The following is a 288,358-nucleotide window of genomic DNA, read 5'->3' on the forward strand; positions in this document are numbered from 1 at the left end:
AAGGGAAAAACTGTCCCAGACTCGAAGAAACCTGGGATTCCAAAAAGCAAAGATTTAGTTTTTAAATGCTTTATAGAAATATGTTTCATGAAAAAGTTGCAACAAATTTTAAAAAGCTTGAAAAATCTGAAAAAAAACTATGAATCTTTTTAAAAATAATTAGATAACAATATTTTCTCTTTTAAGAATGTACTGTTAACAATTCTCATTGCTGTTTTTCACATTACCAGAAAAATTTTGGTTCAACATTCCATGAGTTTATCTTTCACGATTTTGTGCTGTTTTATCAATTTTTTAAACTTGCATATTTTTTTAACGTCAGGCTCTTCTCTCGTCACACTCTAAATTCTTTCTTTTGCCATATTTCTTTCTACCACTGCATTGAACTAAGCTTGTATTTGAGATGGCAGCATCTTAATCCTGCCATTTTACACATGAAGGAATAATATTCAGTGGTCTCTTTTGTGTTGGTTTATAGTGTTTTCAAGGTGAATTCCAAATATTATTGCTTATATTCTGCCAAATCCCATTTAAAATCACTAAGCTATTCTTTGATCATTAATTACTTCTCCATTCTATATAAGTAGTTTTATGTTCACACATGCCTCATTTGTTTTTAGATTTGACGGTATTTCTGGTGCGTTCCTTTTAAAATTCTAACTTCACTACTGCCTTGAAATGGTGGTTAAATTTTGTACTATTGTCCTTTTCAAATATCCAGAGAGTCTGAAAAGCTTTAAAAAGTCTTAAACTTTAAAAATTCAAACTATCCCTACCTCCACCATGTTTATTTCATGAATCAGTATGCTGTGTTGCCAAATCTCCATTGTCTTCAATCACTTTATTGTCCCTAATTATTTTCCTTCTTTCTATCCCTATTCCCCTGTTTTAATGCTTCCTCTACTTCTTCATTTCCATACTTCCTTTCATTTCCCTCATTCTCAGTCTCTCAATTGCATTTCCTCTTTCTTGTCTCTCTTTTACCTTCATCATCACTGATTTATCCTCATCCCATTTGGATATTTCTTTGAGAACTTATTAAGGATCTCTTGGACAGTTTTTCCAGACAGATTTGTGAAAGTCCGTGATTTTGTGCAACACTGGTCCCAAAAAAATAAGTAAAATGAGAATGAAATTATTTATAACAACTGTTTAACTCGGTTAACTAATAAATTTCATTTGCAAATGACAAGTTGGGTATTATCAAGGCAAGTACTCAGAACCACCTCATTACCTTGAAAACCCATATTAGTTGCTAAGATAGGCCCCCGCGCTTAAAACTATGGTAACATAGTGTTAACCATCCCTATAGTTTCACAAACTGAACATTGATCTGGAAACTGCAGGAAACTTATCCATTTGAGCCTTTGTGTTATTCTTATGTGAGATTCCATAGAAATATTACACTGAAAACAGTTCAGTGGTAGTCTCTCCATTCAAAATAGAGCACACACAGCAATTATGAGTTCGATTTGTTACTATTGAAGGCACATCAACACCTCCTAGCATGTCATATACAAGCTCGTATGTCTAAGCATCCACTAAGGGCCTATCTCAAAGATAATTTAAAATGATAACATATATTTATATCAAATGCTTAGTATATTAGGAAGTCCCCCTTAGTGTCATATTCCATGTTTCTTAAGCAATAAGCATTCAAATAAATGAAGGCTGATTAATGTGATCTGAGACATTACTTATGATGTGATTATGTCTCAACCTGTGTTGTAATTTGGATGTTTAGAGCATCGTATTATTATGATTGATTAGTCTACCATTTAAGGTAGGCTTCGGACAATGATATATTGCTTTGTCTCCCCCAGCAAAACACAACTTGACACTTGACAATACACTAGACCCTTCATTCTATATACTTTCTTCCTTCTGTCATTTGATCCAACATACAAATGCTTATTCACTCATTTAACCAACTTTCTCTTCTCTATCACAGTCTCCAACATCCCATCACTAATCAAAATGCTCTTATGCTCATCTTTTCTGCCTCCTTTGGATAACTACCAACAATCCTCTCTCCTCCCTGCTTAGTAATTGCCCCCTTGTTTTCCTTTCTCTACATTTCACCTTTTCCACCCTCAACCAAACAAACAGACAACCTCCAGGTATATCTAAGTACCACAATCAATAAGTTTCCTCTCGCTATGCGAAAAATTAATGCTGACCTTAATAACATAACAAGATAGATCATGCAAAACTTGGTTAGCCTTAATTCACACAAAATGCATCCTAAACTGCTAAAATCTATTGTAATATTTCAACCATTCAACTTGTATCTTCAAGGCACACTCATTCCATTTAGGAATGTTGCTACAAATCTAGGCCTCCTTATAGATAAAATTTCTCATGGTCTCCACAAGTGTTTAAAACTTGCAGAACTATCAATCAGTCCCTCCACTCCCTTAGGAAATATCACTATATTATGCCCATCACATTAAAAAAGCAGATGGTTTCTTCTCTCATCATTCCTCACACGGTGACATAGTACTTCAAGACATTTCAAATAAGCTGTCGGTAAAACTACAAAGGGCATTTAACTCATGCGTACGCTTCATTTACAATTTGAAAATTGCAGATCACCTCACAGAATATTTTAACAAACTAAACTGGCTATTTCTAGAATCTCGCAGGATACCCCATATGTTGCCCTCACTCTATCAAATACTAAATTAAATTTAACTAACTAAATTAAACCCTTTATGATGAAAGAAGACACTGCTTTTCCACATAGACTTTTTTTATTACGAACTAGGTTTTGTTACAGCATAACATCTTCAGGTCTGAAGATGGTGCGCTGTAACCAAACCTAGTTCGTAATAAAAAAATTCTATGTGGGAAAGCAAAGTGTCTTCTTTCATAATGAAGGATTTCCGCCATGTTATGCCTGAAACTGTGTCATTTATAAAACCCCTCAGTATCTTACCAATGACTTCAATAGCCTTGATAGAATCCATAAACTACATACCAGATATAATCATAAACTTGTTATCTCTCATCACAGAACAGCTACATAGGTTACCACCAGCCATTTGCAGTCACAGCATGTCATCATTAGAATGAGCTATCATCCATTATAACTGATGCACCATCTCTTCCATCATTCATGAGCGCACTTCATAAATCACTAATTTCCCAGCAAAGCAACCAGTGAAAATAGAGCTGAAAACAGACTACGAGATCCTTCCTTTTTCTTTCACAGTAGCATCATACTTTGCATTGGCATTTTCAATAATAACCAGGAATATTGTTTTACAAGTATTGCTTGCATGTATTGGAATGTGTATGTATAGCAATTGTATGAATCGTACGTGTGTATGTATAGCAATTGTATGAATCGTACGTGTGTATGTGGCACATATTGTGTTATAGTTCGTAATTGAACTAGGCAACTAATGTATGGTGTTGCTGTATGTTAGTCCTGAGATATTGTGCATATTAATTTTATTGCTATTTATGAATAATTTGTAAAAATTATCCGTAAGTTTAATATAGTAAATGTGTGATGAGGCATTAGGTGGTAGAAGAGACTACATAGTCTCAATCTCGCCCCAAAATAAAGACAAATATTTATCCACACCCACATTTCAAAAGCCTCCAATCTATGCCAGTCATCTTGTTTCAACTGTCATGTTTCCATGCCTAACAAAATAATGCTCCATTTCAGTTTTTGCCAATCTTTTCTAAAGAGCATATAGAACAGCATTTAGAGGACATTGATATTTTAGATAGAAGGTCTGCATGTACACTCTGGTATGGTTATAATTCTTGACATTATACCAGCTGTAAATTGTGCAGCCATAACATATTTGATGATGGCAACTGATCTGTCATTTGATTGCTCTTATTACTCCTCCATCAAATGAATTAGATGAATTCGAACTGTATATATTTTATAACATTTCTCAAAGACTTTATAGACTTCTATATTTTCAGTAAGCCAACCGTCCGAATTATGGCAATGTCTTCCTTTGCATGTGAACATTTGTTCTAAGTCTTTGTTTCAATCTCTTAGAGAATTTCAGATGACAATATTTGTTAAATCTAATGCTAATTATTTATGTTTAGCTGGTTGAGATTAAACTTAATACTGAGGTCAATGTTATCAAGTTAAAGAGTGGATTAATCTACTCCAACTGACAGTTATATATTTTGCTTTTATTTACTAATTTCAATCAAGGAGTGGGAAGTGTTGATTTCAATGAATGTCACCCGATTCATTCTAGGTATTCTACTTATTATAGGTTGGTTTTTCAACAGGTCCTTAAGAGTACTATCTTCAATGCATCACAAGAACGCCATCTTGCCTGCTCAAATGTTTTCTCCATTAGTTCTTCGTAACTTCTGCCTTCTCGCTGCCTAAAAGGGTTGTTCTCTCCCTCCATATACCCTGTTTACCTAACATTCTCTCCTCTCTCAAGGACTTTAACATGTCACAGCCTTTCAATAATTCCAACACCTACCTTGTCTGCCTTTTTTGGATGTACCCTAGCACATTCCTCTCTTCGCCCACCATGTTTAAAACTTCGTCATTTTTCTCCCTTTCTGCCCAAAACTTTTCTCCATTCTTCTCCAAGTCGATATTTGAAAAGCTTCCATTCTACACTTATCTTCTTGTCTCAAAGTTCAAATTTCTAATATATGCAGTGCTACACTACACTCACAGTTAATTCAAAAAACTTTTCTTCATATATTTATTTAGAGTACCTGTCATTAATTCTCTTCTTGCAAATGCTTATTTCACCTATGCTATTCTTCTCCTAGCAGTATACCCACTTACCTATAAAATAATCTCAAAGTATCTTAAGTTGCTCGGGTTAATTACCTCCTACTTTAATATTTAATTTAGCTTTCCTACTTCTCAAGAATGTTATTACTTTAATTTTCTTTCGGCTAAACTTCATCCCATATTTCTCACATTACTTCTATAAAGCACTCACACTAATAAAGCATGACAACAGCAATCCCTTGGCTCTCTAAATACCATATGATCACCTGCAAGCCTGACTTAATTACCTCACCTCCCATTTTTGTTCTCAGCTCACTCCCTTCCTGAGCTACCCTTAACATATTCTCAGCATTTATTTTAAAAAGTACTGATGATAATGGTCAACTTTCTCTTACTGTTTCGCTTATTGCTGCCCTTTCCAATTCCCCTCTGCTACCATTACTTGCACTCTCTTTATAACATTACAAACAGTAATCAACCCTAAGGCCAGTTTGGTAGGTGATGGTAGAGTTCAGCCAGTATTAAGCCAGATGGGATGTCAAATTCATACATCAGGGTAGTAGGGTTCCTTTCCCCGAGTCGGTTATGGTTTCCCAGGAAGATCTAATACCTGAAAAATCACACAGTTTGGATGGAGCAGAAGGTGGCCAGACAAGCTTGCCCAGGAATTGAACCCAGGCCCTCCAATCAGTGGCCCAATGCTCTCTGTTGTCCAATACATGGTCTACCATGATCTCCTGTTCTTTTCATATTTTCCCTGAATAATTCATTAATTCTGTATGGATATTATCCATGTGTACTGCATTATTCAACTTCTTTCCCCTTACTTGGCTTAATTCCTCATGTTTCACCTCATTCCCTTTTCTATTACACTATCTAGCAGTTAGAGAGATATATAATCATCTTTATTTTGGGGTAAGATTGAGACTATGGTCCGGGGGCTAATGTACAGGCTTCCCACTGAGAATGCCGATGCCAGGTTTCTATCCACCCTTCCATTCCCATCCATCCCTAATGGTGCAAATAATGTTTAGCTGTCACCTCCCATTAAAACTACTACTAAAGAAGGTAAAAATGAATTTGGATATCAATTAACTAACTATGTGCTATGACTGACTTTTATTTCATACCTGCACAAAATCTTTAATACTGAAAATCAACTGCCTCAGGAAGGAAGAAAGGAAATTACACTCTTTCACATTTCACTTCTCCTCATAAACATTGGGACGTGGCATATTTATGCATATACCATAAATTAACGTAATAATACTATTTGGAATTTTTTTAGTACCAAAATTAATACCTATTAATATTACATACATATTTATATAATCCCACTGCATATTTAAAAGTTTTCTAGGCAAAACCACACACACACAGGTTCCTGGTTGAGAGCAGACATATTTTCATATCAGATACATACGTAGTTCATGAAATAGCTCAAGAAGCTTTGCTCAAATTTAAAGGTTCATCAGACTTCTTTTTATGAATTAAGTATCTTGCAGTAGAATCTAGACTAAATTTTATTATGGTTTCGTGAGCTTGACTTGGTAATAATTTACAAAAAAAAAACAGAAAAAATTGCAAATTTTAACAGATAAAAGCAGAAATTAATCCTGAAATTTAATCGGAACAACTTTTGTGGCCACCTTCAATCAACCTGCACCACTTACAAAAAAACAGTCAAATATCTGGCATTCAAAGCTGTAATATACGAGGGTCATCCGGAAAGTAGTACCCGTTCGTGCCGCATGAAGTGCTGACGACGCGAGTAGCCGCTGGACGAGGTCAGATAGCTTCAGTGGCTTGTCTGCCTTCTCTGAGCCAAGTTGCGTGACGCTAGCATTGCCTGTGTTGTTTCTGTGATTGTTTACAATGTTTAAAAAAATTGAGAACGCCGCCAGTTGTGAAGTGAGGGCAGTGATTAAATTCCTCAATGCAAGAAACGTTCGCCCATGTGATATTCATCGCCAATTAAAGGAGGTGTATGGAGACAATGTAATGGACGAGTCGTCTGTTCGGCGGTGGTGTCGCAACTTCAACATGGGGAGGGGGAACACACACGACGATGAGCGTTCGGGGAGACCGTCTGTCATTACAGACCAACTGGTGAGCTCAGTTGACGAATTCGTGAGGAACGATTGGCGCGTCACAATTGATGACATCTGTGAGCATTTTCCCAATGTTTCTCGAACAATTGTTCATGAAATTGTTAAACACCATCTGCATTATGCAAAAATTTGTGCAAGATGGGTCCCTCGCGTATCTCAATGAGCTGGCGGCGAAGGACTATGCAGCAGGAATACAGAAACTTGTCACACGTTATGACAAATGCCTTAATTTGCTTGGAGATTATGTTGAGAAGTAGTTTAAAGTATCCTCTTTCAAATAAAATTTTTTATGTTTGTTAATATTTACTTTTGTGTCTTTATTTCACGAACGGGTACTACTTTCCGGATGACCCTCGTATCTTCCAAGAACTATATTTTCTTTACAATTGCAACCATGTTTTTGGGACTCCATTGCTATGTTTTCTTTATATGATTTAAAATTTAAATAAGGTATCATATACTTTCAAATAGGCAGGAAAAGTGGGCCAATTGGATGTGGCATTGAAGAGTGAATGAAGATACAGGTAGGCAATAAGATGCTGATGACTTTGATAGAGGGGGAGAATATTGGATAATTGAAGTAGAAGCGGAGAAAAGAAGAGGACTTTTGGATGGAATGGAAGGACATAGCAAACGCATGGAGCTGAAGAATGATGCACGTATTTTTACATGAGGGATTAAGGAGATTTGGTGTCATGTTTGACTGAGTTTAGATTTGCAGCAGTACACAGTGGCTAGGTTCATCACAAACCAACCCTAAATGATACTCTACTAATATAATAATTTGATATCTCTATAAAGAGCCAAAGATATCAACAAGTATAATATAATAATACATTTGGTGTTGATAATTTTATTAATAAGGAAATAGCAGTACAGCACTTGTATTAGATTATCTTATATTGTTGCAGTTGTGTTAGTACAATTCTCCCAGGGTATATCCCTTGACATAGTGGAAGACCTTGCATGTACCACTGATCCTTAGAACTGTACTGGGAGGGGCATCTGACTGACTGCTCCTGATGGGGTCAATCTTGCCAGATGTCTCTTCCTTTGGGGATGGTGGCTGACAGGGCACATAACCCTGGTGAGATGGCCATTTAAGTGATGGTGTCACATTAAAAACACTATCATGGAAGGCATTGTAAGCAAAGGCAAAAGCCCCCTCAATTATTTTTCCCATGGTGATACGCACAGTAACAAACAGATTAGGAATCATGACAGATATGCTGCAGAGGGTTGGCTATTGTATCTAGCAGAGGGAGGGACAAGACTTGGTTGTCACCACTCAAAAACCTTGCAGAAGTAAACTGAAAGCAATCAAAAAGGTAACTTAGAAGAGGACTGAAATGGGATAAATATATGGGATATTAGGATGAATTTAAGGACACAGAGGCTAGAAAAAATTAAGTGAGAAGTGGAGAAAGAAAGCCTGTTAGGTTTGTGAGAGTTGAGATGAAGAGACAATAGTAATAGCTGCAGAGTAATTTACAGTTTGGGAGGGGGGGGGAAGAAGTTTGGGAGGGGGGGGGAAGAGAGTTCACATGTAGTGCCTGTAGAATATGCAGTGGTCTTGGATATGATACTTGGGAAGGAAATGAACGCAAAGAAGGTGAATAATAAAATTTTATGGATTGAGATGAAAGCAGACCCAACAAATTCCAGCGGTAATTCAGCCGATTACAACTAAAGTAAGTCACCAAGATGAATTAAATGGACAGTTTGTATGACCAATGATAAGAAATAATTAGGAAAGTGACAAGAAGAAAACACCTAATAGTGATAGGGGATTGGAACACAGTGATGGGTGATGAGGGGGAATTGAGAGATTAATTTATTACAAATTGGGTACAGGTATGCATAATGGTCAGGTCAAACTTTGGTAAAATGTAGTATGAGATCTGAATTAACATAAAAAGATAATGATATTAATAATAAGATGAAATTGAAAGCAGTAGAAGAGACATTATCAATCCACATCAAAATTGAGAAGGTATATTAGAGATAGAATATGTAATAATAACAGCGAGTAAGTATAGCCACATCCTATTCTTAAAAACATTTTAACTTGATGGAAAAGGCAAAAATAGTTCTCCGAGTAACTTGTTCCATTCCATAAAGAATCTGTAGGTAAATAAGAACTTTTTATAATGTTTTATTTGTTTTGGCAATTTTATTTTTAAGGCTTGATCATTCTTTCCTTTGAATGTGGATTTTTCAACTCCCTGGTAAAACTCACTCAAAACCTTTTTATTCTGTATTTTTCCATGCATCCCACATGTCCTACTTCTTTTCCTCCTACTTCGCAAGCTCTCCCAATCAATGATCTCAGCAACTGTGTCACACTACCAGTCCTCTTATGCCTACTTATAACATATTTCATTGACTTTGCACTATTTTCTATCCTTGATGTCACCTTCCTCATGTGGGTCTCACTCTTTTCTGCATGTTCAAGTACTGGACATATTAGTGTCTTTTAAACTTTCTCCTTACTGGCTATTCTGTTTATTTTCAAGTTCTTGATCACCCAGTGCCACAATTTAAAAGTCTTTCTGGTCACATCTTCTACCTGAGGTCCTTGTTCAAGTATGTGCCTAGATATTTCCACGTATTTCTACTTGGCATTACAGAAGGGTTTGCGGCAAGATTGAAAAAACACCTGGAAGGTCTACATGGTAAGGTTATTTGGGCAGAAGGTTTAGGCAAAGAAAGAGAATACGGTATTCATGAAAATGGCTTGGAAAATGGGTGGCATATTAACTGCCAGATATAAAATATATTAAAGGAAATTAAAATGAATAACAACGTGGAGAGAGCGAGCACCAACCCTGGAGAACTCTTAAAAGGTTTGTGGCAGTGACGGAGGAAGAGTTTTTATGGGCTTATTCACAGAATTTAAAAGAAAAATTTCGCCAACAACCTAATTTAATCAGAATTACTTCCAACCTAGAAGGATGTTGCACTACGGGACCATTAGGTTGATTTTGCATACAGTAAAGGTATAAGGTATTACCAAAGGTACAGGGATATAGGCAATCGATGATTAGGTGAGATCAGTTTGTTTCATGAAGGGTAGATGTAAGTGCAATGATAGAAAGGAATATAGAAAATAACCTGGACATTTGAGGCTGCTTTGTAGATTTCGGCAGAGTAATTAAGGCACATATAATGAGTTAATTACAAAAGATAGTAGGTTAGAGGGATGGGCAACTCATTTGAAACCTGACAAGACTCAGACTGCATAAGTGTAGCTATCTAATGAGCAGTCGTGAGTACAAGGATTAGGAGTTGTCCAGTTTTATGAGCAGGAAATGTTAACATAGTCATGGACCAGGAAAATCTGTAAAACCAGTAAAATCTGCAGGAAGAAGAGTGGGCGAGGATGGTTCAAGTCAATTAGATTTGTAGATTATCAGGTATTAGGAAGCCAGTCAGCAAAGGGTATGATCATTGCTGAGAGCATTATACGTACAATCAGTGAGATAGTTTGGCATGATGACCAATCCTTTGTAAAAGAAGATAATGTGGTTCTCAAGAAATAGGAATGCTAAGTTAAATATTAAAGTAGAAGAAAAAAACCTACAGCACATAGAATCCTACCCTAATTGAAGAATAAATTCAAATGGATCAGGTACTAAGGTCATTAAAAGGAATATTGTTTAGAAAGGAAGATTTAAAAAAGAGGTAATAAGAATCTTATGTAAAGAAATAAGTACAGAAAAAATTAGTGAACCCTTAATATCAAGTGTGTTGAAGAAGGAACAAATGAACAGTATGGGTGGAAAGTGAACGGAAAATAGCTATCTATGCATGGTGGAGGAAGGGATAAGGTCATTCAAAGGTACCTCAAAGAAGTCAGAAAAAGTGAATGCAGGGATAATTGGGGGAGGGCATGGAATGTTGAAGACTATAATAGAGGAATGTTGAGCAAAAATAGTAGAAGAGGGAAAAGATTAAACATTTTGGATGAAATGAAGGAAAGTAAAGGGCATATGGAATTTAAAATTGATTTATTGTAAGGTAGAGTACTACAGCATTTAGAGCCATGTTAGCTGAGCTACAAAGTGAAGCAGTGTGTAGCCATTCAGCTTATCTCATTTTACCAGCCTCATAAATTAGGCTAATAATAGTAATAATATTAATTTAGAGAATAAAAAAGGCCCAAATTAGTATACAGCTACCTTTTTGAAGAGAGAGATTCTGACATTACAATGGCAATAACAGTAAAGATATGCATATCTAATGCTTCACGTCTAACTAAAACTTAATATCCAACCTATGAGAGTACTGAACTGAACAAAAAGTCTTACTGGTAACGTAGCATGAATTTGGAAAGGCAAAATAATAAGCATTAACAATCTAAATGTTACCAGCTGCAAAAAAACTGAATTGAAAAATATGCAGTGAGTGCTTGACCAAGCCTCCAAAAAATAAACACAACAAGCAATTGCATAACTTACCTCAGAAATTAACTTACCTTGAAAATTAGAGTAGAGTGTTAAAACAGGGTCAGGAGCAGCAGTAAAAATGCAAAGAGTTAAGCATCTTTCTTTTAACTATTAAATTGTTGGATAAATAATATGCAATTTGCTGTCTCAGGAATAACTTTATGGAAACCAAGCAACATATCGAAATGAAAGAAATAACTTTGTAACTCTACACCCTCTTTATTTAAAACATGACCTAGGTTACAATGCTCAAAAGGGTAAAAAAAGGCTAAAATGTTGGATGTAAATGGGAGGGAAATGAAAGAGAAGTACAGCCAGCAGTGTCAATCACTGGCTGTTAGCTGGGGTTTGTTTCGGATGGGGATACCCCCTGTGGGGAGCATGAAAGAGTGGCAGATCTAGGAGGGGGGAGTGGCAGGGATACAAAACTTTGTTAGCAAGTTCATCCTTGCAGTGAAGCACTTGTTAAAATTTCTAATTTTTCCATTGAACTAAGTCAGTGTCCTTTATTTCTGAAATGGAGAATCTCAGGCTCAAAGTCACTTTTGTGGTCACCTTCAATAATGTGCTGGCAAAGAGGGATGTAATGGTCCTCTTCTTCGCACATGTTTGTGCTCTTCTATTCTTCCTTTAAATTTTTGTCCTGTTTTCCAATTTATTAATAGGAACACTCTGAGCACTTTAATTAATACACTCTATTTCTCAACGTCTCAGGAAACTTTGTTAGCAAGTTCATCCTTGCAGTGAAGCACTTGTTAAAATTTCTAATTTTTCCATTGAACTAAGTCCGTGTCCTTTATTTCTGAAATGGAGAATCTCAGGCTCAAAGTCACTTTTGTGGTCACCTTCAATAATGTGCTGGCAAAGAGGGATGTAATGGTCCTCTTCTTCGCACATGTTTGTGCTCTTCTATTCTTCCTTTAAATTTTTGTCCTGTTTTCCAATTTATTAATAGGAACACTCTGAGCACTTTAATTAATACACTCTATTTCTCAACGTCTCAGGAAACTTTGTCTTTAGTGTGTGAGATGATGACATCCAACATCGAAACCTAGGTCATATTTTAAACAAAGTGTGTGTGGAATTACAAAGTTACTTCTTTCCTTTCAATAAGAATAGGCAAAATGAAATGGTACCGGACCTTTTTTTAAACCATGAATGCTACTTCAATCACTATTAATATGAGGCAACATCTCCTTTGATATTAAATCTTTGGATTATTTTGAATAAAACAACGCATATTTCTATTACGATTCTGACACAAAAAATCTATAAATGAATGATGATTTCAAAAACAATTTGTTGGACATGAGAAAAAAAAGAAACTTCAGTATTTATTTATTTATTGTGAAAACATTTGACAAAACAGAAAGCTCAAAATTCTTAGCACAAATACTTGATCATCAAATAAAATACACATATAAACAAGTATTAACAATCACAGATATAACTTTGAAGTACATCAAAAGATTACTATGGTCTTGGATTGTGAAAGCATCTTTAGCTGTGTACAAATTTATAGCCCAGAAACTGATAATTTGGCCGTATGCTGTATCTGCTTCAACATGGGGAATTCAGCTGTATCTTACAGATTAAGGATGATGAAGGACTATGAAAGTATATCACATACTCCACTTAAAAATTCACTCGCAATATGCCACCATTAACTTTTATGTCATAAACCAAATCCACAAATGGCTTTGTAACCTAAGATATCTATCATGAAAAAAACATTATATCAGGTCACTATCATTTAGGCCTATGGATGACAATTCAATCCATTAAATAGCTTAATATAGTAACTTTATGCAATCAAATTTTGCTCATCAACCAACTCAAAAGTCTTACAACAAGCATAACATTAAGCCACAAAGACGTCAGAAATTTATTTCATTATGCTCATGTAAAAATAATACTCTGTACTATGATATACATGTCAAAAAAACATCTGTCACAGAACCTCAGATATATTTAACACCAGGAATACAACTCACTACTTATGCACATCTCTGATAACAATAGGTTATACTTTTCCCATTTTTGTGATATTGCTAAGGTATAGGAAAAACCTAAGCTAAATAATACCCATAGAGCAGTTTTTTTATGAACAATATGTGCAGATTTAGTGAAAGAGCAACAGCTGTGTAATACACTTACTATCAACATAGTTAAATATGTATGTAGAAAAATACATGACCTAATCATAGCCATAAAATCAAATCATTTTGGTCATCAGGTCACAAATAACTTACAGAACTAAACCTGTTGATTTGGTGAATTACTACCCTCCAAAGCTTTCTTTTAGAGAAGAAACTAAAATTTAAGAGTTAAATGCCTTTACAATTGATGGGGGTTGATTGAAAAAGATAAGTACTGTCATGCATATATGGAATGGAGAATTAAAAATAAAAATTAATTAATTTAGTAGTTCTACTCTTCTATATTTTTGAAATATATATATGCATACGTACTGATTATGTTATACATAATAGTAAGTTTACAAGATACATCAGAGATTAGCTGGGGTTGTACGGAGTCCAGAGACATCTTCTCGAAGTGCCCTCTCAAGCCAGTCAGATTCTTCCTCCATCTCCACTTCAACTCCATCTTCTGCACCAGACACAGAACCCTTGGATCTACCTTTAAGCAACAATTCTCCATCCTCAGGAGGAAAGAGAAGGCGGCTGTACAAGCGCTTATGACGTCTCCTGCTTCTCAATCCCTTCTGACCAAGATGGACCCTCAAGAGTGATGCTGACATGGGCGGCAGGATTAGCCTTTAAATAAGATTTGATAATACAATATGCATTATAGTCATGAGAATGGATCATTCTCTTTACACTATTAGTTGGAAACAGTGTTCAAAAGAAATGCACCTCCAGGATTATTCTCTTAAATTCATAGAAAAATGATGATTAGAGGTTTTATTTACAACTCCTATCAACGATGCAGAAACCTAAAACTGGCTTGGTCAGGTAAAATGTATTAGCCGGTTCAATACTAGTGTTTTTAAAAGTCAACATTCACATCACACACATACATATTCACACAACGGAGCCTACACAAATCAGCAAGCAGAGTCACAGACATTCTTCAGGGTGAAATTGACCCTCATTCCAACTGTTAGGTATTTAACAAAGGTAAAAGGCTGTAATTGAGGTAATAATGACAGACAGAATTGTGGCACAACTCCTTGAGCTCTCAGATATTCCATTGATGGGACGGTAAGTGGAGCTATAATGTGGATTAGCTGTACTTGAGCCAAAATATGGCCTATTTCTGTCATCAGGATCATCACGTCCATTCCAAGTTCCTCTGGTGTCATCATTATCAGACCCACCCCACCTCCGGTCATCCCTACCACCTGGGGAATTATTCATCCCCCTTCCTAATCCTGAAGACCAGCGGGCATCAGAACCATCCCCATAAAGATATGACTTGGTGCCAGTAAATCCACGGATTACTCTGTAATTAGGTTCATCCAAATTAACACGGCCATTGAGGAAATTTTGCAACCTGTTTGATGTGAGCCATAAATTTCCCGTTGAATCAAATGCCAGGGTATCGGGCCATTGTAATAATTTATCATCAGCTGAAATTATCACTTGGGAGCCTTCTAATGAGCCACGCCTAAGGACCCCATCAAATGCTCCCCCCAAATTCCTTCCCCTGATACTTGGATCGTATGGCCTTCTAGGGTCTTCGGTACTATAGCCAGGTCCCCCAAAATTACCAAACCCTGCCCCAACACCATACTGATTGTAGCCACCAGGAGAAAAGTTGTTGGAGGTACTATTGGTACTGTTCCACCGAGCAATGGCATTTTGTGCTAGAAGACCAAAATAAAGGATACCCCTTTCATCCATTACCATGCCACGTCCTTGGGATCTCCTACGCCCTAAATCTATCACTGCACCCGAAACCCCTCTTGAATCGGAATTAGAATCGCGAAGCAAATCCGTGGGCAGAGCATAAACATGGTAACTAGCGAGAGGGCTGTAGTAAAGGTATCGGGAGCCATGTCTAACGGGCGCCAGGGCCAAACCATCTATTCCTCCCCCAGATGACCCATCCATGAGGTTAACTCTTTCTCCAGCAACGTATAAATCCCGAGCAGATGGATCTGCCCTCATGCTGCCGACGTCCTGTACCCTCCAGGAGCGGTCTTCCTTCATACTGTACACGATGATGGATGCATCTCCGGAATCGCTGATGTAAGCGTACCAATTGTCCGGCTGGGCTCCCCCACTGGCACTACCGTCCAGCACAATGTCCGAAAGGAAGCTACTCTCACTTGAGGCCACGTTCGGGGGGAAGATGTACTTGTGGATCATTTTGTACCCGGAAACAAGGTCGAATATCACCAGTTTAGGGGGACATCGATCGTCGGAGCGGAGAGAGGCGGTATTCACCCGTCCGGCGTCCAAGGCCCAAAGTCGACCCATGGTGTCCACCTCCATGCTTCGAATATTTTGAAGCGCAGAGCAATTGCCAACCCCCTGCATTTCCCACGACGGGAACGGGCGGAGTTTCGGAGAAGCGTAACCACCCTGTGGGAAAGCGGGAACGGTCGCGAGGGTCGCCGGTACGCCCTCTCTCCACCGCGGCACCGAAAGGAACACCCGCTCACCCCACACCTTGATCCCCGCGAGGGCGTTATTCTCCGGTATGAATTGTCCCATACTGAGAGCCCTCGCCTTGGTGGAATCGTCCGGCCACTCGTAGTCTAGCTTGGACCACTCGTACAACACCCTTAATTCCTCGAAATCCCCGCCATCGGCAGTAGCACCGAAGGCAGTGGCCGCAGAGTTGATGGCCAGCGCGAGTGCGATGATCGGCACCCACCGCAGCAAACTCTTAACCGCCTCACAAGTCATCCTCGCGGAGACTTCAACGCCGGCACGGTAAAGACACCCTTCCAACGGAGACTACCCGGCTACCTTTGCGCTTCCCTGATATTACCGGAAAGAAGACGATGTGATAGCCTCAGGGTATCGCCAGAGACTGACCACGCAAGGAACCTGTTCGTGACGGTCTCTCTCAATCTAAGAAAAAGGCCACACCTCGAACCGAGGGAAACCGAGAGCCGCCGAGCGCCAGCGGCTACCAGAAGGAGAAGGGGACTGCCGCCGCTTCCGCCCTTCTCCTCGGCACCCCTTCCACTTGCCCCTTTCCACGCCTTCATCCTCCTCCCCCTTCGCAACTTTTCTCCCTCTCCCCCACCCTCTCCCTCATCCGCTCCTTCCATGACGCGCCTGCTTCTTGGGGTTTTTTCTTGAAATTCAGTCGCCAGCGAAGGCAAGAACTCCCAAGCGTGGGTGTTGACTGCTAAGAACAATAGAGTGGCGGAAGGGCGCTAATAGCCCGTGGAAAGGAAGAGAGGGGGGGCGAGAGGGAAGGAAAAAAAGAGCGCCAGCTGATGAGCGATTTGAGTGAAGCCGCGGAGGAGGCGTGGACTACGCGAACGGGTGCGCGGAGGCGCAGGCAAAGACAGAGGGAGGGGTTTCTTAAAAGGTTGCCTGGCAATTGAAAACCAAATGACGGGAGACGAAAGGTCGATGTGTGAGCGGAGACACGTTGATGAGAGCGTGGGAGTGCACGCCTCAGATAATTGGAACGAAATAGTAGAGACGAGCGATTGAATTGGGCCGCCGGCTACTCTGGGAGTACACCCTGGCGAAAGGGAGGCGGTGATCACGCAGAACTATTTCAGCCGCGTGTCCGTCGAGTCTTACGCACGATGACGAACGCGTGATGTGAATTCCTTAACAGATTTTATACATCCTGAGACGGGCGAGTCTTGCGAATGCCAAGGAATGGGGAATCCCTCTCACCGATGCCATAGCGTACGAAATTGCCCCTCTTCATTCCTTCACGGATGCCTCTTACGCAAGCCATGCCCCTCCAAGCCAACGCCCATTAAATAAAAAATCTCGTCCAAACTCGAGCCAATGGATAGACGCGCGTGAATAGACGGGGTGTCACCCCGAGGATAATTTTGCGAACACTCGAGGTTTAGGGAAAGGCGATGAATTTGTAAGGACTGCGAGCGATGGGAAGTTGCTCACTCGCCAACTTATATCGGGAACGAATGGGACATGGAAGGTCAGGGTTTTTTTGGTATTCGCCTTCTAATGAACTCTTTTACAAACAAGAGCACCACCTCGCACCTGCTTGCTAGACTAGTTCGACTCCTTCGCACACCCCCGCAAGATGACTGCGGATGCAGGGACGGCAGTTAAAGGGCATGGGGAGCACTATGTTATGTGCCGTCACGCGGCATGACGAGCAAGTTCAGGTGGAATAATTGGGTGAGTGAGCGTACAACCGGTCCCGACCGGTGAGACATGTTTACTTTGGCGCGAATCCCTCTCTACCGGCCACGGAATATATTTTACGACTTCTGCTCTCGCTCACGGGATTTAAATGCAGGAACACTTCTCATCACATGCAATGAACATTGTCTATGAATGAATTTCCGCTTAAAAATCGTACGCAATTGAATTTATAAGTCACAGAGACATTGGTAGGCTCGTCGCCGCATTTTGGCTGACTTAAAATGCGGAGATGGTTTTCTGTGCTGGGTTCAGACGTCATAATGAGAATATTTATAATTTCGGATTTCAAGAAAATGCTCTCACGGAAGTTATAAGGGTGTATTCACTTCAGATATGGGAGACAAAAGGTGGTAAAACGGAAACGTTTGAGTAGATAGCCGGGAGAAAGTATAAAAGATTTCGACTTAAAAACGAATTACGACATAAAGTCAGTTTTTCATTTATTTTTCCAACAACGAGAGAACAGACTTCGCTGAATACTGATGACACAAAGTGTTTGATTACAACAACGCGTGATAAAAAAACAATGAATGGAAAGCAACTCGGGGGACGCACTTATTTAACGTGTGGGGAGAATAAACAGATGAAACAATGCCTTTCTTCGCGTGAAACGGGAAAACAATAAAAATAATCAGATAATTCTTATTTCCTAGTCACCAATAACCGTCAAATGCTAGCATCCACGCAATTGTGACTAAAAATAAACTATTAACTTGAACTAAATAGTATAAACCTCTACTCGGAAAATGTATCCCAGAAAACATAAAAGAAACAATTAAGCATGACTGCTTCTAAAATAATTATTGCTTCTTCAAAAATAATTATTGCTTCTTCTAAGAAGAAGCAATAATTATTTTTGAACGAGTACAAAGAATCAACCTGAATAACACAGAGGTCGCGCGTCACTAAAATCGTGATTATTTTACTCAATATTAAACTGACTTTAACATTATATAAATCCAACGAAAAGAGCAATATAATAACCTAAAGCAGTATAAATATATAAAGCATAATTAATGAGTTGCTTTTAACATGGGGACCAGTTACGGCTAAAAATATTACGACCTGTGCCATAAATTTATAAGAACATTTACAACAATTTAAAATTTTGTATTAAACTTGTTAAGAAAATAATTACCGAGAAAATTTTAATCTCCAAGAGAATAGCGAACTGCAAATGATAAAGAAGGCAAAACATTGCAGCATACTTGAAAAGCGACTCACATTATAACCAAGGAATGTCATAAAATAGCCAGATACTTTTAATATACGCCAAAAATTGTCACAAAATAATCACGAGTGAAAATGAATCGTTACACACTTTTCCAAACAGAAGTAGTAAAAACGTCCATTTCCCTGTGATAAAAATTAAAATTAAAAATTAATTTCATTCCAGAGATACAGCAAAAATATAAGCCATGAGAGACGACTCATCACTCCGTCAGTAATATATGGCAAGAGTCATTCTGTGAATAAAGATCGCGAAATCACAGCAAGAAAGCGAAATGCTCGAGGAGACTTCAATGCACGTCGCTCATGGTCCTTCGTCATTTAAAGCATAACGAAACCCATATTATACGTTGAAAGATGCCATGGGCGCACATTGAAACTGCCTGACCTATTTCAGCAGAGAATATTAATAAATGGAGAAGAGAAAAGCTCATCATGGAATACAAATGTCATCCTCTTAGAGATTTGCAAAAATAAATTAAGTAAAAATACCGCTGCTACTCGGCATTCTTGCACAAATTGAACGGTGTCATTTAAAGCATTACAATCTCCATAAACGAACAAAGCATAATTTACTCCACAAAGATATTAGCGTAAATGTAAGAAACATAAACACGTCTGGAGTCGATGAGCCTAATTTCAACTTCCCATGTCGATAAATGATGTATTATCAGTACGTACGCTGTCACGCTCCGCGTAGGAAAACCAGAAGAGTTTGCCCGACGAAAAAGCAGAGCAGAAGTACGCTCCATCTAAGGCCTGAGGTTTTGCTGGTGACACCCTACCCGTGACCACGCTAATATATTTGACCGTACTAACGCTCGATTTCGCTATTCCAGAGACCATTGGAAAAATAAATTAGACGAATTATAAATTCAATTTTTGATACGCTCTTCACAAAACGCCCTGCAATGTGGGAACTGCGAAAATTCTCAAATCCATAAAACCGCTGCTTTACACAAACTTGAAATTCGTTAAAGTTTAGCCGCATATGCTGCGGCATTTGATTAAGTATTCTCATAGTACAAAAGATTAAAATAGCCAAAATACAAAAACGAAAATAATGGCGACGCTTTAACATAGATTTTCTGTGCTATTGTCCATTAGTTGAAGAGTGCATTCAAAATTACTAACTGATCTGAATCACGCATGTCACATAGCATTTCGCTAGAAGGTTATGCCTCGTTGCAAATGTTTTAAGTCTGTTACCGACCAAAACTTACCTTTAGGGCAAATTGATAAAAATAATTATAATTAAAATAATATGAATCATCTACCGTCGCCATCAATTCCCCTTTTAGTTACCCCCATATTTTAATAGTGCCATCTTTTTTAAATTACAAAAATATGCGCACAATCTAATGAGACTGAAAACGAAAAATTAAATATCTCTATTCACATCAGATCATACACTTCAATATTTCTTGCATGCTCAAATATGAACCAATTCCTTCAAGCATCTCGAAGGTATAGGCCGTAAATAATGGAGTATGCATCTATCTCTCTTACGTTATTACACAATTTATAAGACTATATAGATTACGTAATTGAGGCAATGCGTATTACGTTCAGCAGATGCATTATCAGTTGCAGCATTTTGCCAAGAAGCAAAAAAAAGTTGACAGCAATAAGAGACATACAATCATACTTAAATTGCAAATAACCTTTGATTCACCCGATTAAGTCAACCTTAAAAGATTCATTGCGCTAAAACTCCTCAATTTTCAATAAAAAATAAATACTTTCTCCATGGAAACAAAAGCTAATCGTAAGCACTCAGCGAAAAGTGTGCAAAAACCTGTAACATATGTGAATTATTGAATATATATGTGAATATTCTATGAATTCTTCAAATATATGTGTATTCTTCTATAATACGAATATTATGGAAAAATAATTAGAAAAACCAATTCAAGGAGCCGTATGACGTAATTTTTGCATTGACTCGTAAAAAAATTTTAATTTAGTTTTTCCAAAGAAAAAAATTGTCATCTTTATCATCAGTAATTTACTTGCTTTCTGTTTAAATGTCGAAGGCATTTTTTTTCAACATCTAGCTGTCTTTTAAACGAATAGCACTGAAAAATCTAAGAAAATATTGAGACTCAAGAATGTATGAATAAATAAGACGTTAATTTTTTATTTTTCCCGGTTTTTTATCTTTCCGTGTATAGCGGAGTACTCGTTCACAGCAATTTAAGACAACCGCAGTTCCTTAAGGGGAACTCAGAAAAATAATGAATTCGAAGAGGCATAATGAAAATACGGTTCAGGTCCATCAGGAATCACCTTAGCCTATTTCATTCACTTTTTACACGATTTATGAGATGTCATACACAACAGCATACATTCCACGGTACGTAGATTTCAACATCGTTACGAAAACACCATCGGAATTTTTATAATACAGCATCCCGACGGAAAAATTGTCCCCGGCATGCCTCAATGCACACCTAAGGCAAGGTCTTCGATTTTATTTTACCCCGTACCACGCACAACAAGCGTAAAACGGTGAGCCCGCAGCCTTTTTGGGCAACACGGAGGACACGGGAGCAGAGGCTTTGCCTTCACGGGCGCCGACTAGGAGAGTGGGAAATGCTTTCCCACACCACCGCAAGGCCTTGGCACGGAAAGGGGATCACCGGGAGACCGTGTCGCTCGCATAAGACGTCACCCCCGCAAAGTGACTCTTTTGTCATCAATATGAATGATCCAATGTAAAACATCACCCACGTAAATAAGTACGTGCATTCTTTAGGAATGAGGAACATAAAAACACGGAAATTATAAGCGATTTCCCTCGCCGTTCTGGAGTCAACGGCGTGGGAACACGTCCAAGATCGTGATCTTAAAAGAGCGTCGCCGATGAGCGGAGCAATTAAATGACTGGTATCCAGTAATTGATGAAGGAAGAGATATGTGAAAAAGTAAGTACGTGGAGTTGAACTGGAAGAAGCAGAGGGAAACCCATATGATTGGAGGAGAAATGGGGAGAGAATAAGGTAAACAAAGGCACGCTTGGATCAACAAGTGAGAAGGACAATTTAACTGGGCATTGCAAATGATCCGTGAAAACAAATTACTTCGTAAGGAGTTTCTATTAACCCATACGTTCCCTTTCCGCGAAACAAAACTAAATTAATCATTTTCACTTTTATATACGTATCGTATATTGCAATACCGTGGAGATAAGATTACACTTTTTTTTCTGGACGGGAGTGGAAAAGACCATCAGAGCTTCAAAGAGAGAGAAGGAGAGATAATCTACCTTTTTACTAAAAAAGAAAATGCCATTTAATCAGTTAAAGAAAAATGTAAGATATGCATTTATGACAGGTGGGGAAGCACAACGAAATAAACGTCAGCAAGCCATGAATCCAATAATAATTCACGTTTTTTCACGATTTACCTCTTGCCAGGAGTTATCGCGGAAAAAAGCTCTCAATTTTCAATTGCTTACTGGTAAGCCTAATTTGCAAATATTTTTTAAATATCCAGCTAACTGATGACGCTTCGCAGCGTCTAAAACATGTCTCTATGCCAATGAATTAGTTTGTGGATTCGCAAAATATTTCGTGAAATTTTTACCCTCGCCTGATATTGAATTCCTTTCCTACCCAGTGGGGGGGGGGGATCCCCAATTTCGGGTCGCAAGCGAAGGACCGAATGAGGCACTCATCAACGAAAAGTTTAGCAAAGCTGACGACTCTTACTATATTTCATCCTTATTTAGAGCAAACTGGTATAGATTATTACTGACTAAATAGCTAGCAAACCCGAGAGAGCCAAAAAAAGCAAGACAACGACTGTGGCACGAGGGTTTCTGTGGAATGCATTTCACTTGAGAAACCTAACAATCAAAATGCGGAATTTCTCTAAGAAATTAGGTGCTTATAAACAAAATCATTTTAGCTGTTTAATATTTTCTCTGGTAAAAGGCCACCAGCAGTTTGTTGGCAGAAATTTCGCCGAATGCTTAAATTATTCAAATCCCGAGGGCTCTCGCAGTCCTGCGTCATCATTTCAAATGCCAAAGCGAGATGCAGAAGGGCGCACGTCCTCCCATGGTAACCATGCGAGGCATTGCGATGATGTGCAGACGCACACCGAGGGATCAGGGGAGATGGAAGCACCACATCTAAAGGATACGCCAATGCAATCAGCAACTAATATTTAATAATTATTATATTAACTAATATAAAATAATCAGCAGTGAATATTTTTCAAAAGAGTATACTTTCTTCATTTTCTATTTAAACAATCTTTCAATAAATAAAAATGCCTCTTTCAAATACGTGGAAATTCTACGGCAAAAAGTTCGCACACATGCATTCAATACCGTTAGGAGCGATTAATATACATATTCTAACATGAGGCCTTTAGAACAAGTGGTCGATAACCCGGTGGAGTGTGGTGCAAAATGAAAATGTCAAGACGCCCCAATAAATCCACTGTCACGCCCCGTTTAAAGCAATTTTGTGATGGCGATATTCGTTTTGAAGACCAATATTCGAAACTGACAGGTTTGGAAAAGGGAAGACGTTTTATGACTTATCCAGAAAACAATTTTGAAACTCATTAAACCACAAAGGCTGCTCCCTGAAGCACGCTTTAGACAAGTGCCTGAGGGGTTGACAGCAAAGGCAGCGGGCAAACGAGGGAGAGAAAAATTAGGAACTAGTGGTGAAATGAGGCGATACATCGTGGCGTTTGACGGCGTGCTCTTTGCTTTATAACTACCGATTTTTACCAATCGGCACTGAGAGTATAAAGCGGCCAATTTTCCCACCACTAGGTATAATATTTAAATATTTTAATTAATAGGAAGGCCTGTCAGTCTCATATCCGACATGGGCTTCCTGAGTGGGAAGTTTACGACAGGACTACGTAAGCAAAATCTTAATAAACTGAGCATCATAGAAAATATTATTCTTTGTCGCATTATTTCATTTGATATCTTAGAAAAGTAGCATTAAATAATTTCAAAAGATGTTTGAATATAAGATAAAGTACGTAAAATGTCAAGACGCCCCAATACATCTTATTCTGTTTCTCCCTCGCCCTGTCTCTCCCTCTCTTGCCCCAATAAATCTTAATAAATTTTATTCTTCGTAAAAAGAGCCGTTGGGCTCTTTTTACGAAGAATAAAAGACGTCTATATGAAAATACAACGTCGAACTCTTTAGGGCATAGAGAGAGTTAAGGGACTGAAAATTATTGCTAGTGGAAGCAAAGGCTTTTCATTTAAAGAATAAAACAACTACTTTTTTTTAATGTTTCGAATGTGATTATATTACAGGCATTATTAATAGTAGCTCTGTCGAAGAAATGGGGCTTCGTTCCAAATTCTGAAACAACTCTGTAGGCATGTAGTTCATGGTATTCTACCTACAGTGTTTACTTAATGGTACTTTGATTAGTTACGTAAACACCCATTGGAAACACATCCATGCGTTAACCGAGCCATAGCTGTCAAATTGCAATTACTGAAACATCGTCGTCAATTAGTAATGTGAAGAATAATTTCAAAGAAAGTATTTCCTTTCCCACCACTCGTGACCGTAAGCCGATTATTCCATTCGAAGAAAATGGAGCATATCATGCAGACTGAGTCTATCCTGAGAAATTTGAAAATTTCCTTCAGATCTCCATATCATGAGATTTAAATTAACACTTCGTCAGCCCACTCGAATCCATAGCCGTCCGTCAACAAATGTGAAGAATACTGAGACGCGAGAAGGGACTGCCCCGACGTGTCCCAAGTGGAAATGTGTGGATTCCATTGAGGCGATCGATGAGCCCCTTTGATCTCAGAGCACATCCGTTGTGATGTTCGCGGTTAACGAGCACGCCTGATGAAATCTGCAGCACCCCAATGACACCTTGACCAATTGGACGGAATATTAAACACCGCAGAGACAGCTATTTTTAAGATGAAAGAGGTAGGGCTTGTAAGTATACAAAAGGTGACGCCCGGAGCGTCGGAACGGGCACATTTTTTTAAAAAGTAAATTGAATAAATGGACGACAGTACCGTATACATACATATGTTCTCCGTCAATTTTAAGGGGCCACCCCACCACGGCCATCACGCTGGAATTAATGGCTTTCTTGAATCGGGGGATGACAGTGGTCGCGTCGCGGAGAGGGGGGAGGGACACAAGCGAAATACCCTGAGAACCCCCCCCCCAAAGCTATAAAAGGAAAGCACAAGAGGAAGTCCGGGAAGAGGTACGGGCGGAGGGGGGGTGTGCTTGTGTGTCTGGGGGCAGGGGTTCTCGCACTCTGGCACCCCCAATGTCCCTTAAGCTTCCTCCCCCTTCCCTCGCCTGACAGAGACACACGGAGGGGGAAGGGGTATCCGAGAGAACCGCGGGTCGCACACGCCGACACGCACGCACGAAGCCGCCCCACACCGCTCCCTCCCGCGCACACACGCACATTTTCTGCTACGGCTGCGGTGCTCCCGTTACACAACCTCCGGAATAAAGAGGGGGGCGAGAAAGAAGGGGGGGGGCGAGAAAGAAGGGGGGCGAGGAGGCGGAGCTGTGACCAGGGCGGCTGGTTCCCGAAAGTGTAGTGGGGCGGGAGGGGGCCGCGGGATGAGAGGAGCCACTAAACTTTCGGGGAGGGGCCGAAGGGAGTGGATTGGGGGGGGGAGGATCCGCCCCACGTCAGAAGGGACCGACTCACTCGCTCGCGTGGAAGGCGATGCAGGAGGAGAAGACAACCTGTTTCGGAAAAGATGAGCGCGCATCCAACTCTTTTCTCCCTCGACACTCTCGGTTTCTTTCACCTCAGGGTCACCCCCCCCCTCCCTCAATCCCCCCTCCCTCCCCCTCTCATCTTACAAGCAAACGCGTTCCTCTTGTTTCCCAAGAGACGAACACAACAGCGACTACCTTTCTCAACGCACGCACCCCCCCCCTCCACTCAGCCCTTTCACTCCCACCCCGTCCACCGCGCCCCCAGGCCATTGTTTCCTTCCCCGTTCCCTCCGCCGCCTCGGAACGAGAGTGTATACAGTCCCGAGAAACCACGTGAGGGTGTGACCGTGAAAAAGTTATGTGCTCGGGTTGCATTATCAGGACGAAGGATGGCCCCAAGCCAAGAAATGGCGAAGGGCCTCTCCGCTCCGGGGAGTGGGGGAGAGAGGGGAGGGGGGGTTCGTGCAGAGCATCTGAATAAAATCCCAGCGATGACGCGGATTCGCGGGGAGAATATCCGTGGTTAAAAGATTCGCGGTTCGGGGGGGAGTAGTCTTCCCTCACACTTGCTGGATAGCGGGCCCATACACACACACACACACACAGACATAGTCAAAAGGTGGGTGATGAGAGCAATAATTCACGTGGGAGTCCTCTAATTAGAACGTCCCCAGAATAACATTTACGGGTACTCCTCGCCGTTTTTAGTCCACCGCAGGGCAGGTAAAAATGGCTGCCTTCACTTTTTTCCCCCACCGGATTCTACAATTGGTTCGGCTAAATTGATTCCTCGGACGCGTTTTCGTTCGACGCGCCACACGCCTATCTAAGGTGCTCTCTCCGAGGAATGCGATCGGGGGGGTGGGCGGGGATTCATTAGGGGAGGAAGGGCGGAGGTTGGGGGGGAGTGGGACGGAGCCGAGTCCCCTGCTTCGCGCCAGGGCCATTAAAGCACATTAATCACCAGCTAATACACTCGGGAGTGAAATAATCAAAATGCAATTAAGACAAGCATGCGCCTGATTCAACAACTCTCCTAAATTCGATTTCAATTCAATACAATGCCATTTTAGCATTTCCAACTGTCACCAAGGCAACCCAACCTCAATCGAGAAAAAAATTCAAAGCATTTTCAGAACTGGCAATTCAGTTACTTCCAAGAGGTAACCTGCTTCCTCTACAGATGTTTCCATCTGAATAAATGGAAATGGAATCATGCTCACTACTGAAAGGTCTCGGCGTAGAGCGTTGGACTACTGTCCGGAGGGCCAGGGTACGATTCACGGGCAAGACACTCTGGGCACCTGCAGCTACACCCAAGCTTTGTGATTTTTCGGGTACCAGGTCTTCTTGGGAAATCAAAACCGGCACAGGGAACCCTAACCTGATGTGTGAATTTCACTCGCCGAATAGGGCTTATTACTGGGTGAACTTCAGATACCAAACCGACCTTCGGGTTGATTACTGTTTTTTTTATATATGTGTGTGTGTACACACTATATATATATATATATATATATATATATATATATATATATATATATATATATATATATATATATATATATATATATATATATAGGATTTGGACATAAATTACCCGTGAATTTTTTTACAGGTCCTTCAATGAATTGTATCGATACGCTAGACAAAAGAACTTTCTTAAGTTTTACATCACATAGAAACTCACCAAAACCACTGAATTTTTGCATACATAAAATGTGAAAAACGAAAAACACGCCTACTTTCACGAAAATCAGTTCTTATATCATGAAATCTCAACTGCGTATGAAATCCAAACCACACATGTATCTTCAAATCAAAAAACTAATCCGCCCACACCAGTTATTAAATCCATTTCTCTGTGCAATCAAGAGGTACGTACACTTGGTCGAACCAATCATAAGTGAAAACGGAGAATAATAATCCTTTAAGTCAGCTACTCCACCATTGCTATCAAATGAAAGCGCCAAAAGTAAAAACAGGAATATTTGTACATTTAAATTCAGTAGCAAGAAATATTCTCTTTGAATTTCACCAAGCGGTGGAATCAATGAAAATAAGATGTTAAGTGTAATTCACAGCAAGAAATTAAACTCACGTGAATATTCTTTCACTCTTATCGTGTACAGACATTAAGGTGTAGGTACGTCTTAATTTCTAAACAAGAAATATCGGCAGCAAAAATAAAGTGAGCTGCGCCTAGATAATTTTCATTTGAAGATTATTTCAACTACCGTAATGAGAATTGGGGTTCTTATAAATCTGAAAATGAAGATGGGATATAACGAGGCACAAATGGAACGGCAATTATTTTTTTTGCCATGAAAAGAAATGCAAAGAGTACATAGAAGGATTATACATCCAAAATAAATTATACTTCGTTGCTATATACGTAATTAATTGCATTAGCGTGTTTTAAACATAACTGTCTGAACACTAAAAAATAACGACTGAATGCAAGAATGACCGCGCGCTGGAATTCTAGATGATGAAGTTCATTTATCCCCTTGAGCAACAGGTTGCTGAGACATATAGTAAAGCAAAAAGGCATATTATGCACGTTAAAAATTTCGCCTTCGAAATCCAAGACTGCATCAAATTTCCCATTCACGAACGAAAGCACACATTTTGAAAAGAGTGCGCAATGATACACAATACAAATATGAAATAAAAAGTGAAGAGAAACCTTAAATTACATGAGAAGCGAAAAGAATTCCACAATGTTTCCCAGGAAAAATTTCCTTCGAGGGTTTTCTTCGGATATCTCAGCAATTATCATGACTGAACGACCTGCGAACCACAAACACAATAGTTTTTTTTTCTTTTTTTTAACGGTTCATTTGTTGACGTAGGGGAACTTAGTTCGTAAACGGTTAGGTTATCGAGGCGGAACAATGAAATCGAAATGACAGGAAACAAATAAAAATAGGTGACACAAAAAGGAAGACAACTAACAGTACCAGCTTACGAAGGCTAAAATAATTTACTACTCAGGCAAACACAGGCTTTTGTCACAACTTCCCACAGTAAATGGAGTTCAACAAGAAGCTCAGTGAAACTGATTCGTGTCGTCTCTGCAATGATTTCAGGAGCAATTTCAATAAACCACGCAGGGTTGCCATCATTCGCACGCGAGCAACGAGCAACCGCAACAGTTCATTAGGAGCAACATTGTAAAGTCCTCCGAGGAAAACTAGCGCGTAGGGCTTCTTCAAAAGACTTCGCGCCAGCGGAACGGTGCACGCTTCCCGCTCAGTTCGGGCCGGAGATTTTTTCCCTCGCGTGAAATTCCGAGAGAGGCATTGACTCGAGTTATTAGTGAACTCCTAATGGTTGTGTCAGAAAAAATTCCCACCCTTCGAAAATAGAGAGCGTTATTTTCGTCAAATGTAGGTATTATTTAATGCCACAAAGTCGAGAGAAAACCAATTCTTCTTTTTCGATCACGAAATCAAATTACTAAGCACTGATCTCAGGGAAACCTTCATTTGGAATAACACGACCTTTAATCACAGATGCTTTGTGTCTGATAACCGAGACCCAGGGGAATTTTCAATAAAATGTTCTATTATTGATATGCCCAAATACTTGCTTCTATCACACCTTACCTCAGACCAAAGGGATTAGTATTAATCAGAATAACAGAAACAACTAGACCAGCAATTATTGAATAGAAAAAATATTGAAAATAATGATAGTGAAAATAGTCACTCGATAAAAGATGAATTACATGGACCACACCTTTATTTTCGCTTTTCCACACAGATGTTTTATTGAAAGAATTTTATTTGACACTTATTTCATCTGAAGTGAAAATAATGTATACGATTTAGGAGAGGTATTAAAATATTCATTCAAATGTTTATTTAAGAAGCAGATGCGAAAATATGAAGTTAATGAATTAAATGCGCTCGTTAACTAAATCATGAGCCGTGGAGGACAACGTGTCACCAAAATTGTAGGATTTAAATTTGATGGTTCTTAGTTAATTAATGTCTCGTCGAAGCGCTTGATAGGGAGAACTTAAAACTCTAAATAACCAGATCCTCACTTAATCTGGATACTATTTTACCAACACAGTTCAAGTACTCCATTCAATTTCAAATTTAAACTCCATGTCCAAGCTGTGTTAACATTATTCGTTCGAAAAATTACCGGGATCAGCAGCACCACTTCCTTTTTAAGGACACCAAAATTCTCCGCTGGATGGAATACTTACGGTGATATTTCTTTTCATACACGACGGATTCTATTCACGAAAATGAGGAGGCAGGGCACGATTCGAACAAAAAGAAAGCATGGAACAGGCATTCTTTTCCGTCCTTTTTCATCGCGCGGACCAAAAATACTAGCACATGGAAACAGCTGTAACAGACCCAGAAGGTAGTTGCCACATGAAGAAAAACAACAGAGAGCCCATACATTCACAGTATTATGCCTATGATGAAGGCTAAGGGGATTGCGGGCAATTCATTTCCTGAGACTTTCATTCAGAGTGAGAAAGAAAAGTTGGCACCATACGTTGACCATGCCGCTAATCAGGCAGTTGGGTGGGTGGCAGTACTTGGTCGCATGTGAATGTGTGAATTGGAAGAATGCAGAGCAGGAAGTCGGCGGCGGGAAGGGCTCGCACCAGTCCCGGCAGCTGACTCAATCCATCCATCCGAAGAGCCCTCCTACTCCTCAGTAACTATTACGACCCCTCGAAAGATGCCTCTTCTCATAATGGAGGCCCTGCGACTCGAGTCCATCATCTCCTTGGGCCCCCGCCGTTAAAACCCACCTTCCTCTCGAAAAGAACTCTCCACCCCCTCCATCCCTAACCTCCCTCCCTCATCGCCCCGAGGGCGAAAATTCCTCGCTCCTTTAATAAGGGACCAAAGAGGGTTTTGGAATGGGAGGGGGGGAGGGGGAATGAAAAAGACTATCGAACTGGATTTAATGAGCGCCAGGCACGGGCACGTGATCTGGCACATCACGCACGCGGGAGAACTATTACATGGAACACTACGTGGAGGAAATAAAAAAATGGAGTACCAGTCCTGGACGGGCGATGATGATGACTTGCTCCAAGCCATGACGTCACAGAGGCAAAGAAAGGGGCTGGGGGAGGGCGGCGGGGGTGGGGAGGACCACGACGGAATGAAAAATGTGACCGGCGCCAAGTGAGATCGAAATTTCAATCGGACGGTCGAGAGAGCGTTCGCCATTAATAATTCCACACGCTCCAGCGGACGTCTTGGAGGCATTCTCGATTATCCGAGCTCCGAAATGACCCTCCAATCTCTCCCCCTCACGAGTTTGCATCCCGCCCGAGGCGACCCCTGGCACGGCGCCTAACACCCCCCCGAGCACGGCGCGGCATCCGCCGGTAAGGCGGACGCTTGTTGCCGGATGAATTTCGTAATCCATCGAGTGATGTGGGAGGCAGTAATGTACCGCGGCTGTCTGTCTCCCACAATTCAAGGCTGGAACGGATTACGTCAAACACGACGAAAGGCGCTGCCGAAGGTTTCAGGCGAAGATATTCGCTTAGCACTGATTGTCTTTCTTTTCGCGATGTTACGCCTTTAAGATCGACTCATTCAAACAAAATAAACAAAGGAGACCATTAATTAAGAGGGTACGAATGCGAATCTTAGCGTAAACTCTGGAACTACCTGAACGGATTTTGTCACGGCGCAACCCATGCCTTAATGGTGAGGGTGACTCATCCGGAATCATTTTATTGCGATTCGAAATGGTCTTAGACGCGGATGAACCTGAAAACTGTAAATAATTCTATTTATGTAAAAATATATTATTCGATGGGTAAGTCTTGGGACAAACCCCAGCGATCCCTCCTTCGCGATATTTCGATGTTCCTCTTCTAATTGACCATGAGTGAACTTCTAGGGGATTGGGATGGAGCGGAGGCTTAGGTGCTGGCTTCTCACTGAGAGGGTACGGATTCGAATCCTGGATACGGCAGATATTTTTCAGTGGTATCCCGATCCCCACTCGGGGTGCTTCGTGAAGAGCATTTTAAGTGAGTCCGTGAGTGGGGAGGACCCTCCAGCTGCCTGCATCGTTATGACACATTCCCTACCTCTATCCTTGAGAGCGGAGACCATTATAAGTTGCATGTCTATGAGGCAGTCAAAGTAGCTTCGTTTCCTTACTTTTCAAATTCCAATTTGAACGTTATTGGATACATTTTTACTACATTCTTAGGTGCATGTGTTTGTTAGTTGATAAAATATGTATTTTCTATGCGTGTAGGGTAAAAAGGTTTTTACATGAATGTATACGCAAATATGGGTGTAGGTTTGCATAAATGCGTTGATTTTGCAAGTGGTTTTGTTCTCTATTACGAGTGGTGACCTGGCACCCCACGCAACGCCCCCTTGCGGCGGTTCGCGGGGTATTATGTAGATATACGCAGTCCGTCGCATGGGAGGTTAAGCTGCGGACCCCTTGGCACCTTTCGTTAAGAGTAGGCTAATGCCGACGCCGGGATTCTCTCCACCCTTCATCCTTCCCCATCTATCCCTAATGGCGCAAATGACGGCCTCAGCTGTCGGTCGCCTCCCCTAAATACTACTACTGCGAACTTCCACCAATGGTTACTACGAGGGTAGGCTGAAAACTAATGCGCACATGCTTGTAGACCACAAACACAATGACCTAAAGAAGAACTTCTGGTGACATGTGGAAGTAACATTCCACCTCAACACGCATGCGTCGGTCGTTACATCCAGTGTATTTTGAGAAGCGGAAGTATGGAGACGTGTTCTAGCGCTATGTAAACGCGAGTTACACAGCGTGCTGTTATCGAATTTTTAACTACTGAGAAAGTGACTCTTCCTGAGATTCATCGTCATTTAAAGGCTGTGTATGCTGAGAATGCTGTTGATAGGTCTAATGTAAATCGATGGGTAGTAAAATTTCGTGGTTGCGAGCCTGGAGAAGCCATAATTGTTGATGAAACATATTCGCATATTCCCAACGACTAAAGATTTTTTGTCCGCGGTCATTCGGTGAAGCCACCCTCTTCTTCTTCATCTGATGTTGTATTTTCGAGAAAAATCCGAAAAAAATGAATACCCAGTGGATCCTAAACTATGCTTTTATAATTTTCTCATTTTTATTTTTAATTCTTAATGAGGCATTAAAAATGGTTTAAATCTCAACACTGTCTACGAGAGATAACCTAAGCGATGATAAGGGAGTATAGGGGAAGATATCCAATATTCGTCCGATTATCATATCTTTCTTCTATTAATCATTCCCACGTAGGTTTATAATTAGTTAAATTCAAGCATACTGAGTTCCATTAGCGATGAAATTGAAAAAAAAAAATTTTTTTTAAGGAAATATTTCCACATCATACCTTAAAAAATCAAAAATTCACAAATAAAAAAATAATATTTTAATTAATGATAGAATTAACTTCTAAAGAGGCTTTTAAAATGTTTTTTTTCAGTTTTTCCGACAGCTGTGGACATGTTGGACAGAGAGCGAGTGAGTAGATGGGGAAAGGTTAGGAAGGTGATAAAACCCGATGACGGAAACTAATTTGCTTGGCCGCGAAGGAAAGCGCCGAGGTTTGAATTGGCTTGCATTTATTGCGACGGACTCAAGACTCTTGCTCAAGACTCTTTCTGTTCACCTCAAAAGCTCAAGGAATGAGGCTAAAAAATCTGGAACCCAGTTCTCTCCTTATATTTTGATAAAGATATGTTTCCCTTCAATTCCAGTAGAAATGGAAACGAAGAAGTGATTATGATTTTACTTTCTGGGTCGAAAACGCCGCTTAACTCTTTTTCTGCCCAGTTATTCTCTCTCGGTGAATTTAAGTCGAAGCACGATGAAGTTTTTAAATTCTCATCTCAATATCTAATGGCGGGGAAAGGGAACGGCAATGAAAGTGAAACCTTCTGAGTGAAAACCTCTTATTTAAATATTAATAGAAATGTGACGCAAAGCAAAAGTTGCACGATCGAATATCTCCACAGATTTTTGCATCCAAATGTGACTAAACCATCGAGCACCTAGGTAATGCCTAACTGGTAAAAATAAAATTAAAAAGCTCATTTACTAGAGATGAACGCTGAGACTCTGGATATATTATCGTCGTCTTGATGCCTGAGACCATATCGCAACTTATTTTCGACTCTAAGAAAACTAAAGCAAAGCATATCATGTACTCGTAGCATTTGGGGGTTTATTCGTATTCCCCCGTGATAACGTCCATTCGTAATTATGTAGTCGGTTTGTAGCGATTCGAGGATTTGGCGAGTTTGAATAATTCAAATCGCGGACCTCTTTTCATGCCACCACGCGGCTCATAATTAAGTATATAAGATACCACCTGGAAGGACTCCCTTCCCTCGAAATCGTTGGGTGACACTCCCGCCGGCCGAGACGACGTCGCAGAATACAAGGGCGATTCGAAAAGTAAGGTCCCATATTTTTTTCCATGAAAAATCAAATTAATTCTCCACTTTTCTTACATCGTTGGAAAGGTTTTTAGCTATTTTCTACATAGTCGTCTTGACAATCCATCACGTTTTGCATTCTTGTAAGCAGCTTTTTAATACCAGGGTCTAACCTTTCTCCCGCCGCGTTGTGAAGCAAACTGACGACTACTTCTCCGATATAAATTCATCGCCATTTAGTGGAAGTGTACGGTGAGAAGTGTATGGACATAAAAAACGTGCGGAAGTGGTACAGGGAGTTTTTTCATGCCCGGGAAAACGTCCACGAAGAGCAGCGGTCGGGGCGGCCGAGTTCGCCGGAATCAACGGTTGCTCCAATTGACGAGATGATGCGCATACTACCTTGATCAAAAAGTTCCCGGAATAACCACCGTGTGGCGCTCCCATCGTTCCGATTTGAGTTCTGTTTTTTTTGTTAAATTGGTACATCTGTTGTTGATATTCCCTTTAAATCTTAGTGTCATAACTTGACATTTGCAAAAGTTACGTAGCCAAGAGTACATCTATCTCTGTGTGTGTTGGCGATTTTTTACAATTTCAGAAATGGATTTAAATTTGCAACAACGAACTTGTATTAAATTTTGCGTAAAAATCGGATTTAGTGGCGCACGGACGTTGGAAATGTTGGAAAAGTGTTTCGGCAACGATTCTCTAAAAAAAACGGTCGTTTACCAGTGGCACGAGCGGTTCAGAAGTGGTCGTGAGTCAATCGAAGATGATGAACGCAGTGGCAGACCATCGACATCGAAAGTCGGTGAAAAAATTGATAAAGTAAAAGAAATGTTGGTCAATAACCGCAAATTAACCATCAGAGAAATAGCGGAGGACTTGAACATTGCCTATGGATCCGCCCAAGACATTGTGGTTAATGATTTGGGTTTCCGTCGTGTAGCAGCAAAGTTAAAGTGCCAAAAGACCTCAATTTCATGCAAAAAAGAGACCGTGTTGACGTCGCAAAAGACATGATTTGCGAGGCTGAATCCGATCCCACATTCATCAAAAGGATCATTACTGGAGACGAGACGTGGGTTTATGAGTACGACACGCAATCCAGACATCAGGCAAGTGAATGGCGTTCACCAAATGAGCCGAGACCAAAAAAACCACGTCGTTTTCAGTCAAAAAAGAAGGCAATGCTGACGGTTTTCATGGATTACAACGGTGTAGTGCATCATGAATTTTTGCCAGAAGGCCAGACAGTAAACAAAGAGTATTATTTGGGCGTTATGAGACGTTTGCGTGAAGCAATTCGCCGAAAGAGACCAGAAATGTGGGCAGAAAACTCGTGGATTTTGCACCATGATAACGCACCGTCGCACAGTGCTATCATTATTCGTAATTTTTTGACGAAAAATGCAACAAATACCATCCAACAGCCACCGAATTCACCTGATTTGGCTCCCTGTGACTTCTATCTGTTCAATCGAGTTAAAAAACCATTACGGGGAACGCGTTTTAGCAGCCGAGAGGAAGTAATGGAAAAATCGCAGGAAGCACTGATGGACATACCGAAAACCGAATATAAAAAATGTTTCGAGGATTGGATCAAGCGCTGGCATAAGTGTGTTGCAGTCGATGGGGATTACTTTGAAGGGGACAATATAGATTTAGATGAATAAACTTGTATTTTTAATTTTCTGAATAAATTCCGGGAAATTTTTGATCAAGGTAGTATAACCGGAGAATTACCCTTCGTGAGACAAAGGAAGGTCTTAATGAAGAGAGTGGCTATTTCTCCGTACAGAATATTGTGTCGGAGGTCCTCGGATACAAATAGGTGTATCACCACAGGAGTGTGTTCGCATCATGACGATGCACGTCCACATGTGTCGCATCAAACGACCACCCTACTCAATGAATTCGGCTGGGATATTATCTACCACCCTCTTTACAACCCGGACGTCACCCCCAGCGACTACCACTTGTTTCCCGCTCTCAAAACACACCTTGGAGTACAGAAATTCAAGTCAGACGAGGAGGTGTAAGAAGCAGTCGTCAGTTGGCTTCGTGACGCGGCGGGAGAAAGGTATGACGCCGGTATTAAAAAGCTGGTTACAAGGATGCAAGAAGTAATTGATCGTCAAGGCAACTATGTAGAAAAATAGCTAAATGCTCAACCTTTCCAACGATGTACCCTAAGTTGAGAATAAATTTGATTTTTCATGAAAAAAAAAGGAGGCTTTACTTCTCGAATTGCCCTCGTACTATCGGCTCGGATGGATGCTGTTCTCGTTGAATCCGCAAGGCCTGCAGTTTGATTGCGAATGCGAAGTTAGTACCGCGTAAATATATTCAAACTTATCCAATTTGTAATAAAACATGCGCTTTATCTCGCATGTTTCCATATTTAATCAACAGAATAGCCGCAAGTCGTCGCAAGAGCCTACTGCAGGAAAGTTTGAAGTCTCCTACGTACAACCATTCATTTTTGCGCATGTATATTAGTGTGCGCGAGGTTGTTGCTATCTAGTAGATATAACCCTTCCTGTTTGACAGAGGGTCCCGGATTCGAATTCTGAGTTATACCTTTTATACTAAGTAATCCTATCTAAAAACCAAGCAGTGTAGTTGATTTTCTGGCTAGTAGAACCTAGTTAAAAATCGATCGGTCGCATAGGGAAAGGAACTGAGTTTTCACCCATGAATACGATATTTCACACGCCGACTTCGGAATGAGTTCCGGCCTTACCGTTTAAAAATGCCAACGAGAATGGGTGGATCTTAATGCGCACATATTCTGCAGAATGCGACACAAAATTATGGGGATACAATGGTACAGATCTAGTTCTGGGTTACCTACTGTGTCTATCATATTTGTGAAAGGCACGATTTTTTCACACTTTTACGGAATCAATTGAGTCCTCTTGAAAACCCTAAGAAAATGCAGAGAGATTAAGAGTGTTGAACAACATATACAAAGGTTGATTTTTGTGTCTCGTAAGTGCGGAGCAAAAATAATCAGTGATGAACTGGAAGCTTCCCATGCACGAAAGAAAACACTGAAACACGTGAGCTCATCACACATTACTCACCGATGTTGGCGGATTCCATTAGGGAGCCCCAAGGCGATCATTAACGGTGCGGTGAGAAACCAGTGTCAACCGACCAAGACTCATGGCGGGAATTCCAAGCGATGTCAAGGCTTTCGGGGGAGACAATTTCCGCTCCTTTCAATTTGAAATCCCACCCACCTAATCTAACCAAGACATGAGTTATTGTCCACCAAGAAGTAATATTTGAAATAAACCAAATCAATTAAGGTGTACATCACATTTAAAGGTACACTACTTTCGCGTGAAAAGAGTTTCCATTATTATTATGAGCAGTAGACTACCGTGTTAGGGTATATTTTTGACGGACCATGGCATTACACGCTACCATACTCGTAATGTGACTACTATGTAGATGTAGACTGGGAGCCACTTGAGATACGAAGAGAACAAGCGAGACTTAGACTTTTAGAAAGGTCCAGAACGAACGAGTTTAACGATGACACTAAAATAATTATAATGGCCCCACACTACTTCGGTAGATCAGACCACAAAGATAAAATAAGGGAGATACAGGTGTGACGATGGGTTAAATGGAAGAAGGGATTATTGGGCCTCAATTTTACCCTAATAAAGATCTCTATCTATCTATCAATCTTCAGTATCGCACTTCACTTCAAAATCTCCAGCATCCACTTGTACAATACTCTTCTTAGTATTTGCAAAATACCCTAACTCCATTTCATTGTACCATCGGTCTATGAAAAGGCATTGAGGAGGTCCATGGGGCGACTTACGAAAAGCCTGGACTTGTGTCTTGAGGTTATGATATTGAATGTACGCAAGCGAAATTATCCAATTAGAGGTAAGTGGAGGGTTAGATTAGGGATATTAGTAGTGACGCATGACATAGTATTTAAAATTTAGAAAACGATGACTCGTTCCCAAGGCTTCTGCCATGGTTAGAAATTTAGAAGATAAAATTCCTAAATGCGTCGAAACAAAACGCAGAGACAGCGTACGCGGCAATATCCCACAGAATGGCGGCATTTTTCACATTATTTAAACATATTTTTATACTTTCATTAACGAACTGTGAGAGTTCTATTTCCAGGATAAATATTATGCGAATGGAAAGTACGAATAACTGAACAAGACAATAAAGAAGGGGAAACAAGATTTAAGTGTGGATGCACTCCACTCACTATGTAAAATGTCTGAAAGGGACTGTTCAAAAACCTAAAAGTAACTGAACTACCAAATTAAAATTATAGTGTGTAGTAATATTGAACTAGCTCTATCATTCCCATCCAAGAGAGGTACACCGTGTACATGCGAGAGAGCTTAAGGGGATATGAACATCACCTCCTTACTTCACTTGTTTAAGTGCTGTAACCAACGTAGGAGCTAATTAATATAATATATTGATACATAATTGTCATATTGCCAATCAAAAGAGCGCAAAATGATATCGGGGATTCATTAATTAAAAATAGACACACCGAGTGGAAATTTGTACCAAAAAGCTTCCTTTATTAAAATAAATGGTAAGCAATAGATTTTCTATTGTAAAATAATTCAAGAGCTAGGAAAAAAATAAGAGTAAGACTACCATTTAAAAAAATAGCATCACACAAAAATATTACGTTTCATTTTTCACTGATTGAATAAAATGCATGGAAGAGTTCGTATGAAGACGAATGACTCTACCGCAGAGTCACGGTATATTCGCCGATTTATGGCCATGGAACCGTGGCGTGATTGAATAAATTGCCCGTTTAATTGCTGTGGAGGGCACAATTCTGAAACTGAGTTAATTCATGCTTGTCACAAGGTTTCCTCGAGCGACATCGGCGGAGTTAACAACCTAAGAGACGTGTCTCAATGACGGCACGTTACGCCTTAAGGAGCCTTCGAAGCGTGACGGGGGAGCCGAAAAATGAATACGGGGTCCTGCATAGCCTTGAAATGGGAGCGTCGGAGTAGGGGGAACACTTGGCACTGCACGGCGACCATCAACTTCTTTTCTGCTCAGTCGAACACCTACCAAGAGCCAATTAACTGGACGATTATCCGTCGGGTTTTCGTAAATTTGGCGTCACTCCATTGACTTTGATAAAGGTTATCTGGGATATTCGTTGGTCCATTTATGTGAAAAAAAATACAAAGAGGCGTAGTGTAGCTCTATTCGAGACAAGCTTTTGAATCAGTTGACCATGACATTCCCTTGAGCCACGTGAGTCAACCGAAGTTCGCTCTCCCAGCCTCGCCTGGTATATCTTTAAGATCGTCAGCAAGAATTAAAAGATGAACATGAATTACTCATGGGACTGTACTTGAATCACTACTCCTCAGTATCTTCATCAACGACAATTATTGATGATGCATAGAGATAAATCTTGAGTCCTATCCCTAGGAAACACTCTTTACGTCGATAAAAAATGATATCTCGGATAGTTCGTACGTCCGCCTATCCGGGAAAAAATAAGTCTCATAACTTTTGGGAGAGACCTTGTACGCTAATAATAATCGTATCGTTTCTCATTAAAGAGACACGTTAAGATATTCTACGCTCAGAATGTGTCTGTGATTCTTACTGGGTTTCAGTCCTCTCTGAGTTGTAGTTTCTTATTATCACATTTGAATGCACTCAATTCATGGTTCTACCGTTGATTAATATAAACGTTATTGACGCATTAGGGTTAGAGAAATATTCTTGAACAGTTATTTTCGAGATCCGGCAAATCCTGAAGTAATGATTTTGACTAGCACCAGATTTCCATTCCATTTTTTTGGTGACCCTAACACCCCCCGCCACACGCCCTCGCGGCGGCATTCAGGGTATTATGTAGATGTAGAAAGTTTTCCTAAATAAAGGCTCGCACCTAATCCCAGAAAGATAAATCTTACAAGACGAGTTCGCAATGATATTTGGGAGTTGTTACCACGTCCGTATACCCTTCTATCAGGTGATACCTCAAACACAAATTCTATCGAATCGACTAGGAGAACTAAGTGGAAGGCCGAGCTGTTTGTCAAACTAACAATTTAAAAGAGAGAAAATACAATCGCCATCTTAAATGACGATTAAAAAAACTCCGAACCTGATCAAGTGCTTCAGGCACCTTATTCAAATATAAGATACTATTCCAGCGTACTACTTGTCTTTAATATCTCATATAGCAAAACGAATGTCACTCCATTGTGCAAAAAATATTAGACAAAATCCCATCCGAATACAATGCCCCAAAACTTCATACTCATATAAAAATTTGACATGCAATGTTTAGTCGGCCAACTGCTCAACTAGCACAACCAACGTTGTACAATCCCAAATTGCAAGTACATTACAGTATGGATTATCGTACATATGAATAATCTGGGCGTAGATTATAGCATTTAATGTCTTGAATTATTATTGTTATTGGTATTCTACCGTTTACGTAAGATTGCGGATGGATACAGACTATACAATGGTACAACGAGACATTTCTTTGCCTCCCCTAACAAAACACAGCCTGACATTCCTCATACTATATAAGCCCCTCCGTATACTTCCCTCATATAAGCCCCTCCGTACACTTCATTCCTCCCTTTATTCCATCCAACATCCCTAACTTATTCCTGTAATTTCCTCGGTAGCCTAACGTTCTCCCCTCCATCAGTCTTCAACATCACACTGCCGATCAATATGATTTTCATCCATCTTTCCTGCCTCCTTATGATGTCTCCCAACAATTCCCTCTCCTCCCCCACCATGCCTAGATCCTCCTCATTTGTTTTCCTTTCTGTCCACTTCACCTTCTGCAAACCCACATTTTTAAAAGCCTCCAGCCTACGCCAGCCATCCTGTTTCAATGACCATATTTCCGCGCCGTACAAAACCACGCTCCGAATCAAAGTTTTAAAGAGCCTTTTACTATATTCTTTACTCAACGTCCCTGTCATCAATACCCTCTTCCTTGTGAAAGCCTCTTTGTCAAACGCCGCTCTTCACCTTACGTCATACTACTTTGTTCAAAACACATCCTAGATACATACTGTTTCACTTGCTCTATTTTATCATCTTACATGTGAAAACTTATAGTCGACTTATAACCACTTATAGTCAAAATATCTATTAATAACTGTACGAAACTCAATGAAGGAGTATGAATAACTATTGCTCCTGTAAGTCGTATTTTAAGTAAATCCTGCACTTTGTACGACACACCTAAACTGTATTTCGTTTTCTCTTCTTCGTATTTAATGACGAATAGACTTACAAAACATATGATGACTAATATGAATGAGCTCAAACAATAAGCTTATGCAATTCTTATTGTGATCAATGGCAGTCAGTCAAAGTTGCTTTGTACCTGATCATGTACGTCACAATGAGTTTTGTTCAAAAACCTGTTTTTAAGCTGTTAAATCCATTTATTCCTAAGTGGTACTGATTTAAATACTCATTTCTTTTAGTGTATAATTTGTACCTATTATCCTTACGCATTAAGCCGCGTATTTTTCCTGGATGCTTCAAGAGCACTTCCATGAAGATTAAATTTGTTTCTAATTATTTTATAAAGGCTCATGTTGGTCGCGTAATGCTGAGATAATCGGAACAATACGTTCGCTCAACCCTCCACGCAGAAGATAAAGTACTACCTTGATCAAAAATTTCCCGGAATTTATTCAGAAAATTAAAAATACAAGTTTATTCATCTAAATCTATATTGTCCCCTTCAAAGTAATCCCCATCGACTGCAACACACTTATGCCAGCGCTTGATCCAATCCTCGAAACATTTTTTATATTCGGTTTTCGGTATGTCCATCAGTGCTTCCTGCGATTTTTCCATTACTTCCTCTCGGCTGCTAAAACGCGTTCCCCGTAATGGTTTTTTAACTCGATTGAACAGAAAGAAGTCACAGGGAGCCAAATCAGGTGAATTCGGTGGCTGTTGGATGGTATTTGTTGCATTTTTCGTCAAAAAATTACGAATAATGATAGCACTGTGCGACGGTGCGTTATCATGGTGCAAAATCCACGAGTTTTCTGCCCACATTTCTGGTCTCTTTCGGCGAATTGCTTCACGCAAACGTCTCATAACGCCCAAATAATACTCTTTGTTTACTGTCTGGCCTTCTGGCAAAAATTCATGATGCACTACACCGTTGTAATCCATGAAAACCGTCAGCATTGCCTTCTTTTTTGACTGAAAACGACGTGGTTTTTTTGGTCTCGGCTCATTTGGTGAACGCCATTCACTTGCCTGATGTCTGGATTGCGTGTCGTACTCATAAACCCACGTCTCGTCTCCAGTAATGATCCTTTTGATGAATGTGGGATCGGATTCAGCCTCGCAAATCATGTCTTTTGCGACGTCAACACGGTCTCTTTTTTGCATGAAATTGAGGTCTTTTGGCACTTTAACTTTGCTGCTACACGACGGAAACCCAAATCATTAACCACAATGTCTTGGGCGGATCCATAGGCAATGTTCAAGTCCTCCGCTATTTCTCTGATGGTTAATTTGCGGTTATTGACCAACATTTCTTTTACTTTATCAATTTTTTCACCGACTTTCGATGTCGATGGTCTGCCACTGCGTTCATCATCTTCGATTGACTCACGACCACTTCTGAACCGCTCGTGCCACTGGTAAACGACCGTTTTTTTTAGAGAATCGTTGCCGAAACACTTTTCCAACATTTCCAACGTCCGTGCGCCACTAAATCCGATTTTTACGCAAAATTTAATACAAGTTCGTTGTTGCAAATTTAAATCCATTTCTGAAATTGTAAAAAATCGCCAACACACACAGAGATAGATGTACTCTTGGCTACGTAACTTTTGCAAATGTCAAGTTATGACACTAAGATTTAAAGGGAATATCAACAACAGATGTACCAATTTAACAAAAAAAACAGAACTCAAATCGGAACGATGGGAGCGCCACACGGTGGTTATTCCGGGAACTTTTTGATCAAGGTAGTATATTTGAATGGGTAAAAAACCTGTTAAACATGCAAATTTAGAACTAAAATCACTTAAGAGTTAATTAGACAGAGCAGGGCCCGCTCCATTCAGTCGATTACAAAATAATATATCGGCATTTTCATTTTTTATTAGAGTTCAGTGTTTTTCCCACGAAAAGATAATTTTAGAAGGAAGAGAAAAAGGGAATATATGTATATCCATATAAAACGCACATTAATCAAGGTGACTACCATGCGACGGCAGTGGAAATCGTAGCTTCATCTGCCGATACAATTTTTTTAATGGTTGAAACAGGTTTTTCTACTTTAAAAACGCCTTTGCTTACGATGCAACGTCATCTGTTGAGATCCCTACCCCAGCGTCTCCCTTTTCTGCAGTCTTTCCCGTACATTCAAGTGTTTTGTGAAACATCCTCAAGATTTAACCCAATTACAATATACGTTTGTTGTCTCAGGCGTAACTTTATGGAATTTGCATAACATATTGAAATGAAATGAAATAATTGACTTTGTAATTCCACACACTTTATTTTATCAAGACACGTTGAACGTCATCATCATCACTTGAAAGATAGGAAAAGCCGTTCCTGAAACACGCCATCTTGGATTTTCTGGAAGTCGGTTCCTAACCCGGGCGTGTACGTTTTCCTACGATTGGCCGGTTAATATTAGTTATAGTCGATCAACGGACACGTTGCAATGCAAACTCACGCGTCGACTCAAGCAGTTTCTAAGGTTCGCAAACTTCGATTGTTATTGGTTGCCCTCGTTTGATTCAAATTTGGTCGTAAATGACGTGGTTGGCGCTGGCTAGACATACGTCATCATGACGTCGAAACCTGGGTCGTGTTTTTTAAAATAAAGGGTGTGGAATTACAAAGTCAATTATTTCATTTCATTTCAATAGAATATACGTGTATTTAGTTACGTTGTCCCCAATACTTCAAAGAGATTAACACCATCGCAGATGGAAATACGACGGGCCTCATGGAATAAATCAAAACAGAAACGCCTGAAGCGAGGAAGCATTAAAAAAAAAAACACCATTTTTTTTACTCTCTTTGAGTAATTTCAGTTCGCTCCGACCAGACGTTATCCGCGGGAAAAATACACGTATCTCGATACCAGGTTTCCAATTGAAAGATTCATATTGCAGTTCATCATCTACAAACGTAAATATTTATTACCTTAACGACCACTTTTATTCCACACTCAACTTCTTACACGATACACTTTAATATTACATGATAATCACACGATAACGTTTCCTCAGTACATATGATAAAAAGTACAAGCGCTTATGGCTAACCCGGTCTCATTGAATTACCTAAAATTACGGCATTACCATATTATTCTTCCGCTACCCGAACTGGTTCTGTCTGGTTAATGTAAGATTATCAGCCGAAGTCTACTGGCTTAGGGTAGACTTAGGTTTTTGATGGACCCTGGCACTTCATACTACCATACTAGATAACAAAAGCGGGAAAGCTAAAAAAAAATTAGGATTTATTAGAAGAGTACTTGGTCAATATGATGAAAAGGTCAAAGAGAAATGTTATTTGTCGCTGCTTAGGCCTCATTTGGAATATACTGCAAGTATAATATGAGATCCTCACGAAGTTGGGTTGATGGCCGAATTGGATCGTGTGCAGTGTAGAGGATCCATATTTGCAACACGCTGTTATGATACACTTAGTAGCGTATCGAAAGCAGCATTAGAGCAGCTTGATTCAGGCGAGATGAAGTGGAAGTTCGTCATTATGAGAAAAACAAAATTTGCACTTTTCCACAGATTTATTTGTAACGTACAACGCGTTTCAGCTCATTTTCAGGTACAAGACAGAAGATGGTTCAATGAACTGAAACGCGTTGTACGTTACAAATAAATCTGTGGAAAAATGCAAATTTTGTTTTTCTCATAAACCTACAACTGCCTTAATTACACTCCCGCAATTGGATTTGCGGGATTGTAATTCAAATTGCAGTAAGATTTTGCATACCACAGAGCTGGTTACAGTACTCATTGGTACTTTTGTCTTCGATATCATTATACTAAGCGCAATTCCTGCAAAAAAATACGTCTCAATTGAAATATTTTATCAAGACAACGAAGTTATAAAGGGAAAGTACTGTGGCATTTCAAACTTTGCAGCTGAGTGATGAGTTTTGTTCTTTTAGGTCTATGTAAAATTTAAAAAAGCTGTATTCGAAACAAGTGCTTGGAAATGACTCATATAACAAAGTTGAGGAGCTAAGTTTCCCTCCACAGTTTCAACACAGAAAGTACATAAAAACTCACGTTTTTCATCTCATCGGAATAAACGATTTCTGAAAAGGTGAGGGGGCTCCGCAAAATAAATAAAAAACAGAATTAACAACCTAGTACATTGAGATGCTTCAATAGCATCAATTATAACTAATGCTGCATCATAAAGCCATAAATTTTTTCCTACTTCGGTGACTACAATTCCGAGACTGGATCGAGTCAGGTTAAACACAAAATGGTTCGGCGCTTATTACTCCAAAGATCGGGCACACGCAGAGCAAAATTTCCAATTACATCGAATACTTGAGTATACTGCGGGTAGAAATGATTTATGGAACACCTTAAGTATTAAATGCAAATTTGATTGCGCACACCTCGGGGTGAAAGATGCAATTATTGCATCGACCCAATAAGCAGCCTTGATTAAACTAGGATATTTATTAAGAAGGGTATACGTTGGGGTCACATTCCCTACCTGTGTCCTTGGGGAGGAGACCGTTGCATGTCCATGTAGCAGTGAATTCCTACTTTTCCTACTTTTCAAATTCTAGCTTGCACGTTATTGGATAAATTTCTTCCTGTATCCTAAGGGGCAATTATTTGTTAGATGATAGTGTATGTATTCGCATGCGAGTGGGTTGAAAGAATTTTTGCATGAATGCATACGCCACTGTGGGTATAGTTTTGCATGTGGTTTTGTTCCTTTTAAACAAGCGGTGACCTAACACCCCCCGCCACACGCCTTTGCGGCGGATTGCGGGGTATTATGTAGATGTACGTGTTTTACACGTATTTTATGTACCTTTCTACTCAACGGACAAACGAATATTCTCCACGCAGTTCGAAAATTGCAATCTCTGGTGGATAACGGTATTTATTTACTGTTCATTCTTTAAAAAATGAAAATGCCCCCATTACTCTTCTGATATCTTGGGCTTATATAACAAAAGGTAAATGGACCGCTGAACTGGTGGATAAGGTTCTAACGCACAGTTACTAGGCGCTGGATTACCCGAAAATTCTAGCCAATAGATGAAGTCGTCATTGGAGGGCCTGAGTGTGTGTATAGGTATATATGTTTCAAATAAGAGCAAAACCACCAAATCAATCACAGCATTCCAAGTATTAGAAGATAAATAATAACTAGAAGAAGCACCGAAGCCAGCCATTACTGCCTGGCCCTGTCGAATAAGAATTAATTTGGGAAACTTGAGCTCTACGGTCTCGTAAATGAACTAACTACAATGCAAACTCCTGTATACTATATGTAGCCGTAATAAGTTAGCATCACTCGCCCCGCAATGAAAACATAATCTGGTTGAGAGACTGTGGTTGGTCACTGTCGTGGAATTCCTTTTCCCACAAACCATCACCCAACCAAAATTTTGTTTTCATTGCGGGACGAGTGGTGGTGCTAACTATATTCACGGCTACATATAGGAGTTTTCATTTAATTTTCTTAAGAATTAATTTTTTAAGCAGGATGGTTAACTTTATGTTTTCGCAAATTTTGAATGTCACCGCAGCAAGAAAATGGCACACCGAAAAATCAGACTCTATTGTCGAGTAAAAAACTCCTCAAGTCTTCGGGAAGGGATTCGCGAAAAAAATGGGTAATTCGATTTTCTATTTTCGCGAAAGGGAAAAGCAAAAAGTCTTTGAGTGTTAAGCTGGGTAGGGAAGCGATTCGCATCATGCAAAAAAAACAAAGCCGCGGACCATGATCAATGAACCAAATCCTAACTGTCCAGCTAAAATAAAGCAATTGTTTATCGACCGACGATTGGAACGCATGCCTGGACTTTTTTCTTGATCCGACAAAAAGATTTTGCGGAAGTACTTCACTCACTTGCATCAATCCCTTGTTTCGCAAAGACTCCTCCCGAGTATAGGGTACCGACGCGGATTCTTGTGGTTTTGCATTAAACACTGGCACTGGGGAAAAGAACAAGGGAAGAGGAAAATGAGTGGGGGAACTATGAAAGAAGCGGAAGGAAACGGTCAACTATCGAAGAAAGCACCGTTCCACGTGTGGTGTTGGGAGGTGGACACAGCCCGAGATCGCCAAGGGTCAACGGCAGAAGGAGGGCCGGGGGCGTGAGGAGTGGGGGGTGGAGGGGAGCTCGCTGTTTCAAAACGGCTAATAAAACCCAAGAGTCTAGAGCTGTTACCTTAACAAGCCATTCATGGATCTACGGACAAATGAAAGACTATGGAAATCATTCATCTGCGCTCCCTCCCGATAGTTTCGGAAAACGTGTAATTTAAAATGGCCGGGAGAATGAAATTGCCTCGTGGAAATATGAAAGTAAAATGTCCACTGGAAAATGGAAGGGTCAAAGGATTTAAAGGATCAGACCGGAGGGATTTTTTTATGTCAAACATCGACTGCGTCATATAATGGGAAGCATGAGTTTTACCTTCAATGAGATTTAAAAAAATCCGAGTTAATCTTAGTGAAAAGTAGAAATTAGTTTCAAATCACTCTCAATAACTTTACGCGTGACTTCAAAGTCAGTCACGCTTAGCAATGAGAGATAATTCTCAGAAAAGATGAGAAAGAAAGAGAAAAAAACAATACCGGAGCTCCTTCTACGTGGCTACGTGAGTATTGAATATATTCATACACATACATACGTTCGCAGTCCATCCACTGAAACGTCCAAACAGAACACAAATCGAATTAAATTGCTCGTTCATGCCGTTCCGTATCGGAGCACGTTATCGAGAATAAGTTTCGGGAGCGTAATGCAGGCGGTGGTACCTTTCTCTGTTTCCCCTCGGAACATCCTGTTCGTATCTTCCTTGACGATCACAGCGCACCCTGAAAGATACAAGCTCGCCGGTGAACACTGGAAGAGTCGCGACAATTTGAGCACTGGCGCCGACGGCGGGGAGGGCAGCCCAAATCGACCTATTTACGTATCTCCCTAAAACACCCAAAGGGGCGTGCTTGTTTGCCCCATCACCGGCATCGGCACCAATGGCTTAAATAAACGAATAAAGCTGCATCTACGATCTACGGGCTAGTGATTCGTTTATACACGAATATTTGGCTCGGGATAACCGTGAAATAGATTCTCTTCAAAATTAATTGAATCTATTCCGGTAATGTGCAACACCATACATAGATTTTTCTCTTTTTTTAGTCTCGAGGGCTGCTTTCTGATGAAGCGTGGGTCGGTCTATTCGACTGTCGATCTAATTGAAAACCGAGAAGGAACATAATTATATTTATTCATTGATTTATTTTAGCAAACTGCAGGACGTCGGTAGGATGTGTGGCAGGAGGTGAACACACACCAGACTAATTTTGACCCGAATATGGCCCAACATCATTATTATTACACACTTAAGACCAAGAGACATGCAAATAGGACGAATTAAGAATGGCGTAAAACAGAGAGGGTATCGAGAATTGAGGGCATTGACATTAATTAGGGTAGAATGGTGCGCTGCAGTACACCAATTCTAGGATTGAAATACTTATAATAATAATGACTCTACATCGGTCCGACAATGTCATTCTGATCCCTTATAGTTCGTGGAAAATATGACATCTTAAATCTATCTGTGCTACATTTAATCTCTCTAATTTTATAGACATGATCTCTCCTACCTAAGTAACGAAAGATAGCATTTCTCTTTCACCTTTTCATCACATTTACACAGTACTCTTCCAATAAATCCTAATTTTTGTTTGTTAATAAAAATATACACATGGCAGCTCTAAATAACTAATATAACATAATCACGTGAGCTGACTCCTCTTTATGCTACATTCGCTGTCCAAGAACATGCACACATTGAGGACAAATACCAAAAAATAACTTCCCAGGATCATTAAGGCATAAGAAAGAGAACTGAAGCGTAAAACAACTCGAACGAGGACCGATGTATCTAATTCGTTGGCTGCCCTCTGTAGGAAGAACAAATTTATATTTGGCATGGCCTTGAACGCAGGATCGGTAACCGAGTTAACACGTGAGCTTCAGATTCCACGGCCGAACCATCCAATTCAGGATCAACTGCTCAAATTTCATTAAAAATTAATCACGCTCCCCCTCCGACGATGAAAATAAAAGGGATTAACGAATAGGGAGATGCGAATTCAACGGTCGGGATCCGGTTGCACGAACTATTAAGGCCGGTTTCCATTGGGCAGCCGTGGGGAAATGAGATGGAGATAAGAAAAACGAGAGTGGGAGAGAGAAAAAAAGGATAGGAGAGAGAGAGAGAGATTGCTCTCCCAGAATCCCCGCTGCGATTCAGGATTACGGGGCGGCCCGACACGTCGTCCATCCGTGGGAGAGGATTGGGGGTGGGGGCGGGGGAGGGTTTGGGAAGTGGCCAAAAAACGCGGATGAGTCGGCTATTGTTCCGCGACCCCGGTGCCTAGGGATGGTCCGGGTAGGATCGAATGCGGGTCCGGGAGAGGAGGGGATGGAAACGATTAGCGGCACTAATGAAGACGGGAGGGAAGGGGTGGGGGAGGGAAGGGAGAATGGGGTTGGGATGGTGAAGGGATGGCGATAGGTCCCCGCACATTTAAGCAGGTGGCGTCGCTGTTGACTACGGGGCCATTTCAGCATCGAGTACCGGTGTGAAATTTCGAGGGCAACGAACCGCCCAATGCATGGAGTTGAACGTTGTACGTACTTACAGCATGCGATCTTCGGGATGAAATGTTTTCATCTACGTGTGTCCATCGTTGATTTTTTCACCCCGACTCAATATAGTGATGTTCCGAGGAAGGTGAAATTTGGGGGTAGGAAAAAAACGGATCTCGGCACTTAGCAAAGGGGAAACCAAAAGTGACAAATGATATGAAAAAACTCGATTTTCGTCTTGAATGGTTGGTCAACCTCCAATTTACTTCACGCAGCGACGGAAAAGGACAACTGAATGTTAACAAAAAAAATCAGCAACTTCGGGATATACTTTTCATCTTTTTTTTTAGCAAATTGTTTAGTCACGCAACATCTGCTTACATCTTACAGTTTTAAACAACTGATATACTGGTATACCAGCCTGATATTACCACGCTCCGTTGTATAGCGTTGGTTTACGTTAATTTTTAAATGTATAAAAAGTTAATTTACAAAGTATTTGGTAACAATATACATATATATACATATATATATATATATATATATATATATATATATATATACACACACACATATATACATATATATATACATATACATACATATATATATACATATATATATATATAATATATTCATATATATACATATATTTTTTAAATGAATAATTCTGAATGGTATTATAAAAAAAACATAAAGACTAGCCCCCACGTAATTAAAATACATGCCCGAATCGCCAAAATTCCACACATGACACCCAATCCGCCACAGTAATTAAGAGAAGAAACCAATTTCGATATTATAATGGGCGATAATTTAACTGGCTCGAACTGAAGAGTACTTAAAAAAAGGCGAGAGAATCTGTCATAATGAAACGTTAATAAGCTCTTTTAAGGACGAAGCATATTAAAGATCGCCGTCCTACGAATTACTAGAACATGTTTTTGCATAAAGATCATTAAAAATTTTAAATATTTAGTTTCTGGATTGAATGGTAAGCATTTCTTCTTTCTAACCAGTTCACGGATATTCAACCGACTGCGGTAATCCTGCGGAGATAAAAACATCACGGAATTTCAAAAGGATTCCACTTAAGGATCATGCTCTCAATGTTCCTTGCAAAATAATTACGAAAAAAAGTAATCAGAAAAGTGGTCCACCACAGCATGATATGCAACAATGACAGTGAGGGACAAAATGCTCATCCGGTGAAGTTCATGAACTCACACTTGTGGGTGTGGGATGAACGTCCTTCGAAGAGCAGACGTCTGAACGATAACGTCCGGTCAAATTCAGGTGAAATGATCTGTAAACAAACCGTAACAAAATGGAAGACCCATCCAGTGTGGAATATTTAATGAAAATCATTGGCACAAACGACCCGTCGATCAGACGCCGCACGATGAAGAGAGAGAGATACAAGTCTCATCATCAGGAAGAGTGATACTTTTTTTCCAACAATCTCAATCTAATGTGCCGATAAGATACAAACTAGACACCCCTCTTTCGAAGGATCGGCTCTTCAGTACATCCAGACTCCAATTATCATTAGGAACAACATTTGCAATATTTTCTGCATGACGCCATTTCATTTCGATGAATACACACATGCCTGATATATCACACTGTTAACAAAGTTCCTTTGAATAAAATATCCAGAGAAAAATGTTACAATTAGGATTAGAACAGATAAGTTCATTTATCTTTGACCAAAACGCAGGCCAGAAAAGGTTAATGCGTCCAAATCGCCCCGCAGACGAAAGTGATATGGATTTTCTGCCATGTCCACTTTGGGTCAAATCGCTAGGAGGGCGTGAGGTGTGGATTATAAGGTGTCCAGCACTAGTAAAAATGTCATTCATTGTGTGAGGAACACTTCAAGTGAAACACATACATGATGTGGCATTGAGTAGAAAGTTCACACGGAATGTTAATCATGGGCTCTCATGCGTCTGGCATAAAGAACGAGCCGCGTCAACACTGCATTTCCCCTGGTCTTCAACTCTTCACCCCGATCCCTACCTTTTACAGGTGAGTCACACAGCGGAAATGATGCATGCGACCTCGTCCAGAACTTGCGAAACAGTTTTCAACAAATAACAGGTAACTCCCGATAACATATGGAAACACCGTGGAAAACGCAGATGGAATCAAAAGTTAAAAAACATTAACAAAATATTTTAACAAGGGTCGCCGTACAAATAGCATATAATAATTATAACTAAATTATTTAAAACGAACTTCAAAATATGACATTACATAAAAATATTGAAAATACGATGGATTGATAAAGTTAGCCATTGAAAGGTTTCTCGGTGAATCGGAAAGGAAAGACAAATTCGGAATTACGTATGCACATCATAGAACGAAGATATGACTTATTGGACACATCATGTGTCCTGAGGGATTTTTAACAGCTAGACTTCACATTCATGGGAAAAGATGAAGCGTAAGGTCAAGGTGCACAGATGGGCAACAAAGAATAGGGATTTCAATCGCAATTCTTATGAGTCGACGAAGCGGAAAGCACAACTGCGATACTGAGAGCTAATGCGGGGACTGAAGAACAACAACAAACCTGCAATATTATTTTGAAATCATTAGATTATCTTTGAAAGTTTTATAGACCACATTTTTATTTTCACTGTTAATCTTTCCACAGCATATTCTAAAAGCGCTCTTCATATTCTCTCATGTTGCTTCAAAGTGAGAATCAAACGATTACTCAGACAACTAATTTGGACCTTACGGAAACTTTCGACCATGCTTGCATCACAGAAGTATTCATGAGAGAATTTGTACATTTCCTCAGTCGAGTAAAAATATCAAGAATAATTTCAAACAAAATAAAAAAGATATGCTTTTATTATGTCACTATTTATTTTTCAGGTAGAACCAACCAAATATTTCAAATATCATTTCGTGGACCATCACTCCGGTGTCATATTTAAGTGGATCCCGTATATCAGACACGATACCAATAATATTCCGCATTAAAAGCTAATTAATCCCCACTAATGCCACTGACAAGTCCAAGTATTCCGTCGGTTGATAAAAATGGCTGAAGGAAATTTAAAAAGATTGTCCTCCGCTATAGCGTATGTGATCAAATGGCTGCCAGGCAAAATTATTAGCATGAGCACTAGAATGTAACCAACCACTAAGTGAATTTCTTTGGAGATAAAAATAATAATTTTAACAAGAGATTAAAAATCATGAAAATTACTAGCACAGAAATATTTATCAGCTGAGAAAGTTCTTCAGAAGGTCAGATACTATTAAAGGAAAAAGCAAACCAGAGTTTTGTAAAAAAAAGGGTAATGCATAAAAGTGTATACTATATGTTTGAATGCGTATACATATTAGAATACATATATACATACATATATATATATATTCACATGGGAATAGATAAAAGGAAAAGGGATAGGGATAACACATATAAAGGGCAAACACAGTAGAGGTGGGGGTTTGAAAATTTATATATATATATATATATATATATATATATATATATATATATATATATATATATATATACACAGGTTTATGTATAGCAAACAAAGGTGAAAAAAGGAGTCAGGGAAATTTCGCTGCTCTTGGCACAGATAATGTTTTACCCGCACCTGTCTAAGAAAGCACGAAGTACGTGAATCCTGAGAACGTTATCAGGCAGAGAAGTGAAGGAGAGAGGAAGTGACGAAGTGCGTGACATGCCCTCGCAGGTGAACCGACGAGTTGTTAATCTTTCGTCGCCCTTTATGAGACAGCGTGTGACACCCAGGAGGCAGACTAACAGACTTGTGCAGACTAAACAATCAACGGGATCCATAAGTGGAGGATGTTGCAGGGAACGATTAAGCAATCCGCTTTAATTTCATCCTAGCCCGGGCACTCAGCGCGCAGAAGGTCGTTCCGCCACTTGCCACCGTTGGCTGGCTGCAATGATGATCGATATCAAAGAAATGTAGGCAAGGTCATCCATTAACGAGCGAAATTTTTAAATGTCCCGTCAAGCGTTTAATAAGTACTATTCTCGGGCGAAATGGAGATGGGGTCCAAGGAAAGAAAAAGAGCTCTCATGCAAAATAACAATGAACAGAGGGGGGAAGCTAAATCCCTTGTTAAAGCGTGTTGGTGTCACCTCAGACACGGCTCCAAGAGGTGAATGAGGGAAAACAAAATGCGATGATGAAACGAAGCCGTCAAGAGCCACAGACCTTATTCATTACCAAGAGAGGCAGTCGAACGCCAAATCAAAGCCAGACAAAAAGATACATAACTGTCCTGCGCTCTACATAAAAATGCTAGAAGGTTCTTTCCACAGGGTCAGTCAATCCAGGAGCCTCTTGACAACTAGCACATACGCGCACGCTGTCTTGATTTGAAGGACCGAGCCAAAACTGGCGGAGAGTGACGGAAGGTGATCAGACCTCTCGTCTCGACCTCAACGTCGCCGTCGGTAAACCAAAGTAGGAGTTGTTTAAAATATATATGGAAGAAAACAATGCAATTAAGGTGACAACCTTGAGCCCTATAAAAAGTGAAAGGACCTGAGGAAAGCTAATGGAATGGAAAGGACAAGATTACCGGCAAGCGATGACAATATACTCCTTAGTTTTCTCTCTTTCGAGCTTCACTACCAAAATTTTGAACGAATATATCGCAATGTTATCTCATTATTGTCTTCGCTCTTCAGATATGTCATCGTTATAGACATTGGCTCTATCACGATGACGCACGTAAAAAACAATAATAACCAGTCCAAAACGTGAAAATCACTTTTCAAATGTGCGAGAATTAAATTGATGGCCAACATATAGTCACATATTTCTTGAACCATTAAAATTATTTATTACGATCATATCTCAAATGAAAGTGCGTCGAATAAAGTGCACAAGTTTACATTTCAGAACGAACACATACGTACATTCCGTGGGATAGTGCAAGGTTTGAGTTCAACGGTGGCGCGATCCAGAATATAGATGCGCGGTGGCATGGTTGTCACAATCCATGCGTGCCTAGATCACTCGGAATAGTTGCAAAACAATGCGGACATGTTTTCAAACGAATTAGGCCGCAGAAGTATCTGTGCGATGTATCAAGGGTAAAGAGTAAACCTTATATGACGTGTCTGGCTGTTTACAGTGAATGCAAGGATTTTTCCATTGACAAAAAATGTTATTAGCACAAAGTGATCAAGGAAACTATTCCTCGCGAATGAATGAGATGATCCTCGTTCCTTAAGACTCTAAAGGAGAAGCGAATAAACAAGTTGGTCACTAAAGTCCATTACTTTAAGTGATGCAAAAAATAGTGGATTCCCTCATATTCCCGCAGTAATTGGTTTCATATTTATTGACAATTCCCTCTGTTTAGAAAAGCATCGAATCAATTGTGTGCCAACGGTATAATTTCGCTATAATTCACAATGTGACGTATTGCATCACTTCTGCCGTAGGCATTAAAGGTATATTTTTCACGCTAGCAATCGTGGAGCCTAAGCAGTAGATTCCCTAATTACTTAGGCAATGCACCGATTACTTAATTAGGGTATGTGCCACTAAGGTGGTGCTTAACCTAATTTTGAGATGAAAAGATTTATTAATAAGATTTCACCAATGATTTTCAACAAAAAGTGGAAAGTGAAGGATAGAGAAACAAATACGGGGAACATAGGCTAAGCGATCAGAATTTTACTCAAATTATAAAGATGAATATGATATAAAATAAGCAGATAATAACATAATGCACGCATCAGCCATCAGACTAAAAGACGCGTCGCCCTATAATCTGACGAATAAAACGAACGGTCTCCGTCAGTTCATCCACTCATTGGTAGAATACACTGGTCAAGAGAGATAATTTTGGCAATGATTTTGCACGTGTAATTTATTCAATGAAAATATCCTGCACCAATGCTTATTACAGTAATCATAAAAAAAGGAATCAATAACAGCTAGCTGTTTATCATAAATTCAAGGACTTTTCCATTGATGGAAGAATGTCACGAGATGAAATTAATCAAGGATATAGTGATCTAAGATGCAGCGAAAACAGTCCACTTTTGGCCATACCTTGTGGAAACCCTTCGTGATTCAAATACGACACAAATAAATGTGTACTTCCACACAAATATGTAATCATTACGCAGTTTTGATTACAGAGTAACGTCACCAGGTGAAAATTGTACCCCAGTCCACATTCGTATATACTCGACCCAGGAGAGGCAGAGGGCATTAGTCCCCTTGGCTTCTCCCCACACCACCGCGATTGAGTGTAAATGTGTGGAATTCAGTGTATTGATGATCACCCAAATGAGGTAGCTCCATAACGAAACCAGATCGTGCAATAAATGTATTCGGAAACGCAAAGTATTCCTTTAACCTCACTAGAATCATGTAGTGAAAAGATAGGCACACGACTGAAATATTATTTTTGATAAAAGAGGAGGCGGCTAAATATGAGTCATGTGTTGGAAACAATATCTTACAGCTCCAAAATGTACGACTCTTCCATTATGATAAGTAAATCTGTAGAGGCTGCAAGATTATCGAAAAAAAAGCAGTTTTCAAATGGATAATAAGGTTTTTCTATTTCCAAGCCCTTCGACATTAATACTTCTATCAACGAATAACAACATATTTACTTTAATCAGAGAGTATGTTTTGTTTTATTTTTTCTTAAAAAATTCCTGGGTAGGAAATTTACAATTTATAGCACAGTAGCAATAAAAAGAGCTTCGGATTGGTGCGCAATTATGCCAGAGGAAGACGGTGGATTGGGGGACGAATCGGTTAAGACAACAATTGTATTACATGTATAAAAATATATAACTAGGACTCTGGGCATGTTGGAACTATGCACCCGAATTGATATCAAATCGAAACTCGAAATATCAGGTAACACTATCAAAAATATCAGAAATGGACACTATATTCTCAAAATCTCTCTCCGGTAATTGTATGATTTTACTCAAATTGACCACTATGTCTCAATCTTATTTATGACATCGAAGAAAATTTTCATTGCAATTTATTGTTACTTAGAAGTCTTGTTCGACATTAATGTCCTTAATTCTCATTAATGAATGCATCATCAATTTAGTATTGGTTTATTCAAAAGAACGATGTTACAAACTATTAGACAGCCACGCGCTTATGGTCGTAAGGTCATCTTAAGGCATGATGATTCAACGAGAACAATTGAGGAAATCGTATTCAGCAAATTTATGACGGCGCAGAGCGAATGGTTTGGATTCAGAGCACGTCGTCTGCCGTTTTATGGGCAGTACGGAGCAATCTGGGCGTAATTCTATCCCATCACTCAAGCTTTCAAACTACAATGCACAGGTGTGCATGTCTTGCAGGGGATGCTGACTTTGCTATTCACAAAATATTACGCCTCATTCCAAAATGATTAAATACTTATACTTTCCAAGTCGTCTTCCTCACAGAGGCACTGCAACTAGATCTTAAAAAACATCAATACAGTCACGAAGATTGCAACAGGGCGCAGAAAAACGTATACCAATATGAACTCCAGCATTAATAGTAAATTTCAGTATATCGGGGATTTCAACATCACACCATTTTTTATGACTATTTCATTAACGATTAAAACAATTTCTGGACGCAAATTTAAAAAGAAATAAATGATTTTTTACAAACTTAATAGCAATTAAAAATTCATAAAAATGATTTCTGCAATGGTGACGCTTTACTGAAGACATTAGTTAATAGAGAGTACTATTATAATTTGGATTTGAAGAATATCTAGAAGCAGCAATGGATTTCCACACTAAACTCCAAAATTATTTTACCGCCAAATTTCTTTTCTGTCTATACGATACTAAAAGGAAAAATCTAGATGTACATATACAGAGCTAAATAGACTCAGGGAAAGAAAACCACTAAAATAAGGTTCAAGTTTTATCCGGATTCCACCAACCGTCAATTTCAGCGTTATCCGACCTGCGAGCCAACTGATTTATAACGGAAGAAGCAAGGTTAATCGCTTAGTAGGTTTCCTTTGCTCAGTTAAGGTCTATATTGGATTTATGTGTGTGTGTGTATATATATATATATATATATATATATATATATATATATATATATATATATATATATATATATATACACACACACACACAGGTGTGCTCTTAATCACTGTAACTGTGATAAAATCAGACGAATCCGAAGTCATTTAGCGAGCACATAACAATTTTAAAGGGGTCTAATGCCATGCTGGTTTATCAAAACTCCCCTTTATAGAGGATACTACGTATTTCGAAAACTTAAGGGTTGAAGAATTATAAGTCAATGATTTGGGGTCAATGACTGGAAAATCAAAAGGCAATACTAATTTCAACACCTCAACGATAGTTCATGACTTCGACAGGAAGTTAATTGAGCAAGTAGACATATTTGGCTCAATTACCACAAAAATACTATTTTTACTGAAATTAATTACTTTCATGTCCATAATGACTTTCCTTCTACTGTATCGCAAACGTTTCTATATGATTAAAGCAACGGTACTAAAATATGTGCTTAAATGCTCCAACAGAGCATGTGCTTGAAAACAGTCACGGAGGGTTGAATCGCGCTTTGACCAAATTTTCGACCGAGGAGTACAGACAAAAGACGATGATATCCGTATGTTTTGAGGTATCAGGCAACTTCGTGGCGTGCGCCGTTCAGTCGAATATGGGTAGCGTTCTTACTGGCTAACATTATGGTAGTCGGTTCCAATTTGGCAGAGGTGTTGGGTAACTATGAAATACTTTCCATTAATCTGCCACGTTGATAATCTGCAGCACAAAGATACTTCAAACGTAAGAACATGAGACGGCGAATGATTACTACCGGTGATGGCCGTTAAACGAGTCAAGTAATCGAGTAATGGGAAAAGATAATTTTGACCGTAATTTTCACAGGCAACCGCTTTAGTTCAATACTGCACACTATTTTTTAGTTAGATGACGTTAATGTTATACAACGCAGATGCGACACTTGGCATTTAGAATTAAATTTAAATAAGTGAGTAGTGATGAGTTTTAGGAAAAAGGGTAATTCCATCACAAACGCGCCTACTGTATCGGGAACACCGAAATGGAATGTGTAGACTCGATTAAATGCCTAGGCGTTACCCTCACTCACCACCTCTCCTGCTAGGATTATATACGTGGAATATGTGGACAAGCTAACAATAAATTAGGATTTATTAGAAGAGTGCTTGGTAAATGGGATAAAAAGGTCAAAGAGAAATGTTAACTGTCATTGGTTAGGGATCCCTTAGCATATGCTGCTAGTATGCATATACTACCTTGATCAAAAAGTTCCCGGAATAACCACCGTGTGGCGCTCCCATCGTTCCGATTTGAGTTCTGTTTTTTTTGTTAAATTGGTACATCTGTTGTTGATATTCCCTTTAAATCTTAGTGTCATAACTTGACATTTGCAAAAGTTACGTAGCCAAGAGTACATCTATCTCTGTGTGTGTTGGCGATTTTTTACAATTTCAGAAATGGATTTAAATTTGCAACAACGAACTTGTATTAAATTTTGCGTAAAAAACGGATTTAGTGGCGCACGGACGTTGGAAATGTTGGAAAAGTGTTTCGGCAACGATTCTCTAAAAAAACGGTCGTTTACCAGTGGCACGAGCGGTTCAGAAGTGGTCGTGAGTCAATCGAAGATGATGAACGCAGTGGCAGACCATCGACATCGAAAGTCGGTGAAAAAATTGATAAAGTAAAAGAAATGTTGGTCAATAACCGCAAATTAACCATCAGAGAAATAGCGGAGGACTTGAACATTGCCTATGGATCCGCCCAAGACATTGTGGTTAATGATTTGGGTTTCCGTCGTGTAGCAGCAAAGTTGGTGCCAAAAGACCTCAATTTCATGCAAAAAAGAGACCGTGTTGACGTCGCAAAAGACATGATTTGCGAGGCTGAATCCGATCCCACATTCATCAAAAGGATCATTACAGGAGACGAGACGTGGGTTTATGAGTACGACACGCAATCCAGACATCAGGCAAGTGAATGGCGTTCACCAAATGAGCCGAGACCAAAAAAACCACGTCGTTTTCAGTCAAAAAAGAAGGCAATGCTGACGGTTTTCATGGATTACAACGGTGTAGTGCATCATGAATTTTTGCCAGAAGGCCAGACAGTAAACAAAGAGTATTATTTGGGCGTTATGAGACGTTTGCGTGAAGCAATTCGCCGAAAGAGACCAGAAATGTGGGCAGAAAACTCGTGGATTTTGCACCATGATAACGCACCGTCGCACAGTGCTATCATTATTCGTAATTTTTTGACGAAAAATGCAACAAATACCATCCAACAGCCACCGAATTCACCTGATTTGGCTCCCTGTGACTTCTTTCTGTTCAATCGAGTTAAAAAACCATTACGGGGAACGCGTTTTAGCAGCCGAGAGGAAGTAATGGAAAAATCGCAGGAAGCACTGATGGACATACCGAAAACCGAATATAAAAAATGTTTCGAGGATTGGATCAAGCGCTGGCATAAAATGTGTTGCAGTCGATGGGGATTACTTTGAAGGGGACAATATAGATTTAGATGAATAAACTTGTATTTTTAATTTTCTGAATAAATTCCGGGAAATTTTTGATCAAGGTAGTAGGTTCCTGACGACGTTGAATTGATTGCCGAATTGGATAGCGTGCACCGTAGAAGAGCTGGATTTGCAAAACGTTGTCAAGAAAAACTTAATACCGTATCCAAAATATCAGGGCAGCTAGGCTGGGAATCACTCACAAGGCGAAGGTTAACTTGCAGATTAAATCTCTTACATTTATTGGAAGGACGTCTCTTTAGCAGAGATGTTGAAAATATATTATTACTCCCATCGTACTACGATAGGAGAGATCATGTCAATAAAAATAAAGAGAGATTAAGTGTAGAACAGATAGATTTAAGATTTCATTTTTTCGACGAACGATGAAGGATCAGAATAACATTGTTCGACCGCGTAGAGATCATATTCTGGTCAAAATTAGTTTGGCGCGTATTCACCCCCTGCCGCACACCCTAGCGGCGGCTTGCAGGGTACTAAAATATCTAACACATATGTGATTCTGGCAAATGTTAGGGTGCAAATATTTACAGAACATTTTAAATAGATAACCCGATGCGTGGGCATGAATTTTTATTCTATTAGGCTACTTTTGTTCTACCTGGGAAAAAAAGATGAAACTTCACTACCAACTTTATTGATAACATTTTTTCCAGGAAAATTTTTGATGTACGTAAAATAACACAAGAGAGGTGGGAAAGGATTATTTATAATAAGGAAATTATAACAGAAATATTCAGGCATTTCAACTGAAATTTCGTCAAAGATTTTAACTGTATTCCAGCCCAAAAGCTTTAAATAATCTGACTGTCAATAATTTCAACGGTTATGGGTCCAGTTCGTGATATTGCCATGTACCGTGCGAACAATCAGGTTAAATAGATTTTCCCTCCATGCCAGATAGGAAGGAAACTTCGCCTCTTATCCGAGGCCAACACGATCGCCGTATGGCGACGAGCACCGACGCGACAACCATTTTTATCATTCCCCGCGCGACGAGAGGAAACGACCACGCGGACGGCAGCAGCACCTTCAACCGCGGGGGGGGGGCGCAGGAGGGCGATCGGGGGCGGGGTCGTTGGGGGACACGGGGGGTGGGGGGCGGGGGTTAGTGCGGCCCACGCTCCCTCCGGCAATCATTTCGCGCCCCCCCCCCTCCCCCAATAGTCAGGTTCATGCCAGAGCGACCGAAGGCAGAACGGCGTGCATGTAACACAATAATAGGAGCTGGTGGCATAATGGACGGGCGTCGAGCAGGCAGCGGATACAACCTGGAGCGAATCGCAGAACACAGAGATAAGAAGCGGTCCCTCGCTCTCATGGGGAGAGGAAGGGGCCATCGCCCCTCTCCGCCCTCCGGACACCACAAGCATCCATGAAGTATGATCCCGCGCCGGTTTAAGCGAGAGACACTAACTAGGGAGAGTTTTCGTTTTTTGCGCCCATCTCACCCGAACCAAAGACGATCCAGTGAATAGAGCTCCAAACAGAACTCCCGAAGGAGATAGTGCAGTTGCGAGCGAAACTTTTTTATACGAACTTTCATCGGTCTAGCTGGCAGCAAGGGAAATGAAAGCAAAATGTGAGGAAAACTACGCAGATTAATTAATTTCACAACATTCTTGCTTGAAGAACGCCAGCTGCAGACATGGAATGATGACAAAAAAATATAATTTAAGAGGTAACCGAGATAAAAAGATAATAAGTATTCTTTCTCACTGATCGTGCGAAAAAGTAGAATAATTGACAAGATACGGTTTTTTTGCTACTATGCTCTCATTATGATTGTGTAATCTTAAAAATAAACTTGCAAAATACTAAAAACGATATGATATCTCCTTTGACGGTAACAACTTTATAGCTATAGGGTCTGTCCCATAAATAAGTAGAAAATTTTTTTGCCACAAATGCAGATGGCTGGAGTGGGGTGATTTGTGGTGGGGTAGGTGATAGAAGATCTTGGGAAAGCAGTGCGACCCACGGCAGTTAACTGTGGGCATTTACAGTGTGCGGATTGCTTCTAGAATAGACCTCTGTCCGACGGTCATGTCACGAATTCACGATGCCACTTTCCATTTAGGTATGATATGCGATTAAAGTGCATTAAGCTTGGAAAACTGGGTCAGATGACCAGGATCATGGTTAAAGATGCTTATGGAGATGGAGAAATGGAGCAAGTGACGGTTTTCTGCTTGTACAGGATGTTCTGGGAGGGTAACGTGGAGTTTGACGATGCGGATTGCCCATCAATAGCACAGTGTGATGAACACGTGCAAAAAGTGAGACACATGCTCAATTCCATTTGACCCCTAAGTGTCAGGATGTTAGCAGAAGAATGTAATATTTAGAAAATCACAATGCATTACATTCTTACACAAGATTTAGCCATGAGAAAGGTGTGCCAGGATGGTCCCCAAGGTGCTGTCGGAAGGCTGCTTGTGTGACAATCTTGCCTTTGACCTTATGGACAACAGTGAAAGTGACCCGAATTTTTTAGAATAGGTGTTTACTGGTGACGAGACATATTCATGAATGGTGAAAGATACGAGGGTAGCTGAAAAGTAATGCGCACATGCTGCTTGTAGAGTGCGAACAAATATGTATATATATATATATATATATATATATATATATATATATATATATATATATATATATATATATATATATATATATATATATATGGGCTGATTCGTAGTATCTATGAGGAAAGAATCTGGCCGGAAGACTTTGAGAGATTAGTTTTCGTTCCTATTCCGAAAAAGGTAAAGGCTACATCATGTGAGGACTACAGGACAATTAGTTTGATATCCCACGCAACTAAAGTTGTTCTCAGGATCATAAACAAACGGATAGAGAGTAGGGCAAATGATTACTTAGGGGATGATCAGTTTGGATTTAGGAAGGGGAGAGGTACGCGTGATGCCATTTCAGTAATGAGATTATTAATCGAGAGATATAGAATACAACCAAGACGTATTTGCCCGTTTCGTAGATTTCGAAAAAGCGTTTGATAGAGTGGATTGGAAAACACTAATGAGTATATTGCAGAAGATAGGAATAGATTGGAGGGAAAGGAGGCTAATCCGCAACCTGTACATGTCTCAGACTGCTCAGGTGCGAGTGGGGAACGGGGAGTCCGGTTGGGCAGTGTTAGGAAGAGGTGTAAGGCAGGGTTGCCCATTATCACCCTTGCTGTTCAACCTGTATGCAGAGGAAATGATTAAAGAGGCATAGGAAGAACTGAAGGTAGGAATGAAAGTGGGCGGGGAATTCGTAAAATCAGTTAGGTTTGCTGATAACCAAGCTTTAGTTTGTCAGTCAGCCAAGGGGCTGCAAGCATTGCTTAGTGAATTGGAAATTCAGTGCGACAGGTATGGGATGAGAATCAATATTAATAAAACAAAGGTTATGCGATTTTCTAGAAAGAATTAGGCTAAGCTGAACATTTAAATAGGAGGGCAAAAACTAGAGCAGGTAGAACAGTTTACGTATCTCGGTAGTGTTTTGGACCAATACGGTCAAAGTAGTAGGGACGTAAGGAGAAGAATTGCGCTAGGCAAAGAGGCTTTCACAAGGAGGAGGGAGTTGATGACAGGGACGTTGAGTAAGGATGTTATGAAAAGACTCGTAAAAACTTTGATATGGAGCGTAGCTATGTACGGTGCGGAAACGTGGTCATTGAAGCAGGAGGATAGACGTAGACTGGAGGCTTTTGAAATGTGGGTGTGGAGAAGAATGGAGATGGTGAAATGGAGAGATGAGAAAACAAATAAGGAAGTACTGGGTATGGTGGGCGAAGAGAGGGGTTTTTTGGGAGAAATCCTATGAAGGCAGGAAAAGTGGATGAAGGGCGTATTGACCGGCAGTGGGATGTTGAAGACTGTAATAGAGGGGTGAATGTTTGGCAAACGAGGAAAGGGAAGGAGCAGGATAGGGATGTTGGACGCGATGAAGGGAGGAAGGAAGTACTCAGAGCTGAAGAGAGACCTGATGTAGAGTAGGATACTGGATTTTGTATTTTGTTAGAAATCACAAAATATTTATTTAGTAGCTGTGTCCATCCAAAACCTACCTTAACCGATATATTACCTAATAATAATTATATATATATATATATATATATATATATATATATATATATATATATAAACATATGCATACATAAATGTTTTGTGTCTTTGTAAGGTGAGAAACTTTTCATACCACCCATGAACATACACGTATAGAGCGTAGGACTACTGACCGGATGGTCTAAGTTCGATTCCTGGGCATGCCTCTCTGGCCACCTGCAGCTCCACCCAAGCTATTTGATTTTTCGGGTACTAGATATTCCTGGGAAACCATAACCGGCACAGGGAATGTTCGGTTTGATTTCTGTGTTTACGGTTTTATATGAAAATATGAGTGGCGACTGAAACAGCTAACGAACTTGGGACGACTCTAACAGCTTTCGGACACCAGATGGGATTTGCAGGACGCAGTGGAAATCCGGGGAACACCTGAAATCTTTCCGGCAGTGGATTTCTCTATGCTGGTGTACTTATACAGAGTCACTCCGCTTCCTCCTCCTCCGTTTATTTTCACACCTGTTTCTCCAGAAAGCGAAAGAATCCAAAAAACATAACTATCCGCCATGATTAACTGGGTGAATTCCGTGCAATATCAGAGGAGTCGAAACCACTCTCACACACACACTTCACCATATGTTATCCTCGGAGTCACATTCATTTCGGCTCCTTCTCTCATCTTAAATTGACGAGACATGGGGCCTTGACCTCTAAAGTGACCAGGAATACATGTACGTATATTGATGCACACATAAGCATGATGGAGGATCTGGACAATAGAATTTGGCCACAGAAGCAAAAGAATAGAAAATTTCAACTGCTCCTTCCTTGACGTGAAACAATTAAATACACCTATTCATGAAAATGTTAACGAGTATGTAAAATAAAAATGATATAACCCCTAGAGGCTTTAAGTTTAGATAATCAGCAAAGAAAATTTACAATATGCTCCACTAGAAACTAGAAACTTTTCAAAAGATAGTGGGCTATTTAGTATCATTTACACTCAAGATATGGGTTTATGTTTTTTTTGGAAATTGATTTCTATCGAAATTTTTAAATTTTCAATCGATTACCTATGCAAATAAAAATTTTATCGAAATTTGCATAAAACATAACTTTGCATCATAGCTACTCGTTAGTCCATTCTGTTTACCCGAAAGGTAAAGAGTCTACCCTCAGTTTACGTGCATGTGCTCCCATTGTAGACACATCACATGTTTATTACCCTGATATTTTTCATACATACATATTTACAATTTCCCCCTTTAACATTTCAAGATCTCCATATTTTTGGCCATATCCATCCCCTCCACGCCATTGGGTGAGTTGGATACATTCCGAGTGTGTTGCAAAATAATGTTCCAAACTATAAGCTGTAATTTAAAAGTTTTGATTAAACTCGAATCGAAGATTAAAATCTTATCTATTCACTTCGCATTAGTGCTCTACTTACCGTTACTCCCTCTGCCACCTAATTTCTCTGATGACCATCTCTTGCTCTCCGTGTTTCTTGAACTTTATTGCTATCAGTTATAGCCTTCATCAAATCTACTCCCTCTGATTTAGCAAAGTCTCTCAGTAAAGAATAATTACTTCCCTAGACTACTAATTTACATGAAGGGTGTTGCTGTAGGGGCTGAGCTACGCGCCTCATTAATTGAAAACGAAACTACTAATAAAGGGCCTTTTCAACGACCATAATGGATACATTTTAATTATTCCACAGCAAAACATGATGCCCTCAAGGCGGCCGTTAATTATACAAATATGCCCGCGGCAGGAAAAACCGGGCCGATTAATTATAGTGACGGTTATGAAGAGAACAGGTTGCAAGCTCAACGGAATTATATTTAAAAGGTCCAGTTCATGCATAAAGTTATGGAGTGTGAGTTTGAGTGAATCTAGTACCTAGGTTTATACTTGGAACGCAGAATCAGGAGTTAATTAAAAGTTATTAAGTGCGTATGGGATCAAATGAAAAAGAAAGCGATTTCGAGAAGAGAGATTATCACGCTTCAATTGTAATATAGAGTTACAAAGGAAAAATGGGTCCAGATAAAATAAAAAAGGAGATAAGGGTCCAGATAAAATAAAACATGCTCTAAAATCAGTACTGGTAACTAAGATGCAAACAAATTCACAGAAAAAGGATTACAAGCTACATGTCTATTGGATAATTGGAGCAATTGTTTTTATGAATGACATTCACTTTAGTTGAGGGGCATTTTTTTTATTCAAAATTATCTCCACACAAGGAAAGTTACCCATTATAAGAAAAAATATGATTGGGGAAAAATATTCAAAATTAAACTTTTATTATCGGATGAAAGTCATAAAACAGAAGTGATTTTTTGTGACGTCCTGATGAGTCTGTACACTTATTACTCCCCGAAGCGGCGGGGCATCGATTCATTCCCTTGGGATGGAACCAAAGCTTGCTCAGAATAGTGAAAGAGGCTCGGCGATATCATTAGGCTTAAGATTCTGTCGAAAATGTGCCAAAACTGATCGTTAAGAGTTCCGTAGCCATTAAAAGGACGTTCAGTGACGGAATGAAAAAAACTTGTTACGCGTTGGGAGAAATGTGTTAGGCTTAACGGTGACGGTATTGAAAAATAAATGTACGATTTTGAAACTTAAGATATGTGCTTTGATGTACTTTTTTCCCGATCTTGCTGTTTATTTTTGTTCGCACTCTACAAGCATGTGCGCATTACTTTTCAGCCTACCCTCGTATCTTTCACCATTCATGAAAGTTTCTAAAGTCTGAAACGCCTGAATCCATGAAGCGCGGCTTAGGTCGTATAAAATTGGCAAATCAAGAAACGGACATGGCAATGCCTGAGGCATTGATAAATGGTTGAAATGTTAAGAGTTGTCCAAGGAAAGGAACAAGAGTTGGTAAGTGAAGATATGATCATGACGAATGGAAACCTTACCTGCATGTGAAACAAAGCGCGATGGGGTGAATGCGCTGGACTCGGTGACTACGCTTTTAAACGGAAATCAGGGTTTTGTCTCGACTCTGAATGTGAGAGGGTTATCGAATTCATGTAGTGAAATAAGAGATTATGTCCCACGGGTTGCTCTGGGCTCATCAAGAGAGCATTCGAAGAAGTGTAGATTACAGCTCGTTTTGCACGCGTGGATGTTGAGAGGACGAAAGCGTGAAGGATGAGTTCTGGGGAAAATTAAGGGAAGTTTTGATAAAAGATGACCCTGGTGATAGAAAAATATTATTAGATAACTTGACTGATTTGGCTGTCATTACATGAGACGATTCTGAAAAAGTTGCAGGGTCTCACGGTGACCTTCGAGAGAGTGTTGATGGCGAAACCTTGTAGCGTTTGTGATGGGAAAAAGGATTACGAGGGTAATCCCAAAAGTGCCCGACCCAACAAAGAAACCACCAAAATTTGGAAAAAAAATTATTTATTCCTCAACATAATCACCTTTCAGTTCCATACACTTTTCCCAGCGATGTTCAATAAGTTCAATACCCTTTTTATAATAAGAACTGTCTTGCTCCTCAAAATAGCCATTGATTGCCGACATCACTTCTTCACGGTTGGAAAATCTTTGACCAACGAGCCATTTTTTCAAGTTTGCGAACAGATAATAATCCGAGGGGGCTAAATCTGGCGAATAGGGTGCATGAGGTGGCAATTCAAACTTTAATTCATGAATTTTGGCCATTGCAATAATGGATTCATGAGCTGGTGCATTGTCTCGATTAAACAACACTTTCTTCTCAGCCAAATGCGACGGCTTTTGCCGCATTTGGTATTCCTTACCAATCTCGAATGCATGATTTAAACATAAATATTCCATTGGTTAGCATGAAAAAAGAGTAAATCTAAGGGGATTAATGTTGCTTCACAATGTGACGAACACGAAGCGTTAGGAAAAAACACGAGGGGAATTTTAAGGCGCGGAATTTGGCGCAGACTTATATTTAGTAGTTTTCGAAGTTTATCCGAGGAAAGATATTTTGCCAGGAAGGTCGATACAGAAAACAAAGTGAGCGTTAACGCAGTAAGTGGCAAAATAAAATGTTTTAAAAAGTGTAGCATGGATGGAGGCTTGGGGATAAGCCTAATTCGAACAAGACTGAATTGGGAAAAATAGAACGAAAACTGACATGCGAGTGATGCTTTGGAGTGCTTTATTGGAAAGGTTGCTTATGGGGTACTTGACGAGTGTTTGCCGTAAAAACATGAGTGACGGGGTGGGAAAAGAGATGGACATGGAAGAATGCGGATTGGATTGGACGCCGGTGATACAAGAGTATGAAAAAAGTGCGCTACGCTGGTTTGGCCACGTTGGGGGAGATGGACGAGAGTCGAATCGCTAAAGAGATATGAGGGAGAAGAGCAAGTGGCTCGAGGGTGGAAGGGGTGGACCGAGAGAGTCATGAATGTACGAGGCCAAGAAGCACACGAGGAATTGATATTAGAGGTCACAGGGACAGAAGAGCAAGTACGAAACATATTGTAAAACTAACAACAGTGAATGAAGTATACGCTTATGGGGTATTAAATAAATGAGTAAAATGGAATATTTCTTCGTAAAAATCCAAATCCAATTTTTCTTAATACCCCGAAGGGATTTTAGATATTTTAGTACCCTACAAGCCACCGCTAAGGTGTGTGGCAGGGGTTGAATACAAAGCAGACTAATTTTGATCCGAACATGACCCTACCGCGGTCGGACAATGTTATTCTGATCCCTTGTCGTTCGTGGAAAATGTGGCAGCTTAAATCTATCTGTTCCACACTTTATCTCTCTAATTTTATCGGCATGATCTCTCTTACCGTGGTACGATGGGGGCAATAATACATGCGATGCAATACGACATCAACCCAACTTCATAAGGAGGATCCCATATACTTGCAGCATATTCTAAATGAGGCCTAACCAGCGAAATATACTCTCTTTGACCTTTTCATCACATTCACCCGGCACTCTTCTAATAAATCCTCATTTTTTGTTAGCTTGTCCACATATTCCCCGTATGTGTTTCACCCAGGAGAGATCATGGGTGAGGGGAACTCCTAGGTATTTAATCGAGTCTACACATTCAATTTCAGTGTTCCCGATGCAGTAGTCGTTCGGTAGGGAATTACTCATTTTCCAAAAATTCATCACCACGCACTTTTTTAAGTTTAACTCCAATTGCCAAGTGTCGCATCAGCCTTGTGTAGGATTAAGGTCATCTGATAAATTCGCTGTGTCCCTAGGATTTCACGGTAAAATACTGCATCATCAGCAAATAAACGTATCTTACTAATGACTACGGAGTCAATGTCGTTAACGTGAAGTAGGAATAAAAGAGGTCCGATGACACTTCTCTGGGGAACACCTGGAGTAACTTCAACTGCATTTGAGCTAACTCCATCGATCACTACCCTTGAAATGCGACCATTCAAAAAGTCTTTGATACAACCCAGGACATTTTATCTCTGCCATATGCTTCTAGCTTTGTGAGTAGTCAACTATGAAGTACTTTGTCGAAGGTTTTCTAAAAATCTATAAAATCATAGGAATAGAAATAAAAGAGGTCCGACAAAACTTCCCTCGGGTCGAGGCATGTATTTATTATATCAATAGGAATTTCCAGGAAGATATACAACTTGCTGTTGACGCTCATGCAATGTTAGCGGCGTCTGCCAAAAGTGTCTTGACCATCAATTGCCGACTTCTTTAATTTCATAGCAATAGATTTATCTTATTTATCTCTTCTTCTGGGTCATTACGACTCGTTAGGATTTTTGTTATCAGCGTCCACGTTGATAACGGTGTCCAAGAAAGTAATTACACGAAAGGTTGAATACTTAGTTATACCTAAAAAAAGACATACATGAAAACGCAGAAAATACTACTTGAATTGTTTTTGGGACCAAAGAATCTTTTATCTTGAATAGTGTGAAAAAACTCGAGAGTCCTTCTCAGGATTCCCCAGAGACGCATAAAACGTCCTTCAAGGACGGCAGATGCTTAGTCGATTGCCCAAGGGGGGATTTCTTTGAAGGCGATGAGTAAATGAATCTCAGATACCAAGGGTACGACATTTCGATATTTCCAGTGAAGAAACTGTCCCACGAATAATAATTTAAGTGCAAAAAAGTGTACTACCACAATCGCTACTTTAAGCCACGGAATCCTAGAATGAAGAAGAAAATAAAGGTTAAATTTTATAGGATGATAGGTGGTTTGATGGCTGGTGGCTGACGTAGAACAAACAATCGGTCATAGAGAATGGATACAAACGTGAGTTTAGCAACGCAAGTCCTTATAGAGACATTAATGAAGGACGAATGAGTTAAACATAAGAGTATTGATTTTATGGAGACTTTCCATTCCATTATCGTTGGCAGAACAAAAGATAATAGTTGCATAATTTGTGACCTGCTGTCGAAAACGTTTTTAAAGGGAATGGTGACGTTTTAGTTAGTTACCCTACCGCGGTCGGACAATGCTATTCTGATCCCTTATCGTTCGTGGAAAAAATAACATCTTAAATATATCTGTTCTACACTTGATCTATCTAATTTTATTCACATGCTCTCTCCTACCGTGGTACAATGGGGGCAATAATACATTTTCAACATCATCGTTAGGGAGAAATCCCTTACCCAAACCCTAATACCCTTACCAAATTCCTCATTCCGTGGCGTTGTACGCGGTAGCTTCGCTGGTTCCAACCCTTTCGCTCCCGAGAGATCACGGGGTTGGGAAGGAAGCATGGCAGAATGGCGGACAGAACGTCAGGAGAATCACAACCATTTCTGCAGAATGTCGCCCATCCAATAGTTGCAAGACAGAGAACCAGAAATTATATTTCCATGTAACTGTGCATTGTGACGCCGCAATGGATACACCTCACCACGGGCCAACACTGGAAAGGCCCGGCGGATCTGACGGAACAGACCAACTCAAACTCAGAAAATTCATGCAGAGAAAAGTGAGCGGGAGGCGGCTTGAATGGATCGGCGACATTTTCTTTCAACGGCGGCCGACTCGATCTGCGGGAATCCAGAATTCGTTTTGTGACTGACGCGGTCGCTAGGCGGTCGAAAAATGTTGTTCGGGTTTTCAAGGTTTTTATGTGATTCGAGACTTTAAATTCCGTCCCTGCTGAGTAAATTTTATTTCTTTCTGTTGACGGAAACCCGTAAACATTAATAAAATATCAATGCTCAAGTTTTTTTTCCTGGAACTAATGACTTCGACGGCCATATTTAGTTTTCTTGGTTCATGAGATACGAGGTATATTCGAAAAGTAAGGGCCGTGTTCTTGCATTTAATTAATGGCGGGACAGGAGAAATTTGTACTCATGCAGCACCATCTATTGATTGCTTCCGAGGTCACTGCAGTTATTGTTTTGATTCAGTAAGTCATTTGTCTGTTATTGAATGAAGATAACAATGTCCGCGAAAATCTTTGGTCCCGCCAATTGCAAAGTGATTCGATTTTTGTGCGTAAAAGGATCATCAGCCGCTCAAATCCGCCAGGAGCTGGTCTTAGTTAAGGAACCTACAGTAATGAGTGGAGGAAAAGTTTAAGACAATGGTATTGAGAATTCAAAAATCATCGCATGATGAAGGATGGAAGGGCAAGCCTGGTGCATCCAGGCCGATGAAATCGTTCAACTAGTGGACCAAGAACTGCGATCTGATCGACGATTGACGTCTACTGCCCTGGCTGATAAATTTCCTCCTGTTGGACGCACCAGTATTCACTCGGGTGGTGTTACGAAAAAGCTCGGATATCACAAATTGTGCGCGCGGTGGGAACCGAAAATGCTTACCAACCAACTAAAGGGCAAAAAAATAATGACTGGGACGAGCGTTTTAAGACCGCTATCTACAAGAAAGAGATGACTTGACCTTGCACCTAACCACTGTTTCCTCTTCTTGTGCTTGAGACAGTGGCTTGGTGGACAACGGTTCGAAGACGAGGAGGATCTCAAGACCGCCGTTGTTAATTGGTTCGATTCCCAGGCGGTGAACTTCCGTGCAGAGGGATTAAAGAAGTCGGTGCAGCGTTACGAAAGGTGCTTAGAAGTGAACGGCGATTACGTAGACAAGTGAGGTAGGTTCGTAAAAAACTGAAACCGTTAAAAAAATGTTTTCTAATGAATATATGAATATATTTTTTTATGACCAAACGGACCTAATATAGAACATAACATTCATACTTGCTCTTTAAATTCTTCCATCCGGCTCCTTAAATTGACGCACGATAAAAATGCTTTGTAATATTTCTATCTATATTCACGTAAATAGCTATAACAAGTAAAAAAAAAAACTTCTTGGTTTGCGATAGCTCGGTGACATTTTCACACCGATGACAACATTGTTCCTGGAGACAATTAATATAGAGAATGAATAAAAGTATCAGAAACGTTATAAATAAATTGGTAAATTCATATAAACATTATATCTCCACTGAAATTCTTAAAATAATTAAAATATCCAAGCGCGGAAATAACTCGATGCAAGCGCGCTGGTCAGATGCCTGTCGGCTTTCGACGTTATGCATGGCATACGATCTACTTTCAAAAAGAAAATAATACATTTGTAAAAAAAAGTACCGCCACTTTTTTGCTTTTAGCAACGTATTTAATAAGTAAAATAAGAAAAAATAAAGTTTAAGAAACGTAATAAGTACATATTACTAACACAATAAACTAAGTTGGCCTGAGGCAGTTTGATCTGTTTAATTAAAGACACAATTCCAGATTGTGGTTCTTCCCACGGATAATTATACGATTAGCATTCTCCTCCTATGTTCTACATTCGGAAGCGGAAGAACGCGTTGCTTATCGGAGAGATTAATACTACCCCGTAACTATTTTGACCCCGACAGCTCCGCGAAAGAAACATCGTGGGAATTGGGAAGGTTCATGGCATCGAATCCTGTGATTATCCGCTGAACCACGCCTATTATTTTATATCGCCGTGTACGCAAACAGCCAGTCATTTTCTTCCTCGGCAGGTTATAATATCACTGAGTTGGAATTACAGGTTTTAGAAACAGAATTAAACACCAGTATTTACGATCGAAAGGAGAATTATTCACGTAGCATATAATTCTTCCCTATGGGCAACTTCATAAATGTGGAAAAGTAATGAAGTCTACCTAGTTCTGATGAGCAACCTATGAAATCTAAAACAACAGATGATACTTGCAAATGACCTTAGTCGTCGAGGCATCAAAACATTGAACTACCTTTCGAGAAAATGCTGGATGCATTATAAGACTTAATGAATATCATATTGTTCAGTACAATTTGCTATGAAGTAGGTTACCCGACTTGCCAGGTAATACAAATTGTACATGAGCAAGTTAGGGATTTTTTTCATCAAGTTATTGCTTTGATTTCACAAATGAACTTACCGAAAAAGTTAACGCTTTGAGGAGGTATTTTGTCAATTCTACATCCACTCTACAGTAGCATGCGAGAAAAACGAGGAAGGGAGAAAATGGGTGGTGAGACTTTTCGTAACTTCCACAAACGTAACCTACCTCAGATAACCCGTAAATACCTCGGATCACCAAGTATGTTAACTAAAACACAGAAACTATAAGCATGTTAGCTTTCAAGCATTCACCTCCATGCAACTGCTTGTATTGTTTCATCCTTGATTGTTCATTGAAGGTAAACATACATCGCAAAATATACGAGGAAAGCTCAAAAAGGAGTGTTGATAAGTTTTATCCTGATAATTTATGATGCAAAATTTTAATTTTTACACCATGTTGTTAGCTTAATGTGTAATTCATGCGCAAGTTCAATTTATTTGATTCCAGTATTGCGTCAGCGACATCCGTTGCAATTTGAAACATTTTCAGTTTGTCTACGGGAGCGATGGAATTAACACGCGATGATGCATGGAAATTTTTCTTCCGCCTATATCCACCGGCATAGATAATGAATGTTTAAGGAGGCTTACTGAAAGTCTGTTCTTCCCCAGAGCGGAGCTAGAAGATGGTTTTAAAATGTTGAAAAAGGGGAGTCAATCAATGTCAAAGGAATGTACACCAGAAGCTCCAGTCATTTCAAGTCAAGCAGTCCCTTTCTTATAGAAGTAAACATTTACACCGCCGCTGCCATTGCGAGAGAAGATCCTCGAATAACGCTAAGAGCACAATTGAACATACTGAAAGTTTCATTGAGTGTCACCCACACGTTGGTTACAGAAAAATTGCACATTAGAAGCCTTTGTCCGCGATGGGCTCCGTGAAACTCCTAGAGAGCGCCATTATCTCACGAAAATCAATGTGAAGCGTGTTATCTATCCCCTGTATGGTCCAGACCTAGCATCGACTCTTTTTTCTCTACCACAATGTGAGGAAATATCGTACCTTTGCGAAAAGCGTTTTTCGTCTTCAGAAGCAGTCATAGGCGAAGAAGACGTGTATTAATTTGCAACGGCTGCCACTGAAGCAATGCTATTTGTGTAGTCAAATCAATGAAACTTGCCACACTTATACCTAGGACATTAACCTGGTTACATTATATTAAACAAATTCTGCAGCGTTAATTATGCGAATAATCAACAGATGATTGCTATTTATTGAACAGCCTACGGTACAGGCTAAACTTTAGATACCAATGATTAAATGAATATTAAGTACATTTAAGCACAATAAATAATTAAATAAAAAATAAATCTACACTACACGATTTAAATTAGTTAAAATAATATGGAGGGAACTATTTGTCCCCGAAATTACGCGTATATTAGTAGGAGAGACCGCAATGACAAGTCAAGAGTAACTAACTGCTGTTCAAACAATTTCTTTTCCCTCTCTTGACCTTTGAATCGTTTTCTTCTTTTCTTTCCCCTCGCAAAACTATTGTTCGTAACAGTCGTGGGAATTTATTTCCACAATTATTCTATACTTAATGATAATTCGCACTTTTCCACCATTGGCTCATGACCAAGGCCCTCTACTCGCGACAAGCTATCTTGGAGGCTTGCACGGCAGTATATTTATTTTAAAAATATGATGTTACGGACTGTGTGTCGAGAACGCAGATGGCAAATGCACCCAAAGTAATAGTGGCGCATGTAAGAGTCAATAGGTAGTAGTGGATGGATCAGCAATCGGATAATTTGCTGGCACTCTGAAATGCGGCAAAAATACAATGGTGGCGGTGGTGGAATTCTGGTAAAGACAGGGAAAGGGACACAAATGTGTTCTAGAGAAATTGATTCGTTAGAGCAACTGAATGACATCACTATAGTAAATACCATTCCACGGTCATCGGCCATTTGTTTTCGAAAGCGAACGACTTGACGACCGATAGTGGACTCGCACACTCGCCCGAACACACGCAATAGCAATCCGGCTGCCATGGTCGAAAAAGCACCACTACGGCGATGAAAGCGAAGCGGTGCGGGACAGGGTGGAGAGTAGGAAGGGCGGGAGGAGGGGGCGTTGAAAGGAAACGGGTGTGGAGGGTGCGGGGGAGGGAGAGTGACAAAAGGGGAAATGGAGTGAAGGGGGTTTGTCGGTTACAGGCCACCGGGGGGGGGGGGAGGAAGAGGAAGGGAGAAGGGCGGAAAGTGGGAGCCGGGAAAAGGAAATTGAAAAAACCAGGACTGCGAAGGGAATGAGAGATAAGAAATGAAATTTCGCTAGTTGCGAGGCTGGAGTGAGGTAGCTTCGAAGGTGGAAGGCAATTAAAAAAGAGGAGCGTGAGAGATAATGATAAATGCGCATATCGAAGGACGCGAATGAGTAGAATCAATATGACTAGTGGAGGATATGAGAGGTAAAAAAGAGCCAAACGAGAGATAAGCGGGTTAACTTGCCTCAGCGTCTGCTAAGTGGTCCGGGAAACAGAAATACTAAGTTCAAACTCCCTAGAGCAAGCCTCGCGCACGGAGGTTCACGTGAAACGTTCGCTTCAGTCGGGTGGAAGAAACCATCTGGAACGGATATTAAAACCTTCAAAATGCCTCGTCAAAAATGCCTCCCGAGAGATGCACCAGGCTTTAATTTACACGCACATTTTGCATCACATAGAATGCACAACGCCGAGGGAGCACGCCGCGTGAATGCTTCAGAATGAATTTTTAGATTTTAAGAAAGCTTCCGATAGAGTACCACAAAGTTAACTACTCACAAATCTAGAAGCATATGGCATAGATAAAAATATCCCTGATTGGATTGTCGACCGTGGTAGGGTCATGTTCGGGAAAAATTATTCTGGTGTGTATTCACCCCCTGCCACACACCCTGGCGGTGACTTGCAGGGTATATAAAAAAAATTGAAATATAAAGAGTAGTCATATATAGAGTTAGCTCACATGCAGTTGAAGTCACTTCAGATGTTCCCCAGGGAAGTGTTAGCGAGCCTTTTTTATTCCCACTTTACGTTAACGAGATTGAATCCGTAGTCACTAGTAAGATACGTTAATTTACCGATGATGCAGCCGTTTACCCTGATATCCGTGATCCTGAGGACACAGCAGCTTTGTCAGATGATTTAAACTTACAACGTTGCGTGGTGATGAATTTTTGGAAAAAGAGCAATTCCCTACCGAACGTCTACTGCATCGGTAGCACCGAAATGGATTGCGTAGACTCGATTAAATACCTAGGCGTTTCCCTCACTCACGACCTCTCCTGGCTGAAACACATACGGAGAATACGTGGACAAGCTGAAAAAAATTGGGATTTATTAGAAGAGTGCTGGGTAAATGTGAATAAAAGGTCAAAGAGAGTATCTTTCGCTGGTTATGCCTCATGTAGAATATGCTGCTAGTATATGGGATCCTCTGCTGCTGTATATTAGATGAATTGCCGAAATGAATCGCGTGCAGCCGAAAGGAGCTAGGCTTTATAAAACTTTTTTAAAATAAACTTAGCAGCGTAGCCAAAATATTAGAGAAGCTAGGCTGAGGATCACTAACGGAGCGAAGGTTAAATAACAGATTGAAGCTATTAGATTGATTGGAAGGACATCTCTTTAGCAGGGATGTTGGAAATGTATTATTATCCCATCTTACCACGGTAGGAGAAATCAAGCCAATAAAACTTGAGAGATAAAGCGTAGAACAGATAGATTTAAGATGTCATTTTTTCTATGAATGACAAGGGATCAGAGTAACGTTTCCCGGCCGCGGTAGGGTCATGTTCGGGTCAAAATTAGTCTGGTTTGTATTCACCCCCTGCCACACGCCCTAATTTAAAGGGTTTTAAATTTCTAAAAAATATTAGCAACTAGGAAGATTACCATCAAATTTGATGACGAAGTCATGTGGATAGGATGAAAACAGTCCATACGTATATTTTTGTTGTATCACAATGTTTAGCATGTAAGACGCCATAGTCAGCATATAGTATGTCCTTTTTCATCGGCACAATATCGGGCTGCGTGAAAGAGAGTAGGTATGCATCCTTTGGTTCGAAAGAATGTAACTCTCATTTTATGAAGACGGGTAGTTCACGAGTAAAGCTTTGGTGTAATGGGCGCGTGTAATTCCATTGGAGTAACTACTTGCCTGGCGACATTCTGGGAGTTTCTGTCCACCCTCATCCCGAACACGTTCAGTGATTAGTTTACCAACGGACATGTTCTTAGAGTCCAACTATTTTAAGGAGACAAAACTATTTTAAGGAGACAAAGAAACTAACTTTCTGCCTTTCGAAAATCTATCACGTTTCTTTAAAAGATAATTAATATTCAGAGCGTGGAAATAATGCATTCATTGGCAACTGATTTGGGTTCGAGGGGAGAAATGGAGAGGGAAGAACAATTAAGAGTAGAACGGATGGATTTAAGAGGCCATTTTACCGACGAACGACAAGGGATCAGAATAACGTCCGACCGCGTGCTAGGAGGAAAAATATTCTGGTCAAAATCAATTCTTGAGTGTAATCATCTCATGCCACAAACCCTCGCGGTGTCTTGCAGTGTACTATGTGATTTATTTATTTATATACACCCTGAAATCCACCGCCAGGGTGTGTGGCAGGGGGTGAATACACACCAGCATGGTGTCACCCGAACATGACCCTACCGCGGTCGGACAATGTTATTCTGATCCCTTGTCGTTCGTGGAAAAAATGGCAATTTAAATCTATCTGTTCCACACTTTATCTCTCTAATTTTATTGACATGATCTCTCCTACCGCAGTACGATGGGGGCAATAATACATTTTCAACGTCTTTGCTAAAGAGATCTCCTTCTAATTTATGCAAGAGCTTCAATCTGTAATTTAACCTTCGCTCCGTGAGTGATTCCCAGCCCAGCTGCTGCAATATTTTGGATACGCTACTAACTTTGTCATAACAACGTACTACAAATCTAGCTCCTTTCTGCTAATTACGGTAATTGCGCTAATTGCGGTAATTAATGCAACTTTGTGAGGATCCCATGTACTAGCAGCATATTCTAAATGAGGCCTAACCAACGACATCGAACATTTCTCTTTGACCTTCTCATCACATTTACCAAGATCTCTTCAAACAGATCCTAATTTTTTGTTAAATTGTCCACATATTCCTCGCATGTGTTTCACCCACGAGAGATCGTGAGTGAGGGTAACGCCCAGGACTTTAACTGAGTCTACACATTCCATTTCGGTGTTCCCAATGCAGTAGGCTTTCGGGGTGATGTAATGCAACACATTTGAGGGAAATTCTTGATGCAAGCTTGCAGACGTGAATAAACCAGAGAGAGAGAAAGAGGTGTTAATTGAGAGACATTCAGGCGAATAACAAAATGAAGGTTAGTTCAGGGTTTCCCACACGATTGTGATCGCGAAGTCGAAGAAGCCGTGAACGTACGCGGATATGATCACGAGCGCAGCCAATTTAGGGAATATCCGAGAAGCATCGGCTTCCATCATCTGCGGAGTGCGAGCACGTCCACTGTAAAAATTGCCGTCGGGCTCGCTCGTAACGCCTTGCATATTCAACGGCGGGAAAACAAAAAACAAGAAGCAAACGAAGAGAAGAAACAAACTCTAATTAATGATGAAGAGAAACGTTTCCCGGAGGGAATGAACGATGAAAGGCAAGAAGGAGGAGACTTCGAAGGGGGAGAGAGGGAGAGAGAGAGAAAGAGGGTGGATTTCATTTGACGGCGGCGACGATCGAGAAGAGGAGGCCCTGCGGAGGATGGGGGTTGGGGGGAAGGGGGAGAAGAGGGGGTTGCGGGAGAGATGGGAACTGACTGAGAGGGAAGATGGGCGAGTGAATGGCGGCCCCACTTGAGATTAGATTGAAACCGGGTCCCGTGAAGAGAGACGTCAGAGGCCTCTTGGGAAAAGGAGCTCTTTAAAATTTCCCCAAATGACAACCAAGTGGAAGGAACGGTGGAAAAGAAAGGCCAATGAAAAATAGAAGGTATATGGAAGGAAAGGGCGATCCAAGCACACTGCCGAGCGAAACAGATAAACACGCACCTCCAAATTTATCTCTTTCGCCTCTGAATCAATATAACCAAAGAGGAGAGGATAGAGAGTAAAATGGAAGGAGATCGTTGGCAGCAAGATCTCTTGAACATGATATGGTGCGCAGGTTATTGAAGAAAATATTAAGGGAGAGGGAGAAGTACGGCGGGATATAAATAATGAAGAAATATACAAAATAGCACAAAGAGCAAACAGAAATGGACTAGATGAGGGTAAAAAAAGAAACTATTTGCACTTCCACATAAAGATTTAATACTTCACACGATCATGGTTTCGATGCTGAGCATCATCATCACGTGATTAAATCTTTAAGTGGAAGTGCAACGTTTCTTTTTTTACCCTCATCATGAAGGAATTCCACAAAGTTGAACCTTAAACTGTTACGCTTAGAAATGGACGAGACACATTTCTCAAATCAGATGCATAACAAACAAGACAATATATGAGGGTAAAAATAAACTTAACACTTCTACAATAAAGATTTAATACTTCACACGACCATGGAGTCGATGCTGCGCAGCATCGAAACCATGGTCGCGTGAAGTATTAAATCTTTATTGTGGAAGTGTTAAGTTTCTTTTTACCCTTATAATGAAGGAATTCCACAAAGTTAAACCTAAAACTGTTATCTTTAAGACACTGTAGTTTTAGTTGAAGACTATGGCGTAATAAAGGGAGGAAAATACGTATTATTTTTAAGAAGTCTTGAACACACAATACCCTAAAGAACCTACACTTGAAATAGAACTGAACATAGGCCCAGTGAGCGAGTGCACATCTAATGAACTCAAAGAAAGACAGATGAAGACGAAAAGAAGGGAAGCGGTTGGCCCTGACAGGATGTGCGTATAGGTGTGCACCACCCACATGGAAGAACAAGGGATAGAATGATTGGCGCTAATATTTCATGAGAGAAGAACCAGGACCGAAAGACACGAGGAAAAGCATCCCAACTCCCATTTTCAAACAAACAGGTGATAATCAAAACCGCAACACTTATATGGGCAATAGAAAAAAGAATAAGAGAAGAGAGCACAGTAAGAAAAAAGAAGTACAATGGATGCAACCTGGTCATGCCTGGCATGGTCCTGGCCTGCAATCTCCATACGTCAAAGCCATTAAAATTAGTTTACTATCCAGACGATTGGCTAACTATTCTTACCCAACATGGACCAAGATATTGGTGAACAGAGTCGTGACATTCATTCGTGAAAATCTTAGCATACAGGTGAATGACAAGAAATCATCGTTTCGCCCAGTGAGGAAGATAAAATACCTGAGAGTGTATGTAGGTACAGAAGAATATGCTCTTAAGCTAACCGAGCAGTCGTTGGTGAAGATTCAGTGTACTGATGAAATTCCGCATAAGTTACCTACAATAGATCTGCCCATGGGCAGCTGGATCCCTACATATATCGTGGTGCTGCTACGTTTGCAATTCATTTTTTATTCTTTTCCTAGGACGAAATATAGTCTCTATCAAGCTATTTTTTTGTAATTCCACGTTACGGCAGATGTGTACTCCGACGTCATCCCGTGGCAAGCAACATGGGTCTCCAAAGAACTAAAGGTTATGGGTTTCTGGGCATTTGATGCCGAGATGCCCGGACACGAGATAGAGGGCTGTGGAGGACTCATTGCACTCTCGTATGCAATGGAGGTGACGCAGGAGCGCACACACGTTGTTTATTGTTTAAATACCGCTGTACGGCGGACCCTTGAGAGAGGGAGAGGACAACTATTCTCTAATCAAGCCCTTATGGTTATACGTAGTCTGACCAATAAATACGCGAGCTGGTGCAATCTGGCGGCCATGACCCGTCCTATAGGCCCGCCCACTAGTGGCGCTAGTTACCTGAGACCCAATGAGCCGCCTGTGCTTGGCGGATCGTCGAGCTGTGCGTATGGTGCCAGTTACAGTAGTTTCTGTTCTCCTTGTTTTTACAGTTTGTAGAAAATGGAAATCGACGAAATCATGGAGCAATGAATCGACATCAAGTTTTTGGTCAAGTGTGGTAAAAGTTATCAAGAAATTACAGAAATGTTGACAGCTGTTTACGGTGATAATTCTCTGAAGACAACATCCGTTTTCAAGTGGATTAAGCGTACATGCGGGAAGACGGTGGATCAGAAAAGTAGTTAGGAAGGGGCGTGCCAACACACACACGCACACAGATCGTCATGGAACGTAGCAACACGTCAATGCATGGGATTTTTCCTCTATTTCACGTATATCCATATCCATAAGTTCTTGAATACGTATTATTCGGCATCTCCTCTTGTCGAGGACCTAAAGTACAGCTGTATTTAAACAATAAATATTAATGTGTTCATAACCCATGGACACCGCCATCGCACGTGTGGGTGCAATAAGAGCTCCATAGACCTCCCCGCCTCATCTATGGACTGATCGGCATCAAATTCCCAGATAACCATAATCTTTGGTTCATAAAGTCTGGAGGGAAGGTAAGAATAATTTACATTTAGTAATTATAGACTTAGAGAAGGCTTGTGACCGTATACCTAGAGAATTGCAGTAATGGGGTCTCAAAAAGAAGGGAGAGTCATTACATTACATCGATACATCAAAGGAAATAACATCCGTTATGAGAAGGTTAGTAGAAGAAAAGGATATTTTGACAGTATGAGTCGCGCTGCGTAGTAAGTCCACATCTCTTTCGCTTGGCGATAGATTCTATCACAGAAGACACACATGATGAGACTCCGTAGAACTTACTGTTTCCTGACGCAAGTTGGTAGAGCCAGTGCCAAAAAGGCGCAAACCAAACTCTCATGATGGCACCAAGTAATCCATAAACATTTGATGAAAATAAGCTGTAGCACTGCGAGTTCATTGGTGAGGATTTTGAAAAAAAGAGACTTTAAGAACAAAACGGCCACAGTATTTCAACTTGTCGAAGAGTAAAAATACTTGGGCTCAGAGATCGAAGAGGCTGGGGCGAATGGCAAGGATGTGAGGAAGGGTGAAAATGTGGCTGGGATGAAATGGCGACAATTCACAGGAGTGATTTGCGGTAAAAGAATGCCATCAAACTCAATTAGTAAAATATTAAAGAGCGTGATAAGACCGCTCCTAAGAACGAACGGATCCGAAAGATGAGCTACCAAAAAGAAATATACTTCCGAACCATGCACGCGAACGAAATGAAAATACTATGATGAAAGTGCGGTATAGTGAGGCGAGTGGGATGGAATTAGGAATGAAAAGGTTAGAGTAAGCTGTAGCTTGAAAATGGTCCATTACTCTCTTACTCACCCTTGTGGGCAAGAGAGCAATGAGCATGAGTTACCAGGTCAAAGAATTGAGAGGTAGACCAAAGATAACTGAGGTGGGAAGATGCGTGTGTCGAGAGGAACGTGAAGGAGGGCGGAGAGGTGAAAGATATTGGGTAAGATGAGGAGGAACGAGGAGAGAAGCCTATTGCAGCCAGGGGAAGAAGAAGCCAAAGGCAGAAGGAGGAGGAGGATGATGGTGAGAAATCCGAACGAAGCCTGCTGTGCCCCGCCCCTCGACTCGAGGAGCAAGAGGCAAGCATCGCCATTCACACATCGCATCTGAAAGAGAGAGAGCATCACATCTATGAAGTAGTCACCTATCTCCTGACGACAGCAACATAAATTACGAAATACCGTTAAATTCCTGCCGTAAAATCGGGTCCGAGAAGTTAGCTAGCTAAGAGATGCAGTTGCCACCGCACCGCCAACCCACCACTACACGTCCCTTGGACTTTTAGCCTTTCCACCAAAAAGCAATTTCCATAAGATGAGTCAGTCATTTTAGCTGACATTGACATTGGTCAAGTGAGCCATCATTGCCGTTCCTTCGCAACGAACAAAGATCCAGAAGCCTTTTTAACCGACGAATACATTCGTTTTCTTTTCTCAGACTTGTCTTCATCGTTCAAAATACCTATTTCCTTACCTCTCTCATTTGCGAATTAATAATTAGCCAACATCTTCGACGCCTTCGTACCTTAATAACAGGTCTCAAATACCAATACCACGCACTCGTACTTTGCAATGAAGGATTTTCTGAACTCTTAAACTCAAAGAGCATGTAAAGCACGCTAGACCACCACAAGTAGTTTTTGGATTGCCACTGAAAATTTACAATTAGCTGTGGATATTCAAAGCATTTCCTTCCAGTCTGACCATCGCTTGAATTCCGTTAATTCGGCTTCTTCATCCTATTCATCGAGTTAATGTCGCCCAAAATGCTTGTTCTACACCTCCCTCTTCCCCATTTGCCCAATATTCTTCTCTCTTCTATGACAAACCTCCAAAATGCCCTCAAAAGCCTCTCCATTCATTGCGTACCAAAAATTTGGAATGTAAACTATCTAGGCCATAAATTCGCGGAAAACACCCTCGCCGGTTGCTCATCACTCAGGATGCATGCCACAAGTGGAAAAGACAACTTTCACAAACTACATAGTTCTACACACACTGATTGATATCACAACTAGAATTGTAAAGTGACATTGATATCCGTCCTGCCATAGCGTGATTCTCGAAGCAACACTGACAAGAGAGATAGAGAGAGTGATTTTCGAAGACATAGAAGAGTGGGGGGGGGGAGATAACGGGAAATTCCAGCTCGCAGTGGGTCCCGCTAACATTGAGGGAGGAGCCCACGTATGAAAGCGTCCCTTTGAGAATATTAAATGTGTGTGCGTGTGTGGTCTGGGAAAGGCAAAGGCTGAGGGAAATAATCGAAACGAGAAGAAAGAAAAAGGCGTCCGAGGCCTTACTCTCGGCTTTCATCGCTGCGATCAATTCGATCCAAGTACCGAGGGGCGCAATACGAACCGCACTCGGGCCGGGCTGCTAACTCGCACTGAAAAGTACCGTCACCGTCGGGGTGTTGAACACAACAGCCTCGGTGCCACAACTCCGCACAAGACACAACCATCGAATCAACCCGAACCCCAGAAGCGTGAGCGAAAAGACGACACTGGGTGAAGGGAAGGAGGGAGGGAGGGGGATGGGAGAAAAGGTTGGAGTTATAGAACGACGCATTAACTAGATACGCAGAGGACGGGGATATCACGAAATAAATAGAAACGAAATGTCTCAAAATGACAGCGGCAACAAAACGCCAAAGTTGTCGAGTGGAGAGGGAGACGGGGAGAAACTCAGGAGTGAAGGGGGAAGGGTGCGATGAAGGGCGAGGCGGAGGGAGACGTAAAATACGAGTAGTAGCCTCCCGGTGAGTGCTCCTTCCCCTCCTTTCTTCAATGGGCCGCGAAAACGCGTGGAGTCGCGTGGAGCTCGTTACTCCCGACGGAAGATGCGGAGGGATGGGGAGTTCTCTGCTCGGAGGGCAATGCTCACTACTGGAAGCTGGGCAGGACGAAGGAGGGCAGGGAGGGGAATTGGAAATTGGAACCGGAACACTTATCTCGAATTAAAATCAGCGAGGACAACGAAATGTGAGCTCCGGGATCCATTATAAACTTATCGACCTGTACGTTTCGAGCGAAACGTCGTCCATTGCTGTCAACTTTCGTGAAAAGCGAAAAGGTGGGAGATGACAAAACTGTTCGCAATCCATTCAAAACCCATTAGGAATGTGATGAGAGCAGAAGTAACAGAGTGAAATGAGGCATAGAAAGTTACGTTATTTACTCTTGATACTAGAAAAATGGCAAACCTACAAGTGAATATTTATTCTTAGACTGATAATAATAAATATAAAATAATCTACCTTCATCTTTGTACGAGTATATAATATTGAATACCGAGAGAAAGAGTTAGTGAGAAAATGTTACCTAGCAAAACTAAGGAAATGTACGGATCTTTTGCGGCCAAACGCATATGGTTTGCCTATGTATTCTAATGTCTCGCAAACAATGGAACTCTGTGCTTGATGATGTAATGAATCAAAATGTAACACTTTCCAAATATGAAGTCAGCATTTGGATTAATATTTTTTCCGATGTACACATTTTACTATAAACTTCATATTTTATTTATGTGACGGTTTTTTTAAACACTTTTTTTTCGTTTGTCTAACCATGAACCTATGTGTACTGCTGAGATTACTATTCAGTCCTTAGTACTAAATACGCATTATCATATACTGTCATAAATTACGTATTACATCAATGAAAACTTTCCCTGCATAAAATGCTAGCGATGATACTGGGAGACGCTGTATTTCTATGATTCCATTGTGAAAAATCCTAATGCTAACGCGGGTCGAACATTTTTCATAGAAATACATTAATTTTCCGGAACAATATATACTCTAATCCTAGATAAGGAGTTCGATACCTGAGTACAGAGCCCAAGGTGGAAGGAAGGATTCACGGGAGTGAAAGCTGGAAAATGTCAGAGCCGGGAGGGAGAGGTTAAGTTACAGGGGAGAGGCGTGAGAAGAGGGCGGTAAATCGAGAGGGGAACGAATCGAGGGATGTTTGGTAAGAAGTCGAGATAAGAAACGTGTAAGCACCCGCACACCCATGAGCGCAGACGCCAGGTTTGGGGGAAAGACTGCGGGAGACCTCGAATACATACAGGATGTCCTCCCCCTCCCCCCTCATTGGGAATCACGTGGCCGAATAACAGCTTCATTCAAAATGTTGCTACACCCGTTTTTAGCCCAACCAGACACTCCCTCTCCCATTTATACACCAGAGGGAGCGTCTGGAACGAGATGAAGAAGACCGGAGGGCAGGGTTTGAGCGGCAATTTCAACCGGATGACGCAAAAGGACGCAGGTATAAGCACACGTCCATCCCGGGACCTGATTCCCTCCTCCTCGGCTAAGCACTCTTCCCGTCCCCAAACTTGAATGATTCAAATCTACACACTTAGAATTATCAATTTTTAATTTGCATCGACGTGTCGAGGAACAAGGCAACACAAGACAGACATCGAATTAATAATATTCGTATGTCCAGTGATATCTTGACAAACCTTTCTTCATTCACAATCGGCAGTTGAAATGATACCAGCTGGGCAGCAGCGTGGGGCGTTAAGAGTAAGAGATTGATTGGTGCCCATGGTCAATTCTCAGTAGAATTAAAGTATTTGTTTCTCTTTCATAACGGAAAAGAAAATACTTTGTTCTTCCACACATATTTTATTATACACAAGTGTATGATAAAAAAATATACGTGGAAGAACGAAGTATTTTCATTTCCAATATGAATCGCTTCCACAAAGTGACGCCTTAAACCATTCCATTCTCTTTCATAAGTTTACCAATGGATTCCCCTGTGCTTATCACGGCATTCGGTATTTCCGAAGGTGTACCAAGGCTAGAAAAGGATATATGCATGATGAACAATAATTAATGAAAGATTGTGTACACTGGATCGCACATATTCAAGGATTAAGAGCGACTACTCCCTTTGAAATCACAGCTATTAATGGGTTATTGAAAACATTTCCCAAATTGAATTCTGAAAATCATACGACACTATCGCTAACAAACCCACTCTGACAAATCCTCTACGATTTGCAATATAGCAGGGAGTCTCTCCGATTCGGGCGTACTCTTCTTGGAGGACTCATCCCATGCATCAAACAGTTCCGGCAAAATATTAAGCCGTAGACGCTGAGGTAGAGAGAGGCAGAGGGATGAGTATTTTCCTCTGAAAAAAGTACTGGATTAAGGTTTCCATATTTCGATAGAAGCTGTATTCCGCTTCCTACTACGGTTTAACATTAATTTCACAAAAAACGTACCTTTTCTGGCATAAAGACGAGTCTGTCTAACTCGCTTGATACTGCTTTTAGAAGTTAAAAAAAAACAACTATTTCAAAAAACTAGGAGGAGAATATCCTTTCGCGCCGAAGTTAAAAACTTCACATGATATTTTTATTTAGTAATCATACTTCGAGGAAGTTTAATAACTTTCAGAGTTCATTTCTTCAACACAGGAGGTCAATCCTTTGAAAGGGAAATGAGGCTCGTGATAGGAATTTGCTCCATAGTAAATCCTAGTAACCTTGAGCTTTATAATAAAAAAGCCAAGGGGCGCAAGGCAAGAGGATCGGAAGATCCATGTATTTTCGCTGCTCCCATGCTGTTCATTACGAGACTTATGGAATTACTATTTACCACAACTGTTTCAACCTATATACAATGCAGCGAAAAGGAAAATGTCATTTATGGAAAAGGAGAGAGAGAGAGAGAAAGGGTGGGTGATGGCAAATGAGAAAACTTCGGCGTTCCTTCCGCAACAGCAGATATCAACCTACCACCGGTCGACAGGTCAGAAGACCCCCTGACACGTAACTGAAAATGGGATTTTTTAAATTTTAGCGTTAACCCGTATTTACACCGCCGCATTTGTTTGTCACTCCAATGCCCGTAGGAAACCAAACATTATGAAACAGATGTTTCCATTACCTAACACATAACTTTTATTTTAAAGGGGCACTCGACATTAAAAACGTATAAATCATCGGTGGAGGTAATCCAGTTTCGTTGTCACTCGGAAGAGAGAGATTGAAGGATAAACAAAATTACTGTGTTTCCTAGGCATCATGAAGGTTGAGAAATTAGGACTACGATGATGGAGAATGGACGGCTCAAAACGCCCGAGCATCAACAATCCTGTTCGAATAAATGTCACCAAATGACGTTCACCGTTTATTATTTCCAACACGTAATACAAGTGAAATGGTTAATACACTTAATAACACGTAAAATCCTTGCACACCAATATTACATGTAAAATTACGAATTGTAGATGAAACCTAAAATAGACTGTTTTCTTCAATCAAGTCTGTCACCACAATTACAAAGGCCCTGTCTATCCCATATGCAGCCAAATGCAGTCTTGGCCCTGCACAATGGATTGTACGTACACATCGAAACAGCGTACCTACGATGTAACAAATTCTTCGGGCTTTTTGAATTGAACCTCCAACAACGCCGCACAAACACGATTTTCAATTATCCCTTTAATCAAGCAACAACTGCTCCTTCATCTTGCCTGAACCATGTTTTTAAAAACTCAAGCGCCTCTTTATCAATACTGCCAACTTGCACGGATTTTATTGGCATCGGATTAGTGTGCCGTGGAAAATTTGGAATATGGGACCAGTCAAATTACGTCACACCTGTTTAGACGCCTCTACCTCTCCTGCTGTCGCACTTCTTAAGAATTTCCCGGCCCCCGTCCTTTTCCTCGAGACCAACATAGGCGGCCCTTGAAAACGTTAGGGAGAGGGGGGAGTATTTATGCAGCCTCTAGATTGCTACCCATTAGACCAGAGAGAACAACAGCACCCACATAGGTTTTTTATATATATATATATATATATATATATATATATATATATATATATAACTTAATGTATACTTAATATATACACACACAAATATACAGGTATATATACCTGTATATATGTATATATATATATATGTGGAAAAAATACATATATATATATATATATATATATATATAAATAAACACAGTTATCAACCCGAAGGTCGGTTTGGAAGAGTTCACCCAGTACTAAGCCCGACGGCGTGTGAAATCTGGTGCCCGAAAAATCACATAGCTTGAGTGAAGGTGTGAATTTCACACGCCGTTCGGCTTAGTACTGGGTGAACTTCACCATCACCTACCCAACCGACCTTCGGGTCGATTACTTTGTTTATGGTTTTTTACAGTTTATAGTTTCCAGTATATAGTTTATCCAACTTACTTTAAGCAGAATTGCAATTATCCCTATCAGGAAAAAACGCGAGTATTATCTGTCAGCACGCCATCAACAATTCAGGCGTTTAAACCTCATTCCAAAGTCTACTCGTATTTCTTTGACACTGAGGGATATGCTGCATCACTGATCCCACAATGAATATTCGCTAACGGTTATAAGACACGGAACTAATAGAAACAATAAGGAATCGGAAGATTTCTCGGATCTGATCGGAGCTTCGCGCGGAGCAAGTGCAATTTTTCAAGAGAGGACCTGCTCCAGCAATCCGAGGGTAACTGGTCGTACGCACGGAGTGAGAATCCAGGTGAAGGCAAGATTACTGAAAACGGCCGAGGCGAGAGTCGCGGGTTGGGGGTTCGGCGGAAGGAGAGGGCAGGGGTCACCGGCGAGCCGGGCCCCAGTGGGGGTTAGATCACGTATTGAGGGTAGTGGGACCGATTCTTTTCTCTTTCTTTGTTCCCCGTGTGGTATAAATCAAGAAGAAAAAACATACGCCTTGTCGCAACAAGGTGATGCCAAGGCGTTCCTAGGTGCGTTTGAATTCGGGTTTTTGAGTCAATGACAGATTTCATGGACCTCTCCGCCATTTTTGTGATTGAAAGCCAACTGAAGGTAATCGAAAAAAAACTTCATCACTTGATTTACTTCCTCGTGGCAGTTCTCGCGGTTAGCATCATCTCAGTTGCTCAGGAAACGGATCGCCAGTTGAATCACAATCTCTACAGGGGAGTATGGAAAGTGCAGAGGAGAACTAGGTCAGTTTGTACTTAATCACAAAACACCATGAAGACGCAAAGCACTCCCAAAAGACATTATTTAAAACGGATTTCCATGAAATATCCAACTGGGACAAAATGAAAAAAAAACAATTATTCCAATTAGAGCCGTTGACGCCAGAATATAGCCGACAACGCACGCTATTCCACCACGTAACTATTCGCTAATCTAAAAACTGAAACATTTTCCTCAAGTAGTCTTCCTGAATGAAAAAGGAGTACTTTCAGTAAAAAATGGGTTCCGGAGAAGCCCAATTGCAAGTTGTCCTATATGCGATTAATGCTGGGTGCCTAGTGAATACATCTTCTGCGCAGTTTTCCATAAATACATCCACACGCGCAGAATTAAAAGGAACGAATGAACTAAGAAGCCACGCGCACAAAGGTATCCCGAAATAGGCTTCCGTGTCGAGGGGCCCTCTAGGATTTGAGAAATGGTTCCTGATAAATTAGCGTCTTCTCTGCCCAGTGTCCCGACGTCTCTGAAAAATCTACTCTTCCGGCGCTGGAGATTTGAGGTCTGTGGGGCAGGAGGGCCGCCGGCCCCGTAGAGCCTCTCCTCCAATTAGCCGAGCCGGGACAGGGGGCAGAGTTCACACTTGAGGAATTCACGGAATGAAGAAAAGATATGCCTACGGATGCTGAGCTCAAGCATCCCATTTATGCTTCTAAGAACGAGAAGAATGTCTGCCATCTTCATTTTGTTCCTATGAAAAAAAAACGAGAGAACCATGTCGTCATCATATCACAAGGAAAGGCGCTGAAACCACAAGGGAGAGTTTGAAAACTTACTTGGGAATTACACGGTAGACATACCGCACGACAGAAACACATTCGAGAGAGAAGATGAGTCCTAAACTGGTACAAATCTTAAAATGGAATTTTCTTCAGCGACTTCAAGAACGAAAAATAAATAATTTTTCTTCCTTGAAAACGAAAAGAGAATCCATATCATTAATTCGATTAATTGACCATTAAGAATTATTTCCCCTACATAATAAAATTGTGCAATAATACAAATTGGAAAAATCTCATCGTAAATTGCAGTGGCTCGGAGGCGAGCAACATCTGGGCTTCATCTACAGAGATTTATGCTCCGGATAGGTAATTTTTGAAAATTGAACGCCAGAAAACCTTCGGGAAATCCTATATTAAAAACGTTTCTTGAACGGCACAAACACTCCGGAGGCAGCTTTAAGGGTATTATGTATGGTGACACAACGCGCAGGCATCCATCGTACTAAAATCAATACGAAGTTCATATCTGATGAGTAGTTACTTCATTTTCGTAGTACCCTACAAGCTACCACTAGGGTGTGTGGCCTGGGGTGAATACACACCAGACTAATTTTGACCAAAAACACTCCCCCCCCCTCCTAGCAAGGTCGGACAGCGTTTTTATGATCCCTTATTGTTCGTGTGATAAATGATATCTAAATCCTATCTGCTCTACACTTAATCTCTCCAATTTTATTCACATGTCTCGTCTATCATACAACGATGAGGCTACTAACACAGTTTCAACAGCATCACTAAAGAGACAGCCTTCCAATTTATACAAGAGGTTTAATCTGTAATTTAACCTTTGCTCCGTGAGTAACTTAGAGCATAGCTCCTCTTAATGCTCTGGATACGCTATTCAATTTGTCATGTCGACGTTTTACAAATCTAGCTCATATGTGCTGCAAGCGATCCAATTCGGCAATCAATTCGTCTTACACAATAATTATACTCCATTGTATTGGAGAAAATAAATCTAGGAATTAAGTGCCGCAATTTCACGGGAAAGAGAACAATGCCAGCATGACACAACACACTAGTTGATTACCACTGAAAAAATCGAAGATGCCTTCCTTGAAAGTATTACTTTAATTGGGACGTCATAAGTAGAATATATATATATATATATATATATATATATATATATATCTAATATATGTATGTATATATATGTGTATATATATATATATATATATATATATATATATATATATTATATATCATTTAATTCATCTAATTCACAAAAGTAGAATACAGGTATCACAATTTCTTTTGGAAGGCTGTAGGCTGTGCACAACGAAGTGCAGGGCACAAATTAGAATTTAAAAGTATAATTTACAATTGATGAATCTTTTCTTAATTCATGCCAACAGGAATTACACACTTGGACATTCAATTGGAAGCGCACACGATCCACGTCCCCCGCAATTTGGAAAATGAGATGCTTGAATAACTGCTTTGGTATGCATGCGATAGAATTAAACTCGACTAGTTCGTTATAGGAATACGAATGTGCAGCATAAATAGCAAATATTCGGCGATATGGTGTGGGAAATCGAAAACTAATGGAGAAAAATGACTGATCTAGAGGCTGTGCTAACTGAAAAGGAGAAACAGACCCCTTGTTTTCCCATCGTATCAATAAATGCAGTCTTGACATACCCCTTCCTTCCATATAGGTAATTACACCATCGATCGATTGCAAGGAAAACTCTGAGAGGAATTTTTCACCGTAGGAGCATGCATGATTATATGATTAAGTTCTTTCTCCCAACGTTAAGTTTATGGATATGATGGTAATATGCGTTAAATCCCGGGTTTATATCCGTTACACATCAGTCACCTCGTCTTGTGTATTTTCCCAAGTAAATTTCCTTATTGAAACAGCCACACGATCAAACGTTACTGTAAATTTTTTGTGAAATTACCATAGCTGACTCGCAAGCAACTTAGCGTCACTCTAATTGTGATGTCCTCCCAAGTGGACCAATAACAGTTGAACGTTAGTCTGCGGATACTGTAGCTAAATGTTTGGTGCTGCTTTTGGCATGAGAAGGTTGTCATAAGTTGGTATAAATTACCTAGAGTACACTGCGGGTGCTTGGGATTCTCACGAGTTTGGTTTAGTTTAGGGACAACGAGGGGCAGTCACATGAAAGCCGAACACCCCCCTCAACAACCAGTTCGCGAACCAACAAGGTCATAATCCTACACCTGCGTTGTAATTTGTCACTATGCAGTTCTCCTACCACAGAGACTGCAGTATCCATACTTAAAACGTTAGCTTCTAGCTTTCAGCGGATTGTGCGCGGCAAGGCGGGTGTTCGGTTTTCATTTGACTGCCCCTATTACATCCAATGCAACGTAGAGCAGTTAAGTTTGTGAGGAGCTGTTGCGACCAACGTTCACGACAGTACTGGAAGAAATAGAATGGCAGCCACCAGTTCACTGCACGTTGAAATACAGGTTAAATTCCCCGCGTAAATTTGAGGCAGGTCACTTATCCGGGATGTTAAAGGCATATTATAGGCACCGACTTACAATGGTAGATCAGGTCACGTACGTAAAATCAGATAGATATACTATTGTAGAACTGATAGATAAATGTCGTTTTCTCCTCGTACCATTAGAGATTAAAATAGATATATGACCGCAGGCGCGAAGGGAATAATATCTGTGAAGGAAGCAATATCCTACTATTGAATATTCTTGCATTTAAGTACCTTCTTCCGTGTGAATGACTTTGTTCGAGTCCATGATAGAAGTGATATTTGTGTGTGGGTTTAATGAGTGTGATTTTGCATACATGGCTGGTGACCTAACACCCCCTCCCACACGCCCCTGCGGCGGCTTGGGGGTTATTGTGTAGGGGAAGATTTAAGTAGACAAGGAAGGAAGATAATCTGAGCAGATGAAAAACGTTTTCATGGGAGAAACCAAAGAGCATGGACGAGGCCCTGGATTCGACGGCGTTAAATGGATTAATCCTCTGCCATACACTCTAGCGGGGCATCATGTAGATAAACAGAAACGAGACCAAGATTGAAGAGAAGTTCTGTCCATGTTAAATAATTAAAATGCATGTAATTAGCCTCCACGCTCTGATGGCTTCGGCGAATCGAATAACCAACAGCTAATTATTTACAATGAACTTTGATCCCTTAAAAAGAAGGAATCTGGTGTGTATTCACCCCCTGCCACACACCCTAGTTTGAAGGGTACTAAAATAACTAAGGAACTCCGTCGCATGTTAATATTTCGTACGTTCTTTCTACAATTTCCTTCCAAACTTTTAGTTTCATGCATTCATGAGTCACTTTCATTTTGGTTAGCGTAGTTATTTATTTTGCGTTTTTTCAATCAGTCCATTCTTCTTCAATTTTTTCATTATGTTTAAAATTTTCGCATCTCTAACCTGCGTACCACATTTTGTGAAGCTCGAGGGGTCCCTCGAAGGTATACCTCCAGTTTTATAACTGTCACACTACCAATATCAAATTTGTATATTCATATCCACCTTATTTGGTTGATTAAGTGGTCAATTTTTACGTTAATGTTCCATTTAATATCAATTCAATTCCCGTAATAACTTCAGTTGCTTCTGTTCACAAGCGCAAGGCAACGCCCTTCTGATTTTCCCTCATTTCCCTCTTATGGGTAGTTCTTTCAAACATTTCCCTCTTATGGGTAGTTCTTTCAAACATTTCCCTCTTATGGGTAGTTCTTTCAAAACTATCAGAGAAAAATTAGGATGTCTTCCAAATTTTTACTTGCCCAAGAGGTCGTAAAGAAAGCAATTGATGTATTGAAATTTGCACGCAATGACGTCGAAGTTGAACAATAAGTTCTTTCACAAACTGAGTGCAACACTTAGTTTGGACACGTGTGACACGACTGTCAGCGATTAAAATAGTCAGAAATCGCAAAGGAACGGTGAGAAGAAACCATTTCGTCCTCAGCTGAAAAAAGCGAGCATTCCCACGCTCATAGGGCATTGCTTCCGCTTTTATCGACTTGAGACCTTGACGGGCTCTAAGTAACTTGTGCCAAATCGTGCGCAGCTTTCTGTCTCTCCCGCTGGGGGCGGTAGCTGCTGATGTGACTGCCCTGTAAGCTGAAATCACCCATTTCTGAGACTTCATAAGTGTGCTCTAATTGCTCCAAAAATAAATGGCGCACGCCTAACACGCAGTGCACGAGGGAGCTGTGTTGTCGCAATGAGTAGAGCACTTAAATGAGACAAGAGAGAAGGGGAAGGAGGCAGTCACGCGCATGTATCGAAAAAGAAGACACCTACCAACATCCATCGTAATTAATGACGGTGTGTGGGAGAGGTGAAAATGAAAGGCAAGGCGATCTTCACACGACGTGACGATCCCTAAATACTAAGTCTCAAGTTGAGTCATTTTCGAACACTCTAATTAAATTAATTCACATCCCTGTAACGGCACCTTATATGGTTATTTTCCAAAGAGACAGTGATACTAAGATAGGATGACTTAACGATAATGCTGTCATAATTTACACCTGAGCTTTTTCAAGTCCCGTTTGCACCTGAAGGCCAGACAAAATGACAATATTGATTAGCCATTAGGGTTCTCTGAAAGATGCTCCAAAATAGAAACCGAAACTAAGGCGTCTCTACTACGACCGCTGGTCAAGCGGGTGGGCATGTTTCCAACTAGACTATCCTGGCCGATCCATTAAATTTATTTGAACTTTTCGAGTCTACACATTTTCATTTCGACCAATGCATTCTGAAATTTTCATTCTAATCAGTAGAGTATGAAAATAAAGCCAACACGCCTGGGCAGCTTTGTGAATGCAAGCATTTCTTATTCCTTATTTTAATACTATTTAGTTCAGTTTACTTCTTATTTTGTATTATTTTTAATAGGGTGTGTGGCAGCGGGTGAATATACACTAGACTAATTTCAAAAAAGCATCTACCTCCAGCAGAATAAGGTCAGTGAGGTTGAAACTAAATTTTCGATTACTGCGATGCGATTGATTGACCAGGAATTAAGATACGAACTACCTTTTAAACTACAATGAACTCAAAGCTTCTGTGAACTATGCATCTGCCATCTCAAGAAAGGAGATAATGTCTCTGAAAGTTATTGTTATCTTAAATGGCTAACACTTGAGGATAGGCGGAATCTGCATATACTCTCACTTCTCTACCATTAAAAAAATAATTATCTTCCCCGGTACTTCCATGATAAACTTGTCCTCATTAACAGTATGCACAGCGCTGACGCCAGGGTAAATAATATCTACTTAATATCTCGACACGACACAGTAACTGAAAGCAAATCCTTTAATGTAACAGCCTGTAGATTCTGGAACACTTTACAGAAGGACATGAAAAATTGCCAGTCACTCACTTAATTTAAAAAAGCACTAAAATAGTTCTACATGACGAAAACACTTCTCTGTACATCTACTCATATGCAGACATATATCATCTCAATTCCTCTTCACCATTTCTTACCACCAACTTCACCTTGCTTTGAAACATAGGTCTATATCTTATTTTACCTTATTATGTATGCCTGTACATTCATACGTATTTACTGCACTGTACTCCGTTGTATATCGTATTGTATATGTATGTATGTATTACCATATTATTTTGTATTGTGCTTACACTGTTATATATGTATTTATTGCACTTTACTTATTTTTTATTTTATTTACTATTCTGCATGGTTTTAGAAGGTTGGTTTTACACACACACCTTATTTGTGGGTGTTTTCCTGCTCGGGTTTTTACTAGGGTCTTCTAGTCTGAACTCCCAAGGTTTTTTCCAAAAAATTACATATTGTCCTAATTTCTTTTATTGTGTGTGTGTATATATATATATATATATATATATATATATATATATATATATATATATATATATATATACACACACACACGACTTTACCATTCTTTTCTTTTTTTATACATCACTTTATATTTCCTCTCATTATTATTGTTGTGATGTACTTGACGAAGGGTTAAATGGAAGACGGGATCTTATGGTCTCAATTTATCCCGAATAATAAGGTTTATCTATCTCTCTAAATCATCTCATAACAAAAAGGAGAGAGAGAAGAGTGGATAGCAAATAGAAAAAAACCTAATCAATGGCACTGCCGGTATATGACACCACCGAAGTGGATTAATAGGAGATGTTACCTCCTGGATGAATTCTTAAAACGCATAAGCCTGTGAGGAGAAAATGAATCCAGCTGATGAAGGAGGAGAAAATGAGGATTAAAAAAGAAAACAAAACACCGAAGGAAGAGAGTTGTGCGACCAGAACAGAGGAGGAAGATAACAATTCTGTCGAGAAAATTTAATTTGAACTCTCCCCCCCCCTGTCCTCAAAATGCGAGGAGTGAAAAATCCGGGGTGAGTGGTCGGGTTGGAAAACACGGCGGAAGCGGGCGTACGCCTCCCGCGAGGAGATCCCACTCCTCGCCGAGCGCACTTCGGGAGATCGTCAAGTCGTCTCAAATCTGCAACGGGAACACCACCCTTTAACGAGCGCGCGCGGCGGCGGCGGCATTCAAAGAGGCGACACACGCGAGGAGGCGGGGGGATGGGGAGGGAGGCGGGTGGGGGGTGGGAGCGCCAAAGAGGTCGTTAACACCAGCCGCGGGGCGCGCCCGCCCGCACGGTGCGGCGCTGCACCATGCGGGTCGCCCCACTGTGCACGGTGCCCAAGGTGAAGTGGGGGGTGCAAGCGGGGCAGATGCCGCTACCACCACCTCTCTCCCTGAGGGCATGTGACATCCCCCCCCGTCCCACGCCCCTAATGCACGCGAGGACACCGCCCCGTGTTACCGCATGGATTCGTGGAGTTCGATGGATGAACGGAGAGCGAAGGAGAGTGAGAGAGAGAGAGGGTAGAGGGCGCACGAGGTCGAGAGTCATTTTTACGCCCCGCTGCTCTTTTTAAATAGAAGTCAGGTTTCCCAGAGGTGAAAAAATTAAGATAAACAACGGTCCGCGGGATATGAGGAGAAGCATTCCAGCTGAACGGATTCATCAACATCCACAGAGCGCCATTCCATCGGACGACACGAGGAAGACGAATGTAATGAAATGAAATAACTCCTTCTTCGGCCTCCACTTAATTATGCTCGCTAAGCACATGGATGGCATGAACACAACTAATGTTTGGCATTAAAAATATTCACGGATATTAACTACTCAACATTTTGCTGCTCCCATCGAGAACTTAATGCGGAGCCGATTGATAATTCTCATTTCTTGCCTCATGAGTCAATGATTAGCTGAAGGAGGATTTGAACATTTTGTAATCAAATTTGAAAGAAGGTAAACATTCCCGTAATTCGCACGAACTGCGTCTTGGAATAATTGAAAAACCATCAGCGTGAAGTATGCTCATTCTAAGGGTTTGCATATCGAAATACAATGTAAACCTGTCATCTGTCAGTAACTTTAACTGTTAATTAGCAGTAAAAGGGGTGTTGTAGAAAGCCCGAAGCATATCACCCAATTTACACACAGTTGCAGCCGATTGAACCCTGCAAGCAATCATCGAAAATTTATACGAAATATTATTACATCCCATGTATGTTTTTTGACCTTGGACCTCTGGCTTAGAGCCGAGTGGAAGGTATCAATCAAGAGGTTGTGTACTTCCTGCAGGGGTATCGGGGCGTCCTTTGTCGACCATCAGCCGGAGATCCAATCATGTAGGAACCCCTGAACCGTTCTGGTGTTCACTACGCGCTTGAGGCCGCCAAGTGTGTAGCGGCTAAGATATTCGAGCACTGCTAGGCTTTTTAAGATTAAAGTATAGGTCAATTAGTGGGTCTCTAAAGTCTTCTTTGCCAATTTATGGAGCTTTAAATGAATTGAGGTTCAGTGCTAGCAATAGTTCCATTTAACACGAATCAAATGGCATCGGACGGAAAATTTTATGAGTGATTCAATATTAATAAGAAGACGATCCTCATTCAATCTTCAAAAAACCGTAATGTCAATGAAACATTATCAGTATTGGTAGTAAATTGCCGAAGTTTAAAAAAAAAAGTCGCACAATATCATCACCTTATTCAAAGCACAGGCGCAGATATAATTTTTGGGACAGAAAGTTGGTTATCCACTGATAATGTCGACGGTGAAGTTTTCCCAAAATCCTTTTCCATTTACAGAAATGACGGAACAAATAGAATCGGGAGCGGTGTCTTTATTGCAGTTAAACATTATTGCGTCAGCAGGGCAGAAGTAATTCCGGGTATTGGTTTGGAAAGCTCAATTAAAAGTCGTCAATCGAGAAGAATTTATGCATGCGCATTTTACCGACCACCAGTCGACAGAGACAATTCAAAGCTAGAATTATATCAGCAAATCAAAGGTTTTTTATCCTAAAACATTGATCGCGACGCTATAATCGGTGGAGATTCCAATGTCCACTTTATTGACTGGAGCACATATAATTTTAAAACGGGCGGTAAAGACAACGATATCTGCGAATCTCTATTGAATTCTTTTACGAGGGTCATCCGGAAAGTAGTACCCGTTCGTGAAATAAAGACACAAAAGTAAATATTAACAAACATAAAAAATTTTATTTGAAAGAGGATACTTTAAACTACTTCTCAACATAATCTCCAAGCAAATTAAGGCATTTGTCATAACGTGTGACAAGTTTCTGTATTCCTGCTGCATAGTCCTTCGCCGCCAGCTCATTGAGATACGCGAGGGACCCATCTTGCACAAATTTTTGCATAATGCAGATGGTGTTTAACAATTTCATGAACAATTGTTCGAGAAACATTGGGAAAATGCTCACAGATGTCATCAATTGTGACGCGCCGATCGTTCCTCACGAATTCGTCAACTGAGCTCACCAGTTGGTCTGTAATGACAGACGGTCTCTCCGAACGCTCATCGTCGTGTGTGTTCCCCCTCCCCATGTTGAAGTTGCGACACCACCGCCGAACAGACGACTCGCCCATTACATTGTCTCCATACACCTCCTTTAATTGGCGATGAATATCACATGGGCGAACGTTTCTTGCATTGAGGAATTTAATCGCTGCCCTCACTTCACAACTGGCGGCGTTCTCAATTTTTTTAAACATTGTAAACAATCACAGAAACAACACAGGCAATGCTAGCGTCACGCAACTTGGCTCAGAGAAGGCAGACAAGCCACTGAAGCTATCTGACCTCGTCCAGCGGCTACTCGCGTCGTCAGCACTTCATGCGGCACGAACGGGTACTACTTTCCGGATGACCCTCGTACGTAGAACTCATTGAATCAACCTGTCACGTCACCAACCAGGGGCGATAATATTCTTGATTTGTTAGCAACGAATATTCCCGAAAAAATCTTACGTATGCCAACTATGAAAGGAATAAGTGACCCCAGGGCAGTAAATGTTTAGTTTTCCCTTCATAGGGTCGGAAATAAGAAGCTTAAGGGAAAATTTATTTCTTTAAAGAAGGGAACTACAATCGCCTGAACGTGCGTGCGGCAGGATCAATTCGCAAGTTCTACGAAAGACAGTAATCACCGAAATGTTGAGGATACGAGGAATCACTTCCTTGAGAACACGCGCTCAGCAGTCAACAAGTTCATTCCCAGTAAATGTAAAAAGGATAAGAGGGAATGGTACGACGCGGATGTTAGAAAGGCATTGCGACGACAAAGGCTATGTCATGACTAATATTAAGGGTGATATCATTAACGACAGAAAGAATGAGATCACGTATGATTAAAAGATATCTAGGGCGAATGCCAAGAATGAATTTCGGAAATCGTTAAGCGAATTCAAAAGGAAAAGGTAAGCGGAAAATTTGAAAGAGAATCCAAAAGCATTTTGGTCAAACGTCAGAGAAGTTCACGGAAATAAGTTAACTGTTAATTCACATTGAACTGATCAAGATGAAAAGATAACCAGCAGTTTGGAAACGACTAACTTACCAAATTCCTTCTTTCAAAGTGTCTTCACCAATATCTCAGCGAATGCCCCCGATGGCTAACCAAATCGTGTCTGTCAACAGATGCCTAAAATGGAAATCTCGCATCTGTAGTAGCATTCAGGGGGAGGCGACCGACAGCTAAGGTCATTTGCGACATTAGGGATGGACAGGGATATCATACAATGGAATAGAACGTTTGCTGAAAAATGATAAGACTAATAAATCCTTCAGGCACAAAGAGTAGTGCTAGATTAAGTTATCCCAAATGCAGTAGAAGTTACTTCAGGTTTCAACCAGGGAGGTGTTATCGAACCTCTTTTATTCCTACTTTACGTAAACGACATTGACTCCTTAGTCAATATTAACAGACGCTAATTTGCCAAGGTTGAAGTGTTTCACCGTGATATCCGTGATCCTTACGACACAGCGGCTTTATCAGATGGCTTTCGTGATATACTATACATCGCTGGTGCGCCACTTGGAAAATACATTGAAACCTAAAAACGTGAGAAGTCACTTGTATGATTCATTTATTTGCCGAAGATGCAGTAGTTTACCGTGATATCCGTGATCCTAGGGACACAGCGGCTTTATCAGATGACCTTAATTCTACACAAGGCTGATGCGACACTTGGCAATTAGAGTTAAACTTAAAAAAGTGCGTGGTGATGAATTTTTGGAAAAGGAGCAATTCCCTACCGAACGCCTACTGCATTGGGAACACCGAAATTGAATACGTAGACTAAATTAACTACTTAGGCGTTACCCTCACTCACGACTTCTCCTAGGTGAAAACCATACGGGGAATATGTGGACAAGCTAACAAAAAATTAGGATTTATTAGAACAGTAAGGGGTAAATGTGATGAAAAGGTTAAAGAGAAATGTTATCTGTCGTTGGTTATGCCTCATGTAAAATACTATGCTGTAAAATAGTATGCTGCGAGTATATGGGATCCTCTGCGGCTGTAAATTAGATGAATTGCCGAAATGAATCGCGTGCAGCCTAGAGGAGCTAGGCTTTATAAAACCTTTTGAAAATTAACTTAGCAGCGTAGCCAAAATATTAGAGCAGCTAAGCTGAGGATCACTAGCGGAGCGAAGTTTAAATAACAGATTGAAGCTCTTGCATTAATTGGAAGGAGTTCTCTTTAGCAGGGATGTTGGAAATGTATTATTATCCCATCGTATCACGGTAGGAGAGATCAAGCCAATAAAACTTGAGAGATAAAGCCTAGAACAGATAGATTTACGATGTCATTCTTTCCACGAACGACAAGGAATCAGAATAACATAGTCCGACCGTAGTAGGTGTAAAAATGTTCGGGTCAAAATTAGCCTGTTTTGTATTCATCCGCTGCTACACACCCTAGCGGTGGCTTGCAGGGTACACAAATAAATAAAATAAACATAAGAATATGCAACCTTAATTCATTTTTCGTTTGGGCACGCCTGCATTTTAAGCATATAAACACAGGAGGTCATTTTCCAGACATATTTCCAAATCCATACTGTAAGAATAGTAATAAACGAAAACCGAATGGAAACTTGTTTGGCACATTCGTGTCCCTTTCCAGCAAAATTCTTGGACCTACTATATCATGGCATCAACATTAAGGAGATGGTTTTCTTTTCATCTCGAACGTGGAGAACGCCTAAGATCTCCACGTGAAGGATAGGAGTAGTGACTGAACCTGTAGAAACTTTATTTAATAAAACACATCTATCTTGGATTTTCAATATTTATCTAAGGTCACCAGATAAAATTTAATTTCTAATACACGGTTCGGCGGTTAATGTGATTATTCAGCTCTATTTAAACTTGATAATGGCATTCAGGTCCGAAAGAATTGTCGGTTAAAAATGGTCATCGGTGCTCAAACCAATGCAATTTAAACAAATTTCAATGGCAAAATACGTATTTTCAATTTATAGAACTCAATCCTTTCAGCTATATTTACGCCGGCAACTTTATATAACAAACTAATTACAATTAAAGACGCAAGAAGTCATTATTTACTTGACTTGTTCAAATGTTTGGAAGTGAAAATTAACTTTCCCCACACCGAGCGCGAATCTTTATAAAAGTGAATTACGACAAATTCAAGGACAACTGAAGAGCACTTCCTTTTTCCGCTTCCGCAGAATATCACTGAAGAGAGAAAATTTATAAATCCTCAGTTGAGTGAAATTTAATAAGCTCGTCGGTTTGGGAGTTATCGCACAAAAGTCTGTTTGTTCGGAATGAAAATTTCATCCAAAAAATGAATACTAAGAGTGAATTTAAACAAAGCACAACCGCACCGTAAAATATTTGGAGCGAAGATTTCTCTACCTCGTGCCACAAAATATTATGCGGAGTCGACCAACTTACTCGATAAGATATACCATGTATTTGTGCGAGGGTATATATATATATATATATATATATATATATATATATATATATATATATATATATATATTGAGACGGCGGAATAGAACACAAATAAAATAGTAACACTTAAAAGGACACTCACAAGGTAAATTGTTTAAGCTTTCCGCCTTCTCCGAGGCCTTCTTCCAGTAAAATACTTACTTGAAGAAGGCCTCGGAGAAGGCCGAAACATTTTACCATATGAGTGTCCTTTTAAGTGTTACTATTTTATTTGTGTTCTATTGTGTCGTCCCAATATTATACTGCTCGTGTGAGTGTTTCCGTATAATCTATATATATATATATATATATATATATATATATATATATATATATATATATATATATATATTTTTTTTTTTTTTTTTTTTTTTTTTAAGGTAATCTACCGGTTAAGGTAGGCTTTTGGATGGACACAACTACCAAACAAATATTTTATTACTCCTAACAAAAAACAAAATCCATCATCCTACTCTATATCAGGTCCCTCTTCATCTCCGCGTACTTTCTTCCTCCCTTCATCCCGTCCAACATCCCTATCCTGTTCCTTCCCTTTCCTCTTTTGCCCAACATTCTACCCTCCATCACAGTCTTCAACATCCCACTGCCGGTCATCACCCCCTTCATCCACTTTTCCTGCCTCCTTCGGATTTCTCCCAACAAACCCCTCTCTTCGCCCACCATACCAAGTACTTCCTCATTTGTTTTCTTCTCTGTCCATTTCACCTTCTCTATTCTTCTCCACACCATTTCAAAAGCCTCCAATCTACGTCTATCCTCCTGCTTCAATGACCACGTTTCCGCGCCGTACATAGCTACGCTCCATATCAAAGTTTTTACGAGTCTTTTCTTAACATCCTTACTCAAAGTCCCCGTCATCAACTCCCTCCTCCTTGTGAAAGCCTCTTTGCCTAGCGCAATTCTTCTCCTTACGTCCCTACTACTTTGACCGTGTTGGTCCAAAACACTACCGAGATACGTAAACTGTTCTACCTGCTCTAGTTTTTGCCCTCCTATTTTAATGTTAAGCTTGCCCTTTTTCTTTCTAGAAAATCGCATAACCTTTGTTTTCTTAATATTGATTCTCATCCCATACCTGTCGCACTGAATTTCCAATTCACTCAGCAATGCTTGCAGCCCCTTGGCTGACTGACAAACTAAAGCTTGGTCATCAGCAAACCTAACTGATTTTACGAATCCCCCGCCCACTTTCATTCCTACCTCGAGTTCTTCCCATGCCTCTTTGATCATTTCCTCTGCATACAGGTTGAACAGCAACGGTGATAATGGGCAACCCTGCCTTACACCCCTTCCTATCACTGCCCATCCTGACTCCCCGTTTCCCACCCGCACCTGAGCAGTCTGAGACATGTACAGGTTGCGGATTAGCCTCCTTTCCCTCCAATCTATTCCTATTTTCTGCAGAATACTCATTAGTTTTTCCCAATTCACTCTATCAAACGCTTTTTCGAAATCTACGAAACAGGCAAATACCTCCTGGCTGTGTTCTATATTCCTCTCGATTAATAATCTCATTACTGCAATGGCATCACGCGTACCTCTCCCCTTCCTAAACCCAAACTGATCATCCCCTAAGTAATCATTTGCCCTACTCTCTATCCTTTTGTTTATGATCCTGAGAACAACTTTAGCTGCGTGGGATATCAAACTAATTGTCCTATAGTCCTCACATGACGTGGCCTTTACCTTTTTCGGAATCGGAACTAAAACTGCTCTCACAAAGTCTTCCGGCCAGATTCCCTCCTCATAAATGCTACGGATCAGCCCATATAGCCTCTTCCTCCCACATTTCCCTAAGCATTTTAAAAGTTCCACGGGAATGTTATCTACCCCCACGGCCTTTTTTAGTTTCATCTCCCTTAATGCCCTTTCTATCTCATTGTCTAGTATGCCTGGACCTAAGCTATCTTCCTCTACGTCATGTTCCTTTTCAATGTCTAACTGTGTTGGTCTGAGTTCTTTACTATACAGTTCTTCTATATACTCCTTCCATCTCTCTTGGATCTTTCCTGCGTCAACTATTACCTTACCCGCCTTATCTCTAACTGTTAGCATAGCTCTTCCTTTCTTACTTCCCGATAACGATTTAACTTTGCTGTACAGCGCACCGATTTCACCCTTCCTCTGCAGACTTTCCATATCATCGCACTGCGTCTTCCACCATGCGTCTTTTGCCTTATTTGTTGCCCGCCTCAATTTATTGTTCAATTCTTTGTACTTCATTTTGCCTAATTCTGTATTTATATTCTTCCATTTTCGCCGCTCATCCATCTTTGTAATCATCTCATCCGTGATCCATGGTTTCCTAGTCCTTTTAGCGTTAACGGTTCCAATAGTGTCTTTTGCGGCTTTAGACAACCCTTTCTTGATCATTTCCCATTTTTCTTCGATAGTACTAAGCCCCATGCCATCCTCCATGATTTCCTCTACCGCCTGTTTGTATTCCTTCCTTTTCAACCCATTTAATGCTTCTACATTCCATTTTCTAACTCGCCGCCCCTGCCTTATCTTTTTGAAACGTACGCTACATTTCATAACAACTAAATTGTGGTCTGAGTCCGCATCCGCCCCCGGGAAGCTGTGGGAATTTATCACACTGTTCCTAAACCGGTGTCTAACCAGGATATAATCTAGCTGATATCTTCCTGAGTCACCTGGCATTTTCCATGTATACCTGCGTCTTTTGTGGTGTCTAAACCAAGTGTTGGTGATGACTAACCCCTGTCTCCTGCAGAACTCAACTGCTTTCTCCCCGCGGTCATTCCTCGTGCCTAAACCGTGGTCGCCCACCTCATCACCATCTCTTCCTTCGCCTACCGTCGCATTCCAATCCCCCATCACTATCAAATGTTTCCCTGCAGGAACACACGCGATCATGTCCTCTAACTGATCGTATATCCTATCGACCTCTTCTTCCTTATGGTTGCTCGGTGGCATGTATACCTGAATAATAACTAAGTTCGTCGGTTCTGCTTTTATCTCCACTAGTAGTATTCTATCCGTTACCTGCTCTATGTTGACTACGCTTCTTCCTACCTCTTCATTTAATACTATGGCAACCCCTCGTTGGCTCTCGTCCCCACCGCTGTATATTATTCTATACTTATCACTCCAGTAATCCCCGCTATCTTTCCATCTCACCTCGCATAGACCTAAAATATCTATATTTCCCCTTTCCATCTCTCGCTTAACATTCTCCAATTTCCCTGTCCTCATCATTGTCCTAACATATATATATATATATATGCATGCATATATATATGCATATGTATGTGTGTGTGTGTACATATATATATATATATATATATATATATATATATATATATATATATATATATATATATATATATATATATATATATAAAATATCTTCGAAATGGAACGCTCTTCGGCGACACACAAATATATAAAAACACAGATGTAGATTTTTAGAATATAGAGACACAAAGAAATGACACTCACAATTTGTTATTTTACGTTTCGACAGCACGGCTGTCGTCTTCAGAATGGCGTTCTCGGGGAAGAGCGGAGAGGATGTGCGGGGGAGAGGTGGGGGAAGGAGAGGTAAAGGGACCAATAGGAAGTGAACAAGGGGGTGGGGGGGATATGTAGGCAGCCAATTGATGCATTCAGTGGGCTTGGTTCAGCCCGGGCGGTTTGAATGATTGGGCCACCCAGATATGCGCCATCTCGCGGGTTCTCACCTCTATTATACTCGCAGATTTGGGAAGGATTTCAATCACCGAAACAGAGAAGCAATCGTCAATTCAATTCAACCACGGTTTCACCACCACCAATTCAACAACCAGTCGTCGGTTTCAATTCAACCACCCAATTGAAATCTTTATCAATCTCCTTCTGACAAAGATTTCCGACAAAAAATTCATAGATTCCCTTAAGCCACCAGACAACCTTTCCCCCTCTGAGAGACAAGCTCTCAGACGTTTAACGTCAAATAAAGATATTATAATCACGACGGCGGACAAAGGGTCATCCGTTGTCGTGCTAAACAAAGTAGACTATAACGCCGAGGCATTGCGCCAATTAAATGACATTTCCTGCTATGCCCCCCTGCCCCAAGACCCAAACCCTTCTTATCAAAAGGATATTCTCTCTTTTCTTTCCAATTTCGGTCCCAAAGAAGGTCTCTCCCCCACAGACATATCCATTCTTTCACCACCTAATCCTAAGACTCCCCATTTCTATTTGCTACCCAAAATACACAAAACCAATAACCCCGGACGCCCTATTGTCTCCAGCATCAACTCACCCACAGAACGAATCTCCGCATTAATAGACCACCACCTTCAACCGATAGCCACTTCACTCCCTTCTTGCATTAAAGACTCGCACCACTTTCTGGAACGTCTACACTCAATCCCAATTCCGCACAACACAACCATTCTCATGGCCACGATAGACGTCACATCTCTGTACACCTCCATTCCCCACAAAGAAGGCTTAGAAGCCCTGAAACATTACCTCTCCCTACGATCCACACCACACACCCCATCCACAGATTTCCTCCTCGAATTGAGCCAAATCGTTCTTACCAAAAATGCTTTTCAATTCAATGACAAAATATATTTACAAATAAAAGGCACTGCAATGGGCACGCGTATGGCTCCTGCATACGCCAATCTTTTTATGGGTAAACTAGAACACGACTTTCTGCAACAACAAACCCTAAAACCACTTTTCTGGGCCCGCTATATCGATGATATTTTCCTCCTTTGGTCCCACGGACGCGAAACTTTATCCTCTTTCATTTCCTCTCTCAACTCCTCCTCCTCAGTATCATTCACTTCTTCTATATCCGACTCGAATATTACCTTCCTAGATATCGATATTCACCTCCAAAACAATACGTTTCACACTTCAGTCCACATTAAACCAACCAATAAGCAACAATATCTTCATTTCGACAGCTGCCATCCTCCTCACACAAAGCGCTCCATCCCATTCTCACTCTCTATCCGTGGCTTCCGTCACTGCAACAACACCCCCTCCCAACAGAAATACTTGGACCAGCTGCATGAATCCCTCAGAAAACGTGGGTACCCTGAAAAACTGCTAAACAGTAAAATCCTCAAACCGTCAACCCAATACACTCCCCTCCCCAAACCAAACCGCCCAAAATGCCCTAATCTTATCACCACTTTCTTCCCCGGAACACACAAAATTAAACATCTAATCCGTGACCTCTTCCCAATTATCAATAACACTCAGTCCACATCACTTTTATTCCCACACTGTCCCTCTGTTTCGTTTAAACGCCCGTCGAACCTGCGAGACATCTTTAAGTCCACAAATCCAACTTCAAGCACCCCCGTCTCTCCCCCGCCCCTATCCGCACCATGCAACCGCCCACGCTGCAAATGCTGTCATCTCTCAAGACCCTCCCCCTCACTCAGTACCAACTCCCAACCACTCGCCACCTGTACCTCAAAAAATATTATATATCGCCTCTCCTGTAACTTCTGCCCTGCCTTCTACGTGGGCGAATGCACGACCGCACTTTCCCTCCGCATGAATAACCACCGATATTCCACCAAATCTCCCACCTTTCTTAATTATCCCATCCCTACTCACACCGCTTCCCACAACCAATCTTTTGACGACTGCTTCTCTGTTTCGGTGATTGAAATCCTTCCCAAATCTGCGAGTATAATAGAGGTGAGAACCCGCGAGATGGCGCATATCTGGGTGGCCCAATCATTCAAACCGCCCGGGCTGAACCAAGCCCACTGAATGCATCAATTGGCTGCCTACATATACCCCCCACCCCCTTGTTCATTTCCTATAGGTCCCTTTACCTCTCCTTCCCCAACCTCTCCCCCGCACATCCTCTCCGCTCTTCCCCGAGAACGCCATTCTGAAGACGACAGCCGTGCTGTCGAAACGTAAAATAACAAATTGTGAGTGTCCTTTCTTTGTGTCTCTATATTCTAAAAATCTACATCTGTGTTTATATATATATATATATATATATATATATATATATATATATATATATATATATATATATATATATATATATATATATATATGTCATTACTTCTATATCTTCAGATGAAGACGGATTGTTTTTGTCGAAATATCAAGAAATAACGTGTGAGTGTTCTTTTTTTGTTTCTATATTGTGTGTTACTGTGTATTGTACTATTCGGCACTTCCGTGTTACGTCTACGAAAGCATATATACCCCAGGCCTTCCTGGGAAACCATAACCGGCACAGGGAAAGGAACTGCCCCCCCTGCCCTGATGTGTGAATTTCACACGCCGTCTGCGGGAATCTTCTATGTATATATATGTGCGAGGGCGGTTCAATAAGTAAACGACGGAGAAACAAATTTCAGATTGATTTAAAGTTAGTTTGGATTTGGCAGCCATTCGAGTAAGACGTGTTTCGTGATTTTCGCTAAGATGGGAAAAGAGCAGTATCATTCGGTAGTTCGCTTTTTGTTTTTGGATGGGAAGAAATGCGAGGATATAAAGAAAGAAAGAAAATTGGATGCTTTTTATGGGGATACTTCGCCATCTATGACCACAGTTAGATATTGGGTCAACAACGAAATGATTCAAAAAGTCCACGCCATGATTTTCGCTGATCGACGAACGAAAGTGCGCGAAGTAGCAGAGGCCGTGGGTGTGTCGACCGGAACGGCAATTAATATTTTACTAGATAAGTTGGGGATGAAAAAATTGTTGGCCCGATGAGTGCCGCGATTGCTCACGGTGGACAACAAACTGATCCGGCTGTCAACTTCGAAGCAGTGTTTGCAGCAATTTAAGCGAGATCGGAAAGTGTTTTTGCGTCGAGCTATCACTGTTGAAGAAACCTGGATTCATCATTACACACCAGAAACTAAGCAACAATCAAAACAATGGATTTCTCCCGGTGAATCTGCTCCGAAGAAGGCGAAGATGGTCCGATCGGCAGGAAAGGTCATGGCGACGGCTTTTTGGGATGCAGATGGCTTCATCCTCATGCAGATTTTAGAAAAAGGAAGAAATATCACAGGGAAATACTACAGTGAGTTATTGCACCGCTTTGACAAAAAATTGAAGGAGACACGGCCGCATTTGGCGAATAAGAAGGTGCTGTTTCACCACGATAACGCACCAGCACATTCATCCGGAGTCGTCGCCGCCAAACTGCATGAACTACGTTATGAATTGCTGCCGCACCACCCGTATTCACCCGATCTGGCTCCCTGCGACTTTTTCTTATTCCCTAACATGAGGAAATGGCTCGCGGGAAAAAAAAATTAAGCTCAAACGAGGAAGTTATCGCCGAGACAGAGGCGTATTCTGGAGAGTTCGACAAATCCTATTTTTTGGAGGCGTTAAAAAACGACTGGAACGTTGGGAGAAGTGTATCTTTCTATACGGGGACTATGTTGAAAAATAAAAACAATGTTTTTGAAAAAATGGTTTCTTCATTTCTAACACGGGTACTTATGTATCTGTATTTGTGTGTGTGTGTGTGTGTGTATGTATATGTATATATATATATATATATATATATATATATATATATATATATATATAATATATATAATATATTTATATTATATATATATATATGTATATATTCAGTAGTCCACCGCTCTACCCCTGTAGAGGCGGTACAGCGTTGGACTACATACTGAAGGACCCGGGTTCGATTCCCGGGCAAGCCGCTCTGGGCACCCAGATCTTCCTGGGAAACCATAACCGGCACAGGGAAAGGAACTGGCCTCCCTACCCTGATGCTTGAATTCCACACGCCGTCGGGCTCAGTACTGGGTGAACTCTACCATCACCTACCAAACCGACCTCTGGGTTGATTGCTGTGTTTAAGTTTTGTTATATACATATGGATGATGTAGAAGCACTAACGAGAGAAATATAGCCTTTGGACGGCACAATAGAACACAAAAGAAAATAGATAAACGTTAGAGGACACACATTTCACGTTGTTGGAGCTTTCGGACTTCTCTCAGGCCTTCTTTAGGTCCGACTGGAAAAACTCGGACGGGGACTATGGAGTCTGGGGGCAGGGGTGCAGGATATGGTGGGAAGGTAATTAAGGATGACGGTTAAGGGTAAGAATATACAAAGATCGGAAAGCTAATAATATGCGTACCCGCGAGTTCTCACATCTATATCGGTGGCTGAATCGGGTATGGATTCTAGGATGGTTAGGGAGAAACACTGGTCGAAGGAAAGGTTATGGAAATTGGCGTGTGAAGGGATAGGAAGATAGGAGAGTGAGGCAGAATGGCAGGAGTAGCGGCGATTGTTCATTCGAATGGATAAGGGGATAATGCATTCGCCTATTACACGTGTTATCTCTTTTATTTTGGGTTCTATTGTGCCGTCCAAATGTTATATATATATATATGACTCACATTATGTAATTCAAACGATAGTAGTAGATAGAGTGGTGCTTTGTACGCAGTAGCTAGACAACATCTGGATAAGATGCATACAACGGGGATCGAACTTAATACGCCGCCCCAGAGGTGCGGGCGTCGCCCGGGGGGAGGAGTTTAACCCGCCCACGATAACGAGCGGCGGTGGGCGGGAGTAGAGTTAAGTTAGGGAGCAATGACTTCCGCCACGGCCGGGGCAGGGGCTGCGCGCGCGACTCTGTGCGTGTGTAACGAGGGCTGGGATAACGAGGGGCGGGAGGGCTAATCGCTACTCTAGGTTGCAAGCAGCAGCCCCTTCCCCACCTCTTCTTCAGAATTGCGCCTTTATTTTCCAAAGGACCTTAAAAAGCTAATTTCAGCTTTAAAAGCTAATTTTTAACACCCGGAGTTACTCCTTCGGCAATCCGAAGTTTGAACAACTTCATTCCGTTCTGTTAAATTGCTCCGGCGCTCCGATATTTATTGTACGGACCCTGAGCATTGGTAGGCGAGAACTTAATATAATGAATAAACAATTGAATGTCGAGCACATCGACACAAGGAATCGTTCTACCCCGAACAATTCGTTATCGAAATACGAAAAATCTTAACGCTCGACAATTTATAGAATTCCCTCAATCGCGTTTTAATTAACTGGCGGTGACGTACCATCCCCTGCCACAAGTCCGTCCGGCGTATTCCTTGGTAAGGTGAAGCCGTACCAAAATTTAAGACTTGTATCAAGAATTCTTGATGAGAGTTCTCGACGCCGAAGGTAATGAGTTGTAAGAATTCAAGCGCATGTAATCCATTTAATTTCATATCAGGTCAAAGACCAAATCGTATCAATTACGTTGCTCTCGATAGATCGGGTATTAAAACACAAAGGGTTGATTCACCAATTAATTAAGAATTACAAAGTTTACGGAAGAAACAAATTCTTGTCTCTTCATTTAAAATGGCAATGTCCTTTTCATTGGTTCAGGTGCAGCCTATTCAAAATTCTCGGGCGAAATATGAAGGATATTACAGTCGAAATAATTTTACTATGGATTGAAATAGAAACTTTTAGTGCAAAGAACTGTCAGAGAATAACGCGAAAGGGAGAACGAAAAATGGATATTGCAAATATTCACCAATACGAAAATGGTACAAGGTTTAAAGCTAGATGTTATCTGACAAGAATGAAATGCTTGTCGTTAGATATCCGCAAAAATTACAACTTAACGAAAGAGAGGACGGCAAACTGGAAAGAGGAGACGTTTTGTCGCCGATGTTATGAAGAGACCCCTGCTTCAATCACCCCTCGAAAGAAAAAAACCTAGCTCGCGCAAATACGGACATCGCATAGCAGAAGAAAATGATGTGAAGAGATGAGATTAATCGTCGGAAGGCCGTACCGCTATGAAAGTTTGGCATTAAGTACGAGGGTATGCAGAAAACTAATGCACACATGCTTGTAGACCACAAACAAAATGACCTTCAGATGGCAGAGCAAACCTCCTGATGGCATGTGGAAATAACATTCCCCCTCAACACGCATGCGCAGGTTTGGGGTCGTTACATTCATCCAGGGTATTTTGAGAAGCGGAAGTATGAAGACGTGTTCTAATGCTATGTCAACGCGAGTTAAACAGCGTGACTTAAAAAGGTGACCCCATTCTGAGATTCATCGTCGTTTAAAGGCTATCTATGGTAACGAAGATGTTGATAGGTCTACTGTAAATCGATGGATAGTAAAATTTCGTGGTTACGAGCCTGGAAAAGCCATAATTATTGATGAAACACGCAGCGGATGTCCGATCACTGCCACCGACGATAATCCAATCGTCGAATATAAAACCATATTGGTCGAGCTTGTCGTGTTGAAGGCAGCCTGGCGCCAATAATCTTGCAACATGGCAACGCTCGTCCACACACCTCGCGCGCAACTAGAGAGGCTATGCAAAACCTGAAATCTGAACCGATTCCACACCCTTCTCATTCCCCTGATCTTGCGCCTAACGATTTTTATTTTTTTCCTCAACTCAAGAGACACCTCAAGAGTAATCATTACACCTCGGACGATGAGGTGAAAGCAGCTGTCAAGTCCTGGATTCGAGAAGGGTCGGAAGAGCTTTTCAGTGACGGAATGAAAAAACTTGTTACACGTTGGGAGAAATGTGTTAGCCTCAACGGTGACTATGTTGAAAAATGAATATATGATTTTGAAACTTTAGAGTTGTACTTTAATGTACTTTTCGTCCGATCTTGCTATTTGTTTTTGTTTGTGGTCTACAAGCATGTGTGCATTATTCTTCAGCCTACCCTCGTACTTACGGAAGCATGCCAGAAAGGCAGATTAAGTACTCTTGAAACTCTCAGTAGTCATTATATATTTATTTGAAACTCAGTAGTAATTATATATTTATTTAAACGGTTAAAAAGTTTTTTTAATGTTTTGAAAAAAATTGCCAATAATTTTGTCAAACTTGTCCAAAAAGATGAGAATATACATTAATCTATTCATTTGAACGTAATAAGCAGTATTTCGCTCAATATTACTTCTGAAGCAGAATTTGACCACCCGATTCAATCTAGATCGGAGAGATGGCGTGGCAATTCGCGGGGGCAGGGGTGGCCACATGTGTGAAACTTTTTCTTTGACAGTCGGCTCTATTCACGGACAGGGAACCCAAATGGCATATGTATTCTTTTCAAGAAATTAAGGATAAACGCCGCAAGTCACTTCAACGATATATATTTTTTTCTTTTGGTAACTGAAAATAATGGCTAGCAAATCAGAATTAATATAACTAACTGCATTATTCATATTTATTTGAAATTGCTCTTTGTTCCCCAGGAAGGAGTTTCTGTGGTACCCACATTAATAAGACCTAAAAAAGAACTAAAAATCCACAAATGACCGTTTTATAAATTTTCTTTACCAGATACGATAGATGGTAAATGCGAATATTTAATAATTGTTCCGAGTAAATTTTCACGCAAATAACCATTTTTTTTGCTCTTTCAAGAACAAAATAATGACATATAATAATGAAAAAGTTCTATTATCTTCCGTCCTCTTAAAATGCCGTTCCCAGCGATGCCACCGTCAAGTAAGAGTAAACACGATCGCCATTGGTGGGTGAATTAAATTCAATTAGCTCATCTCCTCTTAGATGTTAAATATAAAATTTTTCACTCCTTAGACTGAACGTTTTTTATCCATCCAGTCCAAAAAAACCTGTCACATACTCACGCAAACAGACATATATAAACATCGTTAGAAAAATGGTGAAAACGTATTTTGGCAACCTTGAAACATTTATTTATTTCCTATCAAATCCCCAAGATAACCTTTTTCAAGAAAAAAAACACGTTTCCTTACGCTACGCATGGAAAAAGTAATAATTAATTGCTCGGCGATGAATGTCAACGACCCAGAAGAGAGACGTACATAAAAGACACGAATCCTTTGATGGACCTCATTTTTATCACTTCCGTAACACGAATCTGGGGAACAATTAAACAAATGTGGCAGGTAATCCAAGACATTTCCAGGCTTTTGTTTGCAAGCGTCGTTTCTGGACCAGGTGGACTCCGTGGGGACACTTCGAAAGACAAAGCCATAATAATTATTTCGTTTTCAATCCATACAAATTTGAACGCCTATGCCAATACATAAGAACTGGGGGAAAGTGCGTTGGAAGCACTCAGGCACACCCTGCAAACCTCCACAAGGGCCTTCGGATATTAAACATTACTGGAATGAAATACAAAACGTGAGGATTTTTATAAATTGAGTAGAATGAAAATAAAATACGTATACGCATTATTATAACCTTGTAATAGTATTTTATACTTTGACTAGTTTCGACACACCGGCGAAAAATACAAAGACATAAATTAAGGTGAAACTGCTAAGTTGGAACTTGAAACTAAGCCCAGCGTCATGGGCAACCCACACATTTAAGTGCAGCGGGACCAGTTCCTTTCCTCCCTTATGCCGCCCGCTGTTTCCCGCCAAGGTTTACTAGCAAGAAACGCACGCCGTTTGGATTTTAGAGCGCGTTGCCCGTTGACTTCACCTGCATCGACGCGACGGGACCCGCACAACCTTCCGATCACACACATTAGTGTCGTTGCCTCTGACGTGGAAATATGGGACTTCATGTGTCAAGAGGGGGTTGAGATTTTTTTAGTTTTCTTTCAGTGTGTGTTTTTTTTAGTTTCGAGGGATTTACATTCCAGATATAATAACAGACAGCTGTCATTTCTATTTGGCCATTTTTTCATTTGAACAGAATGCAACTCCTCCTTCCTCAATTTTAACTAATATCTCAAGCACTTCAGAGACAAATTATTATTATTATTAGGTAATCTACCGGTTTAGGTAGGTTTTTGGATGGACAACATTACCAATTCAACAATTTGTGACCCCCAGCAAAACACAACATCCCACTCTACATCAGGTCCCTCTTCATCTCTGAGTACTTTCTTCCTCCCTTCATCCAGTCCAATATCCCTATCCTGTTCCTTCCCTTTCCTCGTTTGCCTAACATTCTCCCCTCTATTACAGTCTTCAACATCCCACTGCCGGCCAATACCCCCTTCATCCACTTTTCCTGCCTCCAAAGGATTTCTCCCAACAAACCCCTCTCTTCGCCCACCATACCAACTACTTCCTCGTTTGTTTTCTTCTCTGTCCATTTCACCTTCTCCATTCTTCTCCACACCCACCTCAGAGACACATATGGGTGTGGTATTTATTCGCATTTTCTTTAAATATCTTTTTAATATTTATCGGGTTGGCGAGGAGGCTTGTGAACTTGTTACCCGATCAGATGGTCCAAATTCGAATCCCGACGGTGGCTGAATTTTTAAAATTTTCCCGATCTCTATTTGAGGTGCTATGTGAAGAGGGCATCTGTCGCACGGGACGCTCAATTGTGGACCCCTTGGTGTCTATCGCCAAGAGTAGTTATTTTAGCTCATTTAATACCCTGCAAGCCATCGCTAGGGTGCGTGGCAGCGGATGAATACAAAACAGGCTAATTTAGACCCGAACATTTTTACACCTACTGCGGTCGGACTATGTTATTCTGATTCCTTGTCGTTCGTGGAAAAAATGACATCCTAAATCTATCTGTTATGCATTTATCTCTCTAATTTTATTGACTTTTGTTGATCTCTCCAACGGTGGTACGATGGGGGTAATAATACATTTTCAACATCACTGCTAAATAGACGTCCTTCCAATTCATTCAGGAGTTTCAATCTGTAACTTAACCTTCGCCCCGTGAGTGATTCCCAGCCTATCTGATCATATTTTGGATACGCTAATAAGTTTATCATAACAGCGTTTGACATACCTAGTTTCTCTACGCTGAAAGCGATCCAATTCGACAAACAATCTAACTTCGTGAGGATCCCATTTATAATAGCAGCATATTATCAATGAGGCCTAACCAACGACAGATAACATTTTCCTTTAACCTTTTCATCACGTTTACCCAGTACTCTTCCAATAAATCCTAATTTTTGCTATCTTGTCTACACATTCCCCGTATGTGTTTAACCCAGGAAAGATAAACGTATCTTTCTAGTGACTACGGAGTCAATGCCGTTAACGTAAAGTAGGAGTAAAAGAGGCCCGATGTCACTTCCCTGGTTGAAACCTGAAGTAACTTCTACTTCATTTGAGCTAACTCCATCTATCACTACTCTTTGTACCCGACCATTCAAAAAGTCTTTAATCCAACCCAGGATATTTTTATCTATGCCATATGCTTATAGCTTTGCGAGCAGTTTACTATGAGGTACTTAGTCGAAGACTTTCTTTAGATTTAGAAAAATCGCGTCCACTGGAACTTTGCTCTCTCCCGAAATAAGAATATCATGAACAAAAAGCGCAAGTTGTGTCTCTCAGGATCTACCCCTACGGAAGCTGTTCTCATTTTTTCATGAATAACTCCTTATTATCGAGGTGTCTCACGATCAAACTAGCACTTAGCACGCTGATGCCGACGACAAATTTCTCTCCAGCCTTCCTTAATCCCATTCCCTGAAAATCCTATTTGCACGAAATTACCAACCCATCCCTAATGGTGAAAATGACATTGGCTGTCCTTCGGCTTCCCTAATAACTTCCACAGCTGGCTTTCGATCCTATGCATTGATTTCGAGTGGAAAGACGTCCATTGTGGTCACATTTAGAACCTCAAGGCCTTCCAAGCTCCACAAGAAGATCGGGGTTTAAGGAAAAGATGCGGCAGCAGGGGGGGAGCCGTTTCGCTCGGTACTTATCGCATAAAAAGTTTCGTAACAGACACAATATCTGGCTCTCATCCTTTCCTCTGCGTCGTAGGACATTTCTTCCCGCCGTTACTCTTCTCTCAACCCCAGAATTAACGCCTCCTCCAAGGGAGACCTAAATAAATACCTTAAGCGTACTCACACAGGCCTTACCTCACAGTGCCATTACCATTCCAAATTGATCGTTTGCTATTTCTATTATCACACTTTTCCATTGCATATTCCCAATCCCCCATTTAGGGTTAACGTGAGCTCACTGTATGTTTCTTACGAGTTTTCATACGAAACGACAAGTCTGTTCGTTGGACTTCCGATCGCCTCTGAAAGTTTTCAATACCGTGCGAAAACTTCGCTCGAATGACCGACCACACTCGTAATCTCGCCCATGCGGTGCCTTAGCCAAGTCGAATTCCACAAGCAGACTCCTCGAACACGATTTTTAAAATTCATTTTCGTCAGGAAATTAATTATGACGCTGTTTATTTCATGAAGTGACGCCGTAGAGTGGAAGAAGTCCTACGTGTACCCACTAGCATAACACTTAAGGGCAAATCATCTCACTGCGCATGTGCCGTAATTGATGCCGAATACAAAACTAAGACGGGAGCACTAATCACAATTTGGAACTATTACGTTACATATAGGAATAAAAACGGAAATCTTATAAAAGACTTAACAATCAGTTGGTGCAATATATACAGAGACGTACGAAAAGAAACCAGATAAAGTTATATAAGGTATAATAAGATAATGCTATACGTGCGCTTCCAGACCAAGTTGCGGAGCAAAAGCGCCAAAGGACAGCCCGGGGCCAGAGAGTGTTTTTTGTTCAATTTCGGGATGCAGACAAATCCTTCCAAACGTGAAAAATCGGGACCCGTGACGGGAGGGACGTAAAAAGATGGGTCTAATTCGTCTGGTTGAATTTTTTACAGACCATGACAGATTGCAAGGGCATTAGGGAGACGAGAAAGAGTTTCAGCGTCCATGACATCTACATAGCGACGCTTTTTTCCCCCCTGCCGTGCCGTGCATACCTCTATATCAAGAATTTACAAGATACGCAAGTTGTTGTATTGTTCGACGAATTGGACTTTGGCACAGTAACATCCTAGCATTTCGTCGATGGCTACACCACGGAAGGATGACGCAAATGAAGGTCATGTAAGGAATACATTGAGAAATAACTATAGGGAGTTGAACTTTATTTCTAATCTTTAAACATTACGTAAAACTTTCGCTACTCAAATAAAAAAAAAATTCTTGAAGATTTTCAAAGCCCAATTAAAATGTGTTTAATTTTTCAGGAGCTCAATCCACAAGCAAATACGGTGGCTCCTATAATCTAAGCAAAAAAACCATAATATTTTTGAAACCACAATTCGTAAGGAAATTTTAAGTAACCATCGCTAACATGATAAAAATGTTGACTGAACGATATTATTTGCCTTTGTAGACCCTGTAAACCCTGTATAGATTGTAAGAAAAAAAATTCGCTCACATTAGGAAATGGCGAAATAGATGGTGTGGACAAAACTTAGGCATATTTGACACAGAGGAAAAAGGATAAAAATAGTAAATATGAACATTCACGCCATAATAAAATCTAACTCCAGGGAGAAAACAGAAGAAAAGATCTTGGAGAAACTGAACAGAACCAAAGATCGTGCATGGTCACAGAAATATGGAAAGAAAAACTGACGGTAAAAGAAATGAGACTATAGAATTTTATGAAAATGGAGAGGCACCAATGAAGTCTTAAAAAAGGATGGAGGTGAAAACAAAAGTCTACATAAATACCCCGAGAAGAAAGGGTAAATACATAAAATATATTTTAAGAGACAAAACGCTATGTAGAAATGACTAATGAAAATGGAGAGCAGTAAATGGAACGCATCAGTTCTTAATGTTACATTTGACGAACAATACGACTCGAGGTTCTTTTAAAACGGTTTCAAAATATCTCCATTGTAAGAGGTTCGTTGAAAATATCATGAGATGATTTACTTATCATTCCAATTTCTAAAAGTTGAAGCATGCAAGTAAAACTGGTCTTTCATTAATATCATGCGAAAAATAACAAGCCACATTTCTTCTCGTCAATTACGCTCAACTGAATTAAGGGGAAAGAGAAATTTAAGAAAACTTCAAATTGCTTTTTACGCTTCTTCGCAAGATAGCTATTACTTCAAGAACCTTGAAAAAATTCCACTTGATAACTGCTGTTAAATGCGCAAACCAGTAGCCCATTACGAAATTCGCAATGTATGCACAGGAAATAAAGCGAGACGATAGGTACTAGTTTGCCTGGGCGACGTTTTGCGAGGTGTCTCATCCCCTGAGTCACTTATTCATTTAACTGTCAGGGCTATCCATGGTCTTGCGTGACCGATTTGTTAGCGAAAAAAATCCTCGAACTCTCATGTTCCCAGCGAGCAGTAGTCATGATTTGAATGATTCATGCAACTGCTGAAGTTAGTCACTGTCACGCACCACAATGTCAAGGACAATAGAGTCACGGAGCTTTTGAACGAGTACAATAATTTTCCAATTAAAAGTCATCATGTTCAAGAGTAAACAAAAGAGAGGCGCTCCAATAAGCATCACAAGGCGAGACAAAGAGTAAGAAGACAGGTTTATGGGACTGACTTTAGAAAGCCCTTACGCGGTATAAATACGAGGGTGGTCCCAGAAGTACCCGACACAACAAAGAAACCACAAAAATGTTGGTTAAAAATGAATTTATCTTTCAACATAATCTTCTTCCAGCTCTATAAACTTTCCCCAGCGATGTTCAATAAGTTCAATTCCCCTTTTTATAATAAGAATTGTCTTGCTCCCCAAAATAGCCATTAACTGCGGACATCACTTCTTCGTGATTGGTAAATCTTTGACCACGGAGCCATTTTTTCAAGGTTGCTAATAGAAAAAAATCCAAGGGGGCTAAATCTGGAGAATAGGATTCATGATGTAGCAATTCAAACTATAATTCATGAATTTTGGTCATTGCAATGACGGACTTGTGAGCTGGTGCATTGCCTTGATGAAACACCACCTTCTTTTTAGAGAAATGCGGCCGCTTTTGCTTGATTTATTCGCTCAAACGTGGCTATAAGTTCGCATAATACTCGCCGTTGATAGTTTTTCCTTTTCCAAGATAGTGAATGAAAATTATCCCACGCGCATCCCAAAAAAGCGACGCAATGACCTAGCCTGCAGATGAAACGATCTTCGCCTTCTTTGGAGCCAGTTCTCCCTTTTAAATCCATTGTTTTGATTGTTCTTTTGTCTCGGATTCGAAGTATAAAAAATCAATTATTTTCTCATTTAGATAAAGAAGACGCTTAAAAAAATAACTGTGATCCTTTCATCAATATCACACAAGTTTTATATCGACATAGAGTGAATTCTCATCTGTCTGTCTGCTATATATACATCTACATAATACCCCGCAAATCGCCAGAAGGGCATGAAGGCCATATTCAATAACAGGATGTATTAAAATGATGCGCAGACAATTTTATAAATAAAGCTCTACTTGAAGATCATAATATCGACAAAATATATATAGACAGCCAATGCTAATTATCTCCTACGCGATTGCTGTCATTTGATCTCAAATGGTAAAAGGAAAAGATGACATTTCAAATCAATCCGTTCTACTATCTATCTCCCTGATTTTACCTAAGCGATATGATCTACCAAAGTAAATCGGGGCCTGTAATATCCTTAACATCCTCAGATAAGTTAACTTTATTTTTCAACCTTCAGCCATCTAGCAACTCCCATCCTAATAATTCCAATATTTTTGTGACTCTGTCACATTGGTGATAGCAAATTTTCACAAACATAGCTGCTCCACGTTTCATTCGATCTAGTTCCAACACTAGATGGCTTAAAGATAGCAAACTATTACACTAAATTCATGTTTAAAAGGCCACTAGGCATTCGATTCCATTAAAAATCCTACTATGCTAAAATGGAAGCTGATCATATGATTCAGATCAAGGTGTTGGTTTTGACCTCTAACCTACCTGACTCCAGGTTACTGCACGTTACGCATCACTTATTTTGTGCGTATTATCGATGGAGTTTTCACAATATGTTATTGATTTTGATCGTAAAATTAATCCCAAGCCTGAAATGAAATACATTTTTCAAAAGCAGAAATCTAATTTTTTTTTAACTGATTAAATTACGTTTATGCATTTGGGCCGCAAATTACATACGCTCTTATTTTCTGACTATCTGAAACGTTCACTTGCCCAGGCAAATTATAGTTAGTAAATTATGTATTTAATATGGACCCAGCTTAATTATAGTCATAAAGATCCCTTTAGCATATACCCTATATATGAGCAGAAGCTATTTTGTTTATCACTGAGGTAAAAGGATGACATTTGTTTTCATTAAAATTGTAATACCTGTGAATACGAAAAATTAAATAAATATAGTTTTGTAGCCGCCCATTATTATTAATCAATTATAATTTTAATAATACTTCTAGCAGGAAATACACGAGAAGACCCAACAGAATGTGTATAATTACAGCATTCAGTGTTTTAAAAGTGCAAGTAATTTTCCTTGATTTTGCTTAACTATTTTGCACACTGATATTAAAAACAATCAATGTCTGAGTATAATTTTAGTTTTTCGAAAATATTTCCAGATATTCTCTCATCTAAATTTACTTTTCGACAAAATTTTTGGAAAATAATGCTCGCGTTTGCTTCAATGACGGTGAAAATCTCAATAGCATAAGCAGTGTTTATCTCCGGGCAAGAGTTAGGGAGATGACAAAGGACTATAATGGCTGACGAAAAGGAAATTAATGAAATGATTACATTAATTAATGTAAGAATTATGTTTCTACAAAACGTTATTACCATAACAGTCGTGAATAATAAACAATTAAGACGAAGTGTCGAGGACAACGAGAAAAATATTGATACGTCCGGGATTTTTTTATCTGGTTCAGAGTTGATCGTCGACAGAGGCGTGCCTCACAAACCTTGGCCTTCGATTCATGGCATTTGACTGAGTGAAGGTGATCGACCGCCACATTTACCGTCTTACACGAGACCCCTCTCGGAGAAACTCTTCTCTCCCAAACCCTTTCGGCAAACTTTTAACATCATCACTAGGTGAGAAGTTTTTAGTAAGGCATCTTATTAAAGGCGACACCCGCCGGGGAACGAGATTCCTCTGAGAGGGGGTCGATGAGTCGACGGGGGAGGGAGATGCGAGGGGGGAGGGGGAGATCTAGAATGGAAAGGGAGGGATGCGGGGTAAAAACGCCACGGGCGATGAGGCCGGGGCGTTTCTCCGCCAGTGACTGTCGCCACGCTCAACGGCCCTCCCACCACTCGATGTACGTAAACCCCAGTCCAATATCCAACGAAATGGGGTGACCTCCCTCAGAACATGGAAATTAATCCGCATCAGTTTCATGCAACGGAGCTGGATAAATGCGAAACTTTCCCTTGTCAAAACCAATAATAATTTGAAAATGCTTGAAAGAAAACGCCGATGAAAACTATTTTCACGTTCATTCTGTCCGACTTGAAATAGACCTCGACAATTTTTCACCCTCAGCATGTTGTAATTTCTTATGAGAACACGGTAGGAATAATTTTTTTCGTTTTTTAAAAAAAAATAGCTTTGCATGACTTACGTAGTCGACAGCATAGAAAAAGACAAATCGTAACAGTCCAATGCCAATTACAAAGGGCATAATATTACAGCCGAATTTCAATGTCAGAAGAGAACATTACCAAAATTACAGGCAAATTGGCTATCGCTCAAATGGATATGAACTCTAAAATACAGGGGAAAAAATAATTCAAATGAATTCTTTTTTCCCCAGTAAATAGAGATCAAAAACACTAAAATTTGAAAAAACGCGAAAATGAAACATTTCAGTCGAGCAAAAAAATAACCAATTACCTAATTATTGGGATCTAAATGCTCCCAGCAAATGCCCTTTGACGTGGCTGATTACTCGAGATTGTATTGAGTGAGATAGAGATCTAATTTCAAAAGAACCGTATTCATATTGGTGTTGATAAAAGTAAATAGGTCTGCCTTGAAAAGAAAGTTATTGACTTTATCCGATACAAATTCAGTGCTGTATTTTGATATTAGTATCGCAGATAATTAAAATTGAAAGTGCCTGGGTCACCAATTCCCTTCGAATACTGGAGAGTGGAATTCTGTTTGGTGTTTCGCGCCTTCGAGATAGTTCCACCGGTGGGTCGTCATACAGCGGTGTACAATGCCCCTCGTGCCATCCAGAAAGCATAGTTCTAGACGGTCGCCGGGTCTCAGTTCACCCTCTCCATTCTCTACATGGTCTGAATGACACAATTGCATATCCATGTAACTGAGCGATGGCGAGGACCTCAAAGTCAGCCATCAAAAACCATAGGTACACACAGCTTAACTAAAAGCAATTAGAAATTGGGGAGGTGGTGATGCCAAACTGCATTCAACACGAGGTTATAGAGCAATGGATTAAATCGAGAGTTGGATAGCCGGAGGGGGAAACACAATAAGGGAAATGACAATTCAGAACAAATTTATAATTCCACAAAGATCAACTGTGTGAAGTCCGTCAGTTTGAAAAATGGACGTACACTCCCTTGAGCGCTTGCACTTGTAAATTCCGTTTTGGGCACATAAAGAAACGCCCGTCACCATGAGCTATGTTGAAGTTCACTAATACCTCCCTCCCGGGTGGAAAATAATCGTTACCATTAGAGCGATTTTCGTTTATATTTAATACTTTTGCAGTTTATTTTTTGCATTAATTTTACGTGCGAAGGGCGAGAGTTTGATATTTTTTCATTTGAATGAATTCGTATTTTTTTGTGAATGACCTCAAAGTTTGCTAAAATTAATTTCTCAGTGCTATCGGGCGATTTTTTCTTTTTTAACTTCCGTTGACTGACGCAACTAATAATTTCTTCGTGTGATTTCCCTGGTAATTATTTACTTGGTCCAGCCGTCTTGCTTGGGAGCATTATTTTGTGAAATATGAAAACCAACATTCTAAAACACTCACTAGAAAAAAAAACATTTTTGACAACTGAATAGAGGAGTTCAAAAGACATGATGGGCAAAGTTAAAACTTTCGGATGAGATCTTTGAACACCATAACTCAGATCCAAGCGATACGCTTTACTGATTGCTGTAAACGCTTCTTGGGAAGGCGATAAACAGTATAAGGAGTGAATTTCCTGGACGTATTGAGGTGATTCGGTTCGGATTCAGCTCCAGCCTCGTTTATCAAAACCAACTTTCGGGTTTAATGCTGTGAGATGGGACATGGAATGAATACCATTGTAATGGTAGGTTTTTCCTTCACCTAGGGCTTGGGTGTTTGTAATCGTCTCCATTGTTATTCTTTGTTAATTGTCCGATGTAAAGGCCAGAGTGCTGTTTTCGGACTAATGGCTAAGTAAAGTAAATAAAATAAATAATTAGCTGTAATCCTTGTTTTTTTCTTATTTTCGTTTAATTTTTGGACACCCCGTGATTCTGTTCCCCACCCTTTCTCTTGTCTGGCAACGTGTGATTTCAGTGTTCCTTTGAATTATAAAGTTTCTCTTAATTCATTGCTGGGAAAATTAACCCACCAGGAAAATCATTCTGTTGCCCCTTTTTCCGTCTTTTTTTTCTCGTGGTAAAAATCAACATTTTAAAATTTCCTTTCCCGTGCGTATATTTCTGTGGAACTACTGAATGCGTCGAACTATAAGTATACGAGTATATTCATAGCTCGATCACTAAAAAAAATATAGCTCGTAAACTATGATTTATTGAGTATGTGTTCACCACCACTTGTAAACGTAACAGTATTACAATACTTCGTGATACGAGGGGGTTTATTTTTCCGGTGAGCATAATTGCTTCGAACAAATTGTACGCCTAATACTTTTATTGACCAGCTCATTGTTCATTTAGAGATTTTATTCACATTTCATGTCATTCTCCATAGAGGCGAAATTTAAATTTTTACGATCCTTTACATTTTTTCTTTCTTTATAGTTTCCGTTCTTTTGTCGCTGCATTGAATTTAAGTCAATAGTTTTGCAAAAAAATAAGGGAACCGAATCTTTTAAGCGCGGTGTTGTTAATTTGAACGTCGGGTGATCCTTTCCGGTCAAGAAATTACCGAAAACTCGTTATGCTTATATAAAATCATGAAATACGGAAATCCGACCGTCCGTAATTCCGTCTCAAAAGTTTGAATTTTCTTAATATCCTGGCTCGTTTCCGGTTGGGCCACGCGTTTCGAGTTTCCCCATGGATTCAAATTCATGCGGATTAAGTTAATTTTCGGTGGGAAAAATGTGAAGAAGAACACTTCCGCCTTTGCACAACCTTGTTCTGTTATTCCGTGGCGTCGGTTTTCGTGTTTCAGTTTGCAAATGCTTCTTCAAAGGAAGACGACATCTCATTTCGTCTTATCGGCAGGGCTATTCAGTTTTCAAAAAAATTTTTTTTTCTAGCGAATGTTTTAGAGGCTGGTTTTCATATTTCACAAAATGATACTCCCAAACAAGATGGCTGGACCAAGAAAATAAGTATTAGGGATATCACACGAAGAAATTATTAGTTGCGTCAGTCAACGGAAGTTAAAAAAAAAAATTCTCTCGTTAGCATTGAACAATTAATTTAAGTAAACTTTGAGGCCATTCACGAAAAAATACGAATTCCCTCAAACGAATAAATGACTAACTCTCGCCCATCGCACATAAAATTAATATAAAATAAACTGCAATAGTACTAAATATAAATGGTAGTTTTAGTTAAGGTGGGTGTACCTATAGTTTTTGATGACTGATTTTGAGGTCCTCGCCATCGCTCGGTCACATGGATATGCAATTGTGTCATTCAGACCATGTAGAGAATGGAGAGGGTGAACTGAGACCCGGCGACCGTCTAGAACTATTCTTACTGGATGGCACCAGGGTCTACACCGCTGTTATCGAATTTTTGACTTCACCTCATCGTCCGAGGTGTAATGATTACCCTAGAGGTGTCTCTTGAGTTGAGGAATAAAATAAAAATCGCCAGGCGTAAGATCGGGGGAATGAGGAGGGTTTTGTTTGCTCTCGCCTGTGAGACGGCGTGGTACCCATCGTGCACAGATTTTACGCTTCTCGTACCTCTGTGTAACGTGTGCCCGGGAAGTGTTTGGCTATTTCAGCACCGCAAATCCCTGATTGCAACGAAGAAACATGACCAATCAATTACCTCAAAACGAAGACAGCTGACACCAATAGAGTTAGAAAAGAAAAGGGCGAACCGACTAAACTGTTCGGCGGATTCCGTGGGGCTTGTGATTCTGAAAAAGTTTTCGCGGGAGTCCAGAGCGCACGCCAGCAACAATCACGGCACGCGTCCGGGAATAACTTCACCCTCACCGCGGCCAACATACGAATTTAAGCACGGGGCTGAAGGAAACGGATACGGACTAATTATCGCCTCTGACCACTAAGTGATTTGTTGACGCGCGTCCGTCGTGTGTCGGTCCGCGGCGACGACGCTGCCCGCTCGCCGCCCCCTAAGGCCTCCCACTTCCCCCATTCACAATCCCGAGATTTCACTGAGGGAAGTGGGGGGTGGGGAAGCGAGTAACGTGGACCGGGAAAGAATCGTGGGGACGGGGGTCACCCGCCACCCTTTGTGCGCGGGGGTCGGCGCTCGCCCCGCGTCCCATCCGTGGAAATGACGAAGACCGGGAAGTGAGACGCGCTCAATGGGGAAAGATTGCGAAATGTAAGGAAAGGAAGAGGCCGACCGGGTTCACGGAAGTACCAGGAGACGGAAGGGCAAGCTTGCTCCCAGGGCGAGGGGGGATTCCTCCCACGCGCGTCCGGGGGGGGGGGGCGTAGAGAGGGTTGGGGGCGGCGGGGAAAGTGGCCACGATGCCGAACGGGGAATTCTCGCGCTGCTTCGTCAGCGAGAAATAACGCATTCAAGGGACGCACGTGAACCACTAAGGTTTTAGCTAAATATGTTAAAGAATTAGAAGTGTGAGTGGTAGTACAAAATCTGCCATGATAATTCCATTTGGCAAAAATAAAACCTAATTCATACCAAACCACGACATACTACCTTGATCAAAAAGTTCCCGGAATAACGTCCGTGTGGCGCTCCCATCGTTCCGATTTGAGTTCTGTTTTTTTTGTTAAATTGGTACATCTGTTGTTGATATTCCCTTTAAATCTTAGTGTCATAACTTGACATTTGCAAAAGTTACGTAGCCAAGAGTACATCTATCTCTGTGTGTGTTGGCGATTTTTTACAATTTCAGAAATGGATTTAAATTTGCAACAACGAACTTGTATTAAATTTTGCGTAAAAAACGGATTTAGTGGCGCACGGACGTTGGAAATGTTGGAAAAGTGTTTCGGCAACGATTCTCTAAAAAAAACGGTCGTTTACCAGTGGCACGAGCGGTTCAGAAGTGGTCGTGAGTCAATCGAAGATGATGAACGCAGTGGCAGACCATCGACATCGAAAGTCGGTGAAAAAATTGATAAAGTAAAAGAAATGTTGGTCAATAACCGCAAATTAACCATCAGAGAAATAGCGGAGGACTTGAACATTGCCTATGGATCCGCCCAAGACATTGTGGTTAATGATTTGGGTTTCCGTCGTGTAGCAGCAAAGTTGGTGCCAAAAGACCTCAATTTCATGCAAAAAAGAGACCGTGTTGACGTCGCAAAAGACATGATTTGCGAGGCTGAATCCGATCCCACATTCATCAAAAGGATCATTACAGGAGACGAGACGTGGGTTTATGAGTACGACACGCAATCCAGACATCAGGCAAGTGAATGGCGTTCACCAAATGAGCCGAGACCAAAAAAACCACGTCGTTTTCAGTCAAAAAAGAAGGCAATGCTGACGGTTTTCATGGATTACAACGGTGTAGTGCATCATGAATTTTTGCCAGAAGGCCAGACAGTAAACAAAGAGTATTATTTGGGCGTTATGAGACGTTTGCGTGAAGCAATTCGCCGAAAGAGACCAGAAATGTGGGCAGAAAACTCGTGGATTTTGCACCATGATAACGCACCGTCGCACAGTGCTATCATTATTCGTAATTTTTTGACGAAAAATGCAACAAATACCATCCAACAGCCACCGAATTCACCTGATTTGGCTCCCTGTGACTTCTTTCTGTTCATTCGAGTTAAAAAACCATTACGGGGAACGCGTTTTAGCAGCCGAGAGGAAGTAATGGAAAAATCGCAGGAAGCACTGATGGACATACCGAAAACCGAATATAAAAAATGTTTCGAGGATTGGATCAAGCGCTGGCATAAGTGTGTTGCAGTCGATGGGGATTACTTTGAAGGGGACAATATAGATTTAGATGAATAAACTTGTATTTTTAATTTTCTGAATAAATTCCGGGAAATTTTTGATCAAGGTAGTAAATGCCCATGCCACTACCACAAAATCATGAAGTTTTCTTCGGGTGGTATGTGGTCTTGTGAGTACATGCGTTACAATAATGCAAACAATTCAGAGCGCCCGTCATCGTAATAGTGCCTATTTACAGTATTCAGTGACTAAACTCGTCAACGAAGAGTCCTACTTCTGGAATAGCGCATTAATATGGTGGACTTCAGTCTTTCCTAATGCGATTCCTCTTTTTTCTTTAGTTACGACTGCCTGTTCCTGTTATCTACGAGATCTCTCGTATCAGAAATTGTCCAGAATTAATTTTCTTTCGCATCATATGAGTATTCATAATACTCTAGAAAACAAGCAATGCTTTCACGAGGTGTGAGCTGGAAATTTCTTATGCATCAATTAACGTCAGCTTATGTTTCGGAAATTACAGGCCCCAATACATTCTAGAAAAATCCAGAATAAGTATGCTATAAGAATTAACAGGTAGACAAGCTAATACCTCCATCGGATATAACTATGAGAATAGTCGGAAAAAATCATTAAGAAATGAGTAAGACAATCTATCTCCTCTCGATCTCCTTTTTGTGCGTCTTTGACAATGAATGAATGGAGACACTTGAGATGCTTCGTCAATCTTGAGCGTAAGATGATAAAAATGCACTGAAACAATAATCATGCATGTTCTCATCGCGCTTGAGCACGTGGATTAGTCGCGGTCACGCGGCTGGGGGCATCATGCATCCCTGGGCGGGCGGGATACGCGCCACTGGTCTCCCCCAATTGGCCACGTTTTTAAATAGTACTCCCGACACCGGAAGGTTATCTGTTTTACATCTACCGTAAGTTAATTTAAGAACCGTTCACAACATTCAGAAAAAACAAAATGGAATGTAATGGTGACATTTAAATTTCAAATGCCAGCTTTCCGATGAATTTCAAGAAATACATCCTGAAACAGTTGGTTATGCACCTATTCTTTTCTATTACGACGGCACTTATGGAAAACGCCAAAATGTGTTGTGCGCTTTGGTCACACCGATGTCTGGTGTCATGCAAGGTCATCATTAACAAAAGAAGAACTTTTTGAGTGGATTAATCTAGCTTGCAGCACATCGAATAGATATTAAATGAAATTAACAAAAGAAGCGATGCTGATGGGTTTATATTTTAACGCGTTTGAATTCCCGGGGCAATTTTTAACCATGACACATTTTGAAACTGAAGTCCGGAGCCCAGTATTTCAAGACTCGATGTTGGTATGAAAATCCATTGATCTACTCCAGCTGCCACAAAGAAGAATAATCGTGCCCAGCCATAATACAGGATCCCATTAGCGGCTAACCACGGCATTACAAGACCCGTTTAAGGGAATAGGTTATTAATAATTAGCTCGGAAAGCCTAAACGAACACGTAAATTAACCGCCTGAGTTGATTTACCATTTAATTCTCCTCCATCTAACTCTATGGTTTTTTCATCACTTAAATTTGGCAGTTTCATGAATAAATTTCAGCAATCACATGCATCTCGTTGCACAGTGTGTGACGCAGAATAATGGGATTTGGATATCGTGATTTAATTTGTTTCCACGTGCAAATTCCATTTGGAAAGCGCGAAAAATTGACATCACCACGAGGTGCGCCAGTTATAACTTGCCATGTAACTTAAATCATAATTATATTTGGATGAGGCTTTCACATGGTATGATTAATTTCCGGCTTCTTCCTCTGATTCAAAATTGTTTAATGCGATATTATGAGACTCCTTGCAACAGCCCTGCGTAATTAAAAAAAATAATTTTCAACCAACATTTTCCCGCCAATTTATTTTCATCTGTATAAAATGTGGCCGAATTAGTCACAGTGGCTAACCCAACTGCAAGATCTTCGAGCTTTGCTTGATCACGGCCACAGCGAACGGAATAAATGAAGTTCAATGCAAGAGGATTAAAACTGCAATTCGCGTTGGTTTGCACCCCAATCAACTGCAGAGCTCACGGGAGACTTCCTTTTTACGGTTGGTGACCTAACACCCCCCGCCACACGCCCTTGCGGCGGCTTGCGGGGTATTATGTAGATGTAGATAGATGTAGATGAGACATTGGTAAGTTTCGGGTTCGAGTCCCGGTCCCACGTTTCTTTTAAATCAATGAACACTTCAAAATGTATTATCATATTTTCCTCAATTAAGAAAATGCGACATTTTCTTTCGCCCGTCAAATGGGAAGCGTCCACTTCTCTAACGTAATCCTGAGCCTGAACCAGATCACCGCAATGTAATTACCTTCAATGAAATTTAAGGAATCATTCGATCTTGCCTGTAATTCTTTCCCCATAATTTCCCGAAACTGCACGACCACCTAACCAATCATGTGACTCCGAATAAAAGCCATAAAGGGCGTGCCTGATGAAATGTATGCGAAATACTTTTCCGCCTTTACTGCATCTTAAGACCCTACGGAAGTTTAACATAAAGTCACCCCCAGCACTGACGAACAATACGTACTTTACTATTAATGCAAAGTCAGTGAATTGCAAAACAGGATGGCCACACTTCTTTAGTATGAATGCATAAGACTTATGAGAAACCAAGCACGTATCTGCTGCGTATAAGGAAACATGTTCCCATTTCCTTTTCAAAATACATTACCACGTTAAACGTGAATACGCCAGCTAAGTGTTTGAGGAATTGATTTATAGAGAACCTTAAATAAAAATATCACCTGAATCCCCGGAATTTTCGTTCTATTCGCAGAAAATGTCCTTTGTTTATTTATTTAAAGCCTTCATTTGGTTCAGATTGAGACCTCATCGTCTCTTCTTCCACCTAACCCGTAAATCATTACATAGAAGACAAGTGCAAACATCCAAGCCCAAGGTGGAGAAATACCCAACTAGGCGGGAATCGAACCCGCGGCCCCTGGATTGGCAAGTGAGGACGCCGCCAAGCGGCCTCGGCCACCGAGGCCGCCAACTTTACTGTGTTTTTTAAAGGACCTGACCAGTTTCCTTCTTTAAAGTTGCCTACAATTTAATAGTCTCTAATATTAACATTCAAAGAAAACATAATTGCTAATGCATGCAAAATCGGGGACGTGTAATCGAGGGGTAGAGCGTTTGACTACTGACCAGAGTGCCCGGGTTCGATACACGAGCACGCCTATGGCCAACCTCCGCTTCGCCCAAGCCATGTGATTTCTCCAGATCTTCCTGGAAAGCCAAAGGTGGCAAAGGGAAAGGAACTGGCCTCTTAACCCTGATGTGTGAATTTCACACGCCTCTTGGGCTTAGTACTGGGTTAATTCTGTCATCACCTATCAAACTGACCTTCGGGTTGATTACTGTGTTTATGGTTTAACGCGAAAAGACTCAATATAATTCTTCATATACCTTTTTTAATGAGATTATGAAAAATTATTGCACCCTATTTTATCACGAAGATTTTTCTGACATTATGAGGAAGGAAATAAAAATCAAATTAGGTAAGCCTAACGCCGCTTATCCACTGATATAAACTTATCTGCGCACTGCACACCTTGTATGGGGTTAAGTACTGCAACTATTCATGAAAAACTTACTTCAATATTTAAATGGATACGCGTATTGCAATCCTCTCTGGGAATGTTCACTTATGAAATGAGGGAGATTGCAAAATAAAAGGAAAGGAAGTAGCAGAAGCAGTTCAAGGAAGTTCTTGGGTACATGAGGTCACGCCCACACTGGTTGGAAAATAATAAACATTTTTCTTGGCATTACACCACGTGCGGAGTTTTTGAACAACCATATCTTTGACAGCATCCATGAATAAAAAGAGACGTTTCATGGTGGAATATCATGATTAATTAAAAATTGGCAATTTTCCACTAAATAAAATTTAATTTTTATTTTGTGGACAATTGCCAATTTTTAATTAATAAGTATTCATCAATATTCATCATTTCGGTATCAAAATACATTCTGGTCCATTGATAATTTATTATTAACTTTTTACATAGCATGAACTTTGTAAACAAGTACGAAATGGGAAATGAGAAAGTAATTTTTGGGTCCTATCAGTGATGCAAAGTAGCATCCGAATACGGTGGATAATTGAAAAAATAAGTGCCCACATTGATGTACTGTATACATGTATGACACAATAATTGAATACAGGCATGAGGACGGCGTTTCAAACAGAGGATGGGAAAGGAATCGGGGATATGGTTCTTTCAAATTTTTTAATGATCTATCCGGAGCTCCTGATAGTTGAAAAAATGTTTACTTTCACAAAAAATAACAAAATCAATTGGATACGGAGTCATTTATTCCAAAGGAAGTGAAAACACAAAAGGATTAAGGAATTTGTCATCGGTGAGCGAAGTCCACGCTGCTGTCTTCAACGATAAAAAACGCGGGGATTAAGAGTGGGAGGAAACAGGAGGAGAGGAAAATTGCGAGCGATAATAAATATACAAATGGGAGCTTCACTCGATGAAAGCAAACAATCAGGCAATGCGATCGTTTGGCGTGGGAATGTTACTCAACAAAGACCACTTGGCAATGAAATAGCAAATGAGGCGGATGATGCTAGAGACTCAAGTCTACGGATGGTTTTTCCAGGTGTGTGCGCGCGGAATCTTGGGAGTGCGAGTGCCGAGGGAGGGGTGCGGGAGGGAGGGTGGGGGGGGGGGCGGGGGTTGGGCACTGCAAATACGTAAATCGCCCGACGAGGGGGGTGCGGGGGAGGGAGGGCTGGGCGTGCGTTACTTCTTCTTCGTACGCACACAGACCTGCGTGTGCCTCTGAATAGACGCCGGGCGCTGTGAAGAAACTCTCCGGCCCAGGCCCCAAGGGCTTCCGATGTCTTTGTTAAAGCGACGGCAGTTGCTCAAGAGAGGCCGCTTAGAAATTCCCGAGCGATATTACGCGATGACGCAACGAAGGCCACTTAAGCTTTAAGCACATGTGATGTGTGCGATATACCTATGTATGTATATCCTCGTCAAGACGGAGAAAACGTAATCCCGAAATCCCACCGAGACAAGAAAAGCGTCGCAGTAGCAGGGGAACGACGATACTCTTCAAAAACTAAACCTGTGGCAAAAGGCATACTACAGAGTTGACCCTTTTTTCATATTCGACGACAACCAAGTTGGTATCACACGAAAGGAATTTCGAATTGGTACGATTTTTTTGACGACAGCCGTGAATTCACTGGAATTCCCTTAGAAACAAACATTAAATAACATTACCAAAAGAATTGCATCTTCAGGGAAGTTTCTATTTAGTCAATTTCGCCTAGAGCTATAATATTTAATCGACATGCTACATTTCTACACGTCAGTGCACTTTACAGGAATACTTAAGTCAGGTATACTACAGTAAAGGCACAGCTGATGACGTGAAGCTAAACATTTGCATAAAAAATGACATAAAAAATGACATACGAGGAACACGTCATTCAACTTATAAAAGTAATATTGAAATAAAACACCCCTGTTTAAGAATAAATTGGCATACTATTACCCTTGTTTATTGAGCAATAAAAACAGTTTAGGCAACGTGGGCACTGGAAAGGAAGAATATTTTGCCATAAAGCATTGAGGAAGGCAGGAAAAAAAGTATGACTACTATTCGTTAATTTACACGATTGCCCGAGAAATGAAAGTGGGAAAGAAAAACATTACCATTACTGAGGATTACGACAGTAACTGAAAAGCAGGGAGGAGCTGTGTAGGTAAACCGACACAAAATGAAGAAATAGCTTGAAACCAAGACAGTAATATCATTTTAAACCCATTAGCTTTTAAATGTTCGGTGTTTTCATTAAATATACCACATCTCAATAACCCTGGGAATAACTAACGTGATTACTATAAAAATATAATCCATGGAGAAGGGATACAATCAAAGAGAGCGCCAAAGTGGATTTTTTTTTTGGGCGGCAAACCACCTTTAAATCAAGCGTTGGGTTTTCTGTGGGCAGGTTTCCGGCCCTGCCGCACCACTCCCATTATGCAGGCGGACTCGGATAGCGCGCGGGAAGGAGGCCGGCATCGCGTTGCGGCGTCTGCCTCGGCCATCTCCGAAGAAACAAGACCAAGGGTAAGGTTCCCGTCTTGAATGAAGAGTCATGCGATGTCCTTCCAAGGTGTCCCACCAAATACAATGCAAAACACAGCACTCCTCGGAGCGGGGAGGAGAAAGGAGGTATCGTGAGATAGTCTAAGACAACGTATTGTCACGTCAACATTTGTATGAAGATTGCTATTAATAAACGCCACATTACAGCGATGTTCATTCCTCTATTCTCAGCGCATTTTCAAGCTTACCCAAAGTAAGAGCAAGTCTTCTGGGCGCAACCTATTAGGAATGCAAACGCTGCAGCCGTGTAAATATTTTGAAAAGACGTTGCAAATTATATCACTTTGTTAGCAATCAGTCACAATTTATTTTTTTCTTTTTTTCGATCTTCAAAAACCAACATGCAATGCAATGAGTTTTACCAGAATGGCATATTAATGCTTGAAAAATTTCCCTGGGCGCAGTAATGCTTAGGTCATGGAAACAAGACATTCTCCAGCAACGCCGAAATAACCGATGATTTTTGTCAGGAGTGACAAAATAGAGAGCCAATAGAATGCCGAGGATTAATACTGCACGATTTACTCAATTTCCAAGTAAGATCCATGAAAAGAGTGGTAACTTTAGTCATCCCCGCGACTACCAGCGGCGACCGCTTTGACATCAAATGTAGTTCTTTCTGGCAGGTCCCGTTAGCTTTTTCTCACAGACCACCCAGTCTCCGAAAAGGAGGAAAAACAACGGAAGTCTTAAAGGAAAAAAGGGAGCAAGAAAAACCGAATCCGATGCCCTGTAGAGGGGCGAACTCTCGATGAGGTTGGGAAAATGTCTAAACAGTCGGCACTTCTCCCAAATAGAATCGCCAATACTTCTCGGGCTTCTGGGTTGATTGCTAGCGCGGATCCCCCGCAGTGCTATGCGTTCGTCCATGGCGGCGATGCGTGAGGAAGTGAAGGGAGGGGCGATGGGAAGGGATCGAGGAAGTGGGCAGGGAGACAAAGGAGGCGACAATGGAAGACAAGGATCTCCGGATTAGCGACGGGAAGCGAAATTTTTAACCACCGGAAAACATAACGTGAATGTTTTTTTTTCGTCTTGCGAAACCTAGGTATCCATAGCAAGTACGTGGTGGTTTCGTATTGTCATCGCCGTTAATAATTTCGAAATCGGCTTTTATGAAAGATAATTGTCTCCAAGTTTAGGATTAAAATATTGAAGGGAAGAAGTTCGAACGGAATCGTTACGTTTAAACGAGGGGAAAGAGGGCATTATTATTAAATGATGCTTCCAACGAAGGCCAGCTGTATGATCTGCCATTGAGAGTTATTTTAATGCTCAAGCAATCTCTCGAAAGAAGATAAAAAACGAGTGCCATTAAGGATTCTCTCATTTAAACAACTGAACTTCAGATAATCTTCACATTTTGAATTCTGAAAATGAGATCGAATTGAATCAATAGATCTTGACGGCGCTAAGAGATTGGTAATTCATGAGAGAACAGTTTTAAATGAAATATCCACTCCAGTGGACTAAATCAACTATTTAGCAAAACACTCGGAGTAAGTTTACGAATATTCACCTCAAGCCAAACTCCTCAGATGGCACTGAATACTTCAGGAACCGTTCCTTCGTTTAAGTCACCAATTGTTAGTGCCAATTTCAATTTGCAGGGGATTCGCTGGAAAAAAATGTATACAATAATTAATCTGGAAATCCATCATCAACATATGACAGATTTCCAGATGTTAATACCTCTATGTACAGTCGATCCTTCGGTCCCTTCTTATTGCACGCAGTAGTTAATAATAAACTGAAGGGTGCAGGAGATCGAGCACTGAAAATTAACTGTAAAAGAATAAAAAAAATTCCGAAATTTCCTGCAGTTACCCTCTTCCTCAAGAAAAAAAAAACGGAAAAAAGTAATTTACATACGTGGTCTGCGCAATAAATACGCGAACTGGTGCAATCTGGTGGCCATGTCACGGACTATAGCCCCGCCCACTAGCAGCGCTAGTTACCTGAGACCCAATGAGACGTCTGTGCTTGGCGGATCGTCGAGCTGTGCGTCTGGTGCCAGTTATGTTAGTTTCTGTTGTCCTTCTTTTTACTGTTTGCCGGAAATGGAAATTGACGAAATCACGGAGCAACGAATCAACATCAAGTTTTTGGGTGGACTGTGGAAAAGTTATCGAAAACTTACTGAAATGTTGTCAGCTATTTACGGCGATAAATCTGTGAAGAAAGCATCCGTTTTGAAGTGGATTAAGCGTTTAAAGATGCCCGACAGGACGCCACGAATGATGCAAGGCCGGGACGACCTTCAACCACCTTTGTTGACGACAACATTGATCGTGTGCGGTCCCTTGACCTTACCGATCGTCGAAAAACTGTCCGAATGATAGCTGATGAACTGAATTAAGGAAACTCAACAGTGCACACTATTTTAACCAAATTTGACTCAAGGCGATGGATGGATCCTTCACCATGACAATGCACCTGCAAATTAAACATTGATTGATAGCCAGTTTCTGGCAAAAAATTCAATCACCATCCTTGATCATCCTCCTTATTCGCCAGATCTCACCCCCTGCGACTTTTTCCTATTCCCAAAATGCCAAAATGTGATGAGGGGACATCTCACTGGGAAGATGTGGAAAACACAATAAAGCAAGAAGCGACGAGAAAACTAACTGCTCGAGGACTTCCAAGGGTGCTTTAAACAGTGGAAAAGAAGATGGAATAAGTGAATAGCAATGAATGGAGAATACTTTGAAGGGACCAAAATCGATGTAGGCTAAATTTTGCAAAATAAATTTTTCCATTGTCTCAGTTCGCGTGTTTATTGGACAGAGTAGTGCATAGCAAAAAAAACGATTTGGCATCAAAATGCCTCGTATCCTAACGCGTATACAGCCTCAAATGCAGAGAATTGAGCGGTTCAATCGAATATTTCGATCGGGTTAATTACAAAACTCGGTGAACTATTCCCTCAAATGAAGCCGCTTATTCCCATTAATAATCGCGGCATGACATAGTGAGTACAGAGTTTGGCCACTGACCGAGGGTCCCGTGGTCAAACCCTTGCCCACTTTGGACTCCCGAAATAAGTAAGTCCGAGCTTCGTGGTATTCTGGATACCCACACCTTTCCAATAAACTACAGAGGAAAGGAAATAACGCCCTGCCAATGACTTTTTTAAATTCATGCGTCGAAGACTTTTGATAAATATCAGAAGGGCTCTATCATAACGAATAGAACTGACCTTTGGATGGAAAATCATAGTTTTATGTGACCTGCATTTTGTTTCTGATGAATATTTTCATACTATAGTGGCGCTGAAGGAATCGTTGGCCTTGGATTGAGAAACGGGAGCTGTGACACAATCACAGAAGTCATATTTTGCATGTACCAATGAGAGAAGTCATATTTTTCACATATATACTATAAATATTGCTACAAAAGGAACTACCTTCATAAATTAAATTAGCACCATTATCCGAAAATACAGACAATATTATTTTTCTCCGTTAAGTTATCGTGTGCGAAATACTTCAACACTCAGAATATCCTCGTTTTCAATCGGTAACACCCTAAAACATAATATATGTCGAAATACATAAACGTCGGGTTCAGTTCGGCACATCATTCCGTCATCCGATTATTATAATATTTCAGAAATTTTTTTTCTAGACACATGGTACAGATTTACGGTACACGCCGAAAAAAATTTCGGGTTCTGAAATAAAGAGCCACTCAAGTGAATCTATTCATACAGATTTTTCTATTTTTTAAGAAAAAAACGTCCCTTCGTTCGAATCTAAACTTTAGAGCGCTCCAATGAGAACATATTTTATCATTGGTGCGTTGAATCAGAATGGTGATATTCTCAGATTTTTCCTGGTTGGTAAAATTCAATTTTTGCAGGCGAAAATAGGTTGATTGCAACCACACGAGCGGCGAAAATCTGCTCCCCCTTATTCGTCATCGTATTAATAGCTACAATGTCAACATGACGCATTTATACTTCAGAGTAGTAATATGAAAACTGATAAGAACCGTAAGTGTATCATACAAAGAACATTTTACATATGAACTGAATCTTAAAGACGAAATGAGAGAAATCTACCAATGTTCATAAAATTTATTTCCAACCGAGTGTTTACGGTAGCATGTACTACGAGTATATCACCTTCGGGAGAATATACGTACCTACAAATGACGTAATACATCTAAACCCGGTGGGTAATCATTTCTTTAACTAGTGGGTAATTCAATCATTTGTTCATTGATATGTTTCAGTGATACCAATTCACCCCTAAAACTCTGTAATTCGTTAAAAACCCCAATCTACTGAACCTGTCCGTATTGTAAAGTGTTATTATTTATTTGCCTCGACTTACCTGAGGCCTCACCAATATTCCCTCACAATTCCACCAACAAAATTTCCAAAACACAAACAAATCTGACATGATTTAAATGCCTTCGCCATCTGTTCTCGGGTCACCTCGATTTGTTTTATAATCAAAACGAGGGCAAAGGGAAACGACATTGGCGACGTTCCCAATATGCATGCATAAAGAGCGTCATTATCCTATATCGTCCGTGTTGGAATCACGACGACACGAAATCTTATGAATACTTAATATCTCGATTTTTCCCCATCTGTTCCTTAGTTTTGCAGAATCTGTCTCTCTTAAACTGCGAAATTTCAAAATGGAAAATCACGAAAATGAAAAATTCTATTCACGATCACAGACGCTCAAAAGCCACGAATAAAAAATGAAAGCCCGTAAGCTATTTCGAAACGGGGTCGCAGTTAACATTGTGCAACGTGATTCACTGGACTATGCATAATTTCAAAATTATTTATTGATGAACTACCAGTGTCGAAAGATAGGCGCCATCGTGAGACGCATACAAGCTCAATAATAGCAAACAATACGATGTCTGTCCAATAAATACGCGAACTGGTGCACCATGGCGGCCATGGCGCGAACTATAGCCCCACCCATAGGCAGCGCTAGTTGTCTAAGACCCAATGAGCCGTCTGTGCTAGGCGGATCGTCGAGTTGTGCGTATGATGCCAGTTATGTTAGTTTCTGTTGTCCTTGTTTATACTGTTTGTCGAAAATGTAAATTGAGGAAATCACGGAGCAACGAATCAACATCATGGTTTTGGTTTGGTGCGGTAAAAGTAATCAAGAAATTACTCAAACGTTGACAGCTGTTTACGGTGATAATGCTCTGAAGAAAACATCCGTTTTCACATGTATTAAGCGTTTTGAAGGTGACCGACAAGACGCCACGATTGATGCAAGGCCGAGACGACCTTCAACCACCTGTGTTGACGACAACATTGATCGTGTGCGGTCCCTTGTCCTCACCGATCGTCGAATAACTGTCCGAATGATAGCTGATGATCTGAAATTAGGAAAATCAACAGTGCACACTATTTTAACCGAACATGATGGATGGAGCCTTCACCATGACAATGCACCTGCACATTTAGCATTGATTGTTCGCCAGTTTCTGGCAAAAAATTCAATCGCCATCCTTGATCATCCTCCTTCTCGGCCACATTTCACCCCTGGCGACTTTTTCATATTCCCAAAATGCAAAAATGTGACCATCACTGGAAAGATTTGGACACAATAAGGCAAAAAACGACGAGAAGACTAAAAAGCCTAACTGCCAGGGAGGACTTCCAAGGGTGCTTTAAGATAGTGGAAAAGACGATGGAATAAGTGCATACTTTGAAGGGGAAAAATCGACGCAGACTAAATTTTGCAAAATAATGTTTTTTTGTATTTTTAATGTTTAACGTATTTAATGGACAGACCTCGCAGTGTTCTTTTTCCGTGATCATGGATTCCCACGACGCCGAGTCACTGATTTTTATTAAAACATGAACACTATAATCAGTACCAAAATAATATAAGAAATCCTGATGACCAACAACGATGATCGATTTCGTTCCACATGCTGCACTCTAAAAAATGCTACTTATTTTGGATAAAAGTCGAGCAAAGCAGTTCCAAAGAGCATGAAACTGGGCGTCAACCAAACAGGTAAAATACGGAAAACAGTGGACGGGAGGGAAGGCAATATTCTGAGCACTAACTCCCACACTGTCTAGGGAAGGCGAATGCCAACTCAAGGAGAGGGTGGGCGAGGGAAGGGCGGAAGGGAAAAGCGGAGGAGAGGCGTCTGCAGAAACGGAAGAGAGTCGCTGCCCGCTGATCTTGCAGTGATCGCCCGCAGTTCACGTGTTAAGTTGTGCTACAGGCGCATAGCACAGCCGATGAAGGAAAACTTTTCAAGTGAACGTTCTCGCGGGTGACACGAGCAAACAACACATTTGGTCGGCGAGACGAACGTCGGCAAACAACTCGTAGCATGGCAGAGCTAAATTACACACTTCACTCTCGGATCCTGCTATTGCTTAGTTATTAAAGCGTTCATGGTTACCCAAGTCCCCGCCGTTCAACGGGCAGCCGTTGATTCACCAGTAGAACGATCCAAATACCTTCTGCACGGCGCGCACGAAAGACAGTTTTGTCCGCGACTGATGCGATACGGAAAATGCATTCTTCGGGAAAAAATAAGGCGATCATAAAGCTTTTTCTAAATTTTTGAATGGCTGCCAATGAGACAAACTCTCCTACTTCATTCATATGGTAATTCATTTTAATTATAATTTAACATCTCACGCTTTTAGTGAACAAGTTGCAAAGATTGCTGAAATTTCACGGATTTTTCCTGGAAAATACGTGTTCGAGGGTACGTCTTCCATTAAATACCTTTCCCTTCCTTTTTTTTCTTCTTACACCTGTGGAATCTTTCAATCTCGTTCACTGAGCGCACCTTTCACTTTACTATTCTGTTTCACAACATCAACGTCATATATTTACTTACTCAGGTATACAACGGAGAATTTGTAATACTCATCGAGAAAATATTTATAGATATAAAATTAGCAAACATAGGAGAGTGAAAATATCACATGAGAATAACATTGCCATCTCCTACTGGCCTTGGCTTTGACGCTGGCACAAATAACAAATCGAAGGTTTACACACTGAGAAAATATAGTCTGGAGTATCAAAATGTAGCTAAAAGGAAACTTTTACCGTTGCTTCGGTACCTCTAAAAAATGCAGTATGAAATGGATAAGGTTTATTTGAGCTCTGATGACTATGTTTTGTGTACCCTCTGATAACGCACGCAAATATATATTGTGATTATATGCTGGCTTAATAATTAGAGGCAGGTGTACGGTCACGTGATCACAGCCACCAAGGTCCGTTATATTTTGAATATCCTTCCAACTTTTTTGCAACAGAGCATATCCGCCAAAAGAGTATACGGCACGTGTATATTATATGTACACTACTATAGTGTATAGTAACCTATAACCTATATAACCTATAAATAGGATAAATTAAAGAGAAAGGCTAATTTACAGTACAAATTTTTTCAAGCAACGAGTTACACTCATCACGTTTCTCGCGGAGGTGCTAATGAAAAGTAAAGCAATAGCCAATGATGAAAAATGCCCAAAGTTTCTCTTTATTTTCTATCTTCGGCTGAATCAACTTCTACCTAAACCAAGTTCACATCAGAAAATCGAGGTATAAATATTAAAATCATTGTTTTTTTAAATTTTAATAGCAAACTGGAGATGAGGGACATTTGTCAGGAATCACAAAAAACAGCTTAAGTGCATTCGCATTTCTAAATTGAATCCTATCAAATTCAGACTCAGACCTGCTTTCATTTCTGCTGAACTTAAAATCAATCACACTCAGATAAGGCACTGATTACATTGAAAGCGAAATCACATCTCTTTACTGGTGGTACAACTGGTCAGGCCGAATAGAAACTGAAAGCCGACGGTGGTGGTTTAAATGCATCCGAGTGCTCGTGGGTGTGTGTGTGTATAGTATACGTAGAGTATATTGATTAGGAAGATGACACCTATTCGATTATTATCGACTTTGTGGAATGTTCCGCATTCTGAAGGGAGAGAAAGCTTGGGCAGATCTTAGGAAAGAGGCGGGAAACCCAAATTTTACATAGGGAGAAATTACCACAAATTCAAGGTAAAATGCCGAGCACCAAGAACGAATAAAAAATTTTTCTTTTTTAAACAAAACAATTGTGGATTAGACCACCTTACCTGCAAAACTATTCGAGCCCTGTCCTAGCAGAGTGCATACTTTTAAGAAAAGATGTAAGGAATTTAAGTAATTATTTTTATTGATGGGTGGTGTAAAATTATATGTAACAGCTTTATTTTTTTTTAATTTATCTTTATTCTTGTTGATTGATTGATGTTAATGATATGCGGATTTTCTTGCCGTGTGAAAGAGATTTCTCTGTTTGGAAGTTTCCTTTTAGTGTACTTTTGTTTTACCGACTGATTTTATGTAATATCTTTTGTGATTACTGGGGACTTGTGTGCCACCTGACACTGTCTATCTGCATATGTAAATTTAAATAATAATAATAAAACTAACTTAAAGACGCGAATCGCCTCAGACGAAAGACCAAAGGAAGGACGCAAATTATGTGCAGTGGCTCATGATAATTCAAATATCATTTGATTCTCTTTATGAATGGCGAAAAATTTCATATGAAAATTATCGTAACGGCAATATGAAGTGTTAAAAAGGTTCATGATTGTCCCCGCACGATCGTACTAGTCTTTGAACACAAGCCGGTTAAGTCACACATCGTCAGGCCGACCCGATTAACTACAGAATGGCATTTGTCAAGAAAAGAACAAAATTCCAGGAAGAGGATTTTTTTAAATTGAAGATCGGAATGACAATAACAGTTAAGTTTTAAATACTAATGGAGGTACTTGACACACCCATAAACACAACATTTGACAAGAACTGACGAAATTACCACTTGAGCAACTTACTCGAAGTAATCCCTATTCGACACGTGAAGAATGGGTATATTATGATTCATATTTGGAGTGCGCAGGAAATGAGAATGGGGCAGTAAAATTTTATTTCCACACACATTTTCCTCGCGCAATAGAGCCTTGCACCCTTCGAAAGGCATCCACCGACGAAGGAGCGAGTGAATACATGAAAGAGTTGGGCGGGTTGGACGTTAAAGGAAGATTTCCTTCTCCAGTCGAGTGCGCGACTCAATAAGCGTATTTCAATAGCATTTCATCGAAAGTGTGAGCAGAAACGGGCCGGATTTCCTTTCGTAAATATGATGGATTTCAAAAACGAAATTAAATTTTGAAAGGTGACTACGCAACAAAACACTCAAGTGTTTCCTCTATAGATATGCAGCTCTTTTACCGTCGAATTCTAAGTAAAGATTCGTCGCCAAACAACTTTTGTAACATTTATTGTGATACCCGTAATCCCGAGGGCACAGCAGCTTTATCAGAAGACCTTAATGCTATACAACGCTGGTGCGACAATTAGAATTAAACTTAAAAAAGTTCGCAGGGATGAATTTTTTAAAAATAGCGATTCCCTCCCGAAAGCCTACTGCATCGGGAACACCGAAATGGAATGCGTAGACTCAATTAAATACTAAGGCGTTACCCTTACTCACGACCTCTCCTGGGTGAAACGCATCCGGGGAATATGTGGACTATCTAACAAAAAATCAGGATTTATTCGAAGGTAAATGTGATGAAAAGATCAAGGAGAGGTATAATCTTTCGCTGGTTAGGCCTCATTTAGAATATTCTGCAAGGATATGGGATCCTCACGAGGTTGGATTGATGGTCGAATTGGATCGCGTGCAGCGTAGGGGAGCTAGATTTGTAAAACCTTGCTATGATAAACTTAGTAGAGTATCCAAAATATTAGGGCAACTAGGTTTAAAATCATTGCCGGAGCAAAGTTTAAATTACAGACTGAAGCTCTTAGATAAATTGGAAGGACGTCTTTTTTAGCAGTGATGTTGAAAATGTATTATCACCCCCATCGTACTACGGTGGGAGAGATCATGTCAATATAATTAGAGAGATAAAGTGTAGAACAGAGAGATTTAAGATGTCATTTTTTCCACGAACGATAAGGGATCAGAATAACATTGCCCAGCCGCGGGCAATCCGAATATGACCCCTTTAGAATAGACCCTAGCGGTGACTGGCAGGGTACTAATATTTAAAAGAATTTCCATTTTCAGCTGGAATACCAAAAAGTAAAAGGTCTCTCTAAAAGTAAGATGTATGCAAATAAAAAGAAAAGTCAAATGGTTTTTTTTTATTTGAAGCGATTCGTCCATTGTGCTATAAAATTTGAATATCGGGCAGGAAAATATGACCGCTAATTCATGGCATGTGTGTGTGACTCCGCCCAGGTGATTCTGACAAATTGCGTGTTAACCGCTGTTGTCTATTGCTGGGAGTTTTGAAACCATCTTAATGTGGGAAAATTTTGCTTTGTGTTGCTTTCTGGAGAAAGAGGTGGTTTCTGAAGAAGAAAATGACGTAAAAGTGCTTTAAAACTACAATTAGTTATAAGCACGATGGAGACAATATGGCTTTGCACAATTACCTGGAGAATCCGGCTTTTAACATCCAATTCTATGGAATTTAACGATGCCCAGGAATCGAAAACAGGGACGCGGAGCGCTTTATAGGTTCCTAGCAGGAGTGAACCGGGTTTAAAATCGGATGTGAGCACTCCCCCGCACTGAAATTCGGCCTCATTTCATTGATGTTGATTTCATTAATCTGTGGAAAACCAAAGCGGCAGAAAGAGAGGATCCGGCCCCTCCTTCCATAGATTACACTCGGCGTGAGTGGCCATAGGTCATAAACAGGAGATGCCATCTCCCGGTCGTATGCCGTGTCGGTGAAAGATGCAAAATGGAAAAAACTTTTTCAGTTTACTTTCCCAAGTTTAGAGCCAAGAACCTATCACCAAGGCTGCGAAACATGTTTTGGTAGCGAGGAAAAAATATACATCCATCCGACGCCAGCGACTTAAGGAATTTATTAATAGAATGTATTCGATATTTTCGCGCATGAATTGCACGCATTTTATGCGCAGAATCGGAGGGCCAGATGAGATTGATTCACAATTTCATCATAATCTTAGTTTTTCTTATTAATCTACTCTTCCGAGGATCGATATTGAACAGAATGACAATAATGACACGAAATAGTGGATCGAGTAATAACGTAGCCGACGAAAACACCCAATCCAAATAAAAATAAATCATGAAAGATAAATACAACTGTCTAATCTAAGATATCGCATATTAATTATCAATGCCATAAATATTTCTAGGTCTATTAACTCACGCACAATTTTCTATTTCAGCTTTATTAATATACTACAAGTTATTCATGTTCCGGAGTTTCCGGCTCAAAACCGGGTGGTCTTTGGAAGCCCTTAGCCACACTCAAACTGTTTTATTTCCTGGAAATGAATTCTTTCCGGGGAAACCGCAAGCGACAAGGGTAAAGGAATTGCTACCCTCTCACCCAGAGGGATAATGATTTCATCAAGGCCTTAAGGCTTGGCTCAGAAGTAAACTTAATCCCCACCAATCAAATGAACCTTTAGATTGATCACTGATATTTTTCGCGCGTTCGCCTTCCCGAGGGCACGAGCTCATCCAAAAAAAGTTTCGGCGACTCATCACGTATACATGCAGGCGCGAGATACTCAAATATCACAAATGGTCTCCTAATACTCCTCAGGTCTCAGTATTAACTCACACAATAAGTCCAGATGGGCAGAATCGTGCCAGAAAATGCCGAGGTCAGTACTTTGCGCACAGTCTAATGATGCAGTGGGAGGTGGATATGGAATGATTACCGTATGAGTTTGACGGAGATGTGAGTTTTGGCTGCCGACTCGACCGCAGGAGGAGTAATGACATGAGCGATATACTTTCGCCCAGGCGAGAGTGATCGGCTTGGTGAGTAATTGAGAATGGTGTAAGGGGAGGGAGGGCAGGGAGTGAGCGGGGTGAAGAGGACTGCGTGGGCACGCCACGGAGGGTGGGGGGGGGTTGCGGGGGACGAAAACAGGGAGCGCGGCGCGGAATGGATTTTCATGTGGGTGGCGAGACGCAACCCGCGACGAGCGATTCGAGCACTTATCGACCATGGAAAATATCCTCCCCGGGCGCCCACCAAACAACGGCCGCGTTTTTAACGCGACTCTTTCATGAAACCCAAGATGCACTCCCGACCCATACTGTCCAATGTGGGAGCCAAGCAATCCAGCACTCGCACGTAACTTCTCCTACCGATCAAATTGAATCAATTATTCCAATATTTTCGTTTGATAAAAATTTGAGTACGTTAATAACATAGCGTCGCAACTGGTTTTAATCAATGACGTATTTCCGACGTACTTATTTCCTGAAATAGGTCAACAGGTTTGAAAATTTGGAAGACGTGAATTCTAAAAAATAAAGAAAATCCCAAAAAGATCTGAGTTTCTTGTTTAGAAAATATTTTTCCTTGTTCTCAAATAATTGGGAACCAATTGAAAACGGCGGGAACTGATTTCAGACTAAAAAATCCGACGTTGACCCATAACCATAAGATCTAAAGCCAAGCTTAAAGACCAAATTGTACTTTTCTCTTTATTCCATTAAACCCCAATATACGAGGGTAGGCTGAAAACTAATGCACACATACTTGTAGACCGCAAACTAAATAATCTTCAGAAGCACTCCTTGTGGCATCTGGAAGTAACATTCCCCCGTAACAGGCATGCGCAGGTTTGAGGTCGTTATATTCATCCAGTGTATTTTGAGGAGCGGAAGTATGGAGACGTGTTCTAGTGCTATGTCAACGCGAGTTAAACAGCGTGCTGTTATCGAATTTTTTGCCTTCACCTCATCGTCCGAGGTGTAATGATTACCCTTGAGGTGTCTCTTTCAGTAGAGGAAAAAAATAAAAATCGCAAGACACAAGATCGGGAGTGTAAGGAGGGTTTTGTTTGTTCTCGTCTGTGAGACGTCGTGGTACCCATCGTGCACAGATTTCACGGTATCCCAATTGTTCAATAATGAAGCCGACACGTTCCTTGGATATTCCAATATGGTTTGCAATACGCTTTCGAGTGAATCACTCGAAAGCCGGCCATTTTGAATCGAATCTTCACAGAGTTTGCGATGTTTATCGTCTGTGGCAGTGATCGGACGCCCGCTGCGTGTTTCAACAGGCTCGCAACCACGAAATTTTACTACCCATAGATTTACAGTACACCTATCAACTGCATCGTCACCATAAACAGCCTTTAAACGACGATGAATCTCAGAATGGAGTCACTCTTTCAGCAGTTAAATTACACGTATAAATAATGCATAGCGAAATATATACTTTCCCTCTCTTCTCAGTCTACAGTAATTAACTAAACCAACAATTTTCCGACACCTATCAATCCGGCTTTGCTAATATATTTCATCAAAATAAAATTTTGAATGAGGTTATTTGCCAACCCCAACTTGATGTCAATCGACGTAAGAACAAAGGAATCCAAAATTTTGGATGCAGCTGACAATTGCCCCTGTATTGTGGACATTGTCTTCAAATCACTACTGCCACTTGACTACTCATTCAATGTTTTCTAACTGCAACGGTATTTGAAAAAGCATAGTCTACCTTCGCATTCTGATGGTGATACATTTATTTACTCTTCCGGTTAACTGGAGAGATTTCAGAAATCAATTTGAGATTTTATTGATTTTTTAACTATTTCATTATTTTGGTGTTCATCCTGGTTGATTGTCGTCAGCTAGAACTGGTATTTCCTCTCAAGATGTTTCGAGAGATGTTGCAATCGATAAATGAAACGATTGCTGATTCATTTCTTTAAATGAAAATTATTAGCTAAATGGAATTTCCAATGCTAAATTCAACTGTTTCTTTTTGCACGTAATTCTTACATCACTACTTAACTTAAGCATGTAATAAATAGCTGGTATGACATGCCTGGATACTGAATCTATTTATTATGAATGTAGAGCTTACTTGACAGCAAGGATTTCGAAATGCGAGCATTTCATGTTAATGATCTTTCACTGCACAACGGAAAATACGCATTACGGTTCCCATAATCTTCCCAAAACATTTTAAAAAGCGACATTCCTTTACTTGGGGGTGTTGAGAGAATACCTGTAATTGTAGCTGGACAAATTGCCTATAAACTGCCTCCGGGATAGAAATCCACCACCTTACCGCGTACAAATATAAAATTTCCACCTGCCGAGGCAAGCTCATCCGTCGTCCACCGTCACTTGGTTTGTCTGTCTGTCGGTTCAGCTCAAAAGGCCAACCATTTCCGTAACCCAAGCTGATAAATGCCTGCTTCACATTGAAGTGGAGAAATACTTTCGATACATGTTTTTGAAGCGTGATGAGGAAAGCACTACATGTTTTTGAAACGTGATGAGGAAATCGCTACATGAATCCACGAACGTCAACAAAATCATGGAAGTTAAGAAATTACCTATAGAGTATTTACTACAAACATACGATTATCTCGCATCTCTCGGAACTTAAAATCTCAGCGCGATAAAAATAACCACAAAATAGACTATAATAACAACAGGAACAAATAATTATATAATTTTCTCAATTACGTACTTTAACAAGCAAATGTTTTTCTAAGAAATATTTTGATAAATGTTTATCAAACAACTGATTTGCATTTAACAAGTTTTCATCGACGAATTTCAATGCCTTGGCTTTCGGGTTTAAAATTGTTTTCAGCACAATTGGACGTCCACGACGCATCAAAACGATGCGCGTGAATCAACATTGAGAATCCGAAGATCGGTTCAGGAATTCTTCCCTGATATTACTTGATGCTGATCGGCAGTGTGTCAACGCAAAAGTCAACTTCATTCTTGCATAGAAGTACCAGCGTGGAAGAAATCTCATTTGAATACGGTTTTCAACTGCCGTACTCGGTTGAAGCCACAGAATAAACGGTGGGTATAAAAGAAACTTTAAAAAAAGCGAACGCACAAAAATGAGTCCCAACTAATCACCCTGTGCGTACAGAGATAGTGGCCATTAATTATTGACGTTATTAGAATTCCATGTAACGTGAGTGGGAGACTATAAGATTTGGAAGCAGAAAGGCCACACTGGAATGTTGGTAATTTGAATGCAAGGCTGTTGACGCAAAACCAACAGACTACAGCCCCAAAAATACCAATTACGACAGAATCTGAAGTACTTATTGGAATCTAGAATAGCACTTTTATTTGCCAACAGATTTTGGAAGAAATTACAACCAAATTGAACTACAGGTGAAAATTCTGACTGGCGTTTCAAGAGAATACAATGCTGATAAAACTTAGCGCATTTATATTCAGCAAGATCGCCAATTTATAGAGTCTTTTAAGTACAATAAAGAAGCTGTAACACTTCCAAGGAAATTTAGACGCACATATGAACATTATTTTCCGGAATATACACCACATAGTGGTGGTCGGACTCATCAGAATTGAATCTGGCATTTTGAAGTGTCCAACGTCAAACGATAATTCTGATAGAATTGAGATTTCGAGTTCCATTCTCGATCGAAATTGACCATCGTGCTGTCATAATTTTAACCTAAATATCTGGAAATAGTATCCCTCAGCATTGGCAGTTTAAAAAACAAATGTTTGTTATGAATCTTTGCGGAGTCCTATGCATAATAATTTGGAATCGAAACAAAACGAGGAACTCTTGAAGAATTCACTCGATGGAACTGTGACAATTTCAAGCATAAATGAGAAACGATTTCGGTGTTTTTCAATTAGGGAAAAATATTTTCCCACCGCAAAAGCAAAGATCTTATTCGGCATACACTGACTGCTATTGCTCAATGTTTTATCAAAGCGGGTGCCTCCGGGTCGCGACCAGCCAGTATCACCCCAAGGAGTAATTTACGCTCTGGTGAGTTTCAAGTTCAACACTGCTCGACGTTTGTCAAACGCCTGACCCATGCAATATGCTTATTCATTAGATTAAGCCCACAGATATAGGATTTACCATCGATCGCCGATATGTTTCACTGAAGTTTTTTCTGAAAACGATTTGAAACCCGCCTTTTCCCACACCAGTTGCCACACTTGCGCTACAGTTTTGAACTTCCAGCACGCGAACATTAAGGCAGGCGCTTTTTCCTGTTGGCAGGAGCAGCTTGGAGGAGAGATTAAAAAAAACCGACCCAAGAACCAGAAGGGCAAGAGAGCGAAGGGGGGCGGGGGAGACATGGCGGCGGTGGATAACAACAGGTGGGTCGGCAACAGACCTCACCGGAAGTTGAACAGGATAAGACAACTCCGAAGGGACAAAGAAAGTTTTAAGCCCTCTTAACGGAGAAACCTTACCGAGCATCCCGTTCATCGCTGCTCAAAGCGTCGGAACCACGGTCTTTCAAAGTCAAGGTCTAATCCGGGAAAAGGTGCAGGTCATTGCGGACCAAAAAGTTTCGAGGGAAGTTATTATTAAGCATAAATTTTAGAATGTATACATCTCTTTCAGTGACGACGAAACCTTGTACGGATACGTAAAATTGTGGAAGAACAAATTGAGGTAGACGAGAAAATGCCCGCATTGCCTTATTATAACCGTAGGCCTTATCTCAGGTATTACCTCGTTATCCCGGGGTCTGACCATCAAGTAAATGAATGACGTAAATGCAAACTAATTGGATGTCGATGGGAGTGGTGGTGTTTTGTCGACGGTATTGTTCAGCGGGTATGTATCCCTTTCGGATAATCATCAGAAAATAAAGATTTTGAACATTAGAAATAGAAATTAGAAGACGCACAAGCTTCATAAAATGTGGTTCCGAAAATTTCTCCACCAGGTTTCATTTTTACAGACACAATAAGCAATTCACCGGAAAAAATTTGGTGCAAGCGGGTAATTCGTTTGTTTCATGCTTTAGTGCCTCCGCCATTATTCAGAGGCGATGATATTTTATGCTGAATAGTGTGAAAACAACATTCCTAACCGCGTACTGACAGTAAGATAAAATAAACAAAGAAAGCGTTCCAAAAAAATATAAATCCTAAATTCATAAAAAAAGTTATGTGCGATGAAAAATGTCCGTTAAAACCACAATAAAACGAATGCTTGTACGTATCGTACTTTCACTGGGAATATGCGTACTAAACCTGGTTATATGCGACGTCTGTACTTTCATAAGTATTTTTACAAATTTTTTCACAGTTCTTCAGGTTAACATTAAAGTTTTTTAAGAATGTAATTACTTAAATATCAGGATATCGTAGTATTTAAAATTTTACCCCGACTTTACATTCACTTGGCTTCCCAGAGCAAATTCATCGACTTTCTTTTGGCGTTGTGAATTGTTTGGTGTGGTGGCTCTAACGAACGTAACGAGGCCCCGTAAGATTAGCAATAAAAGTAAATAAATTACACTAAATTGCATAAATACACCCAAAAAATGAAAATCACAGCCTCGCTATTGATAATGAATGAATTTTACTCGAATAGAGCAGCTAAGAGGGGGACATGAAGTCAAGCTAGATCTCTCGATGACCTTATACGATATAAGGTATTAAGGTTTTAGGTAACAAAAAAACTCAATCACGTCTCAATCTTCATTATCGATCGCACTTCGTTCTTGCGATTAACTGGAGTACCTTGCGAGATTAATCCGAATGCTTCAAAAATTTCCCGGAATCATTGCATTTCACTAGTTATCAGTCCTGCGGAAAGATAGCCGCAATTTTAACAGATGGCGATCGGGTTTGATTAACGCCGATCAAAAAAGGATCGATTTTCTGTAAAGAATGAAACAGGTACTATAAGGAATTTGTGGTTACATCGTGTTATTCTTAGTTTTTTAAGCTACATGCATGGCTTGCATGTATTTGTCCGGCAATAGATTTTAATGTGATACGATCATGGAGACTAATGTTATGTATGATACGAAACAGCGGCGATAAAAGCATTATCAATGACGAAGGTTCGGCCAAAGAGAAATGCACGAACACACCAGCCAGCAAAGGTTTGAGGATACATTCGGTATACGACACTTAAAGTCATCTTCATTTAAATTTTAAGGGAAACCAAGAGAAAATTAAATAAGTGGGGAATGCGCGTAACACAGCAACGCCCTTACCATTCAGTAAGACAACTATAAGATTGCGGGCATGAAACCTGTCCTTAACAATTCAAAAAAATACTGTTGTTTTCCTGATAAAATAAGAGGTCAACAGTAAGTTCGATTGTAAAGTTCTCGTTTGGCTAACTGTACTACGAGTTTTAAGAAAAGGAAACTTGCTGATTGAGATGTGTCGCTCACAATGTGAAACTTACGGCATCCGCTAAGTGGCGCTAGATTTTTCACAAGTTGGCAAAGAAAACTGAAAAGAAGGCATGTCAACTTTCATAATGCGCCTAATTTGAAAATCTAACTTCTTATATTTCAAACTACGAAATGTTCAATTCATCCTTTATCTTACTTTAAAATCGAACAACTAAAAACATCACAATTTACACAATCGAATGGGTAATATCACAAAAATAAACATAAATGGGTCACCATAATGTGAATTTTCACATAAATCTTAATATTCGATTATTCCGTTAAAAAAGGAATTGAATGTGGACTAATAATTCTCCGGAGACCAAATTACTGCGAGGGCACCAATTATTAAAAACGGCGCCAACAGCGCGGAAGGCCTTTGATATTCGAAGGCCAAAGATATTGATTGACCTGATGCGAAACTCAAACCCCACATCAGTCCACACTTTTATAGCCCAAAATGATGAACCAAGGGGAAAAATTGGGCCTTATTCGTTATAATCAAGTGGATGTGCTCTTTTTTTTACTTCACGACAGTCATCCCAGGGGCTATCAAGGGCCCTCTGGACCAAACAATTTGCAAAGTCATATTTTAGGGTCATCATCTTAAACATGTATTCTAAAGTACAGAGGTAGTTCCTTGAAAACTATTATTCATTCTCAAGGACTTTAAATATTTTCTTATTGGCACTACTGTATTAGCTAAATGTGCTCTTTCCACCTTCAATCGCTCATATTTTTTTCATTTTGGAAAACATGTTTGAGAACTAAGACTTCTCAAGCACTTTTACATAAAAAAATTAAGACTGGAAACACAAATCACTGCCGTATATGTTATCACCCTTCAACTTCCTGCTAGGAAAATTCTAGCCACTTCCGCTAACTATCTTGTCCAAACCAAGTTCATTAGAAGCCATTCACTTGGTCCTAAAAGCCTCTACATGCCATTTAAATTGTATTCATCCATCACGCTTGGGCAAAGATAACATAAAGCAAGTACAAAATATGATTTTAACATAATAATTAACCCTCGGTGCAATTTTTTTGAATCCTAAGGTGATTACTCTTACATGGTGCAAATTCCATGGGCCATTTCTTTACAATGGAAATATTTTAAATTAGAGAAGGCTTATATTGGTTTCAAAGCCATTTTCATAAAACTAATTCAAATTTTGGAACTTCCAAATGGTTACAAATATTAACCTTTTTTTTATTCTTCTTGAGACAATGTGCCATCTCATCCCTATATGAACATGAGACTAAGAAATACCCAGATTTACACAAAACCATGCAACAAAAATTAACATCCATTCCTGCAGCAACAAATAAACCATTAGCACTATCAAATCACTAGAAAATTAGTGTTACCACCTTATCTGAGTAGATATCAAAATTATTCAATGTGATAACTCTGATGTGAATATAAAATGGACTTTCATTTTATTTAATGCATTCATTTATAACTTCTGTTCCCAATCCCTGGAATTGAATTCCATCTGGACAAACAAGATGCCAGTAGTGAAATGATTTGGGAAAAACCCTGTACCACTAAATGATATCAAGATATCCTGATCATGAGGAATTAAAAATGAGTATTTATAAGTGTAGTGCAGCACTTCATTTGACCTTACATTTACTCTGTTAGTGGCCTTGTGAGCTTTTGGCTCCTTGGAACTTATGATGCTTATGAAAGACTTATATAAAATGTTGTCATACTTCTAATACATACCTGAATTACTAATGTAATTACCTACTTAAATTGACTGCTTCATACCATATATGATGAAAAGATTCAAGTTTATAGACACATTGAATGTAAAAATGGTGTATTCTTGTAGGAAAACAAATAATAAATAAAATAGTCTCTAATTACAAGCAGTGGCACTTTAATAATCTTACATGTTATACTGAAGCAACCAAATCAGATTTATTCACGAGTGTTATAGGTAAACAAACCAAAAGGTTTTGTAAGATGAACGAAACACAGGAACATTACATTTATGAATTAAGTAATGTATGCCTGAGATACAAATAGTATGTGCAAAAAACATTTTACTGAAATTTGAACAATTTAAGTATTTTTTTGAAACTTGTAGGAAAATGTGCAAAAAAGGCAATGCAAGATTCATGGTCAAAGCTTTTCCACTGATGTGGATTTGATGCTGGGCTGCTTATAGGTGCATCATTTTTAATTTTCACTCCCTTGTCTCACTTTCTGACCCAAGTCACCAAAATACTTCGAACATAAATCGATCTTTGGCACTAAAGAGCAGAAAGAACCATCAGTCAATGCAATAAACACAAAGATCCAAGTCAAAATCCAGTAGAATACCGCTTTCGTCAACCTTCTCATCATGCATGTTGAACCTTACGCCTGAAAACAATAAAGTTCAACCCAAAACTTGTATGCATGGGAGTATATTTAACCTTACACTATACAGTATATAATTAACGCACCAAAAGTATGGAGTGAAATTCCTTCCTCTGTGTCATTTGCAGTGTCCCCAGAAAATCACCCACCATGGATGAACCTGGGGGTGTCCACTAATGGCAAAGCACTCGGGTGTGAACTTATGAACCTACACGGAGTAAGTAGCTGGAACCTCTACCAACTGATTTGCCACATTCCTAGACTAGATGTGTGACTTGTTAAATCAGCTACCAAATTGCTTTTTTGCAGGTTGGTTTTGGTTAAGAAACTGATCCTGATAAACGGCTTTTATCAGTGATTCTGATTTTAGCACGTTGTGTCAATAGGAGCATGGCAGTGAAGCAATGAGGGTTATTATAAAATAATCTGAACAAAAGGTATGCGTCAATCTGTATATTTTCACCTCCAGACATGCATATGTACTAGACTTTCCCGACCAGCACTTGAGAGTCTATTTTATATTTCACTGTGATCCTAAATGAAGAGCCATACAGTAATAAAAGAGCACGCACACTCCAATATAACATTAAACCAATCGCAAAAAGCAGTTGATCTGAAGGAGGCATAAGGGGGGATGAAAATTAGCAGTAGCCTATGGTGCACAATCATTGAAGCCACAGGCACCATACAGGATATGGGTATAGTGAGGACAAAGAGGAGTTGGTGTGGTGCAAGAGTGAAAATAAACCTAACATCAGTAACTATCTACTCAATTACTGTGTTCCACAAATGTTTGTAAACGTATCTGAACACGCTGGCCATGGGTACTAATCAGAATGAACTGGCATCCATGTGATATACCCTTAAAACGACCCTGGTTTCCCAGTGACAAAGAGTGTTGAATACTGTCTTAACTACCACCTCCTTAGTAGTCAAATCTTTATGTAGCTACTTACTCCAGTATGGAATGTACTCACCACATTATTGTTGATATACTACACAGAGTTATAATCTAAATTATTTCTATGTGTATTGGTTTGAATTCTGAGTGCTTTCTTTGACTCTTTCTCCTTCGTCACGTTTGACTCCTATTGCAGTGTCACTCTCATCTATAAGATTTTTCATCAGTCTGTGTAAGACCATTGACTGAGTCAACGGTCAGCAATAAATATGTTCCTTACAGTTCACGCTCACTTTTGGTTACATCCGAAAATTATTTATTTAAGCCCCCCTGCCTTTCAGTAGCAATCTTCTTCATAGGACAAAAGTCACTACTCATTCAACCAACATTTATTTTATGGTAATTTCACAACAAAGAATTATTCTGGAAAATCACCTCAATGTTTCTTCCATATTTTGTTGGGATTTGCTGGAAAATAACCCTCACTTATATCTGATATGGTTGACCAAAGTATCTTATCCAGCATTTAGTTGAGCAATGGAGAGCCTAGGCTACTCAGCCTACAGAAAAGATGCATGAGACTCCTAGCAGCAGTCACCTTAAGTAGTCTGTGTACCACCAGGGGCTTTTGCAAAGAGGAGTGTGAGGAAACAAGTGGACCAATGATTCAAGAGATAGTCTGTCATACTGCAAATAAACTGGGTATTGGAAATATGCACTGCCTACTGGGTGGGCTTGGAAAAAACTGACTTCTTCGACGAGCTAATCAGAAGTTGAAATTCTTGACTATATGAAGGCAATCTAGATGATTCCAATTTCATTTTTTAATTCATTATCAATTTAAAAAGGTGAAACTAATGATTTCATATCACTGTAATACTAAGCCATCTATATGATGTATATAAATTTCCATAGTTATGATGGTTATTGACAAAACTTATGACATAATAGAATATTTCAAAACATGCTTTTTAATCTAATTTTTAATACCATTTCACGTATAATAGTCTATTTCCTTCAGTCATAAAAATTTATCCAAAATACATGCTATAAAACTTTTAATAAATAAAATTATAAAGCATTTTAGAATTCAGGAAAAGGTATAAAACAGTGACAATTAAAATATAAAAATACTTCTGCATAAACATAAAAAGCTACAACAATAACATGTATAAAAATGTAAATACTCATCACGCACTTAAAAAAAAAGGTGCATATATCTAACACTTTTCTGAAAAAATAAATAAAAAAGATTCAGAAAGAATTACCTCACCTAACTCCTTACATACAAGAATAATGCCTACATGGTCAGACAAAAATGTAAAAATGGAAACAAGGTCATAATGAGCATCTTCCAGACATCTCACTCTCTTGTGGACATGATAAAAGTTGAAACGATTTTCTAAAATACATATTTTAAGTCGTTAAAAATGCACATGTCAGTGTATTTATACAATCAGCAATGAACACCAACAAAGAATCTAATATGGCAATACAAATATTTTCATAACTTGACCTTTCAAAGAGATCCAATGAATAGCATTACAGATTAAGGTTGGCATCATGTGACGACAAGAAATAGTCACATAAACTATTCTTAGAATAAATAATTTTAGAATAATTAAAATATATAAAAAGTATGGAAAGATATTAAATCAAAGAACAACCAGTGTGTGTGTGTGCATATATACACACACACACACACGTGTGTTTGTGTGTATATATTATTAAGATCACGGAATATGTTTGAACCAAGTGAACTATGCTGTTTCACAAACTGCACTAGGTTTTTTCTGACACAGCAGATTAATACATAGCAAAATATAACAATTAACAATGAATTTTTTAAATGTATATTTTCATAAAAAGAGAAAGACTGATGCATGTTTAATTTGAAAGCAGATACTAGTGAGCCTATTATTGAATGTATTGCATTATTCTTTTTCATAAATATTTCACCATTAAATATATCACTGATGAAATATTCTCATGCATTTTAATTCTTCTAATATTCCGTTCACCTTTAGATCATTTTGTAAACTGCATGTGAAAATTTGCTTCAGTTGAAAATAATAATTTTTGAGACTTCGGCTAGCGACATTTTCATTCAATCTGAATGAGAGTTATTCCATCTTAGGAAATCACAGATGAATTGCCAGTATCCCCCTTCGTTTTGCACAAGACCAAGTTTTATGGGCTAATTTTTTAGCATTCCAACGTTGAAGAGAATGTAATTATAAGGATCTCCATGACAGCTACATATCACAACTGAATAGAACTAGGAATGTACAAAGTCATTTGAAGTCTTTGAAATAGGAAAATATGGACAAGCCATGAGTGTACAAGTTAATCTTTGGCTTGACAGTTACTTTCACACAACTAGCATTTAGTAAATCAAGAGCAGGAAGGTGAGAAAAATCCATTCAAATTGAAATGATTAGTGACACATGCACCTTTTGATCCCCCGGATGAATTTCCCCACAAGTATTAGCCAACTACAAAATATTAACTTATATGATCATCACCTTGCAATATTTCTGAGAGAAATTTTTTTTTTTTAAGATCTTGTTTGAAATTAATCAGATTCCAAAAAGCAATGCTTGTAACTGAAGTTAGGTTTGTAAAATTTTCTATTCATTAAAATGGCTTTAATTCACAGAAAAATGAAGCCTAATCAGCCACACAACTCTGACACTGCATCCAAACCAAAAACATGACCCTCAACTCATGAAGGACCAATTGACTAACAGGAGGAGGTTAAATTACACAGTGTTTTGTATTCAGAATGAATGGGTTAGTTATCCACAGCTTATAAACACCCGATTATGTACACCCAGAATAACTATACTACCCTTAGTCCTTCTGGCCCAATATTTTTCCGTCAGGGACAGAAACCTTGGAGGAAAGTGAGCAAAGGAAGGCTGGAATTAAAATAAAATATTTCAAAGGAAATTCAGTCATTAGCAGCCAATAGAAATTATGCAAATATTACTCATTAAATCCTTGAGGCTCTAAAGGCACATACATTAAATAATTGGATTAGTACACAAATACAGGACCAGAGCCAGCAGTGGAAAGTTTACAAACACTGATGACTTTCATATTAAAACTACGAAAACCCACAAAAAAATAGCAAGTCAACTAAAGTAAATACCACCATTTTCATGTCTAAGGTTGGTTCATATGAATGAATGATGGCCTAAAGTGTAATACACGATGCTCATCAATCAAAAATGAAAATCAGAAATAGTAGGTCAAGCACTGGCAAATGCCTTCAAATTACATCTACATATCATCCCAAATCCACTGCAAATGTACAAAAATCACTCTAAAATCAGCACCCAGTTGGTTGCACTCTAATCTATGAATAGGAATAGCATCACCAATTGTCGTCATTGGGAAATTTTCTGTTCAGTGAATATGATTATTGCACTTACAGCAACATAATTGAAGAATAGTTACCTTACCCCGGGATACTATGAGCCAACATTTTCCCTTTACATTAAAGGTACCTCAAAAGGTATAAATTACTTAAAGTCTGAAGAATAATGACTTGAACTCAGTAAACCATAACTTCAGTTGGACCTTTATGCCAAAACAAAAATATAGTTTATGTAGACCCCTTATCCACTCCTCATGATGAAAATCCTGTCTTACCAAGCTGATGCATATATTGAAAAACCAAAATTAAACCTTTAAGCTGATTTCAAATTCTCTTAATTCTAATGCAGAGGGAAGCTATTACCTTCAAAGAGTTTATGTTAGTCATACTACCATCTTTATAGATATCTTTTTAGTGATCACACTATGGCAATAAGAATAAATACACAAAAGTATTGTCCTACATATGAACCAACCTCTTTCTCATTAATAAGTGAAATAACCAAAACACATCAAATATGTGTATCACATCTTTGCAAGCTTTCGTTAAGGAAAGATTAATAATCAACAACAATGTTACAAACCAACATTATAACTCCCACAGGACGATTACAATAAGAAAAAAAGAACAACGACCATCAGACTTTTAAAAAGAAATTATTACATGCAGGTGAGAGAAGATATTTATCTGTACAAATTCAACGCAACGAGTAGTAAAATTAGTATGAAAACAAAAAAAAATTAACACAGGTGTTTAAAAAGCCATGCAAAGAGAAACACTCACTTGTAGCAACATGCAGAAAGGATGGCCCAAACAGCAGCAACACCAGCAGCACTCCAGAAGAGGATTTTTGTTCCAAAAATTTCAGCTACAAATCCAGATACAAAACATCCAAGTCCATAACCAAATCGCCAGCCTGTGGCTTGACCACTGATAGTGTCGCCTGGACCCTGATGAGCTCCATACAGGCCACGGAAGAGAAAAGCCCGGGCACCACCCAGAAGTCCACCTAATGCAACAAAAATCCACGCCTGTTGCAGCATGGCTGCAGTTCCCAAATATGTGCCCAATAAAATCAAACCCAGTGGCCCAGCCATGTTAGTCAAGCGTGACGACCATCGACCCCCCAAGATTACAGTGAACAGAGCCTCTATCAATGCTTCACTAGCTACAGACCCACCAAATAACAAATCATAATTATGTGGGAAGCCAGAAAGACCTTCTAAATGCCAGAACACATATTCCCCGGCAGCAGCTAAAACACCTCCTCCAAGCATCGCTGTCAAAATGACAAGGATTTGATGCCCACTGACATATCCTCTGTGAGATGTGACTGTTCCTGTAGAGTTGTCAGATGCTCTTCGCCAGGCTTTCGAGGCTGGACCCAAGGGGAGGGCGAGGATGAGGGGTAAGGTTGACAAGAGAACAGTGGCTGCTGCTAATAAATGCAGCGTTATTTGATGAGGCCCTACAATTAGTGAGCATGGAGATTTGGAAATGGCAACCACAAGAGCCATAATGGCAGGCACTAAGGCCAATAGTGCATGAGGGCGATGCTCACCAAACTGCTCGGTATGTTCGGCATCATCCAAATGTAGCCACCACAACGTAGTCACAGCTGAAACAGGCATGCAAGCAAAGAGCTCTGCTACTCCTGACAAAAGCAGTACTGTCCTAAATGCAAGAGGACCTGCATCCTCAGCCTTCGACACCGAATCCAATCCACCTTGCCCTACAGGTCTAGCTATTACATCAATGTGATCACTTGATAAGAGAGACCTAGAAAACCTTGATTTGTAGCCATAGTGAGATGGATGTGATCTTTGATAACCTCTTTTCTGAAGATAATCATACCTAGGTAGCAGTTTTGGAATCTGAATGGCATCATCTTCAGACTCTAAATCCTTATCAGGCTTCTTAATATGCACTTTATTTTTTCCTTGAATTTTCCTCCGCCCAGGTGTTTCCCAGTTCCTTCTATCAATGAGCTGGTTTTCATCCTCAACTCGACTCATTTCCTTTCCCCATTGTTCCCCACCATTTCTTTCATGGAATACTTTCCTGATACTAGGAAAGCCATTTTCTAACTCTAGTCCTCTACCCGACTCTATTCCAGTGTTAACAAGTGTGGACAGTCTAGTCCAATCATCCTCATTTGGGTATACATCATCCTGACCATCTTTTTTCCCTAAATACATGTCTTCCTTATCCTCATCTACACTTTCATCTTTACCAATTCTTCCCTCAATTTTCCCAAAAGACCATTCATTTTGAAGATCATTTTTTGAGGAAGTGGGTAAACTTTTTTGCTTTTTGTACGCCTTATAAGGATATTTATGAGATGATATTTCTTTAGATGGGAATGGAGCCTGATGATTGATAGGTTCATCATCATTAAATCCCGTAATCAATTGATCCAACACTTCGTAGTAAGGTTCATTTTTCCATTTAGAATCCTCTGAGCTATATTCCTCCACTTTCCCAAGTACACTAACTTCGGTTTCAGCAGACGGTGTCACCAGACCGGACATGTAATCAGATGACGATTGATCTTGCTTGGAAATTTGCGTGGGAAGTAAGTCCATTTTTGAGAAGGGTCTCGAGGAATCTGGAGGCTGAGATTTTGGGGTTTCAGAATTGAAGTTCGATGAACCATTTGTGCTTGCATATGATTTACCAGAATGTGGAAAACTAGCCACCGGTTCTAAACTTGATTTGGAAGTTACATTACCGTTTGTAGAATTATTCAAATGACTCGACAAAGGTAGCTTATATTTTTGCAAGCCCTTTTCTAAGGATTCGGGGTGAACGACTAGCTCATGATTCCCTGAACGTAAACTATCACAGTGAGTAACGTCATAAACCTCTCCAATAGGAGGTACGAACACAAGACAACTATACATCGAAGCTGTTAAAAAAACCGAAATTAAAAGCAATACTCTAGTTTTAAGGCTCTCTCGAGATCTCTTCACAAAACATACCCAAATAGGAATAAAAATCATAGCTATCCACGATTGACTACCACGAACGATGCCAACTTCCAGTGATGTCAACCGAAGGTATTTCAGGTACAGAGTAAAGAACGGCATGACACATTTCCTTCCAACGATAAAAAACACTAAAAATATGTTGGTGTTTACCCTGGCACAAGCAAATTCTTTACACATTTTGGAACTGGCTAGGCAAACACGAGGAGAAATACTTTAGGATCTGCAGCAGTATTTGGAATGTCTTGACTAGATTAGATCTCAGATCTGCGCACTACCCCTTACATTTCATCCCAATCTTAGAGCAGCCGCTGCTCTGCAATGAAAACAACAATACATATATAACACATTTAATATCACCTTAACATATCACACGAAATAAATAGCAATGACGCTTCATCTATGAAACACCGCATCGAAATGTTACTTCTCATTAACTTTTCTCAGATCTTTACCTGTAATTCAAAATCCCTCTTCCGTCGCTCATTTCAATCATCATCACCAACAGTTCCGAAGTACACCTACGGTGTGTCTCATGTCGACTGTTGTCAACTCACCACAAAAAGCTGAAGTCGCTGACGTCAGGTGACGTATAATTCTGCCACGATGGCTGAACCCGGCGTAAACATTCCAGAGAATATAGCAGAAATACCCGAAAAGAGCCAAGCTGAAGTAAGTGTATGATTTTTAAGTAGTTATGTACTTGTTTAACAATTTATGTTTTGTTTAAATTGTAGTATTTGGACACTCCGTGGCAGTTAAGACGTATATAGTTTTTGTTTACAGAAACCCTATCTCAGTTAATTCTACTTAAAGTTCATTAAAATTTTAGTGTTTTTGGAAGTTAATCAATGCTTAAAATGTTTTTATATTTTGTACCTGCTAACTGATAAGGTTATGTTAATAAAAGACGATTATTACCTTGTAGATGGCTACTTACACAACAGTGGCAGATATTGAAATAAAAGCTTCCCAAGTTATTGGTCGATTGGAAGAAGCAGTTGAAAAAGATGACCAATCTGGTGGCCAAGTTTGGAAGAACACTCATGGGTTTCTGCCTCGACCTAGCAAAACATCAAGCGAGGTCGTAAATTTGATTCAAGTAAGTGTGCCCCTCAGTTTTCGGAATCATCTGACATATCTGAATTTCATAGGCTCTATCTCATTTTAATACAGTTTTGGTTTATATTTGTGAACACCTTTGAGTGTTTAAACAAAGTGAGAAACATAGTTTGTATTTCGTTATGTTTTAATTTTTATCACAGGATCTAATAGCCCATGAAGATACTCCACTCGGTGAAGATGAAGAAGAGGATAGTGGGGACGTTTCAGTTAGAAGTCTTGCTCGCCTGCCTTCCTTGGATAGCGTGTCACGGCTAGCTGTTGTATGCCAAAGTTTATCTGCGTACTCAAGTGGTCTGGAACGGAACCATTTGCAACGTATTGCTACTAGAATAGCATCTGATACCACTCGGTGGCTCAGCCATCTTTTTAGGTTAGTTAACTTTGTGTTAAAGGGAATTTTTTTGTCTGGTCAAAAACCAATGGTGTAAACTGGAAGCCATTATTTGAGTTTTACAGGAGTCTTGTAATACAGGATGATGTAATGCAGAAACTATGTATTTCAAATTCAAATGCAAATGATTTTTGCCTAAAACCTTAAGACAGAATATTAAATATTGGTTTCTTGCCCACAGTGATCATTATGAAGCGCTCCTCTTATCCCTGATATTAGTTAAAGGGTCTACAGGTTGTTTTTTTTGCATATTTAGCATACAGTTAGTACCTTCCTTTACATGCTGAAGTGTGTATAGTAAATATGTTTTCATGGCACCCTTATTTTTGGTACAATGCTCATTAGTTTAGCTTAAAGTCTTCCTTTCACACTCATACCCTTTCATCTCTCAAGCATTTGACTACAATTAGTTTCTCCTCATCAGTGGTGAATTAATGATTCAATGCCAAAACAAGGTGATGTCTGTTTCTCGTTTTCTCATTATCAGCATCACCCCTAGCTCCTTCATAATTGCCTTTGTAGGTTTTGTTCCTCATTTTCAACAGTACCGATTTTTCAATATAATGCAATTTGAAAAAAGAACAAAATTAAAAACGGGCAAATTGTAATTCACAGCCCTTGAAACTGAGTTAATTATTAAAAATTGAATGCGCAGTGAAAGCCACTTCATAATAGAACTTATTTGATTAATTACGAAAGTTTTGAAAGTGCTCCTCATTTTTAGGCCCTGAGAAAGCCTTATCACATGATAAACCTGCCCTAATTAATAAGTAATTGGTTATCTGCTGCTATATTATAGGAGATAATAGTTTGAGGGTGGATTTGGCATGCCATAGTCATCATTTCTACCATAGTTGTCAATTCTGTAAAATGTTTTAGTTTAAATTAATGTGTCAATTCTAAGCTTGTTGGTTACAATTCTAGGTTCATTGATTGTTCTGCATGTTTTCACGATGATGTGGTGGATGGTGTTGTCCGTGTTACCCGAATGATGCTCCATTACAAATATCCTCGATATCTGGAGGAAGGTTTTGAGGCCTTATCCAACCAAACGCCTGTTATTTATAGTAGTGTAGCTTCTCCCCTTGGAGTGGTCCAGCAGATATGTCGACAGGTGACTAACAATTTCTAATCTGTCATATTCTACCTTTTTTATGATAGTACATAATTGTATGATTATTGTTTTGTGTAACACATGTCCACATGTGTGGTTTTTTCCCACATTTGTCACCTAGAAATGTTTTATCGCAAGCTTAATGTTATTGGTTTAGATAAGTATCTCATTTTATTTTCAAAGATAGTTAAAGCTCTCTATGATATAAATTAAAATTTGTTCCTGCAGATTCATGCACGTGCCTCGTTTTCAAAACCAATTATTATAAATATGTTACTGTACATTTTTGGCATGGTATTTATGCTGATGGTAACAAAAAATTATTGTGCATACGAGGAGAAAATCACCATTTTTGTCTGCAGAATATTACAAAAAATACCTTTTGAAAGTTCAACACAAAAACAATTGAAATAGCAATTACAGTTACAAAAGTAAAATCTGGCCATGCTTTCCAATAGTATGGAAGTTTACTGCAGGCAGCTGTGAAGTGTTAATGAACCTAAAAATATTTGACTATACTTTCCAGCATATTAGCCAGTTGTATTGCACACAGAGCTGCTCGTGGAGCATGTGCTTTTAGTGTCACGTTTGCTCTGTAAAATATTTATTGAAAAATATACTGAGTTTGAATTCAAGTATATTGCATGCACAGACCACATTGAAATGAACTCTCAGTCTCACACCACTCTTGTCAACTTCTTTACAGCTGGGCCTTTCACTGATGTGTGTTCAACCTGTCCCTTGCAATACCGTCTTTGGTTCACAGCAGAAAATTGATGTCTCTGCTCTGGAAAGGCTGATGAATGAAGACATTGCAGCAATGAGGGTCCCTCTCATTGTTTTAGCAGATGCAGGTGAAGCTCATTCCTCGTAAATGTACCTTAGAGTTCTAAAGCTTTGGCCAATTTGTGGTAGCATGAAGACCAAGTCCAGTTTCACGAGCAGATATGCATGAGGGAATTGGGGAAAAGGGTAACAGTAATCAAAAGGGGGTATTCTTCCTGCAAAAATATTTTGCTGGATTGCGTGGCCATTCCATTCTCTTATTCTGGCTCGCGTTCCTGCCAGAAGTTTCCACTCTTCAATAACCCAAATGAAAACAGGGGAAGTGGGCTGTGAAGGATCATCTTGTTGTAATGGATGTTTCTTTTCCATGAGAACTCATTTGATTTTTACTTTCCAAAGGTTTGTCTTTGCTTTTTCAATTGATCTGCATCTTAACCTTGGGGTCTGAGACATGTACCTGGCCATGCGCATGAAGGGTAAATCAATCCTTTTCTGGGTTACATAAAAAGTATTGTGAAAAAATTCCCGACGAATTTGAGGGAGTTAATGTAGCAGTTACCTTTTCTTAAAAAAAGCAACTTTTTCACAGTCTTCTTTGTGCTTGCAAGATTCTAAATCCTATTGTTTATGATTTAAATATTATGAGAAACAAATTTGCCCTTTTAAACAGAATTTATTTCTCATAATGACAAACTTCCACTGCATCTTGCCTGAATCTGTTGAATATACTTTAAATATTGTTGTAAAATAAATTGTAAACCGTAGATAAAACTACAGCTATTTTTATAATGCAACCCTTACTAAATTGCAAATTGTGCTATAAAAATACTCTATTAGAGAAGTGCATATTTAATATTGTGCTGCCACAGGTAGTCTCTCTTTCTGGGAGAGGACTTGCATATCCCAGCTATTCCTTTGCCTATTTTAGGAACATGGATTCTATTCCCAAATATGTCTATGTGCCAATGTTCTGACATTTAGTTTATCTGTAGAAAAACTTTAGAATTAAGAACCCAGGTCTGCCAGGGCCAATGTACAGCGCAACTGTAGATTTAAAAATGTATCCATTTAAGCTTGCCAGAAAGATATCTAAGTCAGTCACATGACTGAGAGCAAACTTGATAACACAGGCAGGGTGTAATTCATGAGTATACTGATTAGTGGTCTGCTTTTAGTGATAATGCATGAGCTGAAATTTTTGTGACTCCTCCCCACCCACCAATGCCCTTGTTTTGATATTTGCTACCTTCTGCGAGCATAAATTCAAACTGGTGGATATATCTTGTGATGACAGCCTCCCTCAAAATCACCCCAACTTTTATGGAGCTTGCAGACGTGCATATTTTTTACGGCAGTGCTCTATTTGCATGAAGTAATCATTCATTTTGACTGGCAAGCCCAAAAAAATTGAATAGGCATACTAGTTCTATGGCAAAAGAAGAGTCCTCACTCTCAGTTCAGAAAAGAACACTAAAAAGCTCCCACTGGCAAATCTCTTAATAAATTACACCGAATAAGAAAGTGTAAATGGATCTGTATCTGTGAGGCCCAAATCATGAAGAACCATTATTTGTTTAAGTCCTAGAATTTAGAGTGGTAGAGTACTTTATTTGTTGGAGTGTGTGGACAGCTATTTTCCCCCTCACAGCTTCATTCTTGATGAAAATATTTGTTTTTAAAATGAAAGCATAACATTTACTCAGAATTTTGTTGCATTGTAAAACAATTTGCTGAAACACAAGGAACATTTTCTATTCCAAATAGAATATTGTATGATTTAAAAATGTAGTTGATGAAGAAGGCCAATGTCATGAAGAAATTTCAGGATACAGCTGATATTCATTGTTTTGTCCTCCAGGACATGACCTCTTTCCCCTTCCATAGTAGTTTTTGGGATTGGGAGAGTTCTTAATAGGGCAATTACTTGCCACAGAATTTATCCAAGGTCTAGTTGAAACATGTTGGCTGTAAAGCTTGTGGAGTTTCAGGTAACTTCAAGCCAATGATGTGGGATGTTGTTGAATGATATTACTAAATGTATGACAAGATAAACCAACGAGTATAAGTTTGTTTTGGAGGTGGTATTTTGTGCTGTTGTGATGGCCTGGCGTTGAGAGGTCACATAGAGTTGAATTTGAAGAATCCATTTGTACTATGGTAATATTAAAATTTATTATAATAAATATGATCTTAGGACATGTTATGAATTGTAAAAAAAACAATCCACAAAATTGCAGATGGGTAGAACATTGAGTGTACTATTAGTTTACAGAGTGATGCCTTGAGAGTTAGGCACCTATTCCTAGTGTTTGCATGGTAGGTATTATTTTTCCTATAGTTAAAACTGACAGCATGATAAAGTGAATGTTCTTTAATGTAATAGCATATAGAGTCTTATGTTAATGCTTAAAATCAGATGCCATGTCAAGGATTGGTGCATTCTAGTTTTTTTGTTTTAGGGTGTGTCGACAGCTGTGGTCATTTTGCTTGGTGCAGTCTAGTCTTGCTATTTTTTTCAGATTCCATTACTGACCAGGATGTATTCTTTTTTTTTGCTTTTTTTAACATTTGTACCCTGTTTTACAAGAATTATGATCATGTGTCATTGCTTTTCAAGTAGCTTTAAGTAAAGAAAAATTCTGTGGGTCATTTTGACACTTATGATCTTTATCTATTGGTCATATTGGAAAATCCAAAGGAAAATTTTTGCCTGTTTCCAAATTTATTTCTGGTCAATCAGCTCCTGTAAAGTGATAGCTAACTTCTATTTAAATATATTTATATTTATGCACTGGAAAGGACATTGATGTATGATTTTCTGGTCAATATACTTTAAGCCTTGAGCCAAGCAAAGAAGTTATAATAGTAAGAGGCAGAAAAAGCCTGAACTTCTGTCAGTTGAATTAAAAAATTGTACAGATGTTAAAAATGTAAAAAAATGAGAGTTTTATCTAGCCAGTTCAATTGGCACCCTGATAATATTCTCTAAAATTGCAAAATTTTGTTTTGTGTTAAATCTCAAGTATATAGGTCTTATTCCAGTATGGAGGGAAAAATAAGCGCTTAACTATCCATATTTTGAGTGAATGTAAGTGTATAGAGCTTTGACTGTTTTTATAATGTTGGTAAAAATTTACAAAATATAATTTTATTATAGTTTGATGTCAGCAATCACTTGGATTTATTGCAGGCACAACAATAGCTGGGCATGTGGATAATTTACAAAGGCTACAGGAGGTGTGCCGTCAAAATGATGTTTGGCTTCATGTTCGTGGCCATGCTCTTGCAGCTTTGGCTATGGTCTCCGTCCCAAATGTGGTATGTCCTGTTGTTAAACCCCAGTACTATTTTAACCCACGTATTCTTTGTTCTCGTATTGGTTTCATCATGACACTTGTCTCAGCAAATGTTTGAACTCTTTCTATATCCTTACAATAGCTATTAGCCTTAGAGGAAGTTCAATATTTATCAGAGTTTTAATTTTTTCATGAATTAAACTTAGAGGATAAGCCTTTTTTATCAAATGTAAATGTTATAAGCTAAAAGTTTGTAAACAGTTCCACTGTCTCATCTTCATTACGTAATTTCCCTTGCCTATTGAACATAATTTGGATTAGTATAGCTTTTTAGTAGAATCCTAATTTTCCAAAGTAATAATTTGGTAATACCAAATCTATGAACATTTTTAAGGAAATCACCAGATTGATTTTGGTCCTTCCTTTGATTTTTCTATTTATAAGCTGTCCCCGGTTTTTTAAGCATGAATTAATTAAGCTTAATTTGGGAAATTGTCTTTGATATTTATTTATTAATTATGAACCTCTTAACTTTCAGCCATCAAGAATAGCCGACAGCCTTACCCTGCCTTTAGGAACTTGGTTAGGAATTCCATCTGTGCCATGTGTTGTATCCTTTGTTTAGTAACTTTTGTTTTGTAGACTTTTGTCTTGCTGAAGAGATTGAAATACCCTCTCTTTAGGTCAGTATGAATCTTAATGTAAATGATTCAAAACCAAATCACAAACTATGTGACTCGTCCAAAATTTTTTACTAGTCTTCACTTAGCTGTAAATCAATAAGACCACCTAAAATGAAATATTACAATATGATGAATCAAATATGGGAGATTTTTGCTGGAAATAACTTCTGAAATGCAGGTGTTGAGAAAGGTGGGAAAGGTGAAATGGACGGAGAGGAAAACAAACGAGGAAGTGCTAGGCATGGTGGGGTTGGAGAGAAGAGTGTTGGGAGAAATTGAAATGAGGCAGGTAGGGTGGACGCAAAGCATACTATATTGATTGACCATGGGATGTTGAAGGCTGATAGAGAAGAGAATTTTTGGCAAATGAGGAAGGGGGAGGAATACGATAGGGATGTTAGATGAAATCAAGGGAGGAAGGAAGCATGCAGAATCAAAGAAGCATTTATTGCACTCTTGGGTATCCATTTGCATTTTGTTAGGATATGCAAATAAATAATTTTATCATTTTTCTGTTTATATCCATTAAAAACCTACCTTAAATGGCAGACTACCAATGATAATATATCACGTTTGGGTTTATTTCAAATCAAGAGTGAAAAGTAAGCTGAAATATATTGCAGTTACAGAAGTGCTTTAAATATTGTATTTCCTGTTCTGTTCGCTATTACGTTCTTGACGTATCATATGCACTCAGGCTTGTAAAATTCAGTTTGTATACTGCCTCTTCTAGTCTACCCGTGTATTAAAGCATATCCTTACTTTGGGAAGGTGGCTCAAATCAATACAGATTACAAATTGTATTTTTTAACTGTTTCTATTTTTATCAAGATAATTTCTCCTGATAAAACATTGCTTAAAGAGAATCTTTTTCATTTCTTCAAGGTTATTTACTTGAGTTAAAATTGTATATAATCTTTTTGGTGGTTATCAAATAAGTAGTAATACTTTTTGTAGAAATTTATATTTCTGAATGCTTTGCAGAATCCAAAACTTTAAAAAATTCACGAACATTGATTATGGTTTTAAGGTTAAAATACTAATGTTGGAAATGGGGATTTTTCTAACTGAATTTCTAAAGGAAATGAAAACATCAATAAGCAAGAAAGTAAGGGGTAGGAATAGTATAGGCATGTTGGATAGAATGAAGGGTGGAAGGAAGTATGCTGAATTGAAGAAGAGCTTAGTTTAGTGTTGGCTGTCAAGTTTTGTCCTATCGGATGGAGCTATGAAATGTAGCAATTATCAATCTCTGTCCAGCTAAACCTAATGTAAACGGTAGGTCACAAATAATAATAATAATAAAATATCTTGTCAATAATTTACTCAAAAGTGCAAAACAAGTCATTTAAAGTAATACCCTTGACTGAGGTAAAAGACTCTTTACCGTCGCTTTGAGCCAACGGCTGCCAGAGGGGGTGGCAAAGGATCTTCTTCCTCTCGGGAAGGCACACTCCCTCTTCTGGCTGGCCTCGCAGCTGAGCATTACAGCCTTCGCCTCAGCTGTCTCTCCCTTTGGGCATCATTACAGGTAATGTTGTCTTTTGATTTATCTTATAATTAACTATATTTTTAGGCATTTTTATATTTTAGAGCACCCAGCACATGCACACCTGTACATGTAGAGGACTTCACTGTGAATTAGTTTCAGCAGGTTAGGAGGGGACAATTTTTTGGGATAAAATAGTATCATGTGAAATCACTATTGCTGATAATAGCAATGCATTTTAATCATTAAGGATAAAAGTGCATGCACTGATGGCTGAATATGATTTGCAATTATGTCATAATGTAATGCAGGTCAAAATGACCTGTACTGGTCAGCTTTACTAGAAAACCCATTATTTAGTTGAATAGAAGGTTCCTGGATGAAAAATCAGTGAGTAGATGGTCTCTGTGAACTCTATGTCTCTTTGAACTACTTGTGCAGTAGCCACATTTTCAATAGTTTTGTTGAGGGTAAGTTTTATGAACCCCAGCTCTGAGGAAAGTAATGAACTCCCTGCACTTAATAGAGATTCGGAAAATATGTGGTTTATCGGAGTTATCACATTGGTCTATTTCTGTAATCGCTTTGTTCCCAAATTTGACTTCCAATGGATGAGGTTAAAGCAGTTCTTATTTTGGTCACATCCCCCTCCAATACCGACATTAACAATTTGTCCAGCGGGTATGGTAAGATTAAGTTTGTTTTCTGTGCTCCCAAATACAACTTTGTTATTTTAGACAATGAATCAAGGAGTAATTATTACTTTCAAGAGAGTGTGAAGATGAAAGTTTTTGAATGAAGCCGTAGTAGTGCTAGAGTTAAGTGATGATTAGATTGAAAACAGAAGAGAACACTAATGAAGACTTAAAAAAATATTTATTTGAGGTCTGGGTGTTTCAACTGAGCTGATTCTTGGAGGGAAGTGAAGCAATCCACTATTGCAGATTTGCATAAAAAGAGCTGGTTGAATTCTACCTCAAAGGGTCTGAAGGTGAAGATTCTTAGAAACTTTTGAAGTCTGTAGGGAAAATATCATTGACTATTAAAAATCTTGAGAACTAATTTAATGTTGATGAAGGTTATCTGGATTGACAGACATTAATAGAAGAAAAAATAGCTGATAGTTTTGGCGGTAAGAAATGTATATTCTAAATCTTAAGCAGAAACTGCTGAAAAATCAGTTGAAATCTTGAAGTTGTGGGATAGCCTGATTGCTATCATCAATTTTATAGATAAAACATTTGACATGGACATGTATCAATTTATGAATATTTGAAAATTCTACAGTAGATGGTATTTTATAAAGAACTCCGTAGAAGAAAGCTGAGCTTTTTCAAAACACTTCTCCTTTCTTACCATACATCTCTGCAGTCTAGTACATATTTTGCCAATCATGGAAAAGAGAAATTACATGAATGTGTATTTGTTTATTACAATATTTAAATCTTCTCTAAGTGTGGTTTAAAAATAATTAAATATTTTCCATTTTTGGTTTGAATATTCTTGACCGGGATTTGAACCTGGATCCCTTGATGTCCGGCCGAGTGCTTTAGCCAGTTAAGCTAATGCCATCCTCTTAAACTCAGAAATTTTGTAGTTTCCGAGTTTAAGAGGATGCCTCGCCCATCATTGGCCCAGATCATTTGCCTCGCCAGGGATCATTGCGCCAATCCTGGTCAAGGCGAATGATTTTTACAATCTGAAATTGTTGCATTGAAATGCATATTAGCGGTTGACTCCATTAAAAGTTATTTAATTCAAATAGGATTGTGTCATCTTTGCATAATATATTTTAACGCTTGAGGTGTCTTGTTCACCAAATAACGTCATGTCAAGTTTTGTCAACTATGCACCCTCTAGAATAGGAGTGAAAAATACATCCTCTGACTCCACATTGTCTGGATTATGGTGGGTTCACTGTAAGTAGAAATGAGTATAAATAATTTCCTATCATTAATGACAGCCAAGTTTTACATGGATTGCACCAATCTGACCCTCCCCTTAATTATAATCCAGAGTATTTGATAAAATCAATGTAAGAGACCTTACATAATGACATGAAAGTAAGGTTTCCCTTGAAATCTATTAAGTTGAAATTCTTTGATTAAGTTTTTAAGTGTTGATCAGCTATTTGATGACTTTCATCCTAGAATAGCATGAAAAGGGGATGGGAATGGTGTGTTTGCTAATGTTGTTTCATGCCCCAAATCCTGCTGCCTCCAGGTTTAAATCCTGGAGGTGGCAGGATTATTTAGTGATATCCCGATCCCTATTTGAGAGTGCTTTGTGAGGAGCTTTTCAAGTGTGCAGTCTATTGGATGAAATGTTGAAACTGTGAGCTACTTAGTACCTTTCATGGAAAAGAGAGTTAATGCCAATGCCATGTTTCTCTCCTTTCCCCCACACCCTGAACATCGTACTGATACCAAATTACCCACGTATCCCTGTGATGAAGCAAAGGGCCTTGATCACCTCCCCTAATACCTAATCATGTAAAAAGATGAATTTAAATGATCAAATAGTATTGCATCCCTGCAATGTGCCTGTAGTCTGATTATTCAGTGTCTTTTTCAATCTCTTGGCACTAAGAGTTTCAAAACGTGTGATGAAGCTGTTTTCCTGCTTAGGCTCTTGGACGTGAAGGAATCCAGGCAAGGCTGAGACGTGCTTTTGAATCGAGCGAGCAACTCTGGAAGAGACTCTCCAAGTATCCTAACCTGAGACTTTTGGTGAGAAACCATGTCTTGTAAAATTTTGCATATAATTCCATTCATAACTGTGATTGTGACCGAGTGTGGCTGACAAACTTTAATTAAATTAATAATGTTTTGATTATTCAATATTTAGAATCAGCAACCGGGTGGGGAGGCAGGTTCTTACTCTGTGTCAGATCTCATCACAAAACCTGTTAGCACTGCTGTAAGTTTTGACTTTTTATTTTGTTTTATATTTTCTAAGGAAGATCCAATTTCCTAACCATGTCTTTTGTATTAATTTTCTCAGATAAGTATCATATACACTGACATGATATTTTTTATTAACAGATTCTCTTTGAAGTAGTGGCTTGTACAGTGGTACTGCAGTATGTTCCTGAAGGATATAAGGATGATAACAAGAGAGTTCCTCCTTATTATGACAAATTAAATTCTTGGGTGAGTTTCTATTTGATATAAGTTTTAATATTCCTTCTATTAGTATCTGTTTTGGTTGAGTGTCCTTAAATCAAATAAATGTTTTGATTCAATAGCAGTTGATACCATTTATCCATGGCCATGACATTTTTCATGACAGGGTATTATAAAGAACTGTAAGGAGTGATATCTAATGGGAGAACATCTCTCTATAAAGTATCCTAAGACTACTACTGACAGGATAAAAACATAATGTTGTTGGTAATTATGACCGCATAATAATTAGAAATGTATTTTGCCTTCCAGTTGGGTCAAATTCTGCAGAGGGATGCTCCTAATGTCCCGATTGAGATATGTGAGTTAGAAACCAGTGGAGTGGTTCTACGTTATTGTCCACTTGAACTTGGCAGCGTGAATACACCAAGTCATGAAGATATGCAGCAATTCATTTCGTGCTTGGAACAGCAGCTGGTCAGTAAAATAAATGCAGTCTTATATTGCCACTGATTTCAACTGAGGCAATTTCATGTCTCATTTTCTTTCCTATGATCTTTAATTATGTGAAAGTTTTAAAACAAGAAAATGGCATGAAATTTACCATTTAATGTAATAAGTACTTCCTTATTGTTGTTGTGAACTACATAAAGCTTAAGTATTTATTACAAAACCCTCTTCAAACAAATTTATTACAAAACCCTCTTCAAACAAATTAATATTTGAACTTTACACAACCAAATTATAATTAACTGAACAATTTTTTGAAATTTGAGTACACCTTGCATGAGTGATGAAGATGACGTGGGTCTAACTGTATATTGACTTTCTTTGTGATGACATAAATTATGGCAATTGCCATCAATGTGTAATTATGAACTCTTTCACCTCCATATAATATGAGGTTGCGTACTATGATCCTATTACTTACATGTCATGCTACATATTGCAGGAAATATTGACAGCTACGGTGACCCACAAGGAAACATTTATGAGATTGGTGGAGGCGTCACCTCGACTGCAGGCTGTTGAGATGCCTCAGTGGGCTGGCTTGGGAGGCGTGCGTTACATTCCAGAAGCATGTTTACCCCCACCCACTCCGACCCTTCCTGTGGCCACATCGGCATCATCATCCCAATCCCCAAGCAAGAGTTCAACCCCTCCGAGTTCACCTTCCCCCATGCCGCTAACTGACCAGGCTAAAGAAGAGCTCAATCGACTGCACACTCAACTTGTCGAAAGACTTCGTGGTACTGATGCTGCTTTCTCAATTGGTATGTTCTCCTCTGTGATATTCAATGTGCATGAGCCATCCAAGAGCTCCTTATCGTCCTGGTGTATTGCAAATGTGTCTCTACCAGAGTTTCCCTTGTGTATAATAGTGGTATTATTATTATCGATAATCTACCAGTAAAGGTAGGTTTTTGATGAGCAAAAGCTATCTAATAGGATTGTGATTGCAGTAGAAACCTTTTTAGGATGATATTGTAATGCAAAGGCTCAAGAGGAGAATGTAATATGTAGATTCCAGAGGAGAGTGTAGCATGTTTTTTTCTAATTTTATGTGATGCGCAAAACCTTTTTCCCCTGAAACCGCACCTTCCTTCTCCTGTCCAATCCCGAAATGCCTTCTTTCACTCCCATACTGTTGCCCCACGGCCAAAAGGTATTATATATTGTATAGAAGGTAAGGCTCGAAAAAGTACAAGCAAAGGAATTAACAAAGTTGCTCTTTTTCTTTCCATAAGAGGATGGTCATCATCATAACTCATAAACAGTTTATTGGATTCTTACACAATTTGTGCTGTTTGTCAACATAATCGGCCCCAGCATTGATGTACTTCTCTCATCTTTCTTGAAGCTTCCTTATTCCTTTGGCAAAGAATTCTTAAGGTTGGCCCCAAAGCCATTTTTGCAGTTTCCTTGACTTCCACATTGTTGGCTTTATTTTTCCATGTAAGGCGTCCTTGAGTCATCTAAATGGGCAAAAATCAGATGGGGCAAAGTCTGGGCTGTATGCAGGAAGAAGTTAGACCTCCATATCCAACTCTGGAAGCATATAATGGGTCAGCTGGTACATGTGAGGGTGGGCGTTGTCTTGCTGAGAAATGACTCCTTTTGCCGAGAGTCCACAGCTTTTGCTCCTGACAGCTGGTTTAAGTTTGTTTTCCTGCATCTCTGAGTGGTACTGGCCATTGATGGTCTCTGATCTTCAAGGAAATCACGGCAGACTGGACCCTGTGAGTCCCAAAAGATGATTGCCATCACTTTACCTTTGGACGATTACACCTTGAATATTTTTTTCAACAGTAACTCTTCTGTTTTCGCAAATAAGTCCTGTGTTCAGTGGAGCTACAATGAACCAGTCACGATACTTATTGTACGGACCCTGTAATTTTCTAATTTAAAGTTGCAATTTTAGAACTTTTGCCGAATGATATCATTTAATCGAAGAAACTGATTGATAAGCATGAGAAGTATAGTGTGTGCAGAAGTATCCATGCAGTTTTTGCAGGAGACAATGGCATATCATTAGTTTTTCATGTGTGTTTGTCCAGTGATATTTGAGTGGCTGGTCTTCTTTCCTCATAGCTGCAAAACAATTTTGCAGCATGAATAGTCATCTTAGCTCCCCTGAATATCTTTGTGAAATTTTCAGAATTCCAATATCTTGCCTCAAAACTTGCCTGTGTGTCTCAATCGCTTGATGGCATTTCATCATATTTCTAGTCTTGTACTTTTCTGACGTTTTCTGCATCTTGACTTCCTTTTCTATCTTGGAAATTTCTTTCTGTGATCTGCGAACACCATCAAATCATCATTGCTCAATAACTTTGCATCAAATTGTTTTTATTTAACAAAATCATTTTCTTTAACTTTTTATTCGAGCATCTTGCCCATTTCCTCGAGTTAATCGACTACATTTTTCTCGTCCAGCCCTTGTTGTCTTGCAAGTCTATAATGTGATATTTGCCCAAGTATTTCTTCTATGATAGCAAGTATATCTGCTACGATATAAAATGAGCAAGTGGTGCCATCGAATGAGTAGCCAACTTCCTACTTTGTAATGTCAAAGGACAGTAATTGTGATGATGGTGCATGTATGCGAATACACTGGAAAGCAGAGTGGTGTAACTTTCTAAGCATTGTTAGTTTGCGACAGTCCAGGTTTATTTTAATGCATTACAATCTCTTAATATACGCTTGTCAATTCTGTATTCTCTGATGATGGGTGGTCATGGCACCCAAGTTGCCTATTTCCTTCATATCTGCCAGGTTTGTGGTAATTAAAATGCTTGAAAAATGAAAATAAATTAAGCGTCTGATAATTGAATTTATGGCGCAATGGCGCAATTTCAATGCTTGAAATTGCGCCATTGGGTGCCATGTTATTGTGGTCCCGATTGTTGTTCATGGTTATGGTTTTGGGTACAGCTTAAATTCTGGAATGTGGAAGCTGTTTTTCATTTTATTGTTTCAGTTTTGCTAAATTATAACACCGATCATTAATTTTTAAACATAATATTTTGCCTCGGTAGATGTGAAATAGGATTGTGGCTGAGGAACGCCACAGTATATTTGCATTTAAGCCTAGAATTGGTTGTACCTTCAGTTAAATATTATGACTGCTCTGTTCCACCAACTTTTCCTTATCCACATCCCCATCTTCGCTACAATCATACTGCTTTTTTTTAGGGTTGTTAGGATGGAGGAGCAATAATATTTAATGTTTATATAACTTTATTTATCCATATCTATCAAGTATATTATGCGCTTTTGTTGCACAAAATAATCCTCAGTTATATGAAAATGCTTATTTTTCCCAGAGATATTATCTACCAGAAAATCATTTACTGAGCATTTAAAATGGGCCAATTGCTTAGTGGCGAAAAACTTAAATAGTACATTATACATTAATAAGTAGATTTGTCAACTGAAAGAGTGACTCTTAAAGTAATCATATGCTTTCAAAATATTTATGTAAATACTTTTGTTGATTTTTTAAAATCATATGCAGAATATATTCAATAAGTTGTTTGGTTGAAGTGATTATTGTGTTTACATATATAAGGATAAGGTATCATGTAAGATCCATTTCAACTGTCATTTGAAGTCACAGAAAAATATTGTCATCCATTTTCATGGACTGCAGCACATGCAGAAAGTTTTGGTTGGTCATCTTTTATGTATATTTATTTATTATATTGTCCTCTTGGTCAGGCGTGTGATGTAGAACATAGTCTTAATAATACACAGAAAATAGAATTAGAAAAAAAAGGAAAATTCACACTTAAATGAATTGTGGCCGTTGAACCTGTATAAAATATTGAAAAACACACTGAAACACTCTCTTGCTTGTGAAATAGCGGACAATCACCTGTTAGCATTCAGAAACTCATCCGCACTCAAATAGCACTTGATTAATAGCAGCAGTTTAGTTTTAAACCTATTTACAGTGAGTTTATTTTTTATATTCAATTTCAATTTGTTGAAAATAAGTGATGGAGAGTGATGATGACCTTTCTTACGCACAGCAACATGAATACTGAATTAAATGCTCATTGTCTCTTTGTATTGTCATGTACTGTGTTAACCTGTTTTCAATGTATCAGTAAAATTATGATTAGTTAATATTTAAATGTTTTTTAATCATGCTCATTGTCATCAATTCACATGCATACAGTAGTTTGCTGTTCAGGACTGCAACCTTTGAACTGTTCATAATTCTTTAAGCTGGACACATCTCTCTTTTTCAATTTGCTTATACGTGTGTTTATACCTCTGACATTTGTGCTATCATTATGCCTAATGAAATTCATGTTTGGAATCACTCTCATGAATGAGAATGAAGAATGGGTATTAATTTGGTGATATACTTTGCTTTGGTATATCTTTTGTCTACCTTCAGCAGCAGATTTGTCGCCACAATTTCTCACACTACAAAAGTGACATCTAGAATATCACTTACTCTTGCAGGGGAAGGAGAAGATGGTCTGGCTTGTGTACGCTTTGGAATGGTTACAGCGGAGACCGATGTTGAGGAGCTCCTGGGGCTTGTGGTGTGCATGGGTCGTGAAGTCGAGGAATCTTCACGTTATTTGGAGACAATGGCTGAAATAGTAAAGAAAGGTAATTTTGGCTTCAAAACTTTACTCAGTTGCCTCTTATTATTATTGGGTAGTGTATTATGGGTGGATGATGATTATTCATCCTTCTGGTGAAAAGAAAGGGATGTGGTAGATTGTGGAAGAGTGCTGAACTTATGATGTAGGATTGGGGATAGAGTGCTGAACTTATGATTGGAGGGTCCGGGTTCTGTGCTTGAAGGCGACTCTGGACACCCTTAGCTTCACCCAAACTGTGCAATTTTTCAAGTCCCGGGTCTTTCTGAAATAAGCAGAGGTGGAGGAAGGGAGCTGGACCCCTTACCCTAATGTGTGAATTTGACATGCCACAAAGATGCAGTTGGAGGGATTTAATTGAATAATTTCCCATCTGTGTATATCAGAGTATAAAGTGGTTCAAATATTAATCACAAATGTTCTTTTCAGTGGCCCACAAAAACAAGAAATTTCTTTTATAACACGTAAAGAGATGGTGTCTTTTATTTCTTCTTTTCATTTACTGATTCTGTCTGATTAAATCTGATTTGTTTAAGCTTTTGTCATAAAAATATAGCAAAATGTGTTAACCAATGGGTTAATAAAAGAATATTTAATTATGAAGAGAAACTGCAGCAACTAGTTATGTAAAAATAATTACCGTGTTTTCCAATCGATAACGCGCACCCAGAACTTGGTAGTTATCATGAATTCGTATAGATACCGCACGCCCAGGGCTTCATAGTTATCTTGAAAGTGTGTAGATGCCACGCATCTGTGTTTATACATGTATATTATCCATCATGTTTGAATTTTTTTCAATTTTTGTTACGTAATGCACATTGTCATTTTTTTCAATCATCTGAACATTATTAGAAAATAATGCGTACGTTATTGATGGAAAAATATGGTATGTGAAAAACTAGCAGCGTAAGAATTTTTATTTGTTTAAGTACTTTTTTTTCATTTTGGTATTCATTATGGCTGCCATTGAGCCAAGGAAAGAACCAATTCATTACCTGCCATTCCAGTAGTTGACTGGCGGTATAACATAGACCATTGTCGGGCCTGAAATGTTTCCCTGTGCTGCTTGTGGTTTCTGAGGAAGATCTGTTGCCTGAGAAATCACATAGCTTGGGTGATGGTGATCAGAGCCATCACCCAATGATGTCCTCGTGCACTCTGGCCTGTTGCTGAGTGCTCTACCAACTGGACTACCGCGCCCCCTCTTACTGCATTGGGATGTGCTGCAATACTTTGCTATAATCATGAACAAACTTCCCAATCCATAACTGAACATTATGTTTAGGAACTAGTTCAAGCCATCCTCATAGTTTCCTTCAATGATTTGGCCGAGGGATGTCATTATTTAAATATAAATCAATTTCCTTTTTTACTGTCGGCGATTATGTGTTCAAATACATTCATTTATTGATCTACTTCAGGAATCGAAGCAGTGGTCCTGGATCTCCAGAGGGAGAATGAAGAAAGACTATGGCAAGAGGGAATTCTTCGTCAAGTGCCTCTTGTTGGCTCATTAGTAAATTGGTGGTCTCCAAGAGGAAGAGAAGGTGGCATAAAAGGAAGGAGTCTAAATTTGACTGCAGGTAATGATAGATGGAATTTGATTGCTCAATTTTGCATGCAGAAACAAAATCTAATTTTCCAATGAATGGAAATGACCTGCGCTCTCATTTATTTGGGGATGCATCAACATTTTTGCAAATACCAAAAGTTATTTGCATTCATTAAAAATCAATTGACCAATTAATGGCAGAGCTAAAAAAAGGGCATTCAAAATGATCATCATGAAGCCAAATTTACTAGAATTTAAATGTTATGCTGTGGTGGTAGCTTTTCCAATATCTTCCAAATGCTGGGTCATATTTCAACAGTATCGCTGTCTTATATTTTTCACCATTTTCTTATGAAGTTCGAAATAATAAAAGTAGTGTCAATAAATATTTATGCTCCTCATACTGCTAGTTTTCTGCGCTAGTTGTTAGCTAGGCAATTGAATGAATTGAGTCATGTGTTACATGCTTCAATGCCTAACAAATGCTTCAAATCACTGACATTCTAACACGTAGTTGAACACATGCTTCACTGAATATCCACAGTGATGCAGTGGTCTTTGAAAGCTCTCTGTCTCTTCCGCCTTTGTTTTCATCTCTGCCATGTTAGAAAATGCCTGATAATGTAATGGTCATCCTTGACAGAGCATAATTTCTTGATTTTTTCAATTTTGTTTTATATATCAAAATAGAAGCATTTCATAAGTAGCCTCTTTTTGGCCAAAAGATGGCCACTGTAGTTCATTATTGGCAGCCATCTAGTTCATTCAAGATTAAAATGAGATTGCATGTCGGAGTGAATAACCTAATGGAATGGCATGATAGAATTCTTTGCCAATTTTGCTGTTCCTACTTGATTGGCCTGTGGAGAGCATGCATCCAGGGGTTAAGTAGTTTTATTCAAATACATGCACTTTCCCTGATCTCTTGTATTTTGTTTTCAAATCTCTTCCTGCATGACCAAATGGGACTGTCATTTAATGAATGTAGTGCTTGGTACAATATTGCCTACTCATCTTTGTTGTTTTCTAGCTTTCCCTTCCATCCCTAGTCCCTCTCTGTGGGGGGGCTGCCTACAGCAGTGTGTCACATTCCTTACCTGTGGCTTTAGGGGCAGAGACCATTATTTGTATTTCCATTAAAAAGTAAAATTTCCCCTTCTTACTTTTCAATTCTGCCTGGCCTGTGTTGTTATGGTGGAGGCCTGTCATATAAATGCTTGTGATTTGTTTTTATCCTTTTTTTCCACGACAAATTCCTAGTGTGTTAGGTGAATTAGCCCTTGTCTTGAAGTAAGCCTTCCTCCAGCATGTGTAAAAATTTGCTTGTTATTTGATAGTTTTTTTACTGAATATTTTTCCTTCCTCTCCCCTATCTGTTTGTCTCACTTACCCTTCCCACCTGCTGATTGCATCCCCTGCCACACACCTTTTTGGTTAATCGCAGGGAATTAATATCTATGTCGATTCCAAGTGAGGTGCTTAAATTATTATGTAGTTCATCCTCCTTCCCCCCCTCATATCTTGCCAAGTCCAGATTTATTCCGTTCTTTTTCCCCCCAAGTTCCTACATGCCTCAATTAGATGTGAAACTTATTTAATTTCATTCTCACTTAATGTTTGTGGATACCAGTGCAGAAATATGTAAAATTAAGGTGTAGATTTAATTGAGGCTGGAGCAAAATTATTTTATGTCATATTATTAAGTTACTTTTGCTTTATAAATTAAATATCTCGCATGATTAAAATTAAACAAATTATATGAATGATTTGTTTAAACAATAAAGAGCATTAAATATAAATGAAAAAGGCCAAACTGAACATTTTTTAGCATGTCTTCTCACATATGAAAGTTTATTTGGTACGACAAGTTTTCCTACATTTGCTGGTATGAATGTACTTCGGATAAAGGATTTCCAAATTCTGCTTGTTTTTCAATATATCTTTTTCAATGTATTTACTATCTTTCAACCCTTGTAAAATATCAATCAATATTAAACTGAAATAATGTGCATCTAAGGTCAGTTAACAGCTGTAGTGTCATAATAAGTCATGTAAATTTGAGAAGTGTGTAAATTAGGTATCTATAAATTCAGGGTTTTCAACACCCTGACTGACTTTCCTGTGCAGTTTATATAACTTCTTAGTCATGTAGGATTCTTGTCAATTTGTTGAAACACTTCCCAGATTGTCATAAAATAAATGTGTCTCAAGTAAGCCAGTGTGAGTCATTTTAATGCCTATGGTGCTTTGCGTTGCAGGGGTCGTGGAGAGCACAGAGAACATATATCGTTACCACATGCAGATGCAGGGAGCTTCGCCCCCAGGCACAAGGGGTCCACCACAGCCATTGGTCCAAACACCCGTCGTCCCAAATCCTCCCATTGGGCACTCAAGATCCTCCTCGCAAACTTCTCAGCAGTCTCAGGGAACCAGTATTGTTGGATCAAACCAACCCAATTCAAGGACTCCTGTAACAGCTGTTTCTAATTCTACCAATACTTCGTCTCCGCCTCCGGCCTCCTAGTGGGAAAACGTTTTGTCTTGCTATGCCCTTTTTATTATTTATCACTTCAGTCCCCAGAAAGAATGCCTATCCCCATTTTTATCACTTAAAGATTCAGATGATTTTTTTTTGTTTCATCTACGTGCAATCGTGGTCTTTTTGGGCCTGAATTTAGAGCACCGTAGGTTAAAAGGGAGGAAGAGGAAAAATTGCTTTGTTTAAGAGGCATTGTAAATATCACTAGAAAGGGTTGAGTTACAATAACCCAGAGTTTTAATATATATATATATAAATAAAAATATATATTTGCTCCAATAATCTTGAAGAGATCAGATTTCAATTTTTCATGCAATACTTAGGGTGCCATAATTTGCAAAAGGGGAGTGAAAAGGGATATGTTGACATCTCTAAGAACAGTAAATTTTTATTGAAGTTGGTGGATGTGGTGAAGAATCATCCCTACCTCCCTACTCTGTGATTTGTTGTTGGTGTTGTTTAAGGCAGAGGAATGCTAATTTCCTCTTCAGGAAAGGGAGGACTTTCAGCTCAGAAGATTTTATAGCAGCTTTTCATTTCCTATTAAAAACCACAAGCATGGCTAGAAAATTGCATTCTGTCAGGCTGATTTTATAGCACAATTAATGCTCCGTTTCTTATTTGCCAACAGGTGAAGATATTTCCAGGTTCATTGTAGCTGGTGCTAAAATATTATCTCCAGAGTGAAGAGGAGCATTGTAAAATATTTTGTAGTTATAAAAATGTTGCATTTTTTAGCCTGGTCTTTAATTTAACTAATGATTGATTGTGATCTTTACAAGAGACTTTTTAGAACTCTGTGAAAGTGCAACTCTAGGTAGCACAGGTGCACAATTTAAAGGTGGAATTGAGAATTAGTTCTAAGTCTCAGATTCCTGCAAATACCAAAGATGCCTCCAGTCATTGTATCTGTAAGAAAAGTATAAAAATCCTTAATTACTTCTGTATTTTTATTAACATTCTTTCCTCTTATTCTCATGCGCTGTTGTAGGTGTCAATCAATAATTTTCAGAGTGCCAAGTATAAAGCTACCAATATATCCATTGGGTTGCAGATTGTGGGTAAACAGCTGCATACTTGTAAAGATTAGCTGCAAAATGAACATTCAATAGGAATGACCTAATTATGAAATTCCCTGATTTGTTGAGTTGTCATCAAAAGATGTCTTATTTCAAAAGACCCAAGGTTAATGTTGTAAAATTCATGGTGGACACAGTGGTGAGTATTGCACACTCGAGACATTTAATTGCTATGAAAAATTATCTGCCTAAATAATCTGGGTAATATGGAGGACATAAAATAGTATAATGGTTATCATCTTCGTCCTCCTAGAAATCTTTAAATTGAAATGATATCCTGACCAGGGTGGGCCAAATTGTCTTGGTTTTTAATATTGTTCCAAATGTAATTGGTCTGTTAAGTTACATTTTTTCCATACTAAAGCAAATATCATGAATGTATTTAATTTTGGATAATATTAGAAAGTTGCGAACTGCTGCTGGGGTGTCTAAACCATTGTGCAAAGAAGTGGAAATGTTTTATCTTGAATATTCAGATTTTTAGCAACACATTGTGCTATTACCATGTACAGCCTTTTTCTGTTGAGTTACTGGGATTAGGAAGAAAGGTAAAAATGTTTGAGAGATATTTCAGGCAAATACTTTGTAGAATTCCATTATAATGATATAGGAAGGAACAGATAAGACTTAGCATTTCCACATAATTCTGTGGAAAGTTAGTCTTATTTCTTACTTCCTTTAACATGAGTTCGAGGTCCGTGAGCATTTAATACGGAGGGATTGGAAATTAATTTAGATTTTGATCAAATCCCTCGGATATCCTAAGTCTTCAAATTTCTTCTCTCAAAAATATTTCAGGATATTCTCCTTCAAACATTTATGGTGGTTTCTGAAAAGTCTTAGTCGATGGTGGTCTCGGGCAATATTAATTCTGCTAAAATGTGTTGACTTTCGCCCTCGTATATGGGGAAAAATATGCCCAATGACCCAAATGTATGTACTAATGCATATTACGAGGGTCATCCGGAAAGTAGTACCCGTTCGTGCCGCATGAAGTGCTGACGACGCGAGTAGCCGCTGGACGAGGTCAGATAGCTTCAGTGGCTTGTCTGCCTTCTCTGAGCCAAGTTGCGTGACGCTAGCATTGCCTGTGTTGTTTCTGTGATTGTTTACAATGTTTAAAAAAATTGAGAACGCCGCCAGTTGTGAAGTGAGGGCAGTGATTAAATTCCTCAATGCAAGAAACGTTCGCCCATGTGATATTCATCGCCAATTAAAGGAGGTGTATGGAGACAATGTAATGGACGAGTCGTCTGTTCGGCGGTGGTGTCACAACTTCAACATGGGGAGGGGGAACACACACGACGATGAGCGTTCGGGGAGACCGTCTGTCATTACAGACCAACTGGTGAGCTCAGTTGACGAATTCGTGAGGAACGATCGGCGCGTCACAATTGATGACATCTGTGAGCATTTTCCCAATGTTTCTCGAACAATTGTTCATGAAATTGTTAAACACCATCTGCATTATGCAAAAATTTGTGCAAGATGGGTCCCTCGCGTATCTCAATGAGCTGGCGGCGAAGGACTATGCAGCAGGAATACAGAAACTTGTCACACGTTATGACAAATGCCTTAATTTGCTTGGAGATTATGTTGAGAAGTAGTTTAAAGTATCCTCTTTCAAATAAAATTTTTTATGTTTGTTAATATTTACTTTTGTCTTTTTATTTCACGAACGGGTACTACTTTCCGGATGACCCTCGTAGATGAGTACACAGGGCAGATTTCACACTGACTTCCTCATTGCATAAATTATAATAGAAACGAAAGCTTGCATATAAACACTAGGGCTGTCTAGAATGTAACCTCTGTTATGCTATAGAAAATACACTGGAATAGGTACTGAACATTAATTATTTTCATATATCTCTTCTATTTTATATGTATTTGCCAAACACATTGAAATGTTTGTCATATCTCTGAACTAGTTTTCATATTCCTTTGGTATAAAATTATGCCACAAAAGATTGCAGCCAATCGGTGATGGTACCTTGAAGTTCCTCGTCAAGGTGAGCACAAAACATGTAGTAGCCTAACTTTTCAGTTGTGTTTCCGCGCATAAGAGTTGTAGAAATCTGTGGAAAACTTTCTAAAGATTTCAGATATGGTCAAATGCCATTTTTCATGAACTTAACATCAATTTTCAGGTGCCGTTCATTCTCTACCACAGACCGGTAAAGGGCAGCGACTTTGGTCATCATCATGGACATTTATGTTTACTCTCAAACGAATGGAAACATTGATTCATAACTTTTGTCACGCATAACATTTTGCCTATAGAGAGCACTAATTTCCCGATAAATATCAGCAGGTTGAAGTTTTTTATTAGTAAAAACCTTATCACAAATAGAACTTCACATTTGGCGGGAATTTCAATATTAATCTTCATTTTTACTTGCTATTGTAAACAAACAACAAGTGGTGCGACCTTCCAACCAATGCAATTTAAGGGGTACTGGCCTACTGTGTGCGTCAATGCAGCGACCACTCAGCTCTCTTCACTAATTCTCATGCTACACAAAAACGGATGTTTCTTTCTGGATGGCCCTTGTACATGGAATGCTGCTGGAGTGGATAGTGAAAGATATTGTTTTGGAGATGGGAAATCCTAATTCTTGATAATGGGTAATCAGGCATCCTCACATCCTTTCATAATTGAAAGAAATAATCCTTTGGGAATAACATTCAACAACATAAAGGTCTTCCAAATATCTTTGTAACACTACAACAATATTCCATTAGAGGGTAGGGCAAGGAAAAAGGCACTCAAATGGGAGGTTAAATATCTATATAAAGAGGAGTGATTCTTTTATGTGCTAGGTTCAAGAACTATGAAGGTAAACAAGCTGAATCTATCTGTCCCACATGGTCTCATGACATCATACATTACCTGATCAATTACTTGAGTGCAAACGTTAGAATGACCACTACACTGATTGTTTTCCAAGAAAGTAAAATGTAAAATATTGTGGAAATACTTGTTTAATATTTTTTGTTTTGATGATAATTTGATTTAAGTTTGCCTTAAAATGTGGACCAAGATGTAAATTGTCCATATGCCAAAATATTTCGCATGTCTTATATGGTGTGCTTAGAATTCATGATGCTGCAGAACACAAAACATGATTTCCTTTGTTAGGCAAGCTATTAGAGTGCTGGAGACAATTAATTATATTTTACCCAAGATTAACATTATATTTGAAATCCAATTGTTAAACCAAAATATAAGGTGCTAAAAATATTTTTCGTAGGTAGCATAGAAGTGCATATGTTATATATGTAGTTCTCCATAAATGGTTTGAATTAGGGAAATTTGGGTAACATCATAATTTGAAACAGAAGTAAGGTAGATAAAAAAGTCTACTCTCATTCAATTCTGGGTACACATCCGAAGTTTCTTGGCTTTAAAATCCCAAATAGAATAAAAATACTGACATGTCTGTTTCCAAACCCACCTACTTATTACCACTCATCACTAGAGCCTTAGTTTTGAGTTAAGTTATGGGCTTGACAAGACTGAGGGAAACCACCTGGCTCTATAAACAAAAAAAGCATCCTCCCTCTAATTGGTTGGGTGTTTGTTAAACTGCACCAATCCAACTCTTCATCACTTCCTCTCCTGCCAAAGGTTTCCCACTCTACATCATAGAGAACAACTTTGACAGATTAAAAAATTATGCAACACCCTTACATAGTTATTTGTTGGAATAATTTCAAATATGCATTTTGATTATTTTATGAGCTTTTTTTAAATTTTTGAAAGCATATTTTCTTTGGTTCCAAAATACCACAAGAAAGCAGGTGAATGTTTCTCATCCTTATATTTGCATTAGGAAGAGGACGGCAAATATTTCAGTTTATGAATCTTATTCTGCAGACTTCATAGTGATTGTGTATTGGGTAAAAATTAAAATTATCCCAGGGTTCATAGAGCAAGGCTTTAGAGGTCTGGAAGGGGAACTTCCACTACTGTTGTCTCCATTAACTCTGGATGCATAGTTCTCTCCTGACTTTGTCCATTGCATTGAATGTAATATTATTTTTTCAAAACATCTCAAAAGGTGGATTTCCTTGCTATTGTAATTTTATGTATTAATCTCTTTAAGGAAATTTAATGTAGGGCAATAGTATGGACAGTGCCAGTTGACAAGGAAGGACATTAAAGAGAATAATAGACAGTTTTTAGAAAACCTATGAACTTAGCCTGGATAATATGTTAGCAGCATGGCCTTGTTTTATCAATTTTACAACACGTTCCTCTGCTAATTGGTGATGTACAGTGCGGTTAACTACTAAAGAAGTTTAATCATACCTGGGTATAGATGATTCTCTGGAAAAATATTCTATCTCCTAAAATGTTAGCAATGGTTTAGACTAAAACTCTAAGTAATATTTTTAACTTACATAGTCTCTGTTAATATAATAAGGTACATCTCTGATGAAATTATTAGTTTGACTGACATTTTACAAGAGAATTAACCCTCCAAATTTTTGGTAAAACAGGAAACACTACATTTGGTATTCTTCTTCAGACATATACATACACATCCTTCTGCTTATATGATTGTCTCCCCAACAATCCCTAACATGACATAAATATTCCTTATTCTAATTTATCGGAGAAAACAATATTTTTCTAATGAATTGAACTTTGTAAAAAATTCAATAATAAGCCTGAAAATTGTTTCAATAGGTGGTGGTAGAGGTCACTCTTAGCACTAAGCCCAATGGTATGTGCGGCAGGTGGGCCAGTTCCCATTGAATCTAAAATCTCCCACTTTAGGCTTCTTTTTCTAGAAGTTTTGAAAATCCAATGAAAAAAGAGCCATTCTACTATTCCAGACACTTTCCTTTCACGTGAATAAGTTGGCTGTTCATTTAGAATGGCCCTAAGTTAATAAGATGACAGCAAATAGGTTACAGCCAAGAACCTGTCTGTATGAATTCTATGTGGATTGACTGTTCTTAATGTGAAGAGGACACATAATCATTTTCAGGTACTAATTAGAAAGTATGTACATCAAGGCATATGGGCACCAGTTGATGAAATCAGTTTTGAAATGAGATGATATTCCATAACTTTGTGGTATGAAAAGCCTTTCGAAGGTTACCAGGAGAAATTAATGTCATTTTCTTAATTATTTTAATAATATTTATTAATTTTTATTACTTATATTACAAAACTACATTTTGATGTATTAGCATTAAACTTTAGTACACATGAGTAATAGCCCTACCATTTAGGGATTGAATTGGACGAAAATTAAACAGTATCCTTTCTCCGTCACCCCTTCTCAGTCCCCTAAGTGTCTCTATCTGTAAAAAATAAAATTACAGCATTAGAAATCATTGCTATTCATCGATAGCAAGTAATCTTTCATCAAGATAATTAAGTACCAAATCTTTCACATGAAATTAGATTTTAGTAGGTAGCTATTAAATATTTTTAACTTGATTACCTGAAAATGGAAGTTATAGACTTTTAATTAATTTGTCTGAGCAAAAAAGAAGTAAAACCAGATATTAAAGTCTATCATATTAATGAGAATAAAACTGGCAAGATTTTTGTGGTAGTAATTCTAAGGGCTGCTTGATGGTTTGGTCTCTGCAGGAAGTTACAACTCCTGCTTGTGAGTGGAGTGGACCTCTGCTTCCGTTTATCAAATGAGTTAGGAATTAGTAATAACTAAAGAATAGAAGGTCATTGCCATTTATGGCCACCCAAATAACTAAAGTTTGAGACCCCTTGTGATAAATCATGGGCAAATATGAATTCATGTAAAATGTAGATAAATTTATGTGTTAAACTTTTTTTTTACATTCTGAGAAAAATTTGGAGTGAAAACCATTGTAATTAATAATCAAAGAGGAATTTGGAAGAGTGAACAACAGGCTGTAGAAAGTTGAAATGTGATTAAAAATCTATTGTTTTATTTTATGAAATATCTCGTAATTTTGCACATTCAACGGAATAACGGCTGAAGTTGCATTACCTGCTCATGTGAAACAAAGTGCGGTTCAAGGTTTACAATCCACCTGACAATTTCACTGCAGGGAGGTGTGGTCAATGACCCAAGATATGTTGCATAATTTCCTGTGAATGGATGCACAAGTTTGTCAAATGAAAATGGCTCTATAGGTACTCCGGGTGATTTGGGTTTTGTGATATCCTTGTAGGCCATGAGGAGCTTCTGCAGTGCTTGATTTATGTGACGATGAACCTGGAAGAGGTAGAATCATATGTCATGCTCTCTCTCTCATATCCTACTTTCACACATGCTATAGAAGGAGTTTTGATTAGCAATTTTGGCAAAATATCAAATGCCCCTTCATAGCAATTTTACTTTTACTGGTAGACTGCTAATGATCTGAAGGCTACTTACTCTATCTCTTATGCATTAAATTGCCTCTTAGTTGTGCTATCATTTTTATATTTAAACATTTATACAATGAAAATACTCATAATGAAAACATTGATATTGTCCAAGATTTGTATTTTAAAATATAATGGGTTTGGTTTAGTATTTACCCATATATATATATATATATAATATATATATATATATATATATATATATATATATATATATATATATATATATATATATATATATATATATATATATATATATATATATGTGTGTGTGTATATTAGTAAAACAATGATATCTTGGTAATTGTAGTTAAACTTTTATCTTATTCACTTATCCATGCAACACTCCTTAATTTTAACTTGCATTTTAATGATAAAATACTGTTGCATTGCGGCCCACAGTCTTAATAAATGAACAACAGGGTTAAATATGCCAATTAATTTATTATTGAAGCACATCAGTCTTTTGTGTGAAGTGGTGCTAACCATTCAGATATCAATTTAATGAAATTTTGTCCAATGCCATGCATGACCAATTGTGGACATTGGCACACAAGCTCTTAGGGTGATGACAGATACACAAATAAGCTGGCCACTGTTGATGAAACGGCTCCTTTCAGTCTCATGTTCTGAAAACATTTACTGGAAAATCCTCCGTGCAAGGAAAAACCAATGCAATTCTGCCCCTATTTAGAATTCGTAGATTACTTCCATTCAGCATTAGCTTAGAACAGTGGTAAAGCAATAGGTTTGATACTCAATTGAAAATTATTACATCTGAGCCATTCATTAAACTAATGAAACTTTTTGAGGGTTGGATCCATAAAATTTCAATTCCTTTGGAAAGGAAATCATAGTTTATATGTAAAATAATTATCTTAAAAAAATCATTGTCATAATATTTACCAAAATATAACTAATAAATTTAAATACAATTCGTATGTATTAACAAATATGAACTGAAGGCATTTCTCTCAAAAAAATATTAAGGTACCTGATCAATCATTGTATTTTAAGGTATGTTAATGTTTATACTGTTTCTGAATTTAAAATAAACCCATAATGAATCTGATGGTGGAGGTCTCAGTCAACTAAAATAAATATAAATTGGATTGTAAAACAACTGCGATCTTTGAGTCTTGGTGATTATAAATAAAAAAGATGTGTAAGATCACACTAATTGCAAATGTTAAGAACATTTCACATTGTTTTTCTGAGGAGACGAAGTCATTGGGCAGAAAATAATCAAACACCAACCTTGAACAAATAGCTGATGACGACAAGACCATCATTCTTTGTTGTGGCTTCCATAAATGTACCATAAGATGTTTTGTAGTTGACTACATGCATCTCCAGTGGGTATCTAAGGGAGATCAAAGTTGTTATTATTATTTACATTCTGTTCTTAGCCAAATATTTTTTGACATAATCTACTAAATGTCATTCCCTGATTTGCATGTGAACTGGATTAGGTTAGAAATTGCTATTTGCATTTTTAGGTCTACCCACCGCTGTCCCTCAATCAAGTGCTCGCTTCCTTCGCGATCATTGGCTCCCCAGTGGAAATGAACTTCCGCCACTGAATATTCTTCGGGCAAAACAAATCCTTCAATACTGGGCCTCCTCCCAGTACTCCAGTTCCCAGTCAATCTCACTAAAACAGTCAAATAAGATTATGTATTTCAAAGCATGATTGAGCACTCATTCATTATAAATATAGCAAGGCTATTCTGCCTAATTAATTCAGACACATGTAATTAGTGAGTCTATCATATGGAATAAGCCAGGATAGTCTCAAGTAAACAGTCGCCATGGAACAAGCTTATGCATATCAAAGAGTGGCATATTGGCATTGACTTTGTGAGAAAAATGCTAATGTAGAAAGTCGTACATAAGCCAAGATGGTCTCTGTTTGATCATTGATTTGGGATTGCATATATACTATAAGCAGAGTAAATATGTCTCAGCAGTCAGAAAAGCATCTTGAAGAAGAAGTTTTTCCCCAGGGCTTCTGCCTAATGCATATAATTTTTTGAATAAATGGTTAAGCCATAACCTGTATTATAAAAATGATTAGCCATTTTGAAAATGATTTGAATTGCTATAATAGTGTGACATTCATTAAAATAGGTATATTTTTTCAAATATTTGAATTCAAATAGTTGAATATTTAAATTGGTGCTGCAAGCCTTTTATTTTAGTGATTGAAATCCCATCTATGTACAGTGAAAGCAGTGAATTATTTTTTTGTGCTGGTCCCAGAATGGAAGTTTGGACAGAAAGTGGGGAACTACTAGCCAATACGCACTATTGTTAATAGAATAAGGAGGATTTGATGACTGTATACTCGGGTTTCTGGGACTTAATCTCTTCCACAAGCATTATTTCTATAAATTACCTGAATTTTGTGCATTAAAAATTTCACTGGAGGGTATAGACAGAAATCTACCATCTTCATTCACTGGTTATAAAATGAACCAGATTCATATGATTTACAAAATCGTAATTTTCGAGTTTTGCTTTCCTTTGCATTGTGTACTTGTAAGTTAACTATTCCAAATTCTCTTCAGCTCAAAAAAAATTTTTGCGCACTAATCCAATTAGGCTGGTGCAAATAGTCAACGCGATGTATGAAGTGAATGGTAACTACGGCTGAATGAATATTATGGGAAGAATCAACCCCAGCCGAACTCTTACAAATGGGCAAAGGATATGGCGAGGGAAATTAGAGAGGAAAGTAAAAAAATAGAATAATAAATAAATAATTCAAATTTAATGAAAATAGAAGAGCGTTTTTGTTGAAGTTTGAGTACATGAGACAAGCAAGGATCAACGCTATATGGTATATCCAAGCTAGAGAGTGCCTGATTTATTTGCATTTACTTTATTTCATTGTGTGATTGGCGGGCCGCTGTTGCAGAGGTGATTCACTTCTAAGCCCCTGAATGGTGATTGCTTGATTAGGGCAAGGGTCAATGCTATTTAGTACAACTTATCCAGAGCGATTTTTGTCATCATTATTTTGTTTAATCGTTTTCTGTTCGTACCCCTTCTATATCATTTTATTTTAATTTTTATCAATTTGAACTATTTATTTTTTTATTATTTTACTTTTTTTATTTCCTCTTTTATACCATATCCTTCGCCCATTTGTAAGAGTACGGCTGGGGTTGATTCTTCCCATAATTAATGCCATCGCGTGTTTAACCAGATTTTAGCGAATTATCTTTCCGCTAAAGAGACAACAATTTAAACTCCGTCACAATTTGAGGGTGGGCTAGCCGACATCCGCATCTATGTCTCGAGTCAAAATGTATGCATGCCTCTGAAATTCGCAACTCTGATCGGCCTGTAGATAGCGCTAAATTTTGAATGCGTCGCGTGATAGAAAGTGGCATCGGCTCATTCCGGAGATTCAGGTTTAGTGAGCAGCATGTGATGACCTCGCCTCATGGTAGAAGTAATAAGATGAGGCGACCGTCAGTGGAGGCCATTTGCGTCATTAGGGAGAGGTGGGGGTAATTAGGCAGAGGCAGGATGTTCAGGGAATGGAGGGAGGGTGGAGAGAAACCTACTCTAAACGAAAAACGCCTATAGGTCCCATCGGACGGACGGCTTACTCCACTTCAACTACTCACATGACACACTAAAGGGATCGAGATACCACTGAAAAATACTGCCACTTCTGGGATTCGAACCCGGGCCCCCAGGGTGACAAAATTTGTATGTACCAACCACCACACCAACCCCATTCACACTTCGCCTTGTATGTTCGGAATTTTGCGGCGACTCCCTGTTGTAACATCTTACCTGTATGAGATAACTACACTCGACGTTGCATATTATTTCCGAGGTTGACTTTTGGTAACAAATTACAAGAGAACGGTTACTAATTTTAAAAACTGCGTATACATTGTGTGCAGTGTCTATAAAAGACAAATAAATTTCTTTTGTAACATTTATGTACAACATGACCGAGGAACGGCGACGAGAAACGTTTAAACGCACCCCACTCTTTCGTCCAAGAGAAAATAGTACAGTAATCTATTCGCACAAATGTCCAAAACGTGAATGTAGAGTTTTAAGGGTTGATGCACTTGAGTTTCTGAAGTCGATTGATAGCAGCCTAGTAACTGAGTAAATTCTGGTGAATGATGTCTCGTTAGAATTATTACATTATTCCAAATAGCAATTGAAAACACAGATAAAATAAAGATATGAGATGTGGTAGTCTAGTGGGTAGAGCGTTGGACTGTTGACTGGAAAGCCCAGGTTCAATTCATGGAGACGCTTCTGGGCATCCTCAGGTTGACATTGACATAAATACCCTGCGATCCATCAAAAAGATGAGTGGCAGGGGGTGCAAGCACCAGGTGTGAAGGGTAAGTGACAAAGGAGGATATGGGAGAGTAAGGGAAAAGGGAAAAAAATATTCAGTAAAAAACTATCAAATAAGTTGCAAATTTTTACACATGCTGTAGTAAGACTTATTTCAAAACAAGGATTAATTCATCTGATAAATTAGTAATTTGATATGTAGAGAAAGTAAATCAAGATAAACCACCCAAACTATGTGATTTTCCGGCTACCAGATATTTTCTTAGGAAATCATAGACGGCACAGGGAAGGGAACTGGCCCCCTACCCTAATGTGTTGATATCAAACGTCTTTTGGCTTAGTTATAGGTGAGTTCTACTCTAACATATCAACACCGCACTTCTGGTTGATAATTGTGGTCATTTTTGCCTTTGTATTTCGATTTTATGAGCACTCGTGATTTGAATTTTTGATTTACCTCTCTCCTTGTATCCTCACTGGAAACATTTCTCACAAACTCATTTGCTTTGATCATTCCATGATATTCACTCGCGCCTTAGCTCGAAGATTGTGCCAAGTGATTCGCCTCTTCACCAAATGTGAGAATTGCTTGACAGCACGAAACGTTATGAGCATCCATTTGGCTTCAATTAGATTGAAATTAGTATGAAATTCATGACGAATTGATTTTTTTTCAATTGGCCATTGCCAGTTGTAATAGTAAAACGAGCACTCACGTCCGTAACTGCCTTTTAAGTTCTCATTTGGTTGAATGCAGTACATGTATTGAATAGAGTGTATGCATGTTTACAAGGTATTCAAGCATCTGGAGATTCGAAGAGCAAAACCTATTAAATTTAGGGTCCTTGCTTTCGACTAAATTAAATCTATGGTAGACTTGAAATGTTAAAGTAAAAGGAAATACGTGAATGTCCCGTGTTTTCCACTGCCATCTCCAATGGTGGTACATCGTAATTGTAAAAGAAGAGGTCAGTCTCATCATCATCCGATGGATATTGGGCAATGTTCAAATTGATGTCGATTGGTGACTGGTAGCGTCCACCACAAGCGGGGAATTTCTTTTTCCAAGTGTGAGGTCCTGAAAGAGGAAGCAACAATCCGTTGGTTTACTTAAGGAATGCATTTCGTTCATGAAATGGATACTAAGTACGAAGATGAAAAAGTAAGAGTTCAACCATTCTCAGTGGGGGCAAAAATTCGTTCCCTAAAATTGTCAAAACCAAAGACAAATTTGAACATTTTTAAGTTTTTTAATCAACCATTAAAAATAATTAATAAAGACATAGTAATTCAACAGATTTAGGCGAATTTCTTGTCTCATAATACATTTATTATGTATAAAGTATTATGTATAAAGTAAATGGAATCATGAAAATTGGGCCTGGTTTTTTCATATATCCTTTTTTCCTAAAAACGTACGTTGAGTTTTCGAACCCTGGCAATAACTTAAATAATTTTTATTTATATATTCATTTATTTTTTTAATTTATACATACCCTGCAAGCCACCGCCAGGGTGTGTGATAGGGGGTAATAATAATATTCACGCATAAAACTTTATTCCTAAAAGATTATTCCAGGTAGAATATCATTTGTGAAGATACTTTAACATATTGCGTGGAATGAGCGACTATAAGATTACTTGCTCTGTTGAATATAGTTTGTCTGTCAACATTTGACGAAGAAACGGCCCAATTTTCTGTCCGGCATACAAGGAACACTGGCCTAATTATGGAGTCATGCGTATCGCCCATGACATAAATGACAAGTGGGAACAAGGCCAACGAGAAAACTACGACTAAGTGATTGACTGGATGCTGGAAGAAAGTGAACTCTTAGATTTTACATCGGCTGAAAAAACTTAAAAATATGGAGTTAACTTAAATTATCAATGTAAAGAGTGAGAGAGTGATGTATGTATAATTGGAATGAATGGCCTGCTCTCTTTCCGCAGTAACTCTTCTTAAATTGAGAAAGTGAAGCTTTCGATGGCGGTTTGATGTTTTGGACGTGAATGAACAACTTACCATCTTCTGGTCCGTATCCAAAATCTGTGTTGACAACAGTCTGGGTTACTGGAAATAAAGAAATGACACAGAAGTTAATGAAGTAATAATGAAAAACGGTGAATTTTCGTGGTTGCATGAGAGCAGTATGAGATGCACAGGAACTGTAATTTTAAGCTCGTACGTATATTGCATTAAAATTCGCGATGTTGTTGATAATATTTTGTTGAAGTTGAAGAATTCGATCTGTTTTGTCTGTCAGTACTTTCATCGCAATTAAGCATGCATATGAAACTAATGTTTTTATCCATCATTTCATTTACAAACGTGTTTAGTTGTTATTCAATTGTTTTAAACTATAGAGGTCTAATTCCAAAGAAACTGCGGGAGGTGCCACAACAGCAACTTTTAACGGAGTCATCCGCTAATGTGCATTTCAATGCTACAATTTCAGAGTGTACAAATCATTCGCCTTGACTGGGATTCGAACCAAGATCCCTCGATATCCGATCGAGTGCTTTAGCCAGTTAAGCTATCGAGGCGTCCTCCGATCGAGGTCTAAATAGTTTTAGCTATTTTGATTCATTGGCAGATGCATATTAGCTGTCAAGTGTACAAGAGCGTCGAACGCAATGAGTGTGATTGGGATGGGAAATTTGAAGTGATGCGTTCTGGACGTTTGGAACGAAATTAAATAAAGTATTTTTAAAGTTTTACTTAAGTCACTTGCAATAATTTTTCGAATTTAACCTTAGTGATTGATGCAAAGTTTCAGCGGAATAATTCCCAGTGCCACAGTAATTCGTTACTGGCTTAGTTTTATGACTATCGCTCAACATTCCCCTGAACACCCTGTTATCTTATCCCTCTATTTACTGCACCACGGATTTCTGATTTGATGGTGGAAAACATTCAACAATATCACGGCGTTTTGCCTCATCATGCTTCTTCTTTTCTCCACTCTGAATCCGCACTTTTCCCGACCTCTTTATTTCTCTTCCACTGAGTGAAGGCCCTTGACTCTAATTGACTGTCCATCTCTGCTATGGAGGGTTTTCAGACAACTCCTGGCTCTTAATGGCCACGGGTCTTTAAGAGGCAAGTGCCGTCTGGAGACAACTAACACTCGACTGTCTTGAGTTGCATGGCCAACGAAAACCCCGGGATGTGTGCGCTTATGAGGATTAGCAAACATTTCCTTATTTATCAAACGGATCCGCGCTTATGGATTTGCCGCGTCATTAATTGACCCCAAATGGGAAGCTCAATGCTAGCTTTGCGAATGGTGGTGTCGCCCCCTCAGTAATGGACATTTTGAAGATCAGCGATAAATCGCATTTAAAAGACTGGAATCGGCAAATACGACAATTCTTTTTATAATGCATTGCCTGATTACAATATATATATTGGATGCATAAGTATGTATTTAACGTATGCGTATATATTTAAATCAGTGAAATATTGAGAAGTTATCATCAATTTATGAAATTTCCATTGGTGTATACTGCTCAATGACTATCACAAAAATTCAACATGTAAAATTCCACAAATTTTGAATGGGTTCAGACTAACAGACAGTTTTCACAGTCCCAACTGTCTCTATAAAATTGAATGATATATTTTTTATACATAATAATCATCCGAACTTATAGGAATGCCAAAGTTATTTATTAATCGTAGAAATGTTGAGAATGTAACACGTATTAGGTTGTAAAAATTACATGGGGTTAGTGGTAAGTAGAGCCTTGTGTTATTTTAAATGCCATCAAACCGTCTCAGAAGTCATCTTGAGTCGCCACCTCTATATTCCCCGTGTAAGAAGAGATAAATGTGGGAGATGGAATGAGTCGGCCTTCAAAGGGTCCACGCCCCCCCTCCCATTTTCAGTGCACTTTTGGGTCTCCAACTTTCGCACTCATTTGCCTTAGATTATTTCAATAATATTAGGATTTTATTTTTCATTCGCTCGTGGGAGAATATCTGTCTAATACTCATACGGAGGTTTACTTATGTTGGTCACTAGGAATTGCATTTCGCAGAAGGTACTTGTTGGAACCCCAGAAGAAAATTTTCACCTCTTATAAAAATCATACCATCATCATGGCGCATTTTTCTTTAAACATTTTCTCATATTATTTTCTTTTGTGCAGTCGAGTACGATTGCTAGTCTGTGGTTGTTGCTTGTCCTGGAAGGCTTGTTTTGATTGGCATTGATGTTATCTTCTTTCCATCTCTTACGTTGCAATTTTGAATATAAATCACGATTCTCAGGTGACAAATTTCCTCTATTTCCCTAATTTTTTTATTCTTTTTTTGTATTTCATCATTTCTTCCCTCGTTCATTTCAAAATAGACTTTATCTTGACCTTTTTTTGGATTTTATTATCAATTTGAAATCATTTAAACGCCTTCAATGGCACTTTTGTTTACTTTATTTAGCTGATATTGTTAAAATTCAATGTAATCTCCAAGCATTACGCTTAATAATGCGTTTCCCTTTTTTAAAATTCATTTTGTTGTTTCTGTGTGGTCTATTGTAGCTTCTTCCGTGAATACGTCGAATAGTAATGCTGTAAGTCGATATCTTTTGACACTTTTTTTTAATTTTAACTACTTCCCTTTTATCGATTTCAGTGCATTGAGTGTATGTTTAAGCATAAAGGTTGAGTCTTCCGTCTTTCCAACCAAGCTCAGATTTCCTCATAGCCGATATTAACTTCTTCTAGTCGACCTTGTCGAATATTAATTCCAAATCCATAAAAGAAATACGAGTTTTCCTGTATACATGCCTCTTGCTTTCTTCTCTTCTCAGTTTCCTCTTCCTTTATTTTAAAATCCTAATTGATCGTATTTGTATTTTTTTCTCCTGGGATTTATCCTTTTTAAAATATTTTTGCAGAATTTTTTAGAGGATTTTGATAGCAAGGATATTGCGCGTTAGCTGAAACGTTCCATTGTCTTTCAATTGTGGGCATCATAATAGTTTTATTTCGCACCAAGTCTTAAGATACGCACTTTTCTGTTTTCATGGCAATATGCGACGATATTTAAAAAAACATCTCCTTCATCCCTTTCTTAAATTTTTCAGCCCGAACATCTCCTTTTCGTGTCCTAACTGATTAGGGTCTGATCGGATTCTACTCTTGAAGGCGTCTTGCCTTTGGTTGACCTTCCTCATATTTATTGGAAGTATTTGCCTGTTCTAAAATAATCCTTTGCGTTTTGATGGTCTTCCACACAGTGAAAATACAAATTTTCTTGAAATCTGCCCATTTCTTCTTGTCTTTTTTTCTTTTTAATCAGTATAACAATTCTAGTTCTAAGGTTATATTGTTGTGATTTATTTATTTTGCACAGGTTATGCTTATTTGTCATTTCCTTTTACCTTGTCTGACAATTTATCTAATCTTCTAACCATTTATCTCTCTCCAGTCTGCGTTTGATTGAAATGTTATTCTTGATTATTTTATTGATCTCTAAATCAATCTTTCACTGTTTCTGTTCTCTTTGAGCACCAATATATTTTTTAAGCCATCCAAACAGTGTCTTTTTGGCTCTAATTTCTTTTTCCCTTGTATATCATCTACAGTATTTAAATTCTATACTACAAAATTTAAATTAAGGTATAGAAGGCTTTTTTAAAGCCTTCTATTCCTTAATATCAAGTCAGCAATTAGCTAAAATCTAATCATAGTTGCCCAGCCCGATACCCAAATCCCAGATGTAGGTAAAGGGCTTGAGTATTAGACTTAAGAAAAGCAAGAAATCTCTCCAGCCAAAATAAAGGAAGGAGCAAAATATGTTACAAAATTTTAAGGACAACAGAATTAATCAAAATCACATTTGTACGAGGGTCATCCGGAAAGTAGTACCCGTTCGTGCCGCATGAAGTGCTGACGACGCGAGTAGCCGCTGGACGAGGTCAGATAGCTTCAGTGGCTTGTCTGCCTTCTCTGAGCCAAGTTGCGTGACGCTAGCATTGCCTGTGTTGTTTCTGTGATTGTTTACAATGTTTAAAAAAATTGAGAACGCCGCCAGTTGTGAAGTGAGGGCAGTGATTAAATTCCTCAATGCAAGAAACGTTCGCCCATGTGATATTCATCGCCAATTAAAGGAGGTGTATGGAGACAATGTAATGGACGAGTCGTCTGTTCGGCGGTGGTGTCGCAACTTCAACATGGGGAGGGGGAACACACACGACGATGAGCGTTCGGGGAGACCGTCTGTCATTACAGACCAACTGGTGAGCTCAGTTGACGAATTCGTGAGGAACGATCGGCGCGTAACAATTGATGACATCTGTGAGCATTTTCACAATGTTTCTCGAACAATTGTTCATGAAATTGTTAAACACCATCTGCATTATGCAAAAATTTGTGCAAGTTGGGTCCCTCGCGTATCTCAATGAGCTGGCGGCGAAGGACTATGCAGCAGGAATACAGAAACTTGTCACACGTTATGACAAATGCCTTAATTTGCTTGGAGATTATGTTGAGAAGTAGTTTAAAGTATCCTCTTACAAATAAAATTTTTTATGTTTGTTAATATTTACTTTTGTCTTTTTATTTCACGAACGGGTACTACCTTCCGGATGACCCTCGTACATGATGCGAAATACATTAAGTGCGACGTCCCGAGTATGAGAAGGAAATAAAATACAAAACTTCTGTGAACTGAGTATTTTCATTTGTTTATTCGCTTTCAATGTTTAGTAAAGATCGTCCAGTTCGCCTTTTTCGTAACTTATTTTACAATATCGAAAATTTTATAAATCTTTTTACAATACTTATAGTGCATACATTTGCAATAAGGCTACACTCCTGTGAGAACCGCCCAAAGGAGTAGCCTTATAGGGCACGCGCAAAATGGTTTCAATATCTTTGTTCTACTTATATCTTATCGTATTTGATATGCCCATTCCTATTATTGCTTAGATGAACGTCATTCTTCAATCATTTGTCGACCCAGTAATAGTAGTCCCTTCAGCCTTATTCAATTTGATGCCGTAGCTTCCACGATTAGAATAGAGGTGAAGCACGTTGAATTAGAATAATTTTCCGGAACAATGGAACAGATCCTATCAATGAATATAAATCAACAGAGGGCACGATGCATATGATGTGCTCGTTTGCCTTGCAACCAAATGTTTCTTACCTGAGTTACCAGGAAACACAATGGCATGCCAGCGGTCACCACCTGAAAAAATCAAGTATTGTCTTTAAATTTCACAATTGAAAAACAAAATTGACCAAACTCTATGGGTCAAGAATTGACCGAGTGTTTCCTCAATTATATATAATTACCATTATTTTCTTTTGACACACCTTTCACGAAATCTGACTAGGGGAATATTTAGCTGGTTACATTCAGCCCCATTTTCGGGAATCAATGCGATTTCAATACCGAAAGTGAAACGGGAGTAATCGTTCCTCGTTCTCATGCTTATCAATTTTAAATTAGCATCTTGATGCTAAATTTCCACGCTTAATTAATATTCAATTAGTAACCTATAGTATTGGTGTGCCCTAGGTGAATTTTACATGATATAGCACGTAAATATAGTAGGTACCAAGTATGTTAAAATCATTTATCATAGAAAAAAAGTGTAGCTGCATATATGTTAGATTTACATTGGCCATTAAAAACAACAATACAAATATGGGGACTCTTAAATGTAACCTTTACCAAAAAATGGAGTAAAGGTAAAAAAAATACGTAGACTTGAATGCTTATCACATAAAATACTGCTTCACTCCATTAATTCTTGGAACTTTAGGCAATTTTTTCTTATTTCCACCTGATCCCAAGGCAGCCTCCGCGAGTGAGGGTACTTCATTTATTGCTTTAGACGAAGGGTGGGCCGTTTCTCTCATCGAATCATTCCGCTCGTGACATTTTTGACTAAGCATACAAATTTATGAAAAATTATCGAATGCAGTCCAAACTCCGGCAGATAAGAATTGCTACTGAATTTGGTAATTTGAGGCTCTACTTTGTGAAAAATCATGATCACTGAATTATAAATAAAATTGGTATTTGTTCACACAAAAATATTTATAATACGCATTACCGGTTTCGACGTAAATTCGACATCATTAATGATTTTATACCTGATGATGTCGCCTATGCGTCGAAACCGGGGGTATTCTACAGTTAGTGTGTGAAAAAATACTAAGTTAATTTATTCGGGGAAGAATTGCTACTGTTTTATCAAATTTTAAATATATCATACACACACACATTGTATGGATATATAAATTATATATGTATATATATATATATATATATATATATATATATAGTACAATACACAGTAACACACAATATAATATAGAAACACAAAAAAAGAAGAACACTCACACGTTATTTCTTGATATTTCGACGGAAACAATCCGTCTTCATCTCTATGATTCATCTCTATGATTCTTCATCTCTAGGATTGTTTCCGTCGGAATATCAAGAAATAACGTGCGAGTGTTCTTCTTTTTTTGTGTTTCTATATTATCTTGTGTGTTACTGTGTATTGTACTATTCGGCACTTCCGTATTACGTCAACGAAAGCATATATATATATATATATATATATATATATATATATATATATATATATATATATATATATATATATATGTATATATATACACCTATATATATACCTATATATATAATATATATATATACATACATATATATATATATATATACATATATATTCTACGTTTTTTTAATAGAAAATTTAAGATAAAATTTGTCTTGGCATAATGTATATTTTTAACTCAAGGCAAGAGAATATTAATTACTCAAGGAATTACTGTACGACAATTTGCACACATTATTTGGACAATGCTTACGGTTGGCATTTAGGAGGTCTTCGAGCTCTTTGGTAGGGAAGTAGATATTTTCCGACGAAGCTCTCCTCGGCCATCGGCTTCTTTTGTGCGCCACTTTTCCATCTGCGAAAGAAAATATTGAAAGAGAAACATTTTCATTAGAAACTCTTAAAAGTACGTGTGTCCCCATTAAAAATTATTTAATATTGTCGTAGTTTGAGGGGGGAAGGCGACCGTCATTTGCGCCATTAGGGACGGATGAGAAAGGATGAAGGGTGGAGAGAAACCCGGCGTCGGTATTAGCCTACTCTTGTCGAAAAGCGCCAACGGGTTCACATGGTTTAACGTCCCTTCCGACGGACGTCGCACTCACTCGAAGTACTCTCCACATAGCACCTCAAGTAGAGGTCGAGATACCACTGAAAAATATCTGCTGCCTTCTTGTTTCCGGTAAATAATCGTTGGCAAGGCGTTCATTCTGTAAATTAGGTCCAATCCAGTGTCTGAAACCTATTGAACGAGGCTTAATGAAATCATTCGAGCCTTCATCCAGCTTCTATTGTTTCCTTGCGATTCACGAATACCAAAGGTAAATATTGTCTTAGTTTACCAATGAAATATTCAGATAGGAAAAATGGCTAAATTGTGTAAATTTGATGATTAAAATTAACATAAAAGTACCTCATAGGGTTAACTCATGAATCAATTGCGTGACTGAAAATGAATCACAAAATAATTGCCATTCGGGCTTTGATTAGCGCACGCAAACAAGTTATCAACTGAGAAATGTTGCTCATTTCGAAATTTTAAGAATAACGATGTCGAAAAAATTTCGCCTAAAAGGTTTGTATAAAAAGTACTGGGAACAATTTTTTCCTGGAGTGTGTGTGAAGTGCTGAATGCAGACCGTCGGTTTAAGGGTTCGCATGATCTCAGATCGTATTGGCATTGATTAAGATGAGAGTGCACACCATTATCACTGAAAATTTGGCAATGCAAAACATCTGCGCTAAACTTGTCCCGAATGTCTTGATGGACGACCAAAGTCGACTCTCTGCTTGCGAAGACCTTCTACAATGGCATCGCGACGATTCCCCAACCCCCTTACAGTCCTGATTTGGCGCCAGCGGACTATTTCCTATTCCCAAAAGTGAAATCCTTCCTCAAACGTCACCACCATATGACCCTAAGTGTCGTAAAAGAAGCTTGAACGCGGATTCTTAAGGACCTTCCGGAATCCGCCTACCACGGAGCCTTCGAGTTGTGGAAAAGCCACTGTTAAAAGTGCGACGCTCAAGGGATGCTTTTTAAAGAATTTCGAGAGGCAATATCTGAAATAAATCTATTTTACCGAGACTTTCCCGATACATTTTATACAAACCATGTATTATCAAAATATAAATACCAGTACATGTGCCGTGGAATATAATAAACTGAATAAAAGATTAATGGGCCAGATTAAAATCATATGACTGGATAATACGATTAATATGACATGAAACGTAGTCCAGAGAAAATAATTCGGAATTTATTGTGAGAAGCTCGTGAACATGAAAGCAACATTCGTGAAAAGGTAAACTCATATTTTGAGGTCATTTATCAGAAAGAAACGTGCATAACCACTCCGTCTTAAAGGACCGCATTATCCCTCTGGATCGGACGTGTAAGAAATGATGAAAATTCTAAGAAAAAAGGAAGACTCGTTGGTGAGAGGAATGCGTGTAGGCGCCCCAGTCGGTCGAGCAACCTCCAGAACTCCTTCACCTGATCGCCACGCCTTCCTCCCGGGAGTTTGCTCCGAAGGAAAGAACGAGGGTTGCTATTTATATTTTTAGCCTAATAATGAAAACACGGCAATTTATTGTTGAAAATGGCTTCATTGTTTTTCGAACTATTCTCCATGATAATAAATACACTTTTGAATGCGCTCGAACCAATTTTCTTAACACTTTTTTCCATTCCGATTGAGGGACCTCCAAAACATGGTTTATGAATGTACTTTGAAAAAATTGTCTGCCGATACATCCAAAAACCATGTTTTGGAGGACCCTTAATCGGAGTGGAAAAAGTGTTACGAAAATTGATTCGAGCGCATGCAAAAGTGTATTTATCATGGAGAATACTTCGAGAAACAATGGGCTTTTTCAGGCGCCGAGCAACGTTGGCCGCGCAATTTTTTCTTGATAAACGAGAGTAAAAAGAGGTCGTTTGATGCTATATCAGGGCTATACGGAGGATGACCAAACGACAAAAGGTTCTGAAGAAATTTAGCGTTAAAAGGGTCAAACTTTCAGTTGGAAACGTCAGATGGCGCCTGAAGCACTTCGTGTTGTCAAGGCTTCAAGTATAAAATAGCAACCCTCGTATGTACGTCCGTTCATTTATGACAATCCTCAGGAGAATTCACCTCATGAAGATGATATTTTGGTGTTCCAAAGAGCATTGAAGAAACTATAACCTAGAATAAATTAAAAGAAACTGCGGGAGATGCCGCGACGGTAACTTTTAACGAAGCCGTCCTTTAATTGTTGCATTAATTTCAACGATTGCAACGATTTCAAAGAATAAAAAATCATCATCCTAATCAAGGCGAATGACTCTTACCCTTTGTTGCATTGTTATAGTCTAGAGTGCTAACCGAGAGAGTTAGATCATGCCACAAAAATTCAGAGTACCCTAGGAAGAAAATAATCGCAAACAAGGACCGTTGTGGGAGACCACTATGAAGAGCGCGTGTCGGGGCGTCAAGGGAAATATATTTTTTGAATTAATTCTCATCATGAGGATTGTCACAGTCTTTTGCATGACGCACGCAGGATGCGCTGGATGATAGGGGTCTCCATGAACGTGGAGTTTCGAAACTGAAAAGATTCTTGCGCGGCCCCTATTAAATCATTGAATCGCGTCCAACTGGCGAGGAAAACATTTTCTCTGAGGAATGACACCGCGCGAGTCATGAGTACCACTACGTTTCGAAAGAAAGTATCTCAAGGGTCACCTTCTTTACAGTCCACCTTGTTTCTTCTAAAGTCGGCTATTTTTCTCGATTCATTCCCTCCATTTAATCCCCCTCCCCCTAACGGTTTCCCATTTCGGCCCATTCTTCGTCCCCATCCGCGGAATCCCAGATGTGTAGTAGCTCCCGGATGTTTTCCTTCCTGTCACCGACCACAGAATCCGATTCGGCGGTGCTCCTTACTCTTCTGCCACCCGATGCATTCGGGTGAGAGAGGAAAGGACGTCTCTGGGAAAGTGAGTTACGTCATTTCAATCAAGAATGAAAAAAAGAAGCAGTAGAAACCGTCTAGTGTACGACGCATCAAAACGGAGTCACTTATAATGCACAAATGCATATATATTATGTATTAGTCCGTGTAAATGCGATGTGAAATCTGTCTTTTCTTATATTATAACTTAGTTATGAATTCAATTGAACACACACACATAAGGCACTTGATAATTTATTATGCTCTCGACTTCGGTTTCAAAGAATTCCTACCGTCTTCATTAAATAAACAGTTGAACCAAAGCCTCAACAATACTTTAACTCATTCATTTAATTAACTCGGAGTTTTTCAGTGACGGAATGAAAATACTTGTTGTAACACGTTGGGAGAAATGTGTTAGCCTTAACGGTGACTATGTTGAAAAATGAATACATGATTTTGAAACTTGAGAATTGTAATTTAATGTACTTTTTTCCCGATCTTGCTATTTGTTTTTGTTCGCGCTCTACAAGCATGTGTGAATTACTTTTCAGCCTACCCCCGTAGGACACAGACAGAGGAAGACAGAATGTAGTTGAAAATAAGGTTAGTTTTATGTGAGGATGGAGTCACTAAGCCCAAAGGCGTGTGGAATTCACACATCAGGGTATTTATGGCGAAGGGGGGAGGGGGCGATTCCCTTCCCAGAGGCCGCCGTCGGTTTCCAACGTGGATTTGCTGCACCGAGGGAATGATCAATACCGCCCAATAGACTGGCGGGTGCGAAAATAATGGGAAAAGTTGAATGTGCCCCTCACTAAATTCAATGACACAATACCAAGAGAGGGGGGCGCATTGGCAGAATCTCCCCTTCGCGGGCTCTATCCTCTTTGTTTTTTGGTCGTGACAAATCTCGTAGTTGAGTTTTAGAAAGTCAAACGATTATGGACCGATTCATTTTAACATGAGAAGTCCGTTTTGCATCCACAGAACATTGAACAAACTAATTTCATGGCCCGATTTTTATATGCGTACATAATACCACAGGTATTTAAAAAAATTGGCGTTACGATTCAATTTCAAAATGAGGTAAACGAGTCGGAATGAATGGTGTCAAAGGCAAGTCGTTTATCATGCGCACGCCTCTGACACTGGAAACTGAGGTTCCGGAACTGAACAGGCCCATGGCGATTCCGAAGGATGCAGTAGAACAGGAGGAGGGGTTCCGCAGCAATGGGAGGTGGGGGGACGAAACAGGTCGCGGGAGAGGGGAATATTAAGCGGAGCGAGGGAGGTCATATCTCATTGTGCGAAGAAGCATTGGCTAGCGGACGATAATGTAAGCCTGAACATCAAGATATTAGTCATAAAACCATCTTTCCTATTACTTGACAGTAACAGGAGCGGGAAAAAACTGAATTGTTAGAAATGTGGTTTCAGCAAAGAATGGTGAAAACAAATTTGAAAAAGTGGTGAATACTGACGAGGTCCCTCGAACGGGGTTGATAAAGAGGGAATAAACTGATTAATATTAGAGAATATCTGATCTGGGGAAAACCGAGGAATAATAATTTTCTGAGGAGTAAACTTGAAGAAACAATAGACAGCTGCATGATGCCAAGGACCTGTAACAAGCGATGGAAGACTTCAGGGAAAAGAACTAAGATAGGTTCATGTTTTTTCTCTCAGTGGTTCTTTTGCGAAATTTAAAGCAGCTGGATTATTAGCAGACGGGATATAATATTTTATCGATTTGAATTCGTTATTAGTTTGAGGTCATTAAATTTCGTTACAGTGTTGCCTGCCCTGCTTTGTTTGTTTTTAAGTTTCTTTCATCCCTCGTCTCTCTCCCTGTGGGGGCGACGCTTCCGCCGCCTGCCTGCTGCGGTGGGTCATATTCCCTACCTGGGTCTTTGGGACTATGAATTGCATGCACTCGAAAATTAAGTAGTGAAATTTCCCCTTTTTACTTTTCAATTCTAATTTGCACGTTATTGGATACATTTTTGTACTACATTCTAAGATGCATGTGTATGCTATTTGATAGTATACGCGTTATCATGCGTGTGAGTTAAAAAAGGTTTTTGCATGAATATTTGCGCCACTGTGGATGTAGGTTTGAATGAATTTTCTTGGTTTTTCATGTGGTTTTGTTCTCTTTTACGAGTTGTGACCTTAGACCCCCCCGCCACACGCCCTTGCGCCGGCTTGCGGGGGTATTTATTATGTAGATGTAGAAATTTGCTTCTCAATAATAAGATTATTCTGGCAAGACAGGAGATTGGACTATACTAACTCACAGTTCAAAGTTCTAGAGCAATAGGGCTAAAATATTCTGGGGTGCTACGCAGCGTAATGTAAGTCATAAAAATGTAAACCTCTAGTTTCATAATATTGGGTTCATCACCTTAGCTCATGCCAACGTCACATTTTTCTCCCAAAATTTAGTATTTTTTATGATGAACTTTGATGAGTGTTATATCGCACTGCATACATTATTGACGAACTGATCCTCATCCACTGATGCATGAAATTACACCAATATACTTACTGATTTACGAACTCGTACCAATCCTTGCTGGACGTTCAGATCTGTAGCCTAGTGCTCTGGCTTCAATTTACTCCTAGATGTTGTTTTCATAGTGCCATCAACTTTTCCAACGGCAGAGATGAGGGGAAATAGAGCTACACAATCCGGGACAATTTTTTAAACATTTTTTCCTGATTAGTGCATTACTATAATCCACACTCCGTAAATGTCCATCTGTTGTTGAAGCAATACTGTGGTAACAGTATCATTGTTAAATCAAGCGATCAATATGGACCCAAGACGCCACAAAAATATTGTCCGATTGTGCTAGATAAAATTTTAGAGTTTTTGTGCGAGACATTTTTTCTGGGATTGGAATTATGGGCATAATAAAGTTCGAAAAAAACTTAAATTTTGGCAATATTTAATTTCAAGTTAACACATTCGATGATGGTAATGTGCAATGATAAAAAATCATGAAGTTAAACCTCCCTACAGCACCGTAAACATTAGGTAACGTAAACACTTAAGGAAAGGATCCACCATCTTATGGAGGAGTGATGTATACTATCTCTTCGATGTCTTACGATACGCCTTTGACTCAAGAATAAGATCCACACATTGGTAGAGGGTAACACTGGAGAAGGATGCGTTGACGATATGGGCGACTGATGTGTCAATACGGTCAGTTTCAAGCAGAAGGTTGAAACGGATGTCTGTGGAAATTTTCAACATACATATAATTGTCGTTTCGTTCTTGGTCTCACACGATTCACGCGATAACAAGGATCCGGCACTGAACACTAAATGGCGCGCTCGTGACTGAATTTAAACGCAGCTGCAGCAGCAATGATCAGTTCTAACAACATTCGAGTACGTTTTGTTGATTACCAAGAGTAACCCAATGACTACGTCAGCGTCAATCAAGGGATCGAACAAATGCGTGCGCTTAATATACTTCTCCTATTTCCCAACGCCCACGTGGTGGTCTTTTTTAGCTTTCCCCTCTCTTATGTGGTCGTGATTGCGATGGAAAATTGATTCCATGAATCCACCCGTTCGAAAGTGCCTCCCTCCCAACAATTTGCTGCTAGTCATCATTCTCTGACTTGGTGCTGGAATTCTTGCGCTTAAGGCATCGCGATATGCCGCAAGTAAAATCCCACTATCGATAAAGTTGAATCTCGTGCTCTCTTCAAGTCGTCAAGAGTTCCCATGCGAGATTATGCAGTGACTATGTGGCATCCTCCTTTTTTGTTGTGTTAGGGCTGCTGTATGTATGTTGATCTGATTATACGAGGACGCTTTGAGAACGTATTAATGAATGGAGTCCTGAAAATCAAAATCGCCCTTATACTATAGCGATGCATCAGAGGTACCATAGCCTAGAAAAATTGACAGAAAACTATTTACGCAGTTTTGATATCCTATGAATATTTATCGCTAGTTTCACTGGAAGGACTGTTGCTACTAATTGAAAATAATAAGTACATAAATAGCTTTAGTAATTTTACTTCATATATATCTACTAGGGACGAGGGTAGACCAGAGGTAGCGTGTCTGTTTGTGGAGCCGAAGGTCGCCGGTCACCGGAAGGCGAAAATTTTTCGGCTTATAAAAAAATCTGTTTATGGTTTTTTCGGAACGAAGCAACCACACTGCAAGGTAGCAGTTTCACCATTAGGCACTGGTGGCGCAGACCGAGTGGGTTGCCCCGGCATCAGCTGCCACAACTTTGGGCGAGAGTGAAGTTCACGTTATCGGCCGCAGCACTGCGATGTGGAAGACCCTGGTAAACCACCACATTAGTCTCTCTATAATATACAGCCTTGTCTTGCATTCAAATACAGTTGAATGTGAAAGATATGTGATGCAGTAAGCTAATCCTAGGATTGAAATACTTAGACAAAAATATTTGAACTAACGTCAATTACATAATTTTCAAAATTGTTCGTGTGAGATAATTTTTTGCCGTATAAACGAGGACATGTGGTCTACGTGCCTGATTTCACAGATTTCATCCACAGGTGGTTAATTTTGAACCGGTGTTTTTTATATTTCTCTTTTTGCAACAAATTCAAATATACTTCCGATTCGGGGGAGAACGCATGAAGCGGATTCAAGGATATCCTGAAATAACTTCAGAGGGAGAGACGAAATGTGACAATCAACCAAAATCCTTCTATTTCTATGGTTTTGTCGGAAAATCTGTATCCTATGAGGGAATAAATATTAAAAGTAAAATATTCCGATTAAAAGCTCTTGTTTTCTTCAAGAGGTAATTCACGCACGTGCAGTTTTCAGAAGTGGTTATAAAGCAGGCCGAATAGACTTCTTGGAACTTGCGTACAAGCATGCCAGCGAAAAATCATAATAACGTCCATTCATTTCCCAAAAGGAATGCACAGTTATAACAACTTAAACTACACCGATTCTAGTTCCACGTAGTAACCTGTGAACCATTTCTAGGGTGTATGGCAGGAAGTGATTCAAAATTAAAAATTAAGTTGTGCGAAATCTTTAGCTACCATTAAAAATACAAAATATTTCAAATATGAAGATATGGTTAAGTACGGTTCATGCGCTGTGGCATCTAAATAACGAATTCTTGTGCATGTATGCGAGACGAGCGACTAGTGAAAAGAAGAACAGTAAAATAACAATTAATAATTCGTTCAATGTGTGTTCGCAGACCACTCGGCTGCTAAGGCTTCCATGCAAAACGTTGATTGCTTCAAACGAGCCAAAACATCCATGTCGATCGATATTCATACCGGCATTCATTATCCCTGGATCTGAGTTGTTTCAAAAGTAATCTACCGGTTAAGGCAGGTTTTAGATGAACACAACTACCGAGTAAATATGTTGTTTCCCATAAAAAACACAATCCAGCATCCTACTCCACAACAAGTCCCTCTTCATCTCTGTGTACTTTCTTCCTCCCTTCATCCCGTCCAACATCCCTATCCTTCTCCTGACCCATCCTCGTTTACCTAACATTCTCCCCTTTATTACAGTCTTCAACACCCCACTGCCGGTCAATACGCCCTTCATTCAATCTTCCTGCCTCTTTAGGATTTCTCCCAAAAAACCCCTCTCTTCGCCCATCATACCAAGTACTTCCTCATTTGTTTTCTTCTCTGTCCATTTCACCTTCTCCATTCTTTTCCACACCCACATTTCAAAAGCCTCCAGTCTACGTCTATCCTCCTGCTTCAATGACCACGTTTCCGCATCGTACATAGCTACGCTCCATATCAAAGTTTTTACGAGTCTTTTCTTAATAGCCTTACTTAACGTCGCTCTCATCAACTCCCTCCTCCTTGTAAAAGCCTCTTTGCCTAGCGCAATTCTTCTCCTTACGTCCCTACTACTTTGACCCTGTTGGTCCAAAACACTTCCAAGATACGTTAACTGTTCTACCTGCTCCAATTTTTGCCCTCCTATTTTAATGTTTAGCTTAGCCTTTTTCTTTCTAGAAAATCGCATGACCTTTATTATATTAATATTGACTCTCATCCCATATCTTTCGCACTGCATTTCCAATTCACTCAGCAATGCTAGCAACCCATTGGCTGACTGACAAATGAGAGCTTGGTCATCAGCAAACATAACTGATTTTACGAATTCCCCGCCCACTTTCATTCCTACCCCCAGTTCATCCCATGCCTCTTTAATCATTTCCTCCACATATACGAGGGTCATCCGGAAAGTAGTACCCGTTCGTGCCGCATGAAGTGCTGACGACGCGAGTAGCCGCTGGACGAGGTCAGATAGCTTCAGTGGCTTGTCTGCCTTCTCTGAGCCAAGTTGCGTGACGCTAGCATTGCCTGTGTTGTTTCTGTGATTGTTTACAATGTTTAAAAAAATTGAGAACGCCGCCAGTTGTGAAGTGAGGGCAGTGATTAAATTCCTCAATGCAAGAAACGTTCGCCCATGTGATATTCATCGCCAATTAAAGGAGGTGTATGGAGACAATGTAATGGACGAGTCGTCTGTTCGGCGGTGGTGTCGCAACTTCAACATGGGGAGGGGGAACACACACGACGATGAGCGTTCGGAGAGACCGTCTGTCATTACAGACCAACTGGTGAGCTCAGTTGACGAATTCGTGAGGAACGATCGGCGCGTCACAATTGATGACATCTGTGAGCATTTTCCCAATGTTTCTCGAACAATTGTTCATGAAATTGTTAAACACCATCTGCATTATGCAAAAATTTGTGCAAGATGGGTCCCTCGCGTATCTCAATGAGCTGGCGGCGAAGGACTATGCAGCAGGAATACAGAAACTTGTCACACGTTATGACAAATGCCTTAATTTGCTTGGAGATTATGTTGAGAAGTAGTTTAAAGTATCCTCTTTCAAATAAAATTTTTTATGTTTGTTAATATTTACTTTTGTGTCTTTATTTCACGAACGGGTACTACTTTCCGGATGACCCTCGTACGTTGAACAGCACGGGTGACAATGGGCAACCCTGCCGAACACCTCTTCCTAACACTGCCCATTTGGAATCTACGTTCCCGACTCGCACCTGAGCAGTTGGAGACATGTACAGGTTGCGGATTAGTCTCCTGTCCCTCCAGTCTATCCCCATTTTCCTGCAATATACACATTAGTTTTTCCAAATCCACTCTATCAAACGCTTTTTCGAAATCCACGGAACAGGCAAATACGTCCTGATTGTTTTCTATATTCCTTTCGATTAGTGATCTCATAACTGCAATGGCATCACGCATACCTCTCCCCTTCCTAAACCCAAACTGATCATCCCCTAAGTAATCATTTGCCCTACTCTATATCCTTTTGTTTATGATCCTGAGAACAACTTTAGCTGCGTGGGATATCAAAATAATTGTCCTGTAGTCCTCACATGATGTAGCCTTTACCTTTTTCGGAATAGGAACTAAAACTGATCTCACTAAGTCTTCCGGCCAGATTCCTTCCTCAAAGATCCTACGAATCCGGATTTGAGTAAGGGTCCAGAATTTGGGATCGATTAAAAAACGGAACGTACACAAAGTTTTGATTGCAACATATGACTTCGACAAAAAACAGGAATTACTTTCGTGAAGGATTCTCGGGTCTTCCACCGGGTCAAGGGTTCCATATTGGCCGACGTTTCGATGCCCGACTCATGCATCGTCTTCAGGGTTGATTCAACCCTGAAGACGATGCACGAGTCGGGCATCGAAACGTCGGCCAATATGGAACCCTTGACCCGGTGGAAGACCCGAGAATCCTTCACGAATCACGCCGGGAAAGCACCAGATCTAACAGGAATTACGTTTAATAAAATCGCTGATAGGATATTTCCATCAATCCTGCTGCACCCCTAACCAACCAACGGTCGCAAAATATTGTTGGCAAGTACTGGCGTCAAGTTTACAATCCCCAATACGTAACGGTATTTCATCAAAGAAACCTCAAGGTCAAGGTGTCATCTCCATGGATTCTGCATTTTCACAGGTTTGCAGTACGGGACAGTTAATCACAATCATTTTGGCTCAAGGGGCTTCTATTTTAAGGGCACTTATTGAAAGGCAGGTCAGCTCAAGAACGGCCCTTTCACCCGATCGGTGACTGGCAAAATGTATTTTTGAAACAAGTCACCCCATCACTTCACACGAAGAATCCTAATTGCAATGTCTTTCAATGAATGAATTCAATTTTGGTACCGATGAAAGACAATTCATGGACGTACACTAAAACGGGTATCGCCATCAGTACAATTCTCCTCTTAGTTTAAAAATTTACGCGATAAATCATGCATAAAACGTTTACGGGTATTTTCCACTCTCACCCCCCTCCTTCCTGAGACCATCTTCTTCTCCTCCCCCTCCATACTTGAACACCCCCTTGGCTTATGGGCAAAGGCCAATAACCCGTTCCTATTGAAGGCCTCCACACAAGCACGCACTTCCCTCTCCGATGCTCCACGGGATTATTGAAATATAGAAATGGAAAGATCGTTATCCTTCCACATTTCCCTCCTGGCTACAAAAATACCCGAATACCGTTTGGTTTTAGGATATTACTCTACTGCTCTGGAGATCAGCTTGGACTGGTCACTTTATTCACCGTTAGGATATCATTGAATAGCTGTATTTGAATAGATAAAATTTCATTATATATATATATATATATATATATATATATATATATATATATATATATATATATATATATATATATATATATATATATATATATTATTTTTACAGCCATAATTGCTGAAATGGTCAAACATTCAGTGCACAAATACAGGTTCTATGAGCAAACATCACTTAACACATGTCCCGGTCAAGCTCACGATTAAAATAATTCTCGGAAAGAATCGCTTTTGGATGGTTTATGAAATTGGAAGAGCGTGTATCAGCGTCAGGGTGTTTACTTTCAAACCACCAGATTGGTATAAGAATATATATACCTGCTGCGTTATGTTCAATATAGAGTCATACCAAAAAGAAAGACTTGTACTTTTCCACAGATTTTATTATATGGTACCACGCATTTCACCAACTTGCGGCATCATCAGGTTCCATAACCTGTTGTTTTTGTACCTGATGATGCCGCAAGTCAGTGAAACGCGTTCTACCATATAATAAAATCTGTGGAAAAGTGCAAGTCTTTCTTTTAGTATGGATATTAAATACTTCCACGAAGTGAAGCCTGAAACAATAGAATATATAAATATAGTCAATTTAGTGGAATGGGGATTGAGATTTTGTCGAATGATTCAAAAATACAATTTTTAACTCGCTTTTTTTCATACACTATTCCACAGATATTATAAATAACACACTTCAAAAGCATTAAATGATGAAAACTTAGCAAAGGTTCTTCATAACTTAAGAAAGATAAATTACAGATTCAGGTGTGATGCGATGGAACTGTTTCATAAAAACTGTTGAAGACTGTTACAATTTTCCACTTAATATATCCAATTTACTTAATATTTCCAATTTATTGCTAAGCGGAACATTGTAATAGTCTTCGTTTCTGTTATTAACTTAAATAACTGTTATTAAATCAAAATATTGTTCATATTATACGAGAGAGTATACCAAAACGAATGATATGAACGATGGGGCGAGGATTTAAGTTTTTCCTCGGAAGGCCTCGTAAATAAATACGTAGACCTGAGAGAGTATGGGCGAGAATCTCAGAATCCCAATTTCCGTGCAATTTCATTTGAATCAAGTCTACTCACCTGTTTGCGCTCCCTCCAGTCCGGATCCCCGCGAGGCGTGGGCCGGAGATGGCGCCAGGACGGCGATGGCCGCCGTAACGACGAGCAGAAGCACCTTCTGCATGTTCGGCGTCGGTGAAGACGGACTCCCTGACCGACTGGCTCTGGGAAACTCACTGCGCGCAGAAACGCGAGAACACCGGCGGGCGGCTTCCGTTCGTGTCTCCTCCACTCCCCCCTCGTCGGCGGGCGAGCGGGAGGGGAAGGGCTCCCCCGACCCAGCGGATAACCATCTGTCCTCCAGAACCCCTTCTCGTGACCTTTTGGCGTGCTCACATCATAAAAAGGGCCTTGGACCAAGGGCGAGAGCGGGAGGGGGAGGTTCCGCGAAAACAATTCGTTCAAGGTGGGTTGAAAAAAAATTGTGGTCACTCATTTCCTGGATTCATGCTCCCAAATATTTATTTTTCAACGGGTTTGCCCTCACGACTTTGTCGTCGAATATTACCGGTCCGTAACGTTGACCCGAATGATAGACGCTCGAAACGATAGTCCGTACAGGTTATTGAAAAACATTTTTCGTGAATCAAAAGCAATGAAGTTTATATTTCCTACTTTTAAACAGAAAATGAATGAGTTCCCCTGAAATTTAAGATACTACATGTACGAGCGGTCCCTCCAGGAGAAACTTGAACAGAGGAAGTTCAAAGTAGAATTTTAATACTAAAATTAAAAAAGTGTTCATTATGAGAAAATGTGGCAAAAATATATTTATTCCCAACTTACGTGCCGCTACTTATAAATAACAACGAATATGCTATCATAGAAACCTAACAAGAGTCTATTCCATCGTTCTTTTTTGTGCAATCGTATACAGGGACTGTCCCAAAAGTAAGTAGAATGATTCTTTGCCACCAAAGTAGATGGCTATAGTGGGGTGATTTCTGGTTCTGGAGCTTGGGAAAGCGATGGGAAAGCAACCCACGTCAGTTAACTGTGGGCATTAGCAGTGTGCGGATTGCTGATAGAACCCCTGTTCGACGGTCACGTCACAAATTCACGATGCCACTTCCCATGGAGCATTGATAGGCGAAAACGTTTTGCATTACGCTTGGAAAATTGGATTAGGAGACCATGACCATGGTTTAGCATTCTTCTGGAGATGGATTAATGTTCCAAGTGATGGTTTACATCTTGCATATGATGTTATGGGAGTGTAGATAGGAGGTTGACGATGAGGAATGCCCTGAACATCCATCAACAACAGTTTGGGGGTTGTTCTAGCACCACGCTTTTCATGGGGAGCACTTATCAGGACAATATGCGGATCAGCTTTAAAGAAACTTGGCTTCATAAAACGGATGGTGGGGAAATGTAATGAGAAAGTTAAAGAGAGGTGTTATTTTGCTCTAGCTAGACTTCATTTGGAACATGCCGCAAGTATTTGGGATCCTTGGGAGAAAATTTGGCAACAAGAATTAGATAAAGTCCAGATAAAATCCGCTAGATTCGTTAAAAATTGTTATGATAATTTATTCAGTATAAGTCCGAAAACAGCACATTCTGGCCTTTACATCGAACTATTAACAACGATAACAATGATCACATTTACAAACCCCCCAGCCCTAGGTGGAGGAAAACTCACCCAGGCGGGAATCGAACCCGCGACCCTTGGAATGGCAGACGAGGACGTTACCCCGCCGCCACCATACAAGTGTGACAGGTCTCTTAGGGGAATCAGGCTGGGAACCACTTGAGGTACGGAGACAACAAGCGAGGCTTAGACTTATAGAAAGGTACAGAACAAACGAGTTTAACTATGACATTGAAGGATATAATGGCCCCACACTACTTGGGTAGATCAGACCACAAAGATAAAATAAGGGAGATAGATTCCAGCACAGATAGACACAAATACTCATTCTTTCCCCGAACAATCAGAAATCATAATAGTAAGAAACCAAAGTCACTTTAGAAATATTTAAAACATTTAATTTATAAGTGGGAACAAAGTTAAACACTGCAAAGCTGTTAGGTATACTTTCAGGTGCATGTGTATGTTAGTCTGTAGTTTGAGTGTTTGCATGTGTGTGGGGTGTAAATGTTCTTGCATGAATGTATGGCATGTTTTTTTGTGGATATATGAATTTGTGGTTCTTGCATGCGGTTTTTTTTCTTTTCTAAATTACGGGTGGTGTCCTAACACCCCCGCCATACGCCCTTTCGGCGGCATTGGGGGTATTAAGTAGATGTAGAACAGTGTGATGAAAACGTGAAAAAAGTGAGATACACGCTTAATACTGATTGACTCCCAAGTGCCAGGATGCTAGCAATATTCAGAGAACGACAGTGTATTACATTCTTACAGAATATGTAGCCATCAGAAAGGTGTGCCAGGATGGTCCCCAAGGTGATGTTGGAAGACTGCTTGTGTGACAATCTTGCCTTGGACCTCCTGGACCAATGCGAAAGGGACCCGAATTTTTTGAGGATAGGTGACGATACATGTGTCTTTGAGGAAGACCCGAGTAGAACTAACCCCTTAGAGTAACACTTTGGACCACTGAGTTAGGTCAAAGATGCCATGACGTGGTGCCTGAACGAGGGTCCTGTTGATGCCTAAGAGGAAGCATACCACAACTGGGGGATGCACGGGCATTGGTGTGTCGATAAATGAGGGTATTCTTATGAATAATTTTAGCAATTTGTACTTTTATCTGCAATAAGTATTTTCCCCAGATTCATTCTACCTATTTTTCGGACAGACCTTGTATAATCTTAAACGATTGTGTTTGTATGCATGTGTATATATTTGTATGTGCATGTGTGTGTGTTTATTTACAATACACATAATATTGCACAGATTACACATTAATAGCCTTCACAAATGCTTTATGCATACGCATTTATGTTTGGTCAAAAGAAAAATAAAAAGTTAAACCGAAACGAAAACAACTCCAATATTTCGGCGGTCCCAGCCACCTTCGGGCTGAATGGGAACAAGCAATGCTTCCATCCACAAGATACATTTCAAGGCGATCCGTTTAGATGCTTAGGGAGCCTACGACGTGAAATAGAATTACTCTAGGTCTTTACAGCACCTTTTCAGAGCATGACACAAATAGCTTAGCAACTGAGTGAAATAAACACGTAAACAGGAAGGTTTATTGCGAAAGAAGTCATCATGAAGAAAGTTCACGGAAGGGCACGTTTTCCATGCGTACCAAGAAAATTGCGACAATGCTATTGGATACGATGTTGGTATACGAGACAAGATGATACGCTCAGAAATTGTATGCATCTGAATGTTGGAAAGGCCGCGAAGAACCACATATCTGCAGGATTTTGGGCAACAGGAATTCATTCATGTTTGGTGAAATGCATCGGGTGGACGAAACTGTCGCGAAGTGGATTAAAATGAGAAATCGCAACTAAGGTTTCCTTCGTCTAACTTTCACATCGACACTCATGCTGAATTCTATGCGGCCATGTCTCTGGACTTCTTTCAAGTTTTATCTTTTGATTCAGTAAAAGTTTTATTGATAGAGTTTAAAAAGTATGAAAAAAATTTCCGAGTTATTATGAAATTAGAACTTGAAGATTCAAATTAGATTGCATCTGTCACGAATTATAACGAAAAATCTTTGAAAGTTGTTGCTGCAAAATTAAATTTAAGTGTTGACAATAAATTTTTATTCGCTAAAAAGTAAGTAAGCGTTGTGAATTTCAGCTTAAAAAAGGAACCAATGGTTCTGATGACAAAGTGAGTCAGTCGTTTACGCGTGCGAGGAAGCGATTTCACTAGGTTTTTCTTTTGAGTAAATTTATTGAAGGGGGTATCAGCATTACATGAAATAACCTTGTTTCGCTACTGTGAAAAATAAATCAATTTAAACATACCGATGCTGAGATCCTGCGCTTAGAGGCATAGCGACAACAAGTTAACAACGATCATTACATTCAAACAGTGTTTCGTTCATACTTTTCTGTCCCAGAGGATTTTGACGGTAAATGTATTAACATATCATTGCCGATAGCTCTTACTCTAATGCAAACAGAATAAAACTGATAATTCGTCTTTATTTTCATGTTAACTCCCACTTTGTTCTGATTCATTCTGTCATAATTAGTCTATATCATTTAGCCTTGTAAATGCCCTCTATCGAAATAACGGAATGTAAATCTCCAATGATAGAAATAGCCGTTTAAAAAGTTCGGATGGCCAGATTCGTAAACTATTTGTGCCAATATGATGACCTATCTATTTGCACTCAAACTCATTAACTCCAAATACATACATCTAAATACGAATTACCATTTTCTGGAGCAATAGCAATGAATTTTAGTGGGAGTCTCGAAATCCTAAATATAGTAAGTAAATGCGCACCTACTCATTTTAATTTAGAGCGATGAAATTATCATTAAAAAGTGAATGCTCATTTAGATACGTTATGAAATATGGAAATACCGGCAAAAACTGTATGAAAATTTGAGGGAATGCATATAAATATATATATATATATATATATATATATATATATATATATATATATATATATATATATATATATATATAATATACACCAGAGGTCCATAGGTCTGTTCAAAAAGTATCCCGAATTTTGAATTTTCGCGGGTTACGTATATCCGATTTTCGATTCATTTGTGGCGTTAAGTTGGTACTTATGCCTCTCACTTATTTCGAAAGGTTTGGCCATTTTTAAAGCTCAGTTAATTTTTGACAGCTGTATTCCTTAGACGTGTTTTGGTTTGTCTTCGATTTTTGCCAATTCCAATAAATGGATCAAAGAATCAGTATCAAATTATGTGTGAAAAACGAAATTAAGTGCGCCAACGCATTCCAAATGTTGACTGTGGAATATGAAGAAGCTTCCTTGGACCGAAGAAACGTTTATCGGCGGTACAAAATGTTTTCAGAGGGCCGAGAAGATGTGAACGACGAAGGGCGTGCCGGACGCCCGAGCACGTCAATAACAGACGAAAACATTGATGAAGTGAAGAAAAATAGTCTTAGCCAATCGTCGAATCACCGTCAGAGAAGTTGCTGAGGACCTAAACATATCGATTGGCCCGTGTCATTCGATTTTTACCAATGATTTGGACATGACACGGGTCGCCGCGGAATTCCTACAAAAATTGCTCAATTTTTCGACCAAAAACAGCAACGCATGAACATTGCTAATGAAGTGTTGGACTCTGTCCGCGACGACCCAAAGTTGCTCCAGAGGATCATAACTGGTGGCGAATCATGGGTTTATGGTTGTGACGTGGAAACTCCCAATCTCCCAATCATCCCAATGGAAGCTGTAGCACGAGCCAAGGCCGAAAAAAGCGCGCCGAAAAAAGTTCGGTCGAATGTGAAAGTTTTGCTTGCAGTTTTCTTCGATTGCAGGGGTGTGGAACATCATTAGCTCCTGCCAAAGGGTAGAACGACAAATAAGAAATATTACCTACAAGTTATGCGCAATTTGCGCGAAGCGATCCGCCATCAACTCCCGGATTTGTGAAATAACAAAAATTGGGTTTTCCACCATGACAACGCGCCTGTTTACACATCGTTACTTGTGCGCGAATTTTCGCCAAAAAAAAAGCACACGAATGGCACTCTGGGCACCTACAGCTCCACCCAAGCTATGAGATTTTTCGGGTACCAGGTCTTCCTGGGAAACCATACCGGCACAGGGAAGGGAACTAGCCCCCCTACCCTGATGTGTGAATTTCACACGCCGTCGTGCTTAGTACTGGGTGAACTCTTCTATGACCTACTAAACCGACCTTCGGGTTGATTACTGTGTTTATGGTTTTCTTTATATGCATATATAAATACACATAAATAAATGAGGAGCTTCTAGGAATGGTGGGAGAGGAGAAAGGATTGCTCGGAGAAATTCTAAGGTGACAGCAAAAATGGACATAAAAGTATAATGATTGGGATGTTGACGACTGTGATAGAGGGGAGAACGTTAGGAAAACGAGAAAGAGGAAGGAATAGTGTAAATGGATGTTGGACGGAACGAAGGGAGGAAGGAGGTATGCGGAGATGAAGAGGGACTACGTTGTGGAGTTGGACATTGGATCGTGTTTTGTTACGAGAGACAAGATATTTATTTGGTGACTGGGTCCATCCATAAACCTACCGTCACCGTTAGTTAACCTACATTTAAATATTTCTCTGAAAAATATGTGACCACGGTTAGCCAATTTCAATCGTTTTCAAATATTAGTTTTAAATAACTTATAATACCTATACGTCCACGAGTACCCTAAAATCTTGCGTATAGCATAATGGGATGCCTTATTGTAAGTACGCAGCGGAGGTCTCTTCCCTTCGGTGGGTGCTTCGAGCGGCTTGTCCCCAGCGGTGTGGTCACTACTTCCTTCTTCCCGTCGACTATTCCCTATCGACGAGTGCCGCGGCGGTACTTCTGGTTTGAAACTACGCGTTTGCGTTTAGAGAGAGTTCGCCTCCCCAACCGGTTTACGAACGATTGGACTTACATTACTGCCATCGAGACTTAGGATGATCTGCAAAAAACTGCAAAGCCAACAGAAAAAATGCGAAGTCAACGACAGAAAGTGAAACCAACACCGGCGATTGTATGCACTGTACGTATGCGTGACCCATGATTGACAGCGATTATGAAGGGAGTGACGCAATGCTCGAAGTCTCTTTGGAATTCCATTCTCTTTTTTGATTTCTTCATCGCTGGTTGCCTATAGTGACAAAATTTACCCTTTCCGATTAAAATTCGTAATAAAAATTTGAAAACCACTTCCAAAATTCCAGTTATCGTAAAACTTAAAATATTGTGGCCTCAGATCTTGTGTTTCATCTTTTCTCTGTCGAAAAATCACATATATTTCACTGGTGTGCCTCTCAAAACATTTCGCCATTACCAACCTTTTACGACGAACGTAACATGTAATGTTGGAAAGATGGTTACGACTTTAAAAGCACCAAGATAGGCGTCCATTAAACATTCTTACTCTCAGATTCCACAGAAATTGATGAACTACTATCAATACTCTGATACTACCCTGTCTTCAGAGAATTGGTTAAAAGTATGCAGAAATTTCCAGAGAGCCATTTCTGGAATATCTTTTAAGGTCATTAACGTGATCACTAATTGGATATGTGTCCTAAAAATCTCAACAGCAACTTGTTCGACTACCATAGAAAAGACCAATCGCTGTGAGAAGCAGTCGTTTTTTCCCTGCTAAAATCCAGTAGCTGTCTTTTAATTTTTTAATGCCAAGTATGACGAATGGTACTCTTTGTTAGTAATTATAAGTTTTATGGTTTCCAGCAATAGTACGCAACTCAATGCAATAGTCTGTTGAGACATAAAAACTAATGGTTATCATTTAGGAAATATGTGTTGTGGCAACTGTAAAATTAAATGAATGTATTGCCAAATAATTTGAGTAATCATATTTCCAGAGCAAAAGAAACATTCGAAATTAAGCACAAAATATTGAAGGAAGATAACCAATCTTGAAACAAAACATCAATATCTTATTTGTACGATATCTAGGATTTCTCCATCTGTAGAGACTTATTGTACAGTTTATCATGCTTTATACCTTTAGGTAACATATTGTACATTTTCGAACCAATGTAAACAAAAGACCACGTGAACACGTACAGAGATATTCTATCTACAATGAGAAACGGTTAGTTTGTTACCACTTATTATGAAAAAGATTCCCGATGCCTTAAACTTTTACAATTATTGTAATTGGATGAACCTTAGATTAACAAATTTAGGGTATGAGTGCTCATGCTTATTTTTAAAAAGTTACACTTTAAATAATAATAAAAGTTAATGAAGAATGAAGATGAATGAATATCCTGGGTTGAATTGTACGTATCTCTGATATCGACATAATTCTCAACTACAGTGTCACTGATGGTCCTTAGAGAATGTGATAGCTTGCCATATTAAGACCGGAAAATCGGGAAAACCGAGTTATATTCAAGATTTTCACCTTAAAGGTACCAAAACAGCGTGTGTGGTAGCCAATAATTAAGATATTTTATCCAAAAGGAATTCTTTACCTCCTCTATGGATGGACAATTCTTAGTTCCTAGTCATAGAAAGTCCGCTAGATCTGTTGCTAGTCGTGGGGAATGCATAAAAGTGGGCGGTTCCCTTTTCTTTGACGAAACCGCAAACTCTTGTTTCTACGAGGAAACTGGCAGGCACTCGCCATGCTTTTCCGGATGTCAGAGAGATGTTGTCCCAGGTGGCGGAAGTAATGGCATCCGTACAAAACCTGCTTTATTCAAGAGAATTCTCGTGCTATTTAAGACTAAAATTATTTTTTTTAAGCTGCAATCAACTTCATTCACAGTCTAACTGCCGCTAATTGTTGGCATTACCTTGATTATGTTAAGATATAAACTCGTTATTTGCTGAGAAATGAGGAGAGCCTAAAAGTCAAGTTTCTGTGGCCATACACGTATTCATAACATTTTGATTCAATGACTTGTGATAGTTAAAAATGTTCGCTTTCATTTCATTCGTCGGATTGTTCTCAACGTTTGCGGAATGGTCGAGTACCACTGGTCGGAAACCTCAAATCGGAGTAGCCCTGCACCAGACGTAAATTGACAAATTGAAGCAGTAGGATAAACGTGGATACGTACATAGAACTCTATGATTTCCATGCCAAATCCGACCACGATCCATGAGATTAAGGACACTGGTGGCTCCTTCGCATCTCTCAGCAAGGACCAACTCGCTATCGGTAAGGGGCCGTTGGGCAAGAGAGGGACGGATTAGGGAAAAAGAAGGGTGTGATTGGAGTAAAGGGACAAGCAACAATGAAATTGAAAAGGAGGTGGCTGTGAGAAAGGATAGTAAACTGAAGCTCTCTTGCTGACAGTAAATTTGGCGTCAGACTATAGTAAACTAAATCCCCCTGGAGACAAAGAAAGAAATTCTAATAATAATTTGGAAAAATTTAAAGCTCTTCCCGTCGTTCCCTTAACTCCGACCACTCCAAATAAATAGGTCTTTCTCCCATTGACCTTTTGAAACTTTTTTGTGAATGGCAACATTATTATTTTACTATATGAACAAAACCAACTCTATGCTATTTTCAAACATGCACCTGGCCCAGAAATACCTTCATTCATATCGCAGCTATATCAATTAAAAACAGTTTGTTTTTAAATTCTATCATGTATGATAGGGGAACGTATGATAGGGACAATTTTGGGACCTTACGGTATAATTGGCGACGCTTAAAATTGAAGATATAATCGGAAAAAATTGTTTAAACGTAAAGTTATTTCATGGGGCACAGTTTTAGATGGAACCAAAACTTGTGATGGCAATTTAAATCTAGTCATGCCAGAGAAATTACGACAGCTGCACTCTTATTTGACTTACACTTACTTATTAAAGAAAAGCATTTCATTACACTTTGTTTCAGTACAGTGCGTGCCATTTAACGAGTCAAGAGACGAGAGTCGCTTTTATGATAAACACTCCTGCGAGCAGAACCCCTTTTTACTTGTAAACCTGTCATCCAAATTTAAAACAATAGGACTTATGAGGCCTATTTTTAGCATAAATGAATGTAGGACTCAAATTATAGGAGAAGCATGCGTCTCCTAAAATTATTTAAGGATTGTAGAGTGAATTTTGAAGGTGTTTAAAGTGAAAATTCATTTCATGTATTCAGGGCAACCAAATTAAAAGTAATCTCCACAAAAAGCCTACGAGCACAGATGTACGAAGCTACGATTGAGTTGCCAACTGTCTTTGCAACGGTACTGCTAAAGGATGTCTTTATAACGGTACTAATTATGTTAATCAATATTTTAAGAGTCATTTAAAAGCAAGTGGTATAATACACAAAACTACAGTCCCTATACCCCAGATTAAAATGCTTTGGTTAAAATAGTTTCGTGCCATGTAATAGTCCTGTTCTCGACCAAATATTTGCGAATATCTTTCCTTCGAATACTTCTGACGGAAACGAGCCTCGCTGATATCATAGGTTTTATTTCATGCAATCGATTGGATAATGAAAGCCATTCAGGGGCCACTGTGAATTAGCATTGCAATGTCCAAGTCTAAGGCATGCCGAAACTACTAATTCCTTATGATATTTCGAATACATGGGGTCCACTCATCTACGATCCATTGTCATACGTAACTATTCGTATTACCAAAAACCTGACTCTAAGAGATTTTCCATTTTCAACAGAATGTCTTCCTACCCATTTTCTGCAAGTCTTATGCGTAACCGGTTCCGGCTCAACTTCCGTTTTAAATCAGGCTTCTTTTGCGGATGTGTTGGTGTTCTCATTACCAAGTATTCGCGTGAGTCGAGCAACCCACGCAAGGTCGACCTTCACGCTATTTGCCTGCAAATCATAGGAGGTTCCATGGGCTTCGTGAAAAACAGGAACCATGGAATATATGCACGAATAAATATAATGTCATTAGGCCCACAAAATCGTAAAAAACAATGTAGGACGACTCTTTATCCACAGTTATTTTGATTGCAAGCAGCTCCTCCGTGAATAGGTTGTATGGTGGATGCACCTTGAAACCAAAGATGATCAGCAGTAATATGAGGCCCATGCACAGACATACAGGGTCACACCCAAAAGTGGTCGGACTGATTTTTTTACAAGAATTTTATTGACGATATACTGACATCGACTTAATAATCTTCAAAGTATGCTCCTTGAGCTGATGCACACTTAGTATAACGTTGCTCCCATTCCCCGTACGCTCGCTGTAAAATTTTCTTTGGGGATGCCGTTGATGACCCTCGTCGAAGCCTCTTGAACGGCCTTTATCGAGTCAAAACCTCGTCCCTCGAGCTGTCTTTTCATCAGGGGGAACAAGAAGAAGTCCGGTGGTGCCAGATCGGGAGAATAGGGCGGGTGCGGCAACGTGGCAACGCCGTATTTGGCCAGGAGCTGTCTGACGACGAGCGCGCCATGGCAGAATTTTCGGCACCCTCTTGGCGCACACCTTGCGCATGGCCAAATCCTGTGAAATAAGGCGTTGGACGTTGGATGCAGACAGACCCAACTGGTCTGCAATTTCTTCTCTGGTAAGCGTCGGTCTGTGTTCAGCAGTGTCCTCACTCTGTCCACATTCGTGTCGGTTCTTGCCGTCGACGGCCGTCCGGAGCGATGGTCGTCTTCAACGAGCTCCCCACCCTCTTTAAACAACTTGTGCCACTCAAATACTGTGGAACGGCTTAAGGCAGTGTCCCCACAAGCCTGCTTGATCATATCGAGGGTCTCAGTTGCCGTCTTCCCGAGTTTCGCACAAAACTTCACGGAATAACGTTGCTCTAAATTCAGATTCATTTTGTTTTTCGACGCGGACAAAAAACTTGCTTCACTAAAAACGGTGTCCTCACTCAACGACAGCCCGCAGGCGACTGAGGTTGGTGTCGGTCTGTTGCTAAGAGCCCCCTCCACCTTACCCTACCAGGCAGACCCCCCTACACCGCTCCGTTCGCGCCAGAGAAAATCAGTCCTACTACTTTTGGGTGCGACCCTGTGAGAAATCTGTGAGGCGTCTGTAAATCAGGAATATAGTTGGTATTGAAGGCACAACAATTCTAAGAACGTGGATCGCACGTGCCAGGAGACCATGGCCGTCTTGTTATTCCTTGTACGTTACAGACAGATTTCAGGCGTTGAAATTACCCACTGTGGGAATTCGGGAAAATAGTTCTTAGATGCTTTGGAGGTTGAATGTCCATGTCGTAGGTAAGAATGGATAAGATCAGGGAAATCTCCCAGATTCAACTAACTAAACCTCCATCTTGTGCTAACTTGTGACCCTCTCATAACATCCAACTAAAGACTTCCCTCTAAAAAGAATGGTCAGAGGCGAAGTAAGGGTATTACAGTATTACAGAAAGCTGTCGCAGAATAAGACTCTTTTCGTGAATTTGTTAGTCATAACGACTAAAAAATTCTTTGTTTATTAAATTACTTATAATCAGTGCATTTCAGGTAATTCTAAAAGTAATTAGTTAATTGGTTGCCTGACCATTGACAAAAATTCTTTCAGTGTTGTTGCACTTTGCAAGAGGCTTCCATAGAGGCAATTCAAAACTACAAATATTTTAATTTTATCATTTCCGTTTACATTGCGTTTTTGTTTCACACTGAACCGTAAAATTTGGCGTTTAAGTAAATCTAAAGTAGATATTAATATCTAAGAACTTTGGACATTGTTTATTGCTCTTGCACGATGTTTAAGTTCGCATCCCCGCCATCCAACTCTCGTCACAACACTAGCCCCGTTAGTATAGGTTTCAATTTTGGGAAAATCTTCGCGGACTGGGCTACAAGTTCAAGGTATGTCCGAAAAATAAGTAGAATCAATCCGGGGAAAATATTTATTGCAGATCAAAGTACAAATTGCTGAAATTCTTTGAAAGAGCACCCTTATGTATCGACACACCAATGCCAGTGCCTCCGCCAGTTGTGTTGTATGCTTCTTGTAAGGCATCAACATGACCCTCGTTCAGGCACATCGTCACGGCCTCTTTGACATAATCCAGTGGTCTAAAATGAAACTCAAAGGGTCCAACAGGGTCCAAGAGGTCCACGGCATATTGTCACACAAGCAGTTTTCTGACTTGGGGACCACCTTGGCACACCTTTCTCATGGCTTCTGTAAGAATGCAATGCAGTGTGGTTCTCTGAATATTGCACTCTTCTGCTAACATCCTGAAACTTATGAGTCAATCAGAATTAAGCATGTATGCTACTTTTTGCACATTTTCACCACACTGTTTTGTTGATAGACGGCCAGGGCATTCCTAGTCATCAACCCTCTCTCTACCCTCCCATAACATCATGTGCAAGAAGAAAACCATCAATTAGGACATGGCCATGGTCTCCGAAGCCAATATTTCAAGCATAATGCACAATTTTAACGCGTATCATTGCTCCATGGAAAGTAGCATCGTGAATTCGTGACGTAACCGTCGAAAAGGGGTACATTCTAGCAGCAATCCACACACTGTAAATGCTCACAGCTAACTGACGTGGGTCACGTTGCTTTACCAAAATCTACAATTACCTTTCCCACCAGAAATCATCCCACTCCAGCCATCTACAATGGTGGAAAAAAATCATTCTACATATTTTTGGGACGGGTATTTTACGAGCACATGACAAAGCTCGGCGGAGGTTTTTAAAACCCGATGAAAGTGGTGTTCTTCCGAAGATGTGGTTGGGTTAGGTATTCAATGACTGCGACTTGTGCTTTCTTGATTTTCTTCGCTGAATTTTCCTCATCCGAGCGAAGTTTTTCTCGCATGCACTCCCACGGTTCCTTCGTGTAATGGGGTGCAAGTACGTGGTTTTAGGAGTATGAAGAGAAGGTGCTAAGCAGTTTGATCAATAAGTACTGCCGACGGCTGATAGATCTGACTGGAGATTATTTGCATGGCCGCAAATTGGACTTTCTCGGATTATTGCAAATCTTTTCATACGCGTTTGTTCTCGCGTTTAGCCTCATGTTTACTTGATGTATCAGAGAAAATGTATCAATTCATGGAAATACCAAGTGTGTTCGTCCATTGAGTGGATTTTGATTTGATTGCCTCTGCACAATCTGGTGTCGGCGGTTTCTTTTTTTAAATCTTGGACGTGGCCACACGCCTTCGGCTTGGAACTTCAGTGATGTGGAAGCCAGAGGTTATGAGTTGTTGAGCGCACTCTGGAAGACCGAACTGCGGAAAACATCCTGGTGATCCAGTTTCCAGTGGTATTCTCTTATCTTTACCTCATAGTCAAGCTTTATCCGGAAACACTTTGGGCCGCATCCCCTTAAAAGGTTTGTGAGAGTATAAAAGTGCTCGTCGACATTAACTTTCTGTCGAGTGTGATCGGCAGGAGCCCACGCACGTGATGAAACTTACACTAATGCGGAAGCGGGCGACGATCCCGCCGACAATACCTATTATGGATATTATAACCCCAGGGAGTCATTCCTGCGACCAGCAATTGCACTGGGCGAAACAGGAAAATAAGTAAATAGATCGCCGACGTTTTAGTCTACCTTTAAAAAAAAACAAAAAATGAAAGTCTTTGGTAGAGGATATCGACGATTACATTTTTTCTTTTAAAATTTAAAACCTGTATCAACGTCGATTCCTGTAAGTTTTGATAGTCTGGAAGTCTCGATTGGCAAATATTTTTACTGAAGGGAAAGATGAATTAGAACTAATGAATTTGAGTGCAGACAAAAGTAAAATTTCTTTTCATTAAGCATAATCTAATTGAATCTTTTTTAGAATATTTTTAGATAATCTTAGCGATTCAAGTGTGTGTGTGATTTAATTTGCCCAGTTGACTCTCAACCTATTTGGCGAATACACTGCCTTCAGCACACAGTGAGTCTTTCCATGGTGGGCACGTATGAGCTGCAATTAGTGAATTGGCTTTGTATAGTGCTCTCAACCAAGGAAAGAATTTTCCTTCGAATATTTTAAAAGCTTTACTATTATCCACCACCCACTCGGTCAGATATCGAACTCATATTTTCAAGCTAGCTATATCTGCGTTTATATGATCCAAAATGGCTAACGCAGACCATTCTGTTGACCATTTATAATTTTTTAAATTATTATTGCATAGCACCCTGAAAGTCACCGCTAGGGTGTGTGGCAGGGGATGATTGCACACCAAACTACTTTAGACATTAAATAATTTCCCCCCTAGCTTGGTCGGGCATTCCTACAAGTTATGCAAGAGATTTAATCTGTAAATTTGATCGAAATTCATAAAGGTTGGACTAATTAGAATAAGGATACGAGGGAATATGGAAAGGAATCTGGACGAATCAAATGCCAGAAGAGGTATCGTGGTGGGAATGAGGATCAGATGAAAAGGAGCATCATGATTTTGAGCGTAGTCATTAATCTCAACGCTTTCAAAAAGTGTGACTCACGCCTGAGCATTAAACTTGTCATGATTACGTTTATAATTATTCGATGAAAAATATGTACGTATAGAAATTGGGAAACAGCACTAAATTGCATTCTGGACTGACTTACAAATACCATATTCTTCGAGTAATCGACCACAGAATTCCATATTCTGGACTGCCCCTCACCTAAGGAAAATTTCATTATATTTCCTGTATGAGAAAAGGGTAAATCGGAGTTTTCTCTAATATTGCGCGGAGCAGGAAAATCTGAGTTGCAGTGGGGAAATATCTCTAAAAAATACGGGATATTTCCACAAAATTTTCGAAGATTTCTCATTTTTAAACAGTCGCATCTTCATTTTTATTTAAAGAGTTAGTAAAACTGTCTTTTTTGTACTTATTCTAAATTTGGGAAAATTTTACCAAAAGGAGACACTTTTTTTCAAATTTAAATATTTAAAACGACTGGCTTTCCTCATTTAAGAATCACAGTTTCGTTAATTTACAGGTAAGAGTAACTTCTTAATCAATGTAATTCCTTTACTGTTTGGCCTGATGAAATTTCAAATTGAAGGCATCATAAACTTCAAAACAGGGATTCGTTGACTGCTTTTGCATTGTTGTGAGTTCCATTACGTGATTTTACTTTTTTCAAGCTCTGTCGTGCGGAAACTTGCTTGCAACCACTTCTATCCTTTGACCACCTACGCATGTCACGTAAGATAAGGCCCTAGGTACTTCCAAGCTAAACTTGTCTTTGTGGCGGAGCAAAGTGGGGACCATGGACACTGAATCATAGACAGTTTGCACAGCTTATTCTTCCATTGTTCACTCAAACTCAGCATTCAAAACTCGATCTCATACAGCTGCAGATTTGAGAAAAAAGAGTATCACCCCATGCCACACACCCTTGCAGTGGCTTGCAGGGTACCTTGGATGAATGGATGGAATGGATGATCGGGTGCGCGGGGAGAGTTGACGGGCGAGGAGTACAAGGGCGCCGTGGGGTCCGCCTCATTCGTATGAAGAAAGCGAGTGACCCAATCACGCTGCAACGAAAGAGGAAGGGTAAAAAAAACAAACAAATTTAAGAACTGTACAATTTCACGCCTAACTTTGTGAAAAATTTCCTTATTGGAGAGGAATGATGATTAACAATCGTGATTTCCACTATTGTATTTTTATTAACACGACCTGGCTTTCAAAACTTTGTGAAGATGTCACCTGAAGATGACACGAAATGTTGACACCCGGGTCGTGTTAATAAAAATACTATAGTGCAAAAATTACAATTGTTAATTATCATTTCTCTTCAATATGTACATTTGCAATATTCGAGGGGTTTTGAGTACCTAACAGATATATTTCCATAAAAAAATAGATGTGCAAATATCCATACATAAAATTATTTATTCACAATCTGTGCTAAAAAATCAACTTCCCGTGAAGGAATTACGTGCATGCATACCTGTATTTACTGTATTTACGGTGATGGAAGCGGGGGGAGGGCCCAAGAGTTGGTTGGTTCCTTAGATTGGTAAATGAAGGTTGTGCATAGGTAAGGGAATAGCATGGCAGGGCGTCGAAAGGTTAAGGGTTGGGCGGGATGGCTGACAAAAAAGGACAGATATCTAAAAGCTAAAAATGCATCATCTGTGTTTGAACCCTGGGTTATCTCTGGCGAGAATTATCATCCAGCAAATAACTACAGGGCTTGTGCACGCGATGTTACTCAGCGGAGTCTCCTACAGCCTCTGCAAGGTACCACAAGTGCAACCTTTAGTGTTACCGACGCGGAAGTGAAATCCCGAAGACATCATAGGAGAGGCTCTGTTTGATATTTGTGTAGGTGGGTCATTTTATACGCTAATTGATTTGGGGCGCGAGATTTAGCTCCATGCTAATCATTTCGCTCACCCCGCCTTCTTTATTACCAATGTGATTAGGGCGCTTAGAAACTTAAAAAGATATTTTTCTTGAGACACCGAGGGAATTATTATAGCACCACATCATTTTGGTGGACCACCTGGATAAAGCAAATGAGACAGCTACCGTCACGGACAGATTCGAGTACAAGTTCTTCCCTCCCACGATACTCAATCATAACCAGATCGAAAGCAAATGCCGGAATGGCATAAAAATATAATGATATTTTCACAGTGTATAGAAAATTTCTCACGTAAAATCCGTTTAAATGGCGAATAATCCTGATTGTTCCGAATGCAGTTTGGAAATTTCGAATTGTAAATGCGGAGACCGAACCGAAGGCGAGCGATCACCCACTCCAAATTTCCTTGTCCTCACCTCCCTCACCCCTCTTCGTCCATTCGCTCCCTCGATTCGAACCGATGCAGGTGCATCGCGGGCGGAGTTGGGGGACGCGAAGGACCCGATTCGCCGCGTGAAGGTAAGAATTAAGTGTTAAACTATTTTTACTTAAACTTACATTATGTTAACATGACAGTTTCAGATTTAACTTTGTGGAATTCCTTCATGATGAGGGTTAAAAAGAAGAAGCGTAAAGTTTCTTTTTTACCCTTACATTATGTACTCAACTGCAGTCATTAATGTACTCTCTCGTGACTATAGCAAATATTTGCAAATCAAAAAGAAATGACATAGAGTTACGTTCTTGGGTAAATTGTGTCTCAATACTTTTTTTTCTTTTGAAGACATTCTTCACACCTGAGCTGAGGGAGTGAACACCTGAGGAAATAATATCGCTTTGAGGCCGTTGGTGAGTGAAATTTGTATCCCTTACTCGTAACTCTTGCGTACTACCAAATATTTCCTTGGTTTTGCGATCGAGACCAGGAGAAAAAAATATGCATTTCAAGATAAATAATTAAATTACATATTTCCATAGTTGTCGAAACAATAGAATGGTTTGAGGCGTCACTTTGTGGAAGCGATTCATATCGGAAAAGAAAATACTTTGTTCTACTACATATATTTTATAATACACTACCTAGGTTTCGACTGACAAAGTCATGATCATCAGGTGAAATACAGTGGGCACACAGCTTTATATGCTAGATAGAGAAGATGAGGGGGAGAAGGCGGGGGTGAAGTCGGAGGAGAGGGGAAAGAGAAGGGTGGAAACTTGTGTGTGTGTGTGTGTGTGTGTGTGTAAGGGTGGGAGGGGGAGAAGGTGGTTGGGTATGGCGTCAGGGGGGGAAGGGGCTGTAGAAAAGAGGGAGGTCCAGGAAGGAGGAGCGGGGGGATTACCTCATATCATTAACCAATATACCCTTATAATGACTGTTCTTGGCAATGTCCAAACATTCAAAGGCATCTAATCCTAAACCGTTCTTCTCCAAATGTTAAATCTCAGGAACAAAGTCACTAGTGTAGTTATTGTCCATTAAGTGCTTGGTAAAACTGGAAGAAGGATTTCCGTTTTTAAAACAAGCGTAATGTTTTTTTACACGTTCACGGAATTTCATTCCGGTTTGTTCAACGTAAATAGCAGAGCACTCGCAAAGCAATTTACAAACTCCACTCTTTTCCTTGGTGGGAATTTTGTCCTTGCTGTTAGATAAAAGGTTCCCAAAGTTGCCTTTATTGTAGAATGTGTTCTCTGGAAAGGTTCTGCTCACTTTTCGAGATCAATTCCACAGAAAGAGAATTCTTATCCATATCGATGCGTCTTTCTTGGGGATTGATTTGAAAATGGATGGCTTCTATTTTTTCTCATTTTTTCTGATCCCATTTTTCAACTAATTGGGAGCAGAAACCGTTATTTTCAGCCATCATTTTTATTAATTGGAGTTATTTTTGGGTATTTTATGGGGACAATGGAATACTAGTCAAACAGGGGGCCATTGAGTTGAACGCCGCTATTTTTTGTGGGAAATGATGTCTTGACGTGAAGTGAATGATGCTTGAACATGATCTCTCTGTCTGATGATGATCTGAACAAGTGTCTTTCCTGAAAATTAAGATTTGCAGTTGCCGATTGCCCTCTGTGCTGTGAATAATAAAATATATATGGAAGAACAAAATATTTGTTTGCTTTCTAAAATAATGCATAAATATGGTTGTATTTTCGAGTAATGTCTGCTCCTCATTGAACTCTGCATGCTTCTCGGGTTTGCATCGCGTATGTTGACTGTTACTGACAGCAGAATCGCCAGCATTCCAGCTGGCGTCGTCACCCTCGACCTGGAGACACCAGCTGGAATGCTGTCGAAACTGCTGTCAGCAAAAGTCAGCAACCGCGGTGAAAACACGAGAAGCATGTAGAGCTCATCTAACTCACGCCGCGGCAACCTCTGAAAGAATTCTGTCCTTCAATTGCTGATGAATAGCCCAATTTAAAATAAGTAATTCATTTAAAAATAATTTCCTTTTTTGATGATTTTGTCATCGCATTAAACTGTATCCAAGGATAACTTGTAGGCAGGAGAGACTAGGAATTCAAACGTGAAGCTGGGTGAGAATAGGTAATTCATCTTATTTTTTGTATTTAGAAACTGAAAGGCTAATATTCGGAATCCGATGTGTTCGTTATATTCGTTCGTTGGGGCAATGAGCTCAATTCATTGAATGAATACTGCACCCTTTATATCTATGATTTGTAACAAGATAGCATGATGAGTTCGCGCGCTAAGTATTTAGCAATTTCATTTGAAGTGCGTCAATTTGGTTTCCTAGAAAAGCGTATCAAGGAGTACGCAAAGAGAAGATTCTAAACCGAATGAAATATTAATTTTGAATTCCTTGTGGAACGGAAGTACTTCATTCTAACTTAATCGGCTCATTTACCACATCTGTGATCTATAGACTCGTCTGCCATAGCTATCCTTAAAGGACGAGGTAATTTTCTCTGCCGTCGTCATCACGTCGAACAACGAACACCTAGTACTCGTTGCTCAAATCTCTACAATTGATACGCGGCTGAAGTCAGGAACATTTACTTTTCTCCTTTTAATAAACCTTGTTTTGAGTTCTTACCTCTCAGATAGTATTATCTACTCGCAATGCTCACTTGTATATTTTATAATACTTCCAAGGCATTAGTTTGAATGGACCGGGTTCAAATGTTACCACACCTCGTGAGCGTCGGGCGGGCGAAGTTATTTCAACGATGCAAACATGTTATATATCCCTAAGTTACTTTTAAACTAACTCTGGACGCAATAACATAAATGAAATATTCGACTTTTACAATTATTAGTTGATTTGAAAACGAAAAATACGTCTGAATTTTAAGTTTCGACAATTTATTTATGCATTCTCTCTCTCTCCCTCCCTCCCTATTTCCCTCCCTTCATCTCTCCCTCCCCCCCTTTCCCAGCATCCCCCCTGCGTGTCTCTGTCCCCCCATTATCTCTTTCTATCTCCCTTATGGGTTAATTGGAAGAAGGGGCTCATTTTCTCTCAATTTCGTCCAAAAAAACCCTCAATCTATCCATATCTATCCATATCTATCTGTCATATCTACCTCCTCCCTCCACCCTCTTTCTCTCCGGTTGGTTCCCTGCCATCAAATGAGAAAATCAGCAATCTGTGTGAAGAAAATTTCAAGCGACTTATACCGTCGCGTACCACATTCTACCCGTCTACTCGGCATGGATTACATTTTGAAACCAATATAAATGGCACAAATTCCAGTTTAATTATACGGTAAACCGATGAAATCTGGCCTTTCCATAGTAAACTTGAAACAGATAAGTTACCGACCGTCGGGAGAAAAAATTAGTCGACACTGGTGGCCCATAATTACGAGAAAATTGACATCCGTCGCTTTCGTAATTATAATTATAAAATGTACTCCAACTGAAATAATTACAACCTCTTTCGAATGTACAGCCCAGAACGTAAGGCGTGAATATTAGACTCACTTCTTTCCATCACGACGACCTAGGACCATCTGATCGGATTAATTAACTGATAGAATAAGCAGGGGGCCAACGCCGTTGGGTGAAATCATTCGTCAACGACGCGAATCACCTCAACTGTCAGCACCCCTCTTAATAAAAACTATTGTAATTAGAACCTACAAATGATGCCTACTACCCAGGAATCCATTTTGCACTACCTTGTCCATTGATCTTTCATTTCACTCTTCTCCGCCTCCCTGAATCATTTCAGCGTGCTCATTATGTCATTCGAAGTCGATGCGCCGCTTTCTCAGTTGCTCACTTTTAAGTTTCTTTTCCATTCGATGGCCGCAAAAAATGTGATATTTACTCCTCTCGTGTAATTTATTTATCGGGAATTTCATCAATTGTATTTTTAAATTAAATTCTGAAAATTGATTGATTAATTTAAAAAATAACAACTAAATTATATTTTCACAATAATTACGATTTTTACTACCCGTTACCAATATAACTCATCTATTTCTTCCACACTTCCACATTTCTTCCATTTGTCCTTCTATTGGAAGAGGCATATATCTTCCATTCTTAAAAAAAAATATGAACGCGGTCAAATGCTCATATTTAATATAGGCATCCTATGTCAGCCGAAATGACTTAATATTCATCAATACTGTAACATTCTTAATACCATTGAAAGGAAAAATACTTTCAAAGCATTTTTTCCAATTCTTTGCTTGATTTTTTAAACGGGGTTGGCATTTGGCCTGGCATTCGCCCGGGGCGAAAGGGAAACCCGTAAAAACCTTCACAGGCCGCCTTATAATTAAATTCACATGACATTTTCATTCGATTGAACTGAATACACAGAGGATATTCGTAACACATTAACAAAGTTTCAGATAATTACAACACACATAGTACATGGGTGGCATGTCTGTAAATTCGCAGTATATTGATAGTGACTCACACACACACAGGCACCACTCAATCCGTACACATTCACACAGGTTAGTCATTACAGTTGCAAATACTAGTACAATAGACTAAATGCTGTTAGGTCTACCGCAACCCAACAATCTACCCGTTAGTTAGTAACCAATGCAATCAAAACACATACGTACTCCTAAGGAATCGCATCCAAGCACACAATTTGTATCCTACGATTGTTTACGATGATGTGATGGCGAGTGTCCTAAAATGTGAGTGTCTGAGTGATTGGAAGTGTGACAGTGGCCATGATCACATGAATAGTAAATAAAACAAGGTACATTTGAGAAAGGTACAACAATACATTTACAAGATACAAAAGTGAGTACAAATTCTTCTTAGGTTCTTCTTCACCGCATGTATGACAGCCTCTCTGCCCATCGTCGGTGCTCCCGTCCTCAAAAGACGTGACACAAACAATCAGTGCTGACTCGTATTGCCACATAATTTCTTTTTCAACTTTGGAGGACTCAAATGAGTAATCAACTGAGGAACTTTCAAGCTAAAAGAAGGAGTATGGAATTCTATTTAGTAATTTTTAGTATATCTAACTAAGACAGTATGTTCAAGGACCCTTTTCTGAAATGAAATGGCTAATTTACAAGTAAATGAAATATTTACCGCTGAAGATATTTCCCAGGACAAAGGTTTGATTCATTAAAATTAAAACACCTTAAAATAAAACCATCAAAGAATATAAATGCCAAACATTTTACAAAAAATCATATTTAATATCATATTTTGCAGCATAGTAACTATATTATAAAGTTATACCGTTCCAAAGAAACTGCGGGAGATGCCGCAACAGTAACTTTTACCGGAGTCATTCGCAAATGTGCATCTCAATGCAATTTTTAACGATGTCATTCACTAATGTGCATTTCAATGCCATTGTTGCATTGAAGTTATACCGTATTTATTTGAATTAAAAAAGAAATTATGACATAAATATTGAACAAACAATTCGTCAAAAATTTTCAGGTTCTAAATGGTAGATTATGAAATAAAGAAAAGCTCGTTCGATCCACTGGGCTTAAAACAATTTCGAATGATTTCACATTTCTGTTTTAAAATGAAGAAAAAAATGGAATTGGAGAAGTGTGAAGTCGTATTTCATGATTAACAGAAATCCCTTTCCAGGGGAAGAGATACACTCGTGAACGGAACAATATTTAATAGTTTAAAAAATCCTTGTAGGGAAATGTCTTTAATAAAAAGAAGGTAAGACAAAAGGCTTATTATTCCTCGAAATCCTTATTCAAACCGAATGAATAAAAATAACTTAATTTGCAAACATTTTATTCGAGGGGGGGAATTATAATTTTAGGAAAATTAAAATATATCAATCGCTTTGGAAACGAAAATATTAATTTATTTTTAATATTCACCTAATGGGACCATAAAATAGCGATATTTGGTACCACCTTTCTTTTGATTATTAGGACGACTCAAATACAAAACTGAACTCGATGATTTACGAAAAAATCAACGCCCTGGTCTTCGCCCTATTGTGAGACAATGAAGGTAAGCCCGGATTATCGGATTTAAATTGTGGTTACAAAAATCCCCCCGTTTCATGTATTCCGACCTTGAACAAATGGAACAAAGTTTTAACATGCAACTAAATATTCAATGTTTTTAGACGCAGAAACATCGTACGTTAGAAAATATTCCATGGAATCAACATTCGCCCGATTTAAGAAATATTCAACTCAGCAAAGTAAAAAAATAAATTTTAAGAATTATATTGAACTCTGCAAGATATTCATCATTTATATTTTCGTGCATGTTTTGCTTTGCCGTAAATTATTTTTCGAATGATAAAACAGAACAGTTAATACCACGTGCTTAGGATTAAAACGGTATTATTGACATGCCATAGAAAATATATCGATAAAATACTTACACAAGGGAGGGTGATGGAAGTAAGATCCTATGTCTCTTCTTTCTTCAACCGAAGTCTTCTGTGATCGACATCTTGCTGGCCAATAATATGTTATTACCAAAAAATGCAACATATCCCTACTTTGCTTCATCCCACATGTCACTGCCCCTAGGCGTAGGTCAATCCTCCAAAAGAGTGCGCCCATTCTCCATTACATTGCGTCCTTTCGTTCTTCTCTCTTGATTGGATGTCTTGTTTGGTCCTTGTCCTTCCTCCTGAAAGTGAGCGGATTAGAATTAATTTGCAATAAATGCCTTATATGTGTGAGCGGTTCCAAAACGACAGCTTGCCGAGCAACAATCCATGCGAAAGAGGAACGAGAATAAATCAATCAGGGCCTCACACTGAAAAAACTTAAAAATAATCGCGAGAATACGCCTAATCTTCATCGCAATATATATATATATATATATATATATATATATATATATATATACGCCCGTAAATGTCCAAATCTTAGTTTATCGCAGCCACGCCTGTGCATTCATAGATCTTCTTTACTTCCTTCTTCTTGGGATTTCTTGTTATCTGTAAGAGAGCGGATTATTACTTATAGGCATAAATGGTTCAACATACGCTGTAAAATATACAATTTTCTCTCACTCTCATTGCTTTACCCAAATAATACCACTTTTTCATCGATTGATCTTTTTGGTTCCGTATATGACATTTTGTTTAGAGTGCACTCTGTGTACTGAAGGGTTTATTTTATATCAAACCTTTTTAATTTACCATTTTTACCCTATATCCAACGGATCCGTGTATTCTTAGCATAAAACATACAAGAACAAAATATTGCTATTTACAGATCATCTTTTCATAACTTTTAGCCTAGCATAGGGCATCACATTTTTATAGCTTTACAGTTTGCACAACTTGTCTTGATCTAAAGGGATTTTTCTTTGAAAGAGTGTTGTTATTATTGACTGCCTCTATTGCTCCTATTGCATCAAATGTCGATTCGGATCCAAATGTTTGATAAAACTCTGGTTTCTACGTACTAGTCTCACCAAGGTTGAGCATGCAAAAAAGCAGCTTCATGTGAAAAAATAGCCAAGTGAAAAATAAATTCGAAGAAACGAACTGACGCCTTAATACTTAATCTCGAAAAAATAAATGGAGACAATCAAAGTATTAAATAGAAATCCACCAAAAAATATGCTCTTTCAAAGTTACATGAAAAAGTTAAATGAGAAATACGGGCGTTCGAATGCAATACGATACGAGAAGCAGGTCAAAATCATTGGAGGAGCTAGGCTTGGGATCACTCACGCAGCTATGTTTAAATTACAAATTTAAACTAAATATTAAGTGTATTCTGGACGTGCATCTCCTTAGCGATTATGCTGAAAATGTATTGTTTACCCAAACGTACAACGGCAGAAGGGTTGTGTTATCAAAGTATAGAGATTAAGGGCAGAACAGGTATAAGATATCATTTCTCCCATTAGCGATAAGGGGTCCGTATAATCGCCCACGCCGGTGGGATGGAAAGATAGTCATTTGTGTCAAGAGAAGTCAGGCGTGTAATCACCCCATCACATAACCTAGCGGCGGATTATAGGGTGCCGTGAAAGAATGTTAACTCGAGACGTTTTCCGAAAGGGTAAATCCCAAGACACAAATTGCACCTCAAGTTCATGCCATTTGGATTCGGGAGAAAATATCATTCCATACGAGGCCGTTTCTCTACACTTTATAAAGGCTATTTACTAAGTATTTCCTAGTAAACTAGTCACAAACCTAAAGGAGTATGGTTTGGCAGAAATATACAGGACTGGATCGAACGCGGTATGAATGCTTCCGCCGTAAGGGTAGTCTTAGATGGCGTTAAATCAAATGCCGAAAGTCGAAGTCACTTACTCTTCAGAAAGATGTTGGCAAATTTCAATAGGTTTAAATTGTGGTGGCCGTTTGTTGGTCGAAATGAGATCAATGTTACTATGTCCCAGTTAGTATATAGAGAGGGAAATATTGAATTAAGATAGCGGCGAATTCACAAGGCGGATGAAATAATTCAATGCTCCAATGATCATCAAGAACAAGAAATGGAACGAGCATGTTAATCTCCAAGAATTAGAACACTAATTTCTGCAAAATGTTTGCAAAATTAAGGGGCACCTGTAGTAATCTCAATGGCTCGGCAAATTAAGGCACGTTTCCAGAATATCACTTGCCTCTACGCACATTGTCGCACGTAACTAAAGCACCGTTCACATTTCGCGGAAACGGTGATTCTCCCGCGTAAAACAAGTTGGAAGGCATTAAATTCAAAGAAATCTTGTATTGAAGAAACATGGTTCTGAAAAGTATGCAAGAGAGATATGCAGTAATGAAGAGATGAGAAAAAGAGGGAAAGTTAAATCTTGCCTGCCATAACCGAGGTCAATTCGACGTGGACGTCTTTAAGAATGTGTTCAATCAATGTATTCATAAAAGACGACATCGTAAAAAGTGCTTGGAGATTATGTGAAAATGTCTCAACTTACAATTATTCCTCACCGCTGGATTCTCCGAAGACTCGTTCTTAATTCAAACTAATCCTTATTTCATTCCTGCACTTCCAGACATTTTCCTCTCTTTCTCTCTCACATAACATTGAGATATTCTTCCCTTTCCAAGGACTCCTTATTCACATACACACACACACATAACATCACTGAAATAAATTAGCAAACAAGTTAGCTTCCAATCCAAACATTAAAGAAAGTTCAATTGTTCCCGGCTCAACTTTGTGGAAATTCATGTTTATTGAATGAAGAATACAATGTATCTTTCCACTGTACTTTATTCACGTACAACTAGTTTCAACTTGAATACTACTTGATATTCTTGAATACTACAAAAGTCAAAATATGTACGCAAAATAAAAGTGGCATTTATAAGTTAACTTGTAAGGACTGTAGTGCTATATACATATAGGTCAGATCATTAAAAATACGGGCGGATGAACACAAACGCTGTTTCAGAAACTGTGACCTCAAGCAATCACACTTCGCCAAGCATCTATGGGAAGAAAATCATGGGAGTGATTTCAACCCGGAACTCTTACACCAGATGGAAAAAGGAATGAGGATGGACAAGTGAGAAGAGCTCGAAATCAGGAAGAATTTAGAAACGGGTCATTTGGTTAATGATTTATTGTTGGAATACCTCTCCCCAATCCCGTAAATACCCCTTTCCTTCACAAAAAGACCCAACAAAACCCCCCACCCCACTGTGAACCAACCAATCACCTTTCCTGACGCTTAACACCCCTCTCCCCCCTCCCCATCAACGCCGATCGCAACCCCACTTTCTTTCCCCTCCTTTCCCTCATGAATGGTATATAAATGGACTGCGAACTTGATTAATTTGTACCTAATGATGACGCTTGAGCGTTGAAACTAGTTGTACGTGAATAAAAGACAGAGGAAAGATACATTGTATTCTTCATTTAATGAAAGAAATAGCTTGAAAAAAATTAAAAGTAATTGGGCAAAGTAGGGACACAGTATGAAAAGTATCTTTTGACTCAACACCGATCTTAAAAAGTGAAACTGCGAGTTTTCGAAACACGAAAGTCATCTTCACTACAAGCGCAACTTCTCCCGAAAAAGAGTTTTCAACTCTGAACTGAGTCAGAGATAAGCCCCTAGTAAAATGGGCAATATTCACTGGAGAACTTTTAGCCCCTTTTGACCCTGACCCTTCACTTGGAAAGCGCTCGCTCAAGGAATTGAAATCGCTACCACTTGCTTGCCACGAACGTTAGTAGTCTTTGACCTCAAGTGCGTTAAATTTTATTAGTATTTTAGAGTACCCGTTTATTGAGAATGACGCAAATTCCAATAAGATGTTACAGGTATAGGTTCAAGAAATAAGTACATAATTAAAATCTAGGGCGAACGAAACGTAAAATCTGCATACCGTCAGAAAATATTTGGTTTAGCTACATTTGGAGTAGAAAAAGATTTGAGGGTTCCCCGCCATTAAAAGAGAAAATCAGCAATTATTGCGAAGAAAAGCGACTTCGACATTGTCGCGTACCACATTTCCTCCCTCTACTTGGCATGAATTACATTTTGAAAACAACGTAAATGACGCTACTTTCTGTGACAGTATTAATTATGATGAAACCTGGCGTTTCCATATTAAAATTCGAACCGACCATCGCAAGAAAAATCAGTCGACACTAGTTTGCCATAATTACGAGGGAATATCCGTCGCTTTCGCAATAATAATCATAAAATTAACTCCAACTGAAAAAATTAGACCCTTTATCGCAAGTACACCCCAGAATATAGGGAAACCAACAGCATTTAAAAGGCGCGAATATTAGACAAGTACGCACTCACCTCTTTCCATCACGACGACCCAACACCATCTGACCGGATTAGTTAATAGAATGAAATAGCAGGGGGCCAAAACCGTTGGGTGACGTCATTTTTTAAATTTGAAAATAAGCCTTTAATTTAAATTGATGAGAGTAAACAAAATATGCATAAAATTTTTCATTAAAATTTTTTAAATGTAATTTTAAAACAATTTCCTCTTTATTAGATAACATATTTATAATTAAGTATTAATTTAGTGACGCATTTCAACTGTCCGCCATAATTTGCTCTTCAACATCAAGATGGCGCCAGGGGAAAAATTATGTACCACCACTTGCACAAGAAATCTCAGGACGCTGACTTACACACGGAGAAGGCGCGCAGTGAACTAAAGAGACGTACCTGAGATATATGGGATCGGATCCTTGTCTTCTCTAGGCCAATATCTGCCTCCTACCAGCAAGAAGTCCTCTCTCCTGGAAAAGACCATTATCCTTTCATCTTGAATCAATCACGAGTACTTAATATTTGATAGATCACGTACGCGCACTGGGATAATGCGCCGCGATTACCAACACAATCACCAATCACACGATATTTAGCACTCACTCTTGGCTGCACGAATCGTCTTTTTCTGCTGATGCTGTGAAACGTTTCGATGGACACCAGACTGCAATATTGGATTGGACTTTATAAACTCAACTGCACTTTATAAACCTGCGCAGGGAAAATTATAAACGTACTCGGGGGACTATCCAAAAGAATCCCAGGGACACCAAGAGAATCCGGAATGAAATCGAAGGTATCACCCTTTTCCGATCGTCACAAAGTTATACCAAAACTGTACCCCATGTCAGCTTTATATCACTTCCCATCAAAGAATCGCATCCGCACGGATCACCGTTATTTTTAGCAAAATAATAAAAAAGGAAGGTACGGTTATTCCATGGAAAAGTCGCACTTCTTAACAACGCACTGCTTGACAGACGTTCCTTCGAAGAATAAAAGCACGACAGCCATGACTCTTCAAGCTGCTAATTGTGGAGGTGACTAAACAGACTCTTGGCATTCAAAATAGCGGGGCGAAACTCTTTCCCTCTCAGCACATAGCTTGAGAATTTAACGGCCGTGTGGCGGCATTTTACTGACATGATATAAAAGAAAACTTAAGGCGCAGTAGAATTTCCTTAAGGATGTAATTTTCCTTTGCTAGCGTGAAGGTGTTCCACGGCACATACATGCACACCCTTGCAGTGACTGTGATAATACCATACCTGACACAGTATTTATTGCAGAGACCACGTATTCGGGAAAAGGGTAGATTGTGTCTGTCCGTTGGCTAAATCTTCGCGTCTCTTAGTGGTTGAGTTTAAATACGGTTGGTATGAATATAGCCATGCGTTAAAGTCACCAGGTTCATTTTTTATGAGGTAGATAGTCTGATAGATAGATAATCTGATTGATACTTTAAAGTTAGATTTTTGAGGTGATGGAATAATTATTTTTTAAATGTGTTTATTGATCATTCAATGAGTCTCTTTTGCCTTAAGTTTCTTTTTTAATTGTATTAGATGCTTCTTGAATATGAGGTAATGGTGTTTCTTTTTTCTAAGACCTAGACATTTTTTATTCCGTGCAACTTTAGGATAGTGTATTGTTTAGACCTCGAGGGGATTGAGAAATATATACGGTTTTTTGCCCTCGCATTTCTTGTACATTATGTTAATTTCTGCGTCTTCCCTCCCTGACGATTTTTCCGCCATCTTGTTTCGATTCTCAAAATATTGTAAAATATTTTGTTCTTAAATTGAGCATCTGCATTGCATAAGCGCCCTTTTCTCGCAATTTACTTTCTTCTGCACCTCCTCAGACATTTCAGTTACATCAATCTGTTACATCAACTGTAGTCTAACACTAGATTTGGGATGCACTTAGACGAGGCAATGCCGTAGCACTAAGCCTCACCTAACGCCTTGACAACGCGACACCCAACATGACAGTGAATACTTATTCAAATCCGCATCCATACAACCTCCCTTCCTTCCGCCCAGCATGCCTCCTCTCCTCCTTGTCCTACCTTGGTAGCCTAGCATTCTCCCCTCTATCACAGTCTCCAACATCACCAAACAAAAACAGCATCTACCTCCTCTGCCTCTTTTTAATTTCTTCCGACAACCGTCTCTCCCAACCATTCCTGAAACTTCAATCCATTGTTTCTTTGTTTTTAAACTTCCCTTCACAAATCCATGGCTTCCTAAACCTTTTCTTATTGTAACGTTTGCATGTTCATATTTCCCACTTTTGACATACCCCTTCGCCCTCCCTCTGATGATTTTAGAATGTCATCTGTGGCCCAGTTGTTTTGTCCCGTCTAAAGCTTCAAAATTCAATTTTTCATCCAACTTCCCTTTTCATTTTCTTAAATTTAAAATTACACTTTATGACCTATAAGTAATGATCTGGCTCCTTATACGCTCTCTAGAAACAATGCGAATGGCCAACACTGCTCCTAAATCTATACCTGACCATATTTTCACACCAATAAGCTGACTTTGTGGAATGTTCCACATGGAAATTTTGAAGGGAGAGAAAGCTTGGGCAGAATGAGGGAAAGACGCGGAAAATCCAAATTTTATATAGGGAGGAATGATCACAAATTCAAGGTAAAATGCCGGGCAAAAAGAACAAATTTTTAAAAAATTTCATCTTTTAATGAAACAATCGTCGATTGGAACAGTTTACATGCAAAACTATTCGAGCCCAATCCTAACAGGGTAAATACTTTAAAGAACGGATGTAAACAATTTATATAATAATTTGATAGATGTGTTGTGTGAAATTGTATGTAGGAGCTTTTTTTGATTTTTTTCTTGTTGATTTGGGAAACTGATGTTAATGAGATGTGGATTTTCCTTTTTTGTGTGTTAGAGATTGGTATTTGGAAGTTTCCTTCAAGTGTATTGTTTTTTTCTGACTGATTTTATTTATTATCTTTTGTGATATTGATTGGATTTGAGATGTCATGTTATTATAGCCAAGGCAAGTTCCATTTTAATACTTGGGACTTGTGTGCCACGTGATATTGTCTTTCTGCACACGCGTTTTAATAATAATACTAATGGTAATATTTTAATCCAACTGTTAGTTACGTGCGTCAGGATTCCCCGGTGTTTTTCACGTACACCCGGATGCATATTATTGTTTTTAAACCAGGTGTTAGTTATGACGTTTCAGTTAATTATACCTCCTTATCATTGTTCCTTCATAGCTCTCATTGTTTTCTCCCGGTGGTCCTTCTTTTTAAATTAATTGTAAATCCCTACCCCATTCGTTGGTATTCATTGGATGGCTCTTTTAAAATAAAACTAATATAGAAAAAGACCAACCCTACCAGGTTACCATTTAAAAAAAAGTTACCAAAGATTGAAAACAGTTGCACGATGAACCCTTTCAACTTTTTCAATTAAACTATTAAATATTCAGCAGAAAAAGCTTTACAAATTTCGCACGGAATTAATTTTTAAGTTTCATTTATGCATGAATTTAATTTAATGCTATGCTGATTATTTTTTCCTTCTCATTACCACTCAGATTTGGACAAACTGCAATGTAAATCAGTAAAATTTAAAATGAAATAAAATGTACATATTTGTACATATTATAAACGTATTACTCCAGTAATCCCTGCTACCTTTCTATCTTAACTTGTACAGTGCTCAAATGTATTTTCAGTTCTAATCTCCCACTATATATTTTCTGATTTTTCTGCCCTCAAAAGCGTGCTAAGATTTCAAGTCCCAATTTTAAAAGATTTGGTCCACTTCTGTGTCTTCATTTCTTCGATTCTGCTTTATGACCACCGCGGAAACCTCTCCTCCCTCGCTGTCGAGCACGGCACATGGCTTTATGACAGGGCTCATTACTATCGTGTATCGTGTGTCCATTATCATTGCTTGAGAAAAATAATTAAGGTAATTTCCCCTTACCTTCCTAAATAGTGTATGTAACGCGATTCCATTGCTTTACAAAAATGGCGGCTCCACTGGGGTGAGACTTCTTTGCAGCCGCCTCACTGAGAAACAGACGTAGGGTGGAGTAACTTAAGCTCGGCTCTTCCCCTTACACATAGGTAACCCTAGCAGAATTAATTATGAATACCCAATCCTAAGGATCCTTTGAATAAGCAAATAATTTCCACCAATTCAAGGTTGTAGTCTATTTTGAGGGCAACTCTTTATTGCCGTCTGAAATTTATTTTTCTTTCCTTCGCCTGCCCCGTCTACTCAACATTCTCCCTACGGACACATCCTTCAATATCCAACTTCATCCTCTTTTTTTCTCTCAACCGAACAGTTTTAGGTTTTCATATATTTAGCTCGTATTAACATTTGTTCCGAACGGCGTATTTTCTAGATCTTTTCTAGATTTTCTATTAAGTTACAATGAACGTAAATGAAACTTGGTGCAGAAGGTACTTCTTGTAATTTTCAAGCATTCCTTACGAAGAGACCTCCAAGAAATAAATGCCTCTCCTTTGCTCTTTCATTACATTTCCCTAAAGCAGCTATGTTTTGTTTTCAAGTTTCTCCTTCCATCCCTCGTCTCTCTCTCTCTGTGGGTGGGGGCCACGCCTCCGCGGCCTGCCTGCTGCGGTGTGTCGTATTCCCTACCTGTCTGTATCTTTAGGGGCGGACGCTATAAGTTGCATATCCATGTGATAGTAGAGTTTCCCCTTCTTGCTTTTCAATTCAAATTTCCACTTTATTGGATAGATATTTATTAGATTTGTCTGTGCAAGTGTATTTTGATTGATGGTACATTTATTTCTATACGTGCGTGTTGAGAAGGTTTTCCCATGAATATACAAAATAATTTGAGCGTGGTTTTGCAATAATATGTTAGTATTGCATGTGTTTTTGTTCCCTTTTACGGTTGGTGATCTAACCTCCCTTCCGACATACCCCTGCAGCGGCTTGCGGGGTATTATGTAGATGTATTTTTCCATACGACTAATGTACTTGTTCTAAAGTGGTGTGCACCGATCGTTTGGGTTCGGAAGTGACACGAGAGTGCTAGGCGGCGATTGGGAGGGTCTCTGCAAGAGTGAGGATTGGCCCTGGGAATAGTTAAGTTTATCTTTCGTAATTTTGATGTTTGTTGTTGAATGGCCTCTGGCCGTTTGCCTCGCATGCATTTAAGTGAAGACGCATTTTGTAATGTCAGTGATTCGTACCTACTTAAGAGAGGAGATTCCCCCTAGATACACCTCAGGACCAATATCCAAATCTTTGTTCGTTTTTAAGAGATTCTCTGGTGCCACATTGTGAAAATGATGCCCATTTCTCACGAATAGGGCAAATGGAATGCAATGATTCTCACGCTTGGTGCAGACCCAAGCCGATTGTCGTTTCGTCACGTCGTTTCAGAGTCGTTCAATCGAGTTTTCGCGTGAAAACGCAGAGTGAAAAGTGAAGGCTTCGTGTGTTTGCAAGCAGCCGAGTGGAATTAGATGGAGTTCAAAGTGCGGCGGGGGGGGAGCGAGGAAGAGAAGGCAAAGGGTATGAGACACGTGGGAGAGTTGGGTCGAGAGGTGGAAGTGGCCCACGGGTGAATGCGGCAAGAGGAAAAATGGGGTATCGGTCGAGGTCAAGGTCATGTCTCTTTCCCCTCCCTTAAAAGTGCAAAATTGTAAGTAATTGCCTGTGACAATCCGAGGCAGGCCGGAGGTGAACCGTCGAAAAATCCTCCGCACCAGAGGATGTTTTTGAACCGGAAAACACGAATCACCTTCACGCTTTGGAACCGACCCGTGTTTAGGATCGGAGCAGAGTAGAAATCGAGGCAAATGCTTCGGCGGGCCGACTGTCTCGCTCTGCATTTTATCCTGACCTCCGCCGGACTACCTTCCCCCCCCCCCTTCCGCCGTGGTACGCGGCGGGAGACTTGGTCGGCGATGCGAGAAGAGCAAACAGACGGGACCAGCAATGGCCAACGGAACAACTCTCGCAAGTGAGCGGAAAATGCCCCGGGGTTCGATGAAGGAGCGAGATATGGCGCGGGGTGAAGACAAAGAGGACCCAGAGCCTTTCCTTCATGGAGTGGGGCGGAATGTCACGAATACCTCGGCCGGTAGCATAAATAATTGTTCGGAAAAGATCTGATATGAACGACTCGTTTCTTCCTCCATGCTTACTAATAATTAAAAAAGCTTATTAGCTTAATTCCGCTCAATCCTAATGCTTGTATCTGTATATTTGTAAATTATTCAAATAGGCCATATGATTCGGCTTTTTTGCATGGTAATTAGGGGTTAATACGGGACATATATGACCTCAAAATATCACCTGTCACTTCCGAAGAGCTGATTTTGCTCCAAAATATAACCATTTCCTCCTCTGAATACATTTAATTTCATGGCCGTAATGTCCGTCGAAACATTTTTACACAATTAACATCTGTGGTCATAAACCAGAATCAAAATCTCCGAGTTCGTCTACTCTAAATAAAAATATTGAATATACATTTCGTTTGACACTGATTATAAATTTTGAGTTGACGCCAAGTACATGTGCTCAACTAACGTACGCCATTGGGGAAACGGTCGAAATGTATTCAGGGGATTTCAAAACGTACGAGGGTCATCCGGAAAGTAGTACCCGTTCGTGCCGCATGAAGTGCTGACGACGCGAGTAGCCGCTGGACGAGGTCAGATAGCTTCAGTGGCTTGTCTGCCTTCTCTGAGCCAAGTTGCGTGACGCTAGCATTGCCTGTGTTGTTTCTGTGATTGTTTACAATGTTTAAAAAAATTGAGAACGCCGCCAGTTGTGAAGTGAGGGCAGTGATTAAATTCCTCAATGCAAGAAACGTTCGCCCATGTGATATTCATCGCCAATTAAAGGAGGTGTATGGAGACAATGTAATGGACGAGTCGTCTGTTCGGCGGTGGTGTCGCAACTTCAACATGGGGAGGGGGAACACACACGACGATGAGCGTTCGGGGAGACCGTCTGTCATTACAGACCAACTGGTGAGCTCAGTTGACGAATTCGTGAGGAACGATCGGCGCGTCACAATTGATGACATCTGTGAGCATTTTCCCAATGTTTCTCGAACAATTGTTCATGAAATTGTTAAACACCATCTGCATTATGCAAAAATTTGTGCAAGATGGGTCCCTCGCGTATCTCAATGAGCTGGCGGCGAAGGACTATGCAGCAGGAATACAGAAACTTGTCACACGTTATGACAAATGCCTTAATTTGCTTGGAGATTATGTTGAGAAGTAGTTTAAAGTATCCTCTTTCAAATAAAATTTTTTATGTTTGTTAATATTTACTTTTGTGTCTTTATTTCACGAACGGGTACTACTTTCCGGATGACCCTCGTATATTTCTGTCAAAACCCTAAATGACTTTTTTCAATATCCTCCTCTATACTGCGGGCGGAGAAAGTATAAAAAATATTTTTATACATTATTTATAAAAATATATCCACAATAATGATGAAACTACACAGAGATAAAGAGGGACTTCTAGAGTAGGATGCTGGGATGTGTTTTTAGGAGAAACAGCATATATACTTGGTGGTTTTGTCCATCTGAAACCAACCTTAACCGGTCGATTATATAAAAATATAATATGAATATATATATGAATATAATATGAATATAAAAAATATAATATGTATATAAAAAATATTATATGAATATAAAAAATATAATATGAATATAAAAAATATAATATGAATATAATGATGAATCATACTGAAACACTCACAAGAAAAGTTCCCTCCACCTTATTCGTTGAAACTTTAGAATAGGCATCAGGATTCGTTTGCAGGGAACTTTTTTTAGTCATTTAATTCGATGGAATTCGACTCAACTTCAATGCGGATTTCTTAACTGTACGAGGTCTGTTCATAAAGTATCATGACTTTTGTGTTTTTTCAAAAATTATGTATCTATTCATGAATATCTATTCTGTCCCCTTCAAAGTAATCCCCATTAGATATTATACAACTTTTTTCCAATTCGCGAAGCACTTAAAAAATCATTTTTTGTGATCTTGTTCAGCTCCTCCTTCGATGCAGTCTTCATCTCGTCAATCGTAGCGTAGCGTCGTCCCTTCATGGGCCTTTTCAGTTTCGGGAACAAGAACAAGTCACTGGAGCCCAGATCTGGGGAATACGGTGGCTGCGGCATCATTAGTGTGTTCTTTTTGGCCAAAACTTCGCGCACAAGTAACGATGTGTGAGCTGGGGCGTTGCCATTGAGCGACAGCCGATTTTTGTATTCCACAAATCTGGGCGTTTGCGGTGAATTGCTTCACGCATAACTTGCAGGTAATATTCCTTATTTACCATTCTACCCTGTGGCAAGAACTCATGATCCCTGCAATTGAAGAAAACTGTTAGCAAAACTTTAAATTTTGACCGAACTTGGCGCGCTTTTTCGGTCTTGGCTCGCGCTGCAGAGATGATTGAGCTTTTGTTTCCACGTCATAACCATAAACCCATGATTCGTTACCAGTTTTGACCCTCTGGGTCAAATTTGGGAACATAAAGCTACAAAAAAAATCGAAAATCAAATATAAGTAACGCGCCAAAATTCAAAATTCGCGATACTTTTTGAACCGACCTCGTAAAAATTTATTGATTCCGCTCAATTGTATTAAGCTCCAGCTGAAGGTATCGACTGTTCAATGAAACCGGTCATTTTAAATCGAATTTGGTGGAACTTACAAAGTTATATTTTTCACAATTTTTAAAATGCTTGTTATACGGTTACAGGCTCGCACCTATAAAATGGAAAATGGCTATTTTGCCTTAGTTCATGCTGTTAGGAATCGATATGGTGTTGTGGCTATCGTACTGGCTTCCCACCAAGAGGGCCCGACGGCGTCGAATATTTTTCAGTTAACTTATGGTACTTTGTGGAGGGCACTTAGACTGAGTGCGCCTTCCGTCGGATGGGACGTTAAGCTGCGGACCCTTTGGCGCCTTTCGCTAAGAGCAGGCTAATGCCGACGACGGGTTTCTCTCCACCCTCCATCCTTTCCCATCCATCCCTAATGGCGCAAATGACCTTAGCTGTCCGTCGCCTCCCCCAACACTACAACTACTACATTCCCCTACGAGAGGAAGATATTGGGGCTATTTGGAAATTGTTGGATACAGAGAAAATAGTTACTGAAAATTTCAAAAGCAGTTACGTCTTGGTGAAAAAGAAATATTTTTTTCCAGGGCTTCAAATTTCGCTCCTTGGTTGTAAGATATTGCAATTCGTTAGATTCCCTTTCTTGCATCACTCTGAACTGATGCCCTGAGTTTTCTACGAATCTCTGCTCATACTCTCTAATCGAAGATTGGCACTTCTTTGGAAATTGCACCTTATCTCGATCTTCTCATTAACCGTATGAAGGAGGCGCAGGAAAAGAAGTGAGGAATGTGAATATACAAACGATGCACGCGTTCATATTTCTGGGAATGCATTGTGGATGACCGACGCCAACCTAAATGTTATATTCCATACATATTCGGTTTTCTTTTATTTTCTGCTCAGCTTTTGTTGGTTTTCAACCGCGTATACCGAAGTTCCTCGCGTCTAAAACCCTCCAAAACGAATTTTCCAATCAAAACTCTTCTCTCCGAACGGGAGACCATTGTATCTCACGAAAGAGTTCCACATTGGAAAGAAGTGAACGGATTAAGGGACTGCCCTTAAATGAAGCAAGGCTTTTGTGGGTAAATGTTGGGGTTTGCTTTCTCATTACGTTTCCTTATCGCGGTGTGGCGCGGACGTTCAGAAGGAATCCTACTTCATTTTTATTGTCGCATTATTTCAGCCATTGTTTATGAAGAAAGTATTTTAGATGTTCTTGATCAACAAAGAACATATTGTTCAAGCACACACGAATGAAACTCTTGTTTCAGAATTATTTAAACAGCTACCTTTATGATAAGAAAGTTTCGGGAAATGTAGTTCGTATATCTGAATATATTCCTGTATGCGCTTACTTATATGCGCTGAGATGGACGAGGGATACGATTGGTGTCTGCTTTCAACGTAGCACTACTCTGCAGTTCGCTTCTCCGTCTCTTCGATTGCTGGCCATCGTCAGATCGTCGTCCTTTCCACTGCCACTTTCACCCGGTAGCACATCATCGCATCGCCATCTCATCATGTGGAGAGGGTCCTACTTCCGAATGCAAATAACTACGGTTAATGCTCACTCCCGTTTCCAGCAAATCGGTGGCGAGGAGGCAGATGCTGCTTATCTCTACTCCGGAAAGGTAACTCAATCTCTGCGCTCTAATTTTATTTAGCCTTCTTGTTAGCTTTCGATTCTAATGAAGTTACGCCATTCGTAATTTTAAGCCAGGGTGGCTTATATTTAGTGGAATCGCGAGCGCTTACAGGAACGTATTCCGCCTCCAAATTATTTTTGGAATTTCAATTGAGAAAAAATTATTTAATTCATCCTTGGAAGATTTTATATTCGTGCTTGTTTGCCAAATTGTTCTTGCACATTATTCAAATGCCCGGATACTTAATTGCACATTCCGAGGAGGGCCTGCAAAGCTCTGGCAGGTGTTGTCTTGCTTTGCTTCGTAAATATTCATTAGTTTCTTTCCATAAATTTTGTGACAGTTATAAAATTGATTTTTCGTGAAATGTTATGTTACTAATGCGTTTTAGTGACTGCTACGAAAGTACTCATTGCTAACCATGTTTTAATTTGTTTCAGTATCGTTATATGTGAGAAGTATGAGCAGCCTCTCTCAGTTTATATTACAATGGTCATTGTACGAGCAAAGCATGCGATACGTGCAAAGCAGTACTTAACGCGGGAATAATTAATTTCGTAAACCTGCGTACTTTAGAATAGATTTCAAGTAAAAAGCGACACTGTAAAAATGTATTTTTACTAAATGACGGTCGAAATTCTTCCTTCTCTGTTTAACGATATCCAACCTGAAGCAGAACTCTCCCAAGTGGATTTAGAAAATTGCTACGGCAACGGTTTGCAGATAAATGCGTGATCTTCTGCGAGGGAGAACAAGTGGGAATCATCAGCAAACATCACGATCCATATTTTACATTTGTCCCCAAATTTTGAATTTCGAGGATGCATCGATGAACTGGGAAACAAAAGAGAGGAGCATGTTGAGTTCTTCAAATCAATAGAGGGAGTTTTCGGATCAGCCAAGCGTTTGGCTCCCGTGATCTTGTCATCAGCTGATCGGAAAGATTCATCTCGGGAATCCATCGCTGTAACTGACCCGTCCTCTTCGGAAAGGCAGTAACAATTTCAGCATTCTCCTTATTTATTTCGCTGTCTTCTCTTGAATGGGTGCAATTCCCCCTAGAGTTTCAAACTGCTATCATGTCTCCTCTTTCGCAGTCACTCCATCCCATCTGAACTTAAGATTTCTTTTTTTTTTAGTTTTTTCTCCAGTTAAAGATAAAAGTAATCATTAAGTATGTAACATTAGCGTAGGGAAATCAACAAAATTCCAATGAATATTCACTCCAATGTGAATGGTGCTCCGTCAAAATTCCAGCCTAGTTGTACATATATTTTTATCTCGTGTGCCCTCAGTGCGTTTCATTCAATGCCCTTCATTGCAAATGTATTATCATTTCCAATTTAGCTTTCCATGTGTGGAGTGAAGTGCAACAGCATAAAATTACTGTCCATGGTAACTAATATTCTTCCCAGTTTCAGTTCCCAATCAGCACTTAAGGAATAAACATCTGAATATATTGACCAATGAAATTCGCCATTAATGCAAACCAGAACATATAGTAGATCGTCAGGCATGATCTTTGTTTTTAATATAAGTATTTTTGGTAAAATTTTTTTTGATTGAAACAAGTTTATCGATAATTTTATTGTTAAAATCGATATGAAGGAATAGTATAATTTATCCTAAATTGTTAAAATGAAACAAAAATTTTACATTTGAAACATTTTACAGCCTGAACAAGCCAGATCAACTGTAGTAATATCTAAATCCTTGAGGGAATAAAAAATAATTAGTTTCTTAAAACAGATCAAAGGATACATTTGAAAGATAGTTACAGAAAAAAAACATTAAAGAATTAAACATTGCAGAATCCATATCCTCAGTTTCTCTCTTCTCACATACACTTACTCTATTTCCCCACCACTGTAGTCACCTGTTGGCATGTAAAACTGAATGGCTAGAATGTTTTTGGTTGCAGACTCTACTGCCTTCATACCTGTCACTGTCGTACTTCAAATTTCCAACATAAGTCTTTGTATTTTTATTTACAATAAATCAAAACTGTTCCTTCCTTTTTTTTGCATTGTAATAACATGTAGTTATTACAATGCAAAAAAAGATTGTTCAGATTGTTCATTCTCACAACCTTCCCACCTCATTTTGTTTATTCCATCAATGCCCATCTTGTTTCTCTCCATCTCCTTTCAAATTTCCTCTTTCTCATACCTTAGGAGAACTGAAATTTGTCCTAGGGTTCTTAAAATTTCTGATGACTACTCAATTGCCTTTAATAATCTATAGAACGTTAGTTGACTTTTAGAAGACAGAGAGCTTTTTACTTTTCCAGATTAACTTCCTGTTAAATCCAAGAAGTGATAAATTCATTGGATGTTAGTGAATTGCTGATTGTCACTCACTACATGCAGAGCCAGTGAACCTGATGAAAAAATTAACTTGCTTGGTCTACTCCTGTATCCCAATATAACTGGATCACATGCAGCATGGGGGAAGTAGATTTCTAAAACCATATTAGATAAACTTTGTAGAGCATCCAAAATATCAGAGGAGCTAGGCTTTAAATCACTCACGAAGCAAAGCTTAAGTTACAGATTCTCTTGCATTAATTAGAAGGACATCTCTTTAGCAGTAATGTTGAAAACGTATTATTACCCCAACGTATGGGGGTAGGAGAGATCATGTCAATAAATTTAGAGAGATTTAATGTGGAAGAAATAGATTTAAGATGTCATTTTTTCCACAAACGCTAAGGGATCAGAATAATATTGTCTCAACGCAGTAGAGTCATTTTTGGGTCAAAATAAGTCTTGTGTGTGTTCACCCCCTGCCACTCACCATAGCGTTGGCTTGCAGGGTAGTACAAAATACAAATATAAATTTGCTGCAGTGGCCTTTGCACTTTGTTTCTGAGAGGAAACTTTATTTACAAGGAGGAAAGTTTAAACCTACAGGTATAAGCTCATTTGAATATAAAACGTGGGAACACAAAAATATCATTTTAAGGCTCGCTAGTGTCCATGCAAACTTTAACCTATTTAAACTGTTCGACTAAAAATTCATATTTAACTTTACTGCACCAACGTTATCTCAAAATCTCCTTATCTTATAATTAATGAATATGTAATGTCACTAAAATATGCTCTACACTACCATGTTTACCTAAAAAGTCTGATATCGTTATAGATAGGTCTGTTCTAGCTTTAATTGTTAAAAAGATTTTCAATAGTGAAGTCATACTGCTGCTGCTATGCCCTTTTTGGCAGGCCCTAGCATTGAATATTATAAATTAGTAATGAGCTAATCCTTAGATTATTATAAGTTATCCGGAGGTATATTAAAAGGGTTAGGGAGAATTAAAAGGATATGCATGCAGAAAGCTTTTTAAAGTAAATATGGTATTGTTTTTTGGAGGTGTCCAATGAAGAAACGCATGAAGAGGAGTCCAATTAAGTCCAATTAATTAATAAATGATTTCACAATTGATTCTCATGCTAAGTGGGATCATTTGTAACAGATTAAAGATTCAACTAAGACTTAAACTTAATTATTTTCTTGGGTGGGGAAGATATATTCTGTTTCTTTCAAATTGATTTTACTGCAACTTTGTTCAGAATACCTTTTCTCCCAAGTGTTGGAATGAAATCTCATGTATTACTGTATTGTCTAAAAATATTGAAGTATGGCTAATGCATTGAATTAACTCAAAAACTTTGAGTCTAAATTAAAATGACTAATTCAGGACCCAGGTATTGTTACTATTCATTGAAGTTACAGATATCATCAAAGTAACTGCTCCATAAACCTCATGCCATCCTACCCCTTCCATTCTCCCTTCCTCCCAGACCCCAACGCACCCTAGTTACTCAAACCCTCCTCCTCCATCAACCCCACCAATGCTCTAGTCCCCACTACCTGAGCCTTGCAAATTCACCCTTACTCAGTCCAATGCCATATACTACCTTGATCAAAAAGTTCCCGGAATAACCACCGTGTGGCGCTCCCATCGTTCCGATTTGAGTTCTGTTTTGTTTGTTAAATTGGTACATCTGTTGTTGATATTCCCTTTAAATCTTAGTGTCATAACTTGACATTTGCAAAAGTTACGGTCGGTTTTCGGTATGTCCATCAGTGCTTCCTGCGATTTTTCCATTACTTCCTCTCGGCTGCTAAAACGCGTTCCCCGTAATGGTTTTTTAACTCGATTGAACAGAAAGAAGTCACAGGGAGCCAAATCAGGTGAATTCGGTGGCTGTTGAATGGTATTTGTTGCATTTTTCGTCAAAAAATTACGAATAATGATAGCACTGTGCGACGGTGCGTTATCATGGTGCAAAATCCACGAGTTTTCTGCCCACATTTCTGGTCTCTTTCGGCGAATTGCTTCACGCAAACGTCTCATAACGCCCAAATAATACTCTTTGTTTACTGTCTGGCCTTCTGGCAAAAATTCATGATGCACTACACCGTTGTAATCCATGAAAACCGTCAGCATTGCCTTCTTTTTTGACTGAAAACGACGTGGTTTTTTTGGTCTCGGCTCATTTGGTGAACGCCATTCACTTGCCTGATGTCTGGATTGCGTGTCGTACTCATAAACCCACGTCTCGTCTCCAGTAATGATCCTTTTGATGAATGTGGGATCGGATTCAGCCTCGCAAATCATGTCTTTTGCGACGTCAACACGGTCTCTTTTTTGCATGAAATTGAGGTCTTTTGGCACCAACTTTGCTGCTACACGACGGAAACCCAAATCATTAACCACAATGTCTTGGGCGGATCCATAGGCAATGTTCAAGTCCTCCGCTATTTCTCTGATGGTTAATTTGCGGTTATTGACCAACATTTCTTTTACTTTATCAATTTTTTCACCGACTTTCGATGTCGATGGTCTGCCACTGCGTTCATCATCTTCGATTGACTCACGACCACTTCTGAACCGCTCGTGCCACTGGTAAACGACCGTTTTTTTTAGAGAATCGTTGCCGAAACACTTTTCCAACATTTCCAACGTCCGTGCGCCACTAAATCCGTTTTTTACGCAAAATTTAATACAAGTTCGTTGTTGCAAATTTAAATCCATTTCTGAAATTGTAAAAAATCGCCAACACACACAGAGATAGATGTACTCTTGGCTACGTAACTTTTGCAAATGTCAAGTTATGACACTAAGATTTAAAGGGAATATCAACAACAGATGTACCAATTTAACAAAAAAAACAGAACTCAAATCGGAACGATGGGAGCGCCACACGGTGGTTATTCCGGGAACTTTTTGATCAAGGTAGTATTCCATGCCATACATACCCCAAAAACATAACCACCCACTCTTCTCCCTCACATCCCTTATTACCTCCTAAAACTTCGTAGAGTACTCACATAGATAATTACTGTAACTCACAGCAGCCAAATCTGGTTGTTTGAAATACTTTCATGATAAATTAAAAGTTCTTGAATTATTTTCATTATAAACTTGCTCCACAAAGTCAATTCCAGAAACAAATTCCTATGATTGACCTAATTTAATCACTCATGCCTTCCCACTCTGCTAGCTTAATTTTGATTTAAGATGAAAACGAAATTGTGTCAACGAGTTTTATACTTTATATTTTCCTTCCTAAAATGTAATGGCATATGATGTCAAATATTTTCTTTAACTGGAGTTGAATTTTTGCATTTGGTGCAAAAGCTGTTTTCAATTAGATAAGGTGAGAAATACCTGATTTCTGGCAGGCATGCCTGCATGCAGAACACATTCGATGTTTATTTATTTAATATTTTAATTCTTTAACTACAAAACCTTTGGTGCTCAATAACATTTTCCTAAATTCTATCATCATACATGTAGATCGTAACTACTTACCTGTCGTAAACCCTAAGTCTAGTATGTGGGAGATGAATGTGGATCTCCATGTGTACAATCAATTATGAACTGCTAGGGTTTATGGTTGGTAGAAATATAAAATAGGCAATGAATTTGTTTGGCAGTATGGTTTATGCACATTATGATTTTGCAATGTAGTTAGTGTTGGACTTTCATTTGTAGTCTCTTGTATGAAAATAATCTTTGAGATAGTAATATAATAAATATCTATTGATTCTCATAAAAAATATTTTGAAGATTACATCATCTTTCTTATACTTACATTTTAATCAGTATCATTCACAATTACATAAGCTTCTCCTGAGCAGCACTGCATGTACTATGTGCCAGTTTTGCTCAAGGTACGTGTCATGTGATTGGAGCTCTGAGCACCCTCAAACCCTTTCCTCCAAATATTATGCATATTTCATTGCAATTTCATTTGTTACTCACTGTTACAAGTGCTAAATGTGTTATATTATAATGAATTTCTACCAATTTTGGTATTTTCTTAAAATATTTATATTTTGTCATATTTACATGGATTGGCCCTTTATCATTGGCTCTACTTTAATTCGACTAATTGCATGAGATAAATAATAAAGTTATTTACTTTTTAGTTCATAAAATTTGGAAGCATTGTTTACCTCGGATAATGTGAATAGTTGTCTAAATGAATATGTGTATCTCTGTGAAAAGCCCCATTCACATCTCCAGTTCAAAGTGCAGTGCACTTTGCAAATTAAAATGGGTAATTATAATTCAAATCCTAGGATGAAATATACTTCAGAATATGAAGTTGTAATGTCCCTTGTATTTCTTTAATTTCCATATTGAATGGGCCATGCTCTCCTATCCTTTTGCAGGCATTAAGTATAAAAAGTATTCACAGTTGTTTTGCTGTATATTTAACTCTGTCCTCCTGGGACTTGCTCTCATGTTTTGATGAGCAATAATTTGCGAAGTGTGCAAATCCAGTGGGTGATACTTGACATTTAAGATGAAAAATAATCAAGTAGCAATCATTCACTGATCCACTATTTCCCCACCAAGTATTCCCTTTGTGTTTGATTGTTCAAGGGATTGCTGAAAAATTCAAAGTGAATGGCGACTGGGTGACAATGAATGTGAAAGGGGGACTAGATATAATAAAAGCCATCAAGGAAATGGATGCAAGAAGAGACTGACTTCCTTGAGAAATCAGAGGGAGGAGAATGTTCCTCGGAGAACTTCCCAGATGTTATATGTTGATAATGACTGCTCATGTCATTCGCTAGATTTTTTCTAGGTTTATGGATCTTCCCATCCCGCCTTTATCCTGGAGATCCAGAGAAGTTTCCTCCATGCATCCAACCATCACATACTCACTGGGTTCTCTTTGCCAGAAGGGAAAGTTCACTGCATTCATCCAGTCACCTGCCTGCTCAACCGGACCTAAATCTTCTCATGCTGGAAAGGACCAATCTTGCTGAAGTACTTGAAATAAAAGTGAGAGTTATTGATTGTATATTTTTTTCAATTTCTTTAGGTTCCACATCTGACAGTTGTGCTCATCACCAGATGGACCCCTAATGAATCACCTTGTTTACACATTTCATTATTGGGTTATTATTAAAGTGAGAGAGTTATAAATCAACTTTATTCCTGACCGGTTAATAAAGGGTTGAAGTATTCAGTATACATTAATTCCCTTACACAACATATCTAAATACCATTTATATATGTAAGTCATACAATGGCACTCGACATTTTAGTATTCTTTAGTTACATAAGGCATTATTCAGTAATTTTAATGTTCACTGCATTAGCGATCAGAATCTTTTTCATCCAAAGAAAGTCTTAAAGATTTTTTAGGTCCTTCATATTTAATTTTTGGGGATGGGGACATGGAAGAGAATCAGGCGACTAAAATTGCTTGCTCAATGCTTAATTGCATCTCTTAGCATGTCTTCAGGCTGAATTGTCTAGCTTTTAAAGAACTCTTTCTGCTACAGTGTAAGTACCCTATACGAGTAGAATGCGGGGATCAAGATGGTGCCATGTCTATCATACTGGCTTCCCACCCAGAGGGCCTGCCTGGGTTCGAATCCTGGTGGCATCGAATATTTTTCAGTGGTATCACGATCCCTACTTGAGGTACTTTGTGGAGGGCACTTTGAGTGAGTACACCGTCCGTCGAATGGAAACTTAAACTGTGGACCCCAAGGGACCTTTTGTAAATGGTAGGCTAATGCTGATGCTGGGTTTATCCCCACCCTTCCTCCATCCCCATCCAACCCTATTGCCACAAATGACCTTAGCTGACCTTGAGGTAAGGTAAGACATCGACATTGATCTTACTTATTCGAAGTAATAGACAGATAGCCAAAAATATGGCCAATAATATATATGATAATATAATTTTAGAGCCAATTTTATGGCTTAGACTTTTTAGATTTTGTAGCCAATTATTTTGCTTCAGATTTATTATGCGAAAATATTATCATCACAATTAACAGTAATTTTAATTAGTGTTTACATATTTCAGCCAACATTTCTATATCCTAAATATTTTAAATCAATCATGGTATTCAAAAACTGATTAAGAATTATGTCTTTAATGAGTAAATATTTCATTGTATATAGGGTGAGTAAGACAGAAAGAAGTAGTTAAATGTATTTTTTTATGTAATGCCTTTATTTATATATTGTAATTAACACTTGCCTACTCATTTGAATAAAGCTATTTCCTCAAGCAATACATTGGAAGTTATTTTTCAATATACACATCTCGCTACTTCATAACATGTGCCTGTTTCTTGAGAGATTTTTTTATTTACTCAGACTAATTACCCGGGTATCCTTTTAGGGAGAGAATTCCTTTCAGTAAAACGTCTGCTTCTACCTGTGTTTTCGCTGGGACCTTCACCATCATACCTTAAAGATATCCAGTGGTATTTTCCTCCATAACCTAATAACATCCAAATCTTCGGCCATTCCTGCATATTTCATGCAAATTATCTGAAATTCAACCTTAGGGCAATTCTTGCCAAAAATAATAGGTAGACAGCAAATCTATGTAAAGTGTTGAGGGCATAAGTTGATGCTTTGGTGCTTATGTCTAGCAACCTAATAAATATAATGTCAGGCATCATTCATGGGGCTATGAAGTATGTCAAGCAGTGGCCAGAAATTTTGAACTTCCTGAACTCAATGCTGTACTCATTTCTCCAACTCCAATGTGAGCATGGTGACCCTGTAAAGTTTTAAGCCCATGCCTGTCTCTTGACATAGAAATATGGTATTAAAATCCACTTATTTCTCTTAGGAATACAATTTTTCCAAAAAGTAAGTGCTCTGTGTCATTAAAGTTATTTTTTTCGCTATCCAAAATAATGTCTGCTCATGTGGAATGGTGGATTTTTATAAGTTTGGAAGAAATAGCTTCGATCACTATTCATGAATTGGGAATATGTATGTTATGAAAGAGCTCAAGTACTATACTTTCTAATATTATTAATAAATGTATTTTTGGGAATTTCTTCGAAGACATTAGGAATGGCCACATGAGTTATGTTTAAACCATTTAATTTTAATTATTTTTTAACTTAGTTTTTTACTTAAAACCTAGCATGGAATAAGTTTTCTTGAATAATTTCAACATTAAAACTCATGACCGCTACTAAATTCTTTTGTCTAATAGTTTTGGAGTGAAATATTAAGATAACCTTAATTTCAATATAGTTGAACTATTATGATTTGTGAATAAAATAATTTTTGACTGTCAATTTCCACATTTTCAAGTATTCACTAATTAATTGAGCTGTATATATATATATATATATATATATATATATATATATATATATATATATATATAAAATATCTTCGAAATGGAACGCTCTTCGGCGACACACAAATATATAAAAAACACAGATGTAGATTTTTAGAATATAGAGACACAAAGAAAGGACACTCACAATTTGTTATTTTACGTTTCGACAGCACGGCTGTCGTCTTCAGAATCAAATTAATTGAGCTGTATATATATATATATATATATATATATATATATATATATAAAATATCTTCGAAATGGAACGCTCTTCGGCGACACACAAATATATAAAAAACACAGATGTAGATTTTTAGAATATAGAGACACAAAGAAAGGACACTCACAATTTGTTATTTTACGTTTCGACAGCACGGCTGTCGTCTTCAGAATCAAATTAATTGAGCTGTATATATATATATATATATATATATATATATATATATATATATATATATATATATATATATATATATATATATATATATACACAGCTCAATTAATAAGTGAATACTTGAAAATGTGGAAATTGACAGTCAAAAATTATTTTATTCACAAATCATAATAGTACTAGTATTAGTAACATACACGGGTGGCGGTAGTCCAGTAGGTAGAGCGTTGGACTGCTGATCGGAGGGTCACGGGTTCGATTCCCGGGCAAGGCACTCTGTGCACCTGTCGAAACAGTCCAATGCGGACTGTTTCGAAATGTTACATGTCACTTTTTACCGAATTTTGTAGGTTTAACGGCAACTTTAACGCTGAATGAGCCTCACGGTATCCTTCAAACAATGTGGCCGCTATGCCAGAAGAAACAACTGCTACCATTATGTCCGATCTCGCAAGAACAAAGTTCGAAAGGAAAAATAAGCCGCCATTTCCATCAACAATTGCCTTCATTAATTTATCATATTCTTCCTTCTGTTGGGGGTTCAGCAGACGTACATTCGTTTGAACTGATTGGTCTAATTCATGTCGATCATATTCACGTTCAATTTCCAATTCTCGATTAAACGCGTCGTACATTCCATGATCTGACGCTGGCATTCCTAACTTCACTAATAAACTGCCGCTCGTGAGGTAACATATCTTCAATCAACAGCAAAGACTGGTTATGTATATCCTCATTAACCTCAATATCGAGATTTTTGAAATTACACGAATTCCATGTATAATGTCTTTTGGCATGGTATCCTTGTATTTGTTCCTCAGGTCACGTGGATTGGATGGGAAGCATGTCGAAAGAATGATAGCAAATAATATGCGTATCTGACTTGGAGATGCAGAAATAGTTGCTTCAGCCATTGTCGTGCCGCAGAAGAGCAGGTGGACGGGGGAGAAAGATGTAAGCATGGTCTCCGTAGAAATTTCAAAGGAGATGGAACGTTCTAATGCACCTCTAAATTACGTGTCATTACTTCTTCATGTCCATTCTGTCTTCCCAATAAAGATCTCTCCTCTTCCCTTCTTCTCTTAGCGTCCTCCATCATATTTTTCTTCCGACGCCAACCCAAGTATCAGTATTTCATCTGTATCTCTCTTTTACAGAGACCCAACTCTCCACTAAATTAACCTCTCTCTACCCATTGCTCCCTTCTTCTTACTCTTCACACGGCAACCTCAGGTACGTCTGAAACACATTACGAGCTAATCAGACAAAAACTTGTAATTCGGCGAAGAAACACGTTTGAGGTGGAACAATGGTTCGTGGTGAACAATGGTTGTAGCGAAAATAAAAAAGATTTTTTTTCCAATACGCAAAATGTCACCACGAATAAAAATTGCTGTTTTTGGTGTGAAAGTAATTACCAAAACATATGCATTATTTGGCTGAGTTACTTGTGGTTCCGCATGTCACCTTATTTTTTTATTCCTTTTTTTATAAATTGAAGAAATTTGTGAATTGCTCATTATTTCTTCTTAGTTTTCGCCAGGCACAGGTCAAATTGTGCCACACTGGGTTCTGGAGGTCAAAGAGCCTAACGACAACGTCTAAATGACCATAGAGATTGAAACGAGGGGTGGGAATGGGGTTTAAATATGTCATGTGTCATTGATGTCCTTTCTTTACCTAATTATCTTGAGCTGTCGGGAAGGGAATGGCGCGGAAAGGAAGGGGAGGAGACGAGGCGGACATTTTCTGGATTTCATACTGCACAAAAAACGTTTCGTTTTCCGCAATATCCAGGGACGATCGATAAACTATGTCTGATGCGATTTCTCTTTTGTGGATTATATTTATCTTTACATGCCAGAGAATCTTCTGCGAAGAATGACAACCTCGGAGATAAAAGTGACGAACTTCCAGCATAAACACTATCCACTCTCTACGGAGAGAGATATATTGCCAGCCATAAATAAGCTAGAGAAATGAGCCTACCATTACAATAAAATTCTCTCCTTCTGCAACTAAATCCGCACAACAGGGGGATCACAAGATACTCAAAAATAAGGCAAGGGATGCTAGGTGACCAGGAACGAAAAAGAAGAGAAATAATTACGAAAAAACGGAGAGAGTTAACGTTCCCGTTCAAGTATTTAGCTATCTTGGTGTTAGGCTCATACATTGTGCGTGGGGAAAACCCGGCATTTCATGGTAAACATAGAATGCAACCGTTTACTGAGCAGGCGTGGGTAATCTGAATCGGCAAAGCCCTACGTGTGTCTATCTAGTGGCGGCTATTCACGGCCAGTGTCGGTAATGATGGAAGGGGAGTTAAGGAGTGCCGATAGCTCACGAGCACCATCTGGAACCGCCGTCTTCGCCGCCACTTTGATATAATCTGCAAAGGGCGCAGAAAAATTGATTATTTCATTACTGTTCAAAATTCCTATCCTTGTCTTCCTCCGACCTCCTAACGTCCTTCTCTCTACTCGTATCACAATCTTCAGAATTACATCACCAATCAAAAATCTCTGAATCCTTCTTTCCTGCCTCTTTTGGATTTCTCCCAAAAACAATGCTCTCTCCTCCTCCACCATGCCTAGCACTTCATCGTTTGCTTTCCTTTCCATCCTTTTCTACACCCACCTCTCGAAATCCTCCCATCTACGCCCATCATCCTGCTTCAATGACCACGTTTCCGCGCCGAACGAAACCACGTTCCATATCAAGATTTTCACTAATCTTTTCTTAACGTCTTTACTCAACGTCCCAGTCATCAAATCCCTCCTCCTTTTGAAAGCTTCCAAAACAATCCTTCTTCTTATGTCCTTGCTACTTCGTCGATATTCGCCCAAAACACTGCCTAGAGAGGTAAACTAACGCAATTGATAATCCGTGGGGTTAAATTACCTCATTCTGCAAAGGCAATCCCCGTGGAAGTTACCGGTAGACGGTTAGCAGGGTCGATGTGAATTAAGCATTTAACAATTTGTATTTTGACATATAAAATACATGTATGTACTTCCCCATCCTGATCCTTCCCGATCGTTATTAATCTACACTGTTACTAAGTATTCGCTTATGATTACTGTTAAATAACAGTTCCTTGAAAACTTCAGTGCCATCAGAAATATAATTATTGTAATAATCACAAATATTGATTCATACAAAAAAAAGCAATTTACTCGAATTTTTATTCGCAATTCCCTAGATTGACCATTCTCATGCATATCTGTCGAACATATTCACTCATTCATTCCAATTCCATCCAAACCGAAAATTTATCGGCTGCTTTTTCGTCGAGAGGAATGAAAGCATAAAATATTTCGCAATCGTTAAAAGTAACATGAATTACAAGGCATACAATAAAATAGCAGCATAAATATTAGACAAAAAATTAATGACCCGAAGAATGGTGCTTAAAATGCACCTTCCAACTGTCCAAGGGAAACTTTTTAAATTTCCTTTTAAATTCAACAGGTGATATAAATATCTTTAATGTCATTTGGCGGTTTTTTAATTGCAATTGGGTGAAGTCATAAGGATCTTGTAAGTAGAGGAATTAAGGGTAGCGGCTGCACTAATATCGTTATTTGGAACGATTCTAGTGATTCCGGTTTATGGATTTAAGAGAAAGTAACCAGGGTAACTTTTATGCTTCACGTTTTTAGGCTTCCCTTCGTGGAATTGTTTGATGTCCACATTAAAAGAGTTATTAATTTTCCACAGACTTTATTTTGCAGTACAACGCGTTTCACCGTCTTGCGGCGACATCTGGTGCAAGTGACACACACGGCTGTTGAATTTATATCCATCGGACAGAGAAGAGGGGGAAGTTGAAGGTGGGCGGGTGGGGGATGGTGCGTTGTCTTGGACTTCAAAGTCGGTGGTCGTGGCTTTTTCGGCCAAAGCGAGAAGAGGTGGTGTCGCCTTGGTAATGGCAAAGCATTGAGTCTGGTCCGGGTTTATGGGGGGGGGGGCTACTCAGAACCGTTGGATTTGTTTACCCGCACAAAAAAAAAGATTATATGAAGTGTTATTTCTTATAAGCAGTGAAGAGGGTCTTCAATTGGGAGAGGAGAGGGACATTGTGAACTTTTTTTCAAGGATAGAAGGCCCTAATTGTTATAGATGAATTGTCCCAGAAAATATAACTAAATGAGAAATGCGAAAGTGAACTATAACATGATTTGCATACACTATTTTAAGTCTCAGTTGATGGATAAGTTGACAACTAACTAACATACTACCTTGATCAAAAATTTCCCGGAATTTATTCAGAAAATTAAAAATACAAGTTTATTCATCTAAATCTATATTGTCCCCTTCAAAGTAATCCCCATCGACTGCAACACACTTATGCCAGCGCTTGATCCAATCCTCGAAACATTTTTTATATTCGGTTTTCGGTATGTCCATCAGTGCTTCCTGCGATTTTTCCATTACTTCCTCTCGGCTGCTAAAACGCGTTCCCCATAATGGTTTTTTAACTCGATTGAACAGAAAGAAGTCACAGGGAGCCAAATCAGGTGAATTCGGTGGCTGTTGGATGGTATTTGTTGCATTTTTCGTCAAAAAATTACGAATAATAATAGCACTGTGCGACGGTGCGTTATCATGGTGCAAAATCCACGAGTTTTCTGCCCACATTTCTGGTCTCTTTCGGCGAATTGCTTCACGCAAACGTCTCATAACGCCCAAATAATACTCTTTGTTTACTGTCTGGCCTTCTGGCAAACATTCATGATGCACTACACCGTTGTAATCCATGAAAACCGTCAGCATTGCCTTCTTTTTTGACTGAAAACGACGTGGTTTTTTTGGTCTCGGCTCATTTGGTGAACGCCATTCACTTGCCTGATGTCTGGATTGCGTGTCGTACTCATAAACCCACGTCTCGTCTCCAGTAATGATCCTTTTGATGAATGTGGGATCCGATTCAGCCTCGCAAATCATGTCTTTTGCGACGTCAACACGGTCTCTTTTTTGCATGAAATTGAGGTCTTTTGGCACCAACTTTGCTGCTACACGACGGAAACCCAAATCATTAACCACAATGTCTTGGGCGGATCCATAGGCAATGTTCAAGTCCTCCGCTATTTCTCTGATGGTTAATTTGCGGTTATTGACCAACATTTCTTTTACTTTATCAATTTTTTCACCGACTTTCGATGTCGATGGTCTGCCACTGCGTTCATCATCTTCGATTGACTCACGACCACTTCTGAACCGCTCGTGCCACTGGTAAACGACCGTTTTTTTTAGAGAATCGTTGCCGAAACACTTTTCCAACATTTCCAACGTCCGTGCGCCACTAAATCCGTTTTTTACGCAAAATTTAATACAAGTTCGTTGTTGCAAATTTAAATCCATTTCTGCAATTGTAAAAAATCGCCAACACATACAGAGATAGATGTACTCTTGGCTACGTAACTTTTGCAAATGTCAAGTTATGACACTAAGATTTAAAGGGAATATCAACAACAGATGTACCAATTTAACAAAAAAAAACAGAACTCAAATCGGAACGATGGGAGCGCCACACGGTGGTTATTCCGGGAACTTTTTGATCAAGGTAGTATAATAAAGTATCAAGAGATATGTTTTCACTGTTTAATGCACAAGAAAAGAACAGCCTATGTTGCCATTGATTTGGAGACCCAACAAATTAAAAATACATAGGTGTAAGTAAAGTTCGTTTTCAATAGGTAAACTCTTAATTAGTTCAATAGTTTCAGCCTCAACTTTGTGGAAGTTCATTTTAATAAATGAAAAAGAAACACTTTGTTCCAATCCACCACTTTATTACAGGTACGACTAGTTTCGACGCTACGGCGTCATCCGAGGATGACGCCGTAGCGTAGATGTCGAAACTAGTCGTACCTGTAATAAAGTGGTGGATTGGAACAAAGTGTTTCTTTTTCATTTATTAGGTAAAACTCTTCCTGGAATTTATGTCATCGTATTGAATAAGTTTCTCTTTTTTCCTCATTTACCGTTTGGCTGATATTTTATACGCCTTGACAAATTAATTTAGTACAGTCAATCATTTTTTTAGACTATCAGCTGATACTATCGGGGAAATATCATGAGAAAAAAATACAACTTCATATTTCATTGGGATAGATAATCATTAATAAATAGAAGAGACAAAAGGAAACCAAGAGCATAGTCTTGAGGAACACAGGAGTTTTTCATCATAGGAATAGGCATCCGTTGATAGCACGCGTGCGTTCCCACGGGCAACTTACTGCTTAACTCCAGTGACACTACACGAAATGGCATGGACATGATCCGTTTTGGGGCCATGTATGCAATTCCTCGAGTGTTAATGTTTTCTTATGCAGAAATCAAAAGATTTACATATATTGAAAAAGATTCCCTACAGTGTGAAGTTTCTAGTTTAAACCTTTGTATGCATCATTTGGAAAACTCAAAAGTAGCAGGGTTAGCTGACTCGGCAGTTCTTAAGCCTTTGTTTTATCTTCAGGTTTTGTTCCCCCAACTTCCACGTCTCAACGACGCACCCAACAATTTCAATCTCCCCTAAACACACACAAATAAACCTTTCCCCAACCCCTCCACCTCCAATCAACAGCAATTCCCATCCTCCGCTCCCAGATAACGACCATTCCCCATCTCCTCCCCGACGTCATATCGCCTCCCCCACCCGTCTCCGTCACCCAGGTGATTGGAGAAGACAGATATCGACGCTCAGCACGATACGGACGGTCGTGGAGATTGTCGTCAGGCGTCATCCACGTTCGCCACTGATCGCGCCATTCGCGCCAATGATCCGGTTCGACATCGAGCCCGGGGCCTCCGCGCCGCTGTGCCACTACCGCCCGGGGGTCCTCGCCGCCTGGGCCCTGCTCCTCTCGGCGCTCTACCTCGGGAGTGAGGGGCTGCCGCGCTCGGAAGCGAAGGTGGCCCTCGTCGTGCACGCGTCAGCGGAGGATCATTCGACTGCAGACAGGGGCGTGCTCCAGATTTCGATGTACGGCGCAGGTGAGAGGTGGAGTCGGGACTGTCCCGTGACGGCTTTGCGTCCCGCATTTACACGGACCCCGAACAGGGGATGGTCGTCGGACGCCCACGCAGCACCTGCCCACATTCCCTCCGCCCTTCTCCATTTTTCCCTGCCGAATATTCGGACGACTTCGCCCTCTCCTCAATCGACAAATGGAGGTGAGGGAGACGATTATGAGGGGGGACTCGGATTCAGGAAGGACTCGGAATAACTGTCAGGCCTCGACAATAACGAAGTTCTCGACGTAATGACCTCGTGGTTATCCTGATGTTTGTGCGAACAAGAATCGAAAAGCCTTTCTGGAAAAGCCTCCTTCGATGCCATAAACGTTTCGATCGAGGAGTATCCAGTGCAATGGGCCCATTGTTGACAAGCATCGTATACATCGAAGTAATCATCGTAGGTCTTCTATTCGAATAGTAAACATGTGTCCAAGAATACTGTCATATTCCGCACACATGACGCGTTCGCCAATATAAATGGTCATCCTTCATCGAGAAATACGACAGCAGTCTTCCACTCCATTCCTCATCATCATCGCATCACAATTATCACTAGTTATCACTTCTACGATTGGTTTGACTCCACCTATCACTCCAGTATATCGCCTTCCGCGTGTTTTTTCTCATTGAATTCCGTAATGATCATTTAATTTGTGTCCCATACCATTCTTTCGTGTTTTGTCCCGTTACCTTTTCCATAGAAGACTCTTCCATCAGGCCATTTCGAATGAAAATATCACCCATTAGGTTTCCCCTTCCTCTATTTCGTGTTATCATCAAATATCTTCGGCCAATACAAGCATTCTCAAGATAGACGCTTTTCACGAAATGTTTCCATACCTGATAGGAACTTGTCGTACGAGAAATTCCTTGATGAACGATCATCCTTTTTCATACAAATTCCGGAGAATTTGAAATCCTGACTACGAAAAAAAACTCAATTTTTTTCGGCATGAAAAGTGGGAATAACACGGCCTAAAGGAGGACTTGAGGGATAAAACTATGGTCCCTTTGGAGTTACTACTTGGGTGACATACTATGCTTATTATTCATGATCGAATTTTTTATTAGGAGTTGTTTAACCCAAGACATTTAAGCATCCAAATGTTGAGAACTTGAGCCAAACAGTTAAACATTATTTATTCGTGATCACTTGTTCTACCTTTATTAACTCTCATCAAATCTCTTTCGCTCTTCAGCGTTAATATTCAACTAAGAAGATAGGCGGCATTCCTATTGGAATCGGCAGCGGAATTGATTTAAGATTTGGATTCCACATCCAAATATTGACTTATGATCGATTCCTACACACACACGCACTGCAAGGGCACGCACTGTTTTGCTTGGAAAGTGAAAGCCTTTACATCGATTTTTGCCTGTTCCAAAATATGGATCAAAGAATCGGTATTAAATTTTGTGTGAAAAACGAAATTAAGTGCGCGGACGCATTCCGAATATTGACTGTGGCAAATGAATAAGCTTCCTTGGACCGAAGTACTAATGTTTATTGGTGGCACAAAATATTCTCAGAGGATGGAGAAGTTGTGAACGACGAAGAGCGTGCCGGACGCCCGAGCACGTCAACAACAGACGAAAACATTGATGAAGTCAAGAAAATAGTATTGGCCAATCGTCGAATCACCGTCAGAGAAGTTGTTGAGGACCTAAACATATCGATTGGCTCGTGCCATTTGATTTTTACCATTGATTTGGGCATGGCACGGATCGCCGCGAAATTCTTACCAAAATTGCTCAATTTCGACCAAAAACAGCAACAAGGCATTAACATTGCTAATGAGGTGTTTGACTATGTCCGCGACGGCCGAAATTTGTTCCAGAGGGTCATAACTGGTGACGAATCATGAATTAATGATTATGACGAGGAAACTAAACCTCAATCATCCCAATGGAAGCTGCAGTACGAGCCAAGCCCGAAAAAAGAGCGCCAAGTTCGGTCGAATGTGAAAGTTTTGCTTACAGTTATCTTCAATTGCAGGAATCGTGAGTTCTTCCCACAGGGTAGAACGGCAAATAAAGAATATTTCCTGCAAATAATGAGCAATTAGCGCGAAGCAATCCGCCACAAACGCCCGGAATTGTGGAAGAACAAAAATTGGCTTTTGCACTATGACAATGCCCCTGCTCACACATCGTTACTTGTGCGCAAATAATTGGCCAAAAACAACACACTAATGATGCCGCAGCCACCGTATTCCCCAGATCTGGCTCCCAGTCACTTTTTCTTGTTCCCGAAACTGAATAGACTCATGAAGGGACGAAGCTACGCTACAATTGACGAGATGAAGACTGCATCGAAGGAGGAGCTGAACAATATCACAAAAAAATGATTTTTTGAAGTGCTTCGAGGATTGGAAAAAACGTTGGCACAAGTGTATAATATCTAATAGGGATTACTTTGAAGGGAACATAAAATAGATATTCATGAATAAATAAATAATTTTTGAAAAAACACAAAAGTCGTGATACTTTTTGACCTCGTACACGGGAAATATATCCCCGGGTATTTGAAACGCCTTAATGATACGAGCATAAAGATCAATGCCTGTGCAATTCGCCCGAAGGAAGAGTTTCACGCACGATAATATTCCCGAGTGTGGCCGAGCACAATGGAATGGAGAGAGGAGAGGAAGCAAAATGGAGTGAGAAGTTGGTAGCGGCTGACAATCATCAAAATACGTTTGATTTGACTCGAAAATAATGGAATATGCATGTGAAATACACGTGAGGACGATGGCCGAGATGGCAGCAATCTCAGTCATTCCGGTGTGATAACTTAATTTCCATGTCATATCCCACTCGTCACAAAAATTTTCTAAATTCGAGCAAGCTCATCAAAACAGTTACGGCAACTATTTCATTTTCGCATTTTCTGTCAACATTTCTCAATATTAAGTCCCCGCGAAATGTCCTCGCCACACGTAATGCATGCGGTGCGTTCCGAAAGTAATGCCATTATTTTTTTAAGTAATTTATTTAAGAGGTTTGCGCAAACACTTAAAATTCTTCAAAGTACTGTCTTTGGGACTCTGCAAATTTTTTCCAGCGACTCTGCTATGACCGGTACGCGCCCTGGAAGGCGTCTTCGGGGACCTCTCGCAAAGTTCCCGAAGACGCCTTCGTCATGGCTGATTGTATCTCTTCTATGGACGAAAAACGGGTTTCTTTCAGGGCTGCCTTAATCCGAGGGAACAAAAAGAAGTCTGCTGGGGCGACGTAAGGACTAAAGGTGGGTGTGGGGCAGCGTTGGCACCTGGTGTTGGCTTGGAACTCGCGGTCTCGTAGCGCGTTGTCGTGATGGAGCTGCCAAGTAGCGGAGATGTCATTTCTCGTCCTGATGACCCTTTCCCGAGTCTTTCCAGCACATCCACGTAGTATGCAGCGTTAACTGTCTGTCCTTGAGGAAAAAAACTCCTTATGGACCACTCCTTTACTGTCGAAGAAGACAATGAGTATTATTTTCACTTTTGATTTGCTCATTATTGCCTCTCGTGGGTTTGGGGGACTGGTCGGTGTGCCAATCAGACCTTTGGGATTTCGTTTCTGGCTCGTATAAAAAAAAACCAGGTTTCATCACATGTGATGACGTAGTCAAAATAATCAGGTTTATTTTCAATACGTTTTAAAAGTTCACTTGAAATTTCCGCTCGGTTGGTGTTAAGGTCGTTTTCGTGAGACGGTCGGTGCGCAGAGGTTTACAATAACTAACGTCCAGCCGCTAATAAAGCTTGGAGAGCACTGATACCGGTTTCGTGAGAAAGCTTAGCACCCCCCCCCCAACCTACTCCAAGTGATTTCATCCCACTCCAACCAATAGAAGTGGCGCACAAAATTTAATCGCATTACTTTCGGAGCACACCCAGTAAGGTGACAAATCCAACCTAAGGCGAATTATAAATAAATATAGCTTGTTGGAATGAAATCGCAGTGCTGGGTATCGTTACGGTGATACAGCAGTAACTGTCGCTAAACTGTTTGAAGGCCATGTGAATGCAAGGGTCTATAACAATCAATGGCATGATGCCATTGAGTATTCCATTCCCTATAAAGGTCGCAGAAGGAGATCATCGCTGTCGAGAAGAGTGGGAATGTTAGAAAAATTTACTGTTGAAGAATTGAGCTTTGGGATAGAGTCGATGAATTACCCGCTATGTCGGTGAAAATGGTTGTTTACGAGAATAAAGGAAGTGGAGTGATTCGGAGGAACTCAAGAGAGAGATTCGTCTGAAGGCAAATTGAGGCTTTTAGAGTTCTTGACGCCATGTAACGAATCGGAAATCAATGCACTCCGGAAATGATGGATTTAGTTACTTTCTTGTTCCCTTGTCCACATCTTGATCAAAATAAAACGAGGATAATTACCAATAAGGATCAACATTCGCAGAAGTGCCTTTCTGAAGATTTTCTTTCCCTTTTTTCAAAACTAATCATTATCCACAGTTATTAACTCAGTTAAATCTTTAAGATTCGTTTTATTTTCCCAGGTGAAAAAAACGCTAATATGCATTGAAATGCAGATATTTTTCGAAAAATAAAAAACATTCGCCTTGATCGGGATTTCAATCATTTCTACACTTTGAAAATGTCTGCATTTTTATGCACATTGGCGGAAGACTACTCGAAAGTTACTGACGCAGCATCTACTGCAGTCCTTTGAAACGATGATGTAGTTTTTCATTAATGAAAATATGTAAGTGTAGTTTTTGACACGGTGGTATTATCAAGCAAGAAATTTTGTATCGACGCATCCTGTGGCAATTTTACAGGCATACGAGGTCTGTCCAATAAATACGCGAACGGAGGCAATAAAAACTTTATTTTACAAAATTTAGTCTACACCGATTTAGTCCCCTGTTCAAAGTACTCTCCATTCGTAGGCTATGCACTTCTTATTCCATTTTCTTTCATTCCAATGTTTAAAGCACCCTTGGAAGTCCTCCCCGGCAGTTAAGCTTTTCAGTCTTTTCGTCGTTTCTTGCTTTATTGTGTCCACATCTTCCCAGTGATGTCCCCTCTTCATATTTTTGCATTTTGGGAGCAGGAAAATGTTGCAAAGGGCGAGATCTATAAGAATAAGGAAGATGATCAAGGATCAAGGTGATTGAATGTTTTGCCAGAAACTGGCGAACAATCAATGCTGAATGTGCAGGTGCATTGTCATGGTGAAGGATCCATCCATCCATCATGTTTTGTAAAAATACGACCAAAGTACAACCCTTTTGCGTACCACTTTGGACCACTGGATTTGGTCAAAGATGCCGCGACGAGGTGCCTGAACGAGGGTAGTTGGTCCTAACAGGAAGGATACCAAAAACGTGGCGGAGGCACTGCCATTTATGTGTCCATACATTAGGGTGCTCTTCTGAAGGATTTTAGCAATTTTTACTTTGATCTGCAATTAAGTTTCTCCCCCCCCCCTTATTCTACTTATTTTTTGGGATTGACCATGTATACATGTATGTGAGTATTGAAATTTACTCGCAATGAGCACAGCTGCTATTGGATCTCAGCTCCTGTGAGCAAACATGAACTAGTTGTTGGGAAATTATGCATTCTATGGAAGATGTATCAGCCGTGTGGGTTCGCTTTTAATATAATTAAAATGCCATACGACTTACTGATATTGGTTCGCTTCAATATTACTAAAATGTCGTGCAACTTTCTTATGTAAATTACATCTGTTTCCTTTGAATATTATTGTGATCGCATCATACTTTATTACGTAACTCACTGCCAGAGTCATTAGTACATTAAACTGTCATCATTTGGGTAGAAAAGAGCGCATTTATATTTTTAGGAAAGTATATTGAGCTACAATTCGCTACACTGATTACTTCAATTGCGTACTAACACTGAAAAAATCTCAGTATCATGCAACACAACTTTTTTTTAGAGGCATTAGAATATACAGAACAATGAAATGAAACAAACATTTCGAAACTATTTTTAACAGGTTGATAAATGTTTGAGGAATTCTGTTGCGACAGTTTAATTAGTGAGCATTTGCGCCATGTGTTCTTTAATAATACCAGTATACTAGGACCGGTCAAAAATTTCCCAATCTTTTTATTACATAAAAACACTTCACTAACAAATTATTGGTCAGGGCCACCTTTAAAATGGTCTCCTCCACAACGTGTGTATACACTTGTCACAACGGTGTTTCCACTCTTTGAAAAAGTCCTGTAACGCTTCTTCCGGAATACTCATAAGCTCCTCCATCGAATTTTTCTCTATCTAAGGTGTGGTAGAATATCTTTTTACTTTAAGCGATTTTTTTAGTTTTGGGGAACAGGAAAAATTCACATGGGACCAGGTTTGGTGAGTAGGGAGGGTGGAGAAGCACAGATGTCTTTTTTTTGCCTTAAAACTCACGAGTTCTAAGGGACGAATGAGCCGGCGTGTTGTCGTTGTGAAAAAACCACTCGCCGCTCCTCCAAAGTTCGGGCCGTTTTCGTTCCATAACCCTCAGGTAGGAAGTAATCCGTGTTGACTGTCTGCTCTTTAGGTAGTCATTCGTGATGCACAACCCCCTTTGCATCGAAAAAAAATATCACCTTTACATTTGAGCGAACTTGTCGAGATTTTTTGGGGCGGGGGGGGGAGAAAGTTGTTCCAACAATCCATTGCAAATATTGTACTTATGTTTCGATGTCATATCCATAAACCTATGATTCATCACCTGTTATGATCCTGGACAAGAAGATTTCATCCTCTTCAGCTCAATCAAACAGGTCCTGACAGACTTAAATTCGATGTTGTTTCTGGTCTGCTCTCATCAGGCGAGGCACGAATTTGGAGGCTACTCCAAAGTCATCATCAATTGTTCAGTCAGAATTCATAGCACGAACAAATCGAGATGCCACACTCTTCTGCCAGTTCCTTGACAGACAAATGTCGATTTGCACGGAGGAGATCGTTGACTTTCTTGATGTGGGCGTCATCAGTCGCCTTTGATTGCCTTCCGAAACAGTCTTCGTCTTCCACTGATTTCCGCCCCATTTGAACCGATTAAAATCCTCTGAACATCCTCACCATAATCCTTGGTAATCGACTATCACTATATTCCGTGAAGGTTTTGCAAATTTTCACACAGAATTCTACAGAACAACGCTGCTCCTTCAAAGAGGCCATTTCCGCGGATCCGATTTTTCGCCGCACTCCACGAATAACCAACCCATCACATAAACGGCCGTAACTAATAAACAAAACAAAGATATCAACAAAGTGGAAAAAGGCGGTTGCTTGAAAAGTTTCCGCGAACACAGCGCCTCCGAGCGGATTAAAAAATAACCCACTAAATGGGCGCCTAAAAAAATTTCGGGAACCTTTTGAACAGACCTGGTAAATGAAATTTTGTATTCATAAAAATGACTAAAATGGTGAAATAATAATATCCCCTCCCACCTCAAAGAAAACTCAATGAAATTGTATCATTTAGACTCCTCCTCCTGCCAGCCCAAAAGAATCACGTAATTTAAGAAGGGATAATTTGGTGATAACGAGATTTGAACCCGGAAAAGCTTTAGCGTGTTTGCTGGTTTATTCCGTGCGGGGTGATGGGTTAAGTCAGCAGAGAATGGGAAGTGTTGGGTCCATAAAGCATGATGAAGACGTCCAGGAAGTGGGTTTGAGGGTCGGTTGGGACTTCAGTTTTCGGAGAATACATTCGTGGGAGGAAAAAGGAATCGGAACGTGAATTAATCCATTTTTCATCCAATGTTGTTTGACACTTAAAACGTTGCCAGTGGTTCAGTGGCGTCACATCATACGTAACTTCCTATTAAATCCTAATGTAAAAATGTGGATTGGAATTCACTCTAATGTTTGCAGTCACGGAAATTTTTGGCAAAATTGGGAGTTGATGAAACTTTGGAATGTTAATCCTAGGCACCAATCTGAAAATTGAACGTGCATTGCAATAATTGCCTCCTTTTTATTTCATGCAGGCTATTCCGATTTGGTTCAATATAAGGACTCTTCATCATTAATGCTACGAAATAAAGCATCGAAGTTCTCTTTTTTGTGTGAGACTGCTTTAATTTTCCATTTGGCAGTGTCTCACCAGCTATTGATGTCACTTGTTCCAGTCGCGCCATATCTTATCCTTTTCCTGTTTTCCTTGCAATTAATTCAAATGCAAGTAACTTTAATTACCTGCGATACGTATTTCATTTCAAACATTTACCATAGCCATTGTGGACTGGAATAGATCAGTTTCGATTACTCCTCAATTGCAAAAAGTAATCAATTTGCATTAGTACAGTGAGAGTTAACTTGCCTAAGTATAGTGTATTTTATAAATAATGTTTGACAAATACTTATCGCGTTTATAACCCCGTTTTAAGAGTTGATTAAGGATAAAAAAGCTCATTGATTTCTGCCACTGGAATTTTCTGTGTTTCATATTTCACCGAACACAAAAACCGCACTGGCATTGCCCACCGCCACATTTACTGCGCTCCCAAATTATTCCGATAAGCTATAGCTTGTTATTTTTGTTCGAGTTATTTAGAGTACCGAGAACACTTTAGAATGTATTTCATACTGCTGTTCCTCTGGTTCGAAAGAATGCCCACACCTGAAAGTGCAAATGTGAACTGCCCAACCGATAACCGAACAAAGGTTTTTTTCCCGCGTGGAATACTACGTTAAGACCGTGGAATATTTACGAAATTGATTGTTTCACGTATATATGCATTAAATGTACATTGAACATTAAATGTACATTGAACATTAAATGTAAATTAAATTTAATGCAGATATACATTGTTTAATGTATGAATATTCACTTTTTTGCAGTAGTTGACCGGTTTCAGTTAGGATATGAATGGATCCAGGAACTATGTACGTGGCCTGTGCAATAAATGCGCGAACTGGTGCAATCTGCCAGCAATGACGCGGACTATAGCCCCGCCCACTAGCGGCGCTAGTTTTCTGAGACCCAATGAGCCGTCTGTGCTTGGCGGATCTTCGAGCTGTGCGTATGGTGCCAGTTATGCTAGTTTATGTTGCCTTTGTTTTTACTGTTTGTTGAAAATGGAAATTGACGAAATCACGAAGCAAAGGATCAACATCAAATTTTTTGGTGAAGTGCGGTAAAAGTTAACAAGAAATTACTGAAATATTGATAGCTGTTTACGGTGATGCAAGACCGGGACGACCTTCAATTTTGATGGCAGTATTGATCGTGTGCGGACCCTTGTCCTCACCGATCGTAGAAAAACTATCCGAATGATATCTGATGAACTGAATTTAGGAATATCAACAGTGCACACTATTTTAACCGAGCATGATGGATGGATGGATCCTTCAACATGACAATGCACCTGCACATTCAGCATTGATTGTTCGCCAGTTTCTGACAAAAAATGCAATCACCTTGATCCTTGATCATCCTCCTTATTCGCCAGATCTCGCCCCCTGTGACTTTTTTCCTATTCCCAAAATGCAAAAATGTGATGAGGGGACACCACTGGGAAGATGTGGGAGACACAATAAAGCAAGAAAACACGAGAAAACTAAAAAGCCTAACTGCCGGGGAGGACCTCCAAGGGTGCTTTAAACAGTTGAAAAGAAGAAATGGAATGAGTGTATACTAGTAACGAATGGAGAGTACTTTGAAGAAGCAGACAAAATCGATCAAGACTAAATTTTGCAAAATTAAGTTTTTTATGGCCTCAGTTCAAATATTTATTGGACAGGGTAGTAAGTATTGCTACGCTTTGAAACTCCACCTAATAGGAAAGCACATACACCCGTAATTACTCTCAAATTCCAAATTACAATAAACCCTTATTTAACTCCGCATATTTTCCACATCCATTCACTCCGCCCAAATGCCTGCATATTCCTTTCCTCCCTCTTCGTCACTCATCCAAAATTCTCCTCTACGCCAACATTCAATCGCCTGTCAATCTCTCCTGCAACCACTTCTCCTGTCTTCTACGAATTTCTTCTGACGACCTTCTCCACTTACAAACCCCCTGCCATTGCCTTTGCCTTATAACCTTTGCCTCCTGATTTCTCACACAAATTTATCAACGACCGACCATGGTTTCAATTGGTAACAGTTATTATGAAGGCGACAGTTGAACGTTGATACCTTGGTAATAACAGCCGTCTTTCATTGGTTGGATCTCGTGAAAAATATGCTTCTAGTGTATGAAATCCTAACGAGTTCGGTTTTATTGCCCAATTAGGTCGTATACAGACAATATGAGACAGATTTGCACGCAATGATCAAATTAAAAGCTTGTTTAGAACACGGATCAAATCTCCGTAAAAATTGGAAACATCTCGTTTGCGTTGATTTTAAAAATCTATTATTAACCCAGTCGTACTCAATCAGAAGAGTTCATGAGGATAGGATTGAAGAGGTCAACTATAGAGCTGACAGATTTAAGATATCATTCAACTCTTAGAAGATAACTCGGTAACAACGATGCTTAAGAAACATTTTTTTCATGCCAAGTGTCCTTGTGTGACATTTATCAAACCATAGTTATATTTTTCTCCTTACTGACAACTCCTCTTGAATGCGTGGAGAAAAATATATTTTACATTTACATACTTGAGTTCATGTAAGCTGTTTTAAAACTCATTTCCATTATTTGATTTATTCAACACATTTATTTTTTAACTGACATTAAACAACCCTTTATTTCGATTTTTTATGCCTCAATCGGGATCAACCACTTTATTTTATTTTATTTTTATTTATTCAGTATAAGTCCGAAAACAGCACATTCTGGCCTTTACATCGAACTATTAACAACGATAACAATGATCACATTTACAAACACCCAAGCCCTAGGTGGAGGAAAACTCACCCAGGCGGGAATCGAACCCGCGACCCTTGGAATGGCAGACGAGGACGTTACCCCGCCGCCACCGGGGTCGAAAACACCTTAGCGAAGACTCGCACGTCGCCATGTTGAGGTAAATGTTTTAAACCTTAAACTTAATAGCGTATCCAAAATATTAGAGCAGCTAGGATGGGAATCACTCGCGGAGCAAAGGTTACATTACAGATTGAGGCTCTTGGATTAATTGGAAGGAAGTGTCTTTAGTAGTGATTTTGAAAATATATTACTAAGGTAAGGTAGGTAGGTAAGGTAAGGTATTACTAAGGTATATTACAAAGGTAGGTGAGATCATGTCAATAAAATTAGAGAGATAAAGTGGGGAACAGACAGATTTAAGGCGTCGTTTTTTCCACGAACGATTGGGGACCATAATACCATTGTCCGACCGCGGTAGAGTCATATTCGGGTAAAAATTAGTCTGGTGTGTATTCATCCCCTGCCACATACCTTAACGGTAGCTTGCAGGGTACATAAATGAGTAAACCATTCGGTTCGTGTTCATGAATCGTTCTTCAAGAACGATTCATTCATAAGTGTCTCCGATGGGACCCGGAGATCCCAAAACCCCGTTCGTTTACCGCTTCTAAACTTGAGTCGTTCTTTCCCTCGTTTCTCAGATGGCAGCAGGGACCTTGCGATGAACACCCTCGGTGATCCTATGTGCCAGTGCCAGGCAATCGACAGATGGAGGTGCTCGGAGGATAGAAACGTGCAGGCGAACTGCAGCTGCCGGGCCAGTAACTTGGTGGTCACGAACAGCTCAGGAGTCACTGTGAAACCTCCTGGGGACTATTCCTGCGCAAGTACATACAAAACAATCGGTGCTGTCCTCCCCTCCTGCAAAAAACGACGCACGCAATTTTAATACCTACTCTAAACATGATAGAGTGGGGGCGGAGGTTGACTAGAGGTAGCGTGTCGGCCTGTGTGAAGGTTCGAGTCCTGTGACCGTCAGAAATTTTTCAGTATAGAAAAAATTTTGTCAATAGTTTTTTGGAACAAGGCAACCACACATTAACAGAAAGGACACAATAATGGTATTTAGGAACGAGAGAACGAGGAAAATAGACTCCTACAAAAAAGGCTTCCCTGAACCCATGGTGGAGGGCATCAGTTTCACCATTAGGCAGTGGTGGCGCAGGCCGAGTGGTCGGCCCGGCATCAGATGCGGGCGAGAGTGAAGTTCACAGTGCGGTCGCAATACTGCGATGTGGAAGGCAACGGGAAACCACTACATTATTCCCCTTAGAATTTCTATCTTGCATTCAAAATTGCTGCCTTTATATTCAAATAGAGTAGACTATAGGAGCTGCCGTCACCAATTCTGGGATTGAAATAATGATGATGAAGGACAGTAGTAAGTTTTCCAACATCCCGTCTGCTTGGCCTCACGTTTCATTTACGTCTGGCATTCGTGAATATGCTCGGAGGGAATATTTATAATTTCATATTTACAATCTCTGAAATTAAAGAAAGCCGATGAGAGAAACGATCGAACAGCCGTCAAATTGAGCGGTAAGAGTCCCGTAATTATCGGATAGCCTGGAATGGGAGTTGCTGGGAACGCAATGGACATCAGGGTAGGGGGCCAGTTCCTTTCCCTGTGCCGGTTATGGTTTCTTGGGAAGATTCCGAATATGCACACAGCTTGGGCGGGACTGAAAAAGCCCGACGAGGCTTATCCGGATCTGAAGCCGGGCCCCCCGGTCAGAAGTCAGAGGTCGGACGGTATACATATGTATGCATATAAATATATATATATATATATAAATAAATATATGTATGTATATATATATTACGATATATTTTATATATTATATATATATAAAATTATATATATCGTTATATATATATTTGTATATAAAATCACGATTTATAATAAATTAAACTCACGCCTTAATATTTAATATTCATGTTTATTAATTTTCGTCTAAATATCAGCGAATGCTGTATTCACAACATGCTTTAAATAGGAAGTCGAAGCAAGTGTAACTTATTTTGCCGCATGACACAACCATTTGTTACGTGTATAGAACGATTAGATAGCATTCATAAAATTAATATGGCTCTGTCAAGTGTTAATTCACTCGCCGTCACTAATGAGCATATGTAGTATTTCGAAGCGCTCGTTTCCCATTAGCTAAGAGGTACTCATTTAGCGGTTCGAGAGCCTGCCTGCTTAAGTGCCGCATCTACACAATACCCTGCAAGCCGCCGCAAGGGCGTGTAGCGGGGGGTGTTAGGTCACCATCCGTAAAAAGGAACAATATCGCATGCAAAATCAACACATGCATGCAAAACTACACCCACATTGACGTAAACACTCATGCAAAAATCCCTTCATTAAACACGCATGCGAACACGTACTATATACTGTCATCCAACAAACAATTGCACCCCAGGATGCAGTATGAAATCCATCCGACAACGCGCAAGCCAGAATATGAAAAGCAAGAATGCGCAACTCCACCACCACATGAACATGCAACATAAAACGCTCTCCTCCCCAAGGAAACAGGTAGGGAATGTGACCCAACGCTTCAGGTAAGCGGGAGGTTCCCCCACGGAGAGAGCTGAGTGATGGCAGGGGATGCTTAAAAACAGGCAAATAAGAGCAAGCAATGATGTGTTAAGCACTACCATTTAATGGCATTTTAATTCGGTGATGCGGGAAGGGTTTTGGCAACAAATCACATGAGGACAATGAAAGTGAATACAATTGAGTAGCATTAATTATTCCCTAGACGCTTATGGTGGCAAGTGAAATTTTTGCTATATATAATCCCACAGTTGCTATCCCATATTGTCCGTGGCAAGAGGGAGTCCTTGAGTCTGCTAGTTCTGGTATCTATTTCCCGAATTTCATGTACATGATCCAAGCGACCAATATAGGTCGGAGAGGGAATGATTTGCACGACCCCGTTGCAGAAACATGCGGATCTGACTTTATTAAGTTCAACCTAGCATTGAATCGTCTTTCTTCCAATGATTCCCAGCCCAACACTATAAGCATTTCGGTGACGCTTTTCGTTTTATTGTAAGAATTTTTTACAAAACGGGCTGCCCAGCGTTGAACCTTCTCAATATCCCGAATGAGGCCTTTTTCACTCGGTTCCCATAAGCTACATGCGTATTCTAAATGAGGCCTTACAAGAGCGTGGTGACAACCCTCCTTTGACCTTGGAGTCACTTCTGCCGACAATGCGTCTGATAAATCCCAATTTTTTATATGCTTGCCCGCAGACTTTACGAATGTGGGTCTTCAAAGTTGTCTTTAGTGAATGTAATACCCAGTTATTTTATCGTATCAACTACGTCTAGGTCAACTCCAGCTAATTTGTTAACAAATCCTGTGATCTTTTAAAGAAATTAACCACCGAACAATTATTAAAGATTTAATGATAATCCCCATTTTGAACACCATTTTGTTATGCAATCCAAATCCTGCGCTAGAATAAAACGATCCTCATCCCCATATATCTCCCGATAGG

General features: G+C 39.4%; 4 protein-coding genes across 4 annotated transcripts; 1 reads left to right on the top strand and 3 right to left on the bottom strand.

The window, feature by feature from the left end:
* Positions 1 to 12,626: 12,626 nt before the first annotated feature.
* Positions 12,627 to 164,344, bottom strand: LOC139690543 (uncharacterized). Its single transcript, XM_071588011.1, has 3 exons — positions 164,264 to 164,344; positions 161,605 to 164,124; positions 12,627 to 14,077 (listed from the first exon to the last, which is right to left on the bottom strand). The coding sequence occupies exons 2-3, from the start codon at positions 163,986 to 163,988 to the stop codon at positions 13,810 to 13,812; spliced, it is 2,652 nt and encodes an 883-aa protein (XP_071444112.1). The 5' UTR covers positions 163,989 to 164,124; positions 164,264 to 164,344; the 3' UTR covers positions 12,627 to 13,809.
* LOC139690546 (dopaminechrome tautomerase-like) lies at positions 14,076 to 16,295 on the bottom strand. The gene has a single exon (XM_071588013.1). It carries the CDS (start codon positions 16,175 to 16,177, stop codon positions 14,432 to 14,434), a length of 1,746 nt encoding a protein of 581 aa, XP_071444114.1. The 5' UTR covers positions 16,178 to 16,295; the 3' UTR covers positions 14,076 to 14,431.
* Positions 164,345 to 164,380: 36 nt separating the features above from the next.
* LOC139690544 (pyridoxal-dependent decarboxylase domain-containing protein 1) lies at positions 164,381 to 185,973 on the top strand. Its single transcript, XM_071588012.1, has 16 exons — positions 164,381 to 164,480; positions 164,737 to 164,910; positions 165,074 to 165,303; positions 166,249 to 166,438; positions 167,145 to 167,292; positions 170,415 to 170,542; positions 171,059 to 171,130; positions 172,582 to 172,734; positions 175,320 to 175,421; positions 175,540 to 175,611; positions 175,737 to 175,844; positions 176,130 to 176,294; positions 176,770 to 177,091; positions 180,795 to 180,947; positions 182,365 to 182,526; positions 184,754 to 185,973. The coding sequence occupies exons 1-16, from the start codon at positions 164,415 to 164,417 to the stop codon at positions 185,017 to 185,019; spliced, it is 2,511 nt and encodes an 836-aa protein (XP_071444113.1). The 5' UTR covers positions 164,381 to 164,414; the 3' UTR covers positions 185,020 to 185,973.
* Positions 185,974 to 191,284: 5,311 nt separating this feature from the next.
* LOC139690589 (carbonic anhydrase-like) lies at positions 191,285 to 218,757 on the bottom strand. Its single transcript, XM_071588068.1, has 9 exons — positions 218,616 to 218,757; positions 205,684 to 205,785; positions 203,987 to 204,028; positions 198,854 to 198,901; positions 197,732 to 197,905; positions 193,999 to 194,143; positions 193,747 to 193,852; positions 192,110 to 192,337; positions 191,285 to 191,432 (listed from the first exon to the last, which is right to left on the bottom strand). The coding sequence occupies exons 1-9, from the start codon at positions 218,716 to 218,718 to the stop codon at positions 191,328 to 191,330; spliced, it is 1,053 nt and encodes a 350-aa protein (XP_071444169.1). The 5' UTR covers positions 218,719 to 218,757; the 3' UTR covers positions 191,285 to 191,327.
* Between the last annotated feature and the right edge of the window lie 69,601 nt (positions 218,758 to 288,358).

The sequence above is a fragment of the Hetaerina americana genome, unplaced genomic scaffold, assembly GCF_022747635.1.
Source record: "Hetaerina americana unplaced genomic scaffold, ioHetAmer1.1.p SCAF_3, whole genome shotgun sequence".
Taxonomy (NCBI): domain Eukaryota; kingdom Metazoa; phylum Arthropoda; class Insecta; order Odonata; family Calopterygidae; genus Hetaerina; species Hetaerina americana.

What these genes read in the sequence shown, in the direction of transcription:
- LOC139690546 (XM_071588013.1), bottom strand. Translation starts at nt 16,177, where the DNA reads ATGACTTGTGAGGCGGTTAAGAGTTTGCTGCGGTGGGTGCCGATCATC.
- LOC139690543 (XM_071588011.1), bottom strand. Translation starts at nt 163,988, where the DNA reads ATGTGTAAAGAATTTGCTTGTGCCAGGGTAAACACCAACATATTTTTA. An exon ending in CTTTCTGCATGTTGCTACAA is followed by an intron (nt 14,078 to 161,604) that starts GTGAGTGTTTCT and finishes TCTTATTTAAAG; the next exon opens with GCTAATCCTGCCGCCCATGT.
- LOC139690544 (XM_071588012.1), top strand. Translation starts at nt 164,415, where the DNA reads ATGGCTGAACCCGGCGTAAACATTCCAGAGAATATAGCAGAAATACCC. An exon ending in CCCTTTGGGCATCATTACAG is followed by an intron (nt 172,735 to 175,319) that starts GTAATGTTGTCT and finishes TTTCCTGCTTAG; the next exon opens with GCTCTTGGACGTGAAGGAAT. An exon ending in TGATGCTGCTTTCTCAATTG is followed by an intron (nt 177,092 to 180,794) that starts GTATGTTCTCCT and finishes TTACTCTTGCAG; the next exon opens with GGGAAGGAGAAGATGGTCTG.
- LOC139690589 (XM_071588068.1), bottom strand. Translation starts at nt 218,718, where the DNA reads ATGCAGAAGGTGCTTCTGCTCGTCGTTACGGCGGCCATCGCCGTCCTG. An exon ending in TCATCAGCTATTTGTTCAAG is followed by an intron (nt 192,338 to 193,746) that starts GTTGGTGTTTGA and finishes TACCTCTTCCAG; the next exon opens with GTTCATCGTCACATAAATCA. An exon ending in ACTTTGTTTCACATGAGCAG is followed by an intron (nt 191,433 to 192,109) that starts GTAATGCAACTT and finishes TATTTTTTACAG; the next exon opens with ATAGAGACACTTAGGGGACT.